We start from the raw sequence: 257,900 nt of genomic DNA on the forward strand, positions 1-257,900 counted from the left end.
AAGTTTATTGGGAGATTCTGGATGTAGATTATTACTTTAGTAACAACAGCAAAGGCATCATCTCATACCAGGTGGGAGAGGTCACCGCTCCAGTATTTTACCATGAAAAACCACATGGATAGAAACAGTGCTTTTTTTGTAAAAGAAAAAGGTGCCGGAACTCACACATGTCATACAACCCTCCTTGCCTACCATACAAGGTTCCATCCAAAAAAGGTGCCGGAACTCCGTACTGAGCGTTCTATGAGAAAAAAAGCCCTGGATAGAAAAGAGAAAGTGATTTGAGGATATAGTACCAGATGATGGATCCCTCAGGTTGGATGCCACTCCATATGCTCTAAAGGAAGAGATGAAGGTCTTTGAAGTACTAAAGGTACTTGTGATACCACTAAGTTAAAGACTTTGAAGCATTTAATCAATGATATTGCCATGCAGGAGAAAGAAAATCCAAATCCATACATACCATGTTACAGTGAGAACATGGGAAATTAAGAAATCTGAACATGGGAAAGTAAAAGATGAACACAGTAAAAAATGAGTCAATACAGATTGACATCTTAGGCATCAGACCATTGAGATGGACTGAAATTGGACACTTTGAGTCAGAAGATCACATTGTTTATTACTCAGAACATGAAAACAAAGTAGGATTGGTGTTACTTTCATAGTTAGGAAGGATAAAGCAAGAATGATATTTGCTTGCAATGCAATCAATGGCCACATAGTATTAACTATTTTTGGGGGGGGGATAACTTTTAATATGACTGTTAGCCAATCCTTTTGCAGATTCGGGAGAAGAGTAAGCTAATCAATTTTATGATCAAATTTGAAATTGACAGTATGCTATCGATCAGAACACTAGAAGCCTATTTCCTCTCCTCCTTCAGTAAATGAGAGAAGTTTCAACTGCTTCTGAAAGTTAGAAAAAAAACACATTATTACTGATATATATTGGATAATTGAGAAAGACACTGAGATATTGTGGGTTTTCTTTATCTGCTTCATTGATTATACAAAGGCCATCAATTGAGTTGATCATGTCAACCTGTGGTTGCAGACCCTGCTCAAGCAATGCTTATATGCTGTGTCCTGGATGGAAGGGACGGAACTGCCAATAATCTTTTCAGCCATCCTTACCACTCTCTGCACCGCCTTCCTGTCTGAAGCAGTGATGCTTCCAAACCCGACTGTGATACTGCTCTTGATCATCCCTCTGTAGAAAGTGGTAAGAACAGAGGAAGGAAGATGTGCTTTTCTCATACAACACAGAAAATGCAGGCGCTGCTGTGCCCGCTTCACTAGTGTCTCACTGTTGAGCGACCAAGCCAGCCTACTTGTTAACTGCACATCCAGTAATTTGATTCTGGTAACCATCTCCACAGGTGACTCATTGATGCACAGAGGAGTGGCCTGCCTTTTCTGAAATTGACAATGATCTCTTTGGATTTTCAAATGTTTAAAACTAGGCTGTTTTACTTACACCAGTTCACCAAACCCTCAACCTCCTTGTGGTAAGCACCCTCATTGTCATCTTGAATAAGCCCCACTAGGAACAGAACATGGTGAAACAGTCTGCCTGTCAAGTTTGAAAGTGTGGTTTTGCTTCTGCAGTAATTATTGCTTCTCAGCTTGTCAACAAGCTTGGGGGGTGGGGGTGGGAAGGAGGAGGGAAAGGATTGGAATGCAGACTTCAAGATTAAGAGAGAAGACTGTGAGACCCAAGGACAATTCACGGGTGTCTGAAGCATTTTCTTATAACAATATTTTCCCATTTAATTAGACAATGTGACCTGATCCAGAGGGAGGAGAGAGAATTATATGCTTTTACTTACTATGCTTGGGTGGGGTTTAATCAGAGCTGGTTTTACTTTCATACATGTCAAAATTATGTACTCGATAAAGTTTTACGTTAAGAGATTGGAAAGGTCTCAAAGGTGTTTGGTTGGTTGGGTTCATCAGTTGGAACCTTGACACTGACTCCAGGTTGCCAAATATGTGAGACAAGGCAGTATGCTTTTCCTTTATTTATTCAGCCGATATATGAAATATATATTGAGGGAAGTGTAATAAAAAGAAAATAGCTGTGGTTTTAAAATTGAAGAAACATCAATAACCAGTGCTATATTGATGACCTTATTCTGCTAGTTGAAAATGCAAATGATCTACAAGCTCTAGTAATGAAAGTCAAGGAGCTCAGTGAAAAAAATGGGACTAAAACTCAATATTAAATAGGCCAACCTATTGACAACAGGTGCAGCATCCAGCCTTAGAATTGAAAAATGAAGATATTGAAGTGATGAATAGCTTCCATTTTTCAGAATCAGCTATCAACAGTGAAGAAACCTGATATCAAGACATACGCCATGAATTAGCAATTGATAGAGTAGAATGAAGGCCTTGAAAAAGATATTCAGGTACCTACAAATCATGCAGAATCACACATCCAGTGGGTTTCCTTACAACACTCTAGGGAAGCAAAAACTTCCATTCAAAAGTAGGATAGAAAGAAAATATACTGTTCAAAAAATAAAGGGAACACAAGATAAGACATCCTACTATTAAATACAGTACATTGTGTTGTTTAAGTGTTCCCTTTATTTTTATTTTTTGAGCAGTATATATGCTTTTGAACTCTGGCAAAAGCATGGCAACATAGCTCTATGTATGTGACCAAAGATGGAAGGAGGAAGTTTGCCAAACCAAATATGGTCTGATCATGTAGCATAGAGGCAAAATCACAAAATGTGTACATCTCTCATTAAAATCACTATTTTGAGTTTGGGATGGGACAGGTGTGCTTCTGTTAGGAGACAAGCTAGAAGTTGCCATGGAAGGCAGGGTGGCCCAAGAAGATGAGGCTATGAGAGAAGGTGATTTATTTATCTGGATTTCCTCCTTTAGGAAAGGGGAGATAGTATCTAAGTGTGAAAAGAAGAAAAGACTACACTTTTGATCAGAAACAAAATAACAAGAAGAACTAAGGGTTTGGATTCTGTCAATTAACATTGATTAGAGATACTTGATATTTTGGTAGATATTTATATGCTTGTCTAGTTGGAATGTGAATGTGTAATGATCTCATCAAAGAGTTCAAACAAATGTAAATATCACAAAATGCCAATGAGAACAAATCTGATTAAATGTTATTGTTCTGACTTTTTATTGTTTGCAGAAGTGAAATGCGTGTAATATACAACTCTTTTTACATATGAGACTGGAACAAGACAGCGCCAATAAATCGATGTCTTACATGTTTAGGAAGGATGTTCCATAGCAAATCTATAAAGGTTTCCCAGGATGGCATTTTAGAGGTGCCTTTTCCTTCCATAAATGCAGCCAGTTTTAGCAAGCTTATTCAGGAACACTGCCAGCAATATGTCCTTTTCCCCCAAATCTCTCTTAACCTCTATTGTGGAACAAGATGGAGGAAGAGCTTTGATTAGCAATTTGCATATCCACTGTATTCAGGTATAGCTGTTGTTTGAAGAGGACTTATCATGTTCAAGATAATAGTAAAACAATAACAATGAATGTCTAGTCCTGTCCAATTATGTGTTACCAAGGATATGTAGTTATACGCATTGATCCAATGCAAGGGGGCATAATCTGACTGGACATGCTCCACAACCCCATTGAAATTAGCATGGATGCATGCCCACTAGTCTGGGTTTGCACAGCTTCTGTTCATTACAGTGGGGTTACAAAAAGATTCCAGGTGTATTGTACCAGTGTTAGTATCAGAATGTCAATATTTGTGGATAACTCTTCACATAATTTTCTTTTTTGCAGAACATACAGAACATAAATAGGCAGGAATATGTAGAACAGTTCTTACTGGCAACATGCCCAACTGATGTGGTCCTAATTCTCTGCATATAGAAATATGCATAGACAAAATGAAAAGCTTTCCTTTGGCACATATTCATAAAGGTTTGTTTTATTTTATAATTAACTGAATTGATAAATGAACTTTACTTTCAATACATTTATTTCCAGTTAGACCTGATTTATTCTGCACTACCAAGTGCAGGTGAAAACTTTAATTAAGTATTGGTTGACTGTGATTTAGCACATGAAGTGAAACTGAAGTAGGGATAAATTTGATTCCAAAGGTGATGCATCATTTTGAGCATAAAATATATTAAAAGTATTGGGCAACATATTTCCTACCCTATATATTACTTATACAAATGTGCCCTGCTGTTTCTAAAGATTCCTTAAATGTTTTCTAAATCACTTATTGACTTAAACTATTGAAATAATGTTCAATATGTATATAGGATAAAGTATTGTTAACAAGGCCTTTAAAACTCTGTAAATCTGAAAACTACACTGAGAAGCTGGAACGGTGACAAACACAAAGTATTCCTAGAATTAATATAGCCACTAATTAGGGCTATCAGCAGAACCTGACTGTTGATGGTCACACAAACACAAAATGTTGACTAGTTTGACCTGTTTCAAGAAATAACCTATAATTCATCTACAGGACAGTTCTGTGTTTCTTTGATCCAGTCCAACCACTTTATTTATTGCCTTTGGCTTCTATTTCTCTCAATTGTGCAAAGCATAGTTGTTTTCCCCTGGTCAGTCACACTCTTGCATCAATGTGTCCAAGGTATGGGAGTTCCTGTTGCTGATCATAGCTTCAAAGAAGCAGCAAGTTTTTATTTGGTTCAAGATCAATTTATTGGTTTTTGTTGCAGTCTATGGTATTCTTACTACTGTTAGTACAAACAGTGGAATTTTGTGTGAGATTTCAATAAAACAGAAGGAGGAGAAGAGGAAGAAGAGAATGGAAGGCCAGCGAGATGGATTAGAGACATCCTTAGCTAGTCATGACAATGCCAAAATGACAAAACATACTTTGTGTCTTTATGATACAATGACCTGGACGAAGGGTGTGGAGAGAAGAAATTAAATTTACAGATGACTCAAAACTAAGAGCTGTGGTAAGAGAGAAGATCCAAAAAGATTTGGATAGGCTTGAACTGTAGATGACATAAAATCCAACAGAAAGAAATGTAAAGTCCTGCATCTGGGGAGGAAAAAAAAGAAAACATAAGTATTGGAGGTGGGGGGAACCTATCTTGGCAGGAATACATGTAAAAACAATGTCGGTATTCTAATGGAATACAAAGTGAGTATGAACCAGCAATGTGGTGCAGTTGCCAAAAAAGTAAATGCTATTTTGGGATTTACTAATATGGCCATTAAAAAAAATAAATGTTCCACTTTAGTTTGCCTTGGAATATTCAGAAGAGAGCTATCAAGATGGTAATGTTACAGGAAACAAAGGGATAGTTAAAAGAACTGGGTATGTTTATCTACAAAAGAAAAGACTGAGAAATAGAATAGAATACTTTATTGGCCAAGTGTGATTGGACAGACAAGGAATTTGTCTCCAGTGCATAAGCTCTCAGTGTACATGCAAAACAACAAATACAATCATAAGATACCAATAGGAGAAGGTAGTAGAAAAGATAGAAGGGTAATATTAATACAGCCATATTACATTGGTAAATATTCTTCGATGTAAGATAGTACTGTAGTAATTAGGTGTTCAGCAGAGTGATGGAACGGGGAGGGGGGGACTGTCTTTGTGTCTTGTTATTTTGGCATGCAATGCCGTATAGTGGCATTCTGAGGGAGGAGTTGAAACAGTTTATGTCCAGGATGTGAGGGGACTGTAGATATTCTCTCAGCCCTCTTTCTGACCTGTGCAGTATACAGGTCCCAATAAAAGACAGGCTGGTTGCAATTGTTTTTTTTTCTGCAGTCCTAACTATCCATTGAAGTCTGTACCTGTCCTGTTTAGTTGCTGTACCAAATCAGACACTTATAGAAGTACACATGACAGATTCAAAATTGAGGGTTCCTTGGTGTTCTCTCAGCTTGCTTGTTTTCTTGCAGATGTTTCAATACCCAAACTAGGTAACATGATCAGTGCTAGTGATGATGTTATCTAGTCTGGGTAATGAAACATCTGCAAGAAAACAAGCAAGCTTAGAGAGCACCAAGTACCCCTCATGTCAACCCTGAGCTACAAATATTGTCCTTAATTAGACTCCATAATTCCTCTGTAGAACTGTATCAACAGTTCCTGGGGCAATCTGAACTTTCTGAGTTGATGCTGGAAGAACATTCTTTGTTGTACCTTTATAATGATGGTTCTAATGTTAGGTGTCCATTTCAAATCCTAGAAGACAATAGAACCCAAAAATGTGAAGGTATCTACTGTTGATAGTGTGTTCTCTAATATTGTAAGAGGTGGTAGAATAGGAGGGCATCTCCTAAAATTCACTTTCATCTCTACAGTTTTAAGTATGTTCAGCTCCAGATTGATCCAGCTACACCACTGTGCCAGTTGTTCAACCTCCCATCTGTATGCAGACTCATCACCATCTTGAATGAGACCAATGACTGTTGCATCGTCTGCAAACTTCAGTAGTTTAACTGAGGGATCCTTCGAGATGCAGTGATTGGTATAGAGAGAAAGAGTAATGGAGAGAGTGTGCAGACCTGAAGGGGTCCTGTGCTAACTGAATAGGTATTCACTGTAATTTTACCTAGCTTCACCTGTCACTTTTTGTCAGAAAGCCTATAATGCAACTACAAGTATGGACTGGCACAGCTACATGAGTCAGTTTAAAGTAAAGATTCTCTGGGATAATGGTACTGAGTGCCAAGCTGAAGTCTACAAAAATGGACTTCAGGTCATATCATAAATATGACAGCAGTATTCATATTTCTACAGGATTCTTACACACAGAACAATCTAGAAAGAATGGATTGAAAGCTTAGAAAAGTAGATTCAGGTTGTTATTAGATAAAATGTCATAATGGGAAGCACTTTCAACCAGGGAAATAGGTTACTTTATCAAGTATTCTCTTTCATTAGAGGCCTTTAAATAGAATTTTGATAGCCATCTGCCTGAAATACTTTAGTGACTATTTGTTTTTTCTGCTTTTCTGTGATTAAAAAGTCTCTTGCCTCTTCCCATACCTCCTCAGGCTCTCTTTCACATCAATTAAATGTATTAAACCTGTTCCTTACACTTGTTCATATGGCTTCCAGGTCAAATCTTATTGGCATGTAACTCTGTTTAATTTTTTTAAAATTTAATCCATATAAATAATGATTCATGGGCTGTTCCACAATCCACACCTGGAATTATCTTGCCTGACTGGATTTCAGTCCTTCATCTTTTGTTTCTATTAAGCAGTCAAACTGATTGTAATGTTGTGCATCTGGTAATATCCCTATGTAGAATCAGCTGTTTGAAACAGGTGTTGGCAATAAACAAATCTCTTCACAAAAAATTATTAACCTATCTCCTGTATTATTGCATTTGCCCAGGCCAAATATCCTAATCCCACATGCCTTAATTTCTTCAACTTTTGCCTTCCTTCCATTCTTCCATTAGTACTACTACGTCCTTTCTAGATATTGCATTTAAGACCTCTTGAAGTTTGCTGTAGAATTCCTGTGTCTTCAACCACTGTATCTGTAATAAGTACATGTCGCTGTATAATATTTAAGCTCACAGGATATTCATTAATTCTAATAGATGTAATATATTCAGTTGTATTTGAGCACTGCTGAAATACTGCTCTTTTTGTCACTTAATTCCCCCATATGGTCTAACTCTAATACTTTAAATATTTTACCATGTAATTATCATGTTTAAAGTGGCCTATTCTCGTTCATCTAAGTTCGTTTATTTCTAAAACATCCAGTTTAGTGTGCTTCATTTTTATATTCAAATTTTCTTTGCTTTTTGTCACATTCCATATCCTAATTCTGGGAGTCTTTGTGAAACGAAGAGTTTCTCTTTCAGTATGACCACCAACAGTGTCCAAACTAACTTTCAGCATGCCATCACATCCAAATCTAAATGTGAATGTTCAACATTCTTCTCCAATAACAAGATGAGTGATTTGCAACTTGTTATGTATTGGGATAAGTTGATTGTAAACTGTGTGTGTGCAACGGTTAACAGCCGTTACGGGTAAGCTCCAGACAGCTTGTCTCCGGAGCAGTTACTTTGCATTTAAGGATAACCCTACCTACCAGAAGCTTTCTTTTATGCAAGCATCACTCTCAGTATCATTGAATCAAGTAAGTCTTCCATCTATATCAAGGTGATAATCTCCTATGTGAACCTGTATGTATGTATGTATGTATGTATGTATGTATGTATGTATGTCAAAGCAACAAAGGTGATTAGGGGTTTGGAGGCTAAAACATATGAAGAATGGTTGCAGGAATTGGGTATGTCTAGTTTAATGAAAAATTAAGAATCTGTCATCTTTTGAAATGCTGCTTATTTTCCAGAATACCTAAAATGTGTTTAAAATATAAATAAGGAAAAAATAGCAGACATAACACTTAATTGAGCAAAATGTCTATTCTGGTCCCAGTTCTTTAAAAATAGACCTACAGAAACACGCACAAGGATTCAGCCTTCTAAGGAAAATTGAAAACTAAAACATATGACCCCAAATTAATAAGTTGCTATTCCATCACCTCAGAATCAATGGAGCAGAATAATATCAGGCCTCTAATAACAGCTTAGTAAAATGAATGGCTTCAGCCTCACCATGAATTACTTTAAAGCAGGGGATTGAGGAATGGCAATAAAAACAATCATTGATTTCCATCACTGGCCCCTTCAAGAAAGTACAGTATCAGAAGTAAAATATGATTCCATTCTGTTTATAATTGATGCCATGCCTGTTTATAATTGTATATTGCTGACAAGATGGGTCTGAAGAGAAAGCAAAAATAAAAACATTTCAGATAGAGATAAGTGGAAAAGTTATTGGGCAAAAAAGAGAAAAACTCTCAATGACTACAATCTTCCAAGTCCCTAGTGTAGTCTCATTAATAACTCATTAACCCAGACTAGCTAGTTCAGCTCCATTAATCAAAATAATATGATTAATAGCACTAAGGAATCTGGATAGACTTCAAAAAAACAAATATAAGTGGTACTTCTCTTTGTTGCTAAGGATGAAATTCTTAAAACAGATGTTTAGCTATTCCTGCTTGTTCTAATACAGGATGGTCCAGAAATAAGTCTCACTGGTTTTAGCAGCATGTTCTGACTAGAAAGCAGTGTTTGTACACTTTCACTGGAACTGTCCTTCAGGAAAATCAGCGACCATCTTGACTTTTTTGATAATACTCTGCAGACACCCACAGAGAAAGGATGCATTCGTTTGTTTGTTTATTACTTAGGGAGTCAAATTTCAGACATTTTTTTAAAAAATATATATATATATACAGATTAAAAAATAAACAAAATACTAGAATATAAAGGATAACAATGGAAAAGAATCATGCAAGACTAGAAACAATTAATGAAGAACAACCAGCAATTTAATTTAATTTCATCAATTTAGATGCTCCCCTGACTCCAGCAGATTCTGATTTGTTCTCAATATAGTAGCAATAAATATAAAATTAGTAATCAGAAACCAGATAAATAAAGGACAAGAAAAGGACAAAACAACAGCACCAACAACACATCCCACAAAGCTTTACCCTTCTACCCAGGGTGGGAGCTACACTGATTTCAGGGGAATCTTTGACATTTAAACTAAAACAAACTCAACCAAAAACAAACAAACAAGAAAAGAACATAGTTTAAAGACCCTAAGAGAACTTAAGTTATTACAGCATCTTGTCACACCATATTTGTTCTTTTTGATGTCTTACATTGTAACTGGTTGAGTTTTATAGTTTTTAAAATGATTTTATATATCTTTTAACTGAGTGGATGTTGCCCAGAGTTGGTTGAAAAATGGACAGTTATATAAATGTTTCAGACAAATAAATCCTACATATGTATGCAACGTTTCAACGAAATCTCATCCATCATCCTCAGGCTGGTGACTTCAGCTTCGTTCTTCTGGGAGAAGTGTGTGATAGTGGCTGTTTTTTCTTCTTTTTTAAACTGCCAGAGGGGGTGTGTTCTGTGGGTGGAGGCTTGGCTGTGTTCTGATGGGGTGAAGGTGTGCTCTGATTGGATGGAGGGTTAGCTGTGTTCTGATTGGGTGGGAGTGTGTTTTGAATGGGGGCTGTGTTCTGATTGGGTGGGGATGTGTTATATATATATATGTTGTTGTTAGCTGCGAAGTCGTATATATATATAGGTGTGTGTGTGTGTATATATATATATTTGTATATATATATTTGTGTAAATTACTAACAAAGAATTAAGGGAGACTTTGTTAGTAATTTACACAAATATATGAGCTGTCTGGTGTGACTACTGCCTGTTTGATGGCCTTCAAGATAGGCTGAAAACAGGAAATAAAGATTTGCCCCATGTTTGGGGCCTAGCAAGGTAATCTAAATAGTTAACAAAGTATCTGATATATATATATATTAAAGGTAAAGGTTCCCCCGCACATGCGCGCTAGTCGTTTCCGACTCTAGGGGCCGGTGCTCATCTCCGTTTCAAAGCTAAAGAGCCAGCGCTTGTCCGAGGATGTGTCCGTGGTCATGTGGCCGGCATGACTAGACACCAAAGGCACATGGAACGCTGTTACCTTCCCACCGTAGTGGTTCCTATTTTTCTACTTGCATTTTTACGTGTTTTCGAACTGCTAGGTTGGCAGAAGCTGGGACGAGTAACAGGCGCTCACTCTGCTATGCAGCACTTGGGATTTGACCCGCCAAACTGCCGACCTTCTGATTGACAAGCTCAGCGTCCTAACCCACTGAGCCACCACGTCCCTTTATATATAAATAAAATGCGAAAATGTAAAAATAAATTATTTAATATTATCAAAGAATTATTATTCTTTGATATTATACTATACAAAGAACATATTGCTTCATTTATTGATTAGTTGAAAACAATGCCTTTACCAAAATGAATAAATTACACATTTCCCAAAAACATTTGTTAACATCTGGATTAATAGCACTTTTCCAATTTTTTCAATATAACTTTTTGCAACCACAAACCTCTTCCCCAAAGACAGTCAGATTCAGGAGTTTAGGGATATAATTTAGTATCATGTTAACCAATGGCTGGAACCATCAAACCTGACACATGCTAGAGCATAGAAAAACTCAAAGAAGCAGTGCAAGATCAGAAGATGTAGAGAGACCTAGCCAATAGATTCACCAACAGTAGGACATGGCTGTATGGATAACCACCTCCTCCTCCTCCTCCTCCTCCTCCTCATCATCTTCTTCATCTTCACCATGTTAACATTTTTAATGTTTAGGAACTCCCCATAAATCTACTTCTGCACATCAAAGCACCACTCTAAAAGAATCACTAGCTCAAGTAAATGTGCCTATTTCTCTCTAACTTCCCTTTCTGTCTCTTTTACCCAAAAGAGAATCCTTTAAGTTTATTCAAAGCAACCCAAATCCCAACAATCTGCACTTCTATTTACAGCAGATGCAACTACTGTGTGGAGGGAACATTGCTAATGAAGGCAGGTACAGTATGTTTTCCCAGGAGATGGGACAAAATTCTGAACCATATGCTCTGCAACAAGAGAAATCAGGTTCAGTGAACTGTTTGCTTTCTATTTCTTTGGTTGGCTGTCCCACTTTTGGTTTTTAATCAGGACACAAATTCTGATGAAGTAGTTTATGAGTTAATGTGTTGCAGATTTCCACCATCATAGGCCAATAGGCAAACATACCTTATTTGTCTTCATTTTCCCCTTCACTTTGGAAATTAATTGCTTCTTCTATAAATATTTTTTTCCCATTTTTTCCATTGATGTTGATCCATTGATTTGATAGTTATCTGTTGGTCTCAAGATGTCTGTTTCCTGGCGCATTAAAATAATTACTCTCCTTACTGAGATTAACATCAACAAAGGATGAATGACTCAGTCTATTTTTGACCTGCATAAGACTTTTAATCTTGAGTCAAGTCTATTCTGTCTGATTTCCTCATCAGCCTGTAAATTTAAAATATGGTTCAAGCTCTATCACTAATATTTATTTTTAAATGCCATTTTCCTTAACATTTTTCAATGCATGTTTTGCAATATGTTTGCAAAATATTATATGATATATGATATATATCAAGGATAAATGTCATTCTTTAGCTTTCTTTTCTTTTGTTCCTATCCAGGTTTGTTTTCTCTGCCATCTCTGTTCCTTTCCTTTGTGATGCTTTTGTGGTTTTATATTGTTACTTGTTTTCAAATGCTTTTAACAATTTGTAAACTATCCAGAGATACTGGGAGTTAGACAGTGTATAAATTTAAGAAAAATTATTATTATTATTATTATTATTATTATTATTATTATTATTATTATTATTATTATTAGTCTTGAATATAAATTTCCCTAATTTATACATTTTGTGCATTTTCCCATAATTTTTATATCAAACCTGTTCTAACATATACATTTTGTAATAACTTTTTACAAAGACTATAGTCAAGGAAATGCACAAGGTGTATGCTCTGTTTTAACTGACACATTGATTTGCAGTACAGTTTTATTTCATTTCATGTATATTACTTTTTAGTTTGAATGTAATTTTTTTTAAAAAGTCATGATTTAAGTGAGATATACTGAGGTTTCATTTTTGTGATCATATGTTCCAAATTTCCTCTCTAGACTTAGGTTGCTTGAGGTCCTGCTCAATAAGTTATTTTGATCTAAGTGGAAATAGACATACAGGATTCTTGATTATAGTTCTTCCACTGAGTCTGGACTGTAAGATCTTCTTCATGCTTAGTAGATGTATTCACTACTAATCTTCTTGACTTCAGTGTGTGCTTGATGTTATCAGCCCAAAGGATGCCCAGGTATCTGCAGTGATTTTCTTCATCCAGACTCTTGATGTACTTGCCACAAGGCATTTTGATTTCTTTGGTTTTCATTATTTTTGTCCTGTTGATGGTAAGGGTGGCACAATTGTCCAATGCAAACTCCATTGGCTGTTATATACAAACAGAGTTGAGCAGTGACTCCAGTTCAGATGGTGTTTTTCCATATAGCTTCAGATTGTTCTGGTAAAAGAGATGGGATAGTGTGGCAGATGTTTTTGATGTTTAATAGCCATGGCCTGACTTGTTCAGTATTGTTGACAGAGGAATCAATATGACGACAAACAATAGTGATGATAGTGAGTCTCTTTGAAAGATTCCTTTCTTGATGTCAACCATTCCCAGTCTATCACTTTTGACCAGCAACTGTGTCTTCCATCATGTCATTAAACTTTGCACAAAGCTTCTAATGTTATTGTGGTTGGTCACACAGTCAGCCATAGGTATGGTTTAAATCTGGCATTTTTGTCCACTTATCAAGTCCCTTCCAAAGACCTGAGGTAGGCAGATGTATCCTACACAATAACCAAACCAATCACAGTATAAGAAAAATGGCATGCTAGAGCATCCAGGTTGCTTTTCAAGTTCCATCAGCCCCGAATAGCATTGCCAGTTACAAAGAACTGTGAGAGTACATTATGATAATGATAATCAAGAGCATACAAAGACCTTCCAAATGGGAAAAACAAATTAGACTAAAAGAATGAATAGTCTTAAGAGGATAAGGGAGCTTCCTGAATTAATTTTTCAGCCTAATTGCATTTTTACAGGATGTCAACATATCTAGCTATAAAATTACTATTACAAATATGAGAAGGTAACAATTCTATTAACCCAGATAATTCAACCAAATTAAATAGCTAAATAATCTGAATAAAAATAGCTATGTCTATTCATATCAAGCTATAATCCAATGCAAATCGTTTGTATGGTGGCAGAAGAGTCTGGAAGTCATGTTTCCTCCAAAGCCAAGAAAGCTGTAGGTTGATCTAGTGTAAAGGAGCTTCCTATATCTTAGGGCCTCTTTGAAAAGTGTGCTATGCTGAAGTCCAAGTTCAGCATATATAAGTCAATAGAAATCATTATATTCAGACCTGCAGCTATTGTGTATATCATCCAATCACTATAAACAACATTAATCCCTCCTAGTGCAAGAGGCCGGATGCAAAAGAGATTGTAGATTTATTTCCGCGTCAAACCATAAAAGACATTCCATCATTCTGGAATCTTTCTCATTCACAATTCCATCTTTGGTTTCTCTGCCATATCTCATCATTTCAGCACACCATATCAAGTTATCAGATTTACTGAGCAGTCTGTGATGCCCAGGGTACATAAATAATCTCATATAAAATGAAGATGGATTTTAAACTGACACACCCATAGATGTGGAGAGAAGAAGACTGCATGTGAAAGAAATGTGTAACTATTTATAACAGAGTGATATAATGGAAAAATAAATTATGTGAAAAGATGAAGGTTTTTTTAGCCTTTCATTATTCTACTCACACTAAGAAAATATTTTTAAATCATCAGGTCAACCATACACATTATTTGTTTTATTTTTTATTATTTGAAAAGGAAATACAAAGAATCACAAAGAAAAAAAAGAAAAAAAATGATATTGACAGACACAAAAAAGGGGGAAAAATCAATAAAACATTACAAACATACTTGCTTACAAATTATACTCTACTCCCTCCTACTGTGTCCCAAATGTTAATTGCGGTAAGTTTAAAGAATTATTTCCAAATTCCATTTAAGTCCTTTAATTTATTTATTTATTTTCTTAGAAACTATACAGTACTCTAAGAATCTAAGTTTGCCCTGTTGTGTAATATGTAAAATATCATGGAGACATTCTTATTTACAAAATTATTTGAGCCACTTACAGTATGGGCTGAGTGCTGGGATGAAACCCTTGTATTTTATGTGACTTGAAAAGCAAAGAGATGTTGCAAGATTAAAGTAGAAACCTCAGGAAAAGAAAAAGTACTTTAAAACAGTCTGCCAGGTTTTGAACCAACCTTTTATTTACAAGAAATGGAGTAAAGCTGTGGTGGCGAACCAAAGGCACACATGCCACAGGTGGCATGGAGAGCCCTCTCTGTTGGCACGCGAGCCATCGCCCCAGTCATAGGCCTTCAGCAGGGTTTTATAAAACCTTTTCACTTTCAGCCTCCGCCACTGTCTGCAAAAAAAAATAATTTTAAAAAATGGTGATGTCCATTTTGCTGTATGAGTTCATGGTGAGGTAATCCTAACCCTTAGTGCAATTTTCCTCCAGTGGGATTTTCCCATGTATTCTACCAGGAAACATAGATAGGGAAGGCTAGAAAAGTTAGTGCCCTCCCAACCATACCGAACCACTCCACGTTTGTTGGCAATGTCCATTTTGCTCTATAAATTCATGGTAACTTAACCCTAACCCTAAGTGGAATTTACCTCCAATGGGATTTTCCCATGTATTTTACCAGGAAACATAGATAGGGCAGGCTAGAAAAGTCAGTGCCCTCCTAACCATTCCCAAGCATGTCCATTTTTCTCTATCAGTTCCTGGTGACCAAACCCAAACCTTAAGTGGAATTTTCCTCCAATGGGATTTTCCCACGTATTTTGCAAAGAAACATAGATAGGGCAGGCTAGAAAAGTAAGTGCCCTCCTAACCATACCCAAGCACTCTGAATTCATTGGCGATCTTCATTTTGCTCTATGAGTTCATGGTGACCTAAACCTAACCCTAAGTGGAATTTTCCTCGAATGGGATTTTCCCATGTATTTTACCAGGAAACATAGATAGGGCAGGCTAGAAAAGTCAGTGCTCTCCAAATGGAATTTTCCAATGTATTTTACCAGGAAACATAGATAGGGCAGGCTAGAAAAGTAAGTGGACTCCTAACCATACCCAAGCACTCTGAATTCATTGGTGCTGTCCATTGTGCTCTATGAGTTCATGGTAACTTAACCCTAACCCTAAGTGGAATTTTCCTCCAGTGGGATTTTTCCATATATTTTACCAGGAAACATGGATAGGGCAGGCTAGAAAAGTAACCATACTCAAGCACTCCGAATTCATTGGCGATGTCCATTTTGCTCTATGAGTTCATGGTGACCTAACCCTAACCCTAAGTGGCATTTTCCTTTAATGAGATTTTCCCATGTATTTTACCAGGAAACATAGATAGGGCAGGTAGAAAAGTCAGTGCCTTTCTAACCATACCCTAGCACTTTGAATTTGTTGGCAATGTCCATTTTGCTCTCCGAGTTCATGGTGACCTAACTAACCCTAAGTCCATGGTGGTGAACCTATGGTACATGTGCCACAGGTGGCACGCAGAGCCCTCTCCTTGGGCACGCGTGCCATTGCCCCAGTCCTAGGCCTTCATCTGGCTTTTATAAAATCTTTTCGCTTTAGGCATCCACCACCATGTGTAAAAAAAAATAGGTTCAATCAGTCAATTTCAACTTCTCTCGGGAAAGAAAAAGATCTTGCAAAGTTGGAATAAATTGATTGAACTTTTTAGTCCCACCCAGTCTGCCGCTACCACTGCAGCCACACCCACCCAATGGGCCATGCCCACCCATTTGACCACAGCCACCCACCTGGCACCCAACAATACGTAAGTGGGTTTTGGGTTGCAGTTTGGCCATTCGGTCTCTAAAAGGTTTGCCATCATTGTACTAAAGCATTCGTGGCAATGATAGCTTTAAAATAATTTTAGAATGCAATACAACTTTTTAAAGCTCATAACTGTGCCTGTTTGTATGTGTATTCTGATGCTTCTCTCTCTCTTCTCTCTATTCCTCTCCCCACTCCCCCCATATTTAAAAATAGAATACAAAATAATAGTTGGAAGGGAGCTTGGAGGTCTTCTAGTCAAGAGGTAGGCAACCTTGGCTCTTTTATGACTTGTGGACTTCAATACCCAGAATTCCTGAGTCAGCATGGCTGACTCAGGAATTCTGGGAGTTGAAGTCCACAAGTTGCAAAAAAGTCAAGGTTGCCTATCCCTGTTCTAGTCCAATTACCTGCTCAAGTAGGAGACCCTATACCATTCTGGACAAATGGCTGTCCAATCCCTTCTTAAATGCCTCTAGTGATGGAGCACCCACAGCCTCTGGAGGTAAGCTGTTCCACTGATTAACTGTTCACATTGACAAGAAACCTCTCCTTAATTCTAGGTAGGATCTCTCTTTGTTAAGCTTCCATCCATTACTTCTTGTCTTTCCCTCTGGTGCTTTGGAGAATAGATTGAAACCCTCCTCTCTGTGACAGCCCCTCAAATATTGGAAGACTGCTATTATGCCATCCCTAGACCTTCTCAACTGTTCATTGTAAGGTTTAGCCTCCAACCTCCTAATCATTTTCATTCCTATGCATACCCACCCTTCTCACAAGGGTATAGGAGCAGGAGAATTGTTCAGCAAGAGGATTTGGTAGTCTGTTCTCTACAATGAATGTCTTGCAAAGTTAAGATCTAAACTGGCTTAGATTCAAGCCAACAGACATTTTAAATGTTAGCATTTCCTCTGTTTGACATTGTTAGGAAACAGCCAGATTCATTGACTTCAAAATGCTTACGGGCAGTGCTTTTTTTGTAAAAGAAAAAGGTGCCGGAACTCACACATGTCATACAACTCTCCTTGCCTACCCTAAAAGGTTCCATCTAAAAAAGGTGCCGGAACTCCGTTCTGAGCGTTCTATGAGAAAAAAAGCCCTGCTTACGGGAATGAACAAATACCAGTAGAGCTGGGCAGCAACAACTTAAACAGTAACAGCAGATATGCCTTTAAATGCCACTGGTATACTGTAGAATAGGATCAGCTTTAAAGGGCATAGGAAGGAGCTCCCTGTGTCAATATTTATGCCAAGTGGTATACAATTCCATTCGTGGGTCTGAGCAACCCTTACCTTTTTGCTTGCTTTTTTAGTTGCAACTGCCCAGTTTAGAGAGAACTTTCCACTTGAAAACTTTGACTTCAGAAACCCACACTTAGTCACAAGGATTTGAATTCCCTTTAAAAGACATTCTGCTTTTTTTTGTTATAATTGCAACTTTTATATTTTTATTTGTTTTCTTTGTTAAATTATACTATAATTGAAGATGATGATTTTCTGGAATCAAAAGTTGAAAGAGAGAGAGAGAGAGAGAGAGAGAGAAATACAGATATAGTAACTGCATTCATTCAGACATACCCAGATCCCATAGGTCATCAGAACTGAGCACTGTGCAAAGTCCTTCCAGTTTCATTGTGAACAATGTCCTAATGATTTTCTTTTATCATCAAAAAGGGAGAGGGAAATTGATAAGAGTCCAGTCAATGCTCTATTGAATAGCCAACAGGATTCCAATACAATGTCATTTGGTTAGATTTGTACATTTAAATATTCCCGTTGGAAAGAACAAATTACCATTTGACTTACCTCTTAGTCAACTTCTTTCTGGCAGCTTATATAATTTCATTCCACGTTTTCTGATGGCCTTAGCACTCAGTGTGATGTACAGTAAATTCTGCTGGGATTTGCAAATCCTGTGTTTGTTCATTCCTATTAACATTTTAAAGTCAATGAATGTGACTACCAATGTCAAACAGATGAAACGCTAACATTTTAAATGGCCATGGACAGACTCTTACAGTGTCGCCAGTCCATAATATTTTGCAAGAACATTGCAAAGCAAGGATATACAGTTCCAGATATTCTTAGACTATGATCCCATCAACCACCACTATGGCCATATGAATTTGGACTGACAGGATGGGTTCAGTGACATCTGGAGCACCAGTCATGGTCCATTCCTATAGCAGAGGTATCCATCTACATTCCTGCAGCAGAGGCATCCATTTTATATCTAAAACTTGCTTACTCTCCAAGACACCTCTGGGGATGCTATGGATATTGAAAAATGTTTCTTTGAGTGCTGATGGCTCTGCATTCCTTGAGACTGGTGATGACAACTTGTGAGTTTTGAAAGAACAGTAATGATGTTGCACCTAGAGGGCATTTGATCCTCCTGGCCAGTACTCAAAGCTGATGGCGTCAGCGTTGTGAGGTTCCACATAAGGTTCTGATAGACTTATTTGATTCCTATTTTGGACCTGTTCCAGATACCTCTGATATGATTTTTCTTTTCATCCTATTATATTCTTATTTGAATATGTTTGGGGAGAGCTACATGCATGATTGGAACATATATACTGACAAATGAGAAGGGATAATAGATTAATAACAGTTTTTGTAGTGTGTCCCCATATGGTTACGCTCACTAATTTGCTTAAACAAAGTCAGGAGCAAAGATAGTGTAAAGGAAAATGTGTTTGCAATATCCTAAAAAGTGGGGGAAACTCAATCTAATTTACAGTTATGTTCATTGTTGGGGCAATCTATTTTTTCATGTGTGATTGTGTGTGTGTGCGTGTGTGTCCCTGCATGGATATTTTTGTTTGCTGAATGCATTAAAAACAAAACCTTTTGAGAAGCTTTTCTTCCCTCACAAATTCTTTAGGAATAGAAATGGATGACTGTCTCTTTCAAATGTTCACATAAATATATGAATATACAATACAGATAGTCTTTGACTTATGACAATTGGAACCAAAACTTCTATCAATGTGGTCATGAAGTGAGACACATCCAATTTTAAGACCTTTATTTGTTGTTATTGTTAACTAAATCTAGTTTACACCATGGACTTTACTTGTCAGAAGGCCCCTGGGAAGGTAGCAGATGGTAATTGTATCTTTCAAATTTCATAAATACACATTAATTGCCAAGTCCCTGAATTTTGATCCTGTAACTGCAGAGACCCTGCGACGGTCATAAGGACAGGACCATCATAAGTCATTTTTTTCAGCACCATCATAACTTCAAATGATCGTGAAATGAATAGTTGTAACTCAAGGACTAGATGTAGCATCCTCCTTCCCAACTAATTTATTTCTTGTTATTGACTGCCGAGTTTTGAGGAGATGTGTTATGCCGTTGGGGAAAACTATCCAAAGAGGGCAGAATCATAGATGGTTTTAGAGTGGTTATTGAGAAATAGGTGGTCTTTAAAATACAATTGGAAGTCTAAAGGGAAAATACAAGCTCCTATTTCATATCAAAGACATTAATGGCGTGTGTTATCATTTAATTACTGAGACTGTAACTGTAAATAAATCTGCATATTTAGTTCTAGACTATTTAAACCACTGCTCACACTGCTATAAAATCTGATTTAAGAAGATACTGAATCGGCCTAAAACATAATTACAGGGTATAAAAACAATTAGCACTTTGGTCATATTTTATTTTATCACAATGATTTAATATTGTGTAGTACTGGGAAACAGTTGAAGTGGCAACGAGTAATGTGTCCTTGACTCTTATTTTCCATTCAGGTATTCTAGCACACAGTATATGTCTCTTCAACTCAAACAACACTGTTTGAGAACAATTATCTATTAAGAAATATCTTACAACAGACATAGATTTAGGCATTTTTTGGACAAATCATTGTATCTCTTCCATCAGAATTACTTTATCTACCACACAGAAAAGTGATGTATATAAATTGCAAATTTGCTATATGGATATAATTGGTGGAGCCAAAGTGCTTCATGCAAGCCAGAGAGCAGAAAATTTTACTCACTTGCTTCCTCGAGAATAGATCACTTGATGATCCTCAGGCAGAACAGCTTGAGAATTCAGGCAGGATTCTGAGCCTGAGGGAAATGTTAATATGCAGCTGGTAATTGCTGCCATTTATTACAATGAATCTTGCTCCATTGCTGAATTTACTTTGTTTATTATTTTATTTATATCCTGCCTTTATTATTCTTTATTTTTAAAAAAGCCCAAGGCAGTGAACATATCTAATATTCCTTCCTTCTTTTATTTTCCCCACAACAACAACAACCCAAGGTGGGTTGGGTTGAGCGAGAGTGAATGGCCCAAAGTCACCCAACTGTCTTTCATGGCTAAGGTAGGACTAGAACTCATGATCCCCCCACTTTCTAGCATGGTTCCTTAACCACTAGACCAAAGTGTATTTTCTATCTCTTCTGTATCAGCATAAAGACCAAATTATATTTTCTATCTGTTCTATATCAGCCTAAAATTTGCTGTGCCCTTTATTTGACCCCTGCTTTACCTCTGTTGCCTCTGTTTCAGGTCACTGCAATCATTTGATTCCATCAAAAGCCTATTATATTTTATACACCTTAAGACTCCCTGTAAGGACCTGCCTCAATTAATCCTCCCAATCGGCTTATTTGAAAGACCATTCGCAACAACGTTATATTACGGAGTGGAAAAAGTGGATTAATTACATCCAGAACAAATATGGGACTAAAAAGTTTCATTTAGCATTTATATAAGTTTTGATGTGATATTAGTATTGCTTGTAGTCATTTTATATGAGCTAGAGTGCGATAGACTTAATAGCTTATTGTTGTTAGCATATGGTTGTTTATGATTGTTTTTATTTTTATACCTTGTATTTAGCTCTGGGAAGTCGGGGAGGGGGGAAGGGGAGGGGGAGGGTTAGGGAGGGCTAGGAAGGGTTGGGGGGGTGGGGGGGAGGGATTGTTAAAGATAAAATGTATTGAAAAACTTTTCAATAAAAAAATTAATCCTCCCAAGAAAGCAGAACTCTTGAAAATTGCATTGTCTCAACAGGAACTTTTATTGGAAAGTATTGATAGCTGGAGAGTAAGGCAGGATCTGAGGATTTCCCATGCAAAACATTACATTAAAAGAACCCTTTCAAACACCACCCCAACTGTCCAACTGGCTGGTTTGAATTGAGCCAATCCATAGGTGTTAAGTCATTGTGGGAAAGAATCGATAAGATGCCATTCTCAAGGCTGTCAGGTTTCTCCATGGCTTCTTCCCATCCGACTGGAGATAAGGCAGATGGCCGGAGGCACATTCCTTTCACACCCCAAGTAAGATACTTCAAAGAGGATAGAAAAAAGCAAAGGAAATACATTGCAGAGGACCCACAGGTCATCTTCCCCCCCTTTCCAAGCACAAACCTCCCCCCTCCCAATAGAATGGCAGAACCTGAAAAATGAAAGTGTAAGAAAGAAGTACATTGAGGGTCTGACACTCCCTTTGGGTGTTGTCAGAATAAATGGGATGATAATTCTTTAATGCCAGTAGATGTCCCCAAACAACTTAAGCCTGTCTCACTCATAGAATGGGCATGAGATGAAAGTAATAACCAGGAGATACAACAGAAAAAAGATGCTGCCAAAGTATGCTTCAGCCATCATCAGAGGAAAGTGGGGAAAGATCAAAGTCCTGCTGCGTCCATAAGCACACATGGCTACTGATGCATGTAAAGTTCAAGGATGGCTGAAAACCCTCTTCTGAATACTGAGCTTTTCTACAAACCTCCATAGCTGTTAATGGGTAATTCTTTTGGCAAATGATGGATTCCTGAATCACTGTTTCCCCCATCACTGTCTTTTTATTCACTTGTCATCTTCCCTTAAAGGTTTTAGTTATGATCTTTAAGTCCCTACATGGCATGGGTCCGGGGTACCTCGGGGACCACCTGCTGCCGGCTTCAACTCCCCTCCGCCCTGTGCGTTCCCACAGAGAGGGCCTCCTCAGGGTGCCTCCGGTCAGGGAATGCCGACTGGCGGCCCCCAGGGGGAGAGCCTTCTCTGTGGGTGGCCCGGCTTTGTGGAACCAACTGCCGGTGGAGCTCCGGACGGCATCGGACCTCCGAACTTTCCGTCGTGGTCTGAAGACCCATTTGTTTGAATTGGCCGGTCTGGCCTGATGGGGAGCTGGGTTTTAAATTGTCATTTTAGATTGTATTATTGTTTTTTAATTGGGCACTGATTTAATCTTTGTTTTAACTTTTGTATAGTATTGTATTTTTATTTATATGCCCTGTGAACCGCCCTGGGTCCCCAGGGAGAAGGGCGGTATATAAATTAAATAAAACATAAAACATAAACATAAACAAATAGCCATGGAGTGCCAATGCCAGTTGTCCTGGGAATAAGTCAGGAGGCATGAATTATGGGCTTTCGGATCAAAGAGATCAGCAGATAAATGGATCCAGTGATACACCTATCTGATCTGTCTGTTGATTAATTCATTCTTAATGTTACTAATTCTCTCCATGCTTAAGCAGGCTTCCTGACTGTTAATATATCTGCTGATATTATCAACAGGCATAATTCTTTGCTCAGATTAGAAATTATCATAGGGATTGCAATAGGAAAGGAAGCCCATTATGCCAGAATGGAACATGATGACAGTAGCAGAAATGCCAGTAGCGGTTCTCTTAGCCTCTCAGCTTGAAGATTTACAGTACTTGAGAGCCAAGAAGTAGGAAGAAGAAGGTAATGCAATGTTTGCAAGGGATGATGCCTATGGAGGAGGAGCTAGTGTGATGGACTACAGCAGTGGTGTCAAAGTGCCAGCCCGTGGGCCGGATGTGTCATCCGGAAGCTGCACCCACCCCATTGTCACATGACGTCGCGAGTTTGACATGTCTGGACTACAGCTAGCCACAGTTTCCCAGGAAGGAGGGTGCATATTCCAAGGCGGGGGCAAGACAAGAGACAATACAGTCCAGAGCTGGGTAGGAGTCAGTGGAAGAGACTTAGGATAGCCACTCCTTAGAATCTCCCAGAATCTCATCTTTTAGAGTGAAAGTAGTAACAATTTAGTCTGGCAAGATTCTGTTTATTGGATGTAATCAAATAAAGAACTAGCTGGACTGTCTATGTCATTCTTGGGCTGGGGCAAATGTGTTCTTCTGGACCACTCAAAGGAACATTTAATAATTTAGAAGCAAGAGGATATAAAAGTTCTAGCTTTGGGTCACTTTTAGATTGATTGGAGGTGAATAGCTACCACCAAAACCCAGACATTTCTCTTGTAAGGATGGGCAGTCTTTTGGCTTTGAAACTACCAAATGGAATGCTAGAAGTAGTGTACAAATGAGTGCCATTCACACACAAACATTTTTCTCTTGTACATATGCATATAAAACCTACCAACTTCCCTTCTGTACTCATACCCTTCTAATACAGAATGGTGCAACAACTAATTCTAATCTGGTGATTATAAGCAGATCCTGAAAACCAAACAGAGTGATCATTTTCAATTACACTACCAATTTCCAGAAGTTATTAGTGGTGGGAAGTCGCTACCTCTATCTGTCATTACAGTTCCCACTATACCTAACTGACAATTAAATCATCACCTGCCTTAGCAAAGGGCAGTGTTTGTTGCTTCCTATCATTAATAGTTATCTATTTTCTGGTTTTCTCCTAATTATGCTGATCAAAGGCCAGTTGGAAAAGTGAACAATGCTCTTCATGGCTTTATAGATCACGTATATGAGGTGACATCTGAGTTTGCTCCCTGTTTACATAAGGAAACAAAAAGACCAGAACACATCACCTCCAGTAGCCAACACCTGGCTATGCAGAGATTAGCACCAATCAAACAATCAAGCAGAAAACAATACCCTAATCAAGAAAGCAGTAGGCAAACACCACACCCCTACCCAAAACAGGCAGCGCAAGTTGCAGTATATAAACGGAGCAAACCCCACATTCACTTGCACTGATGATCTTACTTAAGTGGGTAATGAAATATCTGCAAGCAAACAGCCAACCTCAGAGAGCACTGAGAACTCAACAGTTCAACTCTGAGCTATGTACTGTATATCCTTTTCTGTTAAACTCAATCTGTGTACTTATGGATATTACATACGCACTCTTTTCTTCCAATGATTCTCCTCAAGATATCAGCAAGACCCAGGAAAGCACTGTTCTGGAAGGCATGTCAAAACACTGTTGTTGAGAATTCTAGAGACAAATTAGCTGACCGTTTCCAGTATAGCTGAAGTGTATAGATAAATGATTTCCTATCTGCAGACATGATATTTATGCAGCATTGGAATTGCATGAAGGCAACTGCCTGTTGACCTTGCATCCCTCTTCTCCTACCTAAGAAAAAACATTATTTAATTAACTAACAAACAACCACTCTATTTGGTTTCAGGATCCACTTATGATCACCAGATTAGAATCAGTTGTTACATCGTTCTTGTGTATGTTGGTACCTTCTGAGACACAGTTGTAAGTTGTGAGAAGGCTTTTTTCAGTGACGGTACTCACCACGTGTTGGTAATGTGATGATTGTTAAATGTTAGATCATCAAATCTAATTTAGCAATATTTTATATAAAATAATGGTTAGGTCCTACTGTTCCTTAATCTCGCTGTTAGTTTTGAGATAAGCCCCAGTGGAGGGATTCAAATATGTGAACAACCAGTTTTCTGTGTGGATGCCGCTTCTGGAAGTCCATTCTGGGCCTGGGCAACAAAAAATTAGCTACCTGTTCGGCTGAACTGGTGCAAACTGGCTGAATCCCACCACTCATGAGCCCTATGTACTGCATTTGGCTTGTTGAAAAAGTGTTTCAGTAATTGGGTATTGATTTTATGTTGTAATATTGTTTTAACTGCTTTGAGTGAAAGATAATAAGAGAAGCAAACATGGCATTATCACCTTTAATATTAACCTTAATGTCTCCCAGGCATAAGTAATCCTTGTCCAAGGAATCAAAAGAAAGGTTTGTCATTGTCACAGCGACAAGTATTTTCAGTACTTTTCAATATCTGCTTTTCAATACTTTCCTCCCATAATTAAAATCAGCAACAGCAGCAGCAACAACAAAAACAACCAAATTTGTAAATGCAGTCACTACAACAGAAAAAGGTGCACAGCTTTGAAAACTCTGGACAACCAAAAGGAAAAAGTAGGCCCTGGATTTCCCAAACGTGATTCTGCATATAGTCAGGACCATTCATATTTTGGAATTTAATCTTGTCCTGACTTGTGACATGAGATGCCATCTTCACAGAAATGTTCATCTGTTGAACCATTAGCATTCTTGCACGGCTGCTCAGAGTTAGCTTTCACGATCAGTCATCAGTCTGATTTGTACCAAGATAGCTTGCAGTTAAGATCTATTACTATGTATTATATAGGTTTATGTATATGGGTTAAAAAAATCAATGCTGCTGCATGCCCTAAAGTAAATGTATGGAGTCTTAATTCAGGAACCATCAACTTGGATGTTAAAGCAAAATAAATTTGTCAGCCTGAGAAGACTTTTCCTGAAAGTCACAAAGATATCAAGTGTGGCTATAAATGGGAGGCTTTTAATCTGCTAGTCTGCACTTACAGAGGTCTGGGAACCGAGGCAAAGTAAATTTAGGGGGGATATAAGTTACAATCATTCATGCTATTTGGAATGCCCTATTTCCTGGGATGGGGCAATAAGGATGTAAAAGACAATTATACTGGTTAAAACCTGGATGTGTTTTATACTGCCACCTTTCTACAAGATGGAGAATTCCCTCTGCTGCTTCTTCCTTTTTTCCACTCAGCAATGCCTGGATTCATTATTTTCAGTCTTACTTGAAGCTGTCACAAGCAAGCAGGGTTGTATCAAGTTAGCACCTGGAAGCCTGAAAAGTATAATTAGCATGCTTCCCAATGGCAAAGGGTCTTCACGTCTGGAGTTGGAGGGTTTGGGAAACCTTGCATTTCTCATGGTCCCAAAGCTTACGCTGCTGTACTTTGCAGGTTGACAGTAATAATCAGGCCTTGTTTGAAGTCACCCAGTCTTCCTCTTCCTTGTTCTCCTTCAATAAGGTGAATTCCCAAATCAGCAAGGAATGGTTCTATATGACCGAAGTCCAGTTCTCAGAGGTTTTGAACTGCCCTTTTGAGCCTCCCCTTTTAGTTCAGCACCCATAATCAGTTGTGATTTGCATTTACTACATGACCACAATCTGTCTGTTTGTCTGTCTGTTCATTCCTCCACCATCAAACATCTATTATCTATCTATCTATCTATCTATCTATCTATCTATCTATCTATCTATCTATCTATCTATCTATCTATCTATCTAAGGGGACTCTCTCTCTCTCTCTCTCTCTCTCTCTCTCTCTCTCTCTCTCTCTCTCTCTCTCTCTCTCTCTCTCTCTCTCTCTCTCTCTCTCTCTATTTTCTGTACCTACTGAATTCACCAGGGATTCATTTAATATGTACAAGAGTCTGATTTGTCTGAAAACTACCTTCATCTCAATGTTATTTTATTTTGAAAAAGAAATTATATAAATCAAGAACTTGGTTGCAAACTCTTATTTACAGCATGAAGATTTTTTTTTATGAGTAGATAATAAAATGTCGGAAAGCCAGATTTGCAGTTGGATTGCTGACATCACAGGAATATCTTGCAAAAACATTACCTTCCCCCCCAAAAAAAATATATAATGTGGCATTTCGAAACCACTATAAATCAGTTACTCCCTTTGCTCAATCAGAGGGAGACTGAAAGTGATTGGACGGTCAGATTTAATAGCTATGTTCTATCACTTGCTAGATTATGAGTGAGCATTTCTCAGTGACCTTTTACTAGCATTCAAATGGGAATTGTGACATTATGCTGAACAGAGAAGACATCCATCTAAAACACCGAAAACTGAGGGAGGAAAAAGAACACAAATGTCCACTAGGTAGTGAAATGTCCTAATCAATGAACTGGAGAGAGAAAAAAGAGCGAACATCATACATGATGGGGAAGAACTCAGAAAGGACAAAGCATGAGTTAGCTATGGAGTGCAACCTTCTGGGGGGAAAAAAGACTAAAAGCTATAAGCAATTCCTACATTTTAGTTATTGTAAATATGTTAGGCAGACAAGCTGGATTGTGGATGGGCTTGATTACAAGAATGAATGCACCTCAGAGAGATCTAAACAGACAAAGAGTGATGATCTTGGACAGAATCCATCCGTGTGGTTGCTGAGACCAGACAATGATTTAATGGCACTGAATTTATCCATCCATCCATCAAGTTCTGCTAAGGTAGTTTAGCAAAAACTCTTGGACCATTTAAACAAAGAGACACTTTGGACTCAGATTTCAGAAGAAAAGGAATCTGCATTTCTGGGACTGAAGCACCTCGCAAGAATTCAAGCTGAGCCATCTACTGCATAAGATATGGGCCTTCTTAAAACGTATTCTTATAACCTCTTCTCCTTTTGCCTCCTTGCTCAAAAAGATGTCCAAAGTCTCCAGCAGTAATAAAGAGAAAGAAAATACAGAACCATAAATAAAAGCGCCATTGAAACTACGATCATAATGCTTCAATTTGAAATTACCATCAGCCCTCAATCAAGAGTGTTGTTAGTGGAGAGGGCTCACCTCACTGGCCATGTTTCCTCAGTGCTCTTGTATGTACAGGTGATATCTTTGCCAACTACATACTGAACTGGCAGATGGTTGAACATATAGATTTATTATACCCAGTGCTTTTTTTGTAAAATAAAAAGGTGCCGGAACTCACACACATCATACAACCTGCCTTGCCTACCCTACAAGGTTCCATCCCAAAAAGGTGCCGGAACTCCGTTCTGAGTGTTCTATGAAAAAAAAGCCCTGATTATACCCATGAAAAATGTAACTATGTTGAGTCAGATTCCTAGGCAACATTACTTCATTGTCTGGGTTGAATTTCACGGCAGCCCCTCAAGCAGAAGGTTGGGTAGATAAATTATGGGACTGGGAAATACTAAAGTGGGCTGAATTTTGCTTAAAGTTGTTTGGGATTCCATTTAGGGTTTTTTTATATTAAAAAATCACAAATTGTTAAGAAAATATAGGATTGTGGAGTTTCATCCTACGTCTGCTGCATGATCTGTGGAATTGTCCAGTCCATTTTAAGATGCACTGCTGCTTGGTGGAATTGAAGAGAAGATGAAGGACCAAGCCCTGGAATAGGAAAAAAGAAGAACATATATATCATTATGGATGCTATAGTAATCTACAACATAGGTAGTAATAGCGTGTACATTTATACAAGTGCAGTAAACAATTGTTTTGATTAATGGCATCACAAAATAAGCAAATCCCATAAGATGCTGATGTTATCAAGTCATGAACCCTATTAGAAATGGCATGATTAGCCATCATTCTCAGGAAGCCTGAAGTTAATTATTAAGTGCTCTAATCCCATTTGTATTGACTGTGGGTACCCCATGGTCTTTGGTAATCCTATTACAATTTTTTTGAGGTTTTTAAATTCAGTCTCATAAATGAACGTCCTGATATGGAGTGCTTTTGAAGCAAATAAATCAGGTACCCACTTTTCAGAAGAATCCTTTTCTTCTTTTCATCCCAATACAGTTTATGAGATTGAAATAGGACCTTGTTTGTTTAGCTTTTCAGCTACCTCCCAAGCAGACTTTAGAGCAGAATTTCTACAATATGTTGAGTTTGTTTCAGCATGGTTCCTGTAGCATGGTTGCCCAACAAACAATATTATCATGAGTCATTGATAGTGAGAAGGTTGGCGTATAAATTTAATAAATAATAAGTAACTATGTTTCTCTGCCATAAAGCAAATTTGGATCATTGACCAGGTAGGAATATAGATAACCCAAAGAGGAAATTGTGGCAGCCTGTATGCAAATTCTTTCCAAGGATAAGGTTGTTTGTTGTTAGATTTATTTTTCTTCCCTTTATTACTTTACAAGTAACTCAATGTGACAAACATACATACTACTCCTTCCTCCTTTTATAAATCAAAGCCTTCAATAACATCAGCATACTGGGCCTGTCTCAAGGCACATGTGCTGTGTTCTTGCTAGAAAATGAGTTTTTGCTAGAAAATGATTGCACCAATCACCCTTATTGATTATAGTTTATACAAATGTCAACAGCTATTGATATTAGGTGCTGATATTTTTCCCTGGATATGCAAAGAGTGAAACTTAAAAAGATTTCTTCCTAACAACCTTTCCCCCCACCCCCCACTATTAATAAATACGTTAATAAAATATTCCTAGGAATTTGGGGATATTCTTGTTAAGAAATTTGTTGTGCAGAGGTCTCCTTGTGCTACCAAAGAGTTGCACAGACAAGGAATGGTACTGAGAGTAGTAAAAGTCACACACAGAAATACACTGAGTTCTAAAAACAAAAAGTAGTTTACTTTTGAGGTGGTGTAAGAACAAAAATGCACAATCAAAAATAAACAGTCCAGGTCATAAACAATAGCAACAGTCCAAGCTACAAAATCTTCTTACCGGTCCAGAGGTCAATACACAGTTTAGGTTACAACAGTAGTAAACCAACAGCAGAGCAAAAACAGTAACAGTAGAGAGCAGTGAATTCAGAGAGAGAGAGAAGCTACGTTACTAGCTTCCTCTTATGGCCATGAGAACACTTACACACCCATTGGCCAATTAACATCTTAAAGCCATAGCATTATGGTTAATATATTTTCAACCCAACATTGTAGGCTAGCACCATATGCCTAACAATTCTTTTTATATTTTTAATTTTAAAAACATTCTTGGATTTACTTGTTGCTCTAAAATAACTTTTAAAGACTACCTTAGTACTTACTTACACAAGGATATAAATGATGAATCTCCTCTCACCCCTTCTTTGAGGTCTATAATGTAAGTTATTTCAACCAGTAAGGATGAGAATCAGATGAGATTCAATGCTTTCAAATTCCATTCCTCCATCCCAATGATAAAATTTACTAGTACAAGAATAGACAGAATAAAAACAACAATATGATCCGAAAACATGATGATAAGTTACGATTAGATTAGTTTTTAATGGCCTCCATGTCAAATCTTCCTCTTCCCTATCCAAATTGACTCAGATTTTTTTTCTTCATTTTCCCATACTATATTTACTTTATAAAATGTCATTTATCAACAAGTGGTAGTCCCTGGCTTACCTTGCTTGATTTTGGAAAAGCTAACCAGAGCTGGATCTAGATTTGTGATTTGTATTTGGATGGAAGACAAGCCACAATAGGGGAACTGAAGAAATATCCTGAATACAGCTACTGTACTAAGGCAAAGAAAACTACATATGACTACATCATTAAGAAGTGAGCACAGCTTGAAGGCGACTTGAACTGACTTTCACTATAACAGATGTTTAGACTAGAAAATTTGTCTTTTAGAACATAGCTACACAGAAATATTTGAGCAAGAAAATGGTTCTAGTAACCCCCATCATCATGCTTTGCAACACAGAGTACAGGTAGTCCTTGAGTTACAACAGTTCGTTTACAACAGCTATAACTCTTTGAAGTTACAGTGGCACTGAAAACAGTGACTTATGACCATTTTTCACACTTATGACTGTTGCAGCATCCCTGTGGTTACATGATCAAAATTTGGGCACCTGGCGACTGACTCATATTTATGATGGATGCTGTGTCCCAAGGACATGTGATTACCTTTTGCGACCTTCTGACAATCAAAGTCAGTGGAAAGCCAGGTCCACTTAACAACTGCCGTGATTCTCTTAACCAGTGCTTTTTTTCTAAAAAAAAAAAACAGTGCCGTAACTCACACACGTCATACAACCCACCTTGCCTACCCTACAAGGTTCCATCCAAAAAAGGTGCCAGAACTCCGTTCTGGGCATTCTATGACAAAAAAGCTCTGCTCTTTAACAACTGTCTCGCTTAGCAACAAATTTTGGGCTCAACTGTGGTGTAACTCAAGGACTACCGATATGTTACTGTTAGTGTTTCAAATAAGAAACTTTTTTAAAAAAAAGCTTTATGAGATTTTCCATATAAAATGTGCAAGCTTCTCTGTACGTACAAACTGTGGGGATATTCCACAACAGAATGCCAAGCTTAAGGCCTTGTAGTCTCATGCAGTCACCCTGAAGGCTGTAAAAGACCCCTGAGAATTAGTCACAAAGTTTTTTTCCATACTACATTAATTCACTTACATTTTAATTTCATCAAACTATATAAACTTAATTTGAGTTTTCTTCTGCTTGTGCTTAATTTGAGTTTTCTTCTACTTCCTTGACCTGGTTCTGCCTCATTTTTGAAATGCAGTCTCTGGTGAGCTGTTAATGGGCAAATTCAGCCTTCAACAAAAAACATATTAAATATTAAAAAGTGTAGAATAGGGAGGACTGGAACAGAGCTTATAAAAACTCAACTTGTACAATGTATGACAGTATTCATAAGATAATATATGAAGGGATATCAATCTCCAGACCTAGATGGACTCTAGCTGGTGAAGTGCCAGAGGTCTGGAAGAAAACAAGTATTGACCTTATTCAACAATAGGGAAAAGTAGACTCTATGGAACTTGAGCAGACCACAAAGAGATCTATTAGTGATCTGTTTCAAAATAATTTAATTACTAAATCACGGATGGATTTGTCAAAATAAAGTCTTTCCAGACTAAAAGTTCATTTTTGATTGGGCAACTTCTTTAATCTATTTGAGGATCCTGTGGGAAAATATATATTTTGATCAACAAAGCATCTCATGACTGTCAACTCTACAAATGAGCATGGCTGCAGCCATCTTCCTTCTCATTCTTGGTTGCCACATAGAACAGAGGGAGGGGGTTGCCCAGGTGCTCCATTAGTCAAAATAATCTTCTGTCCCATGGGAACCAAGGTCATCAGCTGCTCCTGATACTAGAGACTGGGCATTGCATAAAAAGCCTGCCAAATAATCATATTGGGGAATGTAGTTGCTTGCATAGTTTTATGGGTCGGCCATTTAACTTTGTATTGGAAAATTGTTACTTGTGTATCCAGACTTGGTTTCACTCTTGACCTTGCTGATATTTTGTAACTGACAAATGTGTTCTTTGAGGAATTTGCAAGCCTCGGAGTTTTGTTTTATTCATCTCTGTTGGAACCATGACAATGACATTGTGGTTAGCAGGATCTGGAAAATAGTGCTGGAAGGCTGACAGAATATTCTAGTTCCGCATTTTTTAATTTTTTTTAATTTTTTTAATTTTTTTTATTTATTATATTCATATTTCATTTTTTGCTAATCAGTCTGAAATATCTTCACTGTTCTGTAAAGGTAATTAAGTAGTCATAACATCCTAAACATCTTGGAATTTAATCTAAACTCTAAAGAAAAGAAAACCAAATGGAGGATAGAAAAAAATAACAAGAACTCCAGAATCTCAGAGTTTACCTAAATCTTACTCAATCAAGAATCAACAGTTATGTGCCAGACAAAAAATCCCTAAGTAAAACTTACAATAAAAAAAATACCATCTGCACCTCAATAGATATTGAAGCCTGAACTGGGAATTGGAAACTGAAATTTATCTTTCTCTCTTTATTAGGAATTAAGCCATCTGGGGAGAAAAAAAATCTTTGTTAGCTTCCCTGTCTCAAATAGCTGTTTCAAATTTCCCCAACAAATTTATCCCCAGGGCAAAATGAATAAGTCACACAACCTTCAAAGCAATTTACAATGGTCATTATTTGTCAGAATGTTTACTGACTTCACAAACAATCATTTCTCTTTCTGAATACTTAACATCTATTCTGATTAGCAGAGCAGTTAGCTGTCATAGGTAATGGCATGACAATTAGTGTATATGTAGCTGGCTGGAAAATTGTATTCAAAGATGTTTATTCACAGTTCCTCATCATACTGGATAAAGAAAAAAGTACAGTGCCACGACAGGAGGTGCTGGACCCTGACAACAAGGAACAAATATTTATAAATTGAAAGATGATACAAAAGCGGGTAGAAGAGCTAACAGCATAGAAGGTGGAAGAAAAACTGAAAATGGTCTTAATAAGTTTGAGGAACAATCTGGAAAAAGTAAAATGAGGTTTATCAGAGACAAATGGAACTTAGAAATAGAACTGGTGTGCAGAGGCATTGGGGGCTGTGTGGGGGATACCTGGCTAGGCAATAAAACAGGTGCTGCGGGGGTGCCCAGAAATATAGTTTCCAAATCATAGGAAGTAATAGTTTCATCGTATTTTGCATTGGTCAGATCCCAATGCAAGCCCATTCTGTACCAAACCTTAAAAGTGATTTGGAGAAACTGATTTAGAGAAAGGCAAGGAAGATGATCAGGAGCTAGAAACTAGTCTTCTGAAAAGAGATTGAAGGAACTGGAATACACTGTTTGCCTTGAGAAAAGAAAACGAAAGAAGAGTTTGATCAAATTCTTCACATGCAGGAACAAATAGAACACTAAGATCTATGCCTACCCATTCTATTTACAGCAGTTATCCAACTGTAGCAACATACTGGTTCCTTGAAGGACACAAATTCAAAATCAAATCAAATTAAATTCAATATCAAATTAAAATGTATACAGTCCCTTTTACATCTAAAAATGCACATCAGATGGGGATTACTTTATATTATTCCCTCTCTCCCCCCTACCTTCTCTCTCTCTCTCTCTCTCTCTCTCTCTCTCTCTCTCTCTCTCTCTCTCTCTCTCTTCTTTCTTCTTTCTTTCTTTCTTTCTTTCTTTCTTTCTTTCTTTCTCTTCCTTTTTCTTTTCATTTCTTTCTCAGTATTTGTAATGTTCCCCAAGCCTCTGGGTTGTGAGAACCAAGGAAGGTATAAAGACATGAGAACAGAATTCAAACAAATCACATCAAGCCAGTCTACATGACCATGACCCAAAATAATTAAGATTAAATGCATGGTGGAACAATGCTTTATGGAATAGGGGCTAAACAGAATTCCTAAGTGAGTTCCAAAGCACAAGAGCCACAACAGAAATTACATTGTTATATTGTTATATTGCATTGAAGTTTGGATTTCTTCAAACTTAATTGGAAAAGCACTCATGGCAAAGACCTGGAACAAATTGGGCAATTTTCTTGCGCTGAAACCCAGCGCTTCTCCATTGGACAAACTACACCTATTTATTTATTTAGTTAGTTTATTTATTTAGTTACATTTATATACCGCCCTTTCCCTGAGGATTCAGGGCGGTTTACAGGGAATTAAAATCCAACATACAAAAGTTAAAACCGAATTAAAAAAATATTAAATTGACCCTGTACACAATTAAAACCCCAATTAAAAATTTCTCCTCAGCCTGGGCCCGAGAGCTCAAAGAGCCAGGTCTTCAGGCCCCGGCGGAATGATCGGAGGTTGGGGGCAGTTCTCAGCTCCACCGGCAGCTGGTTCCAGAGGGCAGGCGCTCCCACTGAGAAGGCCCTATCCCAGGGTGTCAACCGCCGGCAATCTCTCACCGGCGGGACCCTGAGCAGACCCTCCCTGTGGGAGCGCACTGGGCGAAGGGCGTTTGATGCCGGCAGCAGGTGTTCCCTCAGATATCCCGGACCCAGGCCATGTAGGGCTTTATAGGTGATAACCAGCACCTTGAATAACCACACCTCTTTCTTACATTGTAGAGATAATTCCAGATCATTGTCCAGAAGAATTATATTACGAGAAACAGCCTCCTCAAGCCTAATATTACAGCCACGTTAGTTTCTACAGGGAGAAAAGAAAAGCTGGCTAGAAATCTGTCGTGCCACGCAGAGGCACTAAACCAGCAGAAAGCATTCTACTGCTGGAAAGAGCTTGAGATGTGACAAAGGTTAAAGGCCACCACAGATGATCAGCTTCAAGAGAAGATTGCACGATTTCTTTAACACACTGGAATGCACACCTAAATCAGCCATATGGAACAAATGGCTTTAATGGCGCATTTTGTAACAACAGCACAACCTAGAGAAAATGTGGCTATAGGAGCTGGTATGACAAATGGGCCTCTTAAAAGCCTGAAGAGGTCAGGACTATAATAGTGGTGGTGCCAAGGCAAAAAGAAAGCACACAAGAGCACAGATACACGTCCAAGAGTTAGATCCTTGATGATTTTTGGCCCGTGCTTTTCTCGTTCATCGAATTTGGTGCTCAGTGATTGCTACTGCATCGGTTTCCAGTGATGATTTTTTCAAATGTAAGTCAAAACCCCCACATTTTTCTTTTTCTGTGTTGACTCATCAGGGGCAAATACTGAAACATGACATTAAAACCACTGAAGGCCAAACAATTAAAAGGTCAAGTGGCATATAAAACCTACCAATTGAGAAGATAGAGGATGCCATACTTGCCATTAGGGAGGATAAATCTATGATTGAAAGTGTTCGTTTTTGTAAATGTATATATTGGTACTTAAATGTTTGCGAACCATTTTGAATTTTCAATATGCCTGCATAAATAAGATGTAAAACATGATCTGTTTTAGAACCACACAGGTTCTAAAACTAGATTATGAATGAGTCAAGAACACATGAGTCAAAACGTTATACTTGTTCATTTATTTATTGAGGAAAATGATCCAAAGCTTATAATGTTGACAAACTGAAAGACCTTTCAACATACATTCAACAAGATCAGTTCCAAAGGCTGTTCAGGAATGCATGCACACAAACATGATGACCCTCCTCTTTCTAGATGCTGTTGTTGATCTGGGCACACCTGCTAATGCTTTTGGTAATAGTTACCAATAGAGAGCACCACTTCTTCAAGCGGAAGTTGTAACCGGTGGCGGGATTCAAATATGTGAACAACCGGTTCTCTGTGTGGATGCTGCTTCCAGAAGTCTGTTCTGGGCCCGAGCAACAAAAAATTAGCTACCGGTTCTGCCAAAGTGGTGCAAACCAGCTGAATCCCACCACTGGTGGTAACCATCTCAAAAGAACATGAGTTGGCCTAAGAATGGGGTCCTTTGGGAAGCAATTCAAATCTTTCAACCAGGAAGACATGGAAAGTACCCCTTTGCTAATCCAAAAGATTAACGTGCCACATTTTACTACGTAACCAGAAAAAACTTGATCCCACGTTTCCAAATTCTCCTCCATGCACTGACTTTGGTTATGTGATAAGTGCTACCAGTTGTGTGATCAATGCTACCAGTTTGTGATCAGTGCCATCAGTCTCAAAGTTTTTATTTTATAAAGAATAATTATGAATGAGATTTTCCAAAGGCCCAAGAATTTAGAACAGACATGTCAAACCCGCGATGTCACGTGACGTCGCAAGACGTATCAGGATTGTTTTGCCATTGCCGGCAATGGGGTGGGCGTGGCTTCTGGATGACGCATCCTGCCCATGGGACGGCAGTTTGACACCTCTGATTTAGAAACACTTCTGAAGTGATTATGATGATCGATATCAATTAGAAAGAAATACTTCTTCCAATATTCTGTATCTCATTTCTTCCAGTTTACCTAATGCTTCTAACATCCCTTGCATATTTTTTTCTTCCCTTTCGTTAAACAGTAGAGCTCTGTAACTTGATGGACTGAATCCATATTAGATTAAAAAACAAACAACATGTGAATTTGCTGGGTGTTCAGCAATAGTGCCACTAAAACAAATGCAGTTATTCTGGGTGTAAGTACTTCAGGCCTACTGATCTTTAAAGGATGGACTTTTGAATAAACATGAACAACTCCAATGCCTAACAATAAACTGGAGAAAGAAAACCAGAGTTTGGCACATAGAAGAGAAACTGAAGATGAACACACTAACAAATCTGTTAAGGGGTTGCCTGGCCCAAGGGCACTCTTAATGATGATCAATTTCAGCAGCTGTTGGAACAAATGTTTAATATATTGACATCATTTGTGTTCATTTGTAGCAAATAATTACATTACAGTTGCTTATTTTCACTCAAGTTGCTTAATTCCTGTAATAATTATAGATAAAATTGTTTATAAGATTGCGTTGTGGAATTCGGCTGACAGCAATTGTTCTTTAATTGCTAAAGATGATCCATGCAGATGGCAAAGAGCTGCACAGTGAAGAACAGAGTGGACTAGTTAAGCTTTCTTCACCTTCCAGGAAAACATACGTTGGGGCTGCATCTCCTAGAATCCTGCCTTGGAATTTCAGTCCTAGCACAGCTGGAGATCTCACCATGGGAAAACTATTCTATTTGATCCCTAAATTGCAGCCCATGGACAATGCGAATTAAACTGAAGGCAAAATGTAGCTAGCTGACCTTGGCTGATGTCAAAAATTAAACATATAAATCCTAGTTAGCAGGTAGATAGATTTCCAAGGAGGTCCTGAGCTAGAGATTAGGCTAGGAAGTTGGGGGGGGGGGGAAATATCGGAAAAGAGCAATGGCTGACCACTTCTGCATTGTTGCCAAGAAAACTACATGTATGTACTCAGTCATCATCAAACTTGATTTAAAGAATAGCAGAGTTGGAAGTGGCATTAGAGGTCTTCTAATCTAATCCCCTGCTCAAATAGGAGATTCTATATCATTTCAGACAAATGGCTATCCAATCTCTCCTTAAAACCTCCAGTGATGAAGCACTCACGACTTCTTGAAGGCAGTCCTAAAACCACTTCTTAAGAGATTTTACTATCTCATTCCCAACAACATGCAGCCCTGTTTAACATTTCTACTGCTTGAGCAAATATGGAAGCTGCCACTTTTGAAGAAGCAGGTATCCTTAATTTGAACAGTGCATATGAAATCACTCTAATTGGCCCTAGACAGGCAATCCAGCCACTCCTGATTTTCCCTCTAATTCCATGTTCCCAGTTCCATTTCCTCTGGCATCATCAATTAGCAGTGGGTTTAGGCACAAAGCTGATATCTTTCCTTCAGAAGGATTAACCTTCACAGGATCATGTGCAGATGTCAGGCTTTCATCCAGACCACAGGTGTCAAACTTGATCGTGTTATATGACATATTGTGACGTATCGCGATGTTTTTTCCTTTGTGGAGCCACGGTGGGCGTGGCCTGTGTATGACACATCCAGCCCATGGGCTGCCAGCTGGACACCCCTGATCCAGACCAATGCAATAAACTTGTTTTTGAATTCCACCAGCAGCCACTGGAGATTTCACAGAAATCCAGGACAAGGATAAAATGGTAAAGCAATTAGCCCTAGTCATGACAATGTTCACCTTGTACAAATTCTAAGGACCTCACCAGAACAAGTGTCTGTAAGTGCATCATTACCCCATTACACTGATGATGCAAATGATATTTTCTTTTTGTATCATGATGTCATCATACTCATATTCAGGGTAGGAATCCGAAAAAGTGTCCTCTATCTAGATACTCAGCATTACATCAGTTTCAGAGTTGTTCGATCTAAGTGTGAAATCTCTTGACTTAGGGCTGACTTTCTCAGTTTCTGTATTGCCGGATTCACATGCTGAAAATAGAACAGGGTTTCCCAATCCTGATGCCTCTGAATACAGAATTGGGGCCTATCAAGTGCCCGGCCAATATCCATGTGTTGGAAATCCAGATAGCAAGAACAGCTGATAAATTTCAGAGGAGCTTCTATAATGCAAGCAGAGTGCATTTGTAGGTCACAGATTTCATAATGTAAGAAGCAAGCGGCCAAGAGGCCTTTGGAGATGGGAGCATTTTGAACAGGGGTCTTCAAACTTGGCCCTTTTATGATGTGTGGACTTCAACTCCCAGAATTCCTCAGCCAGAGTGCCTGGCTGAGGAATTCTGGGAGTTGAAGTCCACAAGTCATAAAAGGGCCAAGTTTGAAGACTCCTGATTTTGAATGTTAATATTAATCATTTCACTGTCCCAAGCTCTGGCATTGTATTACTGAAAAAGCAGGGTAATTTTTAACTGCTTCTTTCAGTTCTCTGAAACTATTGACCACCTTGCAAGAGGAAACTGGAAGAAAATAGAATATTGAGAATTTGTATCCTATGCAAACTTGGTTGATTTTTTCGTTCCACAATATAGCAATATATATTGTGGGTTTTTTTTCCTTTGACTACTACTTTCCACTTTGAGAGCCAGTTAAGGTTACTGCTAGAAACTGTGAGATCCTGAGTTCTAATCCCACTTTAGGCATAAAGCCAGATGGGTAATCTTGGACCAGTCACTCTCTCTCAGCCCTTGCATGTGTGCAAGAGCTAACTACATTCCCCAAATTGCTAAGAACACTGCAGGGACTTGCCCAAGCAGTCACCAGGAATCAAGAATGATTTGAAGGGACAACCTCCCTCCCCACTTTTTACCTGTTTTATCATTTTACTTTACATTTCTTTGTTAGTTTGTGTTTCCTACAGTTGAGTCAGCATGTAAATTGAACAAATAAAAATAAACAATATTATTCCAGAGGTATACATGTGGGTTTTAGGTAAAAAGCCTGTTCCTTTGCTTCAGAAGGATTGTTGTTGTTGTTAGTTGCGAAGTCGTGTCCGACCCATCGCGACCCTATGGACAATGTTCCTCCAGGCCTTCCTGTCCTCTACCATCTTCTGGAGTCCATTTAAGCTCACGCCTACTGCTTCAGTGACTCCATCCAGCCACCTCATTCTCTGTCGTCCCCTTCTTCTCTTGCCCTCACTCTTTCCCAGCATTAGGCTCTTCTCCAGTGAGTCCTTCCTTCTCATTAGGTGGCCAAAGTATTTGAGTTTTAGCTTCAGGATCTGGCCTTCTAAAGAGCAGTCAGGGTTGATCTCCTCTAGGACTGACCGGTTTGATCGCCTTGCAGTCCAAGGAACTTGCAGGAGTCTTCTCCAGCACCATAGTTCAAAGGCTTCAATTCTTTGGCGCTCAGCCTTTCTTATGGTCCAGCTTTCACTGCCATACATTGCAACTGGGAAGACCATAGCCTTGACTATACGCACTTTTGTTGGCAGGGTGATGTCTCTGCTTTTTAGTGTGCTGTCTAGATTTGCCATGGCTTTCCTCCCAAGGAGCAAGCATCTTTTAATTTCTTGGCTACAGTCCCCATCTGCAGTGATCTTGGAGCCCAGGAAAATAAAATCTATCACTACCTCCATTTCTTCCCCATCTATTTGCCAGGAATTGAGAGGGCCGGATGCCATGATCTTAGTTTTCTTAATGTTTAGTTTCAACCCAAGTTTTGCACTCTCCTTCTTCACTCGCAACAAGAGGCTCTTTAGTTCCTCTTCACTTTCTGCCATTAGAAGGATTAGCAAATGAAATTAGAAAAAGAAACTTCTCAGAACAAATTGTCCTCATTTTAGTTTTCCCTGAACTCTTCACAGCTCCTCATTCTTCTTAGTAACAGTCTTTGTTTCATACTCAAGTTTTGCTATAGGTAGAATTCTGATTTTCTTAATGTTGAAGATTCCTGAGAATTCCAAACCAATTGACCAACAGCAGGAAGCCTGAAGACTTGGGAAATTCCATGCCAGTCCTTTCATGTTTGGGAGCAGATAGAAAACCTGCACCCTGACAATGATGGAAAAAGCGGCGGGGGGGGGGGGGGTGGGGAGAATGGCTGAAAGGAAACCACTCCTTAGCTTGTCTGTGAGATTTGTCTTCCTTAGCAAACCCCTATACACATGCATCTGGCCTAGCTATTCAATAATTCAGCATTACAATTAATGTGAAAAACTTCCATTTGTGAGCTATTTTCCAACTCCTCCCAAACAGAACTGATACACATATACATGCAGCTTAGCTTCTGACTTCAAGAAATTCCTTATAAAAAATATAAACAGGTGATGCACTTCAATATTATTATATATGCAACACTTCCTACCTACATACTAAGGTATGTAGGAAGCGCATCACAAGAGTAATGGGGGACTTTAATTACCCTGATATCAACTGGGAGACAAATCCTGCAGCAAGTGGAAGATCTAACAGATTCCTGACAAACCTCGCAGACAACTTTCTCTCCCAAAAAGTAGAGAAGGGAACTAGGGGATTAGCCACATTGGATTTAATTCTCACTAACAGAGATGAAATGATAGAAAGTGTCGAAGCCACAGGAACCTTGGGGGGATCATGCAATACTGGAATTCAACATTATGGAAGCACAAACACAGCCAAACTAGAGTCTTGGACTTTAAAAGAGCTAATTTCAATAAACTTAGAGAGACCTTGGAAAGAATTCAATGGATGAGAATTCTAAAGGGGAAAACAACGGAGCTTGGGAAATTTTGAAAAGTGAAATATTAAAGGCCCAGTCTAGCACAATACCAACAAAGAAGAAAAATAACAGCTCTCAAAAGAAACCAGCATGGCTGCATAAAAAACTCTCTGATAAACTGAAAGATAAAAAGGACAAGTATAAGAAGTGGAAAGAGGGGCACATAATGAAGGCAGAATATCAGCAAACAGCCCGTGCCTGCAAAGATGAATTGAGGAAAGCTAAGGCTCAAAATGAACTAAGGCTTGCGACCAAAATCAGAAATAACAAAAAAAGCTTCTTTCAACATATAAGAAACAAGAAAAAAGTTAAAGAAATGATTGGTCTATTAGTGGGGGAAAGTGGCAAGAAAGTGACAAGTAACAGGGAGAAAGCAGAACTATTTAACTCGTTTTTTGCATCTGTCTTTACACAAAGGGAAAAAACAGTCCAACCTACCAAAACCAGTGCCATAAATAACAGAATAGAAACGCAAGTTAAGATAGGCAAGAAAATGGTAAGTGAGCACCTGTCCAGCCTAGATGAGTTCAAATCACCAGGACCAGATGGATTACACCCCAAAGTTCTCAAGGAACTGGCAGACATGATCTCAGAACCACTGGACTATATTTTTCAAAGAGCCTGGAGTACTGGGGAACTACCAGAGGACTGGAAGAGAGCTGATGTAGTTCCCATCTTCAAAAAAGGGGAAACAATAGATCCAGGAAACTACAGACTTATCAGCCTGACCTCAATACCTGGGAAGATTCTGGAAAAGATAATCAAACAACAAATCAGCAAACACCTTGATGCAAACAAAGTTATCACTAAAAGCCAACATGGGTTTGTCAAAAACAGATCATGCCATACAAATTTTATTGCATTCTTTGACCAAGGAACAAAATTAATGGACCAGAGGAATGGTGTAGATATAATTTACTTGGACTTCAGTAAGGCATTTGATAAAGTAGATCACAACCTACTACTTGATAAGATAGAAAAATGTGGGTTAGATAGCATCACCACCAGATGGATTCGTAGCTGGCTGACAGGCCGTACTCAGCATGTGGTCCTCAATGGAACTGCATCTATATGGAAGGAAGTGTGTAGTGGAATGCCCCAGGGCTCTGTTCTGGACCCACTGCTCTTCAACATCTTCATCAACGATTTGGATGAGGGGATAGATGGGGAACTCATCAAATTTGCAGACATCACCAAGCTGGCAGGAAAAGGCAATACTCCAGAAGATAGGCTTAAGATACAGGAGGATCTGGACAGACTCGAACACTGGGCACTATCTAACAAAATGAAATTCAATGGTGAAAAAAGTAAGGTTCTACGTTTAGGCAAGAAAAATCAAATGCACAGGTATAGTATAGGTGGTACCTTGCTCAATAGTAGTAACTGTGAGAGAGATCTCAGAGTCCTAGTGGACAATCACTTAAATATGAGCTAGCAATGTGCTGCAGCTGCCAAAAAAGCCAACACAGTGCTAGGCTGCATTAACAGAGGGGTAGAATCAAGATCACGTGAAGTACTAATACCACTTGGTAAGGCCACACCTGGAATACTGCATCCAGTTTTGGTCACCACGATGTAAAAAAGATGTGGAGACTCTAGAAAGAGTACAGAGAAGAGCAACAAAGATGATTGGGGAAATGGAGGCTAAAATATATAGGAAATGGTTGCTGGAATTGGGTATGTGTAGTTTAATGAAGAGAAGGGTGAGGGGTGACATGATAGCAGTGTTCCAATATCTCAGGGGCTGCCACAAAGAAGAGAGAGTCAAGCTATTCTCCAAAGCACCTGAAAGCAGGACAGGAAGCAACGGATGGAAACTAGTCAAGGAGAGAAGCAACCTAGAACTAAGGAGAAACTTCCTGACAGTTAGAACAACTAACCAGTGGAACAACCTGCCTCCAGAAGTGGTGAATGCTCCAACAGTGGAAGTTTTTAAGAAGAGACTGGCCAGCCATTTGTCTGAAATGGTACAGGGTTTCCTGCCTTAGCAGGGGGTTGGACTAGATGACCTCCAAGGTCCCTTCCAACTTATTATTATTATTATTACAGTTCTATGCATGTTTCAAATGAAGAACGAAACAAAAATTCAAAGTATATTGTTCACTTTGGGAAGATTAAGGGTGACCAAGAACAAAATTCAAGTTTTCGAATTTTTCTATTCTATTCTATTCTATTCTATTCTATTCTATTCTATTCTATTCTATTCTATTCTATTCTATTCTATTCTATTCTATTCTATTCTATTCCACATTAAGTAGAAAAAATGTATATTGATAATTGTATTTATAATATGCACAAGTTGGGTGCATACCTGATCATGATTCAAAACATAAAGGGAACACCTGCTTCTATTGCTGAAAATAGCAAAAGAAAAACAGCCATGATCAATAATTATCTGGATTACAGGAGCTTAACTTGATGTTCCTATTTAGCCATGAGCCTGGCTAAGTCACCTCAGCCCAGCTGATCTCCTGCCAAGTCTCATATATCTTACAGACTTATCACACAGAAAAACCTGGCAGAAAAACGATGTTTGGGCCTGAACTCCATAGAGATTGGATAAGTTGCAGAAGAAGAACGTATATTCCCTGACAAAATGTTGAGGTGAAAGAAGAGGCAATAAACACAGAGTTAACCCATAAATAAAGGAGAATCCTTTAGGCAAGGAATTGATGCGTTAAAATCAATCATTTCCCTATCTCTCAAGACCATTATGACATTCTGTCAAGTGATAAAAAAACAGTCTGAAAAAAATCATCAATGTTCCTATAAAAGTATAAATATTGTGTGTCTGATATCGATTTAAGCTCCCCCCACGCCCATTCAATCTTGTCCAATTCCTCAAAGACTGCCTGAACAAGTCTTTGCAGTTTTTTTAATGGCAAGATTTTGCAGAAGTGGTTTGCCATTGCCTCCTTACTAGGGCTGAGAGAAAATGACTGGCCCAAGGTCATCCAGCAGGCTTTGTGCCTCAGGAGCAGAACTTCCAGTTTCTAGCCTGATGCATTAACCAATATAGCAAAATGACTTAAGATTTAAGCTACATATCCTTACATTTTTTTAAGTGGAAAGGACCCTTAACAAGGAGAACAGCAGATGCCTTAGGAACCTGGTTCATAGACAAGCGTATGTTACGCTTATCACAGAGAGAGATTTGAGCAACAGCAACTGATGTCAAATCAATCCAGCTTTTTCCATGGTTCCTTTCTTGCTTCCATATTCAGCTTTGTTGTTGCTTTCATGGCTATGTTATTAATCTAGCTGTGGAAATCAAGTTATTTTCTGGTTCGCTAAACTAATGCTGGGAAAACAGGCATATGTTTCTCTTCCCTGACAGTTGCTTGCTACAAGGATTTTTTTTTAAAAAAAAGATTTTTAAGCATTTAGTGGTAAGAACATAGTTAATATCTCAAACTGTTGTTAAAACAAGCAAGATTTTTAAGTCCCCTAGTTGGTGATTTGTCAGTTTTATTTTTTTTTTATTACATTGTTTGCAGAGTGTGACACATTTTACAGATCTGCTCTATCTTAAAGATACTGTTGTGATTCAGGGTCAGCCTGTGGGTTCGGCAGTTGGGTCGGACGACTCAGAGGAGGAGGGGGGTGTTGAAGACCTTGCTGAGGGGGTTGAAGATCTTGCTGATGACAGCCCTCAGGCAGGCCCCTCCCACTTGGTCACCATGGAGACCCAGCTGTGTGAGCCTGACAGTGTGGATGAAGATGACCCACAGCTGGCCCTGTTCAAGGACGCCCGACGTAGGAGACAGTCAAGTAGGAGTAAACAGAGGAAGGCAATGGGGCTTCTCGGAAGGAGGCAGAGAGAAGCCATGCCCTGAACTCTTTATAAAGGGAATGTGTGGGGAGGGCTGGTTTGCTGAAAGCAACTGCTCAGATAGTGTTTCAAAGCTCCTGTATCTTGGTTCGTGTCTTGTTTTTGTAGTAATAAATTTGGCAGACATAATTCCAGCCTCTTGCCGTTTGTAAAGGGGTTGCCTTTTCTGCAGGGCCGGTAGCAGGCTGGTACAGAACAGATACAGGCAAAGCCACACAAGCTTTTCCTGCATGTAACAGTGTGACAATCCACTAGACCAGGGGTGTCAAAGTCTCAACATCACGTGACGTGTTGTGACGTATTGTGACTTTTTTTTGCCATTGCCGGCAATGGGGTGGGCGCGGTTTTGCTATGATGCATCTGGCCCGTGGGCTGGCAGTTTGACATCCCTGCACTAGACATTTCAAAAAGACATGTCTGCTCGCTACTGCTTGTACACTCTGTCACTGTCCAATCCAGTGTTTCCCATATTCAACCACTTGAAGATATGTATACTTCAACTTCCAAAATTCCCCCTACCAACATGCTAGTGGGGGAATTCTGGGAGTTGAAGCCTATACATCTTAAAGTGGCCAAGCTTGGGAAACACTGCACTAGTCCACGGGTGCTCCACTCTGGAAGTAATGTTTTCCCCTCTATCCCAATCCAGCCACTGGGGGCGGATAGCATAGAGCACATTGAAGCCAATGGATGATGCAACTTGAAATAATGTGATTCATGCCAGCAATCGGGTGGCTCCAGTTGGTTCTTCTGGTTTCCCTTCTGTACTGCTTTTCTTATAGCTGCTATAGGAACACAGCTGTAGCGGAGGAGGGGAAGAGGACAAAATGACTTTCAGCACAGCCAAGATCCCTGCAGAAACTTTCAAAGTTCACAGCATGAAGAGGTGAAGTAAGTAGGACATAAATAAAATGTGCAAGTGAGAATCAAAACCGTACCAGTCCAGTTTCAGACCCGGTTACAGCATGGAAACGGCATTGATTGCACTGGTAGATGATCTCTGGCGGGCCCGGGACAGGGGTTGTTCCTCTGTCCTGGTCCTACTTGACCGCTCAGCGGCTTTTGATACCATCGATCATGGTATCTTGCTGTGACGGCTCGAGGGCTTGGGAGTGGGAGGCACTGTTTTACGGTGGTTCTCCTCCTACCTCTCGGGCTGCTCGCAGTTTGTATTGGCAGGGGGACAAAGATCTACCCCGAGGCCCCTCACTTATGGAGTGCCTCAGGGGTCGGTTCTCTCCTCCCTCCTGTTTAACATCTATATGAAGCCGCTGGGTGAGATCATCCGTGGCTTTGGGGTGAGGTATCACCAATATGCAGATGATACCCAGTTGTTCATCTCCACCCCGAGCCAACCCAGTGATGCCCTTGACGTGATGTCCTGGTGCCTGGAAACGGTGCGGGTCTGGATGGGAAGGAACAGGCTCAGGCTCAACCCCTCCAAGACTGAGTGGCTGTGGATACCGGCATCTTGTGTTGTCCAACTAGTTCCTTCTCTTTTAATGGGGGGGATGTATTGCCCCCCTCAGAAAGGGCTCGCAACTTGGGTGTCCTCCTGGATTCATGGCTTAATTTGGAAGATCATTTAACAGCCGTGACCAGGCAGGCCTTCGCACAGATATGAACAAAGGAAAATATAGAAAATTGAAATAAAAAAAAACTAATGCAAATTCCTGGCTACACACATTTAGCTTGTTTTAAAGAAATAGAATGCTTCCTGAAATGAATGATCCGATGACTCAATTTCCTGACTTCTCCATCTTCTTGAAGATTCCCAATGTCAACCAGAGTTTGCTGGGAATGATGGAAGCCCCATCTTTACCCTGCCTTTTCCCATGAATTTCTCTTTCTTTGAGAGGATGGGGTAGGGCTAATATGGCTCCAAATCTGTGTATGTGCCAAAGAGCTATCACTCACCTGCAGGGATGTGGACTGTGAATTTTACTCTGCTGTTTTGCATGCAAGCTACATTACAATAGGTTTATGCACTGTTTGCAGGGCATCTAGAAGCTCTCAGTGACATCCATGGTAATTGTCCCATTTTATTCTATGAACAATCTTGTGATTTCAGGCTATGAAAGACTAGCTAGCTGATGTGTTAGAGTTTTTGGAGAGGAACAACCAGATCCCTGTGGCGCTAATCTTTTTAGATGCTGAAAAAGCTTTTGATCAATTGAATTGGCAATTTTTGATGAAAGTTCTAGATAAAATGAATTTTGGGGAAAAATTTTTGCAACCGATTAGGGCATTATATCAAAAACAAACTGCCCGAATTATAGTTAATAATAGCCTGACAGAAGCATGTAATATTGAGAAGGGCACAAGGCAAGGGTGTCCGTTATCGCCCTTGTTATTTGTGTTAACATTGGAGATATTATTGGTTAAAATACGGAATTCGGAAAAAATTAAGGGTATACAAATTAGAGATCAGGATTATAGATGGAGAGCGTTCGCAGATGACCTGGTTGTTACAGTGACCCAGCCGGAGAACTCTGTTGTGGACCTGATGGAGATAATAATGCAATATGGGAAGGTTTCTGGATTTAAAGTTAATATACAAAAAACTAAAATTCTGGCCAAAAATATGACAGCTTCGCAAAAGGCTCTCTTAGAAGGATTAACTGGATTCGAGATTGTTAAAAGGGTCAAATATTTGGGGGTGCTTCTGTCGCCCTCTAATACAAAGTTATATAAAAATAACTATGAAAAATTATGGGGGGAAATTCAAAAAGAAATGGAGAGTTGGGAAAGGGGAGGGGTAGGGTGGATTGTTAAAGATAAAATGTATGATAAAACTTTTCAATAAAAAAAAGACTAGCTGGCCAGTGTCAAGTAGCAGAACAAATATTTGAGCTCAGACTTCTTTTGGACTAAATCTAACTCTTGAACCCTGAAACCATACTTGCTGGCTGCTAACGGCTGCAAATCAGAAACAAGGATTGGTTAATGGGGGGGGGAAGGCAAATTGGCAATCCAAAACATGGGAAAGTAAAAGATGGCAACTCTAAGCATGAGAAAGAAAAGGAACTACATAAGTGATCTTCTCTACTGAGGCAAGTGACAGAAAATATTGTAAAGAAAAAGGAAAGTATGGCCAACAGTTCCTTATATGAAGCAGCCTGAGAGCTGACAAGAAAAGTTCCTTGGTTTTCAACCATGGCAAAGCAATTATGAGTTCAAGGAACTATGAGAAGGTAGTGGAAAACTCCAATTTTAAGTCAAGGTAAGAATCCAATACCTTCTGTCAAAAGCAAAGGCTAGTGACATGAAATGTAACTTGGGGGAAACCATAATGTAATTTCCACACCAAATAACCTAAATCTAACTGAGTCTACGTGGTTTTTCTCAAGGCAACCGTGCTTGTGCTTACATATTTCAAGGTTGCAGTTAAATGAGCCCCATTTTTCTACCCATAACAGTCATTCCAGGTGGCTCAGGAAAGGCTTTTTCATTAATTGAAGTGAATCCTATTGTTAGAGACAAAATAGTGTTATTGGTAGAGGAGAGAAGCATTTTTCAGTGTCAGGTAAAACTTGGAATATTTCAAGGGGAACACTGTAAAGGATTAGGGGGAAATGATTGCACAATTTTTGTGAGAAAAAAAGTCCATCTGGATTCAAGTATCCTCAGGAGTGTGTGCAAACAGCTGTTTCGATTGTTCTGAGCAAAAAGAAAACAAGGCACTTTAAAAATATTGATGTTTTGCCTTCAGAACAAAAATCTCTGCCATTCTGAGAGATAAGGTTTTGAATGTTTTTCCCCGGGTCGAGTCCTATGATTGAGCTGTTATTTTATGGTTCGTGATTGGGCTGTGTATGTGTGTGATACACACATAAATCGACACACAAACAAATCTATCCAGCCTAGCCAGCACTGTAATAGATGTGTGTCTACTGTTCTTGGGTGGGAAATAGTGGAAAGATGTGCAGGAGTTGAGCACATGGCTATTACTTCATATGCTTGGACTGAAACCCATCATTCTTATGCTATGCCAAGAATTCTTATCATATATTTAAAATATATAAAAACATATAAAATATCTAAACAACATTGTTTTTGTGGATCTCTCTCTCTCTCTCTCTCTCTCTCTCTCTCTCTCTCCCTCCCTCCTAAGTAAGCAATCAGTTTAAACTTTTCCCTTTGCCACTGCTAATAACCATTACATTGCATGCATTTGAAATATTTCAGTTAATCTTTTTTCTGGTTGAAAATTCATACCCATCTTCTAAGAGCTACGAAGCCATATCATTATCAAAATGGAAGATAGTTTACTATTAAAGGACCTTTTAGAATCCATTTCAATTCAGTCTATACAAAATCCATTAGACTCAAAATATCTACTAAAATAGCCATTTGGAAGCTAAATAGCGTGCTAGAAGAATTTGTCAAATTACTTGAGGGGAAAAGCAAACAAATTTTCTGAGAGTTCGTGTGAACGTGCTTCCGTTCCCATGAGAAAAAGATGGAAGGATATGCATGTTTATCCAAGGGAAGAATTAAAACATGCTAGGACATCCCCTCTTTAAAAATATGGAAAGTGGTCACAAACAAGACCAGATTTCTGCTCTGCTGCTTCAGTACTGAGGGGTTCGAATGGGTGAGTTCAGTTGCAAGTTTAGGTGCCCTTTGCATTACGCAGCAACCGTTTTGGATCAACCCTGCATTTGCTGGATGACTTGTAGATGTTGGACAATGATTAAGTAACAACGTAAACAGAATTAAACATAATTTAGTCTAATTCAAACTCATGATAACTGGGGTGGTTTTTTTAAAAAAAGGTCAACAGGATGCTTTGTGGAAGGGTATTGTTAAAATCTTCATCTGAAATGGTTCCAGGTTTAACCTTAGGAGCATAATGACTCATTTGAATATTAGGAAGAAGCATTTTTTAATGGAAGGATTCATATTTAATTATTAGGATTAATATTGCTTAAATCACGATAATTGTGGTTGTGGTGGTTGTGCATATGAAACTAATCTATTTCAAAAGAATAAAAAAAGCAAATAATCTTAGATAAAGCGGGAGTACTTGTGGCTTTCCAGATGTTGTAAACAACAGCTCCCAGCAGACTTCACCATTGGCTAGGCAGGATGGAGGTGATGAGAAAAATAGTACAGAACATCTGGAAGGCCACAGGGTTTGGGGCATGGGCTGATCACTTGTAGATAAATCAAATAAACACATTAAGCTGAATGCCATATGGCAATAAAGTGGGAATAATAGTTAAGCTACAACATCTTTGAGTATTCAATCATTAATAAAGAAAAAGAAGTGAGGCAGAAGTAGCAGCAATAACTGCAATTGAGGTTTGTGGAGAAAAATCCGTAAGAATCCTCTCTTAAGAAGAAAAATATATAAAAGATGTATCAGAATACTCACTCAATAAGTCTATAAATATTTGGTGTGCTGGGTACTAATGAAAGTAGTAGTAGTTTATTGAATGATTAGTGTTGTGACCTTATCAATAAAATAAAATAAAAATACAGTGCATAGTTTAATTCTGAAATAAGAGATAGGAAAAACTAGTAATCAAATACATACTGTATGTGGCAATATAAAGAGTCAGTAATCAGATAAATGAATCTCCCTTACAGATTAGCCCAATTTGTTCAATGTATCAGATTCTTAGTTATATACTTAGCATTTCTATTTCCAATAGGTGCATTTGAGCTCAGGAGGAAATAAAGACAACTGTGGTTCAAATGCTAGTGGGCTATTCTTTCCAATAGGGATGACAAGCATTTAAGCCTAGTGGGGGCATATAATTGACTGTTAAACATAACATGAGAAGCATTTTCAATGGCTGGGGTACCACATATACAGGTTCTCTCCTGTATATGGCAAGTGGTGAAAGCACCCACATTTGACCATGGACAATTCACATCTTGCTCTAGAAGAGACCTTTCTTACAATATATGTCAGACTTAATGACAGGTATTTTTCAGGCTGAAAAATAGTTTTCTTAGCCAACCAGCCTAGGGATCTATTTTTGAGTCAATAATTCTATGTCAGTTTGAGCACTAATAACTAGGACTCTTTGTTTCAAACATTTCCCATACCTGGGAGACCTCTGAGAGTAGATGCAGGGTAGAAAACCTATGCTGTGAAATGATTTTAGAAAGTTAGCTGACCCAGGAGTTGGGTCATCCTTATCTGTTAAGCATATTTTGGGAAGTCTGTCAGAGTCTATTGAATGGATCCTCTGCCAGTATGTACATTTAATTAGTAAATGACTAAGTAAGGAGTGGATACCTATTTCTACTCCGATCACAATGGCAGTTCCCAGTATGCATCTTAAAAAGTAGATCTGAACTTGGGATAGCTTTATTAAAGCCACACAATTCTGAACCATGCAGTAGGTCATCATTGTCTAAATACTTTCATTATAGTGGTTAAGGTACCTGGGTAACTGTAGTTAAATAATTTGTATAATATTAAAAACTTACCTCAGCCCTTGCTGGGCTTCTTTTCAAACGATTTAACCATGACCCAGTGCTGGTAAAAACCATTCCTGCATAGGTAAAAGAACTCACATTCAATAGGCTCACCATTTATCTCATAGATTTGGCTTTAGATTTGGTTTTATTGATGTTTAAAAAATTAAGAGCACAGTAGGCATTTAGCTTTTGCAGCAACCTTCTGAGGCCATTAATAGTCCATGATATGAAAAAGTTGCTGACTCCTGGGTTAGCCTTAGAAGACAACTTCACAATCCATTGGTGAAATCTGACTTGTTAAGATTGTCAGAATTTATTTTAAATTGGGATCTTGGTTTAAATTTAGTACCAAGCAAAGCATTACTTCTTTAAAAGGAGAACAAACCCGAGCTAAAATCTTTTTTGACTACCTGAATGAAATTCTTTCTTGAGATATGTTTCCAGGTATTCCAATAAAGTTAAACCATGATAAATTGATTTGGAAGTCTAATTATATATTGGATTGTAATCAGGTGCTCTGAATGACTTTACTGAAAAATTGACAGGATCAGCACTGCAACAAAAGGACTACATCCATTTTTGAACAGCCCTGTTTGGTAATGCTACTGAAAACACTGTTCAATTGGTTAGTACTGAAAGGAGAACAGCTCATAACAACTCAGTGGGCATCAATCTTCATATTTTAGGACAATCAATGTGGTTTGAGAACAAATCTTTGCTGTAGGCACAGGCAATGAAAATATGTCTTGATCTCTTCTGCCTATTGATTTTCACTTCCTTTCTCCAGCAATGTATTGTAGTTATAAATCAATGGGTTTAATCCACAGTTTTGGGAAGTTTTCAGATTTTCAGTGCTCAAGGCAGTAACCCAAAGGGGAAGTCTTGGAGTATATAGATGGAAAACTTAAGCTTGCGCTTACATCTTAAGACAGGTGCTTTGTGCATTTACTAATTGGAAGTTGTTTTGCAAATACCAGCCAAGCAGATTCTAGTGGTGAAGCAAAACATTAGACAAGAATACATTTTGTGTGTATGTGCATACCTATTAAAGCATTGCTGAGGTTAGGGGTAGATTTTAGGGATTTTGTTGATATTCTACTTGCCCTTTTTTGCTTTGCATTTTATTGGTCCTTTATCTCTTAAATTATTATTATTTTATGATTATTATCAGCAGATTAAAAGGCAAGATAGAAATCTCTCAGGTATATGTTTATGTGAAGCTGTAGTCCATCAAGAAGAATTTCCGCAGAAAGAAAATAATCAGTAAATAATACAATGATATGATGTTATTTTTTTCTGTAGGCACACAGCATACAGTATTACTACAGCCTTCTTTACAAATGGGAATGCTGGATTTTGTAGTCCAACGTATCTGGATGGCTCTGAATTGAAAATGGTTGGAGTGTCCATGTTTAAGAAAGGACAGCTTAGTTTAGGGAATTTAATCAAGCAAGTATGTTTGGGAGATGACTACTATGGAAAACCGTAACACAGTAAACAAAAACCTTGATCTAAAAACACATCCTTGCATGTGCTATTTTGTATCTAATGTTTGCCCATCCAAGTTTATTTGTTCTGCATAGACTAGATCAAACATGTCAAACTCGCAACATCACGTGGGCACGGTTTCCTTGTGACGCGTCCGGCCCGCAGGCCAGCGATTTGACACTCCTGGACTAGATGGAAAATAATGGATGATACACTGTATATGGCAAGATTAAATGCCTTTATTATAGCACAGATTTTGGGAGACTAGAGTCCATTTGCCATGTAGGAATTAGATGGCTGGAGGAAAAATACTTAATCCCTGAAAAGTAGACGTAACTGTCCCCCACTTCTTTTGAGTTAATTCTGTAAGAACATGAACTTCTGATTGGAAATACTTTTCAAATATCACCTATTGGATTACTGGCTTTAGATAAACTAATCTCTCTCTCTGATTCAGGAGCCATGTCTACATGTCGGAACAATACCATTAACCTGACAGATCTATTCAAAAGTTCCTAAAATGATACAGTATTATGAAAGCCTATAAACCTTTAGGCGAAATGTTTATTATGACTACTGCTACAGTGTATAATGCTATTATGCTCCTACTGTATTATCTGCCCCCTATTACCTTTCACAGGCTTAACCATTATACTATCTGGAAGTCTACATTTGTACTTTTTAAAATGCATTTCAATTCTTGTTTGCTAGTTCTCCAAAGTTCAGGAGCTTCCAGAGAACATTTTATCATTGCTTTTTTTTATTTCAATGGATTCGAAATATTCACTTTCTCCAATAAAAGACGAGCTATTAAACCCACGACTTGTGGGTTCAGTGCACAATCTAGCAAATCATTTGTAGAAATGAGAGTTTGTGGGGAAGTGGTCATGCATTCTAGATCCTCCACGAGGGCCCCAGAATTATTAGACATGGCAGAAGTCTTCCCAGAAGGATGTAATTTTCCAAAATGTCTCTCACTTTCACTGAAGAGGTCTTTATTGTCACGTTCAGCTACTCCAGTTGGATAAGTTTCCTGGGATTGTGGTAAAACCTGAAAAAGGCTCTGTCCAAAGGGAATTGTTGTCAGCTTTTCTGTTTCAATTACTGTTCTGCTAGAGTCACAGGGCTTAGATTTTATGCACTCAGATTCTATATTGATCTGTACTTTCTTCCTCTTGTATGATTCTTGCAGAATTCCATCAGTACTGTGCATTTGAGGGACCTGGTGCTTAATTACGCTTGTCTTCTGATGTTCTAAATAGGAAGACACCGCTTTGTTTAAGTACTCAAGGTTGGTATTATGGGATGTTACCTCAACCTAGAAAAAAAAAGAAAATAGAATTCAAGCTAATATCTACATGACTGTTAAGAATTTCTTGAAGCACTTCCCGCTCAGAAGCTAATCTCATTATTTTTATTTGCTTTGTTCTTTTGTCTTGTGAGGATTTAAATACATGCCCATGCATACAGTAATACACATAGATACATACATATATTTTATTTATCTCTGCTTCTTTTTCAGCTTTAACTGTTTTACCTTCACCATCCTTGAATTTGAAAAGCTATAGTTGCTTAGCATGCTTTCTATTTATTTTGCATTTTTGTAAAATTCACAGTTAAGCAGTGTTTTATAGGGATCAATCAAAATATCATATCAGCTTTTGAGTTGCTCCATACTCTTCATCAAAGTGGGATGCAGAAAAAAATGAAAACTGGAGAAAAAAACTTTAATTAAAACAAGTGGGTTAGATGTTAAGATCATAAGGTCTTAAAAATTTTAATTTTAAAGTTTTTAATTAAAATTTGAAAGTTACCTTTTAGAGCAGTGATGGCGAACCTTTTAGAGACCGAGTGCCCAAACTGCAACCAAAAACCCACTTATGTATTGCCGGGTGCCGGGTGGGCGTGGCCCATTGGGTGGTCGTGGCCATTGGGTGGGTATGGCTGCGTTGGTAATGGCAGACTGGGTGGGACTAAAAAGTTCAATCAATCAATTCCAATTTTGCGAGATCTCTTTTTTCCCGTGAGAAGTTGAAATTTATTGATTGATTGAATATTTTTTTTTTGCACACAGCAGCAGAGGCCTAAAGCGAAAAGATTTTATACAACCCAGCTGAAGGCCTAGGCCTGGGGCAACAGTGCGCGCACCCACAGAGGGGACTCTGCATGCCAGCTGTGGCACGCGTGACATAGGTTCGCCACCACGGTTTTAGAGCAAGTCTCAAGGAGCCTGAAAAAAATTCTCAATGCTAGACTCAAAGACATTGGAACAAAGAAAGAATGGTTGACCTCTATTTCTGAAAACATATGACTGGATGCTCTCTAAATCTGTCCCTTGTCCTAAAAGAAGTATTAAGTTTAGATTCACAGTATTACTTTCATTTAAAATATTTTGTGCTACGTCCCATGTCATGAGGTCTTTCCATCCAATCAAGCATATCTGGGGTCATGAGAGAGAAGAATCCAATCTATCACCTGAATTCAGCTGAACATACAACTTTATTTGGACTGGAATAGAATAGAATAGAATAGAATAGAATAGAATAGAATAGAATAGAATAGAATAGAATAGAATAGAATAGAATAGAATAGAATAGAATAGAATAGAACTTCTTTATTGTCCAAGGGTGATTGGGCACACGAATTATACCTTATATAACACTTATTGCACTTATATCTCAGCTTTTTTAAAAATAGGAACTCAAAGTGGTTCAGAAAATAAAGCAGTTAAAAAAAATAATTTTCATAGACCCCCAAATTATACATAGGAAAAAAAAGGTATCAAAAAGTAAGAACCAGCATGTAAAAGTACTTGGAACAAACTGAAATGATGTAGTCAAAAGACTTCCAGAAATCCCTGTGCTTTAGGCAGACACTTGAAGGCTCTATATAACTTTGGAGCTTCTTCCCATTCGTCCCTCTAAAAGCGAATTCTCCATGCTATGGTTGAGGCATAAATCCTCTTACCCAACTATTACAGGCACCTGGGGGAGCACTAAAGAACATATTGGGCACATCCCAAAGGCATCTGTGGGCTGTTAGGCTTTTGAATGAGAAATAACTTTTGTGAACTTTTGTGAATTTTATGCAGAATTGACTTGGGAGGCCGGAATGTGGTGTAGTTGGTTCACATGGTGTAGTAAGATGGAGGGTTTGTTGCCGCTGTGTGTTGGGGGGTGGGAGCACAAAGGGAGGCTCAGCTAATCTCAATGTACACATAGTTGTACTTTGACAATAAAGGTTCATTTCATTTCATTTCATTTCATTTCCATTCCCATTTAACTGAGATGGGATGACAGCAGCTCCCAAGGAAACGCATACCCACAGCAAACCACTCCAGTGAAGGAAAAGAGGGAGATAGCTAAATAACAACTCTAAGCTCATGTTTCATTGCCCATAAGAAGGGAATGGTGTGTGGTTCAAAGCTCTCCCTGGCCAAGTGCTCTTTTCCCACAAAATCCTGCGCCTTCATAATAATATATGAACTTATTAAAGTGCATCCCCAAACTTACAAACTGTATTTCTTGTTGTAGGAGGAGCTAATGGCTGAATCTTATTATCAAATAACTAATATTTTGGCGTGAATTGTAGTGGTTCTTGTATATGTTATATTCAGTTTTGGATGAAAAGTTAAATAATAAAAGTTTAAAAGTTAAACATAACAGAGTTATTATTTGTAACTCTGACATCCTAAGTGGCAATTAATATTGATAAAATGTTTACTATTCTTTTATTTTCAATACTTTAAGCTTTCTAAATAGTAGAATGTTAATAATTTTTAAATCGGACAATACAAACATTGCTGAACTGAAATCATGCAATGTATCAAGATTTATAACATTACCCCCCCCCAAAATCTAACTACTCCAAAATATTTACTGTTCTCAGATTGCTAAATCCACTGATTGTGTATAGTGTACAAAAAGAGATAATAGCAAAATCCATATTTTACAGAAGGATATGGTACTCGGTCTGCACCAATATTACATTTCTGGCTTAGTACCAAATCTAAGGTCAAATGAAACAGAGATATTCATGCTTAGTCATTCTGGAGATGCTAATCCTTGCTGCATACAACTGAGGCAGGGATTGGCAATTTACAATAATATCATTCAGGCAAAAATACACAAAAACTTTAGAGGATAAAATGAAGAGGAAAACCTCTGTGGGGTTCAGCCAAGAATCTGTATCACTGGGGTTTTCTGCAGCCTTGATTGCACATATCATTGTTCGAGTTATTGCCTCTTCTATGCGGGCTTCATGATCTGAATCCTATAAAAAAAAGAAAGGAAAACATGGGATATTTTAAATAATGAAAAGGACTTTGGTTGGCAGGAGAAGGGACATTTGGATATGCTGAGTCCAATGTATTTTGAAGCTATGACTATTCCTTTGTGCATTGGCCTAAACCAGTGTTTTTTCAAACTTGGCCCCTTTAAGATGTGTAGACTTCAACACCCAGAATTCTCCAGCCAGCCTTGCTGGTTGAAGAATTCTGGGAGCTGAAGTCCACAAATCTAAAAGGGGGCAAGTTTGAAAAAAAACACTGGTCTAAATGGTAGGGTATGCAAGTAGGGAGGAGGTATGCTTCATTTTATAATCATATTATGAAGGTTCTCTAATATTCTGAAGAATCAAAACTTAGCAGTTGTAGAGGCTCTGGTATACTGTCTTGTATTATACAAAACACAGTATTCATGTTAAAAGGATCTGTGACTTCCCAAATAGGCAGACAGGGTAATTAACATCCCGTTATTTTATCTGGGATTTCATAATTTCATAAAATGCCCATAAAAGCTGCCTGATCAAACAATTATATAATTTTTCCTAATTGGCAGTTGTTCTATTCCATTAGTGTCTTGTTAAATTGAGATTTATGAACTTTAATTTATAACAGAGGGATATCATCTAATATATAGAATCTTTAATTTAGGAAGATCAAAAAGGCATGTCCCAAACTCTATCTCTCAAAGATTTAAGCTCTTAAATACACACATACTGTCTCTTTCACACACAAATTACTAAGAGAACACAAATGCCTCGCGAGCTATTACTAAATTATTCTAAATTCCAGGGAGCCTGCTGTCATCTGACAGCATCACCAGCTCACTAATGTATTATTGCAGTCTTACACAGCAACAGGAGGGTGAAAAAGGCAGCATTGGCTTTAATGAAGGATACCAGCATAGTATTTTAAAGATGAAACAAGAATTCTGTAATTGATTCTTACATGCTACAAGGTGTCATGTCTTTCTTGGGTGCCTTTAGGCGGTGAAATACAAAGACTAATTTAGGATTTCATCAAGATGAGCTGCCTAGGAAAGAAAAGCCTTCATGTTTAGCTGAATTGCTTGGAGCTGGGGACAGTTCCAGGGCAACAAGGAACAAAATCATTGCATAAAATGGTACTGGTGGCCCACAAACCTGCAGGCAGAATGAAGGAGTGAGGCTTGTTTGCTTGAATTTACATATGAAAATGAGGATGTAGCAAAGAGATTGCAAGATGCAATCTTTGCTCTTGATCAGTAGCTTACAACTTTCCCACAGAAACTCTTTAAAAAAAGGGTTGATGCAATGCTTTTTTTTTTGTTAAGTCTCTCATTAATACATTGGATAACCCTAGCTCTGGAGAGTCAGAAGACACTCTTGTAAAATTTAGAATTGCATTAAGTCTTGCCATTTTATTTCAAATGTTATTGCTGCTGCATAAATAGTTAGGGAAGCTTTTCTTACTGCTCGTTTTTCTCATGACCACAAGGTAAGTCATACAGTCAGGAATATATAGAATAATTGTACCGAGCAGTAATTCCACAAAATTGGTACCGTTCAGGGATAAGAGACTTTCTCTTGCAAGCTTTTAATATAGTTTCCCACAGACTCTTTATCACAACACAGCTTGCTAAGTCTGAAACATTTAGCTTCACCTTTTAGCATCTGAAATAATGCATATTTAGAGCAGCTTATCTTAGCCATACGAAAATTGTCAGGCTTTCAGGGTACTGCAGCTCTGAAAAGTTCATTCTGCCTGATGAAGCCCATGAATAATATTAATCACTTATCTTAGAATGCAAACTTTGGCGTGGTCTCAATGTGTCAGAAGCAAACTAAACCCTGCTCCTCTTATTGTAAAGCATGAGTAGAATAATTAATTGTATCAGTAGAAAGTTGAAACTGGCATGGCACTCACTTATCATATCAATATGATGGCAGCTGCTTATTGCCATGAGCCAGAGTACTGCTTGAGTGAATAATGGAAATGTTCTTGATATTACTTTTTAACATCAATGTCATGTATTGTTTTACCAAGATGGATAACCCTACATCTAGAAAGGAATGTTGCCATCATCTCTGGAGATAATAGGATATAATCAGCTGTCACCACAAAGGGTAGTCCTAGCATTCCTCAAGTTAAGCAATCTCCATGCTCAACTTATATTGTTTGTGAAGTTTTGGCAAGCAAAATTGGAATGCATTGAACCTGCTTACTTTTTTACTCTTAAATATATGGGCTATATTGAGAAGTGTGAGCCAGGGAAATAACGTATAAGATATCTTATATGAATTGGGGGAATTCTGGCCATTGGTGTACCACAATTCCTAGCATCCCTCCCTACTGCTCACGTTGGCTGGAACTGCTAGGAGATCGCTAGACACCACTGGAGAACCACTAGCTTCCCACTCTATTATACCCAGTATTATCACACCCAATTTCTTAACATATCAACTCAGCCCCAACCTACAATTAGGAGATCATACTAATCTACTTTCTGAACAAAATATAAAGGCACTCTCTTTATCTAATAACAGTGTTTCAAATTTTCTCCTCCATATTCTCTACAAATGATCTGTCTCCTGATCAAAGGATGTAGATTTATTGGCTCTGTGCTAAAAAGAAAAAAGAACTGCTCTGAGATCTGTCAAATTTGTTGAAATACATTTATATAGATTTTCAACTACAGAAGAAAACAGAGCCTGGAATGGATTTCTAATCCCATCAAGCTTCAATGATACTTCTTTCCAATTTCCTCTCCACATATTTGATGTCAGATGGATGAAGAGACCGTGTCTACGTCTGTTACAAATCATTCTTTCAGGTTTCATTTCTATCTACATCGCTTTGATTTAAAATTGATGCAATCAAGATGTTGAATTATGTAGCATAATTTATGTATGTTGTATGTTACAGATTATAAGTAGATGGGCCTCTTGTGGGCCTCAGTGATTCAGTGCTAGGGAAACCAAAAGGAATGGGAGGGGGATGGAAGAAAAACTTATTCTAGTAACAGTTCTGCAATTATTGTACCTACATATGCATAATACTAATTGACAATAAGGTAGACAGATGTCATGGCCGAGAGTGTAGCTTGATAGTAGCACACATGCTTTCCATACTAAGAGCTCCTCATTTAATTGCCAAGATCATTATGGAGAAAAACTCTAGCATGAAATTGTGGGAAACTTGCCAATCAAACATCCTTTTTGTTATGAATCTTTGTTATGAATAAAATTTATGCTATCAATGGATTGTTTGTGAATATGCAGGTTATGATACTCCATATGGTTTGCAGCTGGCAATTTTAACAGATAAAATGATTAAAATCATTGAAATGATTATAAGAAACATACCAGTTCAATCCAGGAATTAACGCTAACAGTGATGGGGTCAATGGACTCCACATAATGCCACCAATGTCTAGGAACCAACAAGACCTGAAGCAAAAAGGAATGAGAATTGAGAAGTTCTTTTCTTACAAACATATATGTTGCAGAAGAGCATTACACTGTAAACAGAAAGGGTTGAAAACAATACTTTTAACACTAGTTCATATCTTTTATAATTGATCTCCACTTGCACTTGAAACATCTAAGAAATTATGACTTTTATGGATAATATATTCTGTAGCACCTCTATCCCACTCTTCCAGTCCAACGAATACTCAGGTATTTTATAAAAAGTGAAAGAAATAAAATATGCCCTACAGTATTAAAATCAAAGAGTTTAGTCAGCAACTGTGAAATCAACAAACTATATGAAACACAAATTAAAGAAATGAAATTGTGGAACCATCTGTCAAATTACAAATTAACAAATCAATAGGACTGGATAGTAGAAGCTGAAGTTCAGAGACTATCACTATAAATGACAAATAGTCCTCGACTTTATGACTGTCATTTAGTTATGACTACCCGAAAAAGAGATTTATGACCCAGATCCAAAGTTGGAATAGTTGGGCTCCCTCCATGTTCATGTGATGGCATTTCAGGCACTTGACAACATGGCCACAATTATTTATTTATTTTATGTATTTATTTTATTGAATTTGTATACCGCCCTATTCCCGTAAGACTCAGGGCGGTTTACAGGGCAGTTAAAACCATGAAATACAAAAAATTAAAAACAATTAAAACAAATTAAATTCAATCCCCAAGAGTAAATCTAAAACCCAGTTAAATTAACAACCCCACAGTCTGGACCAAACAGATCAAAGAGCCATTTGCAGCATCCCAGGGTCACATGACTATGCTTTACAATGGTTTTGCTAAAAACTAACATTCCGGGTTTTGGCAAAATCCATAGCAAACCATTGATTCACTTAACAACCATTACGTTCATTTAACAACCGCTGCAAAAAAATAAAATTGGGTTAAATGAGCTCCGTTACATTCATATGATGATGACTGCCTCTAGCTGCTGGCCTAATAGAAGATCATCACAATTTATTTATTTATTTATTTATTTTATTACATTTATATACCGCCCTTTCCCTGAGGACTCAGGGCGGTTTACAGGGAATTAAAAAACCAGCAATACAAAAGTTAAAACCAATTTAAAAAAGATTAATGCCATAGTTTTTTTTAAAATTTAAACATATCCTAGAAATACGTTAGGCGTAAGTAATTTGATATCAGGCTTCAGTGGGAAGTGGGAAACATTTCTTTCACAATGACCATCTATCTGCCAATGGGAAGGGATGAAATCAGTAAGCCGTCTTCCATTTTTTTCTTCTAGCAAATGATGTTCAGAATTGTGGAACTTCTGGCCCTGGAAGCAATTTGGTAATTTTGAATTTGGAGGATTTGATGACATGCAAATTTAAGCAAGAAGCACCCTATCAGCAACTTTACTGCTGAATAATGTAACTGTCAGGACCCACCCCAATCCATGTCTTAGGGAAACAAAAACTCTTGGGAGTCAGTTCTAGTCCAAAAGGAATTTTTACTAGGACATGCTTGGTTGTGGGAATACAAGACGAACTTGATATTGTTTTACAAATTGAAACTTTATAAAGAGTTCCCGGTTCAACCCCCCTCCCCTCAAACCCATTTGGTCAGCCCCCCATCATTTTACTTCGTGTCATCCCTTTCGTGGGAAAAAGGGAACTTCAAATCTTTATGGTTATTGCCTTCTTTTACAGATTCAAATGGAGACACAGGCCAGATGCCCTAACCCTCCCCTTTGTTCCCCCAGTTCAAAAGGTTTCCCTTGGTCTTTGAAATAACCTAAGGCAGGCTGAATCCACATGCGCTCCTCCTTCCTCGGGAGATGGCAGAATCCATGGGGGGGAATTCAAGGTCTCAGTGTCTCTCTTGCTATTTTTAAAACTGCCCTATCTCCAACCAAAACAAAAACCTTTCATTGTCTTATTCAACCAGTATTTACTATGGGTGGGGGGCACTGATAAGAACATTTCGGATGAGAGGTTATCTCCAACAGGTGTTTTAAGCCGGACTCTTGCACATATAAGGAGTTAGAATTTTCTTTTAATTCACTGGGTTTAGAAAGGTAGAGGCAAAATTTAGCCAAATAATCTTTCAAGAGTTTTTCTAACGCAGCTGTCACTTCAAGGTGCAAAGAGAGTGTGGATCCCAATATATTCTCCTCTACAAATACTTCTGAAGAAAGCAAGACAGTTAGACATTCAGCCAAACATTTAGACATGAAAATCCACAAAGTTTTTGCAAAAAAGGTCAATAGTAATATGCCAGGCTTCTGCCATATCCAGCCAATGTAAATATTAAAATATATATTTACTTATAAATCTGGTATATGATTTTCTGCACTATTCCACTGAAAAGGGAATATCACATTGGGGAAAGCTGATTTATCTAGAGTCCCTTTCAATGCGATTATCCTATGTTTTATCAAGAATCATGTCTAAATATTCATTTCTCCATACACCACCCATAATGCAGACGGTGATCAACATAAGGGTGACATAAATATACTGTTCACTTATGATACAGATGCCATCAATTATTTAGAAACAGATGTTCATCTTCCAAGATAAGTAAAAAAGCATTCTTATAAATAATTTGTTTTAGAACAGGAGAAACATTAGAAAAGACATCTGGGAACTTCAACAAAATGCTGCAGACTGGGGTGTAATTGCTCAGCAATTCAACTACCAATTCCAATTCAATCTTTTAACTTCTTATTTCATAACATAAGTACTTTGAAATAATCATATGAGATATACTGTATCTCTTCCAAAAACATCTGCTAATCAGCTGGAAGACTGGCTGAGCAAGAACTTATTACTGTTTGCAAAAGTCAATAAATAGTAAAATAATATATTTTTGAATTCAGCAAAAGTCCAAGCAACAGCTGATCATACAGTTAATCCTTGATTTATGACCACAGTGGAACCTAGAACTTCAGTCGTGAGTCATTGCAGTCATAAGTTAAGGCACCAAGTGACTGGATTTGACTTTATGACCATTTTTATGACAATTGTAAAGTGAATTACCAGGGTGGTTAAGCAAATCACATGGTTGTTAAGTGAATCACAAATCTATTATTCCAAATGAGCAGTTTTTGCCAGAAACTGGCAAAAAGTTTAACAAATCAATCATTTGACTATGGGACACTGTAACCGATCATAAATGTGAACTGGTTGCCAAGTGCTTGAAATATGATCATGTGACCAGGAGTATGTGGCAGTTGTAACTTCAAGGATGGGTTGTAAGTAGCTTTTTAGGGGGGAGTCTGTCATAACTTTGAATAAGTCAAGGACTACCTTTATACAGTTTCATGCTGTTTGTTTAAGAATTGTGAAAGCAAGTGAAGTATCATAAATAAAACCCCAAGAGACCATAAAATGTACATAGAAGTATAATATCAGAATTTACATTAGGAAGAAATACAAAGTTATCAAAGGTGACATTGAGAACATGGCTGGAGGAATGGAATGCAAATTTGGTAGCTAATAATCACCAGGGCACATAAATGTATTTTGATTCATTTAGATATTCAGAAAAGAAGTGGACTAAAACATCAGCAGAAAAATGCAGAGTCCACTTGGACTGCCAAATTTCAATCTATACTCTAGTCTGGGGAGCACAGATCAAATCAGTTGAAAATATCAGAAGAGTCACACTGTATCAGAACAATAGCCTATTTATTCTGCCATCCACTTTCACACTATGGTCATAAGCTAGGAATGAAAAACGATCTCTCGCCTGTTTATCTTGGTATTTGAAGGGATAAACTGGCCTTTCTCAAAGATCACACTAAGCCAGTGATGGCGAACCTTTCAGAGACCGAGTGCCCAAAAACCACACCGCCCCCTGGCCCGCCTCTGCCCCACCTCACCCACCTGCAGGGCCACCCACTGCCTCCACGGCCCGCCGCAGATTGCTCAGGCGGCCCTGCAGTACCACAGCAGCCACGCCCTCTGCCTGTGCCCTGCAGCATCACCTGCATGTGACAGGGCACGAGGGTGGAGTCTTGTCTCTGCTGCCCGGCTGCCATGTGCTTGGCTGCGCTGGTCCATACAGGCCGCACCTGGGGGCAACTCTCCTCTGGGGGGGGACTGCTGGTGAGGATGGGACCACAAAGGAAGGCGGGGCTGGGGCGATGGCACGCATGCCCACAGAGAGGGCTCCAACTGCTGCCTCTGGCACGCATGCAATAGGTTCGCCACCACTGCATTAAGCTACTGTTATTAAGACAGACATAATTTAAAGTTTGATTATGTACATTCCAATGCCTTTTCATCTTATGACCCTCTTTTACCGGTCTACATAGAGAGCGTCCTCTCATATGGTATTGTGGTTTGGTATGCTGGTCTGACAGCCATGGATAGGAAAGTATTACAGAGGGTGGTGAGCACAGCACAAGACATTGTGGGCTATCCCCTGACACCACTGGATGACATCGCCAGGGCTTGCTGCCTTGGAAGAGTGAGGAAAATTCTCAGGGATGACTCACACCCTGGACGGTATCTCTTTACTGTCCTACCATCGGGTAGGAGATACAGGAGTATAGCCAGCCGTACCAACAGGCTGAAGAACACCTTTTATCCATGGGCTGTTAGGCTTTTGAATGGGAAATAATTTTATAAACTTTATGCATAATTGACTTGCGAGGCCAGTATATTGTGCAATTAGCTCACATGGTGTAATAAGATAGAGGGTTTGTGTCACTGAAAGTTAGGGGTGGGGGCACGAAGGGAGGCTCAGCCAATCTAAATGTGTACATGGTTGCACTCTGACAATAAAGCTTCTTTCATCTATAATTCCAGGTGGCTTCTAGAAATAAAAACAGTAAAACAATGCATTTAAAAATAACACCTATTATAAGACTAGAAAAAGCTAAACTAACTATATTAGAGACATTCAAAGAGAATCCTGGTCTGTTCTTGATAATCTGTTTGACTCTTGTTTGATGTTTTGAATCATGTATTTTTGGTTGAAGAAAATATTCTGCTGCTTTTTTGTTTGAAATACTTTATTATTTGAAAGTGTAAATAAATTTGGGTTGGGTTTTTTCCAGCCTATTGATTGTTAAAAGGAAAAAGGGGTTGTCCCTGACACACAAACAGGGCCAGTCGTAGGCTGGAACAGAACACAAATGCCACAAGATAATAGTTCCCAATTATGTTGCCATTTCTGCTTCAAAAACTACAGAAAAGTACGGTAAGTCTTGGCTTTGTTAAATTTCCCATTGGTGTTGGGCACAAACACAGTTAGAAAGGAGGGAGTCATCCTAACCTGGGGTTGGGAAATTGCCATAGAGCAAAGGAATTGTGCCTAAGAAGAAACACCTCTGGGTTCCCACCCCAGATAAGGTGATTCTGGAGGAAACAAGAATCCAATCCACAACTGACTGGATTCCCACAACACACTAAGCCATAAACCATGGAGTACAAACCACAAAGCTTTAATTCAAACAACACAGTAAGTCAGATTCAACCAACCACACTCTGGCTTAGGAAAGTCTACATACCCACATTTCCCTAACTAGGCAGAAAAATCTATACTTAAGTAGGCCTTTTGATTCTTTCTCTCTTCCATGTGTGTATTTATGATATAGATCTATGATTTGACATGAGAGAAGAGCTTGGGTACATGTGTGCATGCGTGTAAGACTTCAAAGATAGGCATAGCTCTTTTTAGGATTATGATATTACCACCTGAATTAACTTCTCTTTGTCTAGCTATTGTGATTGAACCTGAAACAGTAGAAAATAGGAAAGGAGAAGAACAGAATAATATATTGGATATTATAATGTACCCCTGAAGCTTAAAAAAACCCCAGTGTAGTTGCTGAATAAATGTTATAGCCACTAAACTGGCAATTAGCCAATTGCACACAACAAAAACTAAGTCAACCAAGTTGGCCATTTCGAGGTGTATCCTGAATTTAGCTCCCACAATCCCCCGTAAAATGATTGATCAAACTCGTATCTCTTCTCATGTTTTCTCAGTGGAGGAATAAGTTGTTACACCATATAAAATCTGCCCAAAGCTTTTTCATGTTTATTCAGAGGGTGGGTGTGATTTTTTTTTTGAGGTGAAAAAGTCACCTCTGAGCTGTGAATGTAATCTCAGCATGAACAAGATGGAGTTTACAGTCCCCTTTAATGCCCTATCAAATCACTTCTCCATACCCGATGACAGCTTTGATCTACACTTTATATTTGTGCTCCACAAATGGAAAAAGAAGAGCTCTGAACGAGGCTACTCTGCTGGTACCTGTCTATTATATCTTTTGCTCCTGCTTCTGGGGCCCTGTGGTTTTTCTCAATACCCGTTTTTGGAGTCGGTCAGGTAGCTAGCCGAGGCTAATTTACTAACACAAAATAAAATAAAAAAAACTCTCAGAGGCTCACAAAGGCATCTTTCAATTTGCTCTCCTGTCATTTTGAGGAAGCAATTATTATAAACCCACAGGTTCAAATTATCATCTGCAGGTGCAAGAGTGATACAGAACGAACCCTACTAGAACTTGGCTGTCAGTGGGAATCACACAGATGTTTTAAAGATCATGTCAAGGACTGAAATATGGGGCAGAATTTAGGAAGTCACCTTATAATTTTATCCCATTTAGCTTTCATAATTGACGAATGTTCTAAAATGGATGAAACTATTTTCCATTGGCTTCTGTTCATCCAAAAATAAGGCCAGGGTTGCATTAAAATATACAGGAACCAAGATTCCTCAGTGCCACCAAGATCAGGATAAGTAGTGAAATGAGACACAGTGGCCAGAAGATGGCATTAGGCACATTAAGTTTCTTGTAATAAATACACCTAAGTGCCCAACTACTGCTATGCTGAATATCAAAACATACCTTTATTTTAGTTTTTCAGTCCTGCACTGTTGCAATATTTTAATCCATGGCATTATAGTTCATGGCCAAAAATGAATAGCGAATAGTGTAAGTTTACTAAGTAATGTAATGCCTACAGGAAACTTTCAAGTAACTTTATTTGTAGACATAATATTTTGCATTTCTTTTGAACAATACCTACTAAAAGAATGACTACTAGAGGACTTTTTTCATCTTGGTTCATCACATCTCTTTCAACACTAGACAGTTCTGACCTAATCTTTTCTTATGTTGAATTGTATCCAACTGTGTATTTCTGAAATGGCAACCTTGGAGAACTTTAGCATTTTTTACTCTTCAGCTTTTCCTCTGTGTCATAGAATTTTGGGAGCCCTGCTATAAGTCTTCTATTCTGAACAAAATTTGAATTACAATTAGTTTAAGCTTAATTAAAAATTGGGATACTCCAGCTTCATTACCATTTGCAATCAACTAAAATAGACAATCTGCACTGAATTTCCAATAATAATGAAAGGCAGTATCTTGCTATCATTAAGAAAGAACACAAACATAAGAAAAAGCCACAAATTGAAATGTGAACAAAAGAGAAAAATCAGAAGTCAGGTTTTGGCATCAGTAAGATATTTATCGGCGTGTGCAAAACATTTCAAATCTAAACTGCTTCAAATTCTAAACATCCTGTTTTGAGTGTGAAGTGATTGTTTTGAGTTTGAGATAGGCCATTAGAAGTGTTTTCGAAATATTCTGTATTTGGAACAGCTGTGTTTCAAAATGCTGTTTCAAGTTTAACACACTAGAAGAATATACAAAACAACCCATTTTGCAATTGACATAGCTGTTTCACACTCAGGACTTCAAGCTGAAAAATGGGGCGCTGCAAATTTGAAATGGTTTAATGTGGAATGTTTTGCATATCATAGCCATTTTTCATGCCGTACAGAAAGTAATATAATGCAATGACAAGTGTTTGGAAGGACATCAATGCAATTCTATACATGACTACGCTGGAGTACATCCAAGAAAACACCAAAAGTGAACAGAGGTTGGTACATATAGCAGGGATAATAAGCTTCTTTGGTGTGAGGGTCATATTGCCCTAAAGGACACGTTCCAGGGACTGAGTGACATCAGAGACTAAAGGGCTACAGCCCAAATCTAAGAAAAGTAGCTCATTATGTAATGAAAGCTATACTTAGAACAAAGGAGTAATTAATTTGGAAGGCATCATGCTGATGGGGCTGAGATCCTAGAATTCTGGCAAATAGAAAAATCCTTCACAAGGCCGCTGCTCATTTATTGTAGCCCTCTCATCCAGTAAAGTATGATTAATCAACTTTCACTTGACTTTGTTAAAACTACTTTGAAAGCTTCCATTAGAATGCTAATGCATGCTGTAAATAGAAGTGAGATGGCTGTTGGGCAAGTGTTTCTATTATGGAATTATCCATCATGATGAAAATGTAAAAGTTTTTGGCTGGTTCCACGTAACCATGTCTGAAGTCCAAACTGGGCAAATTACTACTGTCAAAGCAGAGGTAGCTTCTACTCCATCCTAAGAAGCTTAAGAACCTTCAAAGTTCCTTGCATACCAAGAAACATACCCAAGACCTTCTTTCATTTCTTTCATAAAGTACAATTTTCACTTGGAAGAGATGAAATGATATAAATTGGCCAGATTTGATTAGCCCCCAGCCCACCCCTATTACTATAATAACAATAACTAAAGTAACTATAAAGTTATATATAAGGATATATATATATATATATATATATATATATATATATATATATATATATATATATATATATATATATATATATATATATATATATATATATATATCCTTATATATAATAAACTGAAGGTGGCAAACAAACCTAATACTCCTTCCTCCTCCTATTTTCCGACAACAACTGTTAGGCATATGGTGTTAGCCTACAATGTTGGGTTGAAAATATATTAACCATAATGCTATGTCTTTAAGTTGTTAATTGGCCAATGGGTGTGTAAGTGTTCTCATGGCCATAAGAGGAAGCTAGGAACGTAGCTTCTCTCTCTCTCTGAATTCACTGATCTCTGTTACTGTTTTTGCTCTGCTGTTAGTTTACTACTGTTGTAACCTAAACTGTGTATTGACTTCTGGACCGGTAAGAAGACTTTGTAGCTTTGGACTGTTGCTATTGTGTATGATCTTGGACTGTTTATTTTTTGACTGTGCATTTTTGTTCTTACACCACCTCAAAAGTAAAATACTTTTTGCTTTTAGAACTCAGTGTATTTCTGTGTGTGACTTTTTACTACTCTCAGTACCCTTCCTTGTCTGTGCAACTCTTTGGTAGCACAAGGAGACCTCTGCACAACAAATTCCTTAACACTGGTTATGGGCCCAGACCTGTACTGAGAGTAAGTACACACAGTATTCCTAGCTGAGTTTGTGTTAGCTATTTTGGTGTAAAATGGCACAAGAATTGTTGTCAGGCATCTCCTGGATAACCCGGTTGGATGGGACAAACTATGTTTCCTGGTCCACGAAATGCTGCTTGCTTTTGCGCAAGGAAGGACTATGGTCTGTTGTAAATAACCCACCAGATACTACTGCTTGGGATCCAGATGATGAAGAGGATGCAAAGAAGTTAGACGACTTTAAACGAAGCAATGAGAAAGCTCTTTGCATTATTGGACTAACACTGAATGACCAGCAGCTTGTCCATATTCGTGGTGAGGAGTCTGCTGCTAGGTGTTGGGGCATTTTGCGAAGGCTTTATGTTCGAGATAGTGTGGGTGCACATATACACCTTACACGTAAGCTGTTTAGGGCTCGTCTGCAGAAGGATGGAGATATGCTGACCCATTTAAATTACATGAAAGCAACTTTTCAAGAGCTTCATGAAAAGGAGCTGATTTTTTCAGAGTTGCATCAGGTCTACATTATTTTATCCTCTTTGGATGAGAGTTATGATGAGTATGTTTCTTCTTTGGAAGTCCTGACCAGAGAGGAACTGACATTGACTAACATTACTGGGAGACTGCTGGAAGAGTCCAGAAGAAGGCGTGACAGAGACCAGCTGAGAGAGACACAGCCACAAGAGAAGCAGCAATTTACCACTGCTTACAACATCAAGAAATGTTATTCTTGTGGGGCTAGAGGGCATATAGCCAAATTCTGTAGAAAGGGAAGAAAGCAGAATGTAAATAGCAGTGGAAAGGCTAAGAAGGGCATTGGTTTGGCAATTTCTGGTGAACCAACATCCAGAAATAATGAATTGTGGGTTGTTGATAGTGGGGCTTCACAATGCATTACTAAAGTGAAAAAGAGGTTTGTTACTATGAAAAACAGCAACCAATATGTTTCACTAGCCAACGGTTGGAGGATGAAGGCCTCTGGTGAAGGTAATTCCTATTGTCCATGCATTGATGAACAGTTACCTATGTTATATATACCTAAACTAAGATTCAACCTGTTATCTGTAAGGGAATTGGTTAAAGTTGGGTTTGTGGTAACATTCAGAGGGGAGCAATGCACTATTGAGAGGAATGGAACCTGTGTAACTGCTAATTTGAAAAATGGCTTATTCGTTCTCACAAGTAACCAGGTTAGTACAGTTAAAGCTAACTCGATATGTGAGAACAAGAAGCCACATGATGAATGTATACATTTATTGCATAGGCGGTTAGGGCATGTGAACTTTAACTCACTACGTAAAACAGTTGAATTAGTAGACGGACTTAAACTGAAGCCATGTAGTAAGTATTTGAATTGCAATGCCTGTAATCAGGAAAATTTAATTTAATTTAATTTATTGAGATTTTTATACCGCCCTTCTCCCAAAGGGACTCAGGGCGGTTCACAGGGCATAAATATAAACACCAATACAAACATTAAAAAATAATTAAATTAATGCCCAAGTTAAAACCAGAATACTAAAACAAACCAATAAAAAACCCAAGTACCCCCATCAGGCCAGACCCGCTAGTTCAAATAAATGGGTCTTCAACCCGCGACGGAAGGATCGGAGGTCTGATGCCATCCGGAGCTCGACCGGCAGTTGATTCCATAACGCCGGAGCACCCACAGAGAAGGCCCTCCCCCTGGGGGCCACCAGTCGACATTCCTTGACAGGAGGCACCCTGAGGAGGCCCTCTCTGTGGGCGCGCACAGGGCGGAGGGGAGTCGACGCCGGCAGCAGGTGGTCCTCGAGGTATCGCGGACCCATGCCATGTAGGGACTTAAAGATCATAACCAAAACCTTGAACCTTACCCGGAAGACAACTGGCAACCAATGCAGCTCACGGAGCAAAGGTGTAACATGGGAGTACCGGGAAACTCCCAAGACAACTCTCGCGGCCGCATTCTGTACCAGTTGGAGCCTCCGAGTAGTCTTCAAGGGAAGTCCCATGTAGAGAGCGTTACAGTAGTCTAGGCGAGAGGTCACGAGCGCATGAGTGACCGTACACAAGGCCTCCCGATCCAGATAGGGCCGCAACTGGCGCACCAGGCGAACCTGGGCAAAAGCCCCCCTAGTCACGGCCACTATGTGATCCTCCAAAGTGAGTCGTGAATCTAGGAGGACTCCCAAGTTGCGAGCCCTATCCACAGGGGGTAAAAGCTCACCCCCCATAGAAAGAGGTGGAACATCCCAGGTGTCTCGGGAAGCCGGAATGTACAGCCACTCAGTCTTGTCAGGGTTGAGTTGAAGTCTGTTCCTCCCCATCCAGACCCGAACCGCCTCCAGGCAACGGGACATCACAGCGAGGGCATCACTGGGGTGGTTTGGGGTCGAAATAAAAAGTTGGGTATCATCAGCATATTGATGATACCCAACTCCAAAACCACGAATGATCTCACCCAGCGGCTTCATATAGATGTTGAACAGGAGAGGCGAGAGGACCGACCCCTGAGGAACTCCACAAGCGAGAGTCCTAGGGGTCGACCTCTGCCCCCCTGCCAACACCGACTGCGAGCGTCCCAGGAGATAGGAGGAGAACCACTGAAAAACCGTGCCTCCCACTCCCAATCCCCTGAGACGCTGCAGCAGGATACCATGGTCGATGGTATCAAAAGCCGCCGAGAGGTCTAATAGGACTAGGACAGAGGAATACCCCCTATCCCGAGCCCTCCAGAGATCATTCACCAGAGCGACCAATGCCGTCTCCGTGCTGTGCCCGGGCCTGAAACCCGATTGGTAAGGGTCCAGATAATCCGCTTCATCCAGGACCAGAGGGAGCTGATGCGCCACCACACTCTCAACAACCTTCGCAAGAAAGCGAAGGTTGGAGACTGGACGGAAGTTGTTCAATACAGCTGGGTCCAAGGCAGGCTTCTTGAGGAGAGGTCTCACCACCGCCTCCTTCAAGACGGTGGGGAAATAACCCTCACTCAAAGAAGCAGATATAACCGCCTGGAGCCAGCCTCGTGTCCTCTCCCTAGCTGCGTAAACCAGCCAAGAAGGGCACGGGTCCAATAAGCATGTGGTGGAACTCAGCTTCCCCATAATCCTGTCCACTTCATCAGGGGTCACAGAATCGAACTCCTCCCAGATAACATTGACAAGACCGCCCGTGTCCAGGCAACTCCTGCAAGCAGGGTAAACAGCTTCAAAACAACTGTTCCTTTGGAAGTTGTGTTTACTGATTTAATTGGACCCATGAAACCAAGTTTAGGAGGGTCATGTTATATTTTAAGTATATTGGACCACTACTCTCGATATGGTTTTTGTTATCTGCTTAAGTCAAAGGCAGACACTTTCCAACAATTTGCAAACTGGCTGAAGTTTGTGGAGAGAAAAACAAAGAGAAAGGTTCAGTGCATAATTACTGATAATGGTACTGAATTTACAAATAAGCGTTTTGTTGATATGTTAGAATCAGCTGGCATTGAGCATAAACGAACAGCCCCTTATAGGCCTCAACATAATGCATTTGTTGAGAGACGTGGGCAAACGTTACAAGCCATGATGAGAACCATGTTACAAGATTCTGGCTTAACAGATAGACTGTGGGGGGAGGCAGCAAAATGTGCAAACCATGTTCTGAATTTAGTTGTTAATACTTCTACTGGTAAAATACCATATACAATATGGCATGGTTGGGACTTCCGGTGGCTCCGCGGCGACGGAGACAGCCCTCCCGGGCTGCCCGCGGCTCAGCTGTTGTTTTTTCGCCCGAAACAGCGCCGATCAGCTGTTCGGGCGAAATTGAAGCCCCCTCCTCGGGAGAAGAGGAGGGGGTGAGCCCCCAGGTAGGGGTAGAGTTCTCCGTGGCCGCCTGAGCTTGGAGCTTGGGCGGCTGAAGGATTGAACTCCCCCGTAGCCTGGGCTGCTCCCAGCTGGCCAGCGTCTCTGCTCCGGATCTCATGGAGCAGAGCCAGGCGTCTGCGACCATCCCTGCTTGAAGGAGAGACTATGAAAGGAAAAGAGCAGGCAGAGCAGTACAAGAAGGAAAGATAAAGAGATGTAGAGGATTATTTTGTTTTACTCTCAAGCTTGATGGACTTTGCTTAAAACTTAAAGTGAAAGTGCGTCACAATTGTAAGTAAAAGATGGCGGCTAAACCTCCCCCTAGAACTTTTCGGAGTGCTGGAAATTCTCCGGTGCAACAACAATCATTACTGCAGGCGTTGCATTCTCCTGATGTATTGACATCGAAGGATCTTGAAAAACATACCCAGTTAATTTTGGAGTCAATGGGTGTTAAATTTGTACAGATGGAGGAGAAATTGGAGAAATTGGAGCAGAGAATGGAAGAAAGGATGGAACAGAAACTTAGAGAGATGAAGGTAGACATTTTGTCCTCAGTGCATAAAGTAGCTAAATGTGTGGAGGTGCTGGATGATCAAGTGGGAGATTTGACTCAAAAGAATGCTATATTAGAAGCAAAAGTATTGGAAATTGAAGATTTAAAAGACAAAATGGATAGCGAACAGAGTTTGGCTCAATTTTACCAGATGCAGTTTGCTGTTAGAATTAGAGGCCTAAAAGAGAATATTAAGGAAGATTTAAAGCAGCTGGTTTCTGAGGCTCTTGAGGGGGTATTGAACCATCCAGCATCTGAAATAAAACAAGGCATGGACAAAGTGTTTCGTGTGAATTCGTGGATTGCTAAGCAGAGAAAGTTGCCTAGAGATGTGGTGGTTTATTTTGTAAAAAGGGAAATTAGAGATGAAGTTATACAAGCTGCCTATGATACTAAAGTTGTGATTGCTGGTCAAGAAGTTTTGGTTCTAAAAGAAATTCCTCCAAAGATTTTAAAGAGAAGGAAGGACTTTATATTTCTTGTGCAAGAGCTCAAGCAAAGAGATATAAGGTTCAGATGGGAGATCCCAGCTGGGTTGAGCTTCATGCATGATGGCAAAAGGTACTGTTTGGGTACTGTGAAGCAAGCGCATGATTTTTACAACAATGTTTTAAAAGCAACCCCATCAACACTTCTGGAAGCTGTAGAGGGATCTGGAGAAGGAGAATGTCAAGAGGATGAAGATGGACAGATGGACGAGAAGGGTACAGGAGGAGATCAAGCTGCAACTCTTTTGGATGATCTTAGAGAACAGAGGGTGACGCGTGCTGCCTTAAAACGCTCAAAAAAGACTAAAAAATAAGACCAGTAGAGATCTATGGAACTTCCACAATATATTTATAGTCAAGTGGTAGTTGGGTTTTTAAGAGTTTTGGGACGTTATGTATGGTAACAGAATTTTCAATTTGGAATTAATGGACAATTAACTACAGAGGAAGAGGAAGAAAGTTTTGTGGGTTAATGCGGGTTAATTTGTGTAAGAATTATCTATTATAGCCTATTTTGGCTAGAGAGGTTAATAGGGATAGGTGCTTGTGGTGTGTAAGTGAGAATATGTCTAGGTAATAGTGAATTGTGGAAGAATATAGATGGGAATGATGCTAGTTTTTTTTTATTTTAGTTCTTTATACATATTTAGTATTGTTAAGGATTGGCTTACTCTATATAAGCTAGAGAGTGATGGATTTTAGAGTTTATAATTGTTAGTATATGATTGTTTATGATTGCTTTTTAGATATATACCTTGTATTTTGCTCTGGGAAGTGGGGGGGGAGGGGGGAGGAGGGGAAGTAGAGGGGGGGGCAGGGGAGGGAGGAGGGAGAGGGGGAGGGAGGAGGGAGAGGGGGAGGGGGGGAGATAGGGGGGAGGTAGGGAGGGGAGGAGGGAGGGGGAAGGGGGGTTTTTTAAAGGAAAATTGTATTTTAAAACTTTTCAATAAAAAAAATATGGCATGGTAGAAGACCAAACCTTGATTACCTGCACACGTTTGGCACCCCAGCTTGGGTCCACATTCCTGCACAACTCAGGAGTAAAGGCCAACATAGGGCTAGGCAATTATACTTTGTAGGTTACGAAGCTAACCATAGATCCTATCGTTTCTGGGAACGAGGCACAACTAATGTATATAACAGTGCGAGTGCAAAATTCCTTTAGCATGTTGGTTGGGATAGGTTAGAGCAAGTAACTGTTAATACTGATCCTCTAGTGTTTGAGGACTCCTCTGATAACATAACTAGTAATGATAATACATCTCCTGTAAATATAAAAGATGAAAAAGAGATAGGGGAGATAATAAATGAATCAGAGGAAGGAGAGGAGTCAGGAATTCAAAGCCCTGTAATTCCTTGGCGTTCAACGCGCATCAGACGTCCACCTGATCGCTATGAAGCTAGTATAGTATGTCAGGTTAGTTCAGTACCATCTAACTATGATGAGATCAGGATGTATCCTGAAAAGGAACAGGCATCATGGAAAGCTGCAATGAACAGGGAGTTGAAGTCTTTGCAGGATCTTAACGTTTATGTGAAAGCAAAACTGCCACCTGGTGAGCAAGCTATAGGTTGCAAATGGATATATAAAATAAAGAAGGGTGTAGATGGGACTGTTACCCATAAGGCACGTTTGGTTGCACAAGGTTTTGCCCAAACTACTGAGGATTATGACGAAGTGTTTGCACCCAGTCTAAGGGCAACTACTTTAAGAGCAGCTTTAGTATGGGCGGCTAAAAACCAATATATGGTTACCCATGTAGATGTTGAAACTGCATATTTACATGCTCCATTGCAACATACTATTTATTTAAGAATACCACCAGGATTGACCAGTGATAGAGACCATGATTGTTGGGAGTTAAAGAAAAGCCTCTATGGATTGAAACAATCGGGCTATGAATGGAACAAATATATAGTTAATGAGTTGATTGCATTAGGTTTTGTAGCCAGTAATGCTGATCCTTGTTTGTTTAGAAGAGAACACAATGGAGTATTATCTTTTCTTTTATTATTCACAGATGATATTGCAATAATAACAAAAACTGAGTTAGAAGCACAAACTATCATTTCAAGATTGCAAAATAAATTCACAATTAGAAATCTTGGGAAAATAAGCCACTATTTGGGGTTAGATATTGTGAAAACAAATAGGGGTTTTAAGGTGTCGCAAGCCAGTAAAATATCTCAGTTATTAAAGAGATACAATATGGAAATGTGTAAACCAGCAAAAACTCCGATGGCTATGGAGGACACTAATGTTGAGAGTCCTGTATTTGATAAGACTATGTACCAATCTTTGATAGGAAGTCTTATGTATCTGAGTAATTGGTCTAGACCTGATATTTCTTACTGTGTAAACCAATTAGCCAGGTACAACAATAATCCTACTGTTAGACACTGGCAATCAGCTAAACGAGTATTAAGGTATTTGAAGCAAACTATTCACTACTCATTATATTTAGAGCCAAATCGTGAGTTAATCCTTACTGCATATGCAGATGCGAGTTTTGCCACTGATACAAACACTCGTAAATCTACCTCAGGGTTGGCTGTAATGTTGGGTGATTCTTTGATTGGATGGAAATCTATTAGACAAAAACACATAAGCTTATCTACAATGGAGGCTGAATTTTCATGTCTATCAGTGTTATGTACAGAACTGCTAGTGTACAAACAATTATTGTTAGATATGGGTTTAAATGTAAATGATCCATTCATTGTATATGAGGACAATCAAGCTGCGATAAAGATGGCTAATAGTGCTGCAGTAAGAACAAGATCTAAACATACTGATCTTCGTTATTTAAATGTCAGACAATGTGTCAAAGAGAAATTAATACAGCTAGAGTATTGTTCATCTGATGTAAATATTGCAGACCATTTTACGAAGGTACAAAGTGCTGTGAAACACAATGCTAATTGTGAAAGAATGTGCATAACATTGTAAGAGTTATATATTATTCTACCCAAAGGGGAGAATGTTAGGCATATGGTGTTAGCCTACAATGTTGGGTTGAAAATATATTAACCATAATGCTATGTCTTTAAGTTGTAAATTGGCCAATGAGTGTGTAAGTGTTCTCATGGCCATAAGAGGAAGCTAGGAACGTAGCTTCTCTCTCTCTCTGAATTCACTGATCTCTGTTACTGTTTTTGCTCTGCTGTTAGTTTACTACTGTTGTAACCTAAACTGTGTATTGACCTCTGGACCGGTAAGAAGACTTTGTAGCTTTGGACTGTTGCTATTGTGTATGATCTTGGACTGTTTATTTTTTGACTGTGCATTTTTGTTCTTACACCACCTCAAAAGTAAAATACTTTTTTGCTTTTAGAACTCAGTGTATTTCTGTGTGTGACTTTTTACTACTCTCAGTACCCTTCCTTGTCTGTGCAACTCTTTGGTAGCACAAGGAGACCTCTGCACAACAAATTCCTTAACAACAACAACCCTGTGAGGAAAGTTGGCCTGAGAGAAGAGGGTAGCCCTCGGACACTCAGCTGCTTTTATACCTAAGGCAGGACTAGAACTCGCCGTCTAGCCTGATACCTTTAAACCAGTGGAGCAGCTTGCCTCCAGAAATCGTGGGCGCTACATCACTGGAGATTTTTAAGAGACTAGATAGTCACTTGTCTGAGATGGTATAGGGCAGACGTGTCAAACTCGCGATGTCACGTGACGTCGCGCAACGTATCAGAGCTTTTTCTCCATTGCTGGCAATGGGGTGAGTGCGGTTTCCTGATGAACCGTCCGGCCCACAGGCCGGCAGTTTGACACCCCTGGTATAGGTTCTCCTGCTTGAGCGGCAGCTGGACTAGAAGACCTCCAAGGTCCCTTCCAGCTCTATTCTATTCTAAACACTATCAGAGGTAGGCAACCTTGGCTCTTTTATGATTTGTGGACTTCAACTCCCAGAATTCCTGAGCCAGCCATGCTGAGGGAAAAGGTTTCCATGCTTAGCCATGCTGGCTCAGAAATTCTGGGAGTTGAAGTCCACAAATCATAAAAGAGCTAAGGTTGCCTACCCCTGCACTATACCAAACTGAGTCTCAATGTATAACAATGTAACAAATAAAAAGGTAAAAGGTAAAGGTTCCCCCGCACATGCGTGCTAGTCGTTTCCGACTCTAGGGGCCGGTGCTCATCTCCGTTTCAAAGCCGAAGAGCCAGCGCTTGTCCGAGGACAAATAAATAAATTAAATCAAATAAATAAATAAATAAATAAATAAATAAATAAATAAATAAATAAAATCAGATTAAATCAGATGTTGGGGCTCAAACCCATTCACATTCAGTTCATTTGTTCAATTTCATATTTAGTGAAACAGAAGCAAGAGTAGAGCAAATACCTGGCCAGGATCAAGTGTAACCACATGGGCTCGGGCATTTTTGAACAGAGGATGTTGCCTCAGATTTGGATTAAGCACACTGACTTTGCTGAATACGCTAGATTCTTCATAGGGAATTCTGGTAGGATAAAGTAGCCTGGAGTCTTCTGGTTGGTACAGATGCCACCTTTTCCTGGAAAAAGATAATGGAAACCCACATCTTGAAGTTGTGTGTGGTACAAGTGCAAATAGACAAGATTTTGCCTAAGTTCACACATCATGATAAGTCATAGATCGCATATCTATTAACCCTCCCAGGCAAACCAGACAGGAAAGACAATTAGATGAGCTAATTGTACTTTATTGTAAGGCTAAATTAACAGAATCTTGCAAGTATGAAAGTATGAACTTCCCACCCTCACTTTTAACTGTTTGATCTATTAGGGCAGATCCTTCCAATTTTTTTTCCTCTGACTGTTAAGCTTTTGGGGGCTCCTCCCTCTTTGGTCTGATTGTTTCCTAGGCAGCACCTCTTTCCCCAAGGTCATCCACACATTCTATTACAATATCCATGCTTTATGGCAAAAATCACAATAGATGTGCTACACCAAACCAAGCACACTTGACACTTAAAGGTAAAGGTAAAGGTTCCCCCGCACATGCGTGCTAGTTGTTTCCCACTCTAGGGGCTGGTGCTCATCTCCGTTTCAAAGCTGAAGAGCCAGCGCTTGTCCGAGGACATCTCCGTGGTCATGTGGCCGGCATGACTAGATGCCAAAGGCGCACGGAAAGCTGTTACCTTCCCACCGTAGTGGTGCCTATTTTTCTACTTGCATTTTTACGTGCTTTCGAACTGCTAGGTTGGCAGAAGCTGGGACAAGTAACAGGCACTCACTCTGTTACGCGGCACTCAGGATTCGACCCGCCAAACTGCCGACCTTCTGATCGACAAGCTCAGCGTCCTAACCCACTGAACCACTGCGTCCCTACTTGACACTTAGCATGCAGCAAATTGCCTTTTTGGTTAAGATTTAAACCAGATCCAGAAAAAGTGCATATAGCATAAATACTATACATCCATATTTTTTTTCTAACCTGTCCACTCTAGATATGTTGGCTAGCCACCCCATAGCATGACAAATGATCATGATGACTTAAACCCAACAATTCTGGAGGACTCTAAATTGGGGAATTCTTCAGTAAACAGTTATGGCAGATTGTAGAAATTGAATTGTTTTGGTTCAGATTATAAATTTGGACTAGATGTGTTTGAAAGATATTGCAAAGAAAAACAATGCAATGAATTTCAGTCAGTTGTTATTTTTATTTTTGATAAATCCGAATACTAGTCCTCAAACTGGTAACATTCTCTGCATATTTCTACCTATTCTGCAATTTATGCCACAGAAATAGGTCTTATTGTTTATATATTAGCTCAAATACCTTTAACAGATTACAATTTTTTTTGTAACCTTTTTGCATTTCCTGTAATTTGGAATGGGACAAAAGATCTATCCATTTTTTCCTGAGGGTTGTGCTGCAGGAAACAGCCAACATATTTCAGCTAAAAGAGACAAGATGCCACAAACTGTACTTGTCAGGGAGGTATTTCCTGTAAATGACTAATATGCCCAGCCCTATTCCTCAGATTGTTAGAGTTTAATGGGCTATTTGAAAAGAATAGAAGCTTTGCTTTTATTCTGATGGACAAAAGCACATGTTCTTTCTCTTTGGGCAAGAAGAAATCGGCATGCTGAGGTAGTAGGATCCTATAGGCTGGAGGGTCCACGTTTTTGCATTTACTTTGCTCTACCTTTGCAACCCTTAGTTAAGAACTTCAGGTTGCAAAACTGTAAAAAGGTTCTGTCTGACAGACCTTATCACTTATCAGAACTAGGTTCAAGAGACCTGTAAGGACCTACCTCAACTAAGCCACCCAAGAAAGCAGAACTCTTGAAACAAGCATTGTCTCAAAAGAAACTTTTATTAGGGGCTAGTGACAGTAGGGAATCAAGGCAAGATCTGAGAGAAAAATCCGCAAAGCAATATATTAAAAGCAACATTCAATACCCCTCTCCCCATGGTCCCAGTGTTCATTTGAATCCCAGCCAATCCACAGGTGGCAACGTGTTTCAACAACCAGTCTTTTCGGTGGGCTCAAGGTCTTTCTCGCTTTCAATTTCTTCTGGCTCAAAGCGCAAACCTTCTCTTAGATAAGGAAGAGACATTCCATCCCCTGGGGGAAGGGCATCTTAGCAGATAGTGCAAAGCATTCCCAAAAGCTCCCCACTCCCAACAGAATGGCAGGACACAAAGAAAGGCTGCAGAAAATAGCAAAAGCATATATGCATAAAATACATTTTCTTTGGGGACCTGACACAAATGTCTAACCTTGTAATGATCAACTTCCTACATCCCTATCCATGCTTAGCTGAAGACAACTTCCTTTAAATCTAGTGAGGCTTCAACTGAGGTAAACCTACTCAAGTAAAACATCCAACTGTTTTTGGAGACCTTGAGGTACTGGTTACAATCCTATTTTCAAGCTGAAGTGCTATAGCAGAAAGGGATTATATGGACAAGGAAGTTTGAGTGATGTAGTCCTTCTCTGTGTTTCCAGTACAAAAAGATCTTGTTTTGATATGTCTATGCATAGAATAGTTTAGATTTCTCAAAACAAGCCTTTGTATCCCTCCAGTTGCTCCCCATGATTTACTGTTCTGTTACATAGCCTAGTTTAAAACTGTTCACTTTCTTTTAATTCCAAGGCCAATTATTTGCAGATAACCTAGCACCGTTTCACACAAGAATTCAGTAACTACTGCTCAAGAAACAGAAACCAGGGCTTTTTTTCTCATAGAATGCTCAGAATGGCATTCCGGCACCTTTTTTTTTGCAAAAAAAAGAAAAAAGAAGCTCCCTCTATTGGCTTTCCTAAGCCTATTGCAGGGCTAGGCAATCTTGGCTCTTTTTTGACTCGTGGACTTCAACTCCCAGAAATCCTGAGCCAGCCATGCTGAGGGGAAAAGGAGAGGTTTCCAAGCTGAGCCATGCTGGCTCAGGAATTCTGGGAGTTTAAGTCCATGAGTCATAAAAGAGCCAAGGTTGCTTACCCCTGCACTAGAGGAGGACATTAAAATTATTTACAGGGCTACTTCTTTAGGAACTAAACTTTTAGAATCTAAAGCAGCTAATTCAAAAAAGCCAACAGGAAAGAACCTCAGATTTTTCATCTGCTTCTGTCTTTTGGAAGGTAGGTAACAAAATAATCTATTTCCTATGTTAAAATCTCTGCAATGATGATTTCATAAAGGTAACAGGAAAGAAATGAGAAACATTTTTCTCAATGTAATATGTCTAATTTAGCTGATGCTAGAAAAAAATAGTATCTTTTGTACTATTCTGTACTATTGAAAACTATTTTGAATTTAACCATCTATTACAACTAAACCACTTTAAAGTAAACAATTCTTAAGAATGAAATATTCTTAATTTGGACTTTACTTTTACTGTTTGGACTGTTGTGTGTTTTGAAAAATAGATCATTTAGAATCTAGTTATGTTGCACTTCAGTCTTTAAATAATTAACCTAGTATATACATAACAATATATGATGTTTTCCATGGTGAGCTTAACATCAATAACAACATTTATTAAAAAGGCTAAAATAATTTCTGGTAGTATTATCTGTACATTAAAATTTTGTTTAGTCACAGTCTTTCACTTTTCACATTCTGGAAAAGCAGTGGTCATGTATTCTAGCAAAAGATCTTACATATGTGCATAAGCGTAATCAGTAGCATATGCCTTTTTAAAAATATCAAACATGCAAAGAAACAAAAATAAGTCCAAAATATCTGTATTACATCCAGAAATGCCAACTTTGAAACCAATATTTCTCATCCATAACTATGGCACCCTAAGGATACCTGCATACATGCAAATGCTTCTCTGGGATCAGTAACGCAGCAGGGATTGCTTTTTCTTTCCAGTAACATATATCTAAAACCAGTTTATTGCATTTGGTAATTGCACTAAAAAAAATCTCATTGTCAACCAATATAATTCATTTAATTTGAAATCAAGTGAAAAATTGATTTAATTTTTTTTATTAAAATAAATTAATGGTAATTCTTTTATAAGAAGTTGCCTCAAACAAAATATGTTTGACATGCCTGCTCTAGATAGTTAAATGCTCTAAAATAAATTCTATTGAAAAGTTTTAACATACAATTTTTCCCTTAAAAATCCCCCCTCCCCCTCCCTTCTCCCTCCCCCCCTTCCTCTCCCCCCTCCCCCCCTCCCCCCCCCCCGACTTCCCAGAGCTAAATACAAGGTATATATAAAAAAAACAATCATAAACAACCATATACTAACAACCATAAACTCTAAAATCTATCACTCTCTAGCTTATATAGGATAAAACAAACCTTAGTAATATTAAATATATATAAAAAATACTAAGATAGAAAAAGAAAAAAAAGAAAGAAGACTTATTCAAATACTACATGAAACTTCTTAACCCTATACTTATTCTGGATAAACTCAATCCATTTTCTCCCTTCCATAATATAGCGTTCTTGCAAGTAATCTTTCAAATAGGCCGAAATCTTCGCCATTTCAACCAGGTCGGAAACCTTTAAAGTCCACTCTTCTATGGTCGGCAGTTCCTCTTTCTTCCAGTACTGACCTATCAAAAGTCTTGCTGCCGTAATTAAATTCAACATCAACTTAGTGTCCACAACTGTAGCATCTGTAATTATTCCCAACAAAAAAAAAGTTGCGGACAAAACTTTAACCTCCGTTTAAAAAATCTTCTGTATGTTCCACCAGACTTTTATCCAAAAAGCCTTAACCTTTTTACAAGTCCACCATATATGAAAATATATTGCGTCTTCATCACCGCACCTCCAACATTTAGGCTAATAATTCAGATACAAACTTAGCTTTTTAAGATCTAAATGCCATCTATAAAACATTTTGTAAAAATTCTCTCTTAGATTTCAAGCTTGTGTAAATTTTACATTCCTCACCCAAATCTTTTCCCACCTCCCACTGCTTGGCTGTAAGTACGTTGTGAAAGTTCCATAGACTTCTGCTGATCTTGTTCTTTTATCTTTTTTGATCGTTTTAAAGCAGCACGCGTCACCCTCTGTTCTCTAGGATCATCCAAAGAAATTGTAACTTGATCTCCTCCAGCACCATTCTCCTCTGTCTGTCCATCTTCAGCCTCTTGATGTTCTCCTTCTCCAGATCCCTTTGCAGCTTCCAGAAGTGTTAATGGGGTTGCTTTTAAAACATTATTGTAAAAATCACGCACTTGCATCACAGTAACCAGACGGTACCTTTTACCTTCATGCATCACCATCAACCCAGCTGGGATCTCCCATCTGAACCTTATATCTCGTTGCTTGAGCTCTTGCACAAGAAATGTAAAATCCTTCCTTCTCCTTAAAATCTTTGGAGGAATTTCTTTTAGAACCAGAACTTCTTGATCAGCAATCACAACTTTAGTATCATAGGCAGCTTGTATAACTTCATCTCTAATTTCCCTTTTTGCAAAATAAACCACCACATCTCTAGGCAACTTTCTCTGTCTAGCAATCCATGAGTTCACACGAAACACTTTATCCATGCCTCCTTTTATTTCAGATGCTGGCTGATTCAATACCAGAAACCAGCCTCAGAAACCAGCTGCTTTAGATCTTCCTTAATATTCTCCTTTAAACCTCTGATTCTAATGGCAAACTGCATCTGGAAATATTGAGCAAGACTCAATTCTCTATCCATTTTGTCTCTTAAATCTTCATTCTCCAATACTTTTGCTTCTAATATGGCATTCTTTTGAGTCAAATCTTCCACTTTTTCATCCAAATCTTCCACACATTCAGCCACTTTATACACTGAAGACAAAATCTCTACCTTCATCACACTGAACTTCTGTTCCATCCTCTCCTCCATTCTCTCCTCCAACTTCTCCAATTTCTCCTCCATCTGTGCAAATTTATCACCCATTGATTCCAAAATTACCTGGGTATGTTTTTCAAGAGCATCTTGTAAATCCTTCGATGTCAATACATCAGGAGGATGCAACGCCTGCAATGATGATTGTTGCACCGGAGAAGTTCCAGCACTCCGAAGAGTTTTAGGGGGAGGTTTAGCCGCCATCTTTTACTTTCAATTGTGACGCACTTTCACTTTAAGTTTAAAAAGTCCATCAAGCTCGAGAGTAAAATAAAATAATCCTCTTCACCTTTTCCTCTTGTACCGCTCTCTTTTTATTCCATAGTCCTTCCTTCAGGCAGGGGTGGTCGCAGACGCCTGGCTCTGCTCCAAGAAATCAGGAGCAGAGGCGCTGGCCAGCTGGGAGCGACCCAGGCTACGGGGGAGTTCGATCCTTCAGCCGCCCAAGCTACAAGCTCAGGCGGCCCCGGAGAACTCGACCCCTACCTGGGGCCTCACCCCCTCCTCTTCTCCCGAGGAGGGGGCTTCAAATTCGCCTGAACAGCTGATCGGCGCTGTTTCGGGCGAAAATCACTCAGCTGAGCCGCAGGCAGCCCGGGAAGGCTGTCTCCGGTGCCGCGCAGCCACCGGAAGCCGGACTCTAAAATAAATTCTAGACCAGGCCTGTACATGCAGCCTGCCAAGCACCCTTGGACAGAACACAAGACTTTTTTTAAAAAAAAGTAATAAAATCACCCCCACTGCCCTAAAAGTCACGTTGCCTAGTGTCTCCATGGCTTACCATAACCACGAGCTCCTCTAGTCACCAAATCATTGATTAGCCCACCAGCATTCATTTGCAGACCATAAAGATTTTTAATTTATCAGTTTGGGCCTTTCCCTTCTACAAGTTGCACAGACCTCTTCTAGATTTTCCTCTTGCCTTTCTGAGTTAACTCCTTGGTCTGTCATTGAGCAAGATTTGACTTTGTAGGGAAGCATATTATCATTTGATGTATATTTAACATATGTTCTACCTTTATTTAATGATTATATAATATTTGTATGCAATCCACATGGCGAGGTTTGGGGCAACTTACAATAGAAAAAAATATATTTTAAAATCATAAGATTAAAACATAAAAGCAGGGCTTTCTCATTGAACGCTCTGAATGGCGTTCCGGCACCTTTTTTTTTGCACACACACACAAAAGCTTTTGCACAAGCTATGCTACTCCCTCCCTCCCACAAGCTATGCTACTCGAAAACCAATAGGAATTGCTGCTGAGAGCACCAAAAGACTCAGCTGGCAAACGTTGCACCGGCAAGTTGTCTGCAGCGAAGGTGAGTTGGCAGGAAGTTTGCGTCCCTCCCTGCTGCCCAACTACACCATCTCAACTAGGTAAGTAAGAAGTGGGAGGGGGGTTCTGCGGAGTCCATGTGCACTCCTTCCTTGTGCTCACCCGTGTCAGCCAGGCTGGTGGCCTACCCGGTGCTGGACCTGCGCCACCGTCGCCTCGCCCTGCACGCCTAAGTGGCCACCCTGCATTGCCTGGCCTGCACCGCCTCCGCTGCCCGCCCCGTGCAGCCCCGCCGTATAGAGTGGGCCCCACTGCTCCCATTGCACCAGCCGCACCAGCTCCAGCCCCGGGGGACAGCCCGCCACCAACAACCCTCACACCCATGACCGCAGCAGCGCTGCCTCCCCGCCTCCCGCGCCTGCCAAGATTAGAGTTCCGGCACCTTTTTTTTTTTGAAAAAAAAAAGCCCTGGCAGAAACAATACATGTCCTAAATTAGAAGTATGAACAAGTGCAGGGGCATGCTATATAAGCTGAGTAACCTTCCCATGGGTTAGCTTAAGCAGGGACCTGAGCCTCTGACTGTTGCTATGTGTTAGTTATGGAATATCTTCTGACAAGGATGAAGCACTTCTGGAAGTAAAAGGGCTGTGAGAATCTATCCTATATTTATAGTGCTCTATTCAACATTGCTTTGTAAATATTTCCTCTCTATATTATTCTTTGCAATTGAAGTTACTCTTTTGATTTACTTTGCTCAATAAATCCTTTCCTCCTCATTGTGGATTCACTGCATTCAAACCTACAAGCCTTCTTCCCACATTTTAATGTGACAAAACACATGCTTTATAAATGGTTTGTGGGTATATATTCCATAATGCTGCATTTTCAACTTACAAGCAAAAGCCACATAAGCACGTAAGAGTTTTATAAATCATAACACAGAGAGCAAATTTATAAGAGAAGACACAAGGGAGGGATGTTCCCAAATATTTATTAAAGCCAAAAGGTTTTGGGGAATGGGCAGTTAAACGGCAAACAACATCCAACGCATTAAAAGTAAAGTTGAACACTTTGAAAGGAATCTCAACTTCACAGATCACTGGCAGTCTCAACTGGCAATGAACTGAGAAAGAAAACTTAAGTTATGAGTAGAAATTTCAGTTGAAAGAAAGTCTGTGCACATCAATAAAGAAAAAGGCAATTTCCAAACTATTTGAAATGTAATTTCTACTATTACTATGGAATGCTGCATTACATTTCTGGTCATCCCCTTAAAAAAATCAAAGTGGAAAATGCTCAGAAGAAGGGAAATATGAATAATGTAAAATTAAAATGTTTGCCCTAAAAATAAAATAATAAAAGGATACAAGCTTCCATGTTCCTGTTAGTGAACTGGAAATTATCCAGATTAACCAGTGTTACATATTGCCAATATCCACATCAATCTTCACAATTCTGTTGGGGGCAACAGTCCCCCCCCACAAAAAGTGGCATGATTGGGGTAAAAACTGAATGTAATTTAAAATAAATGCTTGAAATAGGATTTCTACCCAGGTGTTTAATACGTTTCTCTTTCTCAGTTTATAAATGACCATTCAGCAGCAATATTTGGATGGGCTTCTGAGCCTGAGGTTGTCTAACCCCTGAGATAAAGGGAAGTCAAAGAAAAGGAATGATCACAATGAAAAAAAAAGTTTTTGGATTGTAAAATGAGGACTCAGATTGTTTGGGGGCAATATGCAAATAATGCTTCTACACTGTAAACTGCCCAGAGAGTGCTGCAAAGTACTATGGGGTGCTTGTTGTTGTTGTTAGCTGCGAAGTCGTGTCCGACCTATTGTGACCCCATGGACAACCTTCCTCCAGGCCTTCCTGTCCTCTGCCATCTTCTGGAGTCCATTTAAGCTCACGCCTACTACTTCAGTGACTCCATCCAGCCACCTCATTCTCTGTCGTCCCCTTCTTCTCTTGCCCTCAATCTTTCCCAGCATTAGGCTCTTCTCCAGTGAGTCTTTCCTTCTCATTAGGTGGCCAAAGTATTTGAGTTTCAACTTCACGATCTGGCCTTCTAAAGAGCAGTCAGGGTTGATTTCCTCTAGCACTGACCGGTTTGATCGCCTTGCAGTCCAAGAGACTCGCAGGAGTCTTCTCCAGCACCAGAGTTCAAAGGCCTCAATTCTTTGGCGCTCGGCCTTTCTTATGGTCCAACTTTCACTGCCATACATTGCAACTGGGAAAACCATAGCCTTGACTATACACACTTTTGTTGACAGGGTGATGTCTCTGCTTTTTAGTGTGCTGTCTAGATTTGCCATGGCTTTCCTCCCCAGGACCAAGCGTCTTTTAATTTCTTGGCTACAGTCCCCATCTGCAGTGATCTTGGAGCCCAGGAAAATAAAATCTGTCACTACCTCCATTTCTTCTCCATCTATTTGCCAGGAATTGAGAGAGCAGGGATGCCATGATCTTGGTTTTCTTAATGTTAAGTTTCAAGCCAACTTTTGCACTCTCCTTCTTCACCCGCAACAAGAGGCTCTTTAGTTCTTCACTTTCTGCCATTAGAGTGGTATCATCTGCATATCTTAGGTTATTGATATTTGTCCCGGCAATCTTAATTCCAACTTTTGATTCATCTAGCCCTACCATTCTCATGATGTGCTCTGCACATAAGTTAAATAGGCAGGGCAACAGTATACCGCCTTGCCGGACTCCTTTCCCAATTTTGAACCAATCAGTGGTTCCGTGTCCAGTTCTCACTGTTGCTTCTTGACCCGCATATAGGTTTCTCAAGAGACAAATAAGATGGTCTGGTACTCCCATCTCTTTAAGAACTTGCCACAGTTTGTTGTGATCCACACAATCAAAGGCTTTAGCATAGTCAATGAAGCAGAAGTAGATGTTTTTCTGGAACTCCCTAGCTTTCTCCCTGATCCAGCGTATGTTGGCAATTTGATCTCTAGTTCCTCTGCCTTTTCGAAATCCTGCCTGTACTTCTGGTAGTTCTCGATCCACATACTGCTGGAGTCTAGCTTGTAGGATTTTAAGCATAACTTTACTAGCATGTGAAATGAGTGCAATGGTGCGATAGTTTGAACATTCTTTGGCACTACCTTTCTTTGGAATTGGAATGTAAACTGATCTTTTCCAATCCTGTGGCCACTGTTGAGTTTTCCAAATTTGCTGGCAAATTGAGTGTAGCACTTTTACTGCATCGTCTTTTAAGATTTTGAATAGCTCAGCTGGAATACTGTCACCTCCACTAGCTTTGTTGTTGCACAGCTTTTCTAAGGCCCACTTCACTTCACATTCAAGGATGTCTGTCTCGAGGTCAGTTACCACCTCACTGTGGTTATCAGGGATGTTAAGCTCGTTCTTGTATAGTTCTTCTGTGTAATTTTGCCACCTCTTCTTTTTTTTATATATTAAAGAGTTTTACAAAAAAAATTTTTACAATTCATATCCCCAAAACCCACCCACCCCAAACCACCACCCTTTCCCCCCCCCCGCTTCCCAGAGCTAAATACAGGGTTATAGATATAATAATCATATTCTAACTAAAAATTATCCATAATATAAAATTAACCAAATTCATAATGTGCTTTAACTCCCCTTTAACATAGATACATACAAAGTACTAACACTAAAATTAATAACAATATCCTCTAAAATCTACTCATAAGCTAAATGGAACTTTTTAGTCCCATATTTATTCTGAATATAATCTATCCATCTCCTCCAAACTGAAATATATCTTTCTTGTGAATGATCCTTCAAATAAGCAGAAATCTTAGACATTTCTGCAAGATTCGATACTTTAAACACCCATTCTTCTATGGTAGGCAAACTATCCTTCTTCCAGTATTGTCCCACCAGTAACCGTGCTGCTGTTATCAAATTCAACATCAAATTGGTTTCTTTAACATCACAATCTACAACAATGCCCAATAAAAACAATTGCAGAGAGAACTTTATCTTTCTCTTTAAAATCTTTTGAATGTTCCACCAAATTTTAACCCAAAAAGCTTTTATATTTCTGCAAGTCCACCACATATGAAAATAGATGGCTTCTAAACTACCACATCTCCAGCATTTAGACTGTAAGTTAGGATACATGTTAGACAACTTTTTGGGATCCAGATGCCATCTATAAAACATTTTATAAAAATTTTCTCTTAAATTTTGAGCCTGAGTAAATTTAACATTTCTAACCCAAATTACCTCCCAAGTATCCAACGGAATTGGTTCCTGGATATTTTGTGCCCACTTTATCATACAATCTTTAACTAATTCCGTTTCCGAATCCAATTCAATTAAAACATTATATATCCTCTTTATATGTGTACAATTTAAATCTCTAATTTTTTTACTAAATTTTCATCTGTAATTGTGATGCCAACCTTCTGATCCAACTTCCACCTAGCTTTCAATTGGGTATATTGAAACCAAGAGTAACTTATGTTTTCTTGTCTTAACTCATCTAATGATTAAAGTTGCCAATCATTCCCTTCCAATCTAAGTAATTCCTTATAGGAAAACATATGCAAACTCACTCCCATAGATACCACCCAATATCAGTGACCACCCAATTGTGATTATCTGTTCTTGTATAGTTCTTCTGTGTAGTTTTGCCACCTCTTCTTAATCTCTTCTGCCTCTGTTAGGTCCCTGCCATTTTGGTCTTTTATCATGCCCATTTTTGCATTAAACGTTCCCTTCATCTCTCCATTTTCTTGAAAAGATCTCTGGTCCTCCCTATTCTATTGTTTTCTTCTATTTCTTTGCACTGTTCATTTAAGAAGGCATTCTTATCTCTTCTAGCTATTCTCTGGAATTCTGCATTCAATTGGGCGTATCTTTCTTTTTCTCCCTTGCCTTTTGCTTCCCTCCTTTCCTCAGCTATTTGCAAAGCTTCCTCAGAAAGCCATTTTGCTTTCTTGCATTTCTTTTTCTTTTTCTTTGGGATAGTTTTAGTTGCTACCTCTTGTACAATGTTGTGAACCTCTGTCCATAGTTCTTCAGGCACTCTGTCTATCAGATCTAATTCCTTAAATCTATTTGTCACCTCTACTGTATATTCAACAGGGATATGATATGATTTATTTCATAACTGAGTGGCCTAGTGCTTTCCCCTACTTTCTTCAGTTTAAGCCTAAAACTTGCAACAAGAAGCTCATGGTGTGAGCCACAGTTAGCTCCTGGTCTTGTTTTTACTGACTGTATAGAGCTTCTCCATCTTTGGCTGCAGAGTACACAGTCAATCTGATTTCTGTGTTGACCGTCTGGTGATGTCCATGTGTAGAGCCGTCTCTTGGGTTGTTGGAAAAGAGTGTTTGCTATGACCATTGTATTCTCTTGACAAAATTCTATCAGCCTGTGCCCTGCTTCATTTTGTACTCCAAGGCCAAACTTGCCTGTTATTCCGTTTATCTTTTGGCTTCCTACTTTAACATTCCAATCCCCCATGATGATAAGGACATCATTTTTTGGTGTTAGTTCTATAAGGTGCTGTAGGGCTTCATAGAACCGGTCAATTTCATCCTCTTCAGCACTGGTGGTTGGGACATAGACTTGGATTACTTTGATACCGAATGGTTTGTCTTGGATTCAAACTGAGATCATTCTGTCATTTTGGGGATTGTATCCCAATATTGCTTTTCCTACTTTTATTGACTATGAAGGCTACTCCATTTCTTCTGAGGGATTCTTGCCCACAGTAGTATACCTGATGGTCATCTGAATTCACCCATTCCTGTCCATTTTAATTCGCTGATTCCTAAGATGTCAATGTTCAGTCTTGTCATCTCTTGTTTGAACACGTCCAGCTTTCCTTGATTCATGGATCTTACATTCCAGGTTCCTATGGAGAAAAAAATCTTTACAGCATCGGACTTTCCTTTCACCACCAGATACATCCACAGCTGAGCGTCCTTTCGGTTTTGGCCCAGTCGCTTCATTCTTTCTGGCGCTACTAGTACTAGCCCTCTGCTCTTCCCCAGTAGCATACTGGATGCCTTCCGACCTGAGGGGCTCATCTTCCAGCGTCATATCGTTTTGCCTTTTGGTACTGTCCATAGGGTTTTCATGGCAAAGATACTGGAGTGGGTTGCCATTTCCTTCTCCAGTGGATCGTGTTTTGTCAGAACTCTCTGCGATGACCTGTCCGTCTTGGGTGGCCCTGCACGGCATAGCTCATAGCTTCATTGATTTACACAAGCCCCTTCGCCACGACAAGGCAGTAATCCATGAAAGGGTATGGGGTGCTATGTAAGCCTAAATGCTAATTAACACTGATATCAATTTTCTCATTTAAAAATGTTTATCTTTCTTAATAATGAACCTAGGCAGTTTGCACCATGAAAAAGCTCTGAAAATTAGAGTAGTTTTAAAATAAAAACATTCAGGAATCCCTCTATCAGGGTGGTAAATAGGGCAATTGTTCATTCCTTCTTACCTGCCTTGCACCTGCAACACCAAGTTGCAGCCATAGGAATCGAAATGACAGGGTGTGTTTGCTCCAGTAGAACCAATCCACAGAGTGCTTTCCTTTCCATTTCTTCCAGGAAATCCAAAATCAGACCATCTAATGTCCTGTTGCAAAGGTAATACAATAAAGCCCTGATTTTACAAAATTGCATTTAGCAGAATTCAGCTACAACACACACATTTTTGCTTGGACGTCACCCAATGGATTTCCTAAAGCAATCCAGAAAATGGATATAATTAACATCATTTGTGGTACTTGTGTTGTAACATTACAATGCATGTTTGACTGTTCTAATGTCGTTGTTCTTAGGCACTTGGGAATAGGGAGATGTCAAAATGTGCAAGAATGATAGATGTGGTGGCACAATGTAAGTCTCATCCCTTTGCATATATCTGATGTCAACATCCATATAAAAGGAGTGGGGTTTGGATCATGATGTCACATAAGCCATTTTCTAGTTTTGATCTCTCTCTCCTTAGGTATTGATGATTGTGGGTGGCTGAGGATACCTATGGCCATGATTCATTCAGAAACATTCTTAGAAGATGGACTAAGAACACCCCCCCCCCAAAATAGTACATAGCAAGTGAAAGGAAAATCAACCTGGGTGCTTATAGTCCACTGTAATTATTTTACTTGGATAACCTTGAAGGAAAGGTTCTACCAATGCTTTTTCAAATTATCTCCTCTTTCACTCTGTAACATATCAGTATACATCAATTGCTAAATGTACAGCAAATCTAAGAAGTATTGTTCTACAATGCTGTTTGTCTGGGGGTAATTAATACTGTCATATGCCCAGAATCTCCTGAAATTAACTTTGAAAAATGAAAGGAAACCAATAAGCAAAAGGTCATCCCAATTCGCTAAGGGTATCAACACCAATTTCTTCAACCATGAGGACATCATTAATGTCATCTACCGTATTCTTGGTTAGCTCTCTAGTTGTGATTAATTATTAGCTGTATAGAAATCAACAGCATCTTGGTAACTTTTCTCTTGATTTCTTTTTGGAATATTGTCAAGTATGATGGCTTGGTACATGGCATAAACATGAGGAAAGACACAGAAATACAAAGAAGGTAAACCAAGCCACCTGATGACCCTAGAGAGAGAAAACAGATAACACAAAACCAGGCTGTTCCCTTTCCTTTGGTGTGAAGGGAGGCAATGTATGGGTGCAATAAATGGCATTATTGAGGGTACATAGTGTTCATATCTGTAATCAGGTCAGTTAGAATCCCATTAGTAGAGAGGAATGTAGAAGGGCTGGGATAGTCATGGTAAGGTCAGCAGAACTCGCAGAATGTCAGCTTCAGGAGATACTAAGCCAGGAATCAACCAAAGCTCATACAATATAGACATTACCTGAATAGCTGGAACAGTCAGATGATGTTGATGATGATGATGATGTAATACCTCCCAGCCCCCACACCCAGTGAGAGCAAAGAGTACAGCAAAGATGTTCTATGAGACTCCTTGCCAAACAAATGAGTAATTACCTTGATTAAAGGCAGCTGGCTACAGCCTGATTTAAGAGGCAGCCCTGACCTATGGTCCCTCATTGGACTCAACTATCTGATTTCTGGCTCTTGAGATTGGGTGGATTTGGCTCATGAAATTCTGACCTCTAGACTGACTGACAATTATGACCAGGCTCTCAAAATTCTGGACTGGATTTGACTATTCTTCTGTGCATTCCTGTTAAAAGGAAAATCACCCAGGTAAGCTTCTTTCGGAGGCCCTGTTTTGTTATGAATCCCGTTGTCTGCTATTCTTTCTTCAACCTTGAGTAAATTGCTAATTTTCATAGCACCTGTGTTTGAGAGATAGAGTGAGTGTATGATTGAAATGAGAAGCATGATATATTCTTTTGTGCAGGACCCAATGATATACATTTATATTGTTGGATCAGAATATTTCTATTCAATGCTGCCAATGGAAAAAGAAATGTGCATATAGTTTCCTATACATGGCACTCCTTCCTGTAATTTTCCATACAATAATAACTCTGTGATGTAGGTTGTCCTGATAGGAAGCAATTGATCCAAAGGTGCTCAATAAAGTTCATGGCTATGGTTTATTTGAACCCAGACGTCCCTACTCATAGTTCTGCATCTTAACAACTAGACCACATTGGCTCTTTCAATTACACCACATGTGTTGCATACCACACAAGCAATTATGCAGCAAATATAACATTGGTATATTTGGTATATTTTGCTTTTTGCAGTTTCTACAGCATTTTGATTTGTTCAAGACAATTACTTCTCTTCCAAAAAAAGAATACATTGAAAGTGGAAGAAGGGAGAAGTGAAGATTGTTCTTTCATGAAATGATAATACTTGTGGCATTTGGTTTTCTGTCTAGAAAACAAAATGGCTTCTGAAAACTAGACCTCTTTCTTCAGAGAATGGCCCAGAATCCAGAAATACTTTTTCTTCCACAACTTGTCCTTTTAATATTGCTTCACATTCAATACTATATAAATTTTATGGTATTGGCACAAGTGCTTCTCCAGCATGAAGCACTACATCCATATATGCATGGCATATGACATATAAAACCCCACTATTTTGCCTAAATCCTTTCTCTTAGCTTTCTTCCTCCAGCTTCAGGGATAAACCTTTGCAACATTCAATATATCCCGATTTTCTATAAAGCAGTTTTAACTCCTTGTAAGATTATATCTACTTTTCTGACACTCTACACTAGAGAATCACGCAGGTAAATACTAAGCTGTCCACTAATGAGGTAACAGCAAGGTATTACTTGATCTACAAGAAAGAAATACAAAAGTCTAATGCAAACATTTGTCAGAAGCTTCAAGAAACCTCAAAGGAAAAATTGCTCTTCCAGCTTTCCATGGCCATAAAATGTTAAATCCAATACAAGTATTTCAGTGATAAAGTTAACGGTAATAACCATCTCTACACTTTAATCTCACACCTAACTGGTTTCTGCATTCTGTTGAAACTTGAGGACAAAGAGAGGGAACATAATCAATATTAGATTAAAAAAGAGCCCCCCTTTAAAAAAAAGTATACAGCTTCAATAAATATCTGACAGATTATGGGCAAAATAGTTTTTATCCCATGAATTGAAAAGGAATTGGTAAGTACTGAAATTCTGGCCCAATGGGTTGCATTCTCTTTTCTTAAAGAAAAAAAGATCCACAGCTGAAACAAATGGAGTTTGTAAGCATCTCAACCATAACAGATGGCACATTACTTCTGAATTATATTTATTTTGCTTACTACTTGCAACAGAGCTAATATACCCATATGTCACTTTAAGAGCTCTCATTTCTGTTTAAGCTCTACACATTTATCTTGCCTTTGATTTATTGGTCAGAAGTTTGTAATGTGATATCAAGTTAACAACAAAAACAACAACAAAAATTCTGGATGACATGAGATATTGTTTGCCCGTTAAAATAATAGAATCATTACCTTAAGCTACATAACTGTAAATGATAAACAGTGCAATCTAAGTTTCAAACAACTTCTAAATGGCTCAATTAATCATGATGAACAAAAAGTTAAATTGGCCTTCTTGTACCCTTCAAGTCACCTTAGAAAAATACATAAATGAAAAACTAGATGCAAAGCAGCAGATCACTATGAACATTTAGAAAAGACAAGTTACCAATGGAAGGAAATTTCTCAGCTAGTAAAACATTAATAATGCTCAGTATCTTAAAACAGATTTTTTTTTAAAAAAAAGCCTCTTAATGCTGTGACCAAAACAGATTACAATGTACAGGCATTTTTAAAGCACCTCTTTGCTACATGAAAGAAAAATGTCTCACTCGTTGCTATTCTATCTGTTACTCTCTTGGTTGTTGTCTTTGTTCAGTCATTCAGTTGCTTTGACTCTTCATGGCATTATCTTGCCAATGCTAACTATCAATAGTTGTTTTCTGACTGTTTGAGAACTCATATTTGTATCATTAGTTATCTAGTTTCTTTATCTTCCATTGCCTTCTTTTTGGTGGCCTTTGAATTTCCAAAGCAACAGTCTCTCTCCAGTGACTCATTCTTTCTCATCCTAAGTCCAAAATAAATTTCAGTTTCATTATTAGTGCTTCCAGTGAGAAGTCTATGTTTACTTCATCTAGTTTTCTTGTAGTCCAAGGAATTCTCAATCAGTTTTCTCCAGTCATCCGACTCAATGGCTCATATTTCTTAATCTTTTTTTATGGTTTCACTTTCACAATCCTATAAGTGGGAAAACCACAGCATTGTTTGCTCTCAGTGTGACATCTCTCCTCTTTTATTATTTTGTCTAGATCTGTCAAAGTCTTCTCCCAAGCAGCAGATTTTCTCTTTATTTCATGGTTGTAGTCAACATTCCTGTGCATTTTTGAGCTTAGAAGATAATGTCTGTTATTACCTCAACTTCTTTTCTGCATATTTGCATTGGGTTGGTATAGTCCATTAACTCTGTTATTTTTTAAAAAAATGAGTAGCGTTGGAGGCTCATCTTCCAAAACCATGTTGACATGAAACTGTTAGTTATTGTCCATTTGATTTCCTTGGTGAAATACTGAAGTGGATTACCATTCTCTAATAAATTATATTTATACTGTCCCCTCTTCTACTACTCATCTCATGTGGCTTTGGGGGAATGTACACTCCTGATGCTATGTATCATTGGCATGCATAAATTCCTTCTCCAGTAACAGATAATGAGGTCTCCCTTTCTCTCTCTCTTCCTCTGGTTGAGTATCTGTTGAGCAAAGTCCAATATTCCAGTTCTTTAAATATATTTATTGAAAGCCTTTCTCTCACCTCTCTATAAAGCTATAATGATTCTTACCATTTACCTCAGGGACAGAAAACATATAATCCAACAACTGCTCTTGGATTACAGATCGCATTACAGCTCCCCACATTCTACAGACTATGGCCCAAAAAGAATGTGAAGGTTATGTATTGTGTTTTTAATCACACCAGTATTTTCACTGAACATATAGTGCTCAACATATGTAGTTTTTTTATTCATATGTTTAATTGAATAGCTAAATTGCTTTGCATTGAATGTATCAGAATTCTTTCTAACAGCCCAATAAGATAAGCCAGGGTTGTTATCCTACAGCTTGGGAGAGGAAGAATCAAGTATGAAAGCACAGTTATACTATAAGGGTAACTAGCATATGTTTGTGAGATTTAAATATATAGTGATTAATTCATAGTCAGTATGGAAGAGCTGGTCAAAATCTGATGAAGGACATTCACTGAGTGACCTTGATTTAATTATTGCCTTTCTGCCTAATAATCTTCACAGGGATGTTTTGACACTGCATTCAGTTGTAGAAGAGACCCACTATATCTAACTGAGCTGAACTCAAAAGAAAGGAATGATTATTACTGATTAGGGAAGACAACCTCTAATAGGAATATATAAAGGAAGTGAGTCTTTCTGGCATGAGAACACAGGTTGGATATGATAGTCCTCTTCAAGCATCCTTGAAGGGCTTTCTGCAGAAGATGACAGAAGGTAGACACTACACATCCTCTTCACGACCTGTTTTCCTTGTTACCTTCTGGGAGGAGGCTCCATGGTATCCAGAGCAGAACATCCAGATTCAGTCAGTTTTGTTCCATATAGTATTAACCTTGTGAACTTTAAAGCTTCCTCCTTCCATTATGTATTCAAGATGGACAGTAATTAATATTTATATGTTACTTATATGTAATGGTGTAGGTCTATACATATGTTGTATATAGTATGTTTAAATGTGTGTTATGTATGTGTACACTTTGAGAGCAAGCAACTAAATGTCATTTTTAATGTGTGCCCTTGTACCCACAGTAAAAAATGACAATTAAGGTCGGTCTGTTTGTCTGTCTGTCTATCTATCATTAGATTGAATTACAGAAGGATACCATCTGAAATTTCAGAAATGTGGATACTAGAAGGAATTCTTGATGGTAAGAATAGTTTGACAATAAAATACATTCTTCAGAAAGATGGGGCCTCTTCCAGATGAAGACATCCAAGCCACAAGTAGATAGCCATTTACTGGGGAAGCTTTGTCTTCAGATTTTATATTCAAGCAGAAAACTGGACTTAGCCTATATGAATTTTGTTAGCTTTGTGATGCTATGATAATAGAACTGGTAAAGCTCCTATGCACTGTACTGCTTGAATCTTTGGGAAGAAAACTAGCAATCAAACTAACTATTAATTTAAATAAATTAAATATTTAAAAATACATTTTAAAAATACATATTTTAAAAAAACCCTCCACAGCACACTAATTTTTCAGTACACCAGAAAAAAGTTCTATAATAATCAGGATTTCCTGAATCACCCCATCATTTTGATGAGATAAATGGAAGGCAAATGTACCTGAAAATGTTCTGGCTTGTCTTCAAATAGCCTAGCAATGTACTTATAGTCAGCATACATCCAGCATTTACACAAATCATAACTACTGAATGGTCCAGAAGGACAAGGTTGCTGTCTTCCACTCCAGGCCAGAAAATCATCAAGTGTAGCCTCTGCATACGCACACTCCGTTTCGAAGAGAGGAGCTGTAGCTGTATCAGAAGAGACAACATTACATGCACATTAAACACAACACCAATAATAAGACAGATATGAAGCAAAGCACTTTAGCAGAGAAAGCAATAACTTTCTCTCTTAGCCTGAGACTACTGGTTAAATGCAATATAAAACCACAAATGAAATTACAGCAGTTTATATAGATGTTTCAGCCGAAGAGGCAGCACATATGACAACGCTCATGCGTAACTCTTTTTACTGCTGGGAGCCTTTCTTCTGCCTAGGTCTGTAGAAGAGGTTTTGCGTTTGCCTTTAAAATATAGCTAGCTCTTTCCCTTTTGGAGTTTCTGAATTTTTCATAATGTTGCCACTGAATCTCATCAGGGCTTCATGTGGACCCTACTGTTATATAAATGGAATCTAGATGAACAAATAACCAAAAACCTGCTGCTTGTTTTATGTACTTCATAAATAGTTGCTGAAAATGCAGAGTGCCAGTATGAAAAGAGAATTGTTTTCTTAAATCCAACAACTGGTTACCCAGTGGTGGGATTCAGCCAGTTCACACCAGTTCAGCAGAACCTGTAGCTAATTTTTTGTTGCCCAGGCCCAGAATGGACTTCTGGAAGTGGCATCCACACAGAGAACCGGTTGTTCACATATTCGAATCCCACCACTCTGGTTACCCCATCTGTAGCTGTGAGAACAGCAATCCAATCTTCCAATAACTGCACAACTGTTTCAGGATCCAAACAAATTTGGGCTTAGATTTTGGTGCATGGTCAATGAATGTGCCCAAGCCCACCATCATTTAAGTCAGGGGTCTCCAAACCTGGCAACTTTAAAACTTCTGGAGTTCAACTCCCAGAACTGGTTGGCTAGGGAATTCTGGGAATTGAAGTCTGCAAGTCTTAAAAGTTGCCAAGTTTGGGGACCCCTGATTCAAGTGAGTACTAATGTATAGAGTGGTGGCACTGCAAAAACTCAGTGCTTTTTCAATTCTCTTAAAACCCTTAGTCAAGATCAAAAGAATTGCTTAGGCATCTTCAGTGAGAACTTTCTTGTTTTAGTCTTGTTCTCAGCTGCTCTCGAAATTCTCTTCATTTGTGAAGATGCTGATTTCCTAGTTGTGAGGCTCTTTGGATATGGGCCTCTGTTGAAAACCCTGAAATGTTTCCTTTCTAGCTAAGAAGCTTAGGTTTTAGTCCATAGTTACACAAGGTTGCTGCCTTCTACTAAGTCAATCTCTGATCCATCTTGGCTGGTGTTGTTGGCATGGATTAACAGCAGTCATCCAGGATTACAAGCCAGAACTTTTTGAGCCTTGCTTGTCTATCAGAGGGACTGATTTATGGTTTTATTTCTTGCATTTATATAATGCCAGAATTAGATATCTTTTGCACTCAGATGGCCTGTTCTATTTTTCTGAGAAAGGGAAATGAAATAAAAAGCTAGAGAATCAGCAGGACCATCGTAATTTAACCTCATATGAATGAATTAATGCATCTGTTTTGTTTAATCCCTTTTATATCCCGCCCTTCTCCGAAGACTCAGGGCGGCTTACAATCTAAAGCACAAATCAATGTGCTTAGCAATGTTTTATGCAATATCATTTCTTAAACCAAGGGTGTAGAGTTCACTTTGGAATACAAACAGCAAGTTCCTCAAATATTCCCTAGAAACATTTCTTTTTCTTGTATTCATCGGCAAAAACTGTATTGTTCAGCTCAAAATGGGGACCTTTAGTGTGTCCAGATTTTAACAGATGTTGATTGAATCTGTATGCTGTCAAACCAGTCAGGATCTGAGCATTTGGGGATTTAATACACACTGAAAATAAAAAGCCAGATATTCTTCTATCTTTTCTCGTAGATAGGATTCATAAGAGAAGAAAATGTTGTATAAATATAGTCTGAGAGTCAGCCTATGATGTTCCAAATAAACATTTTAAATGCCTTTTTCCTAGACTGTTTAGATCAGGGGTGTCACTCAATTTCATTGAGGGCCTCATCAGCATTGCAGTTGCCCTCAGGGGGCTGGGTGGGTGTGGCCTGGGTGGGCGTGGCCTACTGGGTGGGCATGGATAGAGTGGGTGTGGCCTACTGGGTGGGCGTGGCCAGCTCTACATCGTTCGCATCAAGGGTCCCTATGGGGGCCTGGGCAAGAGTGGGACAGATCTGAGGGTCTCTGGCAGAAGGAGGGTCTCTGGTCCAGGGCCAAGGCAGTGGGGGCCGTTCCCTCACTGTTTCCAGGATGGCCTCGTGGGCCACATGAAACCACTTCGTGGGCCGGATCCGGCCCCCGGGCCTTGTGTTTGACATGTCTGGTTTAGATGAAAATTCAGTAGGTTATTGACACAACTAAACGAGTAATCATTTCCTCATAAATGCATTAAGTACCATTACATTTTTGTTATTTTACCCCACAAAACAGATTTCATTGTTCATTTGGGAAAGAGCTTTACTCTTAATATATTTTAAAAGAAAAGTAAGGCTATATAGATTAGATGATACTACAGTACATTTAATTCTCTGGGACACTGAGTCATTAACCAACTCTTTATTTGATAATGCAGGGGTTTTCAATCTTTTCTTTACAACGGACCCCCTTTAAATAGCTTTTGTGACTATGGCCACAGACCCCCAGGACTTAACTCAAGATTTAAATCATAACTTTTCTTCAAGCCTTCAAGACGGATGGATTTCCTAGATCAGCCAAAATATATTCCATCAGGGCATGAAAAGCATATTTGAATCCACTAGCATTTCCCTTTTTTGTAAACAAAAATCTGTACAAAACTAGATGTGCTTTTGGTCTCTTCCAGCAAGATTCCCTTTCTTTGAAGTTTAAATGTCAAAACAGATTTTAAAAGCTGGCAAGACATTTTTCAACATTACTGAATATAACAAAGGTAAGTATTACCATCTGTTTGCTATTTTTCAAACTTCCTTTTTTTACAATTGCTCTCAACCTATTGGCATTCTTTTATCTTGTATGATTACCTTTAATTCATACCATGAAAAAGGCAGATAATACTGTAGTATCAAGGTGACAAGGACCTTTCTATACAAAATATCATCAATGGCAACAGCAATTTCAATGGTGGGGCATGAAGCTCTTTCAAAAATATTATTCAGAGAGCCAGTATATATGTCTCTTCTTGAAATAATAAAGAATACTGAAAGCCGCTGAACACTGCCAATTGATGGAGAAGGAGGTGAGCCATTTCAGTCAATTCCCTTTACTTCCTATTGCCCTCGATGCAATTGGCTATATTGTTTTGGGTCTCCCCAACCCTTCAGTTTACTTTAAGGAAATACAATGAATGAGTTATCTGGAAAAATGGGCAAGAATAGTTTCCCCACTTCATAAAGTGGGAATGTCCCAGGATTAAAAATATATTTATATGGACAATATTCTGAATTTCTAATGTCTTATTAGAAAGGTCAAGAAAAAAAGAAAATAGGTGGCTTGACTGTTATTGATTTCCCACCAATCTCAAAAAACTAAGCAGGATCAGACCTGATTAGGATTTGGAGGGGAAAACCATTGAGAAAACTACTAAGAAAACTAAAAAAACCCTCCTAGCATTAGAGCCTAGTCTGGAAAGTAAGCAAGTAAGTAAATGGCTCAGAAGAAAGCAATGGATAATCAGTCCAGTGGTTTTTTTGGGGGTGTGTGTGTGGTTTAATCCCATTTATATCCCGCCCTTCTCCGAAGACTCAGGGCGGCTTACAATCTAAGCACAAATCAATGTGCTTAGCAATAGCCTTCATTCTAAGTATATGCCTGCTTATTAGGGCTTTCGCCCCCCCCAAGCGGCATTATTACAAAGTCAGCTTAATTGCCCCCAACAATCTGGCTCCTCATTTTACCTACCTCGGAAGGATGGAAGGCTGAGTCAACCTTGAGCCTGGTGGGATGCGAACCTGCACTAATTGCAGGCAGCTGGTGTTACTTAAGGAGGCATTAGCCCACTGCTCCACCGAGGCAAGACAATACAGTGATGTGTCTTTAAAGTCACCAGATATCAAGGATGACTAATAACCAAACTTCTCCTATATGCAACAGACTGTATGACAAACCTTGGGAACACAGAGGATGAAACAGGACCATAATAGGAGGGAAGACCACTGCAGAAATGATTCCTTAGTCCAGGGGAGTGGGAAACCATGAGAAAAAGATTCAGTAACTCGGTAACTCCACCTAATTTTGTTAGTTATCAGTTTATTTGGAGACTTGCTTTGGCAGGCTTTCAAGATTCAATTAATTTATCCTACTTCCAAAAAACAGTGCTCCAGAAATCTGGGTGCTTCTTGTTTCCTGAGTGCGCCAAACTCAACAGAATAGACAATATTGTAAGCAGAATGCAAATCTATTACTATACAATGAAAACTCATTAAAACTGCCTACCGTATTTTCTGGCGTATAAGACGACTTTTTAACCCATGAAAATCTTCTCAAAAGTTGGGGGGTTGTCTTATACGCCGGAAAATAGTACATAAATCAATCGAGCGCCCCCGTTCTTGCAAAGCAACTTCAAGCCTCCTTAGTCCCGTCCCCCCTCAAATGTGACTCTCCATTCCCACCCTCAAGAGCCTCTAAGCCCCTTCCCCTCCCCCTTGCAAACGCCAGACCCCGGGAGCTCTTGTGTTTATTCCAAAGGGTGGGTGGAAGGAAAAGCCCCTTTCGGCTGCGGCGTGGCTGCAAGTCGACGAGCCCGGGAAGGCACGCCCTCCCCTCTCACTGTGGAGGAAGCAGGGCAGGCTGGCGTTGGGCGGGAGCCAGCAGGGCAGTCCTGCGCACGCACGCGCTTCCCGGCTGCTAAGGAGTCCTCGGGGAGCCGTGGCAGGTGCCTCACGCCCTTCCCTCTTGAGGCGGCACTGGCGGAGCCGTCCGGCGTCAGGCGGGAGCCGGCAGGGCAGTCCTGCGCACATGCGCGCTCCCTGGCTGCTAAGGAGTCCTCGGGGAGCCGTGGCAGGCGCCTCACACCCTTCCCTCTCGAGGCGGCACCGGCGGAGCCGTCCAGCATCGAGCAGGAACCAGCAGGGCTTTGCACCATCTGCATCAGAGGGGTCTGAATCGGGCTTGTGTCGGACACTTGGCAACTGGCATGTAAGTATTTTCCGGCGTATAAGACGAAAAATCTTGAAAATCTTCTCAAAAGTCGGGGGTCGTCTTATACGCCCAGTCGTCTTATACGCCGGAAAATATGGTAATTTTATACACAGTAGATACCAAAGGGGTTGGATGAACTAATTGTACTTTTGGCTTTGCGTAATCTTACACACTTTTGCATTATCTAAAATGCAGAAATGTAAAGAGAACTAGAAAGTGTACTAGCAAACTCAATATTTGCATAAAATGCATTTCTTCCTTACCCCAAAATTTTCCCATATAAGGAAAAAGGAGGTGCTTTATTTTTGTTTCCACAATATTGCAATAATCCTTACGGCTTATCAGACTTTCATTTCTCACTACAAGAACTAGTCCTTCAACCCAAAAACATAATGCACAATATTACACGTTGGCCAAAACTACTCTTGCTGGGGAAACCAAATTGCAGCAGAATGCATGAGTGGCAGAATAATTGTTAACTCTTCATTTGACTCATCATGTACAGTTATTTAAAGTGTGGATACTTTTCATTCTTCCAAGTAGGGCAATACTCAGAGTACTTATCTCTTATTACTCTGACTGCATAGGAATGGCTGTTTTGAGATTCTCAAACATCCTGATTTATTTCAAACCAGTGGCGTAGCGTGGGTTGTCAGCACCCGGGGCAAGGCAAGTAATTTGCACCCCCCCTCCACAGTGGGCGGCGACCCGGCAGCTCGGATCGGAGCACGCCCCCCCCAGATGTTGTGCCTGCTGCGGCCGGCCCCCCCTGCACCCCCCACGCTACGCCACTGTTTCAAACAAAAGCAAAAATAAAACCCCAAATCACCTTTCTTTTAAAAGTATACGCTTAGTTTTCTCTTAAATTTAGGCTCTTGTCCAAATGTAAAATTTAATGCATGTTTCTTGTTCAAAAAATGCAGTTAATCTGCAGTTTCTACTAGAGTACAAAAACAAGATCAACCATAGTCTGCCTCTGAATTGAAAGTGGACTATATGAGAAATAATAAATAAACAACTAAATAAAGTATCATGTGCCCAATCCATCTGCTCTAAAAGAGAAGGGGCAAAAGATGAAGGAGGAAAGATCCAAAGTTCATTCCAGTGCTTCTCAAAAAATATGCCCCAAAGACAGACAATTTGGTACTGTCCAGATGTTTTGGGATTCAAATCTTATCAGTTTAGCCAGTGAAGCCAATGGTAAGGAATTACACATGTAGGTTGAAAACATTTCTAGTATACTGGGTTGGCTGAATTTAGTATACAATCTGCAATCTGAGCTATCATCAATTTCTTGCAAATTCTTACAAGAACTATTACATTTATCATTTGGATATTTTATGTGCAAAATTCTGGTTATTATTAACATGGTCAAAAGATTATATAGCTTGTTCTGTGACCCCCTGAACAGAGATTTTGAGTAATTTATCTCCGATTCAGCAAGGAAAAAACAATTCATTATGTTCTGAATTATTCATACTTCCATGGTAAATAATTAAAAATTATCAATTAAGTATAGTTGTCTAGTGATAATGGAATAAGAAAAGTTCTTTTTTTAAAAAAAAAAGGAAGTTAGCTTGAAAACCTCCACTCATTAAAAAATCTGAATAATAGAAAGCAATAGGATAGTCATAGGTTTCATCAGGTCATGCATTTTAGGATAACTCTGTTTCTTATTCCTTTTTAAATATCAAAAGATGGGGAGTAGTCTACCAAAAGACCTTAATGTATTTTACTACAAAATAATATCTTCTGAGTATTCCATATACTAATGCTTCCTTTCAATTAATGTTGCTACCAAATTTATTATATATAGACAATTACAAAGCTGAAAGTGTGGAATTTAGGAGAGGGGGAAAGAGGAAAATAATTGGCCATCTATATTTCAGAGTTAACCTACAATAATAATAATAATTTTTATTTATTTATTTTATTTTAATTCCATTTATATCCCGCCCTTCTCCGAAGACTCAGGGCGGCTTACAAGCTTAGCAGTAGCCTTCATTCTATGTATAATAATAATAATAATAATAATAATAATAATAATAATAATAATAATAATAATAATAATAATAATAATAATATTGGAAGGGACCTTGGAGGTCATCTAGTCCAACCCCCTGCTCAGGCAAGAAACCATTTCAGGCAAATGGCTGTCCAGTCTCTTCTTAAAAACCTCCAGTGTTGGAGCATTCACCACCTCTGGAGGCAGGTTGTTCCACTGGTTGGTTGTTCTAACTGTCAGGAAGTTTCTCCTTAGTTCTAGGTTGCTTCTCTCCTTGACTAGTTTCCATCCGTTGCTTCTTGTCCTGCTTTCAGGTGCTTTGGAGAATAGCTTGTCTCCATCTTCTTTGTGGCAGCCCCTGAGATATTGGAACACTGCTATCATGTCACCCCTCACCCTTCTCTTCATTATACTACACATAAGTGATCGCTTTTAGTACAAGCATGTTTCTTAGTAAAACATTTTACACAGCATCTTTCATCAAAGGAGTCTAGAGACCTTTACACGAATAAAATCAGATAAGTTCCATATAAATAATAGAAGACAGCATTTTCATCTCAATATAAAATCAATATTCCTTGGATCCCAGACATTTCTGGAAGTCAAAATAAAATTGCCTAAGCAGGATTGGCCACTGTGTGTTCTCCCAATCCCAGCTGTATATCAACACAACTCAGAACAACAAACACAGTAGAGACGTTTCTAAAGAAGTGAATAAAATCCCTTGTTAATATGTATTGTGTTTACTATGGACAGGTTCTAAGCAATAATTTACAACTAGAGTTCTAACAGGATTTTTCAAAAGCAAGCGATATACTCTGTACTCAGAGGTACTTCCTTTCACTCAATTATGTTCATTGTATTTATACATAGTTATTTTACAGTATGTTTTATTGAATCTATGATATTTTGTGGATGAGCCCAAAATTTCTACTGCTAAATTTTGCCCATTTAACAACCTTTCTTGCCACAGTTGTTAAGAGAGTGACTGTAGTTGTTAAGTTAGTAACATGGTTAAGTGAATCTTGCTTCCCCATTGACATTGCTTGTCAAAAGGTCACAAAAGGTGATCACAAGACCCGGGATAATGCAACTGTCATAAATATGAGTCCATTGCCAAGAGTCTGAATTTTGATCATGTGACCATGGGGTTGCTGCAACCATTGTAAGGGTGAAAAATGGCCCTACATCATTTTTTCAGTGCCATTATAACTTTGAACGGTCATTAAATGAAATGTTGTAGGTCAAGGATTACCTGCATAGTATCAAACTTTATGCCATTGGGCTTCCATTCACACAGGTAAACGTCCTCCCATCCCTTGGAAAGAATCCAATCATTAGGGTTCCTCCACTTAGAATTAGATGTGGAGATGGTAGGTTTAAGGAAAAAGAATGAATTTATTTCAGGAATATTGGTTACCCGTGGTGGATGGATATCAATGGATGTTTCATTTCACTATATACTTGGAGGGAACTTAATTGATAATCTGTCTCACAGTGGACATGCTTCATTATTGTCCTTTATCATTTTAGAATGGATGATATTACTGTGAACCATCCTGCAACATTTCCCATTTATTTTAAGGAGAAAATACACCTGAACTACTATATCTGTACAGGGAAAAATGAGAAAGGAGGGTGTTATTTCTCTACCTGTGTCCTTCCTTCCTATTCTAAAAAGTATTTTCTTTCCAGCCAATAGACTAGCCAGATGTGTAACATTCCAATGAAGTACCGGCCAATCAAAAGTCATGTTGCTGAAGACCACTGGTTTTTGGAGAGTCATCACAAGTTCTTTAGCTTCTTCTGGTGTAAATGGTTTGACCTGCTCACCTGCAAATGAAACAAAGAGACTCATAACAAGTTAAGTTATCATATGAGAACAGTGGCAGCATCAAAATATATAAAGTTATCTTTTCCATATCCCATGTACTTCAAATGTTTCATTTCACCAAATTTTGATGCCATCGCAGCAGGAACATGTTAAAATGTAAATAAAAATTCAACAGTGATTTTCTAATGTGCATCATAGCATCGCAATTTAGACTTAATGTGAAATTAATCACTGGTCTCTAACTGACAAATGTTTAAAGGAAATGTAGTGAAGAAAAAACAGCTTTTCCAAATGTTGATGCCTCTATATATAGCAATCTTCCACATTCTGATTATGGTCGACAACAATGTCCACCATCTCTAGTTATTGAGCATTCATTGGGGACAGTGATATTTGTAGTCCCATATATCGGGAGGCCAACTTGGAAAAAGCTGATATAAAGCATTGTCATGAGATTGCTGAATATGCTGATTCAATCAGTTTTGTATATTTAAATATCTTCTGCAGTGTCAAACTTTTTTAAAAAAAAACTCTTCAATTTTAAAAAAGAAAGACTAAACATAATCCTCCTGAAGGACTATGCTAATCCTTGATTTAGGTTTATGCCTTAAGATTTATATGCCCACTGAAACTGTCTTCGTGAAATGTTGGCAGCCTTGAATAAACTCTGTACTTTTATAAAAATTGCCCTAAAGGGACCTGTTAAATGAAAGGACCTTTTTTCCACACAAATATAACCGTCATATAGAATTTAAAAAAGCATGTTATAGCTAGAAATTATAAAAATCTTTTCCAATATTGAATAATGATCTCAAGAAGCTATTTAATTAGAAGTGTTTTTGAAATGATAAAGAATGTTTTTTGGTTTGTTCAAAGTTACTTAAAGTCACAAAACTTTCTAAAAGTTGGATCAAGGAATATAGTCTCCTCTTGCCTCCTGCTGTCACAATACTAAAGCCTGTAAAAGATTCACTGAAAAAAATTATTTTTATAAATAATGATCATTAAAGGTTACAATTGGAAAAATTAAAAACTAATTCACTGAAGATACTACTACTCCACTTTTCAGTTTAAAAAAATTGAGCGGATCTCAGATTTTTTAAAATCCATAGCAATCATAGGTAACAAACTTTAGGGAACCTTTGAACAGTTTAAAATAATCAGAACACTGTTAATGGTTTAAAAACATTTTTATGTTATGCAAACGAAACCAACTTTTTTCATACTTCATTAAATGGCAATTCAAACAGGAACCTATTTATTTATATGGATTATTTATATGTTTACTCCTAATAAGCAATATTCCCCTAGCAACTTAGAGAAGCAATTTAAAACTATAGAAAGAAGTACAGCCACAGAACAATAACTTTAAATAAAATAAAACCATCTTCAACATAAAAACAAAGCTGGCAAGAGAATGAGAAAGGAAAGATAACTATAAAGTCTTATAAAATACTGGTGCTATGCCATCTATTATGTTATCAAAATTTTGTTACGCACAGTATTGTATAAAGTAGCTTCCTTTAAGCTGATTTCCTTCAGATTTGTTAGACATTATCTTCTCTAATTTCCAGCCATACCGTCTGGGAATTATGGTAATCGATGCAACTTGGTTTGGAAAGTCTGGCATAGTTTACTGGGGCAAATAAATACATCTTAAGTATTCATGAAATCATTCGAGGTTCTGTACCAGTCCATTCAAATTAGAATTCAGTGCTCCTGCTTTAGAATTTCATAAACCCTCTCTATTATTTGAAAGTTTTTTTTTTTTTTAAAAGTTGGAACTACTGTTTTTACCAGAGCAAGGAAGAGGAAATCATCAGAAGCAGAGATCTGCATTCTTAAAAGAGCAGACGATTAACCTGTATTGTCACACTATGTTGCAATGGTGAGTCCAATGGATGGCTTTAAAAAGAGACTGAATGCATTCATGGGAAGCATTGCTATCAAGGGTTATTAGTCATGAAGACTCCATGCCCAGGGAGCAATATGCCTCCACATATCACTTGAAGGCGTATGGGTGGCAGGGGGCTCTGTCTCTGTCCCTTGCTTACAAGTACCTCAAAGAATCTGGTTGACCACATTATGAAACCAAGTGCTAGATCACGATGGGCTTCAATCTCATCCAGCAGAAATATTTGTGTACTGTAACAAATCTACAAACTCTAGCACTGATGATGTTGCCCAAGTTGGGTAATGAAACATCTGCAAGAAAACAACCAAGTTCAGAGAGCACCAAGGATCCCACATTTCAACCCTGACCTACAAATACTCTCCTTTATTGGTACTCTTCTAACAATTGTACATTTTTTATTTATTTTTTATTTTTTTATTTTAATTCCATTTATATCCCGCCCTTCTCCGAAGACTCAGGGCGGCTTACAAGCTTAGCAGTAGCCTTCATTCTATGTATATGCCTGCTTGTTAGGGCTTTCACACACACCCCCAAGCGGCATTATTACAAAGTCAGCTTAATTGCCCCCAACAATCTGGGTCCTCATTTTACCTACCTCGGAAGGATGGAATGCTGAGTCAACCTTGAGCCTGGTGGGATGCGAACCTGCACTAATTGCAGGCAGCTGGTGTTACTTAAGGAGGCATTAGCCCACTGCTCCACCAAGGCTGTCAGCAACTGACAGCCAGTTTGGTGTAAGGAACTGGCCAAGAAATCAGAAGACTCCCAGTTCTAGGCCTTTCTTAGACATGAAATGCAGCTGGGTGTCTTTGGTCCAGTTGCTCTCTTTTTTCTTTTTTTCTTTTTTAAATTCCATTTATATCCCGCCCTTCTCCGAAGACTCAGGGCGGCTTACAAGCTTAGCAGTAGCCTTCATTCTATGTATATGCCTGCTTGTTAGGGCTTTCACACACACCCCAAGCGGCATTATTACAAAGTCAGCTTATTGCCCCCAACAATCTGGGTCCTCATTTTACCTACCTCGGAAGGATGGAAGGCTGAGTCAACCTCTTTCAGCCCAAGCCACTTCATAGGGTGGTGGTTGTGGGGAAAATAGAAAGCAAGAGAATTGGTTATGTTCCCTGCCTTCAGTTTGAATAACAAACCAATAATAATAACAACCCACAAGGATTTCTTTATGTTTTAATTTGTGGCTTTCCATATCAAGTATCATTTTTGTGATGTTTCACAAGCAGCAATTTGGATGGCATGATATACCTAAGGCTGAAAAGGCAGGAGTGAGACTTAACTCTTAGCATCAACCTCTGCTCCATGTCTAAAGGAGTGAGAGTTTCACAAGAGGTGTATTCTCTGCCAAATGTTGTTTCAGCCTTGCAAAGGGGAAATTTGCCTTTGTGAATGGATTAACTAGTTCTTATTGGACATACTATTGTGGTGACCTTGACTTGAGATTAAAGAAAAGATGAGTGTGCGTGTGTGTTTAAATATTTTATGATAATAAAAGAGAACAAGTTTCCAGGACATTTTTATGGATTAAAAATGACAATGTCTGGCATTTTGTTTCTGACATACAGTATTAGATTCTAAGTTCTATTTTACTTATTAGAATTCTGTCCTGCTTCTTGACACCCATTCATTTCATGGTAATAAAGCACAGAGGTAGCCTTCCATGATCCAGCAGCTGTTCTAGCACTGTCTCCCAGTGAAATGCAATAATTCCTAGTTAAACTGTGCTTAATCGCTGCTCAGCTGTCCTTTTGCTCATTTTGCTTTGGTAGACTTTTCTACAAAGGTTCGTCATGTGTAATACATCTGGACTGAAATTCTAGGTCTCTGGAAAGGCGCACTAGGGACCATAAAATAACATGGATCTTTTGCCTTAGAAAGAGATGTCAATGAGTAGAAATAGTCTTTCTTAGTGGTACAAAAACAAACAAACAAACCTCTGCTTGTTGCTCCCAACACTAATGGCTGAAAAGAGAATCCAGTAGGAATACTGATGATCATCAAGCAGGAATAGATATTCCAATCAGAATGACACCAGTTTTATTCTCTGATGCAACCCCAATGCAATCAAAAGTGCAACACCCAGTACAAATGATGTTTGTTGTAGGAGATACAACAAACCACAGTGCTTTTTCCTACCATACTACCCCTTCAGGAAGTGAAGATCAATAGTCTTCTCACTCAAGTAAGAAATTATAGACCAATATCACTTTTGAATACGGACTACAAGATATTTGCTAAGGTATTAGCTAACAGATTGATGAGGGTATTGCAACAGATAATTCATGGTGATCAAACTGGGTTTATTAGTGGCAGACAAATGAAAAATAATGTGAGGCATATAGTAGACTTGTTGGAATTTTTGGAAAGGAACAACCAGATCCCTGCGGCGCTGATCTTTCTAGATGCCTAAAAAGCCTTTGATCAACTGGATTGGCAATTTTTGATGAAAGTATTAGATAAAATGAATTTTGGGGATAAATTCTTACAACCAATTAGGGCATTATATCAAAAACAAACAGCCCGAATAATAGTAAATAATAGTTTGACTGAAGTATGTAATATTGAAAAGGGCACAAGACAAGGGTGTCCGTTATCACCTTTATTATTTGTTTTAACATTGGAGATATTATTGATTAAAATACGGAATTCGGAAAAAATTAAGGGAATTCAAATAAGAGATCAGGATTATAGATTGAGGGCGTTTGCAGACGATCTGGTTGTTACGGTGACTCAGCCAGAAAATTCTGTTGTGGACCTGATGGAGATAATAATGCAATATGGGAAGGTTTCTGAATTCAAGGTTAATATACAAAAAACTAAAATATTGGCTAAAAATATGACAGTATTGCAAAAGGCCCTTTTAGAAGGGTTAACTGGATTTGAGATTGTTAAAAGGGTTAAATATTTGGGGGTGTATTTGTCACCCTCAAATGCAAAGTTATATAAAAATAATTATGAAAAGTTATGGGGAAAAATTCAAAAAGAATTGGAGAGCTGGAAAAAATTACAATTGTCTTTACTGGGAAGAACTGCAGCAGTGAAAATGAATGTTTTGCCAAAATTTTTATTCTTATTTCAAATGATACCTATTCTTAAAAAGGACTCAAATTTGGAGGAATGGCAAAAGGGTATCAATAAATTTGTATGGGCAGGGAAAAGGCCACAAGTTAAATTTAAGATTATGCAGGATACGCGTGAAAGAGGTAGTCTTAAAATGCCCAATTTTAAATTATATTATGAAGCTGCTGCATTGTCAGCGATAAGTGACTGGATTAATTTAACACAAGGGAGATTATTAAATCTTAAAGGCCACAACTTATTTGGCTGGCATGCATATTTATTGTATGATAAGAAGGTAGATAATGTGTTTAAGGTGCATATTTTCAGATATGCTTTGTTGAGAGTTTGGAAAAAGTATAGACATAAGTTAAACTACAAGATACCTTTATGGGCAATACCGAAACACGCAATAGAAAACATAAATGTTGGGTTCAAACATGATGTGACTACATATAAGGAAATCCTAAGTTTGGAGAGGAACGTATGGTGTTTGAAGCCGTATAATTTTCTACGAGAAGAGAAGATTGTTCAAACCTGGTTTCAATATGGTCAATTATGGGCCAGGTGGAAAGAAGATCAGAAAATTGGTTTTTCAATGACTGATGAAAATCTGGTAAAGCAAATTAGAAATCAGGGTCCAGCACATATCAAACGGATATATCTTGCATTGATAGAAATTGACTCAGAAACAGAACTGAGATTGTATGATAAAGTGGGCTCAGAATATTCAAGAAGTTATCACGATGGATACTTGGGAAAAGATCTGGGTGAGGAACGTAAAATTTACGCAAGCTCAAAATTTAAGAAAGAACTTTTATAAAATGTTTTATAGGTGGCATCTAGATCCTAAAAAGCTTGCAAGTATGTATCCGAACTATCAACCTAAATGTTGGAGATGTGGTGGCGAAGACGCAACGTACTTTCATGTATGGTGGACCTGTAAAAAGTTTAAAGCTTTTTGGATTAAAATCTGGTGGAATATGCAGAAGATATTTAAGTAAAGGATAAAGTTTTGTCCGCAATTGTTTTTATTGGGCATAATTACGGATACTACTGTTGTGGACACTAAGTTGATGTTGAACTTAATTACGGCAGCAAGACTTTTAGTAGGTCAATATTGGAAGAAGGAGGAACTGCCGACTATAGAAGAATGGACTTTAAAAGTTTCTGACCTGGCGGAAATGGCAAAGATATTGGCTTATTTGAAAGACCATTCGCAACAACGTTATATTACGGAGTGGAAAAAGTGGATTGATTACATCCAGAACAAATATGGGACCAAAAAGTTTCATTTAGCATTTGTATAAGTTTTGATGTGATATTAGTATTGCTTGTAGTCATTTTATACGAGCTAGAGTGCGATAGACTTAATAGCTTATTGTTGTTAGCATATGGTTGTTTATGATTGTTTTTACTTTTATACCTTGTATTTAGCTCTGGGAAGTCGGGGATGGGGAGGGGGGAAGGGGAGGGGGGAGGGTTAGGGAGGGCTAGGAAGGGTTGGGTAGGGGGTGGGGGGGAGGGATTGTTAAAGATAAAATGTATTGAAAACTTTTCAACAAAAAAAATAGTCTTCTGAGTTTCAGGCTGGAACACACCCTAGTTAGCTTTGAGTAGAGCTGGAGAACCAATAACCACTAAAGTTTGGGATATTATATCACTCTGAATTGGGACAAGTAAGCCTGTTATATCGAATTATTCTCTTTCCTTTTACAGCTTTGAGTATCCTTTTTTCTCCCAAATTAATAATTAAAATGCTAAATATTAATTTTCTATTATTTTGAGATTCGTAGGATTCTGTCCAGGCAAGCATTGTAAGGCCAAAACAACACTACTCCACTGGTGAGTTGACTTTTAGATTAAACAAATGGCACCTTTGGCATCCTTGTTTTTTACCTATTGATTTCCATTGTTTATATAGGCCCTTAATCCTTTTTAAAACTTTATTTGCCAAAATGTTTATTAGGAATGGGACAAATTATATAGTCCTCGTTTAACAATCACAATTGAGACCAGCAACTCAGTTGTTAAGTGAAAAGTTTGCTAAGTGAAAACATGATTGTACTTATGATCTTATTTCAGTTTTCCTTTGCTTTATAGACCTGGAGAGTCATAAATGCAAGGATTGGTTGTGAAGTTATTTTGTCATCACTGTCATAAGAATAAATGGTCACTAAATGAGACAGAAGCTAAACAAGGACAAACTGTATAGTGTAAATAAAGAAATAATAAGCAAAATGCTTCATTTATGACATAGTATTCAGGAACAATTGTAATCTACCTGTTGATGTCAGCCTCTGCAAAAAAAAAAACACAATTCTTCTGATTGCCCAGATCTGAACTCATTGCAACACCTCACCAATTGAATGGGATCTCACCCCATCTGGGATTTTAGCTTCTCTTTCCACCCTCATCCCTTTAGATCGCTTAGCCCGGCAACCCAACACAGTGCTATAAGCACAAGCTAATTTCACCTTGTCAGCATGATCAGGGAAGCATTTTCAAGGGTAGGTCATTTAACTATAGTACATCACTCATCCTTTTCAGAGAGCTGTAAGCATAAGCAAAGCATTTCATGCACATTCGTCAGACCAGGAGCTTTCACCTTTCTGAGCTACTGCTTTGTTTGTCCAGGAAGGTTTTCACAACTTTACCAGGCTGGCAGCTGGAATACTCTTCCTTGTGTCCAGGTGCCTTCCTATATTTGCCCTGCAGAGTATAGGATCTGATGAATCAATTACCAGAGATCTTGCTTCTTTGTATTATTCTGTGCCCATATTGGTAAAAATTTAAACCTATCTAAGCCAAATTTGTAAAACAAATGATACAGATACTGAGTCAGTTGCCTCACTGAGCCAACTACTTTCCTTTATGAAGGAGCCAGTGTCACAATCTGAAGTCAGAATGGACATTAGCTAACATGAACCATCCCCAGTTATTAAAATGAATTTAAATATGCATGGTTGCATATGTCTTTCAAGAAACAGTCTGGGAAGATAGAAAAAATTACAACATTGATAGATGTTCAAAAGGGAAAAAAAGCTTTGCCACCTGCAAACTTTTTACCTTGCCTATATGAATGCTAAATAATTTTAGCTTGAAATATTTGCCAAAATGCTTGTGATAAAATCTATATCACAGTATATGAGGAAATTAATTGATCTGTTCTTCTCCAAATATTAGGCAGCTTATTGTCCCTTCGCTCTTAATTATTTGCATTTCTGAGTTACATGCATTTTTATTTTTATTATTATTATTATAATATTATTATTATAAAATTTTATTGGTTTTCTAGTTTTACATTTAAATATTTCAAAAGCAACGTGACGGCTGAGTTGGTCAATAATTCAATAACATACAAATATCTTTAGTACAGATCTCAAACTATTACATTAAATGTTTCCTTTCTTTTCCCCTTAGTATTTACTGTCTCATATTTAAATTAATACAATTCTTCAATACAAGTTTCAAAGTATAAGTAAAAAATAACTTTCTTACATTTATCAATAATTTTTAGTTTATACATATCCTAGTTTTTTTAACATTCAATCTTTTTAGACCATCAATGTCCTGGTTGTTTTTTACCAATTTTTAGTTTCCCATTAATATTTATATTTAACGTTTGATATTTATAATTTCCAAGTTTTAAATAACCCCAATTCCCTTTATCACAATTCACCACAAGATCTAATGTTCAGAATACATATCTATCTGAATTCTCACAATCTTACATCAACTAATTAGTAATGCAATATAATATTCTTATTTTCTGGTAAATTCCAGATATCTTAAATTTAGCAACCAAAATTCCTATTTCAACATTTAATACTTCCTGTCTTTTTCTCTTAATATTTACTATCTCATATTTAAACTAATAATTATTACCGCTAAATAAAAACATTATTTATTACATTCATTGTTAAGATTTTTAGCATATATATATATATATATATATATATATATGTGTGTGTGTGTGTGTGTGTGTGTGTGTGTGTGTAGGTCTAGAGTCTCGGGTTTCTTCCCGCGTTCCTTTCATCTTCAGAAAGTTGTGGCGACGTTTCGACGAAATCCCATCCGTCATCATCAGGCCGGAGTGTTCCTCCTGCTGCTTTCAGGAGCAATGCGTGGTCTGTCTGTTCCTTTCCTTCCAACTGCCAGTGGGGCTGTGTTCCGACTGGGTGGAGGCGTGGCTGCTTTCTGATTGGGTGGGGGTGTCCTCCGACTGGGTGGAGGCGTGGTTGTCTTCTGATTGAGTGGAGGCGTGGCTGTCTTCTGATTGGGTGGATGTGTGGTTGTCTTCCGATTGGTTGGAGGCGTGACTGTCTTCATAAGCAAATCAATGTTCAAATTTAACTATTAATATTTATACTATATATTAGTTATAAATGACCAGTTTTCTATTTCATCTCATAACAATATCTAGTATTAAGAGTACACGTCTTATCTATTTGAGTATATTGTATTTTAATTCTCATGAGTCAAAACCCCAATTTTCTTCAGTCTTATTCTGGCTTTCTTTCTTTGCCAAATCGTCTTCCATATTCATGCTCTTGAATCATCAAACAAATCTCCCTATGTTGTTATATAGATTTTTTGACCTAGAAAAAAGCATCTGTTCACCATTTTTTTGAGAGGACTAACAAATCGTCTATTTTTCCATCTCAACGTAGTTGTCCTGAACTGTTTATCTTTTCTTCAATCTGTTCTTCTTCTTGATTCTCAGGTTCCTTCTGATTTATGTAGAAAGTCTTTTCCTTTTTGTATATTGTCAGTCCCTTTTCTGGGTTTTCCACTGACTGTATTTGTTGATCAGTTGAATCTTCTGTCATAATCTTTAATTGTTCCACCTTTTCTGTTATATTCTGTGTAGTTGATTTTTTAGTTGTAATCAAAGTTTGAGTTCGTATATCTGAGCTGATATCTTGTTCTTTTCTGTAACCTCTTATTTCATCAGTAGCTGTAAGAATAGTTTGATGAATTGCTTTCAACATAGAGAGAATCTGTTCCTGATCTTCATCCATATTCTCTTAGTTGTGTATTAGGTTAAAAACTTTACAATCAGAGAATGCAAAAAAAAAAAAAGATTTTGTCACTGAATAAGGAACACAGTTGGGCTTCTCACAGCTGATGTCTCAAGGTTACATAAGTCTTTATCTATTGTCTGGGCTGCTGGCCTAGTGTCTTTTAAGCAATAACAAATTGTAGTATCAGGTTTAGCCACAAGATGTCGCCCCTACCATTTAAAATTTTCTTTTAAATCGAAAGTTTTTATAATCTTTTCAGTTTTGCTTCTTTCTTATAAGTAAAAACCCCAATCTTCAATAAGCATAGAAAATCTTTTAGTCCACAACTCCCCTGAATAGTCAGTCACCGCTGTTTGTAGGGGGAGGGATAAAATCTCCCTTCCCTCTCCACAGGGGGGAAAGAACTTTAAGCAGCTTATGCAGGTAAAAAAAATAGTTAGGATTTAAGAGAGGTAGATCTCACCCAATCTCATCCGCGCTGCTTTAAAATTGTCTGGTGGTAAGTGTGACTTCGGCCGTCTGCAGACTAGTGATGAGCCATACTGCTATGGCCAGTCTTTTGTCCGCCAGTTTGGAGGGCAGCCCTGGATCAAGTGGGAGGGCTACCACCCTCCCGCAATCCAATGGGGATCCCCTCCTTGCTGGTCACCCATACAGGTTGACTTTTGACCCTTTCCAGGGTCCCCCAGTGCAGCAAAATTGGACTCGGAAGACAGAGCTTGCCATCCAGACGTCCATGGCGGCAACATCAGCAAACCGGAAGTCTAGGCCACTGTATTATTTAATGACAAAATAATGGTAAGTTCCACAATAGAAGCAGCTAGGGTGTCCACGGTGGAACAGGGATGAGTAGTCAAGGAGGAGAGCACTATTGTTCTCCATCCATGGAATGGAAAAACATAGACATAACTTTTTCTTGGTGTGGTATCTATATTTTCAAAACAGAGGGCTATGTTTGCTGGTTCATATGAAGAAAAATAATGACTGAGCTTTTCCACACCCATTGACAACTGCTAAGACAGTAGAGAGGAAATCTCTGTACCTTACAAAATAATCTGTCTAGAAGTGGGAAAGGATTATATCTCACCTGTAGAAAAGACATCTTGTTTGCACAATCAGTAAATAGGCCAATTGCCAAGATAGTTATTTTGGAGTTACTCTTAGCCATTCTATCTCCATCTTCAATAAGAAGTGGAAATGGAAACAGAGAAGAAAGAAAGATGGGGTGGAAAAAAATTAAATGAAGTAGCATTAGGATTAGCCAGAGGAATATCAGGTGGTGTTTTAAGAGACAGATAAACTAAAAGGCAGGCAGAAAACAAGAAAGCTGAGCATAGCTGAGTCATTGGCCGAACAGGTTTTTGTCTGTTTGGTTAGTTTGGTTTGGTTTGTTTCTTTTTATCATTCATTCAGCCCTATCACTTCTCCCTCCCCTCTTTTTTCTGCATCAAAAGTGGTGGAAGTGATGAGTTGTGAAGTTTGCCATCTGCTTCTTTTTCAAAAGATAAGAGAAATGCTGAATGAAAGCAGCTACTTGAACTGATTTGATTGGGATAACATTCAAGTTCCTCCACCTTGGCTCTCTGCACGGAACCAAAATCCTAACACAGAATCACTACACTGAGAAGCAGGCAGGCACCCCCACTCAGTTCAAAGACAGCACAGCATATACATACGCTGTGCACAGATTTGTTGCCTAAGTATAACTTCCAGGAAACAAAGATGGCCAAGGAACAAAGTACAGATAGTCCTGGCTTATCAGCTCCAATTAAGACCAGCAACATCTTCACTAAGTGATGCAACAGTGCTTATAGAGGTGTCCACAGTTTCACGATGGGAATCCACAACATCGAAAACAAAATCTTGCCTCCTTTCTTTGCATGGTAGTTTGATTGTGATGCCGTGGCCACCATAAGGCCTTTTTTAAAGTCTTCTCTGGGATGGCAGAAGAGAAATCTCCAGCAATTATTATAACATCACGGCATTTGGCTTGCTGTGACAACATTGCAGACCCTGTTTTCAACTCTGAAGTTTCCCAGTTAAGAAAACTGAATCCTCCTGCTTTCTCCTGATCCCTGATCAGTGTTTATTTATTTATTATTTATTTATTAATTTAATTTATATACCGCCCTTCTCCCAGGGGACTCAGGGCGGTGAACAGGATTGAGGATTTGATAAACAATGCTCCCCATTCTAATAGCCATGCACCCATCTATGCAAAACAGGTGTACCCAGATGATAGCGTTCAATTTGGAACTCAGTTTGACATTTCAGAAAACAAGCTGATTTAGCTTGACCTGACTGGAAGCTGCCAAATCAGCTAGGGGCCTGAATCTGAATCTTTCATTTACTGTCACAGAAAATGGACAGGAAATAGACAAGAGTGCCAATTTGATGCAATGATTAAGGTACTGGACTAAAAACAGGAAGATTGTGAGTTCTAGTTCTCACAAGCATAAAAGCCAGCTGGGTAGTTTGGGCTGGATGATTTTCTCTCTCAGCCAACCCACCTTGCAAGGTTATTGCTATGGGGAAAACAGGAGCATTACAAATGCTGCCTGAAGCTGTACAAAATAACAGCATGATATAAAGCTATTTAATACCAATAGCTTCATGCACAAAAATTAAAGAGAGCTGTTGATAACATTTAAAAAACTAATTCAGTGAAGTTTTTGCTACGTAAACTGCATTTTAGAGTACTGAATAAAGTCGGGTTGATATTTTGGAGTTTGTTGAAAAAGTTATGCTTATTTCTGAGACATTTTCCCAAGATTTGGAAAAACAGTTGTTGTTTTTCCTTCCTTCCTTACATAGATTGGGTGGGGGCAATGTGGGATCTACATATATCATAGCCATTTCTCTAGGCAAGCATCTTGCAAAATGTGGTTTGGGGCTGGAGCTAGGAAGTTATGATGAATGAAAAATAGCAAAGGTGGTTTTGTTTTCCACATAATTGGCACCAACGGCACAAAATCAGATAGGATGGGGAGAGGGGGAGATGATGGATGTGGAACCAACTATGGCAAGAGGACATGAACCCTCAGTATTTTCAAGGCTTACACCTTCACAATTCTGCAGCCTTTCATAACACTCCTTTAATATTCTTGCTCCTGGGTATGAAGACTAACAAAGGACATTGAGCTCCAGGCTAGTCCTATGATCTATCATTTTTAGCTTCCTTCCCCGAAGAGCTATGATTGGAAAGCCTCACTACTGTAAAATAATTCATTGTGACTTGAAGGTAGGACCCCACCTCCTTCTTCCCTCATTCTTTTATGGATCTTAGGGGGATACACGTATTGTGTAGAAACTCAAAGAAATGCCAAGTGTTACAAAGCCAGGACTTGCCACAAAAATAGCTCTAGTTAAGTTTTGTATGAGCTGGCTTGAATTTAGGACTTCCTCATGCAGACATTTAAGCTAAGCCACATGAATGCTGCAGGGAATCCAAAATCTGTTGAGTGATGTTGGCGGGGGAAAGGCAATAGAAGTGCTTTGGGTTAGATAAATGTCTCCTTTTTTTCCCCTCATGACCCTTTCTCAGTTTTAAAAATTATTGAGGACCCCAGAAAGAGCTTTTGTTTGTATCGATATTTACTATATTAAAAATTAAAATCGACACAGCTACTGCTTCTCAAGATGATTTGATGGCATTTTAATATTGTGTTTCAACACAGACTGGCAAACAGCTTTGATCTTGTGGACCTGAGAGAGTCTTGGGGGACTCCCAGGTATTTAGGGCCACATTTTAAGAAACACTGGCTTGGATAATGATTGACAGAGTGATTGTCTCTGCACTCCCTGAAGGATTTGTCTTGCTTTGACCTCTGTCACATCTGGGCAGTATATCAATTTGACTCAAGTCACCCAAATCCTAAGCACATACTTCATCTCTACAAACAGGGAGGCTTTTTAATAATTTCTGCAATTTTGCTTAAGTCTTCAAGAAACAATTGTATTTGACATTTATTGGTTTCCAAAAATGTGGCTGATCGCATTTACAAGACTATTTCATTGCACAGAGAAACCCATCTATTTTTTGAAAAATCAAACTAGTTTTGTATGTAGATTTGCTTCTGATCAACTGATTTTTTTTTTTAAAAAAAGCAGCATCCCTATAGGGGCAAATTCAAATTGTTGGACTGCAAGTCTCTTAACTGTTACACCTTTGCTCCGCGAGCTGCATTGGTTACCAGTTGTCTTCCGGGTGAGGTTCAAGGTCTTGGTTATGATCTTTAAGTCCCTACATGGCATGGGTCCGGGTTACCTCGGGGACCACCTGCTGCCGGCGTCAACTCCCCTCCGCCCTGTGCGTTCCCACAGAGAGGGCCTCCTCAGGGTGCCTCCGGTCAGGGAATGCCGACTGGCGGCCCCCAGGGGGAGAGCCTTCTCTGTGGGTGCCCCGGCTTTGTGGAACCAACTGCCGGTGGAGCTCCGGATGGCATCAGACCTCCGAACTTTCCGTCGTGGCCTGAAGACCCATTTATTTGAATTGGCTGGTCTGGCCTGACGGGGGAGTTGGGTTTTAAATTGTTGTTTTAGAATAGTATTATTGTTTTAATTGGGCACTGATTTAATCTTTGTTTTAACTTTTGTATTGTATTGTATTGTTATTTATATGCCCTGTGAACCGCCCTGAGTCCCTAGGGAGAAGGGCGGTATACAAATTAAATAAAACGTAAACGTAAACGTAAACTGGGACACCTCATAGGTGGCCTGTTTAATATTCACAAATACCCTTACCTCTCTTTTTGAGTTTTAAAACTTTAAGGGGAAAAGCAACATCATTCTTTCTGCTGGTCCTCCTCTTGACTTTTAGTGAAAGGACCAGCCTACAAGGGAAAAATATTTGCAAGCATCAACTATGTCACTTACCAGTTTGCATAGGGTAAATGTCTCTGGCTCCTGATGAGAAAACTGCTTAAATACAGTCATTTAGATAAAAACAGAAACAGCAGGGGCTTCTCCTAGCTGTTTCTATCTACCCTTACCAAAGTTTTTGAAAAAGCAAAGGCTACATTTCTTCTTCAGCTTCCTGTGCCTAACAGGGGAATGAGAGAAGAAACTTGGCAGAAGGACAGAAACAGCAGGCACGGCTTTATTCATTTTCCCTCTGTCCTTCTGCATAGTTTCTTGCAAATCATAAACGCATTTGCTTTTTCTCATGTTCTCCAGCAATCATAGAACACTTGGGACTTTCCAGGGTTGTGGTTTTTTTTTGAAACTGCGGTACTTTATTTGAAGAGTTTTGTGATAGTTTTCATCTGTGTCCTACCTAAGATGGCTTTTAATTTTCAGCAAAGGAGACTCAAGGATTCCCCCTGGGCTTTGATAAGGCAGGAACATGTTTGAGATACCTACCTAATCACCTTCAAAGTCAATGGAAAATTGTCACAGGTTATTTTGCATGCAGGAAATCTTTACTAGTGATGTCAATGCAATATACAAATTGTTTAACATGTAGGATATGAAGAAAATGGTTTTCTTTCATCATGAAATCTCACCTCGATGCATGAAACATTAGGATTAATGAACCTATGGAGCTCCATATACAGTTGAATTACTGTCCCAGAAGTCTCAGTAGACATGACTAATTGGGTTGCATAGGTTGTGGGAAGTCACAGATTAGCAAAATCAGGTGAGTCACACATTCTCATCTTCCCTGCATCCAAGACTAGCCACTATAGACCTCTTTTACGTAATATAAAAAACACAAATTCCTAAGTAGTTGTTAAGCAATCTGGGTACTATTAATCTACAATTAAGCAGATACTTCTGAAGAAATGTATCTCTTGTACAAGCCTGCCTCTGCCTCTTAGAAAAGCTTCTTTCTTCCTTTCAACTTTTAAAGCATCTCTAGTGAAAATTTAGAAGATCTTGACAGCTTTCCTCAGGCTCAGGAACTCTCCCTGGTCCAACCTGATGTCTACCAACATGTGAAAGTGTTTTTATTCAGCCAAACCCTTGACCTCAGAAGTAGTTTTGTCTGATACTTGAATATTATTTTGCATTTGATTGCTATTGGCTGTCTTGTACGTAATTTTATACAAAACAGCAGCTTTAAAAAACAAAATGCTGTATTGTTTTTTTTATTTGTATGCACATACATTTTGTGGTCCTAATTGTGAAATATTCCTCTTCAGAAGTTCTGCTTGAGGCATCTTGCAGATACCCTGATTACAATGGATTTCTGGTCCCTAGCAAAGTCTTCATCTCTGCAATGCTCAATACTTGTTTCTTTTCTTACTTGATTATCTGATGTATTATTCATTCCATGAGTTCTTAGTTATTTTCTTAGTGATATTTCATTACCATAACTTATGATGTTATCTAGCTTGGTAATGAAATGTCTAAAAGAAAACAGCCAAGCTCAGCAAGCACCAAGAACCCAACAGCTCACCCCTGAGTTATATACACTTTCTTTTATTGGACTAATTCATGGAATTGTATCCTGATGATCAGTCTACAATATCAACAAAATGTCATCTGTACCATCATACAATAAGAAATATGCATAGAATAAATATATTTGGAGCAAGAGTTACTTCTGTACCCAAACCTTTCTCTCCTAGAGTCTTGCCCACAGGGTAGATGATGCTGGACAATCCCTGTGTTAAGATTATTCCTTGACTACACCTGTTAATTATACTCTGATTTCCCTAGAAGCTAAATAATGATAACAAGACAAGTATCATCAAGGAGGACAGTGAAAAAATGAGGCTAGAGGAAGCACAAATTATCTCACTTTGGACACATTATGCAAAGACCTAGTTCTCTCAAATGCTGGGAAAGGTAGAAGGAAAGAGAAGAGGATGACCAGCAGCAATTGGGATGAACTAAATTATAGTGGTGATGGGGATGCTGTTGGAAGAGATGAAGACCTAGGTTAGGGACAGATCCTCATGGAGAAAATCTATGCATATGATTACTAAGAGCTGACAGCTATTTGATGGCATGTAATCAATCAATCAGCTCCCATATTGACTTTGCTAGCAGTCTTCCTCAAATGAAGTTCAAATGATTTTTCCTGGATGTTTTCTGTGCTCTTAAGTTCTGATGTGGCCTATGAGACAGGAAATATTCAACAACCTTTACTTTCAGTGACTGGATTCTGTTCATTTAGCATTTTCATACAATGCTATACAAAGTTGGAAAATGGTTCATTTGGCATTTAGGTTCATGTTGTGTGAACTGAGCCGCTGTAGTTCATAAACCATGACTAACTTTGTGGTGGAAGCTTAGCCAACTGTGATATATTTATGGCAACCTATGTCTTAATAATATATTAGCCTAGTCAATCAATTTCTTTCTTTTCTCATCCACATAGTATGCCCCTCAATATAAAGCAATAATTTAATTCAACCCAGTGTTTGACTTTAATGAATATTCAGCATGCTACTCTAGTGAAACTCTTTTTCCACCTTCATTATTAGTATTATCTGTGAACAATGTTAAACCAAGAGAGTAGGAAGAGACACATCATTTTGATCTCTCTGTTTTCATCTTTCCATTGCTTTATTCTTTCTTTGGAAAATTAATTCTGATTCAGAAATGGGGGAGGGGGAGAGAGACATAAAGCTTCCTAAATATACAAGAGAAAGCTATTAATAATTTTCAATTAATTGTTGGGAATTGTGCAGAATATGGAAAAATAAAGAATTTAGCACAGCAGGATTTTTGTAGAAAAGTGGTCTCAAAGTTGTTAAGAGGTTAAATGTACTGTCAATTATTTTGAATAATTTAGCAAATTAGAAGAATTCATTTCATGCCAGGAGTAGTCTTCTTCCAGCAAACCATGCTGGTTAAATATAGGGTTTAACTGAGAGGTTTTAAAATCATTTTCCAAAGAAAGAATCTGCTTACTAAAATAACAACCTATTTTTAGAGTAAGTGATATCCAGCTGTTTTTCTTACAAGCATATAATAATTTATCAAGATAACATTTTGGAGACTGGGGAATCAACTGTGAGATTAAAAAAGGAATCCATGCATTACGGTAAATTGTAAAAAGAACGAACGAAATCTTGCATATGTCTGCTTTGTTAAATCCCACTGAGCTCAAATGAAATGTATTTCCTGTTGTAGGACTGCCTAAGACCAGGGCTTTTTTTCTCATAGAATGCTCAGAACGGAGTTCTGGCACCTTTTTTGGATGGAACCTTGTAGGGTAGGCAAGGGGTTGTATGACATGTGTGAGTTCCGGCACCTTTTTCTTTTACAAAAAAAGCACTGCCTAAGACTATCGTTGCTCACTTTCCTAGAAACCACTTCAATGGGATTACTTTTAAAAAGACCTGTAACAGAGCTGCATTTACAAAAGAATTACTGATAATATGGTTAGGTAAAAGGCAAGTGCAGTCAGATGGTTAAGAAACATATTTACAGAAAGGCTCATATAATAGTAACAGCTCTTTTTGTATCTCACTCCTGCAAATTCTATTCAATTGAGCTTTTCCCCTCTTTTTCATTTTTGCCTACTGAGAGAGATGTACAACATATAATAAATTTAGTGACTTTAAGTAACATTCATAATTTGGCTTGCCACATGAGCAACCTGATTTTATGACCTTTTTTGCGATGCTCATTAAGCCAATGCTGTGGTCATTAAACAAACCAATGGTTCATTATGGGTATAGTTTGACCAAAAACTGGAAGGAAATGCCAGATTTTGGCAAAACTATTGTAAAATGTGATCACATGATGTGCCTTGGTGAAAACAGTTGTAAAAGTAGCCCAGCTGCCAAACACCCAAAGCGACTGTGGGGGCGGGGTAGGGGGGACTGTCAGAATTTTGAATCTGGGTCATAAGTAACCCACAGGTAGATCTCTTGGAACTTTTAATGGTCATTAAGCAACCAATTGTAAGTTGAGGACTACCTGTATAGAATATGAATATACAGTATATATCTACAAAGTATGTAATTTGAAAAGGAGTCTGTGGTCATTTAAATTTGGTTCAGTATTTCTTATTATATTTTTATCCTGCCTTTTAAAACGTACTTTGGTCAACCCAAGACGGTGAACATACCTAATATTCCTGACTTTTGTTTTCCCTACAACAACAGTCTTATGAAGTGGGTTGGGTTGAGAGAGAGGGACAGACCCAAAGTTACCCCATTGGCTCTCATGCCTAGGCAGCCTGGAACTCACAATGTCCTGTTTTTTACGCTAGCGCATGAACCTCTACACCAAACTGATTCTCAAATGTTTGATTAGTATCAAACAGAAAACCAACTACTTGGGTCTCAATCACTTAAATAGGCAATATTCTGCATATTATCACCAAGGTACATTCAATTTAATGAAATTTTCTTCTAAAGAAATATGCTTAAAATTAGACCTCATGTTGATAGGTTTAATGAAATAGCCATGCGGCAATTCCCTATAATTTAAATCATACACACTTATCCATTTATTGTCTTCAGGAATATGATTAATCTAATTTTTACCATTATTTTCAAACAGCAAATGAAGCCGTTTAAGATGTACATTTCTTGTAACTGTCAAATCATTTCTCTCCACCCGACTTTATTTATACTGATAAAATTCATTGCCAACTTTTTATGAATGGATACACAAGATAGTCTTATATATCTACATCTTAATATTGAGTTAAATTCTTTTTGTCTTCATGGATATGTACACATAGTTTTCTCATCAATAATATGGTTTGCTTTTGCATTCTTTTTTTTAACTTCCCAGTCTAATCTATAGCTCTGGTGATCTGCCATCCAAATACAAATCAAGGGCACCCCAATCCCCCTTACTTTTTATTTGTTTATCTACAGGGCTTATATGATGCTATAATCAAAACTGACTTGAGAGGCTTATTGAAGCTATTCTATGTATGTTGGCTAAAATCCAAATCACACTGTAATATAAAGCACAGCACCAAAGATAAACTCTATATCCACAAAACTCCAGATTAAAGGAAGCAGCCCATAACATTCTCCCATAACCCCAAGCTCTGTTGAAAAGCCAAATTCTGATGGCGTTCCTGAAAGCCAGTAGAGTAAGAGTCATCTGGATCACAATAGAAATACTATTCCAAAGATGATATCAATTGAAAAGACCCACCTTTTTCATCTTACTGCTGAAGATAGCAATCTCTGAGGGAATGGGACAACTTGCCACCACTAACTCGCTGTGGCCAACTCACTATAGCCAACTCAGCATGGCCAACTTGCCACGGTACAATTAGCCATAGGCAACTTGCCATGGGACAATTCACTGCAGAACAATTTAATTTATTTAAAATAAATAAAAAAATATTTTAATTTTTTCTTGATCACATTTCTTTCTGTCCCTCCTTTTGCATCCTTTCTTTAATTATTCTATTCCACCATCTTTATTAGTGTAACTTTTGTCCAGCAACGAGTTGTCCTGTGGCAAGTTAGCCACGGCGAGTTGTCCCTCAGCAAATTGGTGGTGGCAAGTTGGCCGTGGCAAATTGGCCATGATGAATTGTCATAGACCCATGTCTAAATGGAAGTGAAATGAGCCCTTCTATCCAACAAGAAGAACTAATTAAGGAAGGCAGTCCCCCAAATATCCAGGTCTTTTTCCATGAATGGCTTTAAAAGAAGTGGCCAACATCTCAAATTGCATCTGGAAGCCAAATAGTAACCAAAGCAACTTTCAAAATACTAGTATCAAATCAACAGATTGTGAAGTGACTCCCTTCTACATTTTAGACCAGCTGTAGCTTTAAGTTGTCTTCAAGGCCAGCCCCATGTAAAACATTTTCTAATAGTCCAAACATTAGTGACTAAGAAAGGCATGATGACTGAGAGAAATGTCTCCTACTCCAGGAAAAGTCATACATTTCACAGCAAATGAAGCTGTGAAAAAGACCCTCCTTGTCAATGCTCTCTCCCACAGCTTCATGAGCAGAGCCTGAGAGCCAGGAAGGACCTCCAGATCACAAATCAGTTCGACGCAAGAAAGTACAATAACCCCATACAATATTAAAAATGGAAATCTCAGGTATAGTGTGGCTTTAACACACCAAAGAACTCCACAAAAATAGAGCCCTAAGCTTTTTCTTCCCCATCCGAAACATAACAGGTTCCAGATACTGAAACAGCATCTTGACTGTATTACCAATCAGACTGGAGTTTGGATATACAGCTGGATGGCCTCAGCATACTGAAGATAGCCTATGTTAGATCCCTCACAGAAAGAACAGATTAAGTTACAAAATCTTGCAAGTAGGAATGTACTACCCTTCCTCTCTCTTTAATTCCATTAAAAGGAGAGAATGGGTGGGTATCTGAGACCTTTTACACAAACTACTTTCTTGGCTTTGGCTCAAGTTTCATTCATCTAATCACTATCTTGCTAATGGATCTTCATTCTGTCCTTCAAGGTCATCCCCTTTATTCACTACATATAATTCTGTATTGGCGGGTGATCTTCCCAAGCAATATTATGTAGACGTTGAAGAAGAATGAATGCTGAACCCCATGGCACTCCCATATTCAAGAGGTCTTTTGCCTCCTGACCATCACTAATTAGAACCGTTCAGGAAGAAAGAGAACTACTCTAGTAGGATGATTCCAGTCCCAGCCTTGTCTTTTGTGATCAGCAAAGTTTGATTAGGACTAGCACCTAACTGGACAGCAGAAGACACAACAGCATAGCAGCACAAATCCAAGACAAAAATCCCAAAAGCTTTGGTGCCAACCACAAACAGTGAACTTTCCAAGAATGTTCTCTCTTTAATTGCTATACAGTACAATTTCTAATCAAACACAGTGCTATCAAGAGGGCATTCCAACTCAAGTCTTGATGACCAAGGTGATGCCTAAAGGAAAAAAAACTAATCAGGTATTCTATCCAACTCTAGCTCTAAAGGGCCAAAAGTTGGTTCATTTAGGATAATGGCAGCTACTACAGTTTATTTAGAAGAGGTGTGCTAAAGAGTTACACTTTTAACAACCCTGCCATGGCGTTCCGTATCACCTTCAGCTTCTGGTCAAACTCAAGAGGTAATCCATGCAAAGCATATTTGTAATACTCCCAACTTGAGGTTATCATTTCTGTGGATCAATATGTGTACCCTTGTACCTGAGCCAGCCAGAAAGGGACAAAATTCCTCATCGAAAACACCTGGGCTTCCACTGAAAGCAATGGACATCTATGGTCCATAGTAGACAATGTCCCTAATTCCCAAGAAAGAGGAAGTTTTATTCATAGTTTCAGCATCACCTAATCCACCATTGCACCTAGTTATTTCCCATGATCCTGCACAGCTCCTCTCAATTCTGAAAATCTGGTTATTGTGAGCATAGTAACATCATTGTATTCTAAGCCCTCTCCATCCACTCCTGCACTTCATATAGATTATATATAGACTTGAATCCTTCAATATTCCACAGCTTAAACACCAGAATCAGTATAATATAATCAGCCAGTGTTATTATCTTAACATGCTTCTGCACCTGTATCATATTTTACCTTATTTATAGGAAGGCTTAACTATATTGCAAGCAGGCTAAAGAAATAAATCTACTTCTGTGAACACAATGGAGTGAAAAATTGAAAGGGTAACAATGCCACCACTAAGAACAAATGAAATTAGCATGTTTACAAATGCATTTGTTCTGAGAGTGAAATAAAGCTATCAACTGGCTGCAAGAAGAAATTAATTTGGCTTTATCAATTTATCAACAGTGCCATTCTTTCCCTTTAACTAATTTTGATGACATTATAGCCTAGAGAAAGCCTATTGAGTACGGTACTACACTCTGTTAAATTAATTGGGGAGGAAAGGTCAGACCACTACAGGAATATCCAAATACAGGCCATAGGACTACAAAGCAAAGCAATTTAAAATGTTCTAATTACACCTTATTATTTCAGTTATGATTTTAATTACATGTAAATACAAATAATATTAAATATCTATGCTGAAATATAAGCTCTATTTTAAGACATTTAAACTTGTCTTATTTATATTCTTAACATTTTTGCATTCCTATTTATAGGCATGAAAGATGCATGGAATTTATCAGTGTCCTTCCTTACATTTATTTCTTGCCTTCATTCAGAAAATCCCTTTCATTCCCTATTTTTCCCTATAACAACACACTTGAGTAGGCTGAGCAACATTATGCTTTCCTCTTCTTCCTTTCAATCATGTCTGATTCTCAGCGACTGCCTGGTCTCTGCAGTTTTCTTGACAAAGTTTTTCAGAACTGGTTTGCCACTGCCTCCTTCCTAGGGCTGAGAGAAAGTGACTGGCCCAAAGTCACCCAGTTGGCTTTATGCCTTAGCTGAGACTCCAGGTTTCTAGCCTGATGCCTTAACTCCTACACCAGAGTTCTCCAACCTTTCCAGTTCTGCAGGGGGGGGAGGGGGGAGGTAGAGGGGATAGTTCTGTGCCAGCGGCCGGCAAGTGGCAAGCAAGTGGTGAATGTGCTCACCTGCTGGAATTAAACCATGCTGCTGTATGCCAAAGACCAGACAAGATCGAAGTATGTTTGATGGATAAAATACCAAGAGTCAAGATATAAACTTCCAGGAACAAAAAGTGTCCAATAACAACTATAACCATCTCTAAATTCTAAACTGCAACAACATTCCATGACAAAATTGTTGAAAACTGGTTGGTACTTTTAGGTGATAGATCATGAGAGAAAAAGGAGCTCTGGAAAATGCAGAAAATTCTATTTACCATTCTAATTTATTTGCTGTTTTTTGCCTGCTTCTTCTCTAATCATCATTTCCACATTGGGAAATCTTTCTGGAATCAAGAAGTTACAAGGCAACTTTTGATAATTGTCTTATTACTGTACTAACTTCTCTGCTAGCCTTTCCTGGTTGGGGAAATAATTTGATCAGCAATGCAGACTGTATCTCAGATTAGTTATACTAGAACTGAGAAATGCATTTAAATGATGTGACCAGGGTATGCAAGCTTTGATTCAAAAACTTCTAGTGACTGTTGTACTGCATTCTGCTGCCTTCTATAATGATTATGCCCATCAGGGACAAAGATCTTTGAGAGATGAAAAAACAAGTTTTCTATGTTTTCCCCCTTTGAAGGACTCTCCTGAAAAAAAAGCTTAAGATAAAATACTAGTCCATCTCAATTTTTTAAGTTATTTCCTATCTTAATCTTATCCGTGTTCACTTAAGAACAAGTCTCATGGTTGTCAATGACACTTTTAGGACAACTTTCCCCACCATGTTGCTTTGTAGACATGTTGAAATTCTTCTCTCAAGACCAGATCTTTAAATATTTTTCTCCAGTTTCCTCTTTTAATCAGCTTGATCAGGCTGAAATTGTTTGGGGTGTATAATGCTAATACAAATCCAGCAATGAAGTAACATTAAACCTAAGACTGTCCCCTCATAAATGTTTTAGTTATGTTTTTAAATTATTATTGGTTGCATTATAATAGTTTAGCCTTAAATAACTATTCGGGAATTGTATACTGCTCAGAGTCTTCTGACTGGTGTAGTATGCAAGCTTGGGTAAATATTATTTCAGCATTGTCAGTTCAGTAGATTGCCATCAATATTTGACACACAAAATGAAAATACCCAAACAATTTTGAAGGTAAAGAATGATTTAAAAATGGAGTAGCTACATAAAGGGTAAATTCAAGTTTCCATTCTGCTTGAGTGAAACCTCAACACACCTCTTTTGAAGAATGGAAACTACAACCCCTCTCCCCAAAGTGTAATTTGTGGAAGTGAAAAGTGCATATTTTTAAGACTGTGTTTGAAAAATAAAAATTGCTTGACAGCTGCATCACCTTTTAGGTGAAACGAAACAATACAGAAGCACCTGATATCCAAAGCAAGGCCTAATAGTTTTCTTTATTCTTAAATGATCACTGGGTTGGCAATGGATGAATAAGGGTAATGCAATTGATAAACATGAATTGACTGGAGAATGACATGTGACCAATTACTATCTTAGTTCAAGCTGTTATGTTCATCATCATTTATTAAACTGGTGTGCTGCCTGACTCCAATGACTATAGGTGGCTCACAATAGTCAAATAAAATACAATAAAACCAATAAAAGATAGCAAGTGCAATAGACCAGGTGGAAGGAAGTGGGGAGTCTCACCCTCCCTCACCAAAAGCCTGGGTGAAGATAAACAAAAGCAGGTTGGTTTAAATTAGTCAGTGAATCCATATAATTGCATACTCAAGCAAGTTACATATCTAAGTCTAGCCTTATATATGTTTACCACATTTCATAGAGAATATGTCCAACAAAAAGCATCTATAGCTGGGCTTTTAATATTTTAGTCTCCAAACATCTAATAATAAATTATATTTAAGAGATAGACCATTCTTCACTTGGAGATATTTTATGTTGACTAATGTGAATATCCTCATTGTGCAATATGGTATGATTACTATGCATATAGGGACACGCGGTGGCTCAGTGGGTTAGGACGCTGAGTTTGTCGATCAGAAGGTCGGCAGTTTGGCGGGCCGAATCCCAAGTGCCGCGTAACAGAGTGAACGCCTGTTACTCGTCCCAGCTTCTGCCAACCTAGCAGTTCGAAAGCACGTAAAAATGCAAGTAGAAAAATAGGGACCACTACAGTGGGAAGGTAACAGCGTTCCGTGCGCCTTTGGCGTCTAGTCATGCCGGCCACATGACCACGGAGACGTCCTCGGACAAACGCTGGCTCTTCGGCTTTGAAACGGAGATGAGCACCGGCCCCTAGAGTGGGAAACGACTAGCACACATGTACGGGGGAACCTTTACCTTTACCTTACTATGCACATCCAGAACTGAAACCAGTTCTCTTGATGCTCATTACGTTCGTTACACATTGAAACACATGTTTTATTTGTTCAAGATAGCAGGACGTTTTGTAAGTTTAAAGATGTGAGAATTTTCTAGAGCTTTACGATCAATTGTTTAAAGTTGTCACATCTTCATTTCGGGATTGTTTTAGCAATAAATAGCACCTTGGATGAATTGGATGCCCGGACGGATGGATAAACGCCGAGCGTATTTTCTAGAGCTGTGACTATTTCCGCTTCAGTGCAAAAAGGCGCGCGGGAGAGCGCTGCGATGGGCAGCAATTCCTTAAAGCAGCTAAGTCGCCCTCCTTTTCATTCACGAAGCAGAAAGAAGTGACTGAACAGGGTCTTCAAACTTGGCCCTTTTATGACTTGTGGACTTCAACTCCCAGAATTCCTCAGCCAGCAAAGCTGGCTGAGGAATTCTGGGAGTTGAAGTCCACAAGTCATAAAAGGGCCAAGTTTGAAGACCCTGTGTAGCCTGATAGGACAGGAAAAGCCAGTTCGTTAAAAACGGGTCCCGTTATCATTTAATCACTCCTCCTTACTTTTACGTGTCTCGACGAAGTGCCAACAAACCAGACTTAACACGGCAAGGCAGGCAGGCGTACCTACCAGCAAGCAAGGGCTCCAAAGCGGCCACCTCCGCAGCCACCGCTTCGCTCTCCATCTCTCTAGTCCGAGAGAGAGAGGGAGGCCGCTCCCAGTTCCTGCTCCTCCTCGGCTCACCCTTTCGCCGTCACCGGCCAGCCCCTTACTCCACCCGCCATCATGTGAGGGATCCTTTGAGCCGAATCACGTGGCTTTGTTTTCAACTTCGCATCCAAGAGGCAGCACCGAGTTGGAACCGGTGCGCGGCCTTCTTTCTCCGTTGCCTTCGGTCCACTTGGGCCATAAAAAACGTTCGGAGCAGCTCTCTTTTCCCTTCCTTACGTCGCCGAAGAGTATTAACACAACTGGCTTTTCCCCCCAGTTCCAGCCAAGGTTAAAACCCCCGCGCTGGTAACTGACGCTTGGCTACAGTTAGGCTAATAGCCAGCTTTTTCTTTGTAATTAGCCGGTTCTCGGGGACTTGCTCCCGCTTCTCCCGCGGAGAGGCTAATGTAGTCTGCCCCGACTTGGTGGTCTCCCAATGGGTGGGAAGAGATCGTCCTCCGTCTCGTAAGCTCCCCGGTTGGGGACAGGGACCAGCTCTAACCCCGATCATCTGGAGCAGGGGTCTTCAAAGTTGGCCCTTTTGGGACTTGTGGACTTCAACTCCCAGAATTCCTCAGCCAGCATGGCTGGCTGAGGAATTCTGGGAGTTGAAGTCCACAAGTCCCAAAAGGGCCAAGTTTGAAGACCCCTGATCTGGAGGGCCCCAAGCCGGGCTTCCCAATCCGGCAGCCCCCTTCCTCGTTCTTCCCATCACCGACGGCATCGGCGGGGAAGCGCCTTGGCGAAGCCCGCCTACCTCGCGCATGCGGCTGGCCAGGTTGCCTCCTAGCCCGGGCGGGGTTTGCTTACATCGCTGCCGCCGCCACCGCGGCTGGGTAACGTTAGCAGAGCAGCCGGTCGCAGGCAGGTGGGACTGCCGCCGCCCCGGCGATGGGCTCAGCCTGGAGCAACCCCGAGGAGCGGGAGCCTCTCTTGCCCCCTACGCCGCCCGCCGGGCCGCCGCCGTTTGCTCCGCATGGCCAGTTCTACCGGGCGGCGGCGGCGGCGGCGGAGTCGCGGGGCAGAGGGACGCCTCTGGCGGGGCCCCTGCCTCGCCTGCCGCCGGTGCCGGGTCGCGTGTACGGGCGGCGCTGGCTGGTGCTGCTGCTCTTCTCGCTGCTGGCCTTCTTGCAGGGCCTGGTGTGGAATACGTGGGGCCCTATTCAGAACTCGGCCCGCCAGGCCTTCGGCTTCTCCAGTTTGGATATCGCCCTGCTGGTCTTCTGGGGACCCATCGGCTTCGTGCCCTGCTTCGCCTTCATGTGGCTGATGGACAAGAAGGGTGAGGAAGGAGGGAACGGCCAGGGCGGCTGTGCCGGGAGCCGCCGTCTCCAGAGACGGGAAAGGCTCCTTCGATGAAAGCAGACCCGGTGCCTTTCGGATGCGTTGACTTGGCAGTGCCTGGCATCCTCAGCCGGCCTCCTCGGGGCGGTCGGAGATTGGGTCCCAAACACCTGGAAAGTTGGGTTGCTTTAGTGCAGGGGTCGGCAACCTTGGCTCTTTTATGACTCGCGGACTTCAACTCCCAGAATTCCTGAGCCAGCATAGCTGGCTCAGGAATTCTGGGAGTTGAAGTCCGCGAGTCATAAAAGAGCCAAGGTTGCCGACCCCTGCTTTAGTGGAAGAAAATTTCTTCCCCGAAGCTTTGGCCATCCAATTAGAAAGATCCGGGGGAAAAAGGAAGCTTGATAGCCTTAATTACCTGACTTCCAGTCCTTGGGGCAGGTTGATATTTGTGGATCTAAAACCTGTTACTGTTTCCCTGGCGTCCCTTCAGTTTCTCTTGGGAGGTGTTACATTTGAAACAAGAATTTTCATGTAAATAAATGTATAGCTTTTGAAACATTTATTAAATTTGGGCCTTAATCTGTGGACTACTGTATATATACCCGGGCGGCTTGCAGCATCCAAAAATGCAAATTATATCATCTAAAAATAAAAACAGTACAATTAAGATCAGAACTAAAATTGTCATTCGTATCATCAAAAAGGTCAAATTAAGGGTTGATGGAAGAGACCAGAGACCAACTTTTCTCATTGTCACTATATCTTATTGGGAGAGTAGGGGCCAAAGATGCAGCTTGATTAAGGCAAACCAGAGTCTGGGAACCACATTGGAGAAAAACTTTCTCCTGGACTATATAGGTAAACTCACTGAAGCAGTAGGCGTGAGCTTAAATGGACTCCAGAAGATGGTAGAGGACAGGAAGGCCTGGAGGAACATTGTCCATAGGGTCGCGATGGGTCGGACACGACTTCGCAGCTAACAACAACAATATAGGTAAACTACCCCCATGCCTTTCGGGACATCTTCGGAAGGACCTTTCCAACTGACCTGAGTTACCATACAGGTTCATAGTAGAAGAGGTAGTTCATATAGGCCATAGATAGGCTATAGACAAGAGGTCCCCAACCTTTTGGGCACCAGGGACCGGTTCCATGGAGAAAGGTTTTCCACGGACCAGAGTGTGTGTGTGGTTTTGTGTACTGCCTGTATTCTACGGGTGGGCTTTCCTTGTTTGTTTGGACCAGTTGCTAGCATGCTGCGACCTGGTACCGGTTCACGGACCGGGGGTTGGGAACCCATGCTATAGACAGACCATATGCTTTTTAGGGCTTTACATTGTTCCATATAAGCATTCGTCAATCATTTCATATCTTTTGGGGCATGCATCAAATAATCCCTGATTTTCTTGCTGGATTTTTTTTAAGTAGAAAAAAGGGGGTCCTATTAATGTTTCACCCACCTACCTGCCAAGCTGCAAAGGAAAAGGACAAGTGGACTGAGACAAATATTAATCTTTACAGCTGCCTCTGCTGCTTGCTTATCTAAGTGGAGAATGGGATAGCAATGGGGTTTGAAAGAGCTGCTGCTACTGTCTCTGTTGGCTGAATAAAAGTTGTAAAAGTTATCATATGAATGAGGTGCTTTGGGCCTGGTGTCCTCTGTTGCCTTGCTCTTGTCTTAGCAAACCCAGACCCTGTATGCATTTTAAGAAAACAATGAGAGAAAGAAAGAAGTCATACTAGTATTGTCATTCATGTGTCTGAAGAACATGATCTCCAGTTTTCTGTCCTCTTGTAGCCAATGCCGAATTTAATTTGATTATCCCCTGGAAGCAGAAGGCAAGTGAATGGAAGTAGTCACTCTTGGTTATTGGTTATTGAAATGTTGATCTTTCTGACCAAGCCAAGCTATGAAACCCCTTCCTCTTCAGGGCAGCCTTCCCTTAACTTGGCAGTTTAGACAATAGTGTGATTGCCTTCCAGTTGCTAGGTAAGCATCACTGAAAGAAAGTAGGGAATGAACTGGATTTGTGGCTAACCTTTATGATCAAGTATTATTGTAAGACTGATTATACAGAGGAATATTTATTAACTAAAATACTTTTTCATCCACAATAAGATTATTGGAAAGAGACAATGAAAGGAAAAATAATAATGTCCTGTTCGTCAGTGACAAATATTTTGTCTACAGAGAAGTTTAAAAACTTGAGAAATGGGCTTCTTTTTAACAATTAAAACTAAAATAAAATGAACAAAACTACATTAAGAACAGCTTAGCTATTCAGATTATTGTTTTTTTCTTTGTGATATTTGAGTGCTATATCAAAGTAAAATGTAAACACTGGTGAGCTATTTTCTTGTAGCTAAATGGCACAAAAGGATCCTACTTAAGAGATGCAGTGTGTTATTTGTCAAGACCTAATCCTGTGGTTGTCTCTTCTGTATAAAATTTTGTGTATATGTTATAAAGGCCACATATTTTATAAGTGAACAGTATTTGAGACTGTTAGCTCTCTTTAAAATTACGTATGGAGAATGTGGAGGTAGCTATATGATGAAATGTCAAAATTATGTGGCCAACTGTGCTCAATGTCAGCATAAATGTCCAGTATTTTAGAAAGAATCCATACTTCATTAAAGATGGAATCCCAGAAGTTATATTGATAGGTCTTAATGTGCATTCTTGCAACAGAAATCGCTCTGTTTGGGAGTTTTGAATATATTTTAACCAATGTGCACTAGTTTTGGGGAAATATGTCAACTCTCCAAAATTCCTCTATCCTGATTTTCTGAATTATCTGGCTTTCACTTTAGATAATTTAATTAGGCAGAACAAACATTCACACACTGGCTTTTCTGTGGGTCTTTTCCCTAAAAATAACAGTAAAGCATTGAAGATTTTTTAGATTTTACCTAATTATTAGTTGTATACTCATCTTTCCTTTAGAAACTCAGAGTAGTATAAAACTTGCATTTCTCAATTTTATCCCCACATCAACACTCTTTTGAGATATGTAGCTAGCCAAAATCTTCCAATGAGTTTCCTTGACTGAAGGTGGTCTTGAACCTTAACCTCAAGAGTTAGCATGCTATTTTTCCCTACTCTTTCTTAATATATTAGGTATACATTTGTTTTCAAATTATTGATTTTGCTTTTCAAATATGGAAGTAAATTCTAGGTTTACTATAGAAGTATATGTGGAATCAGTCAGTTTTACAAGAAATAGTGAATGTTAAGCATTTTGATAACCATAACAAACACTGCCTTTCTAGAACAATTTTAGTATTCTGTTTCTCAGTAGTAGTCAGATGTAAGCTATCAAGTGTTTTTTCCAGGGAGGGTATGATGCAATGATAATATCCTGTTAGTTTCCCGGTACTCACAAGTGATATTGCTTATAGTCAGAGAGGCTTCATTACTTTGTCAGCTCTGTCATGGATATTGCTCATGTTTTGGCTCCTTTTTTCTTTAAATAGCCTTGAAAATGCATTACCACATGTTGTAGTTGTGAAATTCAATTGGATTGTTTGGTATTTGAAGAAAAGGTATTTGATTGTTCTGAATCATTCTGTTCCCATTGAGTGGCCTAATCCCTCAAACATTCTAGGGTTTATTCACCTAATGTTCTGCTTTACACAGTTCACACCATTAATGATCTAGTAAGCTTTTCAGTAATCTTAATCTATTATTTTTGGTGAAAAGAAAGAAGAGTAACTGACTTATATCTTTGTGGAATCAAACTGAATATACATATTCATACCATTATGGGTATAAAATTCTTAAAGTGTAGAATGCAGTTAAATGCCTTTTTATTTTTATATGTGAATATCTTCTTGAAAGATTAATGTAAATTGGAAACTAAGCTTCCATTCATAGTCTAGACCAGGGGTGTCAAACTGCCGGCCTGCGGGCTGTACACATCACCGGGAAACCACGCCCAGCAATGGCGAAAAAGCTCTGATATGTTGTGTGACGTTGCGAGTTTGACATGTCTGGTCTAGATATATGGTATGTTTATGACACTATATGATGGCAAGAAGAATTTAAGGTGAATGATTTATTTACTTACTGTGTTTAAGGTCCATCCAACTCAGAATGATCTGCATTTTAAAAAGTAAAAAAAGAGCAGAACAGAAATACTACACCTAACAAGAAATAAGTTGTTTGATGTTAAAAGCCTCCTTATCAAAAGGCCTAGGAAAATAGCTGAAATATCACTCTGAATATCATCAGAGTGGAAGCCATGTGGTTCTTGACAGGGGGGGGGAGGGAGGAGGGGGACATGCTTTTCCAAAGGGCAGGGATTACAACAGAGAAGGTATGCTTCTGAAACCCAAATAGCTTTGATCAAAGGCATCTGAAGTGCACTTACTTTGTAAAATTTTAGTGAACATGCAGTAGCTATTGGAGATAGATTGTCCCTCAAGTGACCAGGCTTAATAGGTGATAACCAGCACCTTAAATTTTGCCATAAGCCTCTTGGAATCGTAGCTCCTGCCAGCAGAGTCTTTGCACAGTTTCAGCTGGTGCACCAATTATACCTGCTGCTGGATCAGGATGTTCTGCTTACGGTCACTTATGCCTTAGTTATCTCCTGGTTGGATTAATGCAGTGTGACCTGTATGGGACTATTCCTTACTCAATGGATGGAATGAAACTATAAGGAAAAGGTATAGATACTCAGCTCCTGAACCATGCAAGCTTTGCTTACAAAAGAGAAATGACAGGATGAGTACAGAGAGCACTGAAAAATAACCAGAACATCATTTTGACAATAAAATAAAACTGAAGACTTTTTTGTAAAGGTAAAGGTTCCCCCACACATGCGTGCTAGTCGTTTCCGACTCTAGGGGCCGGTGCTCATCTCCATTTCAAAGCCGAAGAGCCAGCGCTTGTCCGAGGACGTCTCCGTGGTCATGTGGCCGGCATGACTAGACGCCAAAGGCGCATGGAACGCTGTTACCTTCCCACCGTAGTGGTCCCTATTTTTCTACTTGCATTTTCATGTGCTTTCGAACTGCTAGGTTGGCAGAAGCTGGGACGAGTAACAGGTGCTCACTCTGTTACGCGGCACTCGTGATTCCACCCACTGAACTGCCGACCTTCTGATCGACAAGCTCAGCGTCCTAACCCACTGAGCCACCGCGTCCCTGAAGACTTTTTACTACGTAAAATTAGGAACAGCATGATTCTGCTTTTTCAGAAAGTCAGCAAAACGATACTGGGATTTCACTGAAGGTTAAATATAAAAGTTGGTGTTAAATACAAATATTTTTTTCCTTTTCTAACTTGCTAATGTTTATTTTTCATTTTGCAAAACAAACTTGTTTAAAAGAAAAATAACCCAACACAAAAAGCAAAAGCAAGTAAATAATAAAAGGAATGCTAATTGGAAGCATACGTGACTGTATCTTCAACCTGTGCAAATGATTCAGTAAATGCAGTTCCTCTCTGGACCCCTTCACAGAGCAGGTGTGCCCTTGGTTTGCTTTGCTAGCTGAAATGGCAGAATTGGGAGGGTGTCAGAGTCACCATCTGAACCTTCAGGTTGTTCATAGCTTTGAAGAGTGAATGCAGATTGGGAAGTAAAACACCTCAAACTATTTGCACTTGCTTCATTATATAAACCTACATGTAAGCTTTAAAAAAAGATTTTTTTTAACTTAAGAAAAAAAGCTGTATTGAGCTTCAACTCCCATAATTCTCCAGCCAATTTTGCCTTTGGCGCTCAAGACTAAATGAGTTCAGCTGAAAGTGCAAGGACAGCAATTAGGCTTTTAATTGTAACTTTTTAAACAAGAAATTCTTGCTTATTCCCATAGAAATAGTTATCCACATGTGTGCCTTTTCGTTTATGTTTACATTATTTCAGTTGTTTATCTTTTCATGTCCCCAAGGCTCTGAATTAATTGTAGTATTTTAAAATTAACTGTTTACAAAGCAATTCCAGATATGCCTTATTAAAAGAAGTCCACTGAGTTCAGTGAGAGTTACTACCAGAAGATTACAGTTTTGGTAAGAAAGTGAAATGGCTGTACAGATATGAAGAGGATCTAGGATGGATTACAAAATTGTCAGAGATGTTAGATTTGTTTAATTTAGCAACTCTTGAAAACAGTAAATTGAAAGTGCCTTTTTAGTGATTAAAGCTGTTAAAAGATATACATATCAAGAGTTTCTTCGATGCTGGAGAATGAACAATGCTGAAGTGTAACAACTCTGTTTTGTAGTTTTACTAAATTAGAAAGGACTTTCCCTCCAAACATGGAAGAGCTGGAAGGGCATTTTATATTTGTGGAATAAAATCTCAGAACAAGGAATCTAGAAGAATATGTGAAATCATTGATGAAGCACCTTCCCTATCCAGGGATTTTTTTTTTCCTATCAGCCAGGCAGGAAAGATGTAGTAACTTTACCCACTTTTTTTTAACCTCATTTCACATATTCATTCTTTTTCCATGGAGGGCAGTGAGAGAGTAGGACAAGGCTAGTATGTTCATATCCTGCTCTCCCTTGAAAAGGAGTAAACTGTGGTAGGAGCTGAAGATTTCATAATAATTGAACAGGACTTGGGGTAGAAATGACTGAAGTGGCAATTGCAAAAGAATTCAGTTCAGTTTTGTTCAGGAGATTGCAGGACATTGATGGTCATGGATCTTCATTGGATGCATCTCTGTGCTACCCCTTGCACATTCTTCATCATTTAGATGAGTTCACTTTTGTACATTACTGCTCAAGTGTTTCTGTGTACTTCCTGCTTTTATTTTTCTTCCTTCCACTTTTTCCCCAACACAATTCTTTGCATTGTATAGAGTTGCATTTGAGTACGTGATTCAGAGTTTTTGAGTCTTGATGAGGTTCCTTTTCTCTTGTGCCATCTCTAGGACTTCAAGATTTGATCTTTTGTCACTAAGGGAATCTGAACATTATCCTTAAAAACCATGTTATAAAAACTTTCAGCCTGCTGTCAGCTTATTTTGTAGTTGTAAAGGAGAGTTGATAAAAATCAGTCATTGCTTGGTTCCATTAGATTCCTTTTTATTATTTTGTTCCAAGATTTAGATACAGGCTAGCTTGCTGTTTTTACTATTTTTCTCCCTTGCATCATAAATAGTTTTAAAATAGTTTTATATTTATCTTTCTTGAGAATAGTCTTATCTGAAGTTTTTCTGGGAATTTCTATTTGCCATCTTCTGTAGTTGTACAAAATAAATAACATTCTTATCTTGCTAAACAGGGACATCACTGTCCATTGTTTTTATTTGCAAAGGATCTTTATACTTGGAAATTACCATTGCTTCCTTTTTTAAATACTAAATAACTAATGGTATTTATTTTTCCCTCTCTTAGAAGCTTCAGATCCTCTATTTCCCTCCAGAAACACTGTAATATCTTACTTTAAATTGTTTTAGACCACCTATTGAGAGTCCCAGTGAAGTGCTTAGTTCATCAAACATTTCTTCTGCACATGTGCTTCTCCATAAAAGCCCCTATGTGTAGAGCAATTTTCCACAAGAGGCTAGATTACGCTGTACTTTTGGAAGGAAGTTAAAAAGAATTTTCCCAGAGGGCCTTTATAATTAAGTTAAGATAACACCATAGGCAGGTTTATATTGCTCTGATTAGGTTATTGGCTTATTTTTTTATATAAATTGTAATGATGACATATAGTACTGTACTCCAAAAATATTTGATGACAAATTATTCTTGTATGCCACTAAGAGCCCATCATTGTGACAGTTTAAAGATTAAATAAATAAATAAACCTAGATGCACAATATAGAGTTTTTCCGTACAAAAGGGGAACCTAGTTGGCTGCAGAATTCTACTGGCATGAAGGAACTATTTGGACCTATTTGTGATGGAATGTGCACCTGGAACAACAGTGGGGGAGAGTTTTGGCAACAGAGAGATTTTCCATAGAGAGACTACCATTATGAGAGTGCACAGTCCAGGGCTAGAGGAGGGAGGGGGGAAGAGATTCAGAATAGCCACTCCCTAGAATCCTTTAACATATATCTAATAGGCTAATAGGTTAGGGTAGGGGTAGGGAACCTTGGCTCTTTTATGATTTGTGGACTTCAGCTCCCAGAATTCCTGAGTCAGCATGGCTGGTTCAGGAATTCTGGGTGTTGAAGTCCACAAGTCATAAAAGAGCCAAGGTTCTCTATCCCTGAGTTAGGACTTTTGTTTGGCAAGATTCTGTCCTATGTGCAAGCAAATATAGGATTAGACACTATTGGATTTCACTGTGTTGTCTTTGGGTGGGCCTTGGCACTGTCAATGCATAGTTAGAGCTAGTATAATAAAAGATGTTTTATGGTGTTTCCTGCACACAGAAAGTCACAGAATGACTGGGTCGGTCATGTTTGTCAACTCAGCCTAATAGAGTTCTGAGGGGGGGCGGAATGATAGAACAAGTGCTGTGTAGACAACCTTCAGTTTTAGAATGGAGGTTAGATATAAATCTGAAGAGCAATCATGACTAGGGCTCCTTAATTAAAGCCTTGAGCATGCAGTATATAATCTGTAAAATTAAGTATATTCTATAGTGTTTCTGAGACCTAGCAGGTTTCATCTCTTAAACTCTTCTTTGGTATTCTTCCTGTCTATTATGAATACATTGACAGAAGGGATCATCTAAATAGATGCTAAGACGTTACATAAATATTTTTAGAAATAAAAGCAAAAAAAGAAAGATAATTGGAGCTGTTTCATCAAACTTTGGATATTCATTTCTCAAGTTCTCTTACCTTATTCGGGAAGATTTCTTAATTATTGGAGGATTTGGGGAAAGCTTTGGGACTGTATAAGGCAGGAAAAACATTGCCTTATTGGTGAGCACTTTGTAAAATCTGCCCTTGTTTTAACAGAAAGAAAAGAAATGATATAAAATTAGATATTTTCAACATTACCTCTTATTCTGTTTGATTATTATAAACACAAGCCTCCGTGTGATGTCATGGGCTAAAAACATAACCCAGAGAATAAACGAGGGAGCATCTTGTTTTTGTTACTTAAAATAACTGTTATGAGTAATACAGGATGTGATTATAAGTTGCAGTGTGTTGCTACATAGGAATTATATGTACTGTATATTTTAATTTTGTAAAAATAACAAGGAAGTAGGAAGGGTAAAAAATTTAAAACCACTCGTGTTTGTTAGTTGGCGTGACATATGTCAATATTTGTTTGTGCATGGTCTTTGCATGTAGAATTCCATCGGTAATTACAATGCTGGATTAATTTTATTCAAATTCTTCTCCCTTTCTCAGAACACTAGTACTGAGGGCAATCCAATACATTTTTTAAGACATACTGTAAGAGACAAGGGAAGCACTAATTCACCCAGGAAGTAATTAATTTATGGAGTACAATTACTACAAAATGTGGCTATGGCACTAACTTGGATAGTTTTAAAATTCATAGAGAATATGTCTGTGAACTGTTGCTTTTGAAGGCTTAGTGTTATCTTTGGATTGGGGATTGTGTGCATCCAAATACCAGTTGCTGTGTGTCAATGGAGGGGGAGGGCTATGTTCCTTCTGTGCTTATAAAAGCACATGGGGCATTTGATTGGCTTGAGAAACAGTATATTGGACTCATCCAGAAGTTCTGTTATTATGTTCTAATACAATTTTTCTTCCAGTAGAAATGCTAAATTGTTTTGTTTAATACTCAAAAATGAACATATTTCCCTTTTGACTAAATCTGTTTTATGAAAAATAGGGTTCTTGTGTTCGATATAAATGGAATTAAAATAAAAAAATAAATAAAATAAAAATATAATGCTTTGTAATGTCTTAATGATCCTTAGAAGTTCAGGAACACTCAAGTTTTTTGATAGTCTCCATCTGCATCCTCTTTCACATGAACCCCATCACATCCATTTGTAAAACTTGCTTTTAAAAATAATTGCAAATTGTGATGTCACATTAACTTTGATTATTACATGGATTACTGTGTCATAATAATAAGAAGTAATAAGCCCAAACTCAACATTTATGAACAAACTACCAAAACATTAAGAAGTGTTATATTACACTTTAAACATGTATAATCACATTCTTTTATATTCTGAAGTTCACTACCTTAGTTATTTTATAATGATATTGATTTGTGCAATTCCTTTTCTCAAGGATTGTCACTTTGAATTCAAAAACAGAGTACAATATCTTGTGGGATTGATTTGGATAAATTGTGTAGTGATCACTTTCTGGCTAGAGAATGATGTATATATTCCACAGTTGTTGTGAGTAATATCTTTGTTGCTGATCTTATAATGTGATTTGTTCTTGCTGGTAAATAGTTTTAAGTTAAATGGTTATCTGTAAGTGATATACAACTATCAACTATTGCCCATGAAGTAGTAGCACCTTTTCCAGGATAGGCTATAGATTGCTGATATGGTTGAGTGGTTTTATCTGGGGAGTGTTGCAATATATATTACTTTTTCTTCTAGTATTTTGTACAATAGATTTTTTAAGAAAATTAAACATGACACTTCATGAGGATTGGAAACATTGTGGACACTGCAATTTAAAAAAATGTTGATAATTTAAGTGCTATGATAAATGATATCTATGAATCTCCTATCTGGGACTTATAGATTATGAGGATTACCTTAGAAACCAACTAAAATGTTGTTGAATATTGAGTCAGCCAACTTATAGTCAAGGTCTCCAGTGAATATTCCAATTTCAAAGGTCAACAGAATAAGGTTGGAAGCTATTACATAATTCTAATGATTCCTGATTACAGTATACTTTGTGTCGTATTTATACCTGGTACAAACAAAAGCCCAGTGGTTTACAGTAGTTAAACAGAACAAAAAAACCATATATGGTAAAAACAATAACAAGATCTGAACTTAATAACCTAATACTACTGTTGTGTATGTAAATAGTTAGCAATAAGCCATGAAAGAGATTGCAAACACAGTGCAGCTTTGCAAGGTTTAAAGCGGGAAAATAAGGTGCAATCATTGGTCGCCACAACCAAGGAGCGGGAAAATAGACTGCTTGTATTGGCTACAGTTCAAACGCTTCCTCTATAAAAGGGTTGCAACATTTGACAAGTTGACAGTTGATTTTGTGTATTCAATAAACTCGTTCAGTGTTAACCACTCTGAGTCCTCGTCAATTCGAACCAAACAACTGGCGACGAAGGTGGGATTGACAGAAGACCAGAGATTAGGAAGAATTGTCGTGAAGGCGGCAAATTCAGAGCGAGTCACAGTCAACCGAGCGGCCGCGGCAGAATAGGAAAAAAATTCTCCGAATGGCGCAAATCGGGTCACTGAAGGAATTTGACCCTAACTTCCCCGAAGATTGGGAAGAATACATCGGTCAAGTCGAAGGATTCCTGTTAGTGAACGGAATCACTGACGACCGGAAAAAAGCGGCGGCACTTTTGACAATTTGCGGCACACCGGTCTACAGAGTTGCTGTCGGGCTGTGCCAGCCACAACCAGTCTCCAGCGTGCCCTATGCCGACCTCCTCGCAAAACTAAAGGTGCACTTTACTCCCCGAAGGTCCGAACTCTTTTGGCGGCGCATCTTCGAGAAGAGAAATCAGAGACCGGGGGAGTCCATACAGAAATTCGTCGCCGCCGTCAGGGAAGCCGCAGTACGTTGCAAATACGATAATTTAGAAATTAGAATTCGGGACAGAGTCGTGCTGGGCTTACGTGATGAACAATTACAAAATAGAATAATCGCCAAACCTACCGGCGATTTACAGGAAGTGCTCGACGAACTCCTAACGTATGAGTCAACCGGGTATCGCGACCCCCCCCGCAGTAGCATGGCGGCAGCACCCGAAATTAACCAAGAGGGCTATGTGGACTGCGGGGAGGTGGACCAGCAGTGGGAGGAAGAGATCGCCGAAGTCTCCAGGCGATTCGGGAAGATGGCACCAAGACAACTCAGAAGCGAGGGGCCGGAACCTGGCCGCCGGCAACAAACCGCAACACCGCAAAGACCACCGACCGGGGCACAACGACCGTGGCGGGACACCGCAACCAGACCGCGCGACAACGACACCCAGAACCGATGTGGCAGCTGTGGCGGCAACCATCCCCGCGCTTCCTGCCGATTCCGCACCGCCAAGTGCAGGGCTTGTGGCAAGACCGGCCACATCCAGGCCATCTGCAGAAACCGCGTCCGGGACTCCCGTCTGAACGAAGTCGATGTGTGGCCAGAGGGTAAGGTAACCCCCAATGCTAGTGGCAAGGAGACCCCTAGATCCCAGGTGAAATTTCCAACCCTAAGGGAGGTGGCCCGAGTCAATCGGAGAAGGCGGGGAAGGGGGCACAATTTTCCGGACGGAAAATTAAAAATCACAGTCCTTCTGCAAGGGGTCCCTTGCAGAATGGAAATCGACTCAGGGGCTTCAGTGTCGATAATTTCCACTGAAACCCTTGAGAAAATCGAACAACTAAGTGGAAAAAGAATTCCACTTAGTCCAACAAATATTCAATTAATGGACTTCCAAAAAAGTCCAATAATCGTAAAAGGAAAGACCAGCCTTAGAGTAAACTTTAAGGGGTTTAAGGGGGTCTTAGATTTGATAGTTACGGAGGGGAATAGGACCAGCTTAATAGGGCTTAATTGGTTTCCTGCCCTGGGAATTTGGATAGGGGGAATAAATTCAGTGATCAGAAATAAGACCCTCGAATCCGTCTGCAAAGAATTTGCAGACGTATTCGATGGATCTCTAGGCAAGTACAAAGGGCCCCCCATTAATTTTAACCTAGACCCCTCAGTAAATCCAATCAGGCTAAAGGCCCGGAGGGTACCTTTTGCCTTAAAAGAAAAAATCGAGGCCGAGCTCGACCGGCTTGTAGGCCTCGGAGTTTTAGAACCCGTTGAGGGCGGTTTGTGGGAGACGCCGATCGTCACACCCCTCAAACCCAATGGGGATGTGAGGATCTGCGCCGACTACAAAGCGACCCTCAACATTGGAATGAAAAAGCATGCTTACCCGGTCCCGACGGTGAAGCAGGTCCTCGCCACGATCCAGGACGCCGCCATCTTCGCCAAGCTCGACTTGGCGCATGCGTACTTACAGTTGACTGTTTCCAAAGAGGCTGCAGAGGCACAGACAATTGTTACCCACAAGGGGGCGTTCCGAGTCCACAGACTGCAATTTGGAATTGCAGCTGCTCCAGGCATCTTCCAAGAAGTGATGGAGAGGACCTTAAAGGGCATACCTGGAGTATGCCCTTACTTTGATGATGTCCTAATAGCTGGAAAAGATGAAGGAATGTTAGTAGAGCGGCTGGAACAGGTACTGGGTAGATTTAGAAAGGCTGGATTAAAATTAAAAAAGGAAAAATGTAGCATAGGGGTTAAATCCACTGATTTTTTGGGGTTCAGGATTGACAAAAGCGGAGTCCACCCTACCCCTGAAAAAATTAAAGCAATAAAAGGGGCTCCTGAACCAAGGAACAAGGCTGAGCTACAGGCCTTCCTTGGCTTGGTAAATTTTTATCACACTTTTGTGCCACATAAGGCTGCCATTGCAGAACCACTGCACAGGCTTTTAGATAAGAAGACCCCTTGGCATTGGCAAGACAAGCACAAAGCGAGTTTCCAGACCTTAAAAGACATCCTTTCCAGTAGCTCAACTGTAACCCACTTCATAGAAAACAGACCAATCTACCTGGCGTGCGATGCTTCGCCTTATGGCGTTGGGGCAGTAATCAGCCATTTAGACGCCCAGGGAATGCAAAGACCCATTGCTTACTACTCCCGCACACTAACCAAGGCAGAGCGGAACTATGCTCAAATAGACCGGGAAGCTCTAGCCATAGTGGCAGGAGTTAAAAAGTTCCACGACTACCTGTATGGCAGGAACTTTACAATACTGACAGACCACAAACCCCTGCTGGGACTGTTTACCACAGATAAACAGACTCCCCAAATTATGTCTCCCAGGATGCTGAGATGGTCCATTTTCCTCTCAGCATATTCATTTTCCCTCCAATACCGACCAGGTAAGGACATGGGTCATGCAGACGCTCTGAGCAGATTGCCCCTTAGCACAACAGAGGAGGACCCTGCCCCAGTGGGACAAGTAATGTCCCTACAAGATATTCCTGATCTGCCCCTAACTGCTAAAGACATAGCTGAGGCAACCAATAAGGACCTCATCTTAAGGAGAATAATGGCCTGGGTCATGAGCGGTTGGCCCAACGCCAACCCGGACGTAAAATACAGTCCATTTTTCAGAAGGAAAGATGAATTATCAGTTCATATGGGTTGCTTACTCTGGGGAACTCGTGTAGTAATTCCAGAAATTCACAAATCAGCTATTCTATTTGAATTACATGAGGGACACCCCGGAATAGTAAGGATGAAGGCCCTGCCTAGGAGTCACTTGTGGTGGCCAGGATTGGACCACGACATTGAGGAATGCGTTGCCAATTGCCATCTGTGCCAACGTTCCAGGCCTGAACAACAACACATCCGCACACATAAATGGGAGCTAGCTAGGAATCCTTGGTCCAGGATTCATATTGACTTCGCTGGACCTTTCCAGGGGTTAACGTTCCTTGTAGTGGTCGACAGCTACTCTAGATGGCTAGAAGTAGTACCGGTCAGTTCAGTAACGGCAGGCAGAACAATACAGGCATTAAGGGGCCTCTTTGCCACTCATGGGTTGCCGGATTTAATAGTGTCTGATAACGGGCCACAATTCACATCTATTGAATTTCAGGATTTCCTCAAGGCCAACTCGATTAAGCATAAGACTTCTGCACCCTTCCATCCCTCCACCAACGGATTGGCTGAAAGGAACGTGAGGACCACGAAGGACGCGCTTAAAAGAATCATTCGAGGTGACTGGCATCAGAGACTAGCTGAGTTCTTGTTGGCTCAGCACACAACCCCTTGTTCGGCTACAGGGAAAAGTCCAGCTGAAATGAGGTGGGGCAGGAAAATTTTGACCAAGTTGGACAGACTACACCCCGACAGACTCCAACCAAACATTGAATTGGACATTCCTAACAGAACATTTGAAGTGGGGGACTTGATTTGGGCCAGGAACTACGCCCAAGGGGACAAATGGATTCCAGGGGTGGTAACTGAAATCTTAGGTCCCCTATCATACATCATTGAGGGGGAAGGGAATAGGAGCTGTAAAAGACACATAGACCAGCTGAGGAAAAGATCTAGGGGGTGTGTGCCGGCTGAGGGGGACCAAAGCTCAGTAAGGGGAAACAGTACAGACAACATTAGGCCAGAAAGTGGTGTAGAGGTTGGGCAAGATGACACTTTCCCTGAGGCCCAACAACAACAATTCAGTCCAATTGATTGGGAAATACCCCTGCGAAGTAGGCCAGTGACCACTGAATCCCAAACACAACCTAATACACAAGGCAGTACATCTGAAGCCAGTAACCCTGAGCCCAGGTCTAGTAGTAACCAGCAGCCAAGCAGTCAACCAGGAAGAAGGGTCCCTAATAGCCAAAGTAACAGATACCCGTCCAGAATACATAGGCCACCAAAATACCTAATGGATTTTGTAAAGAAATGACACCAACTGGGGGGTAAGGGGTGTTGTGTATGTAAATAGTTAGCAATAAGCCATGAAAGAGATTGCAAACACAGTGCAGCTTTGCAAGGTTTAAAGCGGGAAAATAAGGTGCAATCATTGGTCGCCACAACCAAGGAGCGGGAAAATAGACTGCTTGTATTGGCTACAGTTCAAACGCTTCCTCTATAAAAGGGTTGCAACATTTGACAAGTTGACAGTTGATTTTGTGTATTCAATAAACTCGTTCAGTGTTAACCACTCTGAGTCCTCGTCAATTCGAACCAAACAACTACTATACATATCATTAGACAAAATTGGGCTTCCTATTATTCACCATATAACTCCCAGAATACAGTAATTCAGTTTTCAAAAGTTTCCAAAAGACAAAAATTGTGGGCCCAACCTGATTTTTAATGGAAGGGCGTTTCATAATATAGATGGTATCACTGAAAAGCTGTGAGCTTCCACTCCATATACATTGCAGAAATGGGGAATTATCAGCAATTTCTCTGACACACAAGTCAAGCAGTAGATTCTGGATTGAGAAGAAGGTCCTACAAGTACCTCAGTGCCAAGCCATGTAGAATTTATTGATAAAAACCAGCACAGTAGCTAAAAGAAAGCTTTTTAGAGACCAGAGCTAAGTTGTAATGTGCTTCTAGGAAAAAGTGCCAACAAATAACTGGGCTGCTGATTTTGGACAAATGGAAACTTCTCAGTGATTTTAAAGGCAGTACATGTAGACTGCATTGCAGTAAGCTACAAGCATAGTAATGAAATTATTATGTGGGGGGGGCTGCGCCTAGCATATCAACTGAATTTAGGCAAAGTTCCCTCACAAGCACCCACATACCTTCCCTCTATCTGCTCAGATACCAGTAGCCATTATTCCAAGAGGAGCCCCATGATACATCCCTACTTCTTCAGGGACAGTATCTCTCTCTCTCTCTCTCTCTCTCACACGCACACACACACGCGCACACACACACACACACACACACACTAGAGTAGAATACCATACTGAACAAATAGCAACTCCAAAAGGTGGAGGAGGGAACTAGACGTAAAGCCATACTGGATGTAAAGCCATACTGAAGAAGTGATAGAGGGAATTGAAGTTACTGGAACCTTGGATGAAAGTGACCACGTCATACTGGAATTTAATATAATGCAAACACTAGCAACAGAAAACAATCCAACCAGGGTCTTAAACTTCAAAAGAGGTGACTTTAACAAACTCAGAAAGAACCTAGGAAAGATCCCATGGATGAAAATTGTAAAGGGGAAAACAACCCAAGAAGCATGGGAAACCCTGAAAAATGTGATCATAAAAGCCCATATCAGCACAATAGCACTGAAAAAGAAAAACAAGAAACTCAAGAAGAAACCAGCATGGCTGCACAAAGATCTCTCTGACAAACTGAAAGACACAAAGGACAATTACAAAAAATGGAAAAAGGGGCACATACCTAAGGCCGATTATCAGCAAACAGCCAGAACATGCAAAGATATCAGGAAAGCAAAGGCTCAGAACAAAGACTTGCAACAGAAATCAAGGATAATAAAAAAAGTTTCTTCCAATAACAACAAGAAAAAAGTCAAGAAAACTGTATGTCCACTAAAGAGAAAATATGGCAAGGAAAAAAACAGGCAACAGGGAGAAAGCAGAACTGCATAACTCATACTTTGCATCAGTCTTCACACAAAAAGAAACTATAGCCCAACATACCGAAAATACCACTGCAAAAGACAAACTAGAAACAAAATAAAAAAATGGTAAGAGAACACCTATCTGACTGACGAATGTAAATCACTGGGACCCGACAGATTACATCCCAGAGTTCTGAAGGAGCTGGCAGATGTTATCTCAGAACCATTGCACCATATCTTTCAAAAATCCTGGAGCACCAGGGAAATACCTGAGGATTGGAAAAGGGCTAATGTGGTTCCCATCTGCAAGGAAGAAAGAAAAAAGAGACCCAGGAAACTACAGACCAGTCAGTCTAACATCAATATCTGGGAAGATCGTAGAAAAGATAATAAAAAACAGAACTGCGAACAACTAGAAGCAAACAAAGTTATAACTAGTAGCCAGCATGGGTTTGTCAAAAACAGATCATGCCAAACCAATCTTTATTCTTCGATAAAGTGACTAAACTAATAGATCAGTGAAATACTGTGGACCGTAGTATACTTAGACTTCAGTAAGGCATTGGATAAGGTAGACCACAACCTACTCCTTGATAAGCTAGAAAAAAAATGGAATAGACAATATCACCACCAGATGGATCTGTAGCTGGCTGACTAACCGTACTCAACGAGTAGTCCTCAAGGCACTACATCCACATGGAGAGAAGTAAGCAGCGGGGTACCACAAGGTTCCGTCTTAGGCCCAGTACTCTTCAATATCTTCATAAATGGCGTAGATGAGGGAATTGAAGGGGAACTCATCAAATTTGCAGATGACACCACACTGGCAGGAGTAGCCAACACCCCAGAAGACAAACTCAGGATCCCAAAAGATCTTGACAAACTTGAACAATGGGCCCTGTGCAACAAAATGAGTTTCAGTGCGGAGAAAAGCAAAGTTTTACATTTAGGCAGGAAAAAGACCTGGCTCAAAAACAGTAACTGTGAGAGAGACCTTGGAGTCCTAGTTGGGCGATCACTTGGCTATGAGCCAGCAGTGTGTAGCAGCAACCAAAAAAGCTAATACAATCCTGGGATGTGTAAACAGAGGTATAGAATCAAGATCACATGAAGTATTAGTACAACTTTATAAAACCCTAGTAAGACCACACCTGGAATACTGCAATCAATTTTGGTCACCATATCACAAAAAAGATGTTGAGAGTTTGGAAAAAAAATTCAGAGAAGAACAACTAAAATGATCAAAGGCCTGGAGACTAAAACATATGAAGAACGGCTGCAGGACTTCGGTTTGGCTAGTCTAAAGAAAAGAAAAAATAGGGAAGACATAGCAGTGGTCCAGTATTTGAGGGGCTGCCACAAAGAAGAGGGGGTCACGTTATTCTCCAAAGCCCCAGAGGGCAGGACAAGAAACAATGTTTGGAAACTGATCAAAGAGAGAAGCAACCTGGAATTAAGGAGAAATGTCCTGACAATGAGGACAATTAACCAGTGGAACAGCTTGCCTCCAGAAATCGTGGGTGCTCCATCACTGGAGATTTTTAAGAAGAGGCTATAGACAGTCACTTGTCTGAGATGGTATAGGTTCTCCTGCTTAAACGGGGGGCTGGACTAGAAGACCTCCAGGGTCCCTTCCAGATTCTATTCTATTCTATTCTATTCTATTCTATTCTATTCTATTCTATTCTATTCTATTCTATTCTATTCTATTCTATTCTATTCTATTCTATTCCCATCTTGCTGAGATTTAGTCTCCACCTGTTTCAGCCCATCCAAACCTTCCGTACACTGGGACAAGACATTATAGTACATACTGTAACATACTGATAACACTGTGCTCCAGATGGGCATATGCTCTTTCCCACTGATTTCATGTAGATCAGGGGTCCCCAACACCTGGTCCGTGGACCGGCACTGGGCCGTGTTATGCCAGAAACTGGGCCATGAAAGCAAACGAAGCCCCCATCCACGGGATGCAGGCAGCATGCGAAACCATGGTCACTCTGGTCCGTGGAAAAACTTCTCTCCATGGAACTGGCCTCTGATGGCCAAAAGGTTGGGGTTCGCTGATGTGGAAGTTAAAAAATATGAGAGAGGATTGAAGTCCATAAGAAAATGGTGGTCTGGATAAACTACCGACTCTCACACACCCCACACATACACTGGTTGGAACTACCTATTTAAGAAGAAGCAGAACTTTGTAGAAAGGTATCCTAGATCAGGGCTTTTCAACTTTTTCACCCATTGTACCACTTTTAGGATATGGCAACATCCGAGTACCACCAGTCGCCTAGCAAGGTGTCAAAAACATGATGACCAAAAAAAAGGAAAAAAGTGACGAAGTACAGATAGTCCTGAACTTACAACAGTTCACTTAGTGACTGTTCAAAGTTACAATGGCACTGAAAAAAGTGCCCCCCAAGCCATAGCTGAGCAAGACACCTGCCTTCCCGCCCGGTGGCGCTCTTTCTCCTGTCCGAGGTTTTCATTGTTGTGAGCATTTCTGTTGAGGATTGGCAGTGGGGGTGGGGTGGGGTGTGTTTGGTTTTTATTCCCCCCCATCTGCTGGGTAGTTGCAGCAGGTTTGGGTCACTTCACGTGACCCTGGGACACTTTGACCATCATAAATATGAATCAGTTGCCAAGCATCTGAATGTAAATCGCAAGACCCTGGAGATGCTGCAGCATTCCAGCTGATCAGCGCTTCTTATGGGCTCAGCAGATGCCCTGGGATCAGCACCGAGCTCCAGCTGGAGCCTGGCACTGATCCTGGTGCTTCCACTGAGCCCTGACATTCCTGCAGCTCCAGCCGTCTCTCGCTCAGGCTTGTGCAGTGCTACCACAGGTTCAACTCATTCTCCTCGCCCACTACCACTTTTCTAGGATGGTCGTGTGCCACCTGCTAGGTGTCAGTGTACCACAGGTGATACCCGTACCACTGGTTGAAAAGCCCTGTCCTAGATAAATGCAGTCCAGAAGGATACTATGATTATTGTTCCCTTTCAAATAGTCCTCAATTCCCACACAAACTACTTGATGCCAAGAGCTTATTAACACTGCTTCCTCACCAGGTAACCAGGCAGCTCTCTGAATCCTAATTACAGCTACTGAAAGAAGGATTTGCCCTTTTTAATGAGATCGAATTAGATTAGTGTGACTTAATATTGGAAAGGAAGAAATATAAGACAGCAACTCCAAGCAATAAACAGATCAGTGTTATCTGACCAATTTCCAATTCACTTAAGCCAGAAAAAAAATCAGTTAAACTATTATCGTTTCCATGTGGACATCAATCCTCTATTCTCGTTTATTCTATGCCACGTATTCTTCTTCCCCATGATGCTTGGGGAAATAGCCAGCACTAATATTTGAACAGAATGCAATTGATCTTTCTGTACAAAGTATATCATGGCCAACATGACTCGGCTTGTGGTACTCAAATTTTTTTTGGATCCTGACGTCCAGAGCTTATGTATACAGTATCTCCAGTTCATTCACCTTTATGAAGATGAGGATTGATTCTCCACTCTAATTTTCACTGATACATGGAATTCCTCTGCATTTGGACAATAACAACTCTACCTATGCATGGTAAAAATGTTAAAAGTTCTATAAATCCAATATATTTGGTGATGATCTATTTACAAATCGCAAGATGTAAACTCACACTTATAGCACTAGATTGCCTAGAATGTAAGCAATGGAAGAGTACACCCTAACCCAGACATGTCAAACACAAGGCCCGGGGCCCAGATCCGGCCCGCGAAGTGGTTTCATGTGGCCCGCGAAGCCATCCTGGAAACAGGGAGGGAATGGCCCCCACTGTCTTGGCCCTGGCCCAGAGACCCTCCTTCTGCCAGAGACCCTCAGATCTGTCCCACTCCTGCCCAGGCCCCCATAGGTACCCTTGATGTAGAGCTGGCCATGCCCACCCAGTAGGCCATATGCACTCTAGCCACGCCCACCCAGTAGGCCACGCCCACCCTGGCCCCTTGAGGGCAACTGCAATGCTGATGCGGCCCTCAATGAAATTGAGTTTGACACCCCTGCCCTAACCAATAAGCAAACTATAAAATATTTAATCCTAGGTGCAGAAAAGAAAGCTTAAGAAAAGCTAATATCCAGCCAGACTGCTTATCCATTGATAGGAGAGTAGGTTGGAAGATAGTAGAAACCAGATTGCATTGTTGGAGAGCATAGAAAGGAAGTTGAATTCTGATAAGAGGATGAACTGTCATTAGGACTCTGCTTTCTGGCAAGTATATCACAGATCTTTTTATTTTTGTCGAAATCCTTGGAAATGCTTTTGCAAAGATCCCCATTTCCCAAGCTGTGACTGGCTCTTCTTTCACTGTGATCCGAGTTGTATCTTTAATGACTTCTGGCCATCAGAATAGGTTTGAAAAAGGCTTATTTGTTGACAGTGCTGTTTGCCAGAGCAATTGATGCATAATAGTTCATGCCAGTCCTTGGCTTTCAATTGTGACTTACTCATATTATCTAATCCTCTAGCATTATTTTTTCCCTCCCTTGAACAGCATTTGTCAACATTTGTGGTACAGAGAAAATATGCAGAACATTCTAATTTTCTAGGAGATGTAATGCTTTAACTGTAGCGTGACTGATGATTTAGCATGCAACAACAAGAAAAAGAGGTTTTAGCATTAAAACTGTTAAAGAAGTGAGTGGTTATGTATCTTCAAATCAGACTTAGCTTCTAGTGACACATAGACTAATGTAAGTGTAGATAAACAGATACAGATGTCTGTTGTTCAGTTAAATACTTTAAGGGTCTAAATACAGATATCTTCCCAATAAGTGCATCTGGAACTCAACACAGTTAAAACTTTAAAAGGCTTAGAAAGTGTATTTTATCCCTTTTGAAACTCAGTGTGCCTATATTTAGCTTTCTCAGCCTGAACAAGTGTGAGAGAATAGAAAAAAATACTGCTTTTCTGCTCCATTCTTATCCATTCTTATTTTGAGTTGTTGGAAATCCATAAACTCTCTCCCAGGTGGGAAAAGAATGTGTGGGAGAGAGAAATAGGAGGCTGATAATAGTCTTCGTAGATATTTTCTAACATATTTAGCATGTTAAATCAATTTTACATATCATGAACCCAGTTGTTAAATAAAAATGTCTATAGAATTAATTTTTAGTATTCTAGTACATTGCAGTGTGTCCAGGAGATACGACTCATGGTAAAGCTAAAGACACAAAAGCATTGATTTTCCAAGATGGGAGAACACAAGGATAAAGAGCAGATTAAGCCTCTACCTACTTCCATTTTATCCATATCTCTCATAAAAATGTACAGCAAATTTCTGCATTTGAAAGTCTGTAGCAGTAAAAAAAATCTGTTTTCTTTCCTTTGTAGAAGATAGGTTTTTTGTAATGATGCTGGAAGCATAGTTGATGCTACTTGAAGTAATACTATTAGGTTAAACATGCATGCAAATATAAAACTCCTTCAGAGTCCAGCACAGGCACAATTTTACTGCAAAAGTGGAAAGTCTAGTGAATCGAACTCAAGGTATTAACTCAGCAGGGATTATTCAGAAAAGGATTGAAAGGAAAACCACCAAGTTTATATTGTACAGCAATACATTTATATAAATCTATAGAATACCAGCATTTAGAATACTGATTACTGAATTTGAAAAATGATACATCTGGAAAACCACAGAAGAATGGAGATAAAATTATCAAAGCATAAAAATTTCCTGATGACTTTCTTCTTTGGTAAGTAGAGAAAAGCAAAAAAGAATGAGCAGTCCTTGATACTAACCAATAAGAAAGACTTAATTGAGGAAATCAAAGTAACCAGAACTGAATATAAGAGATAAATTCAAAGCAATAATAATATTAATATTATTATTATTAATAATAATAATAATAATAAAAAAGTTGGAAGGGACCTTGGAGGTCATCTAGTCCAACCCCCTGCTCAGGCAGGAAACCTTATACCATTTCAGACAAATGGCTGTCCAGTCTCTTCTTAAAAACCTCCAGTGTTGGAGCATTCACCACCTCTGGAGGCAGGTTGTTCCACTGGTTAATTGTTCTAACTGTCAGGAAGTTTCTCCTTAGTTGCTTCTCTCCTTGACTAGTTTCCATCCGTTGCTTCTTGTCCTGCTTTCAGGTGCTTTGGAGAATAGCTTGTCTCCCTCTTCTTTGTGGCAGCCCCTGAGCTATTGGAACACTGCTATCATGTCCCCCCTCACCCTTCTCTTCGTTAAACTACACATATCCAATTCCAGCAACCGTTCCCTATATGTTTTAGCCTCCAGCCCCCTAATCATCTTTGTTGCAATGATAAATAGGATTCCATAGCAGAAGAAGCTATTGAAAAAAGGAGCTCAAAGTGGATGGGAATTCCAAAATATGAAATTCTTAAAGTGCAAATGCAAACAATTACAGTAAGTTTAAAAATAGAGGATAGTAGAGAAAGCCAAACGTCTCACAGAAGGTCTTTGAGTACTACTGGAGATAGAGTTGGTACTACTAGAATGAATACTGTTAGGTTATCATACCTGAAAATTATCTGCAGGTCCAGCTCAGCCAAATCTGATTACAAAAACAGAAATTCCTGAAAAATGAGGGAGTTAATAAAAAAGACTGAAAGGAAAACCAACTAACAAAGTGAATGCTATGAGATAACAAAAGAATAAAAATATTAAATCAAGAAAAATACTGAAATTGCAGGGAAATTGAATGATTAATTATTTTGCATCTTTTCATTACTATAGAAGACATGGGAAACCCAAGTTGGGTTTGACTTTCAAGGGTGGGGATCAGGGGAAAAATAAAGCAGCTAAAGCAAATTGGGTTAACAATGCAGGATATTCTAGGAAATAGCGACATATCATCAGATCCTGATGCCAGCCACTCTAAAATTCTTACATGTCAAATGGGCATTTAAGGCAAAAGAAAATAATGGCCTTCAAATCAAAATCAGCGCCAGAGGACTAGAAATATGATGCTAATATGATACTAATTTTAGAAAGAGAATGTCATGCTTCCAACAGATGAGACCAACTGAAACAGAACTCTGTGGCTTGAGGTTTCTTTTAAGAAGTTTATTGGCTACAAAGTATCGGGACTGTCAAAAGTGAAATCGAGACCAAAGTTCTCCAAAAAGTTACAGTATACAAAGTTAAACTTCTCACCCCGTTACTGTACAATCAACTACGTTTCCCAATAGAACAGTTTGGCGGGCTTTCTAACAGAAAACCCAGCCTCTCAGTCTAATAAACAGAAATGACCTTGGTTCCCATGGGTCAGAGAATTGTTCAAGCTAGCAGAAAAATTCCACCACCACCCTCCCATTCTGGTGGCAACCAAAACTGAACCAAATGGCTTCATTCAGGTTCATTGCAGAGATTTGGGGAAATGCATAAGAATCCCAGACTGGCCAGCTTCAGAGTAATTAATTGTGATGGGCAGCCATAGAAAATGAATGAATGAATAAATCAATGAATGAATGACGTTTGTTCCAGGCAAATTGTAGGCATGGTAATCAGATAGTCACTAAACACATAGAGGAACATGAGTGTCAAGAAGAATGTGGATAGAGGTGACTTAAAGGTAAAAAGGTAAAGGTTCCCCCGGACATGCGTGCTAGTTGTTTCCGACTCTAGGGGCCAGTGCTCATCTTTGTTTCAAAGCCGAAGGGCCAGCGCTTGTCCGAGGACATCTCAGTGGTCATGTGGCTGGCATGACTAGACACCAAAGGCACACGGAACACTGTTACCTTCCCACCGTTGTGGTCCCTATTTTTCTACTTGCATTTTTACGTGCTTTCGAACTGCTAGGTTGGCAGAAGCTGGGACAAGTAACAGGCACTCACTCTGTTACACGGCACTCGGGATTCAACCCGCCAAACTGCCAACCTTCTGATCGACAAGCTCAGTGTCCTAACCCACTGAGCCACCGCGTCCCTTCTAGAGATGACTTAGTTATCAGTATATATTGGGATTTTCTAAAAGCCTTTGACATAGTTCCTCATCAAAATCTCTTTAGTGGTTGTGTGATAAGATTTTTTTATGGAGTATTTAAAAAATAAAGTAGAAATAAACAGGAATTTTCTTGAATGGAGGAAAGTAAGAAATATAGTCCTTCAAGGATTTTAGTTGGGACCAGTACTTTTCAATTTTTATGTAAGATCTTGACCTACTTAGGAGTAAGCAAGGCCAGGTTTGCATATGCTACCAATTTATTCTAGGCGGTAAGCTATAAATGATTACGAAGAGCTCTTTAAAGTTGATTAATAAAACTGATCAGGTAAATAATGAATGTGGTTAGCTGAACTAAGTGTAAACAGATGCACATTAAGTCAACATCTGCCTCCACCCTACAAGTTCACATGCATTTGAATCAAGAAATTAGTGAGAAAAATATCTTGGTTAGTTCAGTGATGATATGGGCTCAGTACGCAGGATTTGGGAAAACACAAGTTCCGCACTGGAAATTATTAAAGCAAAGATGGAAAATAAACATAATCAGATTCTCCAAATTTAAGATATGTCCACATCTGTAATTCTGGTTGCCAACTGTAGAAAGGTAGCTGGAGCTGGGAAAAATGCAGATGAGGACAAGGAAAATTATTTGAACACCTTCCCTGTGAGAAAATGATAGAACTTTGAGGACCATTTAGCATTGAAAAAAGTTGGAAAAGACATAATTAAATATAAAATCATAGTTTGGAAAAAATAGAAACAAATTCCTTTTCAGAACATAAGGACTAGGGATCATCCAGTAAAACTTACTGGGAGGAAAGATAGAACAGATAAAAGCAATATGTCTTCATAAGCACATAATTAACTAGTAAAATTCATTACTACAGCGTGCAATGATGATTATTGATTTGAATGCATTTTAAAGAGCATTTATCTAATCCACAAGAATATAGAAAAAGGGTTGTTACTGGGCTTGATACCACAAAATAGGTGGCAGAATTCCTTCAACTACCAATATCAAGAGAAGAATGGCTGGTGGTCAAAGAGGAGTATGCCTTCATGTTCAGCTTGTATGCTTTCCAAAGGCATCTGACTGACCCATTATGGGAAACATCGTGCTGGTTTAAAATGGATGATGACCTGATTCAACAGGGCTATCCTTACTTTCTTAAGGAATGCAATGTGGGTTTACATTTCAGTAGTTCCTCTATATCTTCTCTAGAGCAGGGCTTTTCAACCTTTTCACCCATTGTACCACTTTTAGGGTATGGCAACATCCGAGTACCACCAGTCATCTAGCAAGGTGTCAAAAACTTGATGACCAAAAAAAAGGAAAAAAGTGATGAAGTACAGGTAGTCCTCGACTTACAACAGTTCGCTTAGTGACTGTTCGAAGTTACAGTGGCACTGAAAAAGTGCCCCCTAAGCCACAGCCGAGCAAGACACCTGCCTTCCCGCCTGGCGGCGCTCTTCCTCTTGTCCAAGGTTTTCATTGTTGTGAGCATTTCTGTTGAGGATTGGCAGCAGGGGTAGGGTGGGGGGGGGGTTGTTTGGTTTTTATTCCCCCCCATCTGCTGGGTGGTTGCAGCAGGTTTTGGTCACTTCACATGACCCTGGGACACTGTGACCGTCATAAATATGAATCAGTTGCCAAGCAGCTGAATGTAAATCGCAAGACCCTGGAGATGCTGCAGCATTCCAGCTGATCAGCGCTTCTTCTGGGCTCAGCAGAAGTGCCAGGATCAGCACTGAGCTCCAGCTGGAGCCTGGCGCTGATCCTGGCGCTTGCCCTGAGCCCTGACAGCCCTGCAGCTCCAGCCATCTCTCGCTCAGGCTTGTGTGATGCTGCCATCGGCTCAGCTTATTCTCCTCCCCCGCTACCACTTTTCTAGGATGGTGGCGTACCACCTGCCAGGTGCCAATGTACCACAGGTGGTACACATACCACTGGTTGAAAAGCCCTGCTCTAGAGTTCCAGCTGCATGCATATCTTTGCAACATTATTTGTACAGAATGTAATTCTGCTGTAGAATTCAGCAATACAAACTTGTGTCATGATCAGTAGTCTTCACTGCTTTAAAAGGAAAGTAGACACAATATATAGCAGATGGAAGCTCAATGTGGCTAATAAACATGTTGATAATACTTTCGGAACTGGAAACAATAAGTCTCTAACCACCAGTTGCTGGAGATAACAAGAGTATGAAACTATTTCCCTCATGCCTTCTTGCTTGGCAACAGTGAAAGAAGGGTCCAGCAATATTTTGGCCTTAATTATGATGAAACACTCTGTTTTTATTATCTTAAATCTTTGGGATTTTATTAACAGCATTGTCTTTGATTAATTTGAACTTTCCAGTTCCTGAATTGATATTTGCCAAGATTGCCATGTTTTACTAAAGCACTGCCTATTTTTCCCCCTGCAGGCCTTAGGGAAACTGTGTTGCTAACATCCTTCCTCATGGTGGTAGGGGCTGGCCTAAGATGCATACCTGTATCCAACCAAGAAACAAGGAAATGGTAAGAAAACTAATGATTTATCTTATCACTAGGAAACTACAATAAAGAATACATGATAAAGATCCCCAATTATTAAGTGGCAGAATGATAGTTTTAAAAGTGGCCAGCTACTGTCTCATGAAAGGCCAGGCCTGCACACCTAGTCACTTGAGGGAGGAAAAAGAGGATGAAGATCCATTGGGGTTAGCAGCGCTGGCAGAGCACAGTGCCCGCAGAGACAGTGGAGTGTAGGGTAACCAAAAGGGCAAACAAGGCAGGAAATAGACAGGTTAAAAAGGAAGCATTTACCTTAGTGCTGGGAGGGAGCAATACGGGAATGGTCTGGATTGGGTTGGGCCCTTACCTAATGACCAGTGGGATTCATTTAATATCAGCAATGGGGACTGCTAGGATTGCCATTGGAAAGCATAGAGGTCACATGATGTCACATTTTATGACCCCATTGCTTGGAAATTCTGGTCCCAATTGCTGTCATAACTTCAGGACTACCTGTGTATGTTACATTGTTGCATTGTGAAAATTATGATCCCTGTGTACTTAAGTCTAACAAAGATTTCTCATTTAACCAAGGGTATACCCATACTGTCAAGTGAATAGTGAAACGGTAAAAATACCACTCTTGTTCCTGTGTTAAAAGCAAGGTATTTGGGAATTGTTTTTCTTCCTGTTACATTATGTAAAATAAGTAACAGATACATACTGTAAATACAAAATAAAATGAATTTGAAATGAATTACAAGCAGTTGCAAATGATAGATGATGCAAACAGTGATTGAGCTGCCATATAACTACAATGCAGATTATGTTTTCTAGCAATTATAGCTACATAGCTAACCTTGCACATATAGCCTCGATAGTTTGGAATTTCAATATAAGTTAAGTCTACCTTGAATATTGTGAATCAGTTGAAAAGGAATCATGGAATAGATTTAAAGAGTTCTGAGATTATTTAGAATAGAAAACAAAGGAAATAAATCCTTTTGTTTTCACTTATTAGCTATCTCCCCAATTTAGTACCTAAAAATTCTGGAATGGCAGTCCAACATATGTGGATAGCACAAGGTTTAGGAAGTGAGTACAAAATGTGATTTATTATTATTATTATTATTAATTTTATTTGTATACCGCCCTTCTCCCGAAGGACTCAGGGCGGTGAACAGGGCAATACGTGTTAAAAAACAAGAATACAAATATTAAAAGAGATTAAACAAGATGCCCAAAAACTACAGCAATAAGTTAAAATACATTAAACAACAGTAAAACCCAAACCCATCACCCATCAGGCCAGGCCGGCTTGTTCGAACAAGTAGGTCTTTAGATCGCGCCGGAAGGAGCGAAGGTCGGGCGCCATCCGGAGCTCAACCGGAAGACGGTTCCACAAATCCGGCGTGCCCACAGAGAACGCCCTCCCCCTGGGGGCCACCAGTCGACATTCTTTGACCGGTGGCACCCTGAGGAGGCCCTCTCTGTGGGAGCGCACTGGGCGGAGGGAAGTTGATGCCGGCCGCAGGTGCTCCCTAAGGTATTCCGGATCCTTGCCATGTAGGGCTTTGTAGGTCATTAAAAGCACCTTGAATCTCACCCGGAAGACAACTGGGAGCCAATGCACCTCGCGGAACAGAGGTGTAACATGGGAGTATCAGGAAACTCCCAACACAACTCTCGCGGCTGCATTCTGTACCAGTTGGAGCCTCCGAGTGGTCCTCAAGGGCAGCCCCATGTAGAGAGCGTTGCAGTAGTCTAAACGAGAGGTCACGAGCGCATGAGTGACCGTACGCAAGGCATCCCAGTCTAGATAGGGCCGCAACTGGCGCACCAGGCGAACCTGGGCGAAGGCCCCCCTAGTCACAATTACTATATGGTCTTCTAAAGAAAGCTGTGAATCTAGGAGGACTCCCAACTTGCGAGCCCTATCTACGGGGGGTAATAACTTACCCCCCATAGAAAGAGATGGAATATTCTGAATATCCCAAGATGCCGGTATGCATCTTTTTACTTTTTAATTTTAATTTACTTTTTAATTTTACTTTTGCTGTATTTTTTGTAAAATGAAAATTTTAAGATAATTCATTTTACAGGTTAAATTAAGCATGCCTTCCCTTGGCTTGTTTTATCTATTTTCATAAAATCTAGTTCTGTGAAATCATAAATTGAGTACCAATAAATTTTCAGAATGAATTTGATGTTAAGTGGTTAAAAAACAGATTGATTAATAGAAGAGATTTGCAGTATGGATGTACAGGTAGTCCTCAGGTCATGACCATAATTGAGCCCAATATTTATGCTGTTAAGTTAGAAATTTTATAAGTGCGTTTTGCCCCATTTTACAACTTTTCTTGCCACATTTGTTAAGTAAATCACTGCAGTTGTTAAATTATTAACACAGTTGTTAAGTGAATCTGGTTTCCCCATTGATTTTACTTGTCAGAATGTTGCAAAAGGGGATCACATGACTCCGGGACACTGCCACCGTCATAAATGTGAGCCACTTGTCAAGCATCTGAATGTAAATCACATGACATGGGGATGCTGCAATAGTCATAAGTGTGAAAAATGGTCATAAGTCACTTTTTTCAGTGCTGTTGTAACTTTGAAAGGTCACTAAGTGAACTATTGTAAGTCAAAGACTACCTGTATTTTATGTTTTTCTGTTACTTTGCTTTTGGAAATCCACTTAATTTTAAAACTTAATATTTTGGAATGAGATTTGTGATCTTAATAAGGTCTTTTAAAGAATAGTGCACAAGAGGCTTCTGGTTTGCATCGCAATGAGATGGGATGCAGGAAGGCAGGGCTCTGCCTTCCACACCCGATTTTGCACTGCTGTGGGCCCTGAAAAGGGCCTAAAATTGCCCCAAAGAGGCGATGAAGAGGAGGGGTGCCTTGTTGATCATGAATTGATGGCAGTCTTTCCGTTCGATCCAAGGAAAGCCCTCCAAACTGGCAGGGGAAGGTCCAGCTACATTCCTGTGGCTGGTCATTAGCTGCTGACAGCCAAAGGAGAAAAAAGCACTACTTAATACATCATAAACAGCATGTTTGGTAAAGAATATTGATCCTTTCTTTACTATTTTTCAACTAAATTTCTTGGGAAAGGCTCCCAAGAAGAAATCAATCCTTTATTTTAAGTGGAAAATGGACTTTGAATGACATTTAGTGGTGGATTTGTGTATAGCATTATAATTTGCTTCCTGGCTGCCTGATGATTCCTAGCTTGGGAGAACAGCTGGCAATAAAGGAAAATATTTTGGCATACTTATCACCCTGAACTTCTTGGATTATAAATACCTACTGAGCTTGTCTACTACAAGCATTAAACTTTAGGAACATTTGTTAGCTTCAAAAAGTTTTGCCATTAGCATACTGGGAGTATTGATTTTAAAATGTCTGTTTTTATCTTAACAAGAAGGAAAACTTCATAATTAGGCTTCTGAAAATCTATAAATGTATGTGGCATGGAGTACAGATGATGAAAAATAGATTATAGCATTGGTTAGCACATTGAACTAGCTGAGAGAGAAATGCCCCTTTAAAGATTTAATAATCATTTTAAGCATTTTGCTGTCAATTGTAGCTGTAGCAGCCAAATTAGAAGAGTCCTACCATAACCTTTTAAGTGATCTTCATGGTAGTGATGTAAAAGAAAATAAAAAGTAAAAGAAAAGTATCTATTAGTGGACTAGTTTAAAAAATGTACTGTTTCACTAATCTAGCAGCCCAGGATAAAATGGAGGGAAGCAATAAGTGTCTGGAGGGAAGAGCTAGCAGAGCACCTACTAGCCTGGAGTGGAGGCATTGACTGGAAGAAATGAAGTCCAGCAGCCAGATGGCCCAGTGCCATTTGTTCCCAGAGAGATTAGAAAACATTCATTTTGATTATGCAACAACAACAAAAAGATCATCAGTAGGCAAGAGGCAGACTGAGAACTACAGTATGCATTCCCTTATTCAGGAATTGACAAGTTCACATACTGAGATGAGCAGGTTATGCAGATGAGTCCTAGGACTTATGTGATGCATTTAGATTGCATTCCAAAAAGTTCTTTGGTGCACATAGGACCTAAATGTAGCATCTGTCTTTAAAATAGAAATACCTTCTCCCAGGATCCTTACTACAAAGAGGCAGTCATGTAATCTGTAGTAAAATTTTCCTTTTGGGGAATACGTGTTTGGCAGATACATATGTTAGTTTATTTGCACACAAGGGCGCACAAATATCCCATGCATACATTTATTGCATAGGAAAAGAGAATTTCCAAGGTTGTTATTTTGCTAGAGTTGGCAAGGTGAGGAAATGGCTTTACAGAGTATTTTTGTCAGCATTACCTTGCCACTCTTCCTTTTGGGAAATCCTCTTAAATTCAGGGTTGTTTTTCTTTCAGGTAAATGCAGTCAATATTAGTCATTTAAAAAAGAGCTCCTTGCGTTTCAACATTTAGTAGCTTCTTGCTTAATTGTCTGGTGACGAGTCAAGTGGCTGTTTACCAAACACTTCTTGATATTTATATGTATTGTTGGTTCATATTAAAGAAAAGCTAAGTAAGTCATTTAAAAGCTCCTTTGTGTATCTTTAAAATAATTATTTCATATTTACTTGTTTTGTTTTGAGAAATGTTTGGATGGCCTTTACCACCACCACCCTTATCTCAATGCTGCTTGCTAGCTCTGATTCCCTATGCCAATGTCTTTTGAACTTAGATGCAATTTTGACCAAGAAACATTTTCAAGAGGTTGACAGCTACGGTAGCTCTGCAATAACACAGTATTATGATGTGAAAGTCTGAGAAAGTTTGTCATTGTGTTGTCAGAGGTCTTGCTGTATCATTATGTTGTTGCCTTTTCACTGTCAGAATGTTGACCGAGATGCCATGGAATTGGCCTGTTATGGCAGAATTTGCTTTATTGCAAATCTTTAGTTCTTGCTTAAAAAGTTTTCAGTCAAATAGTTTCTAAATAACAAGATTTTCAGAATTGAAAGCCTTCTGCATTTTGGACTCCTTAAAGTTTAAAGTTTTAAAATAACAATATTCAGGATGGCCAAAATGCATTTGAGTCAAGTTATTCATGCTCATCAAAACTATTCTGAATTGAAATAGTTTCTGTCTCTCTCCCTCCAGTTTAAGAGCAGTTCCTCATTCAAGTCACAGTGCCTCTGCGTAAAAAATCTTTTCACTTTGCAAAAAGGAATAAATATTCTTGTTTAATTCATGTAGTCCTGTATTAATAAGCAAAATTGTTTGTGAACCACCCATGATATATTGTGATCTAGTTATGTTGAAAATGAATCCCAAGACACTATATATGTGTTCATAAATATTTAGTATTTTTTAATAAATATAACATCCCCCAAAACTATTTATATGGAAATTCACATTCATTCTAAATCTATATTGGAAGGGGAAGATGTTCCATTTGCAAAAAATAACCCACCTTATTCTTTTAAGGAGAATGAAGATTGATCTTCTTTGTCTATAAATAAAACATGATTGCTATCTGTAGTAAATTAACACCATACTGTATACAAGCTTCTACACCTATAATGTTCATTAGAATAAAGTAAAAGATTTAGTAAAGAACATATATTTCTTTCCTAAGGATATAATGGCAGGATTGTCTCATCTTTTAGAAAAATGTAAAACTAAACCATGTAATGCAGTTTTGTTTTAAGAATTTTCTTTCAAATTTAGCTCTAGTTTTTCTACTTCCTTGGATTGTAATCCAGTCTAGTTGGAGCTGGATTGACAATGGAGACAGCCAGGATCAAGTCCACCCTGAGTCATAGAAACACACTGAGCGACATTGGACCAGTTAATCCAGTTGTTTCTGTGGGGAGAAATGGGAGGAGGATTGTTTTGAATTCGCCTTGAGACAGAAAATAAAACTAATAGCAAAATAAAACACTAAGTTCACAAAATTGAAAAAATGGATTTTTGAGTGGCATAGTATATCCTGTTCCTGGAGTCCTCTTTGTTTATGCAGAATTGAAAAATAGCTAAATGTACTCTCACTTCAGGTCCTTCCAATTAAACAGTGTCCTCTTTTGGGACTCAGAAAGTTAACTTTCTGAGATGCAGGGAGATTCCCACCCAGATAGCATGCCAGAGGCCATTGAAGATCTGGAGTTCTCCCCAGTTAGTGTGGTTAGAGCCCCTTTCTGGCTGTGTGATATATTTTGGTATGGTTGACTTGGATATGCCATCTTGTTTAATATTTCCTATATGATTGTATATTCATTTTCCCTTTATATATTATATCCTGAGCTGCCCAGAGTCAAACTGGAGACAGGCAGTACCTAAATCAAATAAACAAAAACATCAGCTGAATTTAATGTAGTGCAAAGCCAGCATTTTAAACCATAGTTTGTTCATTGTGCAATGGAAAACATTTTCACCGTGAATCCTCTGCAGGGCAAATTTGGGAATTTTGTCCCCAACTAGTGAACTACAGTGAAAGAGAAACCGGCAAGGATTTAACTCTAGCTAGGGTTTATCATTCTCTGGGTGGATGGGTGGGGGAATGCAATGGAGGCTGATGTTAGTTTCATTTATTCAGCTCAAAGACCTCTCTATATTCCTTCATTTCTGAAAAACATAAAGGCCTTGCAATAATTAATATATAAAAAGGTAAAGGTAAAGGTTCCCCCACACATGCGTGCTAGTCGTTTCCAACTCTAGGGGCCGGTGCTCATCTCCATTCCAAAGCCGAAGAGCCAGCGTTTGTCCAAGGACATCTCCGTGGTCATGTGGCCAGCATGACTAGATGCCAAAGGCGCACGGAACGCTGTTAACTTCCCACTGTAGTGGTCTTTATTTTTCTACTTGCATTTTTACATGCTTTCGAACTGCTAGGTTGGCAGAAGTTGGGACGAGTAACAGGCGCTCACTCTGTTACGCGGCACTCGGGATTTGACCCGCCAAACTGCCGACCTTCTGATCGGCAAGCTCAGCATCCTAACCCACTGAGCCACCGCATCCCTAATTAATATATATTGATTATTAATAAATAATCAAATAATCTGGAATTACCACATGGCTACTATGAACGAGCAAGCTGTGCGTGCGTATGTTTGTTTGTGCTTGTGCATGTGTTAACAGTTTTAAAAAAACAATGATTTTTCAACTCATATATACATCATATATATTTGAAAGCAAATATAATCCTAATTTCCTCATCCCAGCCAACCAGGGATTTTTAAATAAAAATTGTGCTGATTCAGCCGTTTTTCTTCCCTCTCTGTCCCAAAGACAAAGAAGTAGGTCTTTCATCTTGCCTTTAAGATATCAGCACATAAAAACTCTGCATTCCTAACAGGTAAATATTAGCATAAAACAGTGTATAATTACTACCTAGCCTCCACCCCCATGCCTCTTGACAAATTGACTTTGGACTTGATGAAATACAAAGATGATTTATGTTGCTCAAAGGATGTGAAGTATTCATACATAATTCACTTCAACTCTTTGAAGCTAACGTTGCTTTCCCAGTTTAACAGGTAAAAGTAAAGTTAATGTAAAGTGGGTGCTAAATAAAGCCCTTTGGTATGAATGCCAAACTTACTAAAATAAAATAAGATTCTCTATCTCAACAGAAAGGTTAAATAATTGATTATTTCATAACTCTGTTGGGACAACCTCATATTTTCTTCCATGATTTTGCCCTCAAACATATTGTAAACTCTTGTCTTGAACTCTCACTACTCCTCACATTGTTTGAGATCTAAAAATAATTAAATGAAAATTGGAAAAAATCACATACAAACCTAAGAGCAGAGAGCAGGGTACAGGATTTGTTCAAAATGCTAGTTTGACCATATTTTAAAAAGCTTTTTTTTCCCTTTTAGGCCAGATATAGAACAAAATTGTCTTTCAATCTTCATCTTCCATATAAAAAGCATTTAACATTATCGACTCAAACTGAAATTGCCGTGTGAGATGTGAAGAAAAATGCAGTTGCTTTTTGCTCCTTTTGGACAACATAAAGAAGGGGAGGAGGAATAACAGTAACAAGTGTTTCTAATCATAAAGCAGTTTTTGGAGTGGGTGATGCTCTATATGAAAAACTTAACTTTTCAGGTTGAAATCAGCTGCAGTGAACCTCAGACGCAGATGGCAAAATGTGTATAGGTCCTGTTGGATTCATATTTCTATCAGCTATATTAGCCACGGCAAATTTGGCTCTCCCATTAGTAATAGATTGCTATGTGTGGAAAACTATATTTTGAATATCTTCTTTCATTTTGTCTCTAAGAAGATAAGGTAAGTGATCTTACCCCCAAGTGGAAAGCAGTTTAATTCAGAGTTCACAAATCGGTGAAATTGATTCAAATGCATGGTAGAGAGATTTTATCTAGACAGTATTTCACAGTGTCTACCCCACAAATATGAAACACTTGGAATGCATAAAAAGCAGCAAAAAATAGAAAATGGAGAGGTCTAATAGTAGGTATAATCCAAAATTCTCTGTTTATGAAAAGAACCTGGAAAATAAATATCTGTAAATTGAATCGCTTTTACTCTATGCTAAGCTTATCTAGTCCCCAACATTATTTCTTCCTTGCTTGAGGCCACTGGTATAAATGAATTGATAAATGAATAAAAGGCTATAACAGATAAGAGTTCCATGAGATATTGCAGACTGAAGTACCAAGAATACCTAATTCTGTAAACATTACTCAATAAAGGAACATCAGGAAAGCAAGGTTTAAAGCGCCGAAGAATATATAATTGTAAAATTCAGTAACATGCCAGATAATAAACTGTAAATTTTTTGCAACAGGATTGTCAAGAACTGGCACTAAAAACTAACACTGGCATGCAGTGACAGTAAGAACCTATTAATACTATATCCTGTCACTCTCAAGGAAAACTGCAAATCAGACATTCAGTTCCCATGTAAAAAAACACATGTGCTGCCATCCTGCATATATCACCACATGCAGCAATAATTTATGTATTTATTATTTCCTTTTAATGCCACCTGACCTGGGGTCTCTTACGATGCAACTTCTAAGTATGAACTGAAAAGCCAAAGTCGTGTTCAGCAATCCCGGAACAAGTCCGAGATTTTACTAGAGTGTAACTGACCATCACATTATTCAAAACCCATAGCCAGTTATTGGAACAGTTTGATTGGAAGTCAGGTTTCTATGTCCTTGGTCTGATGTTGCAGCCAGAGTTGCTTAGTTTTCCCATATGCCAGAATGGGCAGCTGACGTTGTAAGCCTACTTGCATTGAACTCCTATTTTTTAGAACCAACTCCTATTTAAACTACTTTGGAGTCTCATCACATAAAGTTCTTTAAAAAAATTTTGTTCAGAACCTTTATGAAATTGGAAGAGCCAGTGTTTACAGTATTGCTGTATGCAATACAGGTAGTCCTCAACTTACAACCATCCAATTACTGACTGTTTGAAGTTACAATGGCACTGAAAAAATGACTTATGACCGTTCCAGCATCCCTGTGGTCACGTGATCAAAATTTGGGTGCTTGGCGATTACTTCATATCTCTCATTGTTGCAGTGACCCGGGATCATGTGATCGATCACCTTTTGTGACCACCTGACAAGCAGAAGCCAGATTCACTTAACAACCATGTTGCTAACTTAACAAAAACAGGGAAAAACTCACTTGACTATCTCACTTAATAACATAACTCTTGGGCTTAACTGTGGTCATAAATCGAGGACCATCTGTACTGGTTTAAATTATCATAGTGCTAGGATTGTTTGTATGTCTGTGTGCATGCAGACAGCAAGAATACCTGGAGATATGAAGAGAGCTGCATGTCAGAAGCAACAGGACCTCCACTTTAGATGCTGCATTGTTGTTTTTCCTGTCCCCTTAGGGTTCTGCTTTGGGCTATCTTCAAGGAGAGAGAGACAGAAACAGGGAGACGGGACAGGGAGAGAGAGAGAGAGACAGAGAGAAAGAGAGAGCATATTACAGCATTCAGGCCCCAACATGATGATTATGAGACTAAGTAGTTACATAGGTAAAGGCAGGGCTTTTTTTCTCATAGAACGCTCAGAACGGAGTTCCGGCACCTTTTTTGGATGGAACCTTGTAGAGTAGGCAAGGCGGGTTGTATGACATGTGTGAGTTCCGGCACCTTTTTCTTTTACAAAAAAAGCACTGGGTAAAGGTAAAGGTAAAGGTTCCCCCGCACATGCATGCTAGTCATTTCCGACTCTAGTAGTTACATAGCATAGTTCATTTCATTGGTTTGAGGTTTCTTGGTATGGAAGGTTTGCAAATTTCTTTAATTCTTTTTTTTTTTGCAGTCCCCTTTCATTTTTATTTCTTTTCTTCTTTTTTTGAAAATTTTTTATTGGTTTTATAGGGTTAACAAAGAAGGTAGGGAAAAGGGGACTTAGAATAGGGTAGAGGAAAGGTTAAGGGTAAAGGTTGGGGTATATACATGTATTTGTGAAGCTATATGGTGTTTGGGTAATCCAAAGTAGCAAATAACAAGTTGTTTGTAAATAGTTCAGGTTGCATCAATAGAAATTCCCTCTCTGATTCCCTTAGTTTTCACGTAGTCAAAGTTAATACAGTTCTAGTTCTTAGCTAGTCAATTAACAAAGTTTTCAATATAATTAGACTATTACATATCAAAATCCTGTTTTTAAGTTTTACCTAATTGCAATAAAAATACTTTAAAGTAGCCTATAATATGCAGGAAAAAAACTTACTACAATTCCCTATTTCAGTAAAGAATAATCCTCTTGTCTACAAAACTTATGTTGTTCATTACATATCATTCTTATGATTTAACAATAAAATCTAATTTTCATCTTAACACATCACCAATTTATTAAAAATAATTTTTGTCTTAACCATTCAACCATTCAATATATATACAGTTGCAAGAAAAAGTATGTGAACCCTTTGGGATTACGTGGAGTTTTGCATGAATTGGCCATAAAATGCGCTCTAAACGTCATGTAAATCACAACAATAGAAAAACACAGTCTGCTTAAAATACTACACAAATATTAGCTGTTGTCATGTTTGAATTGAACATAAGATGGAAACATTCACAGTGCAGGGTGGAAAAAGTATGTGACCCTTTGGACTTAATAACTGGTTGACCCTCCTTTGGCAGCAATAACCTCAACCAAACGTTTCCTGTAGTTGCAGATCAGACCTGCACAACAATCTGGAGTAATTTTGGACCACTCCTCTTCACAAAACTGTTTCAGTGTAGCAATATTCTTGGGATGTCTGGTGTGAATCGCTCTCTTAAGGTCATACCACAGCATTTCAATCGGGTTGAGGTCAGGACTCTGACTGGGCCACTCCAGAAGGCGTATTCTGTTCTGTTGAAGCCATTGTTTTGTTGAATTACTTGTATGCTTTGGGTCATTGTCCTGTTGCATCACCCATCCTCTGCGGAGCTTCAGTTGGCGGACAGATGATCGTATGTTTTCCTGCAAAATGTCCTGATAAACTTTGGAATTCATTTTCCCATCAGTGACAACAATCCGTCCAGGCCCTGAGGCAGCAAAGCAGCCCCAAACCATGATGTTCCCTCCGCCATGTTTTACAGTGGGGATGAGGTTTTGATGTTGGTGTGCTGTGCCTTTTTTTCTCCACACATAGTGTTGTGTGTTTTTCCCAAACAACTCAATTTTGGTTTCATCTGTCCACAGTATATTTTGCCAGTAGTGCTTTGGAATATCCAGGTGCTTTTTTGCAAACTTCAAACGTGCTGCAATATTTTTTTTGGACAGCAATGGCTTCCTCCGTGGTGTCCTCCCATGTACTCCATTCTTGTTTAATGTTTTCCTTATTGTAGATGTGTCAACAAAAATGTTACCATGTGCCAGAGATTTCTGTAGGTCTTTAGCTGACACTCTAGGATTCTTCTTTACCTCATTAAGCATTATGCGCTGTGCTCTTGCAGTCATTTTTACAGGACGACCACGCCTAGGGAGAGTAGCAACAGTGCTAAACTTTTTCCATTTGTAGACAGTCTGTCTTACCGTGGACACATGAACATCAAGGCTTTTGGAGATACTTTTGTAACCCTTTCCAGCTTCATGCAAGTCAACAATTCTTGATCGTAGGTCTTCTGAGAGCTCTTTTCTGCGAGGCATGGTTCACATCAGACAGTGCTTCTTGAGACCAGTAAACCCAAAACAGGTGTGTGTTTTTAAAGGGCAGGACAGCTGTCAGCAACACATCCAATATCATCACACTGATTGGAGTCAAGGTTGGCTCACTCCTGGCTCCAATTAGCTCTTGGAGAAGTCATTAGGCTAGGGGTATGTTCAATTCAAACGTGACAACAGCTAATGTTTGTGTAGTATTATTTTAAGCAGACTGTGTTTTTCTATTGTTGTGACTTACATGACGTTTAGAGCGCATTTTATGGCCAATTCATGCAAAACTCCACGTAATCCCAAAGGGTTCACATACTTTTTCTTGCAACTGTATTTAAGATTCCCCTTAATTCATCAAAAGACATTTTTTAATTTCCGTCTTTACAAATCCCAAAAAAAGAGAGAGAGACAAATCTAGGTCTTTAAATCTAAAACTTGCCTTCTTTTTGTGCCAATCAGGTTTCCATCTTAGTGCTTTTAAGTTCTCCAATGTGTCTCCCTTTCTTCCTCCGCCTCTTATTTGAATCCACAAAGACCATCCAAATGACAGTTTTGCCAAGCAAATGTCCCCTTTATAATCATTGAAGTATTGCTTTAATAGCTCAGTTTTTGATGTTTGCTGTGATATGATTGTCAGTCTGGTCTTTATCTTGTTCCATTTCTATCTGTGGTAGGTAGTACCTAGTAGCTAATGTTGTTATTATTTGATTGGGTGAATCCTCAACATACTGTATTTGGAGGCCTTTGATATCTTCGCTCTTAATGTTGCTTACTTTGGGTATTGTTATTGTTGTTTTTTGAGTTGTAAGTTTTGTAGTTAAAGTTGAAATTTGGACTTCGAGGTTCTCTGTAGGCTGTGTTTGTTGCTCTTTAAAGTCTTCTATTTTAGTATTGATTTCCACTTCTGCTTGTTTTTGAGTTGTCAATTCATCAATTAAGGTCAAAGTTTGGTTTGGTGACTTTGAGTTATCAGGTTTATCATAAAATTTGGCTTTAATTTGTTCGGTTATAGCCAAAATTGTATCCAAAATCAATTTGTAATTAAGTGGTGGGATATAATCATCCATTTTGTTAGTATTTACAGCTAAGTCTTCCATGGAGGCTATTTTAAGAAGAGTCAGTAATTTTCCACCTCCAATGTTTCTAAAAGTTGTTTTCAGTGTCAGGTGTTCCCACACTTGTCTTTAAAGATAACATCAAGGACACACTCTCAAAATAAGCAAAAGGTTTATTTGCAATTCCACGTTTAGCCACAGGATGTCATCAGTAGCATATAGAATAAGTTGTAAGGTTCTTTTTTTCCCAAATTAATATAAAGCTTTTATATAGTTAGTCCATTCTTTTTTCCTTAGTTCATATCTTAAAGAAAAAATAGGGTAGTAGATCCCCACAGAAATAGGAGCTTTTTAGTAAGTATGAATGAGATTATTTAATTTCTTTGTTTAATCAGCTGGTTTTTTTTTCCTTCAACGCTTTAAGGCTTGAAATGTTGCTTCCCCAGGTATAAAGAAGCCATTTTCTCAAAAAAAGGGGGGTGAAAGAGTTTTCAAAAAAGTCCCACAGGCAGGCAGTTAGGGGGATAGAAAAGGAAAAATCTCACCCAGGTCCTCCAGATTGCTTCGTTGTGCTAGTTGGTGCTTTTGGCTTTCGGCAGGGAGCGGCTTAGTGATTGGCCATGTTGATGGCCGGTCTCTTCTTCTTCAGGCCAAAAGGAGCTGCTCCAGATACAAGTGGAGGGCTGCTGCCCTTCCACGATCGCAGGAGGGTCTCCTTACAGTGGTCACCCCTCCAGGGTGACTTTCGACCCTTTTCAGGGTCCTCCAATGAAGAAAGAACGGACGGCAGGGAGGGAGCTCTCCCTTGCATGTCCGAAAGCGCCTTGCGCGCAAACCGGAAGCCCAAATTTCTTTAATTCTTTTGTTCTTTACTGATTGCTTCTATTTTTTAGTTTTGATAACGAACATAATGCAATTTTCCCTTTCCCCTCTTTTTAATGTTTGTTTTGTGTATGTTGCAAAAATACGTTATATAACATTATTTCTAATACTACAAAAATAGTGAAAACTGATGTTTTTCCAGTGTTCTGCCCTATTTGCTGTTGACTATGTTTTCACCAAAGTCTTTTGAAGTCTATATATACTGTTTTGGCTTTACATAATTCAATTCTCATTTGCTTAATGCATGATGTAAGTTAAAATTAACACATGCATAAAAAATGAATATGTCTCACATATTCATCAGATGTAGATATTCTTAGTCAAATATACAATATAGAACCAGTCTTCTTTCTATTACCACAATGTGAATGGCAGTTTTTGAGACTATTTCTTAATTAATAGATTTCTCTAATATATAATTACTGAATACTAATCTGTGCTTGTGGGGCAGGTAATACGATTCACTTGACAGCAAATATTGAAAATTCTGGGACCTCACATGAAATCCTAACAAGATTTATAATACAAAGGAAGGAAGAGGAGGAAGCTTTATTTTAATGGTTAGTGCCTACAACATCAGTAAAACAATATCATATACTGCCTGAAAAGGTTGCTGACTTTTAATCCTTGTCTTCATGCCAATTTTTGGAACCAACCCTAAGCTCATATGTCAAATCTTCATTTAAGCCCAGCATAAAGATGTCAATTGAACTGTTTTCCTATAAATTTTTAATAGCACTGTTCAGAGTTGGTGTGTGGCAATTCAATCTGTATGTCTCTCTCTTTTGCTTTGTCTCCAGGCTAATACACGGAGGACAGCTGTTAAATGGATTGGCAGGCCCAACTGTAACAAGTGCTTCTCCACTTCTTTCTACTACATGGTTTTCACCAGATGAACGTGCCACTGCCACAGCTATTGCATCATTGATCAGTTACCTCGGTGGAGCGTGTGCATTTTTAGTAGGGCCTTTGGTAGTTCCAGGGCCAAATAGCACATCAGCAGTTCCACCTGTGTTTGGAAACAGTCCTGAGTATATAAAGGACCGCATTGAGGCTGTATTATTTGCAGGTATCTAGAAAATAATTTTATACTGCACTACATGTATATCTGTTACGGGTTTGCTACTGCCCTCTAGTGATTTATCCGGCAAAAAATGTCTCTTGCTACAAGAATAGAGATAATAGAATTACTTGCTTTTTATATTACAATACCAAACTCTAGTTTTGTGTATTAGCTATAAATTTTATCTTCTTCTTGAATGTGACCAACCCTACCTATTCAATTCACTTGTCAAACATTTTTCCACTAGAATGTGGTTGTGTTAAAATAGAACTGTCACTCCTACTTTTTCTTTCTTTCTTTTTTTTTGGTATTTCATTGCCAGTTCTGCTTAGCAGACATCAATAAAATACAGACCTCATATAAAATTCTGTGGGTGTTTTTACATTGTAAATCAATGTAAAGTTCTTACTAAAGTTATTTCAACTTTATGTATATTTTGTCTCATCTGATTCTGTAGATCCATAGTAAATAATTACTTTAAACAAAAGCTAATAGGATATGAAAGTACCGGTACTTTAAAATTTGGAATCCTAATAGTACTCGCCATTGCTTTAACCAGACACATTGATTGTCCAAACCAAAATTCAATAGACTGATTTGATCAAATTTTAAATATCAGTTAAGAATAAATTTGAGGCTATACACACATCTAACAAGTGAATTTGTTCAGTGTGCAGGACAATTTACCATATTCTTCTCTAGGATATTCCATTCAGTTTATCTCTCAGCCTTCCTTAGTCTTGCCCACTATCACATTCTGTACCATTGAGCATCATCAGGTATCACTGAGCTAGTTGTTTTTATATTAGAGATGATTTAATATGTTTCAGAAAGTGCTGATAGCAGTATCCAATCTCTCAATTCCCCTGTTTCGGCCACCACCCTTTGGCATTTACTAACTGAATTGGCTGAATATAAATTATACTGTCTGAGGCTACTAGCAGTTAAGTTGCTTTGAAGGGCAGAAGTATGCATAGCACAAAATCAGCATGCCTACAAATCATGGCGTGATATGCAGGGATTTCTTTGCAGATTATTTGTTCAATTAATACATTCCATACAGACTTACAGTTACAGTCTTAACAACTTCTTAATTGGATTTAGCTTGGTACCAGCATATCTGCCACATTTTTATTCTTCACTTAATATGCATTAAGGTTATATTTGAAAACAAAATAAATTAAGGCAAAGGCTGGCATGGTGAGAAGCTAAATGTTTTGATAAGAGGCTGGTTGAGATCAGTTTATGATTATAATTATAATACAGATTGACAATTAAAGCAACTTGAAATAATGGGTTTGTTGTTTGCCAAGGCCGTTTGCTGTTTTCTGGTTATTTCTTGACAACATTCTTAATGTAATATTATTTCTCCTGAATCTGATTTCATATATGTTTAGAACAGAAAAAGTATCAGATAGTTGAAATTCAAACCCAGAAAGAAAGTAGATCATAGCTGTCAATGTACAATGTATAAACCAAGGTTTGTACAAACATGAATTGTAACTAGTTAATATGTGCAGAACAAGTACATGACATCATTCATAGGCTACACAATATACAGTAAATATCTAATTTAAAATATAGTCTATAAAAAGTTAGATTTCTAAATAGTTTTTTTCATGTATAACACAGAAAGCTTAAATAAGAAATTTCAGTTGATAATAACTAGATAGATAGACTAACTTCACGGTTTAAAATAGCAGGGAAAGCAAGCCTAGGCTATGGACCATATTCTTCCCTGCTTTTCTCCTTATGACCCAAGGAAGGCCATTTATTAAAACCAGAATATATATTCTGTAGCCTTTGATGGAGAGCAAGCTTGGTGTAACAGTTAAGCCGTGAGGACAGAAACCAGGAGATTGTGACTTCTAGTCCAGTGTCCTTGGACCGACCAATCACTCTTTTAGCCCTAGGAAGTCAGTGGCAAATCACTTCCCAAAATCTTGCCAAGAAAACTACAGGAACTAGTCCAGGCAGTTGCTAGGAGTCAACATTGACACAAAGATAATATACCCACACCTATACAGTCCATTGATGTCACTTGTTAGAGATGTATTTCTGGTCTCAATTATCCCAAATTTTCCTGCTTAATAGGGGCGACTGCCCCTATTGTAGGTACTCTATTTCAGGGCTTTTCAACCTTTTCACCCACTGTACCACTTTTAGGATATGGCAACATCCGAGTACCACCAGTCGCCTAGCAAGGTGTCAAAAACTTGACCAAAAAAAAAAGTGATGAAGTACAGGTAGTTCTCAACTTACAACAGTTCACTTAGTGACTGTTCAAAGTTACAATGGCACTGAAAAAAAGTGCTCCCTAAGCCACAGCCGAGCAAGACACCTGCCTGCCCGCCCGGCGGCGCTCTTCCTCCTGTCTGAGGTTTTCATTGTTGTGAGCATTTCTGTTGAGGATTGGCAGTGGGGGTGGGGTGGGGGGTGTTTGGTTTTTATTCCCCTCCCCCGCTGGGTGGTTGAAGCAGGTTTTGGTCACTTCACATGACCCTGGGACACTGTGACCGTCCTAAATATGAATCAGTTGCCAAGCATCTGAATGTAAATCACAAGGCCCTGGAGATGCTGCAACATTCCAGCTGATCGGTGCTTCTTCTGGGCTCAGCAGAAGTGCCAGGATCAGCGCCAAGCTCCAGCTGGAGCCTGGCGCTGATCCTGGCGCTTCCCCTGAGCCCTGACAGCCCTGCAGCTCCAGCCACCTCTTGCTCAGGCTTGTGCGATGCTGCCATCGGCTCAGCTCATTCTCCTCCCCCGCTACCACTTTTCTAGGATGGTGGTGAACCACCTGCCAGGTGCCAATGTACCACAGGTGGTACCCGTACCACTGGTTGAAAAGCTCTGCTCTAGAGTTCCAGCTGCATGCATATCTTTCCAACATTATTTGTGCAGAATGTAATTCTGCTGTAGAATTCAGCAATACAAACTTGTGTCATGATCACTAGTAGCCTTCACTGCTTTAAAAGGAAAGTAGACAAAATATATAGCAGATGAAGCTCAATGTGGCTAATAAACATGTTGATAATACTTTCGGAACTGGAAACAATAAGTCTCTAACCACCAGTTGCCGGAGATAACAAAAGTATGAAACTATTTCCCTCATGCCTTCTTGCTTGGCAACAGTGAAAGAAGGGTCCACCACTCAGGCTTGTGCGGTGCTACCACCGGTTCAGCTCATTCCCCTTCCCCGCTACCACTTTTCTAGGATGGTGGCGTACCACCTGCCAGGTGCCAATGTACCACAGGTGGTACCCATACCACTGGTAGAAAAGCCCTGCTCTATTTAAATGTTCTTCAAGTGTAAAGGTCCAGCTACTAATTTGTATAGTAAATGCTTCTGATGGGTATAAACATAGATAAAAACAGGAGTTGGAAGTTAGAGGTTTGGGTTACAGAAGCTTCATTGGAGATTGCATGGGAGATGAATGAAGGCTTCAACTCTTCTCTAAAATAAACAGGTGTATATAGCTTCTGTTCCTGGCTACATTAAAGAAAAGAGAAGTATTTCTGTAGTTGGTTTTCTGTAACATAGATTTCATTTGAAGTAAGAGAGTTAAGTAGCCTTCAAAATATTGCTGAACTACAGTTCCCAGCGTAGCAAGGTCAATGGATGTTGAATTCAAGAATATCTGGCAGTTTAAACATTTGTTTGAAGTATCCAGATGATTTGTACCTTTATATTTAGAAAATTAAATTATATGCACAGTGACGTATTCCAGTAGACTCATTATATGTTTGAATTCTATGTGGATGTTTATTTTATTATTTACTCATGTTCAAAAGTTCATTTTCTTTACATAGTCCAATAGATTTTCAATTTAACAGAGGTTAAACACCTAATAGTGATGAAGGGATTCTGTTAAGGCAGAATGTTTGTTAAATCCAAATGGGTTTTTATGAATTTTACATATTCTATGGATTCATAAAATGGGAATTGGATTTTAAGAATTGTATATTTTATTTTTATACAACATATATAGCAGATTTTGTCTTTGCATTTTCAGTCTGCTAAACCAAGGGTTTGACCAATCAAAAGATTTACTGTACTGTTTATTTCTGCTGGCTAGTATAAGTTGCTCTTCCTTTTCATTCAAAATTAGACTATGATAGCCTCATTGCAGCTTAACTTTTCTTACACTTAAAAGCCCAATGAAAATATATTTCTGTTCATTTACATAGCTTAACTGCAGTTTTCTTTTAGAAAAAACTCATGGAAGTCTCTTATATTTCCTTTCTCCTAAAGTGTTTTTATTTCCTCATTCATTTATTTCCTTGTTGCTTTCTTCAGTTATGCCATTAACTTATAATTAATTTTCTGTTATTTGAATTTGTAGCTTCAGTTTGCTCTTGACCCCTTTAAACTACAACTTATGTATTTGACTTCAGTGTATACCTTTGTCATTTTATTCCATTTGTGTGATGAATGCCAGTTACTACTATTGTTTATTGAAAGGATAGGTGATGAGACTGACAATGATTGTTCAGTGAATGGGGATTGCAATCAGACAATATTTGTATGGTCATTCCACGAATCTAGTAAGCTGTTTTCCAGATCACGTTCTCTGTTGTTCCCATAGCATTTTAAAACATGTTGGCAACATTTTAGGACAATATTTGTATATTTTATTATAATCCATTTTTCCCCTCTTGTTTCTTTAATTGTGTCCCCATAGAATTTGGCATTGTGGCTGTGATATTCTCTGCAACGCTAGCTTACTTCCCATCACGACCTCCGTTCCCACCCAGCGTGGCTGCAGCTAGTCAGAGGCTCAGCTATGGAAGAAGTTTTTGTAGGCTGCTCAGGTACGTGTATACAGTAGCTAAATTAGATAGAAAGTCAATACAGTTTCTGCCTCTTTTTATTTATTTATTTATTTACTCTTTAGTGTTATACCACGTTCTGCAGGAGTTTTTTAAATTTTGAAGTTATGGAATCTCATTTAATTAGTATGGCACAACATGTAATACAGTATTTCTTACATTAAGTGTTAACTTGAAGTGGTTACGGACAAGGGTATCTATGTTAAAGATAAAAAAAGGGAAATTAACATCAAAATTAACTGTGAGTAGAAAATAAAATAGGCACTACATTTATTATGTTTCCAAGCAGCAGGTAATGCATCTGTCTTTTGAGAATGGCAGACCCACGATGAAATTATTTTCTGTAAAACAAATTCTCAGGCAGATTAATTGATTACCGAGCGGTAATAAATGGTGGTGGTTTCTATGTTGTTGTTGTTCTTTATATTCTTATATTTTTTCAGTGATGCCATTAACCGATAATTAATTTTCTGCTATTTTAATGTGCCACTTTAGTTTGCTGTTTACATACATTTCTCTCAGTTCTGCTCTTTCCATCATCTACCTGCATATTTTGAGAGCTCAGAGATGACTTCTAAATAGATTTATTGCAAAGAACTTTTGCAATGTGGGTATAGAGACTGCACAAACTGAATATTTTGGTTGATTAAGAAACAATCTGTTCGCTGCTTGGTTTTTGGTGATCGGAAACAGAATGAGATGATTGATATAAATTGTGTCCTATCCAAGATGCTGAAAAAGTGGCATTTTTATTTAGGACACTTAGCAATCTTACTCATATTGTCCTCTGGGAGCCAGCATCCTGTCTGTCACCCAAGCTGTGTTGTAAAAATGTTACTGTCAAATAAAAACCTGAATAACAAGTAGAGCAGCAGGTAGAGTATAAAATCTCTACTGACATGACTCTACCTGAGAACTATGAAAGTAAAGCGGACTTCTGATTCCTGACACTGAATCTGAAATTCCTGTAAAGAGTGAATCATAAAAAAATTAACTTTACTAACCTTTTAATAATAATTAAATAATTGAGATTTAAATAGTACACATGTTTCTGGTTTTGAAGCTTTGATTAATGAAAAGCAAGTCTAATTCATTGTTAACTACTTGAATTTTACAGTTGCCCTCTAATCTACTTTATTTTCAATTTTTTATTCACCTTGTCTTTCAGATACTTTTCATTAATATTTTTCTCCCAAGCAGTACTTTAGAAGTAATGCACTCATAGGGGAATTGCTTTTACCTGACCAGATAACATATCATATGTATTCAATGCAGTATAATATGATGCAGATTTCATTATCTTGAGGGCAGACGTATTTTACCTAGTACGTTTAGGGGTAATTATTGTGTGAATATATTCACATGCAGTATTATTTGTTGGAAACTTAAAACTTAATGAAGACTTAGGCATTATTGATCAGATGAGTGGGTTTATAAAGGAGCTCATTTTTAATTAGTCATACTATGTAAACTTATTTTAGACAGAAAACATAGATGTCTGGATAAACAGTATATCTGTTTCACACTTAAAAATTGAAATATCTTTGAATTCTGGCTTATTACTTATAAATAGCACTCACTGCCTCCATTGACTTTTTATGGCCCTGGGAGCAATTAAAATAACCTACAATTTCTGCAACTTTCTTTGTTTACGAGTCGTATTTGAGCTGAGATTCCCAACTAATAAATCAGAATGCTATGCCAAAGTTGTTTTTAGCTTCTTATTCTTTCTGAAGCATATAGCCAGAAATTCTAGTTTGGACATAATAATAAATAAATCTAGAATTTATATTTAGCCACAGATTTCCCACATAATTTCAGTTTATGTGTGTACCAGATTCCAGGGTGCTAGCAAAAGAAAATGCACCAGTTCAAGCTAGGAGGCGCTATTGCTGTGGTGAAGATCATGTGTGTATCTGTTTTGAATGGAAGTTGCTCAGTGTCCTGTTCCTACTGTTCAATATATTTCCTCCAGGAGATCAAGGTGGCATGCATTCTTCTACTCCTTTTTTTAAAAAAATTTCACAATAACTCTGAAATAAGAATCCCCCCCTAGACTGGAGATTGTGACTGATCCAGTATAAAACATATACCTAATGGGGATTTAAACCTGGATCTCCCCATTTTAGTTCAATATTCTAAACACTTCATAGAAGAATATGAATCAGTATCAGCAATGATGGCAACTTTGCAGCATCAATATGAGAAACAGTATTTTTATTGCTATGTCAGCCCACAACAAATTGCCCTAGGCTATGCATACAGTACTTTTGATGAATCTCATAAAGCAGTTTACACAAAAGTATTACATTATCAAGCATTAATAAAATATTTAATAAAACAATAAAGGTAGGTTGGGGGGAAGAATGCCAAAATTTCCCTGGAGCAAGATTAAAAAAGCTTAATTATGTTGTGTTTTTTTTTAGTTTTAAGTCAGTAGAAGGTTTTAGACTGTTGGCCTGCATTATAGCTATTATGTGCACATCATGTATTATAGAATCATACTATTTGACTGCACTAATTCTCCTTGTCGCATAAACATTTTATTGAAGATAATCAATCATATTAACCATCAGTGCACCAGGTATTGTACATAATAGATGTAGACAGATATAACCAACAAAGCACAATGAGAATGTGTTTTTATTAGAAGGAAGAACATATATCCAGTTATGCTTCAGAAAATTCAGTTGTCATAAACCTACTGCACATAGTAGCTATAGCCTGAAGATCTTGAAATGAAGCATGTTCAAAATGGCCATCACCATTTTCAAGTAAACGCCCCAGAAAAAGACCTCTTGTTTAGACTCAGGTTGACATGAATATCTCCTATTGATGTCAGTAAATCAGAAAACCAACATAATCTGAATAAACTAAAATATTTTCCCCCTGCTTTTAGATGGGGACCAAAAAAAAGCCAGCCACTAGTTTGCTTCATCTTCTTTCATATTACAATCAGAGCAAGAAAGTTAGATGACAGGAATTAATACTATCTAGCCTAACGCTCCTATTGTTTTAATGCCAGGTCAGATATTTAATCCAGGAGTTAATTCTGAATGAGAATGTTACTGCCAGTTACTCCATCTTTTTCAATGCTTCTGCTAGGACTATGCAGAGATTCTGTTGGTGATCTGTCTATCCCAGGGGTAGGCAACCTTGGCTCTTTTATGACTCGTGGACTTCAACTCCCAGAATTCCTGAGCCAGGAGTTGGGAGTTGAAGTCCACGAGTCATAAAAGAGCCAAGGTTGCCTACCCCTGGTCTATCCCACCGCTTAACAATATTTTTTTCCCAAGTTAGCTTGACTTGTCTTGGGGACAGTATTCAGCTGGCCTAGACTTCTCACATTCACGCTGAGGCTGCACATCAGGAACAGCTGAATAGTGTCTGCCATAGAAACCTTTTTACCCACACATACAGCAGAACTTATTTAAATATAACTAAACAACTCATGAACTATTGGGTCATCTTTTTTTCCATATATCATATTGTCTGGAACCGTTTCCCTTCCATTCATGAACCTCAGCAAAGCTGCTCCCCTTCCTCTCCCTTCTCCTCCTTGGCTGACCTGTGGAACTGCCTGCCACTTTGCTGGGGTGGGGAAAGAGAGGGAACAAAGGAAGCCAGAGACTGCAAGGAAAACTGCACTGCCAGTCCCCATCCCAGCATGTCTTCAAGTGCTCCCTTCCTTCAGGGAGGAAGAGGGCTCATCTATTAATTGTTCGTGGCTCCCAGCTAATCCTTTGATACCAGCACATATTCAGTCACTCCATTCTTCCCTTGTTGCCCACAACTGTTTAAAGCCATATCAGGTTTTGGCCTCAATTCCAAGGCAACCAGTGGATCTTGCCACCAACTGATTGGGCACAGGGGCCAGAGAGAGGCAAGAAAGAGGTACGACTTTGCAGCAGCCACAACTATGTGAATACCACTCATGTGAAGTTCCTTGAAATTTTAATTTTACATGTGTAATGGATCCCGGATTTTGGACACATTCTTTACGTTAACCTGTTTGAAGTACCTTGATTCAAAAATTGTTGCCCTATGATGCACCATTTTGTCAATTCAAGGTTACAAAAAGAGAAATAGACAGGTTTACTATATGGATATTTTGAGTGAATGGAATTGATGATCTGAGAGCGGAGGATGCGGTTATTTTGATTGTGTCAGGCTGGTTGTTCCCATGAATTTCTGCAAGCCTGGTGGCTTTCCTAAAATGTCTGTTGTAGTGGATTCAGATTTTTTTTTTACTGTTCATGATTTATTGGCTTCAGTGGGAGGTACTCATTTCAATAAAGTTTTATAGATTTGAATAGTTTTCTAAATAAACTTGGTGATTTTTCTGTCTCCTTAGTCAGTTTCTTTGTTAAAGTCCTGACTGATTTGTGGAATATTGAAATAGCCAACATGATTATACCCTGAAGCATTTTTCCTCTTTTGCATATTAAGTCAGCCTCCTGTTTAATGAGTAGCTGAGGGTGATATTGAAGTGATATGTTTAGATTTGTGTGGTCCAACCACAAAGCATATTTCTTTCTTTTGCGTGGAGTACCATTTATAAAAAGGGAGGATTAGTTTACTGAAAACAGCTTTACCATTTAAAAAACAGCCATATTGGAATAGCCAAGGTAGGAACAGAATGATTTCAGAAAGTCAGATTTGCATGTCCCTAGTTACATATGGATATATGTCGGGGTGGGGGGAATTGTTGTTGATAATGATAGATAATCTACTTTTCTGAGAAATTATTTCAGTAGTTCTCCTCTTTCCTTCTCCTCCTCTTTTTCCTCCTCTTCTACCACCTCCTTCTCCTCCTTCTTTTGTCTCAGAAAATTATTTTGTAATATGCTCTGTTTATACCACATGAAACACCTCAGAAGATTTTTTTTTTCAATAAGATGCTATTAGAAGGCTGACAAGCCTCAGCAATATGGTTTGTCATGTAACTCTGGAAATAATGGGTAATTAAAGGTGAACAAACTGAGATTAAATACAGGTAACAGATTGAGGTTAACAGAAAATTTATCTCAGGCACCCAGATTCAATCTACCTTGAAAAGGCTTTCTCTATTTGAAAGATCAAGTTCATAGGTTGAAAGTCTTTTTTTATTTTTCTGATTTATTTTATTGCCTGTATAATTTATAAAAGTAAAGAATGTTTGCATAATTTCGTTTAGTGCCAACAATATATTTTGTTTAATTTGAACACAATTACCCACATTATTGTTACATATTGTTCCAACTACTGCAGCACAATCTAAAGAAGAGTCTCCGGAAGTGTTATTTGATGAAATGTAATTGAATTATGTGGCTGACTTGAGCACACACTACTGTGATCTTATCACTGTAATATTGCAAGAGCTAGATTACCATTTACTTTTCAGACTCAACTCAGAATGTTGGTTGTTAGCCTTTAATGTTCTTAACAATTTAGAGCCTGAATGTCTTTTGTGGTTCTGTTTTATTCTGACTCGGTATCTGTACATCTGTAGGTTATATATTTAATTAAATATAAATATTTAACATAGCTATAATTACCTCTATATGGTACTGTACACTCCAGAAGATCATCTGGAGCACACTAAAGGTACACAATACAGCTTCCTGATTGTTGGATGGCTAAATGATGCAATACCTGTCTAATACCTGCTGAACATGCTGTCTAGGCTACCTCTGAGCTGCTGGGCTCAATTTAAGAGATTAACTGTAGTCTGTAAACAGATTGCTTGGAAGTCAAGAATGAAATATTACCAGTACTGTTCAATATTTTCCACAATGATCAGTTGAGGATATTTTGCTTGTGGTCTCAAAGGTACTTTGACTTCCATTATGAGTATTGCTTTCTCAGTGCCAGTGCACCAATTATAGAATTTCTCTTGAAAAAAGTATGCTTCATTCCCTTCATAAGAAAATAGAAAGATATAATCTTGGATGTATCAAAAGGTGTTTCCACATTAAAGTTATATACATATAAATACTGAATGGTGAGTGCTTTGAAACTTTCACCTAGCTTCGTTCATTCTTGGATTTGAATCAGCTTAGAATCTGTATTCTTTCTATATATTTTGGTTTAGATGTCTATTTTTGTTAACTTTCTCTGAAAAAAGGAAGGATACTGAAAAGTGGTTATCCTGGGTAGTAAATATATAATATATTGATCCTCATAGGCATTATTGCTGTGAGGAATTGTGAACTGTATAGCAGAAATAGCACACAAAATTGAAACTGCCTGATTACTCTAGATGGAACAAGACAGATAACACAAACCAGGTGTGAAAAGAGTCAATATATGGGCACAGTATAGGACATTGTTTATGTTATAGGGTGCTAGTATCAGCAGAAAGGGCAAGCTTGAGGTCTCTCTAGAAAAGTAGAATTCAGTTTTAAAGTCCCTGCATGTTCTTATCTGATTCTGCATTCCAGCTGTAAAGTTCATGTTATAATTTATATTACTTTTGTATTCCTTGTGCATTATTTTTAAAGGTATATTAATCTATAACCTTTGGGACTTCAGAACTCTTGCATTCCTTTGGCAAGGACACCAGTGATCACAATAGTTGTGCATGCCAGTAATATATATTTTATAGCATCTAGCTCCAAAGTTTTTGGTTCATTATTTAGTGGGCAAGTTTTACCACAACATCTATAGAATTCTTCCAAAGGGACACAAAGGTTATTTAGAAATATTTGCAGGAAATAACTGAGGTGGGAACTGCATAGTTTCTTTATCTATAGGAAGAAAGTGTCATTTACAGATCAATCATGGATCGAATAGATGATATGTAGCTCAAAGTTGTATTGTGGAATTCTTGGTGGTGGTCTCTGAGCTTGGTTATTTGTTTGCAGATGTTTTGTTACCAGACTATGTTACCTCTTCAGTGCTAGAAGGGAATGGGGTTTGTTCTCTTTATATAAAGCAGGGGTGTCAAACTCGCAAAGTCATGTGACGTGTTGCAACGTGTCACAACTTTTTTTCCATTGCCGGCAATGGGGTGGGCACGGTTTCGCCATTATGCATCCGGCCCACAGGCAGCAGTTTGACACCCCTGATATAAAGCAAATTGCCATGGTGACGCAGTGGTTAGAATGCAGTATTGCAGGCTAACTCTACCTGCTGCCAAGAGTTTAATCCTGACCTAGCTCAAAGTTGACTCAGCCTTCCATCCTTCCAAGATTGATAAAATGAGAACCCAGATTGTTGAGTGTAATATGGTGACTCTACAAATTGCTTATGGAGGACTGTAAAGTATTATGAAGTCTAAGTACTATATTAATCTAAGTGCTATTGCTATTGCCCTGTCAGTGGGGTGGGGATTTCCTTGGTAATCTGTTGATTAAACTATTGTTTATTTTTTGATTGTGTGTCTGAATTAATACTTCCTTGATTAGAGTCTTCTTTACTACTTGTTTCTCTGGTGTTAATCCCTGCTTATCTGAGTGTTGATTGCTGCAGAGGAGATGTTCTTTTTGTTTTCTTTTAGCTTTTTTGTTTCTTGAGTGGTGTGAAAATATTGTTTATTTCTGTGTGCCTGTTGACGGCTGATCTATGATCATCAGTTTTTCAACTGAAACATGGTTAAGTCTATCCCCATATTGTGTAATTAAGGAATTTCATCATGTCTTCTGACTGCTAGTTGATGTTTATAGATCTGCTCTGCCAGTTTTCTGCCTGTCTATTCTACATAATGGCTGTTATAGTCCTTGCATGGTATGTTGTAGATGACTCCCGTTTTTTATTCTTGGGTTTTTTGGTCTACTCAAGACGTTTTGGAGAGATTTAGTTAATTTGTGTGCTGTGGTGATGTCATGTGATTATAATAATCTATTGGTTATTTCTGAGATGTTTTTGATGTTTGGCAATATTGCTTTTTTCATAGCTACAGTAGTGTTGTGCTGTAGTAGTGGGTTGAGTCATCAGACATTTTTTGATACAGTTGCATGGGTATCTATTTTGTTGAAAAATGTATAGGCAGTTTGTTTCCTTTTTTATGGTTTTCTGAGTTGCCGCAGTGTGTTTCTGCTCATCAAAATAATGTTCCTACATAGCTTCTCTTGTGTTGAGTTTTTACTTTAGTAGTGGAGCACTTGGTTACTGTGGGTGGTTTTTAGATAGGCTTGTGTTTCTAATTTGCTGCCATTTCCTCTACTGATAAGAATATGCATAAAAGGTAGTCTGTTGTTTTTTAATGAGTTTTATTTCTTTGAAGATGTTGTTGATAGCCTTGGTGGCGCAGTGGGCTAATGCCTCCTTAAGTAACACCAGCTGCCTGAAATCAGTGCAGGTTCGCATCCCACCAGGCTCAAGGTTGACTCAGCCTTCCATCCTTCCGAGGTAGGTAAAATGAGGACCCAGATTGTTGGGGGCAATTAAGCTGACTTTGTAATAATGCCGCTTGGGGTGTGTGTGAAAGCCCTAATAAGCAGGCATATACATAGAATGAAGGCTACTGCTAAGCTTGTAAGCCGCCCTGAGTCTTCGGAGAAGGGCGGGATATAAATGGAATTAAAAATAAAAATAAATAAATGTGTCTTCTCTAATTGTTCCTTTTTTATTTAGGACAGAGGTGTCATCATACTGGATCCATATTTTTGGTTGTAAGCATGGGAATATTTTTGTTTCCAGACATTGCATTAGTCTCTGCTCTGAAACCTGAATCTTTTGTTCTTCCAAGTTCAACATTGCTCATAACTGGATTCAGTATATCAGGTCTTCTTCTATTATAAGGGGAAAAATCCCTTTCATCATTCATGTATTATGTAGTTTTGAATTTAACAAAATTATTTCCTTTGGCAACATATAAACTGCAAAATAACTGATTAGGAAACATAAACTTACCATAATACCAAAACTTCCCTGTGCATTCAATGTTGATACCCACTGATTGATGTTATTGTATCCACAATAAAGAACAGAGTCCTAAACACTGAATGAATATGCAGGCTAAAGCTTTATCTTGTCCTGCAGTTCTCAGATGTAAGCAGTTAAGCAATATTTATACCATTCTAAGCAGATAGCAGCTTTTTGCTCATATATACAGTATAAGTTATAGCAGCTTTTTGCTTCTTTCATTTACACAAAAGCTGATTCTTTGGGGCTTTTCTGTCAGCCATTGTTTATTTGATGGAATGAGGTTGATGAAAGAATTTCCCCAGCTTCCTTTTAGTGAGGATTGAAGGTGAATTGTTATTAGAAGAAAATGTTGCATCCCTCTGAGTGATTTTTTGGATCTTGTTTGCTATTTCACACTTTACATTAGTTAGCATTTTTTTATAAATATGAAATAGTACTATCTTGCATCAGATCATCCGTTTTGAGTATGCTATAAATATGTTGTGTCCCTTTAAAACGTTTGTGTGAAAATGCCTTCACTTAAATGAAGCTATGTTTCTTTCTTTCTCACATGTGTTTTGTAGGTCAGAGCCATTATTTATTTTAGTAGGTTAAAGAAATTTTAGTAAAGGGCATTTTTACAGATAATTTGCTGCCTAGGACACATCTAAATTATTGATACCTAATTCAGTGTATTTTTTTCTTTGAACTTATTTTGTTGAAAGTTTAAAAAACAGTCATATCTCTATTGATGGATGAATAATGGAAGTTACCTGCCAAAAATGTACTTTCTCTTCTTCTTCTTCTTCCGTAGAAGAAAACAATGTAAAAAAAAATTGTTCAACCAACCTAGAAATAAGGGGAAATTTCCTGACAGTTAGAACAATTAATCAGCAGAATGACTTGTCTCCAGAGATTGTGGGTGCTCCATCACTGGAGGTTTTCAAGAAGAAATTGGACTGGACATTTGTCTGAAATGGTATAGGGCAGACATGTCAAACACAAGGCCCGGGGGCCGGATTCAGCCCGCGAAGTGGTTTCATGCGGCCCACGAAGCCATCCTGGAAACAGTGAGGGAACGGCCCCCATTGCCTTGGCCCTGGCCCAGAGACTCTCCTCCTGTCAGAGACCCTCAGATCTGTCCCACTCCTGTCCAGGCCCCATAGGCACCCTTGATGCGAACGATGTAGAGCTGGCCATGCCCACCCAGTAGGCCATACGCACATTAGCCACGCCCACCCAGTAGGCCACGTCCACCCAGGCCACACCCACCCGGCCCCCTGAGGGCAACTGCAATGCTGATGCGGCCCTCAATGAAATTGAGTTTGACACCCCTGGTATAGGGTCTCCTGCTTCAGCAGGGTTGAAGATCTCCAAGCCCCTTCCAACACTGTTATTCTGTTCTTTTTGTACTGTATCTACTACTACACCTAGTGATTGGATGATAAAACCTCTGGTTTCTGCTGTTCATTCCTATACACTGGTTTCTTAATTCATTTTATTATTTTGTAATTTATCCCATAAATACAAAACAATATGGACAAAGTAGCAGACCTATGTGTGTGTGTATATGTGTGTGTGTGTGTGTGTGTGTGTGTTTGTGCGTGCATGTATGTATGTATGTGTGTGTGTATATGTACATACACACACACACACACATACAGTTGCAAGAAAAAGTATGTGAACCCTTTGGGATTACGTGGAGTTTTGCATGAATTGGCCATAAAATGCGCTCTAAACGTCATGTAAGTCACAACAATAGAAAAACACAGTCTGCTTAAAATAATACTACACAAACATTAGCTGTTGTCATGTTTTAATTGAACATAACATGTAAACATTCACAGTGCAGGGTGGAAAAAGTATGTGAACCCCTAGCCTAATGACTTCTCCAAGAGCTAATTGGAGCCAGGAGTGAGCCAACCTTGACTCCAATCAGTGTGATGATATTGGATGTGTTGCTGACAGCTGTCCTGCCCTTTAAAAACACACACCTGTTTTGGGTTTACTGGTCTCAAGAAGCACTGTCTGATGTGAACCATGCCTCGTAGAAAAGAGCTCTCAGAAGACCTACGATCAAGAATTGTTGACTTGCATGAAGCTGGAAAGGGTTACAAAAGTATCTCCAAAAGCCTTGATGTTCATGTGTCCACGGTAAGACAGACTGTCTACAAATGGAGAAAGTTTAGCACTGTTGCTACTCTCCCTAGGCGTGGTCGTCCTGTAAAAATGACTGCAAGAGCACAGCGCATAATGCTTAATGAGATAAAGAAGAATCCTAGAGTGTCAGCTAAAGACCTACAGAAATCTCTGGCACATGCTAACATTTTTGTTGACACATCTACAATAAGGAAAACATTAATTAAGAATGGAGTACATGGGAGGACACCACGGAGGAAGCCATTGCTGTCCAAAAAAAAATATTGCAGCACGTTTGAAGTTTGCAAAAGAGCACCTGGATGTTCCACAGCACTACTGGCAAAATATACTGTGGACAGATGAAACCAAAATTGAGTTGTTTGGGAAAAACACACAACACTATGTGTGGAGAAAAAAAGGCACAGCACACCAACATCAAAAACTCATCCCCACTGTAAAACATGGTGGAGGGAGCATCATGGTTTGGGGCTGCTTTGCTGCCTCAGGGCCTGGACGGATTGTTGTCATTGATGGGAAAATGAATTCCAGAGTTTATCAGGACATTTTGCAGGAAAACGTACGACCATCTGTCCGCCAACTGAAGCTCCGCAGAGAATGGGTGATGCAACAGGACAATGACCCAAAGCATACAAGTAATTCAACAAAACAATGGCTTCAACAGAACAGAATACGCCTTCTGGAGTGACCCAGTCAGAGTCCTGACCTCAACCTGATTGAAATGCTGTGGCATGACCTTAAGAGAGTGATTCACACCAGACATCCCAAGAATATTGCTACACTGAAACAGTTTTGTGAAGAGGAGTGGTCCAAAATTACTCCAGATTGTTGTGCAGGTCTGATCTGCAACTACAGGAAATGTTTGTTTGAGGTTATTGCTGCCAAAGGAGGGTCAACCAGTTATTAAGTCCAAAGGTTCACATACTTTTTCCACCCTGCACTGTGAATGTTTCCATCTTCTGTTCAATTCAAACATGACAACAGCTAATGTTTGTGTAGTATTATTTTAAGCAGACTGTGTTTTTCTATTGTTGTGACTTACATGATGTTTAGAGCGCATTTTATGGCCAATTCATGCAAAACTCCACGTAATCCCAAAGGGTTCACATACTTACACACACATATACGTATATACACACATACTGGAATTTAGGTATACTACCTTTTCAGGATTTAGCAGAACTGTGTATCCAATTCATCCAGTGAGAGATAAAGACTGGTTAGAGGTTGATCTAGTTTTGACTGGACAATGGTGTATGAAGTAATTAGATATAATTTTGTAGAACTGGCACAGTGGCACACAATCTTTACATGCCCTCCTCAAGTTCTTTTGCACTTTCTCATTCGTTGTAATGGGTGTGCTCCTGGAAGAGATGAACCAAAAATTCTGGATTGTACATCAGGCGTATGTTTTCCCAACAGGGCCACTCAAGAGATGAAGGTCATTTCAGTTGTCCAGCTAAAGCAACAGGCACCTTTGTTGGGCAGCAACCATATAAGAACGTCAGTGGAGGATGATCACTATAGTAACCATCACCAAGATATCATTTCATACTGCATAGAAGAATGGTAAACCACTCCTATACTTAACCAAGAAAAACACAAGGATAGATAGGATAAAGTGATTGATGATCAAAGCAGGATGATAGGCTGGCTCCTTTGGCTGGAGGGCTTTTAATACGCTATTCAGTGCTTTTTTTGTCATAGAATGCACCGGAACAGAGTTCTGGGACCTTTTTTCAATAGATCTTCAAAGTTTTAAAACTAACTTGAAAATTTGGTGTTTGGTCTATGTGGACTTGAATCGCCCTGTCGAGCGTAACAGGTTGGTGGCAAAATCATTACAACTGTGCATGCGGGCTGCTTGTGTGTCGAGTCCGATGCATGTGTACTTCGTCTGCGCTGGTTGGGATGGCGCTGCTTGGCTTGTGGCACTACTCGGCTTGTGATTGGTCGTGTGGTTGCACGCTGAGGGCTTACTGCGGGCGGCGACCGTTATGTCTTGTTATACAACTGATGTGTGTGGGTGTGAGTACAGTGATTGACTCTGTGCAAAAGGTAAATAATTTCTTTATTTTAAAAAATGGTTGGTGAATTGAAAATCTTTTTTTAATTTTTATTGTAAAAGTGTGACCCCAAATTTCAAAATGAAAAAAAAAACCTAATTACTTCTCAACCACCGGTCCTGCTGAGAACTGAATATATAATTTTTAAAATAAAAGATTAACAAGATTTGAGTTCTGGCACCTTTTTTCTTACAAAAAAAGCACTGACGCTATTGATGAATAGCTAAGGATCCTTTGGGGTATTAATGGGGTTTATAATATGGCTATCTTAAAGACTTTGGGATAACTAGTTGTGGATGTTGTGCATGAATAGAAAATCTGAAGTTGCAATAACTGATTTATAGTTATTTATTTATAGAACATAAGAACATGAAAAAGCTCAACACAATGAAAGGTGAAATGAAACCACTACATGTTAACATATTAGACAAGAGTGAATTGAAATGGTCTAAAAATGGACATTTTCAATCAGATTATATTGTTTGCTATTTGGGACACAAAGGCGTGGCATTTCTTTCATCAGAAGGATATAACAAATACAATATTTGGATACAGTGCAATCAATGATGAGATAATTTCCAATATGCTTCATTATGCTACAACTACTGATGTAGAAGAAAAGATATTTGATAAGTTTTATATGATCAAGTTCAGTTTGAAATATACAAAACATGGAAGTCAAAAAACATATTTGGACTGTTTGGCCTAGGAAATCGAAAATAACTTATCAATTTCTGCCAAACCAATTATCTTTTCATTGCTAACAGTCTTCCAATAACCAAAACAATGTCTGTATACATGAATATTGCCAGATGGAGTAGATGGAAATCAAATTTACTATATCATTAGATAAGGAGGCAGTAAAGACAAGGCCAGGGACTGACTATGCAACAAACTGCCCATGTGCGAGTTTCAAGTAAAGTGAAAGGTGAAGAAGAAAAAACCCTGCCAGTTTCCACAACACAATCTTGACCGCATATACAACACCATTTTCTAGCAAACATCAGGAACTATTTTGAAATCACTTGTTGAGATGAGCAGCTGTAGAAATTGAATATATATCCCCAGGATATTATCTACATATTTTTTCTTTCATATCCTTGTAGCATGATAAATATTGGCTCAGTTTATATATCAAATGGATGAAATATTTGTGGCTTATGAGTGTTTCATATAATGCTGATTTTCAAAATTTGCACCACATCCAAATACAGGGAAAAATAGGGTGTGGGGCTATTTTGTGCAACCATTAAAATTACATGTTGAGATCAGATTACTGAAGGAGAAGCATAGTTTATCTCTATGCAGTCTCTATAAATTTGTCCCCTCTATGTGGATATCTTACCCAGGCATTTCATAAGTTGCAATATAGTGTATCTTTGCCTGAAAGGCCACAGATATACACACAAATAACTATTTGCAACCTTAACTTGGATCCTGTAGGATAAGCCCCCTCCCAACAGTGTGTTTACAAGCTATGAATCTACAGGTGCTTCTTATTCTGGATTGTCCAGAATAAGAACAATTGAGGACCACATGGCAGCGCGATAGTATGGAAGTAGCAGGCAGGAGTGTATTTTTCATTTATTGTTCAGACTGATGCATACTTAAAGAACAGATATGTATGTCATATATAAACAGTAAATGAAACTGAAAAATGTTTGAATGCACAGCTTTTATCAATTATTGGACTGGTTCTCGTTGTTTCTACATGTGGTAGTATTCAGATAGTTCAGTAAAAAGCCAATGTAAATTCTTTCAACCATGAAACAGAACAGAAGCCGAACTCAAAGTATGAAAGAGAAACATATTTTACAAATCATATCTCTGAAATGTGGTTAATCCTTTTCAAACACGATGACTGAAAACCAGAGCCTGACAACAGCAACATTAAGTAAAACATCGAAATATTGTATTAATTGGTTTTGCCTCAGCAGATATACTTTAATTGTACACAGTCATGTTCCTGAAGTGAGCCAAAGATAATTTAGACTAAATTGCCAATTAGAATGCTGTATTATCCACATGTAGCCTCCAGGAAAAAATATATATATCACTCAGTGTTGCTAAAAAAGAACATTATTTAAATATGATTGCTGCATCATAACTCCAAATAAACTAAATAAAATTTCATCAACTGTAACTTTATGCTGCCCAATTTAGTGCCTGTTATGTCCTTGAGGATTCATAGGAGAAGGAAAATATTCCAATGAAATTTTATCTTAATGTTGAAAAACCTGTGGTTTTTTTTTTCTTTTAATTTCTAGCAATCCCCGGTTTTTGATGATTGCTCTGGCCTATGCAATACCAATGGGAGTTTTCTCAGGATGGTCTGGTGTTCTTGATTGGATATTAACGCCGGTTCACATCAGCCAAGTAGGTGCACTTTTGTGTATCTGTGTATGTCTGTGTCTGTGTTTTTTTATGGTTTGCTAACAAAAGATTGGTTTTGTGATTTAGAATTAAAATAACAAGCAGAATGATTGATCTTCTATGAAATTAAAAATGGCATTGTAGAACTTGAACTTAATTGAGCTGCTTCATATCTGAATATTCAACTTTGGGGAAAGCCTGAACCTTAATTTGTTGGCCTCCAGGAGAGAGATAGTAATTTCAGATTTCATTGCTAGCTCACAAATGTGAATTTGAAAAACCAAAGGTTTTTTATTAACATGAAGGCAAAGAACAAGAATAATTAGGGTGGCTTTATAGTTTGTTTCCTTAGAGGAATTCCACATAAAGTTTAGCTCAAGACTTTTTAATAAGCTATCCTCACATACAACTACTGTGTTTCTCCAAAAATAAGACCTATCCCAAAAATAAGCCCTAGCTTGATTTTTACATGTGCGCCTAATATATATCTTACCCCCCAAAATAAACCCTAGTTGACCCCACCCACTCCACCCCACTGTGGTTGCACAAGGTGGGGCGGGGAACACACATAAAAATCAAGCTATGGGGGATGCAGCTACCCCACACACCCTGCACCCCTTGCCTAACCCCGCAGCCATGCTTTTCACACCCTGACACCTGCCTTGCCTTGTGGCTGCAGCCCCATCCAGCAGCAGCCTGGGTGGCTACCGGCCCACTTCTGGTTACTGGCAGCAGGATACCACATGTCACATTGCACAGGATGCCATGTGATTCGTCACATCAGTGCTGCTGCATATGATGGTAGCACTGGCATGATGCACCATGTGGCGTCCTGCTGCCAGCAACCAGAAGACGTGGGGTAGCAGCGCATCAGGTGTCAGGGCATGGGAGGCCTGGCTGTGGTGGCAAAGGTATGGGGCGGCACTGTCATGACACATCACATGGCGTCCTGCAAGAGGCCACAGAAGAAATCAGGCGGCAGCCACACGGACACCTGCTGGATGAGGCTGTTGGTGCTGCCACTCCGAGGTGAGGGAGGTGTCAGGAAAAAAATAATACATCCCCTCAAAATAAGACCTAGTGCCTCTTTTGGAGACAAAAAAATATATTAAGACCGGGTCTTATTTTCAGGGAAACACATTAAACTAATCCTATTTAGTTCAAGTTCCTAGAGAGATATGAATAGATACTATATACTTCCTAATGTTTAATATTGAAACCAATTGGGAGTAGATCTTGAGGTGTCTGCAGGATCTGATGCTTTCATCAAATGGATGAAAACAGTCTGAAATGGAAGTTCTGCCCCTTTTGTATGTGAATGCAATGTCACAATGCACATATGAAAGGAATACACTCCTCCTTCCCCTTGTGGATGCCTCTGGTCAGACTGAAGTCAGCCTACAAAAAATACATCTCACATACCAAAGGTGCTAACTTGTATTTGCTTTCTCAAGAGGGTTTTGAGAAAGCAGTCTTGAGGGTCTTGAGAAAGAGTGTCTGCTTTCTTAGATGGCTTACAAAGAGATTAAGCAGATTATGCAATTGATAATAAGTCAGTCAATAGCCAAATAGAAACTTACTTTCAGGGCTGTACTCCAGAATTCTTATATACAAATAGCAAATATCAACCAAAAAGCAACATTATATTTCTTTATCTTATTTTTTTTCCAGGTGGATGCAGGTTGGATTGGATTTTGGTCCATTGTAGGCGGCTGTGTTGTTGGCATAGCACTAGCAAGGTAAGCTTTACTTTTTTCCTCTCTTATTTTTCTTTAGTGAAATTTTCTTTTAGTTATCCTAAAATAATACCTTCTGAAATCGTTTCCTCTCTTCCATGACAATTGTAAAAAAATTTTTCTATAGGTTAGAAATATATTCATCTTCTATCCAGAATAGTAATTTTGTCTGGTTTATCTTTTTTTTTAAAGTCCATGAATGCTGAAAATCCCATTTGTTCAGTCATCAAACTAAGCAGGGTGTATTATTGTGTTTGAAAACTACTCTCGGTCCACTCCATCCAAAGGTGGAAGAATACTTAGATGAAATAATGAAGGAACAATGGGTATTTTGCTCATGTTTTGCTTTCATCTCTTCCATCATAGTTGTGATTGATTCTTTGGGGAAATTGAATATTATGGGGTTGGTTTGAATGTTACGGTGAATTATTTAAACATCTTGTGAGAGTCTTGCTGTATTTCCATTACTGTAAACCACTGACTATATGTGAGTTGTGAACTTCTGAATATCACAACATCAAAGTGCTTAATACAAAAGATGTTTAGAGGATATTATAATGACTTGTTACAACTATCATTGTGTTCCCAAATTATATTAGCCATATAAATTGTTCAGCTTAATGAACTTTCATGCAGAAAGGAATTTATATACTTGATAGTCCAAATAATATATGATTACGATCAAATGATGAAATCATGGCTGAATAAACCACATATCCATAAGATGTAAATGCCCTCATGGAACTTTTTTCTGCATTTCAGAATAATAAGCCAGCTAGAAATGTTCATTTAACCATACCTTCTCTTTCCTTCCAAATCAGAAACTATGGATAATTATTCCAAACTGGCTATGATCGTAAACCAGTTTTAAACTATGGTTTAAATTTAGCTTGTGGATCTTATTTTATTTGGAAACTATTGGTTGTAGTTCCTGATCTGGATATAATGGGAAGTGGTGGTTAAATGTGGGTTTGCAGGTTCTCTTTCTTACCCAAAACTAAGTGAAATGGCAAAAAAAAGCTTATATGTGATTCAGTGTCAATCATATAAAGGTACAACTTAGCTTATGGGTAGCCAACTGCAGCCTGCTTTTTGCCACACAATGCTCTTTATAAACATAAGAGCTGGAAGCTGCCGCCATGGTTTTCCATCACACTTTAAAGCTGTGGTGTAAGTTTGAAAATGGGTATATCACAAAGAAAAAATTTAAAAACCCTCTCCTCTTTTTGACAAAAACAAGCCCTGCCTATGCTAGTTAAATTGGTCTTTCACATTTTATGTCCTCAGCTTCCCCTTTAATTTTATGTTCATGGCCACACAAACACAAAAATCATCCCCTACTTTTACATTCATTGTTTTAGAACTGAATATGATGAAACCTACAGAGCTGTAAAATTTTCCAGATCAGCATTTTGTAGCATGATATATTTATTTATTTATTTTATTTAGATTTATATACCGCCCTTTCCCAAAGGACTCAGGGCGGTTTACAGGGCATTTAAAAGAAAGTCAATACAAACGTTAAAACAAATTAAAAAAGATTAAATAAAACCCTGAGAAAAATAAAAACCCAGTTAAAATTAAAATTTTAAAAAAATTCTCAGCCTGGGCCAGAGAGCTCGAAGAGCCAGGTCTTCAGGTCCCGGCGGAATGAACGGAGGTTGGGGGCAGTCCTAAGCTCCGCAGGCAGCTGGTTCCACAGGGCAGGCACACCCACAGAGAAGGCCCTACCCCTGGGTGTTACCCGCCGGCAATCTTTAACCGGCGGCACCCTGAGGAGACCCTCCCTGTGGGAGCGCACTGGACGAAGGGAGCTTGATGCTGGCAGCAGGTGTTCCCTCAAATATCCCGGACCCTCGCCATTTAGGGCTTTATAGGTCATCACCAGCACCTTGAATATTTGTTGTATATCTGATAACACAGAACTAATTTTAAGTTCCTTGTAGTTTTTTGTATGTGTTTGTCTCTTTTTTTGAATGTGCCTTTCTTTTGAGATTATTTTCAGAAGTTTACCGAGGAACTATCTTTAGAAAGGCCTACTGTTTAAGCATCAAAACTAAACTAAATAAAAATAAAAATAAGTGATAACGTTTGGTATGCTAGGTACGCTGACTTGAGTTGACAAAAAAATAAAGGCAGAATAAATCAAATAAATACTTTTTAAGTATTTCATTTTCTTGTGCTTTTAATAACGTTGGTACCTTACATCTTTGTTTTGATTCTTGCTTTTCCATCCTTTTTCATCAAACTTTGATCAGATTTTTTTCTTCAGATTGATACACTTTCAAACTATGATTCAATATTTATTTTGTTATTGTAATAGTTTACAGTTTTAAGCCATTTGCACATTCTTTTCTGTTGGAACATGAAACAGGAATATTATAAATAAATTAAGTGTAAACATGTGATTCCAATGAATTGATTTATTCCAATGAATTGAGTTGACTTGATGGCTTTTATATTGTTTACAGTGGCATAATTGTAAAGTGCCTCATTATATCATATGGTTAACATAATATTTCCTAGGCTATAATTCTTGTTATTCTGCACAATTATCCTCTATCAAGGCTTTTTCCCTATCTCTGTGTCAATAAAACTCCTTTAAGATCTATGGTATGAAAAACTCACACAATCCTCTAATTTCATGTGACCCTGAGCCTAATTTCCAAAGCCTTCTTAAAGTTCACATCAATTTCAAGAGCTATTTGTCTGTTCTCTGGGGTCTTCTGTATGTAAGAAAGAGAAGAGCTTGTTGGAAGAGAAAGAACTTTTAATAGTGAAAATGAGGAGTTAAAGAAAGATTTATATGCCTCTTCACCATCTTAGCTCCTCCATGTTAAAAAAAAAAACAAGGTAGGGAAATTGTGCAGATCATGGTTTGTAGAATGCTTTCCAGATCTATTATCAGGACTGGCCATAGGAAGCGCCTCAGTTTTCTTTTATGTAGCAAACTTAAATGTGTGTGTGTTTTTGTGTGTGTGTGTGTGTGTGTGTGTGTGTGTGTGTGTGAGAGAGAGAGAGAGAGAGAGAGAGAGAGAGATATTCCACTTTTCCTCTACTTTTCTGTGTATATGTGCACTTTCAATGCGCCGGGTGAGTCCTTATGCACCGCTCTGTGTCAGAGACCAGAAGAAGGAAGGGAGAAAGAACTTTGCATAGAACAGTCAGCAATAGTCAGGGATGATACTGCTAACATGTCGGGAAGGATTTTATTCTGGATTGTTTTTCTCTTCAGCCCCAAGCTGAATATGACTGATTTTCAGACTCAGTCTTTTTTTTGGCTAGCTTTTTCTAGCCTCACCAAGTTAGGTCCCATTGGGTTGTTTTTTCGAAGAGTTGTCCTGTTGATGGATAGCTAGAGGGAGTTTTGAATTCCTTTATATAACAGTGAAGGAATAACAGTGGCATTTTCAAAAAAAAGAGGCACTGCTTGCTTCAGTCGTGGCCTCTGTTGGCCTGAAGCCTTGAATAATGCTTGAAAAATGGTTGCTTTCAACATTTTTAAAAACCTGTTTAAATGCATTTGCCTGTATTAAAATTAAAAGCATTATCGTGTTCATTCCTGGTGCTATATACTGTAGCAATAATTGCAGCATAGGATTGTTTAGAAGTTTTGTGTTTAAGGTTGGCTGGGAGTTGCTAGTCTTAGTTTATGGATTAGTAATCTTACTGAAGTAATCAAAATACATTACAGAGAAACATAAACATGATGTCAGATTTGGTGTAAACTCCCCAGATGTGCAGAAAAACTGCACAGTTGCCATATCCTATTTTTTTTAAAGGTGGCCTTATTCCAACTGTACTCTGTTGTCTGTATGTAGGTGTGGATTTACTATAAAAAATTAAACAGGAAAGGAGATGCAAGATTGCTAGGAATAGTTGTAACTGCATAGTTTCTTCTTTGCTGAAATAAGGTATTTCTGACAAAATGTAGGTAAATATTTGAAGATTTCCATTTTACAGGCTATCTATTTCATTGTTCTGTATAGATTATATTCACTTGAATGCCTCAGTATCTGTGGTTTCTGTTTTTGCAGGGGTTTTCAAGATGTAACAAGGATTGAGTTTACAGTACACTGAGTCTCAATCCCTCATGCTTTTCCTCCTTCACATGCAAACAAGGAAAACTGGAATTTTAAAGCATTTGATTATGGTTTTAACAACTTGCAGATATCTTTAAACCGTGGAGTCAAGATAATCCATATCATTGAAATATGTGGATCTTTCTTCTATCAAAATAAAACTAGTATAGTTGGCTGTTGGATATAACTAACAGAGTTGGGTGGTATACTTTAAAAAACAACAACAACAACCAGTTTCCTTATTTTACTTCTTTCAGTGTTAAGATTGCAGTGCTATACTTGAACATATAAATACCTAAAAAATAGAGTTGCTTATTGAGACTTGCTAAATGAGATATCTGGTTGTTAAAGATCAGAGCTCTCTGATAAAACACTCTCAAGGAAATGAAAGTAAGGGCACAGAATTACAACTATAAATATGCGGAGCCTCTTATCGCTTTAAGTCAGCAAAGTTTTGTATCACATTGATTTTTCTTCTACCCCATTATGGGATCTTTTATACAAAGGATAGTTCTTTCTCTTGCTGGTATAATATAATGGGTGGCCATTCTTCTTTAGCTTTATAATGATTCCTCTGCAGGTTTGCCAACAGAGTTTTATGTAAATTTTGACCTTTTGAGAGAAATTAATTACTCAAACATGTAGCTCAATTTTAGTAGCAGACTATCCTTTTAATGTCTTTTTATCTGCTAACAAATGGTTTCTGATTCTGTAGCAATGCATACATTTTTGTTGACTCCAGCACTTCAAACTTTTTGTGCTTTTAATAAAAAGCTAACAGCCACTTGCCAAATGCCTCTTTCTGACTGAAAAAATTACAGAACCTTCAAGCATAGAAATTTGAATGCAAAAAGAGTAGCGATTTATCGCTTTTGATGAATAACTCCCTTTCCTTAGACCTATTCAGCAATTTATCTGTATAAAATTAAATCAGTGTCTTTCCTGACTATCATCTGCTGAAAGTTGTAATTAGGAAAATTAGGTAATGATTTTTGTCAGCTCCGACAAGCTCATGGATTTCTGTGATGGTCCTGTGACTTGAAGGCATCTTGGTATATTTTCTAATAATGTAAGTGTGGAAGTTTTGTTTTGTTTTGTTCCACTAGTTTCTAATTTGCTTAGTAGCTCTGGAATTTCCTCTTACAACTCTAGTGGAGATTTATTCCAACCTACACTGGTAACTCAGTCCCAATCCTTCCACCACCCATTGTAATAAATTGCAATATAATTTCACTCACCCGGTGAGCATTATTTACTGGCTAAATGCAATCTATAAAGGACACTGCATTTAAACCTCTTTCCAGTTGGATGCTGCTGAAGCTATCATTTGGATGTCAAGCAATCTCTGCATCTAATAGAAACGTTTGTGCCTGTGGTACAAAATTATGCCTGTCAAAGGAAAGCACAGTTGGAAAATGAGCTCTCAAATTTCATTATTTTGTTACCAGTGGTATATATGGTGCCTTCCTCCACATGAGATTTATGCCACTCTCCTAACACCAGACCAGAAATTTGAGATAATTTATATGGCATGTTTATGATTGAAGAGCCTTAGATATTTTAGGTGGCTGGTGAGTATTGTATGCCTTTCTGAGTCACTACGGAACAAAGCTAATTTGGGTTGGGGAAGGAAAAAGAAAAAAGAAACTTTGGAAAGCGACACCCATTTTTTTTTAACTTAAATTGCACAGCATTACAAAGCAACCTGATTCAATCTTTTCTCCCCTTGGCATTTTTCTTGTTCTATTTCGTAGTGGCCAGAATTATTTTTCAAGTTTTGTCCTTCATGGCTCAACATTTCCTTCAATATTAAACTACAGCAAAGTCAAAATGCAGCAACTTTGCAACATAGGGTGATATCTATAGCAATGAGGAGAGAAGCTTACAGATTTAATTAAATGGTGAACTAAAAGATGCATACAAAGTGACGTTTTTAGTTCATGAGATACTGGTCCAAATTGAAGGGGTGACAGCAATATGCTCCTTGGTGTCCTGTAGTAGGAATTCAACTGCTTTCTCAGTGGAAGCTCAAGGTCAAGGGCTACATTGCAATTTGTGGGAAAGAAAAAAAGGAGGGGAAGAAATGAACAGCAGAGGTGATAAAGTGTGCGAGTGGAGAATAAATTAGAACGAGTTTTTCTGAATGTTAGTTGCCAGATAGAGAAAAAGAGCAGAATGCTGTTTCTTAGGGCATATTATTAGCCTCGGTTGGAATCCAAGACTTGGTCTGAAATGGCAATTATTAACGTCAACATTGCTTGATAATTAAGGAAGTATTTCTCTGTATGTAATATTTACAAGAAGACATTGACTTTACACATACAGATAGGAAATCTTACAACATGTAAAATAATAGAAGAAGCCACAATATAAAAAGTGAAAGACCACATCAAAAATAAAGTGAAAGAGAGATGAGTAGGGATGGAACAATGAATAAACAGTCTTGAATGGATTGTGATACAGTAATTCAAAGTGACTTTCTCCAAATTTGTGTGCTTAAATGGGGTATTCTCCTCCCCCACCCTCCGCCCCAATAGCAGATAGGGCTGAGAGAGATTCACTGGGCTTACATATCACCCAGTGTATACAACTTGCTAATATGACACTAAGAGACTTAAAATGTGTAAAATTAAAGTGTCCATAAAAAATCAATACAAACAATTCATTATAATGCAAGCTGGTAAATTAATGTCCTTCAGCTGCGAGACTGATAGAATTTTGTCAAGAGAATACGATGGTCATAGCAAACACTCTTTTCCAACAACCCAAGAGACGGCTTTACACATGGACATCACCAGACGGTCAACACAGAAATCAGATTGACTATATGCTCTGCAGCCAAAGATGGAGAAGCTCTATAGGGGTGTCAAACTCAATTTCATTGAGGGCCACATCAGCATTGCAGTTGCCCTTAGAGGGCCGGGTGGGTATGACCTGGGTGGGCATGGCCTACTGGGTGGGCGTGGCTAGAGTGCGTATGGCCTACTGGGTGGGCGTGGCCAGCTCTACATCGTTCGCATCAAGGGTGCCTGTGGGGGCCTGGGCAGGAGTGGGACAGATCTGAGGGTCTCTGGCAGAAGGAGGGTCTCTGGGCCAGGGCCAAGGCAGCGGGGGCCGTTCCCTCACTGTTTCCAGGATGGCTTCGCGGGCCGCATGAAACCACTTCGCGGGCCGGATCCGGCCCCTGGACCTTGTGTTTGACATGTCTGCTCTATACAGTCAGTAAAAACAAGACCAGGAGCTGACTGTGGCTCAGACCATGAGCTTCTTGTTGCAAAGTTTAGGCTTAAATTAAAGAAAGTAGGGAAAAGCGCTAGGCCAGTCAGGTATGAATTAAATCATATCCCTGTTGAATATACAGTAGAGGTGACAAATAGATTTAAGGAATTAGATCTGATAGACAGAGTGCCTGAAGAACTATGGACAGAGGTTCGCAACATTGTACAAGAGGTAGCAACCAAAACCATCCCAAAGAAAAAGAAATGCAAGAAAGCAAAATGGCTGTCTGAGGAAGCTTTGCAAATAGCTGAGGAAAGGAGGGAAGCGAAAGGCAAGGGAGAAAAAGAAAGATATGCCCAATTAAATGCAGAATTCCAAAGAATAGCTAGAAGAGATAAGAATGCCTTCTTAAATGAACAATGCAAAGAAATAGAAGAAAACAATAGAATAGGGAAGACCAGAGATCTCTTCAAGAAAATTGGAGAGATGAAGGGAACGTTTCATGCAAAAATGGGCATGACAAAGGACCAAAATGGCAGGGACCTAACAGAGGCAGAAGAGATTAAGAAGAGGTGGCAAAATTACACAGAAGAACTATACAAGAATGAGCTTAACGTCCCTGATAATCACAATGAGGTGGTCACTGACCTCGAGCCAGACATCCTAGAATGTGAAGTGAAGTGGGCCTTAGAAAAGCTGAGCAACAACAAAGCTAGTGGAGGTGACAGTATTCCAGCTGAGCTATTCAAAATCTTAAAAGACGATGCAGTAAAAGTGCTACACTCAATTTGCCAGCAAATTTGGAAAACTCAACAGTGGCCACAGGATTGGAAAAGATCAGTTTACATTCCAATTCCAAAGAAAGGCAGTGCCAAAGAATGTTCAAACTATCACACCATTGCACTCATTTCTCTTGCTAGTAAAGTTATGCTTAAAATTCTACAAGCTAGACTCCAGCAGTATGTGGATCGAGAACTACCAGAAGTACAGGCAGGATTTCAAAGAGGCAGAGGAACTAGAGATCAAATTGCTAACATACGCTGGATCATGGAGAAAGCTAGAGAGTTCCAGAAAAACATCTACTTCTGCTTCATTGACTATGCTAAAGCCTTTGATTGTGTGGTTCATAACAAACTGTGGCAAGTCCTTAAAGAGATGGGCATACCAGACCATCTTATTTGTCTCTTGAGAAATCTATATGCGGGCCAAGAAGCAACAGTGAGAACTGGACACGGAACCACTGATTGTTTCAAAATTGGGAAAGGAGTCCGGCAAGGCTGTATACTGTCGCCTTGCCTATTTAACTTATATGCAGAGCACATCATGAGAAAGGCAGGGCTAGATGAATCAAAAGTTGGAATTAAGATTGCCGGAAGAAACATCAACAACCTAAGATATGCAGATGATACCACTCTAATGGCAGAAAGTGAAGAAGAACTAAAGAGCCTGTTGTTGTGGGTGAAGAAGGAGAGTGCAAAAGTTGGGTTGAAACTAAACATTAAGAAAACCAAGATCATGGCATCCGGCCCTCTCAATTCCTGGCAAATAGATGGGGAAGAAATGGAGGTAGTGACAGATTTTATTTTCCTGGGCTCCAAGATCACTGCAGATGGGGACTGTAGCCAAGAAATTAAAAGACGCTTGCTCCTTGGGAGGAAAGCCATGTCAAATCTAGACAGCACACTAAAAAGCAGAGACATCACCCTGTCAACAAAAGTGCGTATAGTCAAGGCTATGGTCTTCCCAGTTGCAATGTATGGTAGTGAAAGCTGGACCATAAGAAAGGCTGAGCGCCAAAGAATTGAAGCCTTTGAACTATGGTGCTGGAGAAGACTCCTGCGAGTTCGTTGGACTTCAAGGCGATCAAACCGGTCAGTCCTAGAGGAGATCAACCCTGACTGCTCTTTAGAAGGCCAGATCCTGAAGCTAAAACTCAAATACTTTGGCCACCTAATGAGAAGGAAGGACTCACTGGAGAAGAGCCTAATGCTGGGAAAGATTGTGGGCAATAGAAGAAGGGGACGACAGAGAATGAGGTGGCTGGATGGAGTCACTGAAGCAGTAGGCGTGAGCCTAGATGGACTCCAGAAGATGATAGAGGACAGGAAGGCCTGGAGGAACATTGTCCATAGGGTCGCGATGGGTCGGACACGACTTCGCAACTAACAACAACAACAAGCTGCGAGACTCAAAGTTCCTATGCCCTCCAAGTGGCACAAAGTCAGAAGGCTGTCCCTTTTCACTTCAGGAAATGTTAACTTGGTGGGTCTAGCCACTTTCTGCAACTATATGAAGAAGGGACTTTATAAACATTGGACAAATAAAGCCTGATCATCTTTATGCTTTAAGGGTATGATGAAAGAGTGTTTGGAAGACAGAATATGAACACAATGAAAGTTGATCTGGGCTACTACTGCACTAGAAAGGATTGCTGGGGGCCATGGGTTGAAGTAACATAACATTAAAGGGTCCTGACCCCTTTTGTTTAAGGACCCAAAACCTGAACTAGCCTTCAAAAATATTTTTTGGGCTTCTCTATACTCATCCACAATATGAGGCTGCAGTGTGCTTTAAGTTTATGGAACAATCTGATGAACAATAAATCACAAGTATATTATACTTGTCAAGCCCCGCCGGTCCGCCGCCCGCTCGGGCCTCGACACTGCCACCGGCAAGTCCCGAAACCTGCTGTGCTGGGCGTGGCTCCGCCCGAACACCACGGAGCGCGCCGCGGCTCCGCCGAACAGCTGGCCGGCGCCCAGCTGATCGGTGCGCTCCCTCCGGAACGGCGGCAGTCCCCCTCCAAAGCCTCAGAACCTTCCGGACTGGGCGGGGCGTCGCCCGAGCGCCGTGAGGCGCGCCAAGGCCCCGCCGGCAAGCTGGACGCCGATGGGATGGGCGTGGCGTCGCCCAAACACCACGGAGCGCGCCGCGGAGCCGCCGAACAGCTGGCCGGCGCCCGGTTGATCAACGCACCCCCTCCGGACCGTCAGCTTCGTCGGGTCCCGGGCGTTCGGTCGATGGGCGTGGCCTCGCCCGACTCCCGCAGGATGCGTCGCAGCCCCGCCGCACAGCTGGCCGGTGCCCAGCTGATCGGCGCATCTGTCTCACCTCGGCGGCAAGACTCTGGCTCGCAGGGGGTGTCCGGGCAGGAACAGACTGGGGGCAACGCGGGACCGAACGGACCGGCAGAGCCGCCCCAACAAAACGTGGAGGGGGGCGTGGCTATGCCCATGTTGCCACTCTCTTTCCCTGAGCGTCTGGAAGGACTGGGGGGGAAGCTCGCAGCCGCAACGCCGGCACGGACCGGGGCGCACGAGGGAGGCTTGCCGGGAAGGGGGCTTGGCGGGCCGCAGCGGTGCACACGGTGGGTGGTGGCTATGCAAGGTGATGGGTGGGGCATTTATGGGGAAGTGGGCGGAGGCTGGTTTGCTTTGAAGGGGTGGGGTCAGGGCGTGGTAACCTGATAAAAGAGCGTTGAGGCTGGATGCCTCAACGCTGACTTTACCGCGGTTTGCTTTGGAGAAGAATAAACCTTGTTACTCGTTCCTCTCGAAGTGCTTTCGTTTTCTGGCAGAGGACGATTTGACAGTAAGTCAGCGTTGTTCTAGGATACCTACTGCTGTTACCCACGCTTTGGGCATGGCAGAGGATCCATCGGGGCTTGATCTGGCAGCCGATGAGGAAGGGGCTGTCGGGGCTGCTGTTGCACCTCCCCCTGATCCTGGCGAGCCGGAGGGGCCAGCAGTGCGGCCGAAGACCAAGGGGGTTATAGCCTCGGCTGAAGCCGGTGACAATTGGGAGGTAGGGTCTCTGGCTCAAAGCGGGGGAGGGTGGCAAAGCCCTTCCTTGGAGCATTGGGACCAAGACCGTGGTGAGGGCCGTCCACGGGCTGGTGTGTCGGCTTGGAGGGAACGGCGGTTGACGGAGGAGGAAGGCGAGGAGTGGAGCTACTCTACGGCCCCAGGGGCCTACACGATGGACGTGCTGCGGGACCGTTTTGGGGAGTTCGGCCTCCAGGACACTGCACCTTGGTCACCCGCGGGACCGGCTCAGGAGTCGTGGCGGTGGTCACTACAGAGGCTGACACCCGGCCAGGCGGGCCAGCCCAGTTCCCGCCTGGCAGGCCCAAGGTTCCGGGGCCCGCCAACACGGCTGACGGAGACGGGAGCTGTTCAGGCCGAACGACAACGCCCCGGGGTGTCAGACCAGGCAGAGGCCACCAGGTGGGCAACAACGGCCGGGGCTTCTGCCCGGCCATGGAGCGGGCGGCACCAAGCGCCAGGTACAAGGGGACCCAGGGCCCAGGGGGGGCCCTGGGGCCCGGGGGTGTTCTGGGGCCCTCCACCACTGCCGGTTACGTACGACGGCCACCCTGACCAGCTTGCCATGTTCCTAAGCCACACCATTCACCACCTGGACCAGTACGGTGCAGCCTATACTTCCCAATGGGCCATGGTGGTGGCTATCACAGCAAGCTTACAGGGAGAGGCCGCGGCATGGGCGGCTGACCTGTACGGCGAGCATGCCCGGGAGCTGGCTGACGTCGGGTTGTTTCTGGAGTCACTGCGGACGCAGTTCGAGGACGTGGCCCGTACGCACAGAGCCGAGGCGGAGGTGGTGGGGCTGCGACAACAAGGCAGGCCCGCAGCGGAGTATGTCGCTGAATTCCGTCGGGTGGCCCGTAAGCTCCGCTCTTGGCCGGAACGCTTGCTGGTACACCACTTCCAGTCGGGGCTGGACGGCGCGCTGCGGAGGGCGTGCGTGGTGCGTGGAGTGCCCGAGCGACTGTTGGAGTGGTACCGGGTCACCGTAGAACTGGACGTCCGGCTGCGCGAATGCAGGGGTAAGGCGGAGGGGGTGGTCGGGACCCGTAGGACCCCCGAAAGGCCGAAGGAGGAGGGCCGGAAGGCCGTGGCCCCAACGGCGAGCCCACCCGTGCCGCCTCCAAGATCGGCTATAAAGTGTTTCCGGTGTGATCAGCCGGGGCACCGGGTGGCCGCTTGCCCCTTTCCGGCACCTCGTGCCGCCGCAGCACCTCCCGCCGGAAGAGGCCCAACCGCACGGAAGTCGCTGGAGCGAACAAGAGCAGCTCACCAGCTGCCATCCCTGATGACCACAGCAGCAATCGGCACAGAACCACCCGAGGCCAACGACCCGGAGCCCTACGAGAGCCTGGAGGAGGAGGAGGACCCTATGGTGAGTGACCCTGTGGTGCCCTTCACAGTACCGGTCGTACTCGTCAACCCGCGTTCGGGACGTAGGGAGGCTTGCCCAGCACTGATCGACACTGGCAGCACCCGGTGCCTTATCAGCCAAGTGGTGGTCGCACGGCTGGGATTGGAGGTACGCCGCCTGCCAGCTCCTCTTCGTTTCCAGCAAGTGGACGGATCCCTTTTGGGGGGGGCTCCGGTCACACGGGTGACGGGTCCTATTCGTTTGGAGATGGGGACCCACTGGGAGACTTTGCGCTTCCTTGTTGTACCATCAATGACGGAGACAGTGATTCTGGGACTGACGTGGCTCGACAAGTGGGGTCCCACGATCTGGTGGGGGGAGGGCTGCCGGCACCTGCGGTTGGGGACAGGGCCACAACCACCACCACACGCATATGTGGGACCTGCTGAGCGGCCTGGGGGTGAGCGGGTCCAAGGGGCAGAGGGGGTGGCGGAAGCCTGCTTCCCACAGGTGTACGCCGACCTAGCAGAGGTTTTCGACGAAAAAGAGTGCGACACTCTGCCACCCCACCGAACGACGGATTGTGCCATCGAGCTGGAGCCGGGCGTAAAACTGCCAAAACCGCGCATGTACGCGCTGACGCCTCGTGAGATGCAGGAGCTGCGTCGTTACGTCGACAAAAACCTCGCGAGGGGGTTCATCCAGCCTGCCCGATCCAAGATAGCAGCGCCAATATTGTTCCGGGAGAAGAAGGACGGCACGCTTCGCTTGTGTGTCGACTTCCGAGGCGTCAATGCGGTCTGCGTCGAACATCTGTATCCGCTGCCACTCATGAAAGATCTTCTGGCACACCTGTCGACGGGACGCATCTTCACGAAGCTAGACCTACGAGAGGCGTATTACCGGGTGCGGATCAGGGCTGGGGATGAATGGAAAACGGCGTTTAACTGTCCGCTGGGCAGTTTCCAGTTCCGTGTCATGCCGTTCGGCCTCCAGGGGGCCCCAGCCGTTTTTATGCAGATGATAAACCAGGTGCTTCACAAGCACCTGTACCGCGGGGTGTTGGTGTACTTGGATGACATTCTGATATACACTAAGACTATGGAAGAGCACGTTGCCCTCGTGCGCCAGGTGCTTCGGAAGCTGCTGGCTGCCCGCCTCTATGTGAAGCTCACCAAGTGCGAGTTCCACAAGACGAGGCTGGATTATCTGGGGTATCGCGTGTCGGCGAGCGGCATAGAAATGGACCCTCGCAAAGTGGAAGCCGTCCTGCAATGGCAGGCGCCATGGACGCGGCGACAGCTTCAGAGTTTCCTGGGGTTCGCGAACTTTTACCGCCAGTTTATTCCAGGTTTTGCAGCGACAGCCCTGCCGCTGACGGACCTGTTGCGAACGCGGAACTCCGGGGAGAAACCACGTCCAGGGTTGAAGCTGGCATGGACCACCTCGTGTCAACGAGCGTTCGAGACGTTGAAGGCCCTGTTTGCTAAGGAGCCGGTGTTGGTACATCCCGACCCCGACCGTCCGTATGTGGTCCAAGTCGACGCCAGTGATGTTGCGGTAGGGGCTGTGCTGTTGCAACGGAACACGGAGGGCGTGCTGCAACCCTGTGCCTACTCCTCCAAAAAACTGTCTTCGGCGGAACGCTCATGGGCAATTTGGGAGAAGGAGGCGTTCGCCGTGCGCGCGGCCCTGGAGACATGGCGACATCTTCTGGAGGGGGCTGTCCTTCCCTTCGAGGTTTGGACAGACCACAAGAACCTGGAGGTGCTGCAGTCCCCGAGGAAACTGGCACCCAAGCACGTTAGGTGGGCTCTCTTTTTTCGGCGCTTTAATTTCGTCCTGAAGTACGTACCGGGGGGGCGGAACTTTCTTGCTGATGCGCTCTCACGGCTACCGCAATACGACACCAAACGAGAAGCGGTTATACAAGAACTCATCCCACCTAGCGCATCCCCGAGCGCGACCCAGGCAGTCTGCAGCGTGGGGGACGATTTGGCCCGAGCCATGGGCGAGGCCTTAGCAACAGACGCCTGGCTGAAGGAGCATCCCGGGCTTCTGACTATGCGCGACGGCTCGGCCTGGCACGGAGATAAGCTGTACGTGCCTCAGGCACTACGCCCCGCCGTTTTGCGCCGTTGTCACGACGCCAAGCAGGCCGGTCACTTCGGCTTCCTGAAAACGTTACACTTAGCACGCCGTCAGTTTTGGTGGCCGTGCATGAAGGCGGACGTGGAACACCACGTTCGGGGATGCCACGTATGCGCCACAGCAAAACCCCGTGTCGGGAAGCCATTGGGTCTGCTACAGACGGTGTCAGACCCCGTACGACCATGGCAAGACATCGCCATGGACTTCATCGTCGGGTTGCCGGACAGCAGAGGATACTCGGTGATCTGGACTGTCATCGACCTTTTCTCCAGACAGGCGCACTTCGTTCCCTGCAAGGGGCTGCCGTCCGCCAAACGGTTGGCACGACTGTTTATGACTCATGTCTATCGGCTGCACGGGGTTCCCCGACGGATTACTTCGGACCGCGGGGTCCAGTTTACAGCACAGTTCTGGCGAGAGTTTCTACGGCACATCGGCTCCTCCCAGGGCCTCAGTTCCGGGTACCACCCAAGCACTAACGGGGCTGCTGAAAGGGCCAACGCCACGGTGGAAAGGTTCCTCAGGAGCTATGTGTCGTTCCAGCAAACAGACTGGGCAGACCTCCTGGTGTTTGCGGAAGTCGCCCACAATAACGCCGTGCACAGCAGCACGGGTTTGACACCATACCGGGTGGTGGCGGGATATGATTTTGTCCCTGTTCCGGAGTGTGGACAGGGGTCGGCGACACCCACCGGGCCTGAGGAGTGGATGCACCACATGGGGGCCGCCTGGAAAACTGCTAGGGAGGCGATGGTGAAAGCTCAGGCACGGGTGAAGGAGCAGGCAGACAGAAAAAGGGAGCCTTTCGCCACCCCTAAGGGCGGGGAGTGGGTGTATCTGTCCACCAAATATTTGCGCTTACGAGTACCAAGCAAGAAGCTAGGTCCTAAGTTCCTTGGCCCTTTCCAGGTAGTTCAGGTGATCAACCCCGTGACTGTCCGTTTGCGGTTGCCTAATTTCCTAGGGAAGATCCACCCCGTCTTCCATAGCAGCCTACTAAAGCCCACTAAGGGGATAACAGGGAGGACGGATGGGACCGCTCCGGGGCCTGTTCACGGGGATCGGTACGAGATACAGGCGATCCTAGACTCCCGGGTACGGAGGGGCCAGATACAATATCTCGTGTTATGGAAAGGATACCCGTTGGCAGAGGCTTCATGGGTGTGGAAAGGGGATGTCCAGGCAGATCGTTTGATCACGGCCTTTCACCGAACACAACCGTCCAAATCTTCAGCAGATAGTGCTTCTGCACTTATTTCATGATTAAAGAGAAATTAATACTGTTTCATTTATATTTTCATCTATCAATAAGATTATTGACTGCAAAGTCCAGAGACAAAAAAGTAAAAAATGAAAAATTAGTAATGCTTTCATCTATCAATGAATTTAATATCAATTTTGATAGGTCAGCATATAAACAACAACCAAATTCAAAAGAAACAGGTCTACAAAAAGAGGGGGGGAGTTGCCTATATGTAAGAAAATACTACATATCTACAGAAATGCATATGATCAAAGATAAAATCTCTCCAGAATGTATATGGGTCAATATAAAAGAGGGGGGAAAATGACATTGCCATAGGTGTATATTACAGGCCACCCAACCAATCAGAAGAAATAGATGAACTCTTTGTGAACCAGTTAATAAATGTATGTAGGAAATATACCACAGTAGTAATAGGATACTTCAACTTTCCAGATATCAAATGGGAGACAAACCTCTGCAGTAAGCAGGAGTTTAAACAGATTCCTAACCAACCTAGCCAACAACTTTGTCACCCAAAAGATGGAGGAGGGAACTAGACATAAAGCTATACTGGACTTAATCCTTACTATAGAGAAGAAGTGATAGAGGGAATTGAAATTGCTGGAACCTTGGGAGCACCGGGGAAGTATCTGAGGATTGGAAAAGGGCTGATCTTCAAGAAAGGGGAAAATAACGGACCTGGAGACTAAAACATACAAAGAAAGGCTGCGGGACTTGGGCTTGGCTAGTCTAAAGAAAAGAAGAAATAGGGGAGACATGATAGCAGTATGCCAGTATTTGAGGGGCTGCCACAAAGAAGAGGGGGTCACGTTATTCACCAAAGCACCAGAGGGAAGGATGAGAAACAATCGTTGGAAACTGATCAAAAAGAGAAGCAACCTGGAATTAAGGAGAAACTTCCTGACAGTGAGGCCAATTAACCAGTGGATCAGCTTGCCTACAGATATCGTGGCGCTCCATCACTGGAGGTTTCTAAGAAGAGACTAGACAGTCACTTGTCTGAGATGGTATAGGTTCTCCTGCTTAAGCAGAGGGCTGGACTAGAAGACCTCCAAGGTCCCTTCCAGCTCTGTTCTGTTCTATTCTAAATATGTATGTTAGGCAAAAATAATAAATGAGATTTAGGAGTGTCATCATAAATGTAGTGGCTAGCTAGGTCAGGGGTCAGCAACCTGAAACAGTGAAAGAGCCACTCGGAACCGGTTCCCTCACAAAAGGAAAAACTGGGAGCCGCAAAAAATGTGTGCCCATGTGCGTACATGCGCGCATGCACAGAACAGGGTTTGACTGAAGAGTGGAGCCAAGGCGAGATATGCACCTACCCTGCATATTTGAATTGATTGGTTGAACTTTTTTAGTCCCACTTTTTTTTTTTTTGGACTGCACATGGCAGAGGACTGGGAGCCGCATGCGGCTCCGGAGCCGCAGGTTGCAGACCTGTGAGCTAGGTCATGAGATGCCTTTTTCATTAAAAGATTATTGTCTATAAAAATGCTAAAGTGGAGGCAACTATTTGTTTTTGATGCCAACAAATATGACACTGAATTCCTTTAACCCTAGCCTTTAATGTCTCACAATAAAATGGAAAGACAAATCATTCTGATTAAAAAAATAATAGAGTAGCCAAAGTTTAATTTTAACATGCTTTTTTCTGATTTATATTAGTATTCATTATTCCTTCAGTACTTACTGATTAACTATTTATTATTCCATATCTAGTTTAGGAAATTTTGTTTCAGTTGTTTATTTGATTAATTATTTTATTCTGTTGTGATTCATTAAGCATTTTACTATAATGTGATTCATTTATTTTTATATTATGTTCTCACTGTTTTTCACTGATGTATCACCAGTTTACATGTTATTTCAATAAATTTTAAATTGACTGTCTCTTTTTGATGCAATCTTAATTCAGTGGCCATTCTTCATCAGCCCATTAGAGTAATCCAGGATAAATGGCTGAAATAAACCAAGTTTCTACAAAAGTGGGTGAAATAGTTGAAATGGATAGGCTAATACGTTTGAGATCAAACTTTATATCCAGCTCAGCCCATTGAATTTTGCAGAAATAATATGAGAAACCTCAACTCAAGATGATGTTGAACTGAGAGAAAAAGTATAAAGCCATTTACAATGCTCCATTAGTTGGAGGGGAATAATTTCCATTATTCAGCAAATTGTTTCACATCCTAAGATATTTTTCCTCAGACAAGAATAAAATAAAAAGAAAATGGAATTATAGACTTAACTTCATACTTGACTCATCTTAGAAATTCAAAATTATCACATACATTGTAATACATCTTTGTGTCTATTGATATCTTTCTAGAACAATAGAATAGAATAGAATAGAATAGAATAGAATAGAATAGAATAGAATAGAATAGAATAATCTATTGTCATTGTGTAATTCACAGCGAAATTAAGTGCTGTCCACAGTGCACACTACACACAAATGAAAACCACAAATAAGAACATACATTATATCCACACATCCACATTCTATTCACCATTGCGCCACCCCTGTAATTGCACTTCAATGTTGCACTATACAGTAGTATTTAATAAACTATTTTTCAGCCTATTTGTCTTTGTTTTTATTATCCTGTACCATCTGCCAGATGATAATAGTTCAAAAAAGGATGTCCAGGATGAGATGAGTCTTTAAGAATATTTTGAGCTTTCCTAAGACAGCAGGAACTGTACAGTTCGTCCAGAACTACTACATCAGAAAACACTGTTTTAATAATTCTACAGAGCATTTTAGCTAAAATGTACTTTTTATCACAGTTTGTATGAATGATTTTTAAACTATGGTTTATGTTACAGGTTTGCTGATTTTATCAGAGGAATGCTGAAACCTATCCTACTTCTGTTACTGTCAGGAGCAACTCTGTCATCTTTTTGGTATACTTTAACATGTTTAAAAACTGTCATTCACCTTCCTTTAACTACAGGTATGTTAATCCCAGTTTCCAGGTTTGACAAATGTTTTAGTAATGGCTTTCAAACATGTAGAATGCTAGGAAATGTCGTGGTGTAGTTCACTATAAAACTTCAACATATAAATTAAACTATTCCAAGTGAAAATTGGGAAATTACTTGGTTTTCTGACTGAAACCACCAATATTTTTCAAGATGTATTATAAAACTCTTACATTTGTTAAGCCAATTGTAGAATAACAAAGAAAATTGCTATCAGAAATGAACTTAAGCTGTACATGTGCAATCTAATTGTGAAACTCCTTGAATGGTGTCTTTAAATTTCTTACACTAAATAGGTTGTGTAGCTTGTAATTTTACTTAGTTGGTTAAAGCAAGACAGGAATTTTTTGTGTTCATTTTACCAAGTGTCTTTGACAAGACTTTTAAGATCACTGTTAGTTAAACATTGGTTAAAGAAAATGATTAATGATAATCCTTAAACCCAGCTGACTTGGAACTTGGTAGATAATTGTATACTATGTTGTATTTTGTGATTGTATAATATATGATGCTTATCTGGAAACATAAGCATGTGCAGAAATAACAAGCTGTTATGAGTTATTTGTAGTATGTAAATGAAAGAACCTTACAATTTTCCTTTGCTCATTCAATTATAACTTTATATTTAACATAAGCCTTATATCTAGAGTAGAGTTTGTCTATATATTTTATACAAATCACATATGCTTGGTTGATTTAAAGTTCAATTTCTCAACTTTTCTGAATTTTCTTTGCTTCATGTTTTGACACCAAATCTTGCTTCCTGCTCCCCTTCCAATTAGATGTGTTGATTGTACAACTTGCTTGAATTTGATAAATTGGCCTCTTTATGACTATTTGTACAGGTCATTCTCACTGAAGGACAGTAATTGGGACATTGGCATAAAGCACAATGTCACATGATTGCAACTGAATTACAAGAGCAGTTATGGCAATTCTGGTGGCCATCATTAAGCAAATCCTGCAGGGGCAACATCACCATTTGCAACTTCCTGCCAGCTTCCCCATTAACTCTGCTTATTGGAAACCATCATGCAAATGACTACATGTTTCTGTGACTGTTGTAATTGTGGGCTAATTTCTAGCTACAGCTACAAAGCACAGTTGTAAGTCCCCTTGTTCAGCACCATGTAACCTCAAACGCTCACTGAATGAGTGATTGTTAAAGAAGAAACTATATCTGTTCTTCTGGAATGTTGTGCTGCATTTCAGACTTAATTTGCAAAAGATGCTTTGGAGTTTGTGAAAGTGTGAATATTGTCTCTTTAGGACACCAAAGGTATTGGTGTTTTTTCCCCCTAAACTGTGTGGTAGCTATGCGGGTAACTCCACAGTCTTAAGAGAAATTATAGTTGCTTTAAGATGTTCCAGTGGTACTACATTTCTGCACCAAACACTTTTGAAAACTAAATCTGAAGCTTTGCTTCAAAGGAAAGAATTTTATACTCGTGCATGGTAGTAAATTTTACACTATTTATTTGCTTAGTAATTTTATTTTTCCACATTAACAAGAAAAATTGGAGCTATGTTCCATTAGTGATTGTTAAAATTATCTGATTTTTGCTTACCTGTTGCTCTTTTTTATCAAAATTCATCATTTTCTCTGTATCAGAGTTCTATACTCTGGTCAGAAAGGAGAAAATATTTATGCTTTCAAAACTAATCCTGTCTTATTACATATAACATTCCCAGAGATTCTTGTGTCATTAACTTTAAGATTGTGACATTTGTGTACATGATACTCTATAGCCACAGACCTTTCCTTCCCTGGCTACATTGAACAGTTTTAAACTAATGGACAAATATTTTAGCAAATATTTCTTATCTATGTAAATAAGTCTATCTTATTTAAATTAATTTTATGTCTTCAAAATTGTCCTTGGAACATAGTAATAAACCACAGATGACAGCAGCATAATAAGAGATTTCAGGTAGAAATGAAACTTTATCTGACATACTAATGTATATTTTTACTGGTGTATTCTGTGGTCATTTTTTCATATTTTAAAGGAATAATCATTGCAGTTCAGTTCTTCATTGTTGTGGCTAACATCAAGTTTTTAGACGCTGCTTTGCGTTGGCATATATTTGTACCATTCAGAAATAAACTTTCCCACTTAACTACACCACCATCAAACAAAGTTGGCTCTTCTCTGATTTGATGCCACAAAATGAATGAATTCTTTAAATTAATTCTTAGTTAATAAGCAAAACTAGACTGGCTTTGCCAGATGAAAACAATCTTTCTCCTTGTTTGATGCAGCATGCAAAACAAAGCATGCAGTTTGCTTTTGTTTGGCAACAAAACACTGTTCTAAAATATTGGGCATTTGAAGTCCATTTTGCGTATAAAAGACATGGTATCCGTTACCATTACGTTCCTTGTATAAAATTCAAATAGCTAAAAAAATTCCTTTCTCTTGCTCAGAGTTCTTGTTTCTTTCCTACTGAATAGAGAACATTTTGACTACAATTCTGTTCCTCCATTTTAAATACAGGTAAACCCTGGGTTCAGCGGTGGGATTCAAATATGTGAACAACCGGTTCTCTGTGTGGATGCCGCTTCCGGAAGTCCATTCTGGGCTTGGGCAACAAAAAATTAGCTACTGGTTCTGCCAAACTGGTGCGAACTGGCTGAATCCCACTGCTACCTGGGTTGCATCTATTTGTTCTGTGACCATTCAAAGTTACAGTGGCGCTGGAAAAGGGGACTTACAACTGCTTCCCAGAGTTCTGGCTATTGCAGTGTCCCTGCAGTCTGTGATTATGATTTCCAATGTTCCCTGCCAGCTTCCCACAAGCAAAGTCAATAGAGAAGCCAGCAGGAAGTTAGACGTTGCAATTATGTGAGGTTCTCACTTAAGAACCCATGCAATCCTTGTTTAACAATGGCAACTGGGGCTACTGGAACTGCTGTTGCTAAGCAATTTGGCCATGTGGCATTGTGCTTGATTACATTGCTAGGTGATGGTAATTCCTGTTCCAATTGCTATTCTAAGCTGAAGACTACTTGTATAAGGTGTACATGTGTGTGATCAAAAATGTGATAAAATTCAAGCGTAGGAATATATAGCTTACATCTGCCAAAATAATTATTTTCCCCATAGACAATAAACATCTGGATCTATAACTGATACAAGAGTTTCTGTGCTTGTAGAAAACATCAACTCTAGGTCCTTTTCGTTCAATCATGACTAAACTCCCATAGTTCCAGCAAAGATTCTTCTTATTTCTTGTACATTTCATGTACATTCATTGAATTGCTGACCATAAACCTGAAGGATTACAGAGTAATAGCAATAGCACTTAGACCAGGGGTGTCAAACTGCTGGCCTGCGGGCCGGACACTTCAGCTGGAAGCCGCACCCACCCCATTGCCGGCAATGGCAAAAAGGGTCTGATACGTTGCACGATGTCGTGAGTTTGTCATGTCTGACTTAGACTTATATACCTCTCCATAGTGCTTTACAGCCCTTTCCAAGCGGTTTACAGAGTCAGCATATCGCCCCCAACAATCTGGGTCCTCAGTTTGGAAGGCTAAAAATCTGAGTCAACCTTGAGCCAGTCAGAATCGAACCCCTGGCAGTGGGCAGAGTTTTGCCTATGATACTGCATCCTAACCACTGCACAAGAAACCTTCCAAATTTGATATAGCAAGTGGCAGTTGTTTCTTAACTGCTCTTGTTCCATTAAGGTAATTTTGACATAATGGAAGAATTCATTAGAATGCAGTTCCATTCATCTTTTGAAAATCAGTGAAATTCACCTTCCTCATTTTTTACTTAATGCTGTTCTTATCTTTGGAGGCAATAGTGATTCATGATTTCCAGCATGATGCAAATCATAGTGGGTGAAATACCAGTGAAAAGAAATTAAAGGGACAAAATCAGAGAAAAGAAATCTTGTTTAAAACTATGTCACTTGCTACAATATCTCTCCATATCATTCTTTTCTTGCAAACATATGGTGCCACTTGTTTTTCAGGCTTCTCTTTTTCTCTGTCCTTCCCCCACTTCTTATGTCTTCCTTGGTCTTTCCCTTCCATTCAGACATCTATTCTTGCTTCATGTATTTGCTTTGCAATTTTAGCCTCATTGACCAAACTACTTCAAGATACTTCTTTCTCGTTGGCCACTCATTTTTGTTTGCAGTCCACATTCATTTATCACCCATACATTCAATATCCACTTCTCTCATCACCCACTTCTTAAGTAAACCACTTACCCTTCATTCAGTTTCCTTTTATGTTTCTCCTGACATACTTAACATTCACTTCTATATAATTAAGGCTACACTCTTATACCCAACAATATTGGCTTTTTGATAAACTTTTTTTCCTCACAATAGATCACAGGCTATATATATATTTACCACTATTTGAGCTCTTAAATTTTCTTCATTCACGTTCACTTCTTATTTAACATTCTACCAAGGTACACAAATTCATTTACATGCTGTATATATTTTTTTGCCAGTTTTATATTTAGCTCCCAATCATCCACTCCATTTTTCCTGTCAAACATAATCTCCTTGATCTTCTGTATTTTATATTGTGATTCTTCTATTTTCCGAGGTGGTGGTAGGCAAGGAGGTTTCCTTCAATCAGCTTCCCGGCCATGGGAAGATCATGTGACAGTTTGGGGGTGCAGTATCAAAGGTTTGCTGATGATACCCAATTATACATCACTACTCCTGGATGTCCCCTTCATGGATTACTGCCTGGTCGTGGCGAAGGGGCTTGCGTAATTCAATGAAGCTATGAGCTATGCCGTGCAGGGCCACCCAAGACGGACAGGTCATAGCAGAGAGTTCTGACAAAACGTGATCCACTGGAGAAGGAAATGGCAACCCACTCCAGTATCTTTGCCACGAAAACCCTATGGACAGTACCAAAAGGCAAAATGATATGACGCTGGAAGATGAGCCCTTCAGGTCGGAAGGAGTCCAATATGCTACTGAGGAAGAGCAGAGGGCTAGTACTAGTAGCGCCAGAAAGAATGAAGCGACTGGGCCAAAGCCGAAACGACGCTCAGCTGTGGATGTGTCTGGTGGTGAAAGGAAAGTCCGATGCTGTAAAGATTTTTTCTTCATAGGAACCTGGAATGTAAGATCCATGAATCAAGGCAAGCTGGACGTGGTCCCCGAAAATAGCTTGTTGTGAGTCATTTGGATTGTAGAAATGACACAAGGAATGGGAAGAGTAATGTTTGGATTTTAAGGCATGACTAATAACAGCTGGACGTGTTCAAACAAGAGATGACAAGACCGAACATCGACATCTTAGGTATCAGCGAACTAAAATGGACAGGAATGGGTGAATTTAATTCAGATGACCATCAGGTATACTACTGCGGGCAAGAATCCCTCAGAAGAAATGGAGTAGCCTTCATAGTCAATAAAAGAGTAGGAAAAGCAATACTGGGATACAATCCCCAAAATGACAGAATGATCTCAGTTCGAATCCAAGGCAAACCATTCAGTATCACAATAGTCCAAGTCTGTGCCCCAACCACCAGTGCTGAAGAGGATGAAATTGACCGGTTCTATGAAGCCCTACAGCACCTTATAGAACTAACACCAAAAAATGAGGTGGTCACTGACCTCGAGCCAGACATCCTAGAATGTGAAGTGAAGTAGGCCTTAGAAAAGCTGAGCAACAAAAAAGCGAGTGGAGGTGACAGTATTCCAGCTGAGCTATTCAAAATCTTAAAAGATGATGCAGTAAAAGTGCTACACTCAATTTGCCAGCAGATTTGGAAAACTCAACAGTGGCCACAGGATTGGAAAAGATCAGTTTACATTCCAATTCCAAAGAAAGGCAGTGCCAAAGAATGCTCAAACTATCGCACCATTGCTCTCATTTCATATGCTAGTAAAGTTATGCTTAAAATCCTACAAGCTAGACTCCAGCAGTATGTGGATCAAGAACTACCAGAAGTACAGGCAGGATTTTGAAAGGCAGAGGGACTAGAGATCAAGTTGCCAACATACGCTGGATCATGGAGAAAGCTAGGGAGTTCCAGAAAAACATCTACTTCTGCTTCATTGTCTATGCTGTGGCAAGTTCTTAAAGAGATGGGAGTACCATCTTATTTGTCTCTTGAGAAACCTATATGCGGGTCAAGAAGCAACAGTGAGAACTGGACACGGACCCACCAACTGGTTCAAAATTGGGAAAGGAGTCCGGCAAGGCTGTATACTGTTGCCCTGCCTATTTAACTTATATGCAGAGCACATCATGAGAAAGGCTGGGCTAGATGAATCAAAAGTTGGAATTAAGATTGCTGGAAGAAATATCAATAACCTAAGATATGCAGATGATACCACTCTAATGGCAGAAAGTGAAGAAGAACTAAAGAGCCTGTTGTTGCGGGTGAAGAAGGAGAGTGCAAACATTGGGTTGAAACTTAACATTAAGAAAACCAAGATCATGGCATCCGGCCCTCTCAATTCCTGGCAAATAGATGGGGAAGAAATGGAGGTAGTGACAGATTTTATTTTCCTGGGTTCCAAGATCACTGCAGATGGGGTCTATGGGCAAGAAATTAAAAGACGCTTGGTCCTGGGGAGGAAAGCCATGGCAAATCTAGATAGCACACTAAAAAGCAGAGACATCACCCTGTCAACAAAAGTGCGTATAGTCAAGGCTATGGTCTTCCCAGTTGCAATGTATGGCAGTGAAAGTTGGACCATAAGAAAGGCTGAGCGCCAAAGAATTGAGGCCTTTGAACTCTGGTGCTGGAGAAGACTCCTGCGAGTCCCTTGGACTGCAATGCGATCAAACTGGTCACTCCTAGAGGAGATCAACCCTGACTGCTCTTTAGAAGGCCAGATCCTGAAGCTAAAACTCAAATACTTTGGCCACCTAATGAGAAGGAAGGACTCACTGGAGAAGAGCCTAATGCTGGGAAAGATTGAGGGCAATAGAAGAAGGGGACGACAGAAAATGAGGTGGCTAGATGGAGTCACTGAAGCAGTAGGCGTGAGTTTAAATGGACTCCAGAAGATGGTAGAGGACAGGAAGGCCTGGAGAAATTTTGTCCATGGGGTCGTGATAGGTTGGACACGACCGCAGCTAACAAGAACAACAACTCCTGGATGTAGGGGAATTGCTGTCCGTGATCTAAGCCAGGACCTGGTGACAGACTCTTAAGGATCGGGACAAGAAAGAACAAGCTGAAGTTTATTTTAAGCAAGATGGGGTTGCTGTATAACTTCAGGATTCTCAATTGGCAACACTCTTATTCCTGGACAGGTAAGCACTAGATGTGAAAGAACAGATTTGTGTCTGGGGGGTTGCCGGCCTTTGACTCAAGGCTCCTAGTTGAATAGCAGGTAGAAGCTGTGGCTGGAGGGGCCTTTGTCCAACTTCAGCTGGTATGCCAATTGAAACCTTACCTGATGCAGGAAGACCTGGCTACAGGACCTATCTTCTCATTATTGTACAGATAGACTGCTACCATAATGTGCTTTACATGGGGCTACCTTTGATATAATTTGATCCAGAATACAGTATTCTGTGGGTCAACTGATACCCAAAGCTGTGAGCTTCTAGCATCCATACTGCAGACTTTGCATTACATGTTGACTCAGTTCTGATTACAATTTAAAGTGTTGTTTTTAGTCTATAAACCCTTTTGTTGTGCAGTACCTGCAGGATTGTGTTCTCCAACTTGTATCAGCCCAAATTACTAGATCACGGAGAAAGAATCTCCTCATGGTCTCACACATTCAAGAACAGAGGAGGGCAAAGCGAGTAGGTACTAATGCTCTGTGGCAGCATTGGTATTGTAAAATGGACTCCTTATCGTCTTCAAGGAAAAACAAAGTTCAGTTGTCTTTTAAAAAAACCATCTTTGGGTTTTCCAGAGAAAAGCGTTCCAATGATGCTTAGCCTAGTTCCTTTTCCCTTTTCTATTTTTGTTATTTTTAACAAAAGGGTTATTAATTTGGTTGTTAATTACTTGAAGTAGATTATTTTCATTGTTTTTATTAAACAGTAGGTATTTCAGTTGTTTGCATATATGCAATATCCCCAAGGAGCAGCCTAGAGTTGGTTATAAGATGGACTGCGATGATGATGATGATGATGATGATGATGATGATATAATCCATTCAGTTGTGTCCTACTTTTGGTGATTCCATGGGCCAGGTCTTTCCACATCTTCCAATCTTGCATTACTTCTTGGAGTTTTTCTATGATCTGGCTGGTGTCAGCTTTGATGGTGTCCAGCCACCATATGGGCTGCTATAGAAATGTTTTAAATAAAATAAATGTAGGGCTACAGAGAACTGCAAGGTTGAAGTGGGATGTAAATGAAATAAATAAATGTTGAGATCCATATTGTTTCAGAGTGCCATCAAAAATTCACTGTAAATCAGAGGTCTCCGACCTTTTTGGTTTGTCGGCCTGAAAAGAGAGGCAAGAACTGCTATGTGTGTGTGTGCAAATGGGTCACGCACATACGTGTGCAAAAATGACTGTGCATACACACCAATGGGCTGTGCACAAGCACATGCAAACGGCCGCACACATGTGCACGTGCAAACGCCTGCATAGGCACATGTGCTGCAAATGGGATGGTGCTAGCACTGGTGGGATGCTATGGGCGGCACGAGTGCCGGTGGGACGCTATGGGGCGGGGCAGCTCTAAGCACCGGTGGGATGCTCGGGGCGGCACTAGTGCTGGTGGGGCACTCAGGCAGGGCAGCGCTAGCACTGGCTGGATGTTCAGGGTGTCACTAGTGCCAGTGGGATGCTCTGGGGCAGGGTGATGCTAGCACCGGCGGGATGCTCTGGGCAGCTCTAGTGCCAGTGTGACACCCTGAGGTGGGGCGGCACTAGCACCAGTGGGATGCTCGGGGGCAGGGTGGTGCTAGCGCTGGCAGGATGCTTGGGGCAGTGCTAGTGCCAGCAGGATGCTTGGGGCGGGATGGTGCTAGCGCCGGAAGGATGCGGGGCGGCATCCCTTCATGCGTCCTGATGGCCACGTGGCCGCGGCCTTGATAGTGAGCTACGACCCACAGGTTGGGGACTTCTGCTATAACTGATTTGGTTCTTAGGCAGCAACATAACATTATCTGCAAAAAAAAAAGGATACACATATTCATGTCCCAACTGTCCCAATTACCACAAGCATTCCTTGTACATTTAACCACTAAGGGAACTAACAGTTCTTCGCTTTGCTTCCTTGACATTGTTGAATCATTTGCTAAGCATACCATTGATTCTCACGCTTTATTTTTTATATGCCACACTTATTACACTGAACAGTCTGACCTTCAACTCCATATTGGTGCAAAGATTTTGTACATCAGGCGTATCCAATTTATTCTGCAGCTGCTCTAAATTAGCAAACAAATTGTAAGATTATTTTATCACTTTCATATAATTCTCCATTATTTCCTGAAGAGTAAAATCTGGTCTGCACATCTCCTTCCCAGCATAGAATTGCACCACTTCACAAATTTTATTCACTGTAACCTCTGTGATTTTACAGTCAAAAAATCTGCCAAAAGCTTTCCCGAGTACATTTCACACACTAACCCCCTACTCCCTCATCTTTTGTACTTTTTTTAAGGGAACAGTAGTGGCATTCTTTCCATCCTCAGGCATGAATATAGTCTTCCCAAGTGTTAAATAAGTTGCACAACCATTTCATAAACAAAGCAAATCTATAATCACACCTTTATATAAATATTTTTTTCTAGTTACAGCTTCAACACTGGCCAGCCTTAGTATTTTCCAACATTCTTAACAGTGTTTATGCTTTTTTCATTTTTTTTCTAGAACAAAAGTGTTTAAAGTATTTGTTTCAATTTCACCCTTCAAACTGTCCCTGTCGTTCCCATAATATCTTTAAAGTATAGTACTTAGTCCTGCATTTCTTCACTTAGATTTCATCACAAATCATTTTACCACATTTATTCTTAACTACAATCTGGAAATTCTTTAGCCCTTCATGCCCACTTCCAAAACAATCCTTTATTTCTATAAAAGTGGGCTCTACATTCTTCCTACTTCTTTTAATTTTAACCATTCTTTGCTTTCCTTAACTTTATTACTATATGCAGATTATGTTCTCAATCTTTTCCTAGCAATCCCTCTGTTATAAAGCTTTTTCTCAACTGTTGTCTCTTTTAAATCATTTCAGCCAACAACTTTTTCATATTTCCCATTAGCATAAAATTGTGCATAGTTTTGTGGCCCTTTGCAAGTTAAACTTTTCGCCCTGTCTAGTTTCAACAACTTTTCATTCTTTCATTTGGGAAATTTAATACATCTCTTACTATGTTTTGGAACAGGATTCATATTTACTTTGCCTGGTCGTCTTCAAATGGGCCTATTGACACTGATCTCTCCTGCAGCTTTTATAAGGGAAGAAAAGAACAGGATTTAGTTGTCCATTTGTAGCATTCCATGCTAGCAATATAGACAACACCTGTCAGTTTCACGGATTTTGCAGTGTGGCCCAATGCAACCACATGGTTAGAGTTTGGGCTAAATGCTTTTTCAAAGCTTATTTGGAATTGATATGGTTGAACTTTTTTTTAACATGATAATTAAGTTTCAGGAGGTCATTTTTTCTCTCAGTTAAAGTTGGAGTTTGAAATCAGGCAGCACACAATGACTGTGGCACAAGAATGTGAGATTCTTTTTTTAAGAAATCAAATTGAGGTAACATTAAAATAAAAGCATTTTGTGTTAATGTTAGAAGGGGAGCCATTCTTTTTTACTTGTTCAGTTGGAAATAGTATGAACCAAGAACAACCCATTTATGTGTTCTAGTACCTCTCTTGACAATTGCAGTAGAATATTTTGTATTTTCAGTCAATGGATACCGATTAATCATGTTGCTATTTACCAAATTGTGTGAAGTTAGGTCAAACCAGTAATAATTAAGCTGGCTTTTAGCTGGCATTTAGGGCTGACTATTCAAAGCGATTAAGGATAAATACACCACTGAGATGAACTCTGTTACTTGTAACCGCATCCCTGTAGAATTTTCAGGCAGTGTTCCAAGGATTTTTGTCCTTCTCATCACCTGCGTTTTTCAAAAAATCTAGTCTATTGAACAAGTCCATAATTTGGAGCCCATCCAAATATTAAGTAGTTCGAAAGCACGCAAAAATGCAAGTAGAAAAATAGGGACCACTCCGGTGGGAAGGTAACAGCGTTCCGTGCGCCTTTGGTGTCTAGTCATGCCGGCCACATGACCACGGAGACGTCCTCGGACAAGCGCTGGCTCTTCGGCTTTGAAACGGAGATGAGCACCGGCCCCTAGAATCGGAAACGACTAGCACACATGTGCGGGGGGAATCTTACCCATCCTACTCAAAGTTAGCTAAGTACTACTACCTGCTGAGACATCCCACAACTTTAAATAAAGCAAAACTGCCCATTGTAGGTAAAATATACTCTTACAATGTTGATCTGCCTATTCTAATATTCCTCTGAAATTCCTTGCTTTTCTAGCGTATTTTACTTTTGCCATATGGTGTGGAACTATTTTACGTATTATTATAAGCACATCACTACGTTAATGGTACATATTCCATAGGGTTATATTTCTCAAATATTCTGCTTTCTTCTAAGAAGCAGGAGGAATTTTCTAAAAGATGTTGATAATGAAACTGGAAATCACAGTTCTCATCAAGTCTGCCACTTAGCCATGATCCATCAAACTAAGAGCATATCTATGACCACATTCAACTTTTAGAATTCCTGCTGCTCTTCCTATAATTGTGAAATGTTTCCCTTATTTGATCCTGCTTCTGCTGTGGTTTTTCTTTCCTCTTTTTCTTCTTCTAAGTCAGGGGTCTTCAAACTCGGCCCTTTTATGAGTCATGGACTTCAACTCCCAGAATTCCTCAGCCAGCATGCCTGGCTGAGAAATTCTGGGAGTTGAAGTCCATGAGTCATAAAAGGGCCGAGTTTGAAGACCTCTGTTCTAAGTTCTCACTAAAGTATGAAGACCTTTTTATCAAGACAACACTAGCAGTAAACCACTCCACACCTATCTGAACCACCTATCTGGCCTCTCTTAACTTCTAACACTTCCTTCTCTACTACCACCTCTTCTGAGTCCCCCACTGTATACTTGATATTAGCCTTTCAATAGAGCCCAATTGGTGTACCTTTCTAATCATAGTAGTGGGCTGAAGACAGTCATTTCAGAGAGATGCTTGTTTACTCAGATAATTCTAGCCAAGGGGAGCATCAGAATGACACAACAACTAATTTTATATCACATCAGCAACCCATGCCTTATTGGGTCATCCTTTCAGAGATATTTCCTTACCTTAACAGAGAAACAGAATGTCCACAGGCAGATTGGTATTGTGTAACAGCATCTTGCCTTCAGTTTTAGCAGCCATATCAACCACATGTTGCTGGAATAGATATCCTTCTCTTAGAAGGCTATTAAACTCATTCTCGTGGTTCATTATTTGATAGGCACAATAATGCATTGCCATTACTTTCTTGTTCATCATTTGGAGCTCATGATGCCTGTCCGAAGAAAGAAAAGTATGTATTGAAAACTGATGTAGGAGCGATGAACTTTGAAATTATTTGCAAACCATCTCCTCATTCTTTCAGTATAATGTGCCATGATGTTGGTTCAGTTTCGGTGTTATAATGACAGCAACTTAGTCCATTTGTGCATTAAATTTGCTCTCGTGTTCAAATGCTGGCCTTCAGTTAGGATTAATGGTGATAGAAGTTTTTGACATGTCTTCAGCTTGTTATTTTGCAAGTTGAAGGATGTAATTTGCAGGTTTTGTTGTTGTAGTAGTTTCTCCAATAAATCAACAATGCATGTTGAATTCTATCATTGTGATGTATACCACGCTGAATTCTATGCTGTCTCGAGAATCCATGCAGTAAATTTGAATAAATTTGACCTGCAGGTTGAACTCTGGTGTTAAGTGTCTGATGTAATGATGGATTTGCTTTTGAATAATCGTAGAAGGATTCCATCTGTTCCTCATTGGAAGGACTTCTTTAGCATCAAAGGATTTCATTTGAAAGAGACAGTTCTACAGGTAGTCCTCGACTTATGACCACAATTGAGCCCAACATTTCTGTTGCTAATTGATTGATTGATTGATTTTATATACCGCCCTATTCCCGAAAGAGACAGTTAATAAGTGACTTTTGTCCCATTTTATGACCTTGCCATAGTTGTTAAGTGAATCACTGCAGTTAAGTTAGTAAATCAGATGATAAATGAATCTGGCTTCCCCACTGACTTTGCTTGTCAGAAGGCCGCAAAAGGTGATCACATGACCTGGGACACTGCAACCGTCATAAATATGAGTCATTTTCAAGCATCTGTGGCCATGGAGATGCTGCAATAGTCATAAGTCTGAAAAATGGTCATGAGTCATTTTTTTCAGTGCCGTTGTAACTAAAGGGTCATTGAACTGTTATAAGTCGAGGACCTGTGTTGTCTGATGTTTTTCCTGAACTAATTTGCAATAGGTTCATCATTGCTATATATAAGTTGAGGAGTTCATTAGATAGGTTGCAATTTGCCTACCCTACTTTTCTCTTCATACAGCAGAATTTGGTAGTTTTTCTAGGGAATAGGGATGCACAACAGTGAAGGCAAACTTTGCCCATGATACCAACATCACCAGAAATATTACATCTTACAAATCATGAATTTTGCCTTGATCTTTCTCTGTTGAGGTTTTGTTGTTGAAAATGGCTATGGTCATGTTGAGGAACTTGTGTAGTAATTAGTGTTTTTCCCTTTCTCCTTCATCTCTTCATCTCTCCTCTTCCTTACCACATCCCAATAATGTTTGATGTCATCACATGATCATGATAACGCCTCTCTCTTTCCACATGGCATGATTATGCTGACAATATTTTGTCTTATTTTTACTTACTTATTTACTTTACCACAATGATGTGTGTTGCTGTTCTCACCTCAGAATACCAGCTGGCTTCTCCATTGAGTTGTAGGAAGCTGACAAAGACAGTTTAAAAATAGGACCACGTGACATCCAGACAGCTAGGGACAGGATTGTTTTACTTGACTTCTAGCAGCCAAAAAGGGGGGCAATCTACACTCAATTTCAGAGTAGGAAACTGAAAAAAATGAAACAGGTTAGGCAAGAAATAAGGTGTAGTGGCTAATGTATTTGACTGACACTAGAGAAATCAAGCTTCGATTCCCATCTGCAGCCACAACCCTGACTGGTTGTTATGAAAAACCATAGGAGGATAGAGCAATATGTCTGTGCCTTGAGTTCCTAAACATGTGCCAGAGAAGGGGCACATAAAGCAACTAAATTATCAAGGCCTTTCTTCATTACCTTAAAGTTGTTGCTTCTATAAGAGCTAATGATGAGTCAATTCTTTGCTGCTGGGTGGGGGAGGGAATGGAGAATTGCGAGATTGGCTGGGAAACTATCATGAAATGTTCAAAATGTAGATCATGTGACTGCAACAGCAGCCCAGCCAGCCTGGAGTAGCTATAACTTTTCCAAATGTCATTTCCTCTAGTGTATGGGTTCCAGATGTGGGACTCATATGTACATTAGCCAATCTGAGTTGCCTTGGTTCAAAAACTGTTGCCCTAGGATGCCTCTTCTTCACCCAATATAAAAGTCAACGCAATGGGAATTTTAGTAGTATATTTTAGAGCAAATAAATCTCATTTAGAGTGAGGATAGTGCTTGAGCAGGGGTTGGACTAGAAGACCTCCAAGTTCCCTTCAACTATTATTCTGTATTCTTTAGTGCTCCTTGAACAAGTGTGCTTTCTTTTAAAGTAATCACTGAGAATTATTAAAAGAGGAAGATGGCTTTCTTTGTTAATAAATATTGACAGGAATTGTGCTTAGTTTTGCTCACCATTGTTGCATAAACCATTCGTGCACATAAAGATGAGGAAATAATAAAATTACTAAATAAAAGCAGATGTTGTGGGTATTTTACATTTCATTTGTTTTAACTGGATATATTTAAGTAATTGCTGTCCTTATTTAGATAAATTAGTGGGGGGACTTTGAATTCCAAGATATATTTATGACTACGGATAACTAGAAAAACCTTTGAACAGATTGTGCCTTGTCATGAATTCCTAATGCCTGTCATTTCAATTTACAATGACTATAGAATCATTTTAGTTATCTCAGTTCTGTTGAGAATCATGAAGGATATCCTGCTTCCCTTAAGCTCATGGATTCAGTTGTTATGGAGGCAAATCCCTTTCTTCATTCAGCCTCCTCCTCCTCCTTTCCCTCATCCCATTATAAAAAGCAGTAATAAATTCTGCACCAGGTGGCAGCCAGCTGGCCAGAGAGAGAAGGCTAATACACACCATAATTTCAAGCAGCAATCGGACTGCAGAAGAGTAACTCATGAATCATCTCTTGGCTATCACTGGTATAGCAAAGGTAAAATAGTACTGAGTTCTAAGAAGGCAAACTTTTATAACTTGAACTTTCCTATTGGCCTGCTTGCTCCAGAATAACATTTCTCAAGAGCCGGTTGAATAAGGAACAACAAGTCAAGTTCCAAATGTAACCCCCCCCCCCCAGCATAGCCATTGCTATGAATTCTGGGAGCTGAAGCTCCCACTTCTGCAAGTTGCTGTGGTTGACGAAGGCTGTGATATCCTGTCCTCACTTTGACACCCCTGGCAGTTTTTGGATGTGTGAGAAGGATGTATGTTTAGATCTGTTTGCACCCCCAAGTAATTTACTATTACTTAAACTGAGTAAGCTCACATTTTTCCGCAAGTAGGTCCTTATTTAAATAATTACTTTCCAAGGAAGTCCCTCAAAACCTGGCAATGTCAACATGGGAATGTCCCAGGGAACCAGTGACAATCTAAGATCATTGTGGTTGTTATTCACTCTTCCTATGCCTTCTGGTTGTTATATTTAATGACTTTTATATTTTTAAATGATTGTCTTTTTTATATATTTATTGCTTTACTCAATTGCTGTATGTCCCCTGGAGTCACATTTTGTGAGATGGGCAGCTATATGAACTTGATAAACAAACAAACTACACTGTTGTTAAGTTGAACGCTTCTGAGTCTTTAGCCCTGGTAGAACAGGGCTGAGCCCTTCCTAGCCCTTAGAAAAAAGTGGAAGGCACACGGTAGCAACTGACCTAGTTGCAGTGTGTGTTTAGAAGTTTGGGCTCTGCTTTTCAGTAAACATTTTCAAAGTCTGTAGACCCAAAATATACAACCTAATAGCCTTCCACACTCTGGTACCATTGCTTGTGTTGCATGGGGATGATGGCAGTTGCAGTGCAACATATTTGGTGGGTGCAAGGCTGAGCATTAGAAAATACAGTATAGAAGACAGAAGTCCCTCCCCCAGGCATTAATGAAAGAAAGGTAAAGGTGAGAAATTGTGGCTTTCTTAAATCACATCTGTACGCCTATGTCAGTGTATTCAATTCTTTTTACCTATAATACCAGATACTTCAAGGAAAAGTATTGCAATATATGTTAGAACTAATTGGTTGCTATCATTGCTCTTAATAGACTGCTTCCATAAATTGATTGCTAAAAAAACCTATTAGCTCTGCTAATGATTTCACAGTTTAAAAAAATCTTGGTTAGAGGAGACAAAAAGATAACTTAAAGCCATAATATGTATAATAGCTAGCCTATTTTGTTCTATTCAAAGTCCAGGCAGTTTGTTTTCCATATTGTTTTTCTCAGCATGAAATGTTTTTGTTTTTTTGTTTTTAAAAAAGATTTTTTTCCTGGATCAAAAAAATCAAACCCATGTTAAAAAGAAAAGTTTCTGCGCCTTATCTCCTATGCTTCTCAATCTCTTATTTTTCATGTCATATATTAGTGAATGGGAGTCTTTTTCAGTTTGCCACTCTCAAAGAGACAATATTATTCAATATTATTCAGCTTGCTTAAGATTTCATGAGGGTAAAGATATTTCTAGGATAGGTGTGGGAATTTTGTGTGTGTGTGGGTGGGTGGGTCTTAGGTCTATGTGTGTGGGCGTAGTCAGGATTAACTACATAAAAGAATTAGAAATGGATAGGAAAGGGGGATTGAAGCAGATGAACTCTTTTTAGTTGACATATTTTTCCTCCCCCCCCCAACTCATCAGATTTAACAATGGCAAAATACTTCACTTGCACCAATCTTGACTTACCATTCAAGACTTATTATTGATTAGGACTTGAAACTGTGAGGAAGGACACTTGCCTTCAGTTATAAAAAAGCCTTCTGCCTTAACTGTTTAATTAGGAGTTTAGGACAATACTTAGATACAAAGTTTCCACAATGAAAATGAGATATTAAACATTTGTTTTCTGGTTTATATTTTCCATGATAGAAACATTATTGTAACATTGCAGTCTAGCCTTCCCCTATCCCAAAAGAGCTTTTGAATTTAATCTGTTTTTTCTCTTATCCTCTCAAGAGTCCACTGGAACATGTATATTGTCCTTGAAGGCCAGATTTATTAGAAAGCAAATGTTTTGTTTTTCCTCTTCGACTCTTCTAGCAAATGTGTCATCCAGCAACACAAGAAATTTTATTTCTAGCTATGAAAGAACACAGAACTTTAAAAAAAGTGGCAGAGGAATTAAACTTTGTTGTTAATTTTATTTTATTTTTATTTTATTTTTATTTTAATTCCATTTATATCCCGCCCTTCTCCGAAGACTCAGGGCGGCTTACAAGCTTAGCAGTAGCCTTCATTCTATGTATATGCCTGCTTATTAGGGCTTTCATACACCCCCCAAGCGGCATTATTACAAAGTCAGCTTAATTGCCCCCAACAATCTGGGTCCTCATTTTACCTACCTCGGAAGGATGGAAGGCTGAGTCAACCTTGAGCCTGGTGGGATGCGAACCTGCACTAATTGCAGGCAGCTGGTGTTACTTAAGGAGGCATTAGCCCACTGCTCCACCAAGGCTCTTAATGGCCAGGTTCACTCCCAGTCTGGACACTATATTCCATGTAACCTAATGGTCATTTCATACATGGCAATATTTATGGGGAGTGAACTACTATAAACATAGCATAATTTACGGTTGACTTGAGCACTTTGAAATAACATTCTGCATCCGTGATCACTTTTTTTTTTAGTTTGTTTGGGATTATATTATAAAAATATCCCCCATCTCTTCTCATCAAACCAGATACATAGTCTGAGAATATCTACACAAATGTAGGTATTCTTGTTAGTAGATACTAGGACCTATGAACTCAGTAATTAAAATGTTATTTGACCATAATGCCCAAAGTAGAACCATTTCTTATTTTTGGTGTATAAAGCACAAAAGATTAATTGATGGTTGGTTGTAGAATAGTAGGTTCTGTTTGCTTATTTATTTGGAGTTAAATAAATATAGGTGTTTACATTTAAGAAATAAGCGACACTTTTTATAATAATAGCTTCAGCTTAAGGATCTAAAGTTCGCACCCTCTGACCTAATTCTTTAAACAGTAAAACCTTTCTGTATGCAAATGAGCTTCACGTTAGTTAAGTGTAGAGCAGACACATAGTGCTTTGGAATGGGATGCCATTATTGTTTATATCCATCCAATAAAATTAGTAGGCTGAGGAAGAGAATACCCATTCTTCTTAGTAACTTATAAAGCCCAGGACAGAAGCTAAGATTTTTATTTTGGACTATCAAGAAATTTATTTTGCTCCCTATGAGACCACAATTGTTGATTTCATTTGCTTTGCTTTGGATGATCTAACTTTATCTCACCAGAGCCATTGCTGCAGCAGAAATAGGAAAACCACAAAACTCGTTGAGAGTGTACTCCACTATTTATATATTATTCTGGGACAGAAGAGCCTTTGGTAAAATATTAAATTGGGCTCTTTCAATTAAGCTCTACTAGAATGTACAGTCATGGAAAACAGGAGGCCTCTTGAGTTTAGAAATCTGACAATGAATTATATTATTACTAAATTGGGAAATTATTTTTATTAGATGGTATTCATGTAGTTTTCTTCTGATCTGAATAAGGAGCTTAAGCTAGCCAATGCCTAGCAGAGACATATTTACTCAAGAGAGAAAAAAACATTTGCAGGCCTGACTGTGTAACAGCTCATTTATTCTTGTGATATATTTGCAATAGTTGAGTTCTAAAGGATGTCAGTATAATTCTGAGAATATGTACTCATCTCTATGCATAGATGCACAAATGCCTACAGATATTTTCAGTTGGATCCACTTGTTAGTCCACCAGTAAGTTCTCTGCTCATTAAATAAGCATATAGAAATGACAGGATGATATCTGCCCATTACAAAGAGAAATAAAAATGACGTCTTAATCCTTCTGCTCAATTACAGAAGATAGATTCAGAAACTCCAGGTTTTTTCTCTACAGCCGGACTACTCAGTTATATGTTATGTGAACAAAGTAACATGCCTTCTGTCATTCAGGTAGCTATGATTGTCCAAAATATTATTACACATATTTGGATCAAATGTATTTGGATCAAATTTACACATACTCAAGTAATACAGCTAAGCCACATACACACAAAAAAACCCACACATCCATATACTGTATGCCTCAAGCTATTTTTTTTTACATAAGCCACCCTGTGCAAAGCATAGAAACACTAATAAGAAAACAAAACTAATGATACAGTATAAGAAACACAAAAAGAAAATATACCGGTAGCTAAATTTGGTTTACATTCTACAATATACCACTCTGTAACTTTTTGTCCTTCTAAATCATCTTTGTTTCTACCACGTTGATATATTGACTCGGGTTATTGCCTTTTGACCTTTAAGGTTCTGTTTTTCTTTTTGACAGACTTGTAACTTCATCCAGCCATGACTTTCTTGGTCTTACCCCTCCGCTAAATTTATATGACCAAACCACTTCTATTTATTTCTTGCACTGGTCACACATATTTGTTGCAAATCTGTATTCATGTAGCACCTATTCTTGAATCTATCCCTTTTTTTCATGATGTCAATAAGTAACTTATGCATGTAGGATATGACAATTGTATGTTGGCTAGTGAGTTAATTTCAAAATTAGAAATTCTGGCTTGCATAGAATGCACACACGTGCATTGTATAAAACTAGGCTTAGATTGTATTTGTGGCATACTGGCTCAAATGTACTAATTATTGTGTTTCTATTGCTAGCAGGAAATCTGCATACTGTATATCTACAATTATGGTTGGCAAATTGGTCTTCTCTTTTCCTAGCCTACTAAAAATCATTATGTGAAAGTCCCATTTATTTCTTATATTTAAAGTTATAAAAATCTGATCAAAATGGTTCCTATCAGTTTATTATTATTATAAAACTGTACAGTAGTTTAGTCGTGGTGCAGAATCACTGAACATTTACTTTCATTGCAGCCACACTTTATACTTCCTGCATTTTGCTGGGCGTCTTCTTGAACAGCAGCGTTCCTATATTCTTTGAACTTTTTGTGGAAACGGTCTATCCTGTTCCTGAAGGGATTACCTGTGGTGTTGTCACCTTCCTAAATAACATGTTCATGGGAGTTCTGTTATTTTTCTTTAGTTTCTACCATAAAGGTAAGAAGTGTTTTGAATGCTTGCTCTTATAAATTTGCCAGTGAGACATCTTTCATTCAGAGTTTCCTTCACCAAGGTAGACTGCATACACCTCTTCTATTACTAATGCTAATGATGTTGAAACCAGGCCCTCTAAGTGTTTGTCTAAACTATCTGTCAATCACCTTAATTGTATTAAAGTTTATGACTATGCTTTCTTTTTTTAATCTTTATTTTTATTGCTACGTTCTCCCTGAGTGGGTTTCTTTAATAAAATCAATAATACAATTATGAACCATTCATTACAATATCTAATTGTCTCTGGTAGCAATGGTTTGTTACATATTTCCTCTTTAACACGGAGGACTTCAAGACAATATACTGCGTTTTATATTTAGCCTGTGGATACAGGATTGATGTAAACCGTAATACTGGAAGGATTTTTAGATCTAAAGATGTGTGGAGTGAATTAGAGAAATAGAGAATCAAGTGGGTGTTCCTTCACTTCTCATTGAAAAAAAAAAATCTGGGCTCTGATTTGCGATTTTGTTTTTTCTGCCGAGACATAATTTTGTACACTTAATTTTCTTTTATGTGTTTCAAATATGATAGCTAATAGAAAAACCTTTCAGAAGTCACTAATGACATGGTTTCTCCCAATGCCTGTTGTTGATGAGACCGGCTCCTTTTGGTAAAAGTACTCATTTTGTGCCTGTTGATTTTCACCTGAAGATAGCCTTGAGGCTAAAAGCACTTCTCCATCCCCTCCAAAAGTATTGTGGACCGTGGTGGGATTCGAATATGTGAACAACCGGTTCTCTATGTGGATGCCGCTTCCGGAAGTCCATTCTGGGCCTGGGCAACAAAAAATTAGCTACCGGTTCTGCCGAAGTGGTGCGAACCGGCTGAATCCCACCACTGATTGTGGAGTCTAGATTGTGAGCCTGTTTTTAGAATTACTGCTTTATTGAAATGAAGTACAATGTTACACAAATAACTATTTTTTTTTCTTCCACTAGAATTTTCCTGGTTTAACTGGTGCCTCCCAGGTTCCTGCTTACTAAGCCTTCTACTCATCTTATGCTTCAGGGAATCCTATGATAGACTTTATCTGGATGTAGTTGTCTCTGTATGAAAACCTAAAGTTAAAGAAGATGGAAAATAATACTGGATTTGACCTGTTTTCTTGAAAAACACATAGACTAAAGGTTACAGTACCAATTCAAAAAATCACCAAGATTTTTTGGTTGAATTTACAAACAAAATGGGTTATTTTTAATTCCTAATACGGTATTTTATCATTTAGATTATTATGATGAGCCTTGCCTTTGAATGGAATTAGATTTTTTTTTAAAAAAAATACCTATTCAGAAGAACGTGTGTGCTAGAAGAAATATGAACTGTGATATTTTATTTAATAAGCTGTCTAACGGCAAATATGTGTGCCAATTGAAAATACGTATAACAAAAGTATAATAGCAATATCATCACAGTTAGGAAGTAATGATGGAATTTGTATGGATAAAAGCTTCTTTTTAACTCTTTTTCTTTTTAAACTGGTGTTTTAGTGAGAATTCTGATAATCCCACATTTGTCTTGCTTTGTAATTTTTAGATGTTATTTCTTCATTGTGGCATGTTCATACTAGAGCTTCCGTGATGACAGATTTTCAACTTAGTTGCTAGGACTTAATAAATTGTTGCTCTCTCACTGTGAATCATCTTGTTTAAGAGAGAATTGGCATAACATTACACTAGGATTTTGGTTAAATACAAGATAAAAGCTTTAACATCTACCTAGTTTTTCTATTTGAAGCTACTTTTCTTTATTTAATCTAGGGATACCAATTTTTACTTTCTGCTCCAAAAGACAGACAGGCACAGAGTGGGAGAAAGAGAGAGACTTCTTACTAAACGGTTCTTGGCAATTGGTGCTATAAATTATGTGAAATTATTTAAATGTAATTGCCTTATAGCCTTATAGCCTAATATAGACATTTAGGAGAGTGGGTAGAGAATTACAGTCATTATATAGGAAATTATTTCTGTTTTTAAGGAGTGATAATGTCTTATAAATATGGCTTGGTATTAAGTTTAAGTTAAGTTTAAGTTTATTATATTTGTATACCGCCCTTCTCCCGAAGGACTCAGGGCGGTGAACAGGGCACATATAAAATACAAAGTACAAAAGTTAAAACAGAATTAAATATAAGCCCGAGCTAAAACAATAAAGAGCCTTGGTGGAGCAGTAGGCTAATGCCTCCTTAAGTAACACCAGCTGCCTGCAATTAGTGCAGGTTCGCATCCCACCAGGCTCAAGGTTGACTCAGCCTTCCATCCTTCCGAGGTAGGTAAAATGAGGACCCAGATTGTTGGGGGCAATTAAGCTGACTTTGTAATAATGCCGCTTGGTGTGTGTGTGTGTGTGTGAAAGCCCTAATAAGCAGGCATATATACATAGAATGAAGGCTACTGCTAAGCTTGTAAACCGCCCTGAGTCTTCGGAGAAGGGCGGGATATAAATGTAATAAAATAAATAAATAAATAATAGTATAAAAAACCGCAATAAAAACCCCAACCCATCCCCCATCAGGCCAGGCCGGCTTGTTCAAATAAATAGGTCTTCAGATCGCATCGGAAGGAGCGAAGGTCAGGTGCCGTCCGGAGCTCAACCGGCAGCTGATTCCATAAGTCCGGGGCACCCACAGAGAAGGCCCTCCCCCTGAGGGCCACCAGACTTTTACATGGTTTCCCGAGAATTTTTTTGGCTTGTGTGTCCCTCCATTGGGAAGGAAGGCCATCTTCCCAAAGTCTTTCAAAGCCAGTGAAAGAAAGTTTACAGTTTTTCTATTATAGGTTAGTCTTCTCCTCAAAATTGTTTACAATGAAAGGCTCTGCTTTTATTTTTTAATAACTGTTTAATAAAGAGACCTATTGGTGGTCTCAGTAGCCATAAGAATTGCAAAACAGATCAAAATATCAGAATTAGCAGCTTCTGAAATTTACCATCAGCTGGAAAATACAATGTTTTTACTGCTCTTGCACCCTGTATTAAGAGGCACAATTTTATTTCAAATGTTCTTTCATCTTCAATTGATTTTTCAAAATCTCCTATACACCAAATCTAAAACAAGTCACATATTGCTAAAGGTAGCTTGTTTTTCTCAGTGTGATTTACACAGTTGAAGCCCTTTTACTTTCCCCTTTGTTATGTTCATTGTAACACACATAAAGGGATGTATTGTGCTGCAACTGCCATCTTGATTTCTTTCATTCCCATAATGGCCATCGTGGTCATTATGATTCAGAAATAGCACTTTTCTATTTGTCATTTTTTTCCTATACATAACTATTTTTTTAGATGAACTTTCAGGAACGTTAGTTAAGTTATTTGTTGTCTTTTTATAGAATGAGGCCCCAGTACTTGATGGGCTTGAACACAGGCCGGCAACCTGCGGCTCCGGAGCCGCATGCGGCTCTTTGAGCCGTCCCATGCGGCTCCCAGGCCTCCTCCCTCTTGAAAAAAAAAAGTGGCACTAAAAAAACTTAATTTAAACTTCTCACAAAAAAACTTTAAAAGTTTAAATTGATTGGTTGGTTTGTGGGACCGCCCACAAACCGTTTGTGGGCTACCCACAAAACTCTTTGTTTTTTTACTGCACTTGGCAGAGTGGAGGAAGAGACGGGAGAACTAAAACGTAAGTAGATCTGCTTCCTTCCCCCCCCTTCCCTCTCGTTGCCAGGGCTAGCAGCCAGAAGGCGCGCTTCGCCCCCCCCCCCCCCGTTCCCTCTCTTTTCTTCCACGTTCTTCGCCTCTCTGCTTTGTTCCGCCTCTGGGGATGGAGGGGGAAATTTACTCGGCACCTTTTCCTCGTGTTTTTCTCTCTCTCTGTGTGTGTGTGTGTGTGTGTGTGTGTGTGTGTGTGTGTGTGTGTGTTTGAAGCCTCCGTTTGCCTGCCTGGCAAGGCAGGGCAAATTTGCTCGGCCTCCTCTCTGGTGTATGTCTTGCTTAGGTAAGCTCCACTTTAATCAAATCCTGTTCTGCACACATGCGTGCACGTGCGCATGTGCACGCATATTTTGCGGCTCCCAGGGGTTTTTTTAGTGAGAGAACCGGTGGCTCTTTCACCGATTCAGGTTGCCTACCCCTGGGCTAGAAGGAAGGCATTATTGCATGCATTAATGGCCTGGCTCTTGTGGCGCCATGGTACCCATGGAGGCTGTCAAGGGCCACAGTAAAGGATGAGCTGTGCTGGTCATATGAACTGAATCTTGGCACCTCATGGAAGATGAAAGACTTTATAATATATAATAATAAATAATAAAAAGTAAGCTTAGTATGCTTAGTAGTTCTTAGTGTATACCCCACATTTTCGGGAAACAAGAAGGGTAAAATCAGGCTGCTGATAATAAACAGGCTTTGTCTTCTTAAAAACCTTTTAGATGAGAGCCAGTTTGGTTTAGAGGTTAAGGCACCAGGCTAGAAACCAAGAGCTGCGAGTTCAAGTCCCGCCTTAGCCATGAAGGCCAGCTGGGTGACCTTGGACCAGTTGCTCTCTGTCAGGCCGAGTAGGGAAAATAGGAGGAGGAAGGTGTATTGGATAGCTTCACTCTCTTGAGTTATTTGTAAAAATAATAAAGGCGGGATATAGTTAAATAAAATCAATAAATAAGTGAATTTCCGCATCATTGTTATACAGTAATATGGGGTTTACCTGATAAAGCAATGCCAAGAAGCCCCAGTTGTATCATGACTGTAGTAAAGCCAGATACATTAAATGTGTAATAGAAATAGCCCATGTTTTATTGTTATGCCTTATTTTGCTTCTGTTCAGTTTGCTCCCTCGTATCAGATTAGAACTCATGTATTAAATATTCTCTCATCAGCATTCTTTGCCATTTCTGTTACTGGAGCGTCAGGGAAAGACACTTTAGCACTGCAGTCGGGGATCTCTCTACAGGAGGTCAGAGAAATTCAAACTTGAAATATTTCACATTATTAAGCAGTAGCTGACGGTTTGTGATAGCTTTATGCCTCTGTTCCATAGGTTTTTGACTAGATAGTCTGTAATTGTTACTGAATAACCATGGCTGCCTGTCCTGTCTAATTTCAGAACATCTGCAAGTGGAGCAACTTTAAACACAATTATAAATGATTCTGTAATATTATTATATTTTTTTTAAAAAAACTACATCATTTGACAAGTTAGCCCTGAATTCTCAAATTCCCAGGGTGTTCCAGTATTAGTTCTAACCCAAACTTGTAATTTGCATAGATCAGCAGTAATATAGAATACTGAGTAAAAATACTCTAGTTTTGTGCATAAATATCATAGTCTTGCATGATATTTGTGTTACTAAACAACCCACGATCTGCTGGCTTATCCTTTCAGAGATACCCCTTACCAAATTCAACAGTTGACAGAACTTCTATTATTCTATCTTCACTGGAAAATTTGACATCCATTCAGAGATGTACCTGCCTTGAAAATAGCCCAAGCTGAACTGTACAGTCAAACATCAGCACAGGAAATGTTTTATGACATTTTGTATTGTGTCATAAACTGTTTTATGGTTACGTTTATGTCATAAAATGTTTTGTACAATTTGCCAAATTTCAATTCCTGTGAAGATGACCAAGCCCAAGGAGGCTTGTCTCTCTGGAATGTTATTTTTTTCAGCTTACTAACAGAAGTAACAGGCATTCCTTTAGTTTATATGCACCATTTTACCCAGTTTAAAATTAAAGTAATTAGAATTTTAGCAGCATGTGGATTAATAAGGCTGGAAACTTACTAACTCAGTACAGTTTATGTATAAATCAGCGTAAGGTTAGGCCGTAACTTAATTAGGATTACATTTTCATTCGGTTGTGCCATTATACATCACTCTAGGACCAGTTTTTGTCCATACATAATTAATTAATATATAACTAATTAGGGAAGCTGTATCCTTACGTGTATTGTTGAATTCCATCTGCATTCATGATGATTTTATTAATAAACATTAAAATAAATCAATAAAGGAGAGACTACTTTTTTAGAATAAGGATTTTTTTGTCAGTAAGATTACTGTAATTTGTTACAGAAGACAACCTGAATTTTTAAAAGATGAGTTAGTCATAGTGAAGAATTTAAAAATACTTTACTTAGTTTAATCTCTTTCTCATTGCTTCATGGTGCAATATGTTTGCTGAGAGGTAAATCCCATTGTATTTATTGAACTTTATTGTTACCTAATTTATTATTTTAGCTTTAATGTATCCTAATGAATTAGTGAGGTTTGATAAATGCATAATTTTTATTGGAATCTATGCAAGTTTGCCATGTGAATTTCATCATAGATATGTGTGATATCTACATATAAAAACACATTACGACTATAAAACATTTTATACTAACTTCCATATAAGCCACTCTTATATGAGAACTCTTGGACTTAAAAAAGAAAGAAAGAAAGAAAGAAAATAGTCACTAGAGACAGGGGAAGGTATGCTAAACATTTTTATTCTGTCTGTTAAGATGTGCTATTTTCCTCCATGACTTCTAAAAAGAAAAAAAAGTGGATAAAGAATTAAGCATTTTTAATCTTCCTCTGTTTTTCTTATTTGAATTTCTTTTCTTTTTTAAAGAAAATTGTTGCATAGGAGACCCTGGTATCATGCTTGTTCTGGCTTATATAATGTGTTACTTTAAAAAAAATGTTAAAGCTTCTATCTTTTTATCTTGAACACTATTTAAAAATGAATTTAAGAATTAGATTTAGAAAACACAATGGAATAGATGTCTTATGTATAAAAATGGTGCAGTTCACAGCAAAAGAATTTTTAGTGCCCTTCTTCATGATTCTCAATTATTTATTCCTGAAAAAGAATCTCCAATTCAGTGAAGGAAAGCTACCAATAGGCCCTTAGGATTCAGCTTGGTGTTTTCTGATGATGTTTGTAAGTTAAACTGTACTGTTTTTCGATGTATCAGAAACATAACATTGTCTAGGATAATGTTCTCTTGTTGATCTGTTATATAGTGCAAATATCATCTTTTCAAACAAATTGGCCAACCTCATATTCAAAAAATGAATATTGCAAAAAGACATAATGTAAAGAATGCTAAAACAGTCTGCAGAGAAATCTCTATTACCAAGATTTCTTTCTGTGTCTTACTGAAAATGAAACTAAATATATATTAGTTGAAATTAAGTAATATCTTAACCAGTTTGTCAAAGTAGTCTTTCCAATGGTTGCAGTTTTGATTTATTCATTTTCTAGCTTGATAATGACACGGAGAACTATTTTTAATTTCTGATTTTGCTGGCATAGCAGAGATTGGTTTTTTGTGATGTAGTTACATATATATTGGACATCATATTTTATTTTCCAGCAATAATGTAAAAATTTCTCATATTTCATATATATAGTAAATGGTAGAAGAATCACTGTATAATAAACTGTTAAATAGACATAAAAAATTTTCTCATGCAAATTCAACTAGAAAAGTTAGAAGCAGCCAAGTCTCCTGATCTTGCTGTAATACTGTTCATTTCTGTATAACTTCTAAAGGGAAGTACAGATAATAGTCTACTTAACGTCTGGTCAGTGACCATTTGAAGAACTATTTATGACCTAATTTTGAAATTCTAGTGGCTGCCCATCTGCCCCCCAGTCATATGTTCACATTTTGGGTTGCTTGGCAACGAGCACGCATTTATGGCCATTTGCAGTGTGCCATGATCATGTGACCACGATTTTCAGCATTTTTTTCTCGAAACCAGCATTTACTTCTGCTTTCTGGGGAAAAAATGCCCATTAGGTTGTTTAAAAAAAATCATAAAATTGGGCACAATCACATGATCTATTTGACTACTGATACAACTTATGGCCATAATTCCAAGGTCAATTACAGTCATAAGCTGGATCTCAGTGGACTTGTCTCTGCCTTTGTTATAGAGGTACCAAGATAAAAAAAAATTATAAGTGAGATTTCATTCTCTGCTACATTTCTTCTTAATAAAATAAGCAGAAAAAAATGTGGTTATTTTGAATTGCACAAGAATTTTGACTCTCAGCTTAATTCTATCTAGATTCTCTTACATGCATTATCAGCCAGTAAGTATTTCTTTTTTGATTACTTTAATATTTAAGATATTGATTAGTTTGATATCAGAATAAACAAAGGGATGTAATTCCAAGCATATATATTTATGATTGAAGTAACAGAAGTCTCAGGAATATATATTAATAGGTTATATGTAGCTTTGATGGAAAGAGTTTTTTGACCTAAACAAACCTGTTTTCTGTCAGTGCCCAGTGATTTTCCATTCTGCATTGTAAATTGACAAAATAAGCAGCAAAGTATTTTTACATACAGGATAAAAAATTGTAGTCCTGTGACTTCACTGTACTTACAAAGATGTAAAGGTGAAAATTGAGGACTTAAAATATTTATGAGTGCTAAAGATGGGATTTACCTTTGAATAATTGTTTTGTATGTGTGAGAGAATAAGTTTCTTCCAGGATGAAGTACTACAGGAGTCCTTGCTTGGTGACTTCCTCATTTAGCAACAATAATGGTGATAATAAATTTGCTAGTAATCTTTGCATTTACAGCCTTCACAAATCTTTAATGTAGGGGACAGCTGAGGTAAGATCATAAGCACAGTTATGGTTTTGCTTAGCTACCATTTTGCTTAACAACCAAGTTACTGATCCAAATTGTGGTCACTAAACAAGGACATTTTAAAATATACCCTTTTTTTCTTGAGGAAATCATTTCCTGGTGTGCTTTTATTCAGCTGCTCGATAGCCTTAGTTAGAAATGCATTGTACTCAACGCCCAAGTCAGCCTTCATATTATGAACAAATTATGCCCATTATTACATTGTACAGTGAATTTGATTTGTTGGCATGTTTTTAAAGCACCTGCTTGGGATGTGATCTGTGACTGGTGGATGTTGTATCACAGTCAAAGCCCTGCCCCTTTTGTACAGTTGTCTGTACATGGGTAAATAAGGGAAAGGTGGGATCTTGATACCATGCCCTCAATCTTGCAGATTTGGGCACACATACACCCAAAGCCTGTGTTGAGCCTGTAGTAATGTGCAGAGCCTGTGATAAATGGAAAGGAAGAAGGGCTGGCTTGATCCCCAAAACTTCATTGAGAAAATAAGAAATCTGGCCGATCACGAGCTGTCCTTGTGTTGTGAAGAGTTGTGAAGAGGTCTGTGTTACCTGACCTGAAAACATGATCAAATGTATAATCTCTGAGGAAAAAAATAATCTGCTACAACAAATTGTAGTTCAGCAACTTAACTAATTTGATATGCTTCCATTTTGCATAAGCTATTCCATTTTGTGTGGTTTTTATCTACCCTCTACTAAGGAGGGTACAGTATAAAGAGGTATCAAGGGCCTCCTTCCCTTCTTGAAAAGGAAATTTTATTTTGTTCTTTTTCTGACATTCTTGTTTATATATTCTCAAGCATGTCTTAAATAAAGCTAGAACTCTCCTTCATATCATTTGGTGGGTTGGCACTGCAGAGTACCTTAGAGAGTGTTAAATTTCTACAGTTTTGAATATCCATCTGACATCTTTAATTTTTATTCTGTTAAATGTGCACTGCTTGTTCTGAAATACCTACCATCCACTAAATCATGGGAAAGTTTTCATAAATAACTTCATATTTTTATAAATGTTTACAGCCGAATATGGTGGAAAATCAAAAAAATTTACAACTTTTTTTTTGCTAGATACCTGATGTATACCTAGGTTAATTCTAATACACTTAAGGCTAATTTCAATGCTTTATTAACTTAACATTTAACATAATCCTTTTTGCAATCCCTTTTCACTTATTTCTGCCTTTTTTTTATTTTAATACTTTCTATACAAGTATATAAGATCACCTGTTGGAATTCTGCATGTTCTTGTATGTGCAATATTTCTAACTTTGTTTCTGAGAAATGTTTTATATTTTACAATTGTGTTAAATTACCTTACCTGGTTTATTTAAACAAAGTGGTGGCGTGAGTATATAAAAACTTTTAATACCAATTCTTTTTGGGTTGTAAGGGGGTTTTGGGAGGTGAGGGATTAAATTAAGCCTGATATTGTTAAAGGAAGGCGGAACTATTAAATTACGATTTGTAATAATTTACTGTTTGTAATTTTGTAAAAATAATGATACTTTTATTTTAAGGTTCTACTTTTGTAAGTAATACACTGACATGTGGCACAATCTGTCAGAAGCACATCCTGCTTTTATCTCATTGAATTTTGGGAAAAAGCCCTACCTCCATTATCTTCTTTTTCGAACTTTGGCAGGATAGAGTTCTCATATGTTGTGCCTAAAATGCCTATTATTTTATAAAGAGAAGTTATTTAAAACCACTGTAATATACTATAAAAAACAATCAAACTTCCTGTATTAGAGCTATCTTAATGCTAGAATCTTCTTGTTAAATGTTGTGTTTTTAATATGTGTAATACTTGATATGCATTAAAAGATGTTAATTATGGCCTGTGAATCATTTTTTCCCGTCAAGTACAAGATCATATCCTAGAATTTATTATTTATTAGTATGTGGAATTATCAGCAAGTATTGCGGGCCCAATTGGCAAAAGAAAGCTCAGGACCATATTGGTTGGAAACATGCGGAAGGGGCCTTCATCCTGCAGGGAATAGACAATGGCTAAGATGGCGATGATGATGAATATTGCAGCTAATAGTTTTATTTAAGCTGGATATACCTGGTCTTAGTCATACAACATGTCAATCACATTTTTTAAAAGAAACATATGTATAACAGATTAAATTCAAGACCAGTCTAAAATGGAATATCTTCCAGGTCACCATGCAAATCTTGGTAACTGCCATAACAGTTAAACGTTTTGTAGGGTTTTTTTTCCCCATGTATGAATTTCATAAATCATTTTTTTCAGAACAAGTTTTCATCCTTCACTGAAGTTTCCATACTATGGATACTGTGTCTTTCAACAGGAGGTAATCTTTGATTTATAAAAGTGACAGTGACCAAGAAAGAACACACTTAATTACACACTTGCGATATAATAAAAAAAAATGGGGAAAAATATATCAAGCACTCATTCAAAATTGTATGGCTCTGGACAGCTCAGAACAATCAAATGATTCCACAAAAAACTTAGTAGTTGGATAAAAGGCCTTTTCACACCAGAAATAAGACATTTTAAAAGAGGAATGAAGGAGCGGGGAAAGAACTTGATCCCTTTTTTGTTAATCCATCAGACAATCTTTATCAAACTTGTCTGGAAAGGATGATCTGTATAAAGCAAAATAATGGTTCTTGGTTGCAAAATCAGGTACATACTATAGAACTCAGAAATAACAATGGAATTATGATTTTGAGCTGAATAAGAACAAAAACCCACATGAGGAACAGCTGAAATTTCAAGGCTGTGCTCTGGTTGCGGTGAGGAAAATAGCCCTGGCCCTGATCAACCTTAGAATCTGGTCTTGTTCAACATTTTTTTAAAAAAAAATCCCATTTATATCCTGCCCTTCTCCGAAGACTCAGGGCGGCTTACAATCTAAAGCACAATGTGCTTAGCAAGGAATGTGTTAGAAAAATGAATTATTTTTTTCAATAAAGTCTTTGTAAGCAGATCACTTCATCCTGGGGTTGTTTGCTTTCTTTCTAAACAGCTATCATTACCTATTGCAAGCTGTTTACCAAAGTTTTGTTCAAAATGTGTTAATCATTTCATGGGAATCAAGTCATTAGAATGATTTGCTAGTTCCCTGAATCCACTTTAGAGTCTTCAACCTTATGAACCTGCTTTGTATGTTGGGGAATTGGGGGGGGGATGATCTGCAAGAATGTCCTCTTACTAGTGATGAACCCTCTTCCAGAAATTCTACTGGTCCCATAGGGTTAATTGCAAAATTTGCTAATTTTCTGCTTTCTTAGTATAAAAGGAATCTCACACACATGCAGAGTAGAAGAAAAAAGGAGTAAAGAAACTGCTTCCTTAACGAACCTGCCAGTAGAATTCACAAACTGGTAAAGGTGAATTAAAGGTGATGAATTAATGGATGGTATCATCCCTGTTCCACTACGTTATTTTTAGGAAGAGAAATGACTACAAAAGTTTGCTGACATTCCCATTTCCAACAGTTTTTTTCTGATCTACAGTAATCTGCAGATCTCAAAAATTTGTCAACAATTGGGCTTGTAATATAATATATATAGCCAGACTTGTTCGGTATTTAGGCAAGAAAGTATAATTGATATTTAGAATACAAGGAAAGTAGATATACTGTATGTTGATATACTAGAGAAATGTTCTCCAATTTCAAGAGATGTTGCCATATTGGCCAAAGTTACTGCTAAAATGAATAAAAGATCATGCTATTCAATTTATTATAGCAACAGTTACATGATTAAATGAAACAGAACTATAACGTTGCACAGGATTTATTTGAAGGCAGGATGATTTGGGGACTCCTGTCCAGAAAATATTAATACAACAGGGAAAAAAAGACAACAACCAGAAATGGTCTCATATAGTTCATAAACCATTTTTCTCCATTGTCTGAATGCAGAGAATACAACTGGTATTTAAAACTCTTAAAAGTTTTAAATAACAGTTGTTTTCATAGAGTCTCTCTTGAACATATTTTGAAGTACAAAATGCAGTTCTGAAATCATCTGTCTATGATGACACAGGTCTGACTTGAGACAAAGTTTCTTAAGATATTTTTCCTAGTCCTCTTATATGATTATTATAAATGTCTTAGACTGCGGTATAAGTCTTACTCTCTGTAGAGAAGTTCCTTCAGAAGCACTGTGTTTTAAATCTATATCATGTAGAATGTTTTTAAAGAAAAGGTTAGTTCTCAGGAAGGTTATGGATGAAATAAATTAAAATGCAAATTAATGCACTTTAGATCATAGAACTATCACTAGGTTCCTAACTGCATGTTAATTAGTATATTGGTACATCCTGATTAAAAAGTTCTTAGAAATCTGGCAGGAAAGGGTTAATCAATACAGTGAGAAAAAGCCTACCTCTATTTTTCCTGAACTGATGCCTCTCAATTACTTTGAACTGTAATTGCCTGTATTTAAAAACAAGAAATATTTCTTAATACACTTGCAAATAGGAACTCTCAAAATTATATCATATAATAGACTAGGAATGAGGCATTATGTATGCAGGTGTAGCTGACTTTGGGTTATTAGAAAGCCAATCAATTTTTTATTATATTATGGTATAATTTTTAGTACAAGACCATGATATAAATCATCAGGTCGTGGAATGTAAACTAATGTGTCCCTCAGCCTTGTCATTTTCCATGGTCTTTAGTTTTATTAATAAATTAGAGTTAACAACATTTTGCCAATAAAAACACTCTCAATGAATATGGGTCTGGGTCTTTTTTCTAGTAACATGAAACAATGATGAAAAGTCAGGTCCATTGGGACTAATCTTTCAGCCTATAAATTTGAGTCATGTAGCTTTAAATTTTGGAAAGCTTCATCAAAAGTTCAAGTTCTTTGACTTCATTACAAGAGTGAAAATTGCAAACCTGAGACAGATAAGCTAGAAAATTAGCCTTGTTTAAAATTTTTGTTTACCAAAATTCAAAATGTTTGTCTTAGCTTTAATATTCTACAGGTTAAGGTGATCCAACCAATATAGTTTCTTAATTTACCAAGTTTTCTATTAAAACCTAACCAATGGTCTGATAATATCAAACAGCATCATTGTCCGGTAGTTTCAAAACAGCTTAACCTTTGTTTTATTCTTTTTATCTGTTAATTTATTTAAATTTATGTCTGTCTACTCAGTAGACTCTGGGTGGCTTACAAATCTAAACAAGCAGTTAAAACAGTTAAAGCAAAATGGACAGCCTGGATTAAAAAAAAACACTATAACCATAACAATAAAACATTGAAGGGGCCTCACAACCTATATTAACCCCAGGCCTGGGAACTGAGCCAGGTCTTAAGGGCTTTCTGAAATCCCAGTCTCTCTCTCTCTCTCTCTCTCTCTCTCTCTCTCTCTCTCTCTCTCTCTCTCTCTCTCTCTCTCTCTCTCTCTCTCTCTCTCTCTCTCTCTCTCTCTCTCCTCTCCCTCCCTCCCTCCCTCCCTCCCTCCCCCCCCCCTCTCTCTCTCCCCCCCCCCGTGTGTGTGTGTGCGTGTCTGTGTGTTCCAGAAAGCAGGGTCAGCAATAGAGAAGGACCCCTTCCTTGGTCCCACCAGATTATAATTTGAGGAAACCTGGAGTGCACCTATTCTACCTGAAAGTATCAGGCAGGCAGAAACAATAGGAGTTAGGTGATCTTTTTTATGTCCAGGTCCAATGCCATGAAGGACTTTATAGGTGTCACAGTATATGTTTTATTATTTATCTATAATATTTATCACTAGCCTCTTGAATTTTACCCAGAAGCCAACTGACTACCAATGCAGCTCGCAAAGCACTAGTGCAGGGGTAGGCAACCTCAGCTCTTTTATGACTCATGGACTTCAACTCCCAGAATTCCTGAGTCAGCTGACTCAGGAATTCTGGGAGTTGAAGTCCATGAGTCATAAAAGAGCTGAGGTTGCCTACCCCTGTACTATTGACACATGGGCTTAAAGAAAAGTGATGAGACTGCTTGTGCTGCTGCGTTTCAGCCAGTTGTAGCTTCCAGATGCTCTTCAAGGGTAGCACAATAGACTAATTATGACTGACTGCCTACAGGCCTCCTGGTTGATAACAGGGTACAACTGACTTCAAAATGCTTCCTGTTCAACACTAAGAGACACAAACTGTAATGATGTCATTTTTATAGGTAGTAGAAATTCCACACATGTTAAGGTCATTTCAGTTAAGTTCATTTTAGTTTTTATATTTCTGTATTTAGAAGTCAGGATTTAAGGGAGTGAGAAGATATCAAAATTTAACATCACAATGCATTAAGGCTGAAATAATGAATAAGCCTTGATGCTTTATTTCTTTGTACAACTGATTTATTTTATGGAAGTATATCTTGTCAGCAAGGGAACATTGAAATAAATTGATTGCCTCAGTTGAAATGTGGCAGTAAGGAATTGGAGGAATCCAGGTGTACGTGTTGGAACTGAGTAAGTGCATTTCAGAGTATATAACTAAAAGCTATTGGGCCATCATGCTAACATATTTGCAAATGGAGATTCTCAATGCCACAAATGGAGAAAAATAGTAAGCGAATTCCATGTTTACAAGACCTGGTGCGAAACACAGACTAATGTTGAAAAGGTCTGGTCAGCAGTGGAGATTCTGAAGTTGTTGAAGTTGTGTATGGAGTTTAATTAGGGGTGGATGACTAGCCAGAAGAGATACTTTTTCTTATCCTGTCCCCATCTTTCCCACTGCTACACTTCGGCAAGCTCTAATCCTAAATGATAAAGACAGCAGCCCTGGGACTCGGATTCCACATAGATTCTCTGAAGTAGATGGTGAGCTCTTATAATGAGCTGGGAGAGTTTCTCCTATTTGCTGGCTGGAAGAATCTATTACTTTGGGAACAAGGCTGTGTTCCTAGAACTCTGCAGCAAGACTGCATGAATACTACAAATCCAGTCTTTGCACCCTGCAAATTACCAACTGTTTGTTCTCCTGCATAAGTGGAGGGTTAAATGTGAGAGTCAGTTAAAAAGTCAGTTTAAAAAATGTGGTGGCTTTCAGTAAAACATTAAATGAAAGACACGCTTGGACTGTTTTCATTAAGAAACCTCCATTACTAGGATTACACATTAGGGTGTCTAGAAAATGTGAATTAATTGGGAGGAGATGGAGAGAGAAAATAATAGACCAGTTACATTATTAACTTGTTTAGCAGATTGCAGGCTCATAGTTATGATTACCAGTAGTCTCTTATGTAAACAACGATTTGAGATGTGTCTCTAGTTCGTGTTAAAATCTGAACTAGTTAATAGCGAAGTTTTAAAAGAATTATTTCAACTTATTATTAATTTGATGGGAGTTATTAAGCCATCATATAAATCTACCTCCACTTACCTGGATATAATTCTGTTGAACGGAGCGGGTTTATGCTGAGTAGGCATGTAGGAATTCATTGAGGACCTTTTAAAGGACAGTATCTGTGTATCCAGCAAGAGAACAGGATAGAAGAACGTACATGGCAAGGAATATGCCTTGGGAAAGGGTACATCTTAATTTTGCTTGGTAGCATATATGAAATAAAAACACTGAGGAGGAATTTTATAACTCCAAATAGAAGACGCCATTTGGAAGAAAAAAGGGTACAAATGTGGTAGCTTTTCTTCATTGTTTAAGGCAGATGAGAAAAATATGTTAAACTGTATTTAAATTTAATGGTAATGTAGTAATAAATCAGATGCAATAGCACACAGGGCTCCTCAGGATCTATATTTAGTCAGAATTACATTACCGCTATTGTGAACACATCAGCCTTTTTGGTATAGTTTTAACAATCTCTATTGCCCGTTTCAGACTTCCACCCCGCCACCCTCTCAACTCTATCAAGGATCAGGTTGATCAAGTGCCTTCTTTGCCTCACTATTCACTTTTCATTTCTTTTCAAGGCATCACTAATCTCATGTTCTCTGTCCAGTCTGCTTGGGGAAAAATGTATTACTTTCAGATATGCCTGCACGGCTGGAAGGAGATTGCCAGCTCCTTTCTTCACAGTTGTGTATTTACTAGCCTTATGTTTTGGATAATAATCATTTTTATTTGCTCATCTAGAATTTGTCCCTTGGGAGTCAAAAGGCATAATATATATCTTAAAGTGCCCCCTCCCACAAACAGGCAGTAGTCACACCGGACAATTCATATATTTGTGTAAATTACTAACAAAGAATTAAAGGGAAACTGAGATGCATTTCTGACTCCTTAGTCGTCCTCAGTCAGAAAAAAAAAAAGCTAACAGAGCGAGAGGGACCTTGTGGCTTAGAGGCAAATAACACTGCCTTGTATGCAATCAGCCCAGGTTCGAATCTCAGAAGGGTATAGCTGACTGAGGACGACTAAGGAGTCAGAAATGCATCTCAGTTTCCCTTTAATTCTTTGTTAGTAATTTACACAAATATATGAATTGTCCGGTGTGACTACTGCCTGTTTGATAGCCTTCAAGATAGGCTGAAAACAGGAAATAAAGATTTGCCCCAGGTTTGGGGCCTAGCAAGGTAATCTAAATAGTTAACATTTGAAACATATCTTCCCTTGCAGAAAAAAAAAAAAGCTAACAGAGCGAGAGGGACCTTGTGGCT

General features: G+C 39.2%; 2 protein-coding genes across 4 annotated transcripts; one reads left to right on the forward strand and one right to left on the reverse strand.

Annotated features, from left to right (window-relative positions):
• Window positions 1-53,050: 53,050 nt before the first annotated feature.
• HSPBAP1 (HSPB1 associated protein 1) lies at window positions 53,051-135,208 on the reverse strand. 3 transcript variants are annotated; one of them, XM_083349870.1, is made up of 8 exons: window positions 135,110-135,208; window positions 108,526-108,705; window positions 99,594-99,784; window positions 93,204-93,340; window positions 79,528-79,699; window positions 60,948-61,031; window positions 57,483-57,593; window positions 53,054-54,639 (listed from the first exon to the last, which is right to left on the reverse strand). In XM_083349870.1, the coding sequence occupies exons 1-8, from the start codon at window positions 135,162-135,164 to the stop codon at window positions 54,082-54,084; spliced, it is 1,488 nt and encodes a 495-aa protein (XP_083205996.1). In that variant the 5' UTR covers window positions 135,165-135,208; the 3' UTR covers window positions 53,054-54,081. The 3 variants fall into 3 exon arrangements, with proteins under 3 accessions (XP_083205997.1, XP_083205996.1, XP_083205998.1); XM_083349872.1 differs by lacking the exon at window positions 135,110-135,208 and adding an exon at window positions 110,767-112,018 and having other exon boundaries at window positions 53,055-54,639; XM_083349871.1 differs by lacking the exon at window positions 60,948-61,031 and having other exon boundaries at window positions 53,051-54,639.
• Window positions 135,209-136,026: 818 nt separating this feature from the next.
• On the forward strand, window positions 136,027-243,001 carry SLC49A4 (solute carrier family 49 member 4). The gene is made up of 9 exons (XM_083349873.1): window positions 136,027-136,472; window positions 164,054-164,147; window positions 178,990-179,258; window positions 183,935-184,064; window positions 199,402-199,510; window positions 201,179-201,246; window positions 219,970-220,097; window positions 240,479-240,661; window positions 241,660-243,001. Exons 1-9 carry the CDS (start codon window positions 136,082-136,084, stop codon window positions 241,773-241,775), a joined length of 1,488 nt encoding a protein of 495 aa, XP_083205999.1. The 5' UTR covers window positions 136,027-136,081; the 3' UTR covers window positions 241,776-243,001.
• Window positions 243,002-257,900: the final 14,899 nt, after the last annotated feature.

The sequence above is a fragment of the Vipera ursinii genome (genome assembly GCF_947247035.1).
Source record: "Vipera ursinii genome assembly, chromosome: 1".
Classification (NCBI taxonomy): Eukaryota; Metazoa; Chordata; class Lepidosauria; order Squamata; family Viperidae; genus Vipera; species Vipera ursinii.

Coding starts and splice junctions, on each gene's coding strand:
- HSPBAP1 (XM_083349870.1), bottom strand. CDS start 135,164: ATGGAGAGCGAAGCGGTGGCTGCGGAGGTGGCCGCTTTGGAGCCCTTG. Junction 108,706..135,109: donor TTTGGAGCCCTTGCTTGCTG/GTAGGTACGCCT, acceptor TTTCATTTGCAG/GTGAGCAGGTCAAACCATTT. Junction 99,785..108,525: donor AATAGGAAGGAAGGACACAG/GTAGAGAAATAA, acceptor CTTCTGATACAG/CTACAGCTCCTCTCTTCGAA.
- SLC49A4 (XM_083349873.1), top strand. CDS start 136,082: ATGGGCTCAGCCTGGAGCAACCCCGAGGAGCGGGAGCCTCTCTTGCCC. Junction 179,259..183,934: donor TGAGGCTGTATTATTTGCAG/GTATCTAGAAAA, acceptor GTGTCCCCATAG/AATTTGGCATTGTGGCTGTG. Junction 201,247..219,969: donor GTTGGCATAGCACTAGCAAG/GTAAGCTTTACT, acceptor TTTATGTTACAG/GTTTGCTGATTTTATCAGAG.